This window comes from Oncorhynchus gorbuscha, linkage group LG24 (genome assembly GCF_021184085.1).
Source record: "Oncorhynchus gorbuscha isolate QuinsamMale2020 ecotype Even-year linkage group LG24, OgorEven_v1.0, whole genome shotgun sequence".
NCBI classification, from domain to species: domain Eukaryota; kingdom Metazoa; phylum Chordata; class Actinopteri; order Salmoniformes; family Salmonidae; genus Oncorhynchus; species Oncorhynchus gorbuscha.
In genome coordinates, this window is record NC_060196.1 from 39,369,637 (window position 1) to 39,601,389 (window position 231,753).

Genomic DNA, 231,753 nt, shown 5'->3' on the forward strand with positions numbered 1-231,753 from the left:
AGAAATTGGCAGTACATCCAACCGGTCTCTCAGCCGCAGACAGCCCAGGACTTCCACATCCGGCTTTTTCCCCCTAGGGATCGTCTGAGACCAGCCACCCAGGCAGCTGATGAAACTATTGGTTTGCACAACCTTAGAATTTCTTCACAAACTGTCAGAAACCGTCTCAGGGAAGCTTATCTGCGTACTCGTCATAACTGACTTCAGAGGGCAAACGCTCACCTTCGATGACCACTGGCACGCTGGAAAAGTGTGTTTCACAGGGAATCACAGTTCCAACTGTACCTGGTATATGTCAGATAGCTTGTATGGTGTCGTGTTGGTGAGCGGTTTGCTGATGTCAATGTTGTGAACAGAGTGCCTCATGGTTGCGGTATGGAAAAAAACAATTGCATTTTATCGATGGCAATGTGAATGCACAGAGATTCCGTGACGAGATCCTGAGGCCCATTGTCGTGCCATTCATCCGCCGCCATCACCTCATGTTTCAGCATGATAATGCACAGCCCCATGTCGCAAGGATCTGTACACAATTCCTGGATGCTGAAAATGTTCCAGTTCTTCCATAGCCTGCAAACTCACCAGACATGTCACCCATTGAGCATGTTTGAGATGCTCTGGATCTACGTGTATGACAGACGGTGGGTTCCAGTTCCAGGCAACATCCAGCAACTTTGCACAGCCATTGAAGAGGAGTGGGACAACATTCCAGACTACAATTAACAGCCTGATCATCTCTATGTGAAGGAGATGTCGTGCTTCCATGAACTCTTTCCTTATATGAACTGTAATTGTTGCGTTTATATTTTTGTTCACCGTATATAGGCTTATGTCCACAATAGTCTGTTAGAATCAGCGCACACCTGTCTGTTGACTTTCTCTTTTCCTGAATTTTAGAGCAGTGCCCAGCTAGCTCTCAATTTGACGTTGTCATCGGGTGTACTCAACCGAGAGGGAATCCATTGCCCTGGATAACTGTAGCTACGTCTGCTGCTGTACCCACACTTCCGCTCTGCAAGAGGCACGCGTCCAGGCATTCACCGACACAAAGAAAGGTGGGCATATCTAACAATGAATGCTTTTAAAATATCGTGAAATATGTATCCATATTGTATTGTTTGGCGCGTCTGGGGGGGTCGACATTTGGATCTCGTCGGTGGATAGGATCTATCCGTCGGGGGAAATTGAAGAAAATGGTCTGTCCTAAAGACTGGACTGAGATCAGCTTTTGCTGAATGTCGAGGGATAAAGATGCCAATATTCGGTCGAATTGTAAAACACATTGGCTTCGGTCTACAGATTCAACTAGTTTAGCATAAATATTCGGCAAATTCTCTTATGTGCATCTGATTTCAAAGTGAAAGTTTCAAGTCAAAGAGTACTCACTCAGTGGGAATGAGAAAAGTTCCCCAAACGAATGCAACATTGTCCAATCCATTTTAGGCTACATTGGGCTATTTAATCAATTGAGGGAATAAGGCAATAGGCAACCCCCCCCGTCGGTCTTATTTGGCTGTAAATAATAAGAGCTGTGTGCTCCTTTGTTGTAGCACAACCCAGCTAAAATAACGCTTCAGTGCAAACATTAGCATAAGGTCACTAGGTTAATCTCTTAGAGCCTTATGAAAGACTGGGGATAATTATTTTACTATAAGCAGGATAAGTTCATATTGAATTGAGTATGTAAACCTCTGAACCTATCGTTGCTTGGAGCCAGTTACGTTAAAGGTCGCATTGTTGCTGCTGGTTATTGATGGCATACATCGAATATTGGCAGTGCTGCTGAACTGGGAGGTATAGATCTTAGGTGTTTGTTGTTTTTCTGTAGCCTGAATGTTGCTTTTTATTTTCGTCTGTACAGGTCGTTATGTCGGATGAGGATTCGCGTGCCAGCGTTAGTTCTTCTTCCTCAATTTATCAGCAGTTAAAAATAAACGCGCCTAAGAAACGAGCAGAAAGCAAAGCCATCATGAGCAAGACCTCCAAACTCCTCTCCACCAGCGCCAAAAGGTAAGGACTAGGCTGATTGTTGCTGTCAAATACATACAATGTTTCATTGAGTTGATATGTTGTAATATAGTGGCTCACGCGCAGCCACTCTTGATATAATGTATCGTCTTATAATTTCCTGGCGCGTGTCACTGTGTTTGATTTGTAGTGGACAACTTTCTGAATATGTTACGTATATAAATATTTTGTCGACCGTTTTAAAATGTTCTCAACCATCTTCAGTTCACGGTTGTCAAACTTTTAAAAAAATGGTCATCCCATTGAATCAAAGGCTAACTAATTTGCATATTAACTTGAAGTGTGTTATTAAATTGTGGTAAGAGGAATGCTTAAAAAAATTGCACAATGGAGTTTGTATATGTTTGTCCTCAACCTGTTTTATGATCTGTCTCAATCCTTTGGTAAAATTAGCCTTCTGGGCATTTTGGTTGTCTGCCATGACAATGCATCTGGTTCTCATAGCCCCCACCCAAAATACTTCATGTGGCTATGCTTGTTCCATATTATTTATCTGCTGTAAGAATCAAGACCATGTGAGTAATGATATCATTTGAATTTGTGCTTTATTTCAGAATTCAGAAGGAGTTGGCTGACATTACTTTGGATCCACCACCGAACTGCAGGTAGGCTTGATTGTGTGTGTGTGTGTGCGACATCATTTAAGTCATTTAGCAGACGCTCTTATCCAGAGCGACTTACAAATTGGTGCATTCACCTTATGACATCCAGTGGAACAGTCACTTTACAATAGTGCATCTAAATCTTAAAGGGGGGTGAGAGGGAATACTTATCCTATCCTAGGTATTCCTTAAAGAGGTGGGGTTTCAGGTGTCTCCGGAAGGTGGTGATTGACTCCGCTGTCCTGGCGTCGTGAGGGAGTTTGTTCCACCATTGGGGGGCCAGAGCAGCGAACAGTTTTGACTGGGCTGAGCGGGAGCTGTACTTCCTCAGTGGTAGGGAGGCGAGCAGGCCAGAGGTGGATGAACGCAGTGCCCTTGTTTGGGTGTAGGGCCTGATCAGAGCCTGGAGGTACTGAGGTGCCGTTCCCCTCACAGCTCCGTAGGCAAGCACCATGGTCTTGTAGCGGATGCGAGCTTCAACTGGAAGCCAGTGGAGAGAACGGAGGAGCGGGGTGACGTGAGAACTTGGGAAGGTTGAAAACCAGACGGGCTGCGGCGTCCTGGATGAGTTGAAGGGGTTTAATGGCACAGGCAGGGAGCCCAGCCAACAGCGAGTTGCAGTAATCCAGACGGGAGATGACAAGTGCCTGGATTAGGACCTGCGCCGCTTCCTGTGTGAGGCAGGGCGTACTCTGCGGATGTTGTAGAGCATGAACCTACAGGAACGGGCCACCGCCTTGATGTTGGTTGAGAACGACAGGGTGTTGTCCAGGATCACACCAAGGTTCTTAGCGCTCTGGGAGGAGGACACAATGGAGTTGTCAACCGTGATGGAGAGATCATGGAACGGGCAGTCCTTCCCCGGGAGGAAGAGCAGCTCCGTCTTGCCGAGGTTCAGCTTGAGGTGGTGATCCGTCATCCACACTGATATGTCTGCCAGACATGCAGAGATGCGATTCGCCACCTGGTAGGAGCGACCTGACATGATACACACAATTCTGACATGTGTCCTGGAAGGCCAGTTAAGTGTTAAAGAAGAGATGTGCTTAGTTGGGCCTGTAGCAATACAACACACACACACACACACACACACACACACACACACACACACACTCTAAGGAGACAGGAGATATTAAAGCAGCTCCTTGTCATGTGTTAATGAACCTTGAAGGTCACAGAGGGAGTTAATATCTGTATGTACAGTACCTTAAAGTATTCATACCCCTTGACCTATTCCACATTGTTGTTAGTGTGAATTCAAAATTCATTCAATAAATGTTTCACCCATTTACACACAATACCCCTTAATGACAGTGAAAACATGTTTTTAGAATTTTTATGTAATTTACGTACAGTACCAGTCAAAAGTTGCTACACCTACTCATTCAAGGGTCTTTCTTTGTTTTTACTATTTTCTACATTGTAGAATAATAGTGAAGACATCACAACTATGAAATAACACAAATGGAATCATGTAATAATCAAGTGTTAAAATCAAAATAGATTTGAGGTTCTTCAAGTACCCACCCTTTGCCTTGATAGCTTTGCACACTCTTGGCATTCTCTTAACTAGTTTCATGAGGAATGGTTTTCCAACAGTCTTGAAGGAGTTCCCACATGCTGAGCACTTGTTGATTGCTCTTCCTTCACTCTGCGGTCCAATTCAGTCCAACTCATCCCAAACTATCTCAATTGGGTTGATGTCAGGTGAATCTATCATTCTCCTTCTTGGTCAAATAGCCCTTACAGAGCCTGGAGGTGTGGTTTGGGTCATTGTCCTGTTGAAAAACAAATGATAGTCACACTAAGCGCAAACCAGATGGGATGCCGTATCACTGCAGAATGTTGTGGTAACCATGCTGGTTAAGTGTGCGTTATATTCTAAATACATCACTGGCAGTGTCACCAGCAAAGTACCCTCACACCATCACACCTCCTCCATGCTTCATGGTGGGAATCACACATGTGGAGATCATCCGTTCACCTACTCTGTGTCTCAAAGACAGGGTGGTTGGAACCAAAAATCTCAAATTATGACTCTTTACACCAAAGGACATATTTCCACCGGTCTAATGTCCATTGCTCGTGTTTCTTGGCCCAAGCAAGTCTCTTCTTATTATTGGTGTCCTTTAGTAGTGGTTTATTTGCAGCAATTAAACCACGAAGGCCTGATTCACAGTCTCCTCTGAACAGTTGATGTTGAGATGTGTCTGTTACTTGAACTCTGTGAAGCATTTATTTGGGCTGCAATATCTGAGGCTGATAACTCTAATGAATGTATCCTCTGCAGCAGAGGTAACTCTAGGTCTTCCTTACCTGTGGCGGTCATCATGAGAGCCTGTTTCATCATAGCGCTTGATGGTTTTTGCAACTGCATTTGAAGAAACGTTCAAAGTTCTTGACATTTTCTGGATTGACTGACCTTCATGTTCTTAAAGTAATGATTGCCTGCTGTTTCTCTGCTTATTTGAGCTGTTCTTGCCATAATATGGACTTGGTCTTTTACCAAATAGGGCTATCTTCTGTATACTACCTTGTCACAACACAACTGATTGGCTCAAACACATTAAGAAGGAAAGAAATTCCACAAATTAACTTTTAACAAGGCACACCTGTTAATTGAAATGCATTCTAGGTGACTACCTCATGAAGCTGGTTGAGAGAATGCCATGAGTGTGCAAAGCTGTCATCAAGTCAAAGGATGGCTTCTTTGAAGAATCTCAAAAATATAATATATTTTCGATTTGTTTAACACTTTTTTTTTGGTTACGACATGATTCCATATGTGTTATTTCGTAGTTTTGATGGCTTCACTATTCTACAATGTAGAACATAGTAAAAATAAAGAACCCCTGGAATGAGTAAGTGTGTCAACTTTTGACTGGTACTGAAAGTATTTATACCCCCAAGTCAATACCTTTGGCTGCAATTACAGCTGTGTCTTTTTGGCTAAGTCTCTAAGAGCTTTGCATACCTGGACAATATTGCATGTTATTCTTCAAGCTCAGTCAAATTGGTTGTTGATCAAGACTTCGCATAGATTTTCAAGACAATTTTAAGTCAAAACTGTAACTAGGCCACTCGGGAACATTCAATGCTGTCTTGGTAAGCAATTCCAGTGTATATTTGGCCATGTGTTTTAGGTTATTGTTCTGCTGAAAGGTGAATTTGTCTCCCAGTGTCTGTTGGAAAGCAGACTGAACCAGGTTTTCCTCTAGGATGTTGCCTGTGCTTATAGCTATATTCCAAAAAAATGTATACTAAAAAGAAACTCTCTAGTCCTTTCCAATGACAAGCATACCCATAACATCATGCAGCCACCACCATGCTTGACAAGTGGTACTTTGATGTGTTGAATTTGCCCCAAACATAATGCTTTGTATTCAGGACAGAAAGTGTGTTTTCCACACTTTTTGCAGTATTACTTTAGTGCCTTAATGCACACAGAATGCATGTTTTAGAGTACTTTTACTCTATACAGGCTTCCTCCTTTTCACCTCTGTCATTTAGGTTAGTATTGTGGAGTAAGTTAACTGAATGGATCAAAAACTTTTTTTTTCTCATCACAGCCATTAAACTCTTTAACCATTTTAAAATCACCATTGGCCTCATGGTGAAATCCCTGACCAGTTTCCTTCCTCCTCAGCAACTGAGGTAAGGACATATTAGTATATTAGTGGTGTATATTAGTGGTGACTGGGTGGTGACTGGGTGCATTGATACACCATCCAAAGTGTAATTTAATAACTTCACCATGCTCAAAGAGATATTCAATGTCTGCTTTTTAAATTTTTTACACCTACCAATAGCTGCCCTTTGCGAGGCATTTAAAAACCTCCCTGGTCTTTGGTTAAATCTGTGCTTGAAATTCACTACTCAATTGAGGGACCCTACAGATAATTGTTTGTGTGGGGTACAGAGATGGGGTAGTTATTTAAAATCATGTTAACCACTATTATAACTGAACACGTAATGAGTCCATGCCTATTATTATATGACTTGTTAAGCACATTTTTACTCCTGAACTTATTCTTGCCATAAACCAAGGAGTTGAATAATTATTGACTCAAGACATTTCTGCTTTAAATTTTTTATTAACCTTTTGCTCCTACCTGACACGCAGGCGTCCCATCTAGACATCTGGAAATGCAAATGCGCTACGCTAAATGCTAATAGCACTCGTTAAAACTCAAACGTTCATTAAAATACACATGCAGGGTATTGAATTAAAGCTACACTCGTTGTGAATCCAGGCAACAAGTCAGATGTTTAAAATGCTTTTCGGCGAAAGCATGAGAAGCTATTATCTGATAGCATGTAACACCCCAAAAGACCCGCAGGGGACGTAAACAAAATAATTAGCATAGTCAGCGCTACACAAAACGCACAAATAAAATATAAAACATTCATTACCTTTGACCATCTTCTTTGTTGGCACTCCTAGATGTCCCATAAACACTATTTGGGTCTTTTTTTCGATTAAATCGGTCCATATATAGCCTAGATATCGATCTATGAAGACTGTGTGATCAACGAAAAAAATTGCGTTTTATAACGTAACGTCATTTTTTTAATTAAAAAAGTCGACGATAAACTTTCACAAAACACTTCGAAATACTTTTGTAATGCAACTTTAGGTATTAGTAAACGTTAATAAGCGATCAAATTGATCACGAGGCAATGTATATTCTATAGCTGTACGTCTGGAAATAATGTCCGGGTAAATCTCAACCAAAATATCCGGTCGGAGACCTGAAGAAATGGGCTGTCTCTTGTTCGTTTGACCAAGAAACAAAGCCTAGGCAAATGACAAGACTGTTGACATCGTGTGGAAGCTGTAGGTATTGCAACCTCGGCCCCATTTAATGTGGTTCACCTTTATCAATCGGTTGAAGTGGCGCATGGATATATTTTTCCATTTTCAGTGATCAGATTTTCCTGCACTTTTCGATGAAACGCACGTTCTGTTATAGTCACAGCCGTGATTTAACCAGTTTTAGAAATGTCTGAGTGTTTTCTATCCACACATACTAATCAAATGCATATACTATATTCCTGGCATGAGTAGCAGGGCGCTGAAATGTTGCGTGATTTTTAACAGAATGTTCGAAAAAGTAGAGGGTCGACTTAAAGAGGTTAATAAAAAAAAACATTCTATAAACACTTCCGTTTTTGTGTTATGTGTAGATTAGTTACAATCTCAATTGAATACATTTAAAATTCCGGCAGTAACATCAAAGTGGAAAAAGTCTAGGGGTGTGAGTACTTTCAGAAGGTAGTGTATATCTTGTTCAATGAGGTCAGAATTTACTCTCTGCTGCTGACAACAAGCTTATGGAATTGTGGCTCATGACGATCCTGTCTAGACCTTGAGAAGTGACCTGATTGCATGTTGGAGCAGCTCTCCAGACCACAACTGACAGACTCACACCAGTTCCAAAACAGACCATTAGCTAGCCGATGACCCTGGCATATGACTGCTATGGATTTGGCAGAGGCTGGCTCAATCGACGTATTTTATTTTAGCTTTACACTCTGCAGCTGAAGAGGACCATGAACAAAGAAATCCTATTTAGTCATTCAATCCATAGGTGTTTTTTTGTGGCCTGCTATGGTGCTGCTGTGGTATTGGGGAAGAGGAAGGAGTCCTGGTTAATCCAGAGGGTTTATGGGGGTTTAGAACCACATCACCACGTGTGGCCCAGGTGCTTGGGAAGGTGGGGGGGTACGTGCTTTGGGGGGGGGGGCTGACTCTATGCGCTATGTTCCAACCAGAGACAGTCTGCTGTGACCAGACTGGTGGACTGAGCAGACCTGGTGGTTGTGTCAAAGAACGGAAGTAATTCAGTGAACCAAGCTTGTGTGACAAATCGTCTTGCCAGAGACCTGAAGTCTTGCATTAACTCCCCCGAACTAATGCCTAGGCTTTAGCTCAGCAGACTAGCACAGTCGTATGGCTTGGTGTAGGAGACCTGGGTTCAAACCCAGTTGTCAGATCTGTTAATGATGAGTCTTTGTCCCCTGCCACTGAGGGAGCCAGCAGTGTTGCACTTCTATATAATCCTTTCACTGTGTATGTAAACACACACTAGTTGTGCTCCCTTTGCTAAGTAGCTGAAAAGGCGAATTCATTTTTGTACATCTCTATTTAGTATGCTTCATTGAACAGTCTGTTCATTTGGGTATGAATAATTAGGAGGCTAGGCCGATGCCTTGCAGATGTGTGCTGGATTACTCATTGATGAATCTGTCTGTGGGGTGTTTCTGATGGATGGACACTTCCCTTTTTCGCACAATTGAGACTGGCCAAGCCGTACTGCACTGGCCTGGTTATGTATCACCATAGTTGCTGGAGCCATGAAGCAAATGATAATGTAAAAAGATCAGTCGACCCAGTAAACCTACAATGCAGATGGGTCCAAGGCCACAAATGCCCTTTTCACACTATCTTTAAATGCAATGTACGCTCTTTGCATGAGGTAATTAGGGGTTTTAATGAACCTGTCAGTAAGTCCATTTCCCTGAACTGGATGTTTTCTGCCATAGCAAGCATGTCATGTTTTCTTATGGACACTACGTTCCTCAGATGCCATTCATCAAAATCTAATTATACTTGACATGGCATGCCACACACACCCCAGCCTCGTTTTATTTTTAAACGGTCTTGTCGTCATAGTGCAAACATCACATACTCTCTCACTTCCCCATCTCTCTCGCTCACTTCCATTCGTTTTCCTTTGATTGCTCTTTGGCTATTGCTCAATTGCACTTTTTTTTCTAGCACTCATTTTCCTTACTTTGACAAACACTCATACTCCCTCCCTTCAGGATGTAGCCCCTGGGTGTCTGGCCTTGCGGTAGCGTCTCGCTGGATTCCTGACATTCTCAGCGTTAAGGCTCATGACAGTAATTGAATGTTGAAGGCCTGTAGTGTGTGTGTACAGTGCATTCAAAGTATTCAGACCCCTTTCATTTTCCACATTCATTTACGTCACAGCAATCTACACACAATACCCCATAATGACAAAGCGAAAACAGGTTTTTAGAAATGTATAAAAAATAATAAAAGGATTTACGTAAGTATTCAGATCCTTTTTGTGTGCCTGTTTGTTCCTCTAAAGATATGCCAGTAGTTATTGTAATCCATCTGAGGTGCAGGTGATTCTTTGTTTACTCCCTCTAGTCTACTCTGAGTTTATTTTTTTAGATTGAGAGCCAGGGATTTTTTTTCTCCTTCTCTTAACCCATAACATTCTAAGTCAGGGGAGGGGACTCTACGAAGCTTTATGGAATTGTTTTAAGAAGGTCATATCAAGGGCCATTTGAACTATTTGATTTAGAATGTTAAGACCCCTTACTGCTATTAACCTATACAAATGCTTTGTATAACATATTCACTATGTGGATAGTGCCAAAACAAAATCGAAATGAAGTTTGTTCTGAGGTGAATGCACCAATTTGTAAGTCGCTCTGGATAAGAGTGTCTGCTAAATGACTTGAATGTAAATGTAATGTAAATGTTCTGGAGTGCCTGTCTTTATATCTGAGAGACATGGGACATTTTTAAAATATTTAACTAGACAAGTCAATTCTTATTTACAATGACAGCCGACCTCGGCCAAACCCAGACGACGCTGTGCCAATTGTGCGCCGCCCTATGGGACTCCCAATCAAGGCCGGATGTGATACAGCCTGGATTCAAACCAGGGACTGTAGTGATGCCTCTTGAACTGAGATGCAATGCCTTAGAACTCTGCGCCACTCTGTAGCCCAAGAAAGAAAGATCAGGAAACAGTATTTTATTTATATTTTTTTTACAAGTATTTAACCCTTTATTTTTGGTACTGTCTCCATATGAACCGTCTTCATATGAACCGTCTCCATATATACTTCTATACATTTTTTTGTAAGGTCAAACTGATCGGACGCTGCAGACAATTTTGTGAGAAGACCGATTTTCGGGACGTCTCATGGTCTGACAAACACCGCTCTAGCTCTCACTTTTCACCGCAGAAGTGCAACATCGGTGGATTGAAATGCATCCAATGCAAAAACGGATCTCTAGCTTAGTGACAGATTTGTATGGGGATTTTTTGGGGGATATGCTAATTAGATTTCTGCGAGTGGGCGGGGACTTCAACTCTTTTACACATTACAATGTTACTGTTAGTGTTGAAGCTGTTGTGTGACTGATGGGGTGTGTGTGACTGCTGCCAAAGTCTCGAAAGCTTTTCATATCTATAAAAAGGCCTTTCCCTGGGGTGGAAGTGTCTAGCCCACGCTGCGTTGTTAGCTAGCTCTTATAAACCCAAAGTAGTGCTGCTACCTATTGTATCTCTGAGCTGTTATATCTGAAAGGAGCTGTGTTTGTTCGGAGGTCATGATCATTGGAGTTGGACCCATTATTGGAATAATGGAGGCTGTTTTCCTTGCTGTGTTCATGGTTCGTTGGGAAACTGTTGCCTCTTGTATTATCAGTGATTTGTTTATTTTGACAGGGAGTCAATACTGAGACCAAGGTTTGTTTTTCCAGGTGAGCCCTGTTTAGCACAACAATACACATCAAAATACAATATACACAAACTGCACTACCATATACACGTTATCATACAAAACCAATACATGAAAAGCAAAACAATCATAAACAGACCCATGATAGAGTAAAAAGGTCCCCTAATAGCAGTCTGAAATGCCATAGAACAGGGGTCTTCAACGGTTTCTTTCACAGGGACCCTTTCCCAGGCAAACGGCTAACCAGGAACCCCCGGCCAAGCAAACCGGCTACCCAGGAACCCCCGGCCAAGCAAACCGGCTACCCAGGAACCCCCGGCCAAGCAAACCGGCTACCCAGGAACCCCCGGCCAAGCAAACCGGCGACCCAGGAACCCCCGGCCAAGCAAAGGACCCAGGAACCCCGGCCAAGCAAACCGGCTACCCAGGGAACCGGCTACCCAGGAACCCCCGGCCAAGCAAACCGGCGACCCAGGAACCCCGGCCAAGCAAACCGGCGACCCAGGAACCCCGGCCCAAACCGGCAACCCAGGAACCCCCGGCCTAGCAAACCCGGCGACCCAGGAACCCCCGGCCTAGCAAACCCGGCGACCCAGGAACCCCCGGCCAAGCAAACCGGCGACCCAGGAACCCCGGCCAAGCAAACCGGCGACCCAGGAACCCCCGGCCAAGCAAACCGGCGACCCAGGAACCCCCATCATGTTAGCAAAGAAATGTGTATATATATTTATAATGTCTTATCAGCTGAATGGCAAGGAGGAAGTATCAACATTCTAAAATGAATATATTTGGTAGATTGTTATTTTTGTTGAGGAAGTGTAAACTCATCCTATTAGGTAAAGATAAGCTGCTATTAACAAAAATGTGTTTGGAGTTGTTTAAACCAAGGTTACTTTTTGCCAACACATAGCTAAGGGCTCTATTCAGGCTGTATTGCTGAAGCGTTTAAAGATTGCACGATAGAAATGTGAAGGTAATTTTCCGATTGAGCCGACATATGCATGAATGCAGTCTCCACTTATGCCTGAACATTGCCCCCACAGTAATGCTGAACTTCCACAATACGTATTGAATAGAGCCAAGAAAGAAAGATTACCAGCCGACTGGTAAGCGGATGCTTTTTCAAAGCCTATGTCAGACAATATTAGGAGTTGAGAAATAAAGTTGACATAATTAAAAATAAACTCCTCTTTTCCACTGCAGGTATGTCATTCAAAATGTGTTTATTCTGCTGCTAGCTATATTTATATGAACGTTGAAATAAAGAATTCCATTTTTTGTGTGTATAGTAGAAGTCATTAACTTGTTTTTTCAACCACTCCACAAATTTCTTGTTAACAAACTATGGTTTTGGCAAGTCTGTTAGGACATCTACTTTGTGCATGACACAAGTCATTTTTCCAAGAATTGTTGACAGACTATTTCACTTACAATTCACTGTATCACAATTCCAGTGGGTCAGAAGTTTACATACACTAAGTTTGCTGTGCCTTTAAACAGCTTGAAAAATTCCAGAAAATGATGTCATGGCTTTAGAAGCTTCTGATAGGCTAATTTGACATTTGAGTCAATTGGCGGTGTACCTGTGAATGTATTTCAAGGCATACCTTCAAACCCAGTGCCTCTTTGCTTGACATCATGGGAAAATCAAAACAGACCTCAAAAAAATTGCATACCTCCACAAGTCTGGTTCATCCTTGGGAGCAATTTCCAAACACCTGAAGGTACCAGGTTCATCTATACAAACCTATAGTACGCAAGTATAAACACCATGCGACCACACAGCTGTCATACCGCTCAGGAAGAAGACGCGTTCTGTCTCCTAGAGATGAATGTACTTTGGTGTGAAAAGTTCAAATCAAACCCAGAACAACAGCAAAGGACCTTGTGAAGATGCTGGAGGAAACGGGTACAAAATTATCTACAGTGCCTTGCGAAAGTATTCGGCCCCCTTAAACTTTGCGGCCTTTTGCCATATTTCAGGCTTCAAACATAAAGATATAAAACTATTTTTTTGTGAAGAATCAACAACAAGTGGGACACAATCATGAAGTGGAACGACATTTATTGGATATTTCAAACTTTTTTTCTCAAATCAAAAACTGAAATTGGGCGTGCAAAATTATTCAGCCTCCTTAAGTAAATACTTTGTAGCGCCACCTTTTGCTGCGATTACAGCTGTAAGTCGCTTGGGGCATGTCTATCAGTTTTGCACATCGAGAGACTGAAATGTTTTCCCATTCCTCCTTGCAAAACAGCTCGAGCTCAGTGAGGTTGGATGGAGAGCATTTGTGAACAGCAGTTTTCAGTTCTTTCCACAGATTCTCGATTGGATTCAGGTCTGGACTTAGACTTGGCCATTCTAGCACCTGGATATGTTTATTTTTGAACCATTCCATTGTAGATTTTGCTTTATGTTTTGGATCATTGTCTTGTTGGAAGACAAATCTCCATCCCAGTCTCAGGTCTTTTGCAGACTCCATCAGGTTTTCTTCCAGAATGGTCCTGTATTTGGCTCCATCCATCTTCCCATCAATTTGAACCATCTTCCCTGTCCCTGCTGAAGAAAAGCAGGCCCAAACCATGATGCTGCCACCACCATGTTTGACAGTGGGGATGGTGTGTTCAGGGTGATGCGCTGTGTTGCTTTTACGCCAAACATAACGTTTTGCATTGTTGCCAAAAAGTTCAATTTTGGTTTCATCTGACCAGAGAACCTTCTTCCACATGTTTGGTGTGTCTCCCAGGTGGCTTGTGGCAAACTTTAAACGACACTTTTTATGGATATCTTTAAGAAATGGCTTTCTTCTTGCCACTCTTCCATAAAGGCCAGATTTGTGCAATATACGACTGATTGTTGTCCTATGGACAGAGTCTCCCACCTCAGCTGTAGATCTCTGCAGTTCATCCAGAGTGATCATGGGCCTCTTGGCTGCATCTCTGATCAGTCTTCTCCTTGTATGAGCTGAAAGTTTAGAGGGACGGCCAGGTCTTGGTAGATTTGCAGTGGTCTGATACTCCTTCCATTTCAATATTATCGCTTGCACAGTGCTCCTTGGGATGTTTAAAGCTTGGGAAATCTTTTGTATCCAAATCCGGCTTTAAACTTCTTCACAACAGTATATCGGACCTGCCTGGTGTGTTCCTTGTTCTTCATGATGCTCTCTGCGCTTTTAACGGACCTCTGAGACTATCACAGTGCAGGTGCATTTATACGGAGACTTGATTACACACAGGTGGATTGTATTTATCATCATTAGTCATTTAGGTCAACATTGGATCATTCAGAGATCCTTACTGAACTTCTGGAGAGTTTGCTGCACTGAAAGTAAAGGGGCTGAATAATTTTGCACGCCCAATTTTTCAGTTTTTGATTCGTTAAAGTTTGAAATATCCAATAAATGTTGTTACACTTCATGATTGTGTCCCACTTGTTGTTGATTCTTCACAAAAAAATACAGTTTTATATCTTTATGTTTGAAGCCTGAAATGTGGCAAAAGGTCGCAAAGTTCAAGGGGGCCGAATACTTTCGCAAGGCACTGTATATCCACAGTAAAACGAGTCCAATATCAACATTAGCAAGGAAGAAGCCACTGCTCAAAAACCACCATAAAAAAGCCAGACTATGGTTTGCAACTGCAAATGGGGACAGAGATTGTACTTTTTTGAGAAATGTCCTCTGGTCTGATGAAACAAATATAGAACTGTTTGGCCATAATGACCATGACCAAACATAACGTTTGGAGGAAAATGGGAACGCTTGCAAGCCGAAGAACACCATCCCAACCGTGAAGCACAGGGCGGTAGCATCATGTTGTGGGGGTGCTTTGCTGCAGGAGGGACTGGTGCACTTCACAAAATAGATGGCATCATGAGGGAGGAAAATTATGTGGATGTATTGAAGCAGCATCTCAAGACATCAGTCAGGAAGTTCAAGCTTGGTCTCAAATGCGTCTTCCAAATGGACAATGACCCCAAGCATACTTCCAAAGTTGTGGCAAAATGGCTTAAGGACAACAAGGTCAAGGTATTGGAGTGGCCATCACAAAGTCCAGACCTCAATCCTATAGAAAATGTGTAGGCAGATCTGAAAAAGAGTGTGCGAGCTAGGAGGCCTACAAACCTGACTCAGTTACACCAGCTCTGTCAGGAGGAATGGGACAAAATTCACCCAACTTATTGTGGGAAGCTTGTGGAAGGCTACCCAAAACATTTGACCCAAGTTAAACAATTTAAAGGCAATGCTACCAAATACTAATTGAGTGTATGTAAACTTCTGACCCAATGGGAATGTGATGAAAGAAATAAAAGCTGAAATAAATCATTCTCTCTACTATTATTTGGATATTTCACATTCTTATATTCCTATATACCAGGTGCGTCAGAGGAAGGCCCAACCTTTGCTACCGCACGTACTGGAGTCTAGGTCCAAAAGGCTCCTTAACAGCTTCTATCGCCAAGTCTTAACACTGCTGAACAACACCCAGACTATTTACATTGATCCCCCCCCCCACCTCTTGTTTTTACACTGCTGCTACTCGTGATTTATCTATGCATAGTCACTTTGCCCCTACCTGCATGTACAAATGACCTCGACTAACCTGTACTTTGGCACATTGACTCAGTACTTGTACCCCCTGTATAAAGCCTCGTTATTTTGTAACCGTTTATTTTGTAAATATGTTCTTAACCAACAATGCCGTTAAATAAATAGTTAAGGGCTTTTAAGTAAGTAAGCATTTCACGGTAAGGTTGTATTCGGCGCATGTGACATAACATTTGATTTGACTCCCTGCAGTACTTCCGCGGACCCTCGGTTGAATACTCCTGCCCTAAAGGCACCAATTCCTCCAAGTGCTTTGGAGATCTTTCCGCACAAGGTGCAAAAAAACTGAAAGTATATGTGCCCAACTCCGTTGAGATGGAAGGGATCCACAGAGATGGCCATCCCTGAGACCGGGTCTGGGAAGTCATACTATAAGTTAATAATGAAGTAAGGTACGGCAGAAGTTTATGCAGGAGGGCTTTATAAACAAAGAGTCCAACTCATCTACAACACTTAAAGGACCAGCCTTTCTAATACAGAATGCAGTGACGTGTACTGAACCTATCGCCCCTAATAAAGTGGAATGTGCTATGATAAACTGCATCCAATGGCTTCAAAACAGTGGCAGCTGCATTCATAGTCATATAGACAATATCCCCATAGTCTATAACCAGAATGAATGTCAACTGAATTATTAGTTTTCTCCTATTTAATTAAAGGCATGACCTATTTTTATAAAATCCCATTTTCATCCGTAATTTCTTAACTCATCAACATGCTTTTTGAAAGAGAGCTTTTTCGTCAATCCGGGATGCCCAGATATTTATAAGCGTGGACACGATCAATGAAGGCACCATCCATGCATAAATCATCAGAGATATTTGTACGGGATTTGGAGAATAACATTTTACTTGGTTTAAACTGCATTAAGTACCAATTTCAGTTCAACAAAGGGAGGGACACACTGTAGAAAAACTTATGAAAGTGAAATGTTTTTTCTTATCCAGGTAATAAATACCTTCCTGTTTCATTCAGTTTCCAAACAGTTTCTGGCAGATGGGTTCCCCCTCTTTAACACCTCTTCAGTTTATGATTCATTCTGATTCATATCCCCGGGTGGTTTTGCTCTATAAGTCTCCTGAAGGCTTTGTGGGAACAGAACAGACATTCGAGATGTGGTTTATATCCAGCCAGGGAGGGAACACCTCTGGGAAACGAGCAAAGGGAGGAAGTAAACCCACTGTAAACGATCAAATGAATGCCATGTTGTCTTCCCTACATTAAACATACCATCCATAGTGTTTCATGAATGAAGAAAACCTTGATGCGTTCTCATTACTCCTGGGATGCTAGGTACTTGAAATGGAAAGACCACCTCGGATAGATCACTCCTAATATTCATTCTATATTCATGCAATATTCCCTTTACATTACTGAAAGGAATGTTCACTCACGGGCTGATTGCCCACATAAATAGAATAGATAGTATTATACGTAGTGTACTGTATCTCTGTGCGATTGCCATTATCAGAAATGGGTAGTGTTTCTTCAGTCTTTCAGCCGCTCTGTTGAAGTGGTGTCATTATGCTATATTTTCTGTAATAACAGCCTAGTGTGCATTACACTGTGTTTAGCAGCTGCTAATGGGTTAGAGATGTGATGACAGTCAGTACACATAAAGAAGACAGCTGAGGAGAACCATCCTCAGTGAATTGTAATAAAAATAATCACGTTAAAACGTTATCCTTTTTAGATAAACCTGTACTAAATATAATCATGACACCAAATAATTGATTTAAAACACTATTATGCAATGAAGTTCTACAGTAGCCTCAACAGCACTCTGTAGGGTAGCACCATGGTGTTGCTGGAAGACAGCTGGCTTCCGTCCTCCTCTGGGTACATTGACTTCAATACAAAACCTAGGAAGCTCATGGCTCTCACCCCCTTCCATAGACTTAAACAGTAATTATGACAACTTCCGTAGGATGTCCTCCAACCTATCAGAGCTCTTGCCGTGCAGCATGAGCTGACATGTTGTCCACCCAATCAAAGGATCAGAGAGAAATGTAGTACTAAAAGCATAAGCTACAGCTAGATAGCACTGCAGTGCATAAAATGTGGTGAGGAGAGACAATAGTTGAGCAGATTTGAACAAATGTTATTTTCTTCCAAAATGAAGGAGAAGCAAGGGAGAGAGATTTTGTCTTTTAGTTTCACTTAGCAAGTGCAGCCAGCTAGTTTGGCTTACTCAAATACCTTGCTCAAACGGAGGTTATCTAGCTGGCTATGATTATCCAACACAACACTGGAAATCTTCCAAGTCAAGGTAAGCTTTTGGTTTTACACATTTTCTTTGCTAACAGGGCCCGCTGGTGTAAGTGCTAAACTGCTTACTGACTGTACACTGTAACATTACAGCATGATTGTAGTGGGTTTACTAATGCGTTAGTTAGCTATGTTGACTATGACGTTACTTTAACTAATTCAGGCTGCATCACACCCGGCCGTGATTGTGCGCCGCTCTATGGGACTCCCAAATGGCCCAGCATTGTCCGGGTTTGGCCGTCATAGTAAACAAGAATTTGTTCTTAACTGACTAACTTAGTTCAATAAATAAACAAAATAGGGTGACAATGATGTAGGCTGTGTGTAGCGGTTATGATATAGTTTGGCTTGGAAAGGTTTGTTCTCCTCGTCACACACAGCTGCTGTTGTGCATTGAGGTCCACAAGCGAAGGTGAGAGGAGAGCACACAATTTCAGAAGGAATACATTGTGGCTGCTATGAAAGTGAACTGTGTTTTAAGGGTGATAAGGGGTCTATTCATTCCGCCGATTCTGTTAATATTTCTTAAATGGAACAAAACGGGGATAAACATACCTGAATTTGTCCAATAGAAACTATTGTTTGCAACTGTTGGACTAATGATTACACCCTATATCAGCTAGATGCAAGCAAGAGTGTGCAAGGCACTATTGAATGTGTCACCGTCTGTCACCTCAAATCTTTCTCTCGACCTGTGTGCACCTACGTTATAAACGTTCATTCATAAGCTAGGTTGAAGCAACCTCATGATGGGTACAGGGAAAATTAGTGTCATGTAGTAGCCTAAACCTATCACTGTTACATTGAACTGGGTGAATGGAATATGAATGACAGTCATCAATATGCTGTAATAAGGCCATACTCATGAAAAAAGGCACCGACCACCACTGCATGAAACAGTGTAATGTACCTCTGTTTGCAGTGCGGGTCCAAAAGGAGACAACATCTATGAGTGGAGATCCACCATCCTGGGGCCACCAGGCTCTGTGTACGAGGGAGGGGTCTTCTTCCTAGATATCGCCTTTACACCAGACTACCCCTTCAAACCACCCAAGGTAAGGTAAACACTCTAGTCAAAACAAGCGGACACAAACAATTATTAGAACATTCCTCAATATTACACAGCTATGTAGGATACCACTTTCTCACTAGAGAAGGGAACTTGTTATTGCCATATTGACCACTGGAGGGAGCTATGGCACTTGGATTTTATTGAAATTCAGGGTCTCTAGTTCTCTGCAAATTTCAAACAGTTAATGGTCAATTTAACCAAGCCAGACTCAAAAAGGCTTAAATTGAAATTTGGCTTCCATGATTAGACTGAATATCGGTTTGCATTGTTGAGTAGATTCTTTCTGTGTTGCTTTCAGGATCTACCACTGGAACATAAACAAGTCGGGGTGTATTGATATAGATCTACTTTGTTTCCTAGGTGACGTTCCGTACCAGGATCTACCACTGTAACATCAACAGTCAGGGTGTGATCTGTCTGGACATCCTGAAGGACAACTGGAGCCCCGCCCTCACCATCTCCAAGGTGCTGCTGTCCATCTGCTCCCTGCTCACTGACTGCAACCCTGGTAAGACCTAAGACACCATATTCTACTAGAATGCGGGTTCCATTGAAATTCATTGATTAGTGGCTGCTTTGAAGTGCAAACATTGTCATATGTGGAATTCCGTGTGTGCATATGTACTGGCAGATCAAAACTATCGTTGAAACCCTATCTATAACTCTGCGTGTTCTCCACCCCTTACAGCTGACCCTCTGGTAGGAAGCATCGCCACCCAATACACAACCAACAGACCAGAGCACGACAGGATAGCCAAACAGTGGACCAAGAGATACGCCACATAGATACACAGAACTGGGTCGTATTCATTAGGCACTACATGGACTTGTCCAATAACAAAAGTTAATTTGTTTCCCATAGCCAAACGTTTTCTGTTGCATGCCCTAACAACTACGACCCTGGGCAACATGAGAGGGGGAGGTTAGGGGGTGTCAGAGCTCCTTCTGGGATGGAGTGGGGGGGAACAGGAAGGGTAGAGAATAGGGGAGGATATTTATCTTGGAATTTAATTCTTCATCTCCTGATATTTTGTTTATGGTATTTAAGTTCTCCGACCCGTATATTAGCATCTATTTTGGCAATAATGCTTTTCAATGTGTTTCCTTGAAGTTCTTTAAAATTATTTAATTTTTAGCTAAGGAAATGAATTCTACATGTTTGGTATGTTTATATAAACCTGTCACACACAGCATGGTTACCTGGTAGAATTCCAAATCTCATTTCAGTGTGAATTTTTCAGATATTAGTTACCATTGGTGTAAGCCCTCTTGCATGTCTATCTGAATCTATAACATATATGCTGAAACATTCATATTGTAGCCTATACAGCACAATGTCTAGGTGGGAAAGTTGTGCTTCATGTCTTGCTGATTTCTTTAAATAACAGTCCCTCCATTTTATTGTTAAATTGAAATACATGCATATGTCAGAAAACAATGGACAACAATAAAAAATAAGTAGCAGCACAAGAATGTTATTTGGCTAGGTCTCATACACAAGACATGTACATTTTGGGAGGAAAGAGAATTGGAACATAGGTTCACTTCAATTCCCTGAATTGAAAGGAAATGAGTGGTATAAGAAACATAGTGGAAACTCCTGCCCCATGCCTCCCATCCAATGCTTTTAGATTTGTAGTAGTGAACGAGTGTACACTTCAGGAGAAAGGATATATTTGGATGCACTACAGAAGTCACATTCTCTTCACAACAATTCAGACATTTCATACAATTGTGTCCTACATGTTATCCCATTCCTACCCACTAGGAATTTAAGTTTAGTAAAGTGACAAATAAATTAAGTTAATAAAAAATTTCTCAAACATGTACAAAGAATAAAGTATTTAACAAATACACAACCAACTATTTAGGGTGCAACTGATTAAACAGACATTTGATCATCAGACCTGATCAAGGTAGTACCTTTGTTTTTTTGCCACTGGGCCATACACTAGGTAGTAAACTGGTGGGCCATACACACTAGGTAGTAAACTGGTGGGCCATACACACTAGGTAGTAAACTGGTGGGCCATACACTAGGTAGTAAACTGGTGGGCCATACACACTAGGTAGTAAACTGGTGGGCCATACACACTAGGTAGTAAACTGGTGGGCCATACACACTAGGTAGTAAACTGGTGGGCCATACACTAGGTAGTAAACTGGTGGGCCATACACTAGGTAGTAAACTGGTGGGCCATACACTAGGTAGTAAACTGGTGGGCCATACACTAGGTAGTAAACTGGTGGGCCATACACACTAGGTAGTAAACTGGTGGGCCATACACTAGGTAGTAAACTGGTGGGCCATACACACTAGGTAGTAAACTGGTGGGCCATACACACTAGGTAGTAAACTGGTGGGCCATACACACTAGGTAGTAAACTGGTGGGCCATACACTAGGTAGTAAACTGGTGGGCCATACACACTAGGTAGTAAACTGGTGGGCCATACACACTAGGTAGTAAACTGGTGGGCCATACACACTAGGTAGTAAACTGGTGGGCCATACACACTAGGTAGTAAACTGGTGGGCCATACACTAGGTAGTAAACTGGTGGGCCATACACACTAGGTAGTAAACTGGTGGGCCATACACTAGGTAGTAAACTGGTGGGCCATACACACTAGGTAGTAAACTGGTGGGCCATACACACTAGGTAGTAAACTGGTGGGCCATACACACTAGGTAGTAAACTGGTGGGCCATACACTAGGTAGTAAACTGGTGGGCCATACACTAGGTAGTAAACTGGTGGGCCATACACACTAGGTAGTAAACTGGTGGGTCATACACACTAGGTAGTAAACTGGTGGGCCATACACACTAGGTAGTAAACTGGTGGGCCATACACACTAGGTAGTAAACTGGTGGGCCATACACACTAGGTAGTAAACTGGTGGGCCATACACACTAGGTAGTAAACTGGTGGGCCATACACACTAGGTAGTAAACTGGTGGGCCATACACACTAGGTAGTAAACTGGTGGGCCATACACACTAGGTAGTAAACTGGTGGGCCATACACACTAGGTAGTAAACTGGTGGGCCATACACACTAGGTAGTAAGCTGGTGGGCCATACACACTAGGTAGTAAACTGGTAGGCCATACACACTACGTAGTAATATGCCTCACTCCCAAGGCACATTATATGGGCCTAGACCTTGCTGTAAAGCAGCTACTATAACCCTCCCATGGGATGGAGCACACAGAAACCATAGGGGTGTATATCACAAAGCAGGTTCACTAATTTAGCCAGCTTACTTTGAAAAACATTAAGATACATCTCTTGATTTGCAAGTATACCATTGACGTCAGAAGTTTACATACACTTAGGTTGGAGTCAGTAACTTGTTTTTTAACCACTCAACAAATATCATGTTAACAAACTATAGTTTTGGCAAGTCGGTTAGGACATCTACTTTGTCCATGACAATTAATATTTCCAACAATTGTTTACAGACAGATTATTTCACTGTATCACAATTCCAGTGGGTCAGAAGTTTACATACACTAAGTTGGCTGTGCCTTTAAACAGCTTGAAAAATTCCAGAAAATGTAATTGCATTAGAAGCATCTGATAGGCTAATTGACAAAATGTGAGTCAATTGAAGGTGTACCTGTGGATGTATTTCAAGGCCTACCTTCAAACTCAGTGCCTCTTTGCTTGACATCATGGGAAAATCAAATAGAAATCAGCCAAGACCTCAGCATTTTTTTGTAGACCTCCACATGTCTGGTTAATCCTTGGGAGCAATTTCCAAACACCTGAAGGTACCGCGTTCATCTGTACAAAACAATCGTACACAAGTATAAACGCCATGGGACGACACAGCCGTCATACTGCTCAGGAAGGAGACGCGTTCTGTCTCCTAGAGATGAACATACTTTGGTGCGAAAAGTGCAAATCAATCCCAGAACAACAGTAAAGGACCTTGGGAAGATGCTGGAGGAAACAGGTACAAAAGTATCTATATCCACAGTAAAACGAGTCAGACATAAGCTGAAAGGTCGCTCAGTAAGGAAAACCGCCATAAAAAAGCAGACTACGGTTTGCAATTGCACATGGGGACAAAGATCGTACTTTTTGTCAAAAAATACCGTTTGGCCATAATGACCATCGTTATGTTTGGAGGAAAAAGGGGAAGGCTTGCAAGCCGAAGAACACCATCCCAACCATGAATCACGGGGGTGGCAGCATCATGTTGTGGGGGTGCTTTGCTGCAGGAGGGACTGGTGCACTTCACAAAAGAGATGGCATCATGAGGTAGGAAAATTATGTGGATGTATTGTAGCAACATCAAGTTCAAGCTTGGTCGCAAATGGGTCTTCCAAATGGACAATGACCCCAAGCATACTTTCAAAGTTGTGGCAAAATGGCATTGGAGTGGCCATCACAAAGCCCTGACCTCAATCCCATAGAACATTTGTGGGCAGAACTGAAAAAGAGTGCGAGCTAGGAGGCCTACAAATCTGACTCAGTTACACCAGCTCTGTCAGGAGGAATGGGCCAAAATTGACCCAACTTATTGTGGGAAGCTTGTGGAAGGCTACCCAAAACGTTTGACCCAAGTTAAACAATTTAAAGGCAATGCTACCAAATACTAATTGATTGTATGTAAACTTCTGACCCACTGGGAATGTGATGAAATAAATCACTCTACTATTATTCTGACATTTCACATTCTTGAAATAAAGTGGTGATCCTAACTGACATAAAAACAGGGAATTTTTACTAGGATTAAATGTCAGGAATTCTGAAAAACTGAGTTTAAATGTATTTGGCTAAGGTGTATGTAAACTTCTGACTTCAATTGTATTTAAAAAATAGAAAAGCTTTATTTTAACGGAATTTAATAGGTTGTTGGTTGTCGAGTCACTTACTATGTCTTTGCCCATATTTCATGGCAATCTATCTTGACATGAAGTCAGAATATTAGTGTATGTTGGCTGGCTAACTCATCGATCCTACTCTGACATCTCCCCCTCCCCCGAAGTACTTGGATCTTAGGTACGCTCAAGGTTGAGTACAGTTCAGATGTCGTTGGACGTCGTGCCCTTGCTCTTGCGTCCTGGAAGAGGGAAGGCAGACTTGCTCTGAGGCTGTGTGAGGCGGCTGGTGAGCATAGTGAAGGGTTCAATGAGAGAGTTCCTCTCTGTGACGCTGACCTCCCAGAGCTTGACCTTCTCCCCCCGCGCCCACTGCTGCGCTGCCTCGTGCTCCACCTGGCGAAGCTCACGCAGGTCCGTCTTGTTCCCTAGCACGATCACCATCACCTGCAGGAAGAGGGGACACTCCAACTAAACAACAATAGCATAAGGTTCTGATTTGTGTCTTGGTTGATTGTTTTTTATTGTTATGGCCACTGTGCTTCTGCTTGCTCTTTGGGGTCTAGGCCAGGTTAGAATAAAAGTACTGTGACAACTGCTGATGTAAATAGGGCATTATAAATACATTTGATTGATTAGCTGTCTATGGCCAAAACAATCAACGAAACCTGACTCACTTTAACAAAACCACACACACTTAGCAAAGCTTAAGGAGAGTTTCAATCACTCACAATCCCAGTACCTCTTTCTTGTCTCTGGATTTGTCTATCTCCTTCTTGAGGACATCCACCTTCTTGAAGGACTCCAGGCTGTCCACGCTGTAGACCAGCACAAAGCCGTCTGCCACCGAGTAGTAGTGCTTGGGAAGGTCCAGGCCGTCGTGGAGCCCCCTGGTGTCATAGAGACGTAACTGTTCCTTCACACCGCGGTCTGTCTCCACCGACGCCACATACACATCCTCCTGGGTCTCAGTGGACTCTGAACCTTCAACAGACAGGAGACAATGGAATTCAATGGTTGTGTTCAACAGTCTGGCAGGTAGGCAGTACTCACTCAACTCTCGGTGAAATACAGTATCTATATTCTATAGCATTAATTTGTTTCCTTTGGCTCCCTGTGGAGCGTGAGGCCACACCAGGTCGGACGGTCAGTTCTCTGGTTTACCCCAGACCATAGTCTTCAATTCACGCCACACACAAACTTAGTTACAGATTTCAACTGCAAAAGTTGTATAGTGAAAGAAGTGCAGAACACTGTTTTGCTCCCAATAACTGGACATTCGAGGCTACATTACAAATTCCCTTTTAACACTACAAGCACATTTATACCGTGTTAATCTCTCAAATACAACCAATCCAGTCATCAACTTACCAACTGCGTGATTACCATATAACAGCTGTTCAAGGATGGCTGTTTTTCCTACAGATGCCAAACCACACACCACAACTTTGCAGCCTTTCCCCATTTCGAATACGCGAAAACCTGCAATAGCACAAAAATAAATGTAAAATAAGAATAAGAAAAATGAACTACTGTAGCTGAAGCATCTTCGTCAACATCGCATCCAAAGTTTACGTAGCTGGCTTGATACGATAAAACAAGTACCTTGGTGTAAGAGTTGGCCAAACGGAAAGATTACAATTATTATTGGAGTAAACTTGGTCGCTAACCAACTTTGAAGTTATTTAGCTAGCTAAAATCACAACATCCATTCTCTTTTGACAAGGAAGTTCCAATGATTTTCTGCGCATGTGCAGAGGCGAGGGGAGCGGTGAATTTTAAGAGAATGCACTGTATAAATAAGACATACATTTATTAATATGCATGAATAAATGTCAAATATAAATGTATATTACCAGCTACCAATAAGAATGGTAAAATCGACAAGTGTAGTGGACCAAATCTCAATATACAAAAGTAAGTACTACATTATTTTATTTCAATGTGGTTGTGTTCTAAAATGCCAAGACCATCAAAATCCAGGTTATTAAATTAAGTTAGGTGAAAGGCAAATGAAAAATATTAACATGATTGGATAAACTACAATACCCAGGCGTATCTGACCGGAACTGTGCCACTGACGTTTTGATAAAGCATACTGGGTACGTTTTTTCTTTCTTTCCGGCAGGTACGCCATCATGTAAGAGTGCATTTTATATTTTTTCAGTATGTACAATCCATCAGAAATCTGTATTAAAACATGGCCATCAGGTTGTATAGTTCTGGGGTTAGTTAACGGAATGCTTAGGTATTCACACACTACCTCCATTTCTGCTTTTTAATTTCTGAAAATATGAATATTGCATTGTGTATCCGAGGTAATGCACGGGTCTTCTATTGGTCTCCTATACATTGCCTAAGAGCGAGGTTAGAAAGTTGAGAGTTTTATAAACACTGAACTTCAATGTCTATGTGCATTTGTTGCGTTACGGGTTTTTACTAGTAAATATTTTAGCTTTAGTGGTTATCTACTATGGAGTGCTAGCCGGTTAAGTAACTACCTATCCAGTGTGTAGGACTCAGGGCCTACCGCGACCCTCCTTCTGCCCGAAGACTGATTTCCAGGGGGTCTAGAATGAAACAGAAATTAGCCCCAAAAGCACGTGCATGTAGACTCCAATTTAATACATACTAAATTAAATGTATCCCGAAGATGTCATTCGTGACTTGGTTATTTAAAGGTTACATTACGTTGTCAACAAAGCAAACGTGTTGGCTAGCTAGCCAATTTGGTATATCATGGCTTTGAATGAAGATTAGCAAATTGTCGGTGCCTAACTTTTCCTCCAACTAGAGTAACGGTTAAATCCCAGTATTTAATGGTGATCATTACGTATTTCTATTTGCCTTTTTCACAGTTAATCCAACATGGGAGCGTACAAATATATGCAAGAGCTATGGCGCAAGAAGCAGTCCGACGTGATGCGCTTTCTCCTGCGCGTCCGATGCTGGCAGTACCGTCAGCTCTCCGGTCTCCACCGTGCGCCTAGACCCACCAGACCAGACAAGGCCCGCAGACTGGGGTACAAGTGCAAACAAGGTGGGTGACCGGGACAATTTACGTTGACCTCCCCTTAACAGTGCTGCTACTCGAGGTTTATTATCTATGCATAGTCACTTTACCCCTAACTACATGCTCCCGAGTGGCGCAGTGTTCTAAGGCACGGCATCTCATTGCTAGAGGCATCACGACAAACCCACTACAGACTAGGCAAGTTCAGAACAAATTCTTATTTATAGTGACGGCCAAACCCCAATGACTCTGGGCCAATTGTGTGCCGCCATATGGGACAACCAATCATGGGCCGGTTGTGAGAGAGCCAGTAATTGTTGTATTAGACAGTATTTGTATTCCCATTGCCTGTTCGTGGTTTCGCAAATACATTCAAGTCACTTATGTTTGGAAGTGTTTCTTCACATGAAAGGTAGACCAAGTGGTTGTGTCATTTGTCTTTTATTCCTTGACATGTCGCTGTCTTATGACAGGCTACGTCATCTACCGTGTCCGCGTTCGCCGTGGAGGCCGCAAGCGCCCCGTGCCCAAGGGTGCCACCTACGGCAAGCCCGTCCACCATGGTGTTAACCAGATCAAGTTTGCCCGCAGCCTCCAGTCCACTGCTGAGGTAAGTTTCTGAACAAGTGCATCTGATTATTTTCCTTTCTCCCCAAATGTTGCATTTGCTCACTTTGTTTAAGACTTGAAAGCATGGTATTGATGTAAGCTTGGGCTAGTGTTTGTTTTTTTAATACAAAGAAAATCTTGCATCAGTCAGTATTTTAAGTCCATGAGGGATAGTGAATGAGTACGCTTCAGGGAGAAGTTACATAGAACTGCACAGCGATGTCTCAGATCTGACCTGACTTGGCAAATCTACGCTCAATTCCAAATCTACCCTTGCCTCTGCTTCTAGGCCCTTGTGCCGATATGAATGCGTTGGATAGGTACAAGTAATTTCATATTGGCCCCACTTCCCTCTGAAACAAGGCTCACATTCTAAATCGAACCCTTTTCATCAATAATGCGTTCTCTCAATGTGGTTAATGATGCTCAACTTTTTTCCCCATCTTATCGACTATGGTGAAACCAGTCTGAAATAAGCCAATTTGTCTGAAACCACATTACAGAAAATAACGCGTCCTTTCCAAAAGTATCTTGGTTGTATTTAAAACTCTATTGTATTCTACTAAGTGAATGGTATTCTCTTCATTGGACTTGATGATTACTTCAATGTTGAGACAAATCCATATGTTGTACAGCTCCATGTGTATGTGTCAGGCAGTGGGATTTTATCATTTTATATCTTCCCATAACTTTTTTAGTGTGTGTATGTATATATATATGTGTGTGTGTATGTATTTGCGACCTTTTGACACATTTCAGGCTTCAAACATAAAGATATAAAACTGTATTTTTTTGTGAAGAATCAACAAGTGGGACACAATCATGAAGTGGAACGACATTTATTGGATATTTCAAACTTAACCAATCAAAAACTGAAAAATTGGGCGTGCAAAATTATTCAGCCCCTTTACTTTCAGTGCGGCAAACTCTCTCCAGAAGTTCAGTGAGGATCTCTGAATGATCCAATGTTGACCTAAATGACTAATGATGATAAATACAATCCACCTGTGTGTAATCAAGTCTCCGTATAAATGCACCTGCACTGTGATAGTCTCAGAGGTCCGTTAAAAGCGCAGAGAGCATCATGAAGAACAAGGAACACACCAGGCAGGTCCGATATACTGTTGTGAAGAAGTTTAAAGCCGGATTTGGATACAAAAGATTTCCCAAGCTTTAAACATCCCAAGGAGCACTGTGCAAGCGATAATATTGAAATGGAAGGAGTATCAGACCACTGCAAATCTACCAAGACCTGGCCGTCCCTCTAAACTTTCAGCTCATTCAAGGAGAAGACTGATCAGAGATGCAGCCAAGAGGCCCATGATCACTCTGGATGAACTGCAGAGATCTACAGCTGAGGTGGGAGACTCTGTCCATAGGACAACAATCAGTCGTATATTGCACAAATCTGGCCTTTATGGAAGAGTGGCAAGAAGAAAGCCATTTCTTAACCTCTTGGTCCTACCTGGCACGCAGGCATCCCATCTAAACATCTGGAAATGCAAATGCGCTACGCTAAATGCTAATAGCACTCGTTAAAACTCAAACGTTCATTAAAATACACATGCAGGGTATTGAATTAAAGCTACACTCGTTGTGAATCCAGGCAACAAGTCCGATTTTTTAAATGCTTTTCGGCGAAAGCATGAGAAGCTATTATCTGATAGCATGTAACACTCCAAAAGACCCGCAGGGGACGTAAACAAAATAATCAGCATAGTCGTCGCTACACAAACCGCACAAATAAAATCTAAAACATTCATTACCTTTGACCATCTTCTTTGTTGGCACTCCTAGATGTCCCATAATCACTATTGGGTCTTTTTTTCTCTCGATTAAATCGGTCCATATATAGCCTAGATATCGATCTATGAAGACTGTGTGATAAACGGGAAAAATAGCGTTTCATAACGTAACGTCATTTTTTAAAATTCAAAAAGTCGACGATAAACTTTCACAAAACACTTCAAAATACTTTTGTAATGCAACTTTAGGTATTAGTACACGTTAATAAGCGATAAAATTCATCAGGAGGCGATGTAAATTCTATAGCTGTCCGTCTCGAAAAGATGTCTGGAGAGAGCTCGACCAAAACATCCGGTGGGAGACCGGAGGGAATCGGTTCCCTTGATTCGGTTTGACCAAGAATCAAAGCTGAATCAAATGACAAGACTCTAGACATCGTGTGGAAGCTGTAGGCACTGAAACCTCGGTCTCATGTAATTCGGTTCACTTTGAACAATTCCTGGAAGTGGCGCATGGATATTTATTTCCATTTTCAGTGATCAGATTTTCTTGCACTTTTCGATGAAACGCACGTTCTGTTATAGTCACAGCCGTGATTTAACCAGTTTTATAAACGTCTGAGTGTTTTCTATCCACACATACTAATCATATGCATATACTATATTCCTGGCCTGAGTAGCAGGGCGCTGAAATGTTGCGCAATTTTTAACAGAATGTTCGAAAAAGTAGAGTCTACTGAAGAGGTTAAAAAAGTTTGAAATATCCAATAAATGTTGTTCCACTTCATGATTGTGTCCCACTTGTTGTTGATTCTTCACAAAAAAAATACAGTTTTATATCTTTGTTTGAAGTCTGAAATGTGGCAAAAGGTCGCAAAGTTCAAGGGGGCCGAATACTTTCCCAAGGCACTGTATATATATATATTAGTGCTAGAATTGCTCAATAGATGTGTTGTAGAGTAAAAGAGGAACTTGAATGTGGAGTAACTGGGTAATACCCCTGCTGCAGGGGGCCATGCATAGTATAGGGTTGGCAGTGCTGTCACTAGAACAGACCCCAGAACATTGCAAATCAGTCATTTACATTCATACAAGTTTCTAGATGTGACTTGTCTGACCTACTTGGTATTCGTTCTCCCCAACAGGAGCGTGCTGGCCGTCACTGTGGAGGCCTGAGGGTGCTGGCCTCCTACTGGGTAGGAGAGGACTCCACCTACAAGTTCTTCGAGGTGATCCTGATTGACACCTTCCACAAGGCTATCAGACGCAACCCCGACACCCAATGGATCACCAGGCCCGTGCACAAGCACAGGGAGATGCGTGGCCTGACGTCTGCAGGCAAGAAGAGCCGTGGCCTGGGCAAGGGCCACAAGTTCCACCTGACCATGGGTGGTTCCCGCCGGGCAGCCTGGAAGAGACGCAATACCCTGCAGCTTCACCGCTACCGCTAGAGGATGTCTGTACATTTAAAGAAATAAACACATGCCTTTTTATGGTGACAAAATATTTCTGTGGTGTGTAAGAGTTAATAATTTTGGGTGTAGAAGATCCCATTTGACGTCTTTGGCGATAAAGGAATATAGTTAGTGGTTAGTAAAAGGGATACGCGAAGCTGACGGACTAGCATTTTCAGACTTGTGAAATGTAGTTTATAGAAATTCACCCTGTCATAACTATTGATCAATATGGCAGTGAGTAACTGATCTGAACCAGTGTCTACAGTACACACTGGTTTACACTGAAGGGGTTATTTGTCATATCTAGGTCATTCAACTTCTACCCTGCGGGTCCGGAGCCTGCTGGCTGGGTTTCCAATCTACTTGTTAAATTGTACCCACCTGGTGTCCCAGTTCTAAGTCAGTCCCTGGTTAGGGGGGTGGAGAAATGCAGTGGAACTGGCTTTAAGTTTGAGGGCTCTAGGAATGGTTTAACAATGTGTTTTTGTGGATAATAGTTTAAGTAACCTGGGGGGTTTACTGTTGGCACTAAGGACCACTAGTCAAACAGTGAAACTGCTCTTGGTGTTGAGTGTCTACAGTCCAGGATCACCAGGAAAGGTCACATAACTTTATCTATTTAGGTCTGATATGGCAGGCGCTGAGTTTCTCAAATTGTCCTGGGTCCTCCCCTAGGTGTGCGTTTTGGTGCTAAAACAGCTGATTTAAAATAATCAACGCTAGATTTCATTTGAATGTAATTTTAGGGCAAAAACCAAAACGTGCAGTGGGGGGCAGGACTGAGTTTAGGAAATACTGTCAGAACAGGGCTCAACCCCTGTTCCTGGAGAGCTGTTGTCCTGTAAGTTTTCTCCAACTCTGGTCTAGCACATCTAATAATTTTCAGGTTGCTTACAACTGGTTGGAGTGAGCCTACAGGACGATAGCTCTCCAGGAACGGGGTTGGAGTAATCCTACAGGACTATAGCTCTCCAGGAACGGGGTTGGAGTGAACCTACAGGACAATAGCTCTCCAGGAACGGGGTTGGAGTGAGCCTACAGGACGATAGCTCTCCAGGAACAGGGTTGGAGTGAGCCTACAGGACGATAGCTCTCCAGGAACGGGGTTGGAGTGAACCTACAGGACGATAGCTCTCCAGGAACGGGGTTGGAGTGAGCCTACAGGACGATAGCTCCAGGAACGGGGTTGGAGTGAGCCTACAGGACGATAGCTCCAGGAACGGGGTTGGAATGAGCCTACAGGACGATAGCTCTCCAGGAACGGGGTTGGAGTGAGCCTACAGGACGATAGCTCTCCAGGAACGTGGTTGGAGTGAGCCTACAGGACGATAGCTCTCCAGGAACGGGGTTGGAATGAGCCTACAGGACGATAGCTCTCCAGGAACGGGGTTGGAGTGAGCCTACAGGACGATAGCTCTCCAGGAACGTGGTTGGAGTGAGCCTACAGGACGATAGCTCTCCAGGAACGGGGTTGGAGAGCCCCAACTGAGACGTTGAAGAAGTGGAACAGCATCTGGAGCAGGAGTGTCAAACTTATTCCACTGGGGGCTGAGTGTACAGGTTTTTATTGCACTTAAGACCTAAACAACCAGGTTAGGGGTTCCTTACTAATTAGTGACCTTAATTCATCAATCAAGTTCAAGGGTTGATCGAAAACCTGCACAAACTTGGCCCTCTGGAATGAGTTTGACGTGAACTGGAGGATGGCTGGTTTGAGTCCCAGGTCAGAAGGGAAAATCTGAAGAAAGCATAGTTTTCTCATTTGATAAAATATATTTTTCACTCAACTGACAATGTATTATGTAGTATACTGATGGGCTAAGTGCCAGATGAATTATAACATCTCATCTGGAAAAAATTAAGTTAGACTAACAACACATTAGTTTGCTCAACGTAAAGCAGAAGTTTACAGCTAAATAGTAAAGTAACACAATGATATGAAGTACTGCCTGTCCCCCTTAATCTTCTGTTGCGCCATTACTCCGTTCTAAGTAAAGACAATACTTCAAAAACTATACACTGTCTGAAAAGACTCAAACGCTAGAGCAGCAAAGGGGTTGAGTTAGAGAACAATGGTCATTTATAGAACTTTCTCACATTTCTGCCAGGCCCATTGTTATTAGACACATTTAGATGGGGAAAGAAGATGGCAGTGTTTAGGTCACCCATGACCTGTGACCTGGTGACCAAAATTCCACCGAAACTGGAGAATGGGTGAGGAAGGCATGGGCTTGTCTGTTCTCTATTTTTTTCAGTGTGGTAGCAGAAGAAACCAGGGGAATGGGAGCTGGTCAGGCCAGGTCTGCCTTGGGATATGGCTGCACCAAACCCATGAAGGCTGCTTGGTATGGTGGGGTGGTGATTACCATGTCTGTCAGACAACTAAGTGATGCAGAAAATCTGCAAACGAACTTCATATTCTCTTATTCAAATCAATGTGTTACTGTTATATTTGAAGTGAACGTCCATTGTCCTCTGAGAGTTGTTGAATGTCTTCATTCTACTTAAATGTATCTCATTCTTGCACTGACCTTGGTTGAAAAGCTAGGTAGACACATTATTTTCTTGTCGACAACTATGACAAGGAAGTGTGTGGGAGATATGGTGAATCAGCTCATGTCAGAGTCAGTTTGACCTGTTCTGAGACAGGCGGTACTGCTGGATAAATGTGGTTCATCTCCGTTCAACCAAAGTGCATGGATTCAGGAACAGAGGATAAGGTAACGTAACTACTCTATTTCATTGATGTCACACAGGACAACTGCTTCATTATTTTTATCCTTGGTTAGCTATATGAAAACACTAGTGTACAGATCTCATCTGTGATAGCTGTGATTTGCTTGATGGATGTCTACTTAGATGCATGTGTTTCAAACACATGCAGACCTACACACAATTATCTACATTTTGCCCTCGTTCCTGAATTTAAAAAACAAGCTGTTATGTGTGTGTGTCATTCTGAATGTTTCTGCCCTCACGTTGCCTCCCCTCTCTGTGGCCTCTGCCTCAATTTAGGCCACAGTGAGAGTGTAGACTAGTTGAATAAGACCTTAAATGTGATAGGAAAGCATCCAACAGGAAAGTGTGATTATTGCCAGGAAACAGGCGTGGAGCATGTACAAGGTGGGCAGAGAGAGGCTGAGATCTAGTATGAGGGAGAAGGGGGTACAGGAAATTAGAGTAAAGACTGTATTGCGTATTATAGTCTCAAATATAAAAAAATCTTTAAAAATTAAGAGCAACAGTGCTGGCAGGTAGGATTTAGTGCCAGAGATTGTAACATTCTCTGTTTCAAGGATACATGGCTCACTCAGGATATGTTGTCAGAGTCAGTACAGCCACCTGGTTTCTTCATGCATCGCGCCGAAACAGAAACAAACATCTCTGGTAAGAAGAAAGGTGGGGGTGTATGCCTTGTGATTGACAACTCATGGTGTAATTACAACAACATACAGGAACTCAAGTCCTTTTGTTCACCTGACCTAGAATTCCTTACAATCAAATGCCGACCGCATTATCTTCCAAGAGAATTCTCATCGATTATAATCACAGCCGTAATTCACTGGACTCTGGAAACTGGAAACCATACATCCTGGGGCTGCATTTATTGTATCTGGGGATTTTAACAAAGCTAATCTGAGAACAAGGCTTCCTAAATTCTATCAGCATATCGAATGCGCGACACGAGCTGGTAGCATTCTGGATCATTGCTACTCTAACTTCCGCAATGCATACAAAGCCCTCCTCTGCCCTGCCTTCGGCAAATTTGACCATGACTCCATTTTGTTGCTCCCGACCTATAGACAGAATCTAAAACAGGAAACGCCCATGCTCAGGTCTATCCAACGCTGGCCTGACCAATCGGATTCCACGCTTCAAGATTGCTTTGGTCACGTGGACTGGGATATGTTCCAGATAGCCTCAGACAACATTGATGTGTACGCTGACTCGGTGTGCAAGTTTATTAGCAAGTGCATCAGAGATGTCGTACCCACTGTGACTAAAACTTTTCAGCAGCATTCGCGCAAAACTGAAAGCATGAACCACTGCTTTTAATCATGGCAAGGCGATTGGAAATATGACCAATTACAAACAGTGTAGCTGTTCCCTCTGCAAGCCAATCAAACAAGCAAAGTGTCAGTATAGAGACAAAGTAGAGTCGCAATTCAACGGCTCAAACACGAGACGTATGTGGCAGGGTTTACAGTCAATCACTGATTAGAAAAAGAAAACCAGCCCCTGGCTGGCTTTGAGGACAATACAGTGCCACTGACACGGCCCGCTACCAAAGCCTGTGGGCTCTCCTTCTCCCTGGCCAAAGTGAGTAAAACATTTAAACATGTTAACCATTGCAAGGCTGCCGGCCCAGAAGGCATCCCTAGCCATGTCCTCAGGGCATGCGCAGACCAGCTGGCTGGTGTGTTTACGGACATATTCAATCAATCCCTATCCCAGTCGGTTGTCCCCACATGCTTCAAGATGGCCACCATTGTTCCTGTTCGCAAGAAACTAAGGTAACTGAACTAAATGACTATTGTCCCGTTGCACTCACTTCTGTCATCATGAAGTGCTTTGAGAGACTAGTCAAGGATCATATCACCTCCACCCTACCTGACACCCTAGACCCACTCCAATTTGCCTACCGCCCAAATAGGTCCACAGACGATGCAATCTCAACCACACTGCACACTGCCCTAACCCATCTGGACAAGAGGAATACCTATGTGAGAATGCTGTTCATTGACTTCAGCTCAGCATTTAACACCATAGTACCCTCCAAACTCGTCATTAAGTTTGAGACCCTGGGTCTGCACCCCGCCCTATGCAACTGGATCCTGGACTTTCTGACGGGCCGCCCCCCCAAGTGGTGAAGGTAGGAAACAACATCTCCACCCCGCTGATCCTCAACACTGGGGCCCAACAAGGGTGCGTTCTCAGCCCTCTCCTGTACTCCCTGTTCACCCATGACTGCGTGGCCATGCACGCCTCTAACTCAATCATCAAGTTTGCAGATGACACTACAGTGGTAGGCTTGACTACCAACAACGATGAGATGGCCTACAGGGAGGAGGTGAGAGCCCTCAAGGTGTTGTGTCAGGAAAATAACCTCACACTCAACGTCAACAAAGCAAAGGAGATGATCGTGGACTTCAGGAAACAGCAGTGGGAGCACCCCCCATCGACAGGACAGTAGTGGAGAAGGTGGAAAGATTTAAGTTCCTCGGCGTACACATCACAGACAAACTGAAATGGTCCACCCAGACAGACAGCGTGGTGAAGAAGGCCCAACAGCGTGTCTTCAACCTCAGGAGGGTGAAGAAATTTGGCTTGTCACCTAAAACACTCACAAACATTTACAGATGCACAATTGAGAGCATCCTGTCGGGCTGTATCGCTGCCTGGTACGGCAACTGCACCGCCCTCAAGCACAAGGCTCTCCAGAGGGTAGTACGGTCTGCACAACGCATCACAGGGGGCAAACTACCTGCCCTCCAGGACACTTACAGTACCCGATGTCACAGGAAGGCCAAAAAGATAATCAAGGACAACAATCTTGATATGTACATATTCTCATTCACCCCTTTACATTTGTGTGTATAAGGTAGTTTTGTGAATTTGTTATATTACTTGTTAGATATTACTGCATCGTCGGAACTAGAAGCCCAAGCATTTCGCTACACTCGCATTAACATCTGCTAACCATGTGTATGTGACCAATACAATTTGATTTGAGTTTCTCCCTGTCGCTGGCCCACACTCTCGTACAGTAGATGGCGGTAATGCACCAAAACATTTGATGCCAACCGCCGATAAACCCAACCAAAGAAGAAGAATAGCAGCTCGAGTCGAGAGCTCAACTCGGAACCGTCTTTCAGCGAATAATAACGTTCTACTCTTTGCTATCAGAGCTATCGTTTTCTTCGAGAAAATACACATTTGTATGCTATAGCTATTAATATGCTTAGGCATATCTTTAGGCTTCAGAAAAGAGACTTCAGACGGACAGCTTTTTTGAGCGCTCTACGAAAAAGAAAAATATACCGGATTCCGAACGTTCGATTCATTCTGTAGCGAAACAATTGGCTACAATCTATTGTTTGATTCGGGGCGTGTTTTCAACCAAACGGATACAGTTTAGTTCACGTCAATTGTTTGGAACGTTGGTGATCGTCAACTATCACGACGGGAAATCAATCTGATTAGCAACAGTTGCTGTTGAGCGATTGCTGTCATCTCTGAAACTAGTAGGCCTCCGTGCATTTCCCGACTATTTTCTGAAGGCTTCAATTCATTGATCAAAAACATCAACCAGTGACGTAAAAAGTTGGTGAAAACAAGATAAGAAACACGTCATCAGACTAAAGGTCCAAATAGGGGATTTCAGAAGTCAGAGCACATGGAATCTACAAAAGCAGGTAAAACGATCATATTCAGCTCAATACGTTTAGAAAGATGTATGTGTAGGCCTCTAGCCTTTTTTAGTGTCTACAGTTTAACCGTTTGATTTGTGATAGTGTATTTCATTAGACCGGACCTAGATGAATTATACAACTTTAACAGGCTACTTGTCAGAATCCTGTTTTTAAAGAGTTTTGTGTTGTTTTGAATTAAAACATAAGACAAATAAATGTATTACAGTGAACTGCTCGTGTTATATTTTTCTTACTCTAATGAGCCTTAATGAAAACTGTGTTAAAGTGGGTTAGGAGCGCCATTGAAGGTGTTATTTTAGTATCGGTATGCTGGAACAGTGTTACAGGTCCCTTTTCTCACATGCACGGGTCGTTAGCCATGTGCGACTCTGTATACGATCTCTCTGATTGGCTGAGGAGCGCTGTGACGTATATACTTCCTTCTTTAAATGCTCCCTTGCGTCCTCTGGTTGGTGGAGAGATGCTGTGACGTAAATATTGCATAATTCTGCCAAAGATAATGCACTGCGAGTTGGTGTGGATACACGTGAAACTGCATGCAGTTATAGGGTTGCAGCAATGTAAACTGACCCAGTTTTCTACCACTGGGTTTCTCGGGAAAAAATGTCCGTTCCAGGTAGGGGCGGGTTCCAAAAATGAACTTCGTCAGTCCAGTAAAATTATAATTGATTGGCCAAGAGTTTCACAACCTATTCATTATGTAAAGTCACCCTTATTTGGAATGTGTTTGCTATGGGATTTCTTTTGCTTTATGAATGTTGAAAAGAGGGAAACTGTGGCTATTGAGATTAATTTAGAATTTGCTGAAACTTCTGTAATCAACAAGGGATTTACAGATGACCAACTCATGAACACATCAATTACATTGACTCTGTACCGGTACCCCCTGTATATAGCCCCTCTATTGTTGTTTACTGCTGCTCTTTAATGAGTTGTTATTCTTATCGCTTACATTTTGAGGTATTTTCTTAAAACTGCATTGTTGGTTAAGGGTTTGTAAGTAAGCATTTCACTGTAAGGTCTACTACACCTGTTGTATTCGGCGCATGTGAAAAATTACATTTAATTTAGTACCATAAGGGCCACACAACATTTGGCTGGCATTAATCGCTTGCTTCATGAAGCAATCTGGCAATGTTGGCCCTGACCGTGCTTCTTGATTGAATGACGATGAGCTTCCCTCTTGAGCCGTATGTATGTGAGTTGAAGTGTAGCCAGGCTATTCTCCACACACCCTGCTGAAACTGGCATTATGTAACAGGGGTGTTATCTAACCAGAATGTAGGAAGAGGAACGAGGTCAGCCTGATCTGAAAAAAGGGGCGGGTGGTCGGCCTCTCTTCCTGGCTGAGAGCCACTCTGCACAGGGTTGCCAGGTCTAGCTGAAATTTCTTGCCCAAAGACAACTCAAAACCTACCCACGAGGCCTAAAAACTAGCTCAAAAATGTTTTTCTCAGCAAGGGAGCTGCCACATTTAGCCAATAAACCCTTTTTCCATAACTTTATCGAGCAAATTAAGAAGGAATCTCAAATTAACATCTAACAACCTAAGAAGGCCAGCAGCATACTACCCTGCATCCCACTGCTGGCTTACTTCTGAAGCTAAGCAGGGTTGGTCCTGGATGGGAGACCAGATGCTGCTGGAAGTGGTGTTGGAGGGCCAGTAGGAGGCATCCTTTCCTAGTCTAAAACAAATATCCCATAGCCCCAGGGCAGTCATTGGGGACATTGCCTTGTGTAGGGTGCCATCTTTCGGGTTGGGACGTTAAACAGGTGTCCTGACTCTCTGTGGTCACTAAAGATCCCATGGCACTTATTGTAAGAGTAGGGGTGTTAACCCAGGTGACCCGGCTAAATTGCCAATCTGGCCTTCATACCATCATAGCCACCTAATCATCCCCGTCTTGGCTCATTCATGGCTCATTAATTCCCCCCAGGTGATTGTGGAGGCCAGGTCATCTGATGCAGCACTCCATCACTCTCCTTCTTGGTCAAATAGCCCTTTTACACCCTGGAAATGTGTTTTGGGTCATTGTCCTGTTGAAAAACAAATGATTGTCCCACTAAGCGTAATTCAGATGGGATGGTGTTTCGCTGCAGAATGCTCTGGTAGCCATGCTGGTTAAGTGTGCCTTCAATTCTAAATAAATCCCAGACAGTGTCACTTGTAAAGCACCCCCACACCATCACACCTCCTCCTCCATGCTTCACAGTTGGAATCACACCTGCGGAGATCATCCGTTCAGCTACTCTCACCAAAAATCTCAAATTTGGACTAATCAGACTAAAGGACAGAATTCCATCGGTCTAAAGTCCATTGTTCGTGTTTCTTGACCCAAGCTAGTCTCTTATCTTATTGGTGTCCTTTAGTAGTGGTTTCTTTGCAGCAATTCAATCATGAAGGCCTGATATACACAGTCTCCTCTGAACAGTTGATGTGGAGATGTCTGTTACTTGAACTCTGTGAAGCATTTATTTGGGATGCAATTTCTGAGGCTGGTAACTTTAATGAACTTATCCGCTGCAGCTGAAGTAACTCTGTCTTTATTTCCTGTGGCGGTCCTCATGAGAGCCAGTTTCATCATAGTGCTTGATGTTTTTTGGCAACTTTTAAATTGGGCTATCTGCTGTACACCACCCCTACCTTGTCACTACACAACTGTTTGGCTCAAATGCATTAAGAAGGAAATAAATTCCACAAATGAACTTTTAACAAGGCACACCTGTTAATTGAAATGCATTCCACCTCATGAAGCTGGTTGAGAGAATGCCAGGAGTGTGCAACGCTGTCATCAAGGCAAAGGGTGGCTACTTTGAAAAATGTAAAATATATCTGGATTTGTTTAACATTTTTTTTGGTTGCTATATAATTCCAAGTGTTATTTCATGGTTTTGTAGTACAAATAGAGAAAAACCCTTGAATGAGTAGGTGTCCAAACTTTTGACTGGTGCTGTAAACTGAATAGCAGTGCAAACTATTAGGCCTGAATAGGCCTATGCTTAGCAGACAGTGTTTAATAACACATGGCTACAACAACAATAATAAACAGAAGTTATAGGCTATTTATTCAATCAGTTTGCCACCTCCAGGTAAACCACACAAGTGAAACAAATGTATTTGCATTGGCTACAGTGATTGTCATTTCAACAAATTTGTTTAAAGTGGTAGGCTACAGTAGCCATCATGGGCATAGAAATGAATAGGCTGATTGATGGACAACAGATGCAACTGTATCATTGTCCACATTTTAATGTCAGTTTCATTGTGGATTTTTCCCTATAACAGAAGCTCGCAAGGGAGTTCACTTAATTTCCACTCGTCCAGCGCTGGAGACTCAAGAACTGAGCATACGTAAAACCTTTAGCTTGATATGGTTTTCCATAAGCAAAGTCTACATTAGAATGGAGTTTAAACCAATATCCGAGGAAATTTTTCTAATGGGCTCTAAGTGCCTAAAGTCATTTTCCTGTGCTTTGTCACCGTTATTTTGTGATGAGCATCAGTTGTAACATGTTAATGTTTTCTGGAAAAAGGGTTGGGAATGGGTGTCTCCATAATGACAATCTAAATAGCCTACCTGCAACTGGTAAGAGGTAGTCACAACGCATGCTGCTCTGTCTGATCTCACTCCCGAGACGCGGCTGTCTGCTGCAGTGCTCAGTCTCAACACACCCCACCCAAAATATGAATATTTTTTGGACTATACGATTTCCAGATCCTTCCCTTCGGTCTGCAAAATGTTCCGAAACAACATTAATTCAAATTCCTTTCAAACACTCTCTATTTATAAGGTCATGTAAAATCATTGTTCTTTGTTCAACTTGAACCTCTGCTACCCCAGCAGCCAGCCCTATCCATAGGGATAACAGTATAATATGTGTTCTATTTAATTATATTCAATTATCAGCCTAATCATCATGTCTGTCTCTCCACTAGGGGGTGTAATAGCCTACATCAGCTCCTCCAGCCCTGAGTCATGTCATAGTGACTCAAACGACTGCTACAACTCCTCTCACCTGCCACACAACTCCTCCCACATCTGTCGCCAGGGCAATGTGGTGGACACGCCCCTAACCACGGCAGGTCTCCCACTGGCCCATACTACAGCAAAGACCAGTGCAAAATGCAGCATTACTAGTGAGTGGTTTCTCTGCTCCTCAATAACTTGAATGTCTATTCAGTTACTGTTGCAATAATTGACCCTTGGCTTTGGGTATGATACAATAAGTTGAATTTAATTTAAAGAGGCATTGCGTCAATGAGTGCTGATGAGATGTTTTGCATCTGGGTTTTGGCAGAAATCAACGGCCTGGTGCTGCTGTGTAAGGTGTGTGGAGATATTGCATCTGGATTCCACTATGGGGTCCATGCCTGTGAGGGCTGCAAGGTGAGAACACAGACCGACACACACACACACACACACACACACACACACACACACACACACACACACACACACACACACACACACACACACACACACACACACACACACCTAATCAATGTTGTGCCTCAATGCCATAGTTAAGGTGAGAGAGCAAGGGAAATTACATAATGGGACGGTAGCCTAACAGGGTCAAATCATCGAACTCAGAACGCTTCTGCCTTATTTTTAACCACAGCCTCTCTCTCTCTCTCCTCTCTTAATGACCTAGTTCTGCTGTCAAAGCACTGTGAACTAGCAAGTCTCCCAACAAACTCTGACTCACTAGTGTGTCCATCTGTCTGTGTGCGTGTAGGGTTTCTTCCGTCGGAGCATCCAGCAGAACATCCAGTATAAGAAGTGCCTGAAGAACGAGAGCTGTGCCATCATGAGGATCAACAGGAACCGCTGCCAGCAGTGTCGCTTCAAGAAGTGTCTGCTGGTCGGCATGTCCAAGGACTGTAAGTTCCTATTACCTTCTATAACTACATCCCCTCCTGTCACAATAATACATGGTTTATTACTGTTGTCGTGGGTTACATAAATATGTAGTTGAGAAAAAAGTAGATGAAGGAAAGTATCGGTTTGTTCTATTTTAAACAAGGATTGACAGTATTTGGTCATTATCTGTAGACTAGCAGACCTATCAGCAAAGACCATTTTAATAGGAGGTGTTGGGGGAAATTAAAGCCTGGTGTACACTACACGATTTAGCTGCCCGAGACAAGTTTTTGAGACCGGAGCCAAAATCCCCATATTGTTGCGTCACCGACGCTCGTTTAATGTGAGCGGGTCAAAGACGCAATCTGAAGGCTACCTGTAGTGGCTTCCTTTCGTCTTTACCACAGCCACTGCCCAAGCCTGAAGCGGGGTTGTTTGGTACGCATACAGTCCACACTCAAGGTTTCCAAACGGCCAAACATTCAATGACATCCAGGTATGTGGTGCAACAAAAATGTTTATTCTTCTTATATCTAACAAATAAATGATTCTCCAATCAACTTAAAGCATAGATGACTTTATATGGAAAATACATATTATGACCTGTCTGTATGGTCAAAAAACTATACCGCTCCCGCATCTAGCAAGGACTCTCTCCCAAAGGCCCAACTTCCTGCCTTTATCCTAACACACTTACCACAATACAATGAACAGGCAAGAGGGGGGGGCCAAATGGCTGAGTTACACTAACAACAAATGAATATATCTCAATCAGGTAAATATAAATCATAAAGGTACGTACCTAATATTTCATCATTTACATTCATATTTAATGTATTTACACAAATATACATGGAGCTCCATATGTTCGGTCTTTTTTACAAATATGTCCAAATCGGCTCTAACACTACCGATCTCGTCTTGGAGCAGTCCCAGACATCCCATTATTTTCAAACATGTTTGATTTTATCGCCACAAAATCTGCAATGCTCTTGTAGTGTGAGATGTGAAATGACACGTTTTGAGAACGGTGATTAGTAATTGCCAATGAGAGTTCGCCAGAGAAGAAGCCAGTGAGAAACATTGTTTCGCGTCACCCAGAATGTGTGTAGACTCTGTAGCAGGAGCGATAACTAATATTAGTATGTGTTTGTACTTGCCTTTAACCAAAGCCAAAGTGTCAAATTGTTACAGCTCTGAAGTTCACAATCAATGATATTCAATTCAAAATGTTTCCTAGATATTTCAACTCTATATGGCAAGTGTGAATGACTGAACATTTGAGGCTGCTTTGAGCCACAGCTCATAGCTACATTAAATCTAATCACATCATTGTTTTGGCGAGACAGCGTGGTATTGAGAATCCTCACGACAAAGTGGAGAGTCTTGTATTGTGTGACCACCGTCTGTGCCACATTAAGTGTTAGGATTTTGAAAGTGGTGTAGTGTCCACCCGGGTTAAACCTTGTCTCCTACCTCTTTCCTCTAATAGCTGTGCGTTTCGGCCGCATCCCAAAGCGTGAGAAGCAGCGAATGCTGCTAGAGATGCAGAGTGCCGTGAACAACATGATGAACAACAGCCAGCTACACAGCCAGCTCCACGGCAACACACCCCTCCCCCTGGCCAATCAGCTTCAGGTGCCGGCCTGCCCTGGGGGGCCCCGCCCCCAAGATGTTGACTCTGGTTTAGGCTCATCCTCTTCCTCCACCTCTCCCGCCGCTTCCCCCGGGTCCAACCAATCAGAGGAGCCCAAACATCACCCAGAGTCTGCAGTCGCCATGGATACAAACCGAAGCACTATATCGGCGTCTCCAAGTGGTTCAGACCGCGGGACAGAGGATGGGATTGGCTCGGTGACCCGGGCCCACCAGGAGTCCTTTATGTACAATCAGAAGCAAGGTAGCCCCTCCACCCAGTCCCAGGCTGATGCCCAGCCGACCTCCCCGGGGGAGGAGCAACGTGTCAGTGACACTGGAAAGAGGATAGAGGAGAGGAACTGGAACCAGCAGGAGGCCTGGAACCAGAAGAACCAGAACCAGCAGAATGACCTGGCCTCATTCACAGCCACTCAGGCCCACGACCAGGCTCAGGAGAGGCCCACTAACACTGGGCCTCAGGGCCCTGACAGGCACCATTGCCAGGGGGATGACACCACCACCCCTAGCCATTGCCCCTACAGCAGAGGTACTCCCACCACCCCCACCCAGAATCACTGTCTCTACAGTAGAGACAGACTGCCCAACAGCTCCCCTAGTGGCTATTTCCCAGCCTACACCCACCATGGAGGCAACAACAGCACTAGCCAGGCCACCTCCAACTCCCATGGAGGATTCACAGGACCACTGTGGAGCGGGGGCAACAGGATGCATCTGGTGAGTCCAAGATGGACAATGACTATATGATATATTATAGTTAATATAATATCTATGCTAATCTATTGTATAATATATTGATTGACTACATTTGTAGAACACTCCCCAAATCATAAACTACAAATAATAGAAGTACAAGATTCGATTCCTGTGTAACACCATACTTGATCTCACACCTTCAGATTGTGTTAACATAACACCATGTATATGGGAAACTCGACTTATCCACCATTAAATAAGTATATGAATGATATGTTTCATGTACCTCCTTCTCCCCTCTCCATCCTCAGCTGTGTCCCATGAACACATCTCCCCATGTGAATCCCCATAAGTCAGGCCATGGGATCTGGGAGGAGTTCAGCCACAGTTTCACCCCGGCCGTCAGGGAGGTGGTGGAGTTTGCCAAGCGGATCCCAGGCTTCAGCGACCTCTCCCAACACGACCAGGTCAGCCTGCTCAAGGCTGGTACCTTTGAGGTGAAGACCAGAACACTCACTTACAGTATATTAAAACCTTTAATTGCAGTGTTTTTCTCAGTCTTCCTTCCCTAGGCTCTTCTTTTCTCCTTCTCTCCTCTACTCCTTATCCCCTTTCTCACATGTATGTGAATGAAAACAGTATTCAAATCAAACTGATATGGCTCATGGAAATGCACTTGATCCAGCCAAACGTACCTAGTGTCTGCTGTCACTTCATCAGGTGCTAGTGGTCCGTTTTGCGTCGCTGTTTGATGTGAAAGACCGCACCGTGACATTCCTGGGTGGTACCAAGTACAGCGTGGAGGCGTTACGAGCCATGGGCGCCGGCGACTTCCTGACCTCCATGATGGACTTCAGCGAAAATCTGATGGGGCTCGGCCTTAGCGAGGAGGAGATGAGCCTGTTCACCACCGTTGTCCTCATCTCTGCCGGTAGGATCATGACGTGACCTTTTCATTCATATTTCCTGCCCCTTTTTAAATATACAGTGAGGCAAAAAAGTATTTAGTCAGCCACCAATTGTGCAAGTTCTCCCACTTAAAAAGATGAGGCCTGTAATTTTCATCATAGGTACACTTCAACTATTACAGACAAAACGAGAAGAAAAAAATCCAGAAAATCACATTGTAGGATTTTTAATGAATTTATTTGCAAATGATGGTGGAAAATAAGTATTTGGTCACCTACAAACAAGCAAGATTTCTGGCTCTCACAGACCTGTAACTTCTTTAAGAGGCTCCTCTGTCCTCCACTCGTTACCTGTATTAGTGGCACCTGTTTGAACTTGTTATCAGTATAAAAGACACCTGTCCACAACCTCAAACACTCCAAACTCCATTATGGCCAAGACCAAAGAGCTGTCAAAGGACACCAGAAACAAAATTGTAGACCTGCACCAGGCTGGGAAGACTGAATCTGCAATAGGTAAGCAGCTTGGTTTGAAGAAGTCAACTGTGGGAGCAATTATTAGGAAATGGAGGGCATACAAGACCACTAATAATCTCCCTCGATCTGGGGCTCCACGCAAGATCTCACCCCGTGGGGTCAAAATGATCACAAGAATGGTGAGCAAAAATCCCAGAACCACACGGGGGGACCTAGTGAATGACCTGCAGAGAGCTGGGACCAAAGTAACAAAGCCTACCATCAGTAACACACTACGCCGCCAGGGACTCAAATCCTGCAGTGCCAGACGTGTCCCCCTGCTTAAGCCAGTACATGTCCAGGCCTGTCTGAAGTTTGCTAGAGAGCATTTGGATGATCCAGAAGAAGATTGGGAGAATGGTCATATGGTCAGATGAAACCAAAATATAACTTTTTGGTAAAAACTCAACTCGTTATGTTTGGAGGACAAAGAATGCTAAGTTGCATCCAAATAACACCATACCTACTGTGAAGCATGGGGGTGGAAACATCATGCTTTGGGGCTGTTTTTCTGCAAAGGGACCAGGACGACTGATCCGTGTAAAGGAAAGAATGAATGGGGCCATGTATCGTGAGATTTTGAGTGTAAACCTTCCATCTGCAAGGGCTTTGAAGATGAAACGTGGCTGGGTCTTTCAGCATGACAATGATCCCAAACACACCGCCCGGGCAACGAAGGAGTGGCTTCGTAAGAAGCGTTTCAATGTCCTGGAGTGGCCTAGCCAGTCTCCAGATCTCAACCCCATAGAAAATCTTTGGAGGGAGTTGAAAGTCCGTGTTGCCCAGCAACAGCCCCAAAACATCACTGCTCTTGAGGAGATCTGCATGGAGGAATGGGCCAAAATACCAGCAACAGTGTGTGAAAACCTTGTGAAGACTTACAGAAAACGTTTGACCTCTGTCATTGCCAACAAAAGGTATATAACAAAGTATTGAGAAACTTTTGTTATTGACCAAATACTTTTTTCCCACCATAATTTGCAAATAAATTCATTAAAAATCCTACAATGTGATTTTCTGGATTTTTTTTCTCATTTTGTCTGTCATAGTTGAAGTGTACCTAATGATGAAAATTATAGGCCTCTCATCCTTTTAAGTGGGAGAACTTGCACAATTGGTGGCTGACTAAATAGTTTTTTGCCCCACTGTACTTTCTTCTAGACTATAAACACTATATCCTATAGAAACAGACTTAATACGGTGAGTTATGGTACTGTATGGCTCCTTACCAAGAGATTAGTGTAACTATCTAAATTATGTTTGTTGTTTGAAAGCATGCATTTTATTATAGTGAATGTTTCCTTCCTCACTAACATCTTCTATCCAGCTTCCTGTCATAGAGCCATACATCTGTGAATGGTAATCAGAGAAAAGTATAGGAACCAAGTCTAATAAAGTTCTACTGGGTTTTTTGTGTTCTAGATCGCTCAGGGATTGAGAATGTGAACTCTGTGGAGGCGCTTCAGGAAACTCTGATCCGGCACCTGAAGGGCCTCGTCACTAAGAACCACACCAACGAGTCGGCCATATTCACCAAGCTGCTCCTCAGACTGCCCGAACTGCGCTCCCTTAATAACATGCACTCTGAGCAGCTGCTGGCCTTCAAGATCCATCACTAGACCAGAACCAAGTTCTGAACCTGGGGAGTATTCATTAGGCACCAAATGGAACATTTACTGAGATGGGGAGGTACCACATGAACTTGCCCAATAATAAATGCTTGTTTTTTTCCCCCGTTGCCAAACCTTTTGCTATGGTGTGCCCTAATGAATATGACCATGGACATTGGGTCTGAGGCCTGTGGTTGTGGACCACAAAGCCCATTTTTCCACCCACCCTGACACACCTCGACCATCTACACTAATGAACTATGAACCCTGACCTCCAAGAGAACCCTCATCACGCCCCTCACTTCACGTGATCATTTCCCTTCACAAACAAGTTGAAGTAGTCAGCAAATGTGTCAAGATCAAAGGGGAGGGAGGGGAAATACTTAAGACTTCAAAGTTATCGTACTGTAAGGCTGAAAGGCTTCTGTTGTAAAAACCATGAATGCACACGTTCAGACACAAGCAGAAGATATTATGTTTCTTTGTCTTGTTTCTGTGTTGTGTAGGAAGTTTGCAACTGTACAACCCTTAGAATAACCTTTTTATATTTTTTATTTTTGCATATTTTTGGTGCAATATGATATGTGATTTGATTATTTACACTTTTCGTTTAGGTCTTACACCATGGCTCTCCAACCCTGTTCCCGGAGAGCTACCACCTTGTAGGTTTTTGCTCCAACCTTGTTCATGGAGAGATACGATCCTGTAGGTTTTTGCTCCAACCCTGTTCCTGGAGGGCTACCACCCTGTAGGTTTTTGCTCCAACCCTGTTCCTGGAGAGCTACCACCCTGTAGGTTTTTGCTCCAACCCTGTTCCTGGAGAGCTACCACCCTGTAGGTTTTTGCTCCAACCCTGTTCCTGGAGAGCTACCACGCGGTAGTTTTTTTTTCTCCAACCCTCTTCCTGGAGAGCTACCACCCTGTAGGTTTTTGCTCCAACCCTGTTCCTGGAGAGCTACCACGCAGTAGTTTTTTTCTTCTCCAACCCTCTTCCTGGAGAGCTACCACCCTTTAGGTTTTTGCTCCAACCCTCTTCATGGAGAGCTACCACGCGGTAGTTTTTTTCTTCTCCAACCCTCTTCCTGGAGAGCTACCACCCTGTAGGTTTTTGCTCCAACCCTCTTCCTGGAGAGCTACCACCCTGTAGGTTTTTGCTCCAACCCTCTTCCTGGAGAGCTACCACCCTGTAGGTTTTTGCTCCAACCCTCTTCCTGGAGAGCTACCACCCTGTAGGTTTTTGCCCCAACCCTCTTCCTTGAGAGCTACCACCCTGTAGGTTTTTGCTCCAACCCTCTTCCTGGAGAGTCACCACCCTGTAGGTTTTTGCTCCAACCCTCTTCCTGGAGAGCTACCATCCTGTAGGTTTTTGCTCTAACCCAACCCTAATCAAGCACACTTGATTCTAACAATTAGCTGGTTGATAAGGTGAATCAGGTTAAGTACAACTGTGGTTGGAGTGAAACCTTCCTGTAGGTTATCTTTCTAAGAACAGGGTTAGAGAGCTTTGTTCTACACCTTGGGTGTATTTGAAATAAACATGTATATATTTATAATTGTAGGCAGACTAATCTAGAAGAATGTTGTGTTTATTGCCTGAAATGACAGGGTGATTCTAAAGGGGGTTAGGGCTCGTTAATTAAACTCCAAACCATCTAGTTGAAAGTAAACTGACAATGAATGAATGACTACAGAGGTTTGTCTCCTCTCTAAACTATAGGTGTTGAATGACATTAAGGGGGATGTTGTAAAAGCATAGATGGACGTATGTAATCAGGGTAACCGCTGCTGCGTTACCTCTGTCTTGGTGTGGCCCGATCTAGTCACCTGAGGAAGGGCTTTGATTGAATGTTTATTTGTGTAGAGGAATCTCTTATTTCAAGCTTACGGTTTCAGCTGATGGTGCTGTGTGTGTTACACGCATATAGCAGGTTTGTTGTAAATGATGTTCTTGTAAATGATAATGTTCTTGTAAGGTTATGGACTAACTGAAGTCCATCATTGACAAACACGGTCCAGTCACTTAATTATTATAGTGTATGGTAATAGACCACATTTGTATGATATGAGTGCAAATGGAGAGGAAATCAAATGCTTTGAGGTTATTCGAACTGACAAAGGTTAACGTTGGTAACCAATAAAACCTATCGACTCAACACATCTCTGCTTGAAGACATTTTAGTTGTTATTTCCATGTCAAAAGGATAAAATTGTTATTGTCATTTTGGGGGGTGCACATTTTTAGGTGACAGTTTCGGTAAAAAAAAGATCCAATTAAACTGCGCAATTTGATTTTACAGAAACTACTTTGAGTGCTAATTATGCATATTTGTTAACTGTATTTAATTTGTTTCATGAAAATGTTTTTTGCACACATTGATATCGTGTCTAAGCCCATTTGGAAATAAATAATCTATACAAAAAATAGCATTATTCATAAATGCATGTAGGCTATGCACAATTGTCGTGCTTCTGTGGGGCCGGTGTTTGTGGGAAGGGAGAGAAATGTACAAATGTTGTTTTGTCATTCCGTTGGACTCCGACACCAGCAACTCTTATACTACTGTCTCAAATGTTTCAACAGAGGACCACTTAACTTGAAAAGACATGTTTTTGTCCTATACCATACTTTTCAAACCTGTACATAGACTACAGATATAGTTATGATGTGCTGTAAATAGGTAGATTCTATTCAAATACAGTATGATTGTAATATTACATAACAGATTGTAATCTCCTTTTAGAAATAACACCAAGAGACTAAGGGCTGTAATCAATTGAGCTGCAGGCATTCCATGTGATAATGTCCGTTATGCCGTTGATTGATGAATGATTTCAAACCCTTCGTTTCTCTCTCCTTCCTGCTCTTCATATTCCATCCTCCTCCGTGCTTCTGTTCTGCCAATCGTGTGCATCGCTGACCTACCTTGTCAGTCTCTGTTTTCTCTCTGAAAGCATTGCAGTATGCAATATATTATTCACATATAGAAATCTATCTGTATACAGTGTTAGTCATTTCTTTTCAGCAGGCTTTTCCACTTTCCAAGCATGATTAGGCCACTGAGAACCAGTAACACAGGCAACAATTACTCAGGTTAAATCGCACTGCTATTTAGAACTCCGCTTGACAAGGTTCCAAACGTCAACCATTTAAGAATGAACCTCCTTTGTTCTTGAGGCCCTTCAATGCTGCAGAGATATTTTGGTACCCTTCCCCAGATCTGTGCCTCGACGCAATCATGTCTCAGAGCTCTACAGACAATTCCTTCGACCTCATGGCTTAGTTATTGCTCTGGCATGCACTGTCAACTGTGGGACCTTAAATAGACAGGTGTGTGCATTTACAAATCATGTCCAATCAATTGAATTTACCACAGGTGGAGTCCAAGTTGTAGAAATGCCTGAAGGATGATCAATGGAAACAGAATGCACCTGAGCTAAATTTCAAGTCTCATATCAAAGGGTCTGAATACTTATGTAAATAAGGTATTTCTGTTTTCTTTTTGCAAAAATGTATAACCTATTTTGCTTTGTCGTTATAGGGTATTGTATTTAGATTGCTGAGGAAAAACATGTATTTAAGGCTGTAACTTATCAAAATGTAGAAAAAGTCAAGGGGTCTGAATACTTTATGGTGCCACAAACCTGTAGGCACATGCAAAACCTCTTGCTTATGAATAACAGTTCTACATGATGCCAATGTTAAGCAAGCATTTCCCCCAAAGTATTCAAGTCCTCAATAATACACTGCTCAAAAAAATAAAGCGAACACTAAAATAACTCATCCTAGATCTGAATGAATGAAATATTCTTATTAAATACTTTTTTCTTTACATAGTTGAATGTGCTGACAACAATGGAAATCAAATGTAGCAACCCATGGAGGTCTGGATTTAGAGTCACACTCAAAATTCAAGTGGAAAACCACACTACAGGCTGATCCAACTTTGTAATGTCCTTAAAACAAGTCAAAATGAGACTCAGTAGTGTGTGTGGCCTCCACGTGCCTGTATGACCGCCCTACAACGCCCGGGCATGGTCCTGATGAGGTGACGGATGGTCTCCTGAGGGATCTCCTCCCAGACCTGGACTAAAGCATTGGCCAACACCTGGACAGTCTGGTGCAAGTTGGTGGATGGAGCGAGAAATGATGTCCCAGATGTGCTCAATTGGATTCAGGTCTGGGGAATGGGCGGGCCAGTCCATAGCATCAATGCCTTCCTCTTGCAGGAACTGCTGACACACTCCAGCCACATGAGGTCTAGAATTGTCTTGCATTAGAAGGAACCCAGGTCCAACCACACCAGCATATGGTCTCACAAGGGGTCTGAGGATCTCATCTCGGTACCTAATGGCAGTCAGGCTACCTCTGTCGAGCACATGGAGGGCTGTGCGGCCCCCCAAAGAAATGCCACCCCACACCATGACTGACCCACCGCCAAACCGGTCATGGAGGATGTTGCAGGCAGCAGAACGTTCTCCACTTCGTCTCCAGACTCTGTCACGTCTGTAACGTGCTCAGTGTGAACCTGCTTTCATCTGTGAAGAGCACAGGGCGCCAGTGGTGCATTTTCCAATTTTGGTGTTCTCTGGCAAATGCCAAAGTCCTGCACGGTGTTGGGCTTTAAGCACAACCCCCACCTGTGGACGTCGGGCCCTCATACCACCCTCATTGAGTCTGTTTGACCGTTTGAGCAGACACATGCACATTTATGGCCTGCTGGAGGTCATTTTACAGGGCTCTGGCAGTGCTCCTCCTGCTCCTCGCACAAAGGCGGAGGTAGCGGCCCTGCTGCTGGGTTGTTGCCCTCCTACGGCCTCCTCCACATCTCCTGATGTACTGGCCTGTCTCCTGGTAGCGCCTCCATGCTCTGGACACGACGCTGACAGACACAGCAAACCTTCTTGCCACAGCTCGCATTGATGTGCCATCCTGAATGAGCTGCACTACCTGAGCCACTTGTGTGGGTTGTAGACTCCGTCTCATGCTACCACTAGAGTGGACCTGTTGTCTATTCCATTTGCACAACAGCATGTGAAATTTATTGTCAATCAGTGTTGCTTCCTAAGTGGACAGTTTGATTTCACAGAAGTGTGATTGACTTGGAGTTACATTGTGTTGTAAGTGTTCCCTTTATTTTTTTTGAGCAGTGTATAACACTTTTCATACCATTAGCTAGGTTTCCATCCAATTTGCAACAGATTTTCATGCTTATATTCTAAAATCTGCATAAAACAATATGCCCATTTTCCCAACAGAGATGTTTCTATCAAATTGACTTGATGCAGATTAAAGGCTGTGCATGATGAGGTAGTGCACATAAAAATCCCTTTTGCAGTTAAATTCCCATGTCCCAGGATAAAACATACAAATCAAATGGGTTTCCATCGCATTTTCATCTCTACTCATCTCTATAAATGTGCCCACTCTGGTATTGGCACGTACACTTTAGCCAACAGCTCGCAGACAGTGCTGGTAAAATCTACATGAGATTATTGAGTATTTTTATTTGTCAAATGGCAGTCAAGCGTTGATCATCATATCACCAGAATAAGATCGATATTTATTGGAAAGAACCATCAAGATCACCTTTCACCTTCACCACCCTTTGAAGTTCATCATTTATTTAATCTGTAGCCTAATAAACTGCTTGCTTTCCCCAAATCGTAGTGGGAAGACGATACATCATCGCGTGATGGTTATTATATCAGTATTCGCACATTAATAGCGTTTCCACAGTCATTTCTCATATAATGAATTTTACTGACACAAAAAGATCACACCGTGTCTAGCATATTATGTTTTGTTGTCATTTGGGAAAGTTTACTGACAGATTTGCTCTTTCCCTCGGGCCTGTCTTCTATTGGACATGTAGGCCACTTTACTCACATAGAAAGGTTGGATGGAAACCTGGTTATTGTTATAAAAAGGAATCACTTTGTATTGCATTTATCTATTGATGGCAATTCTTACACTTAATTTACTTGCAGAGTTAGCTTTTAAACTTAAATTTTTAACAATTCATGTACAAAATCTAATTCCTGAATTTAATGTAATTAATAACTGACTGTAGCTAGGACTCCATCCAACAGATTTTCATATGAATATTCTAGAATCCACATAAATATGCGCATTTCCCCACCAATGGTATGTTTCTACCAAATTAACCTGTTGAAAATAAAAAATACGTGCGTGATGATGTTGTGAACACAAAGTGAACTTTTTCGTGTAAATTGTCATGTACCAAATACAAATCTAAAGGCCAGTGTGTTTCCATAGCATTTTCAACTCTACTGATTGTCACAAAAACTGTTTCGTTAACTAGCAAATGTGCCTACTCTGGTCTTTGTACCTTCGCTCTAGCCAACAGTTTGCGGTTAAAGTGCGGATAGGCTGTGCAGGTGGTCTAATCTACATGATGAGAATGTTATGGATAAGAACAAGAATATTTCTATTTGTCAAACAGCAGTGAAGCATCGATCATCATGTCATTAGAATAGGACCCTCGATATGGAAAGCAGCATCAAACCCATCACCTTGTACTTTCACCACCCTTTGAAGTTCATCATAATTTATTTAATATGTAGCCCGAAATAAACTGCATGGCTTCCCGTGTCCTCGTTTTTATATATTATTATTATTACTTTTTTTCCCCGAGTCGTAGTGGGAGGACCACACACCATATCATCTCGTGACTCTTCGGTATTATATTACTTCGATATTTTCACGTAAAGGCGTTTCCACAGCCATTTTCGAGACACAAAAAGATCCCATCATGAACAAGTACAAATACACCGAACCTTCCTGTTTCCACCATTGTTTTTTTATTATATGGTATGACTTTACTGGATGGAAACGTGCTTACTAATTATGCTAAAAGGACGCCATCATCCCTGGGCCTGGTACAAACTTCAACCAGCAGAGAGAAGTGTTGCTCTTTTAACCAACTGTTGACGTAAGATTTTTTTTATGGACACATCAGATACAAGGTGAATCTTTGATCCTGTAGCTGTCTGTGTCTGTCCCTTTATAGAAGATGAACCACTGATCAAAATGTTGCTTTATTTAATATTACTTCAACATAATGACTTTGTAATTCATGTTGCTCAAGTCATGTCATCTTTAAAAAAATAAAAATATGGTATTTTTGGTGTGAATTTAAAAGGAGGAATGGTATGGTGCTACAGAGCTTTATCCCAATGTTCACCGTGATTCCACTAACTGAACCCTGACATTTGAAAACACAGCAGCAGCTTTCTCTCTCTCCCCCCTTTTCTCTCTCTTTCTCCCTGCCTGTTTCCCTCTCTCTCTGTGTGCCACAGTCACATGTTATTCACTTTTCCACTTTACCTAATTGGGTTATATTGTTTTATTTCAAATAGACAAAAACAGCCTCCATTCTGTTATTCAATAGAAGCGAGTCTATAAAAAAAGGAAATTTAGATTTTTTTAGGGTTAGTCTCTTCTGGTTTGTCTGACGATTACTGCTATGAACATAAATATCCAGGCAGAGTGATTAAATAGAGCCAAAATAAATGCCAGAGAGGGCAAACAAATCATTACACACAAATGCACAGAGTATACATGCACTCACATATGTCATTTACATGTACTAATTGTATTTTTAGGATTACCTACACTTTCCCATGTGAAACATTCAATGACCTCTGACCTTTTTGAAATGGCTGAGATGAAAGTTTTGACCCCTTTCAAATCTGGGCTTGGTCTGAATCAACCTTAGGTTTAATACTGACCAAGGAAAAGCACTGAATTAATGATGGTTTTGAAAAGGGCAAAAAAAAAGGCCTTGGCAATGTGTACAGGTGCAACATCTTAATTTGATCCCCTGTGTTTGCAGGAAATGTCCTGCAGAACAGGAAATGCAAACTTTTAGTGTATTCAACATTTAAAAAAGGCTTCTAAAAGTTTGTTATTTCCACTTTAAAATGTCAGACTTGATTTGCCCAACCAAAAATGTATCAATCCCTACAAAAATGTCCATTAATTATAATTCCTGCTGTGAGAAACGGATCAAATTAAGATCCCACACCTGTAGCACTTCAGTTTAATTTTAGAGAGGCTTTTAGGGGCTATGACCCTTTCATGGATGGTGGGGCGTTTGCACAATTATCACATTGTGTCACGATCGTCGTATTGAGGAGACCAAAGCGCAGCGTGAATGCATGATTTAATGAAAGACGAAAAAACACGAAATACACTAAAACAAACAAGACGACCGTGCCTGCTATAGAAACACTGTGCTAACATATAACATAGACGATAACCCACCAACCACAATACAAAACAGACTACCTAAATATGGTTCCCAATCAGAGACAACGACAAACACCTGCCACTGATTTAGAACCATATCAGGCCAAAACACATAGAAATAGACAAACTAGACATACAACATAGAATGCCCACTCATATCACACCCTGACCAAACAAAACATAAAAACAAACAACGCAAATAATGGTCAGTGTGACACATTGACTCATAAACTGAATTATCATTCAACATTATCTTCACTACAATATCATGATCAGTAAATGATAGATCTGACTTTCGAAAACGTAATACAAGGATTGTGTGTGTGTGTTATGGGTTTCTGTTTCTGTCTATTTCGAGGTTGGTTAGTGTGTTAGCTGAAGTACGCACTGATTGCAGTCACCTCACATGTGTTACACCTGCGCTGGCAAGTTATCCCGTTCGTCAGGATGTGTTTCACCTGTGCTGGTCCAGCAGGTATTTAATATCTGCTGGCCCAGTGCATCAGCTGGAGAGATGTTGGGAAAGCTACACCTCACGTTAGCACTTGTACTTTAGTTAGCCTGGAAGAAACTGGAGTTTTGTGTTATCCCGTGTTTGTTTTGCTCCATATTTGTTTTACTCCATATCCTAAATTGGTGTTTTTCCCCTGTTAGTTTGTCTTCCCTGAGGTAAATTTAGTGGGCACTCATGGTGGGTTTCTTTTTTTAAATCCATTTTTAGTTGCTTACTGTCTTTCAGAACCCCTTTTTGTTTTGGTTGTCTTAGTGATTTTTGTTAGTTTCCTTTCATGAGTGATGACATTTTTAGGTTGTGCTTTGGGAACGTGTGATATTTTACAAACAATAAAAACACTTCGTGACATTTTCTCAAAACCATCTTTATTCTCAACATCCAATTCACATTAAGTGCAAACATCGTCATAATCATGAGAATCCAAATTCATAATTATTATCTCAAATTTTTTTTTTTGCAACTTGTCTTTTCTTCCAGGGCACCCAAGTCAAAGCACTCTGTCCAAAACATGTCATATTCAGACTCATTCTCATTCAATTACACTTACATCACACACTATAATTTCACTCTCTCCAAAGACTTGTTGTCCAATATTCCAGATAGCATTGATAAATGTTTACTACATCATGAACAACAAATTGTTGGTATTTATCTGCTTAGACAATAAGACATGAAAACACAAGTAAATCATTCTGGGTTATTATTTTAACAGTGAGTGGATTTGCTTGGTTGATGTTGGTGATGCTGTCAGAAAAGGAGCTGGTCTTGCATTAATAACGTCTTTATTCAAATTGTCCAGCCCAATTTTGCAGTATGTATTGTTTTTTTCCCCTGACAGTATATATAGAGTTCAGAGGAGGCTTGTGAGGGGAGGACAGTTCATAATAATGAATGATGAATAATGAGTAAATGGAATGGTATCAAAAACATTGAAACCAGATGTTTGATGTGTTTGAGACTATTCCATTGATTTTGTTCCAGCCATTTCTATGAGCCTGTCTTCCCCATTTAACATGCCACCAGCCACCACTGATAGAGTTCCATACATTAACCAACTGATATTTTGTCAAGGTGAAACTAACACTGCAATCTATCTATGAATCTTATAGTTCATGAAGTTCACATAGTTATATCTAAACAAATGTAAAACAGTATGTCGTTGTGGTTTGCAAATGAAATTGAGGGAAAGATTGTTTTTCCCCGTTATTTATGTAAAACAGTAACATTTTCATAATATGCATACAATATCTGTAAAAAATTATGCAGTCTGAAAATATACATCCTTTTATCCTCTATAGTACTGTAAAATAGCTTCTTTTCTATTGGTGCAACATTTGTTGTTATTGGTTTGTAACAGAGTTAAGAGTGACCACTCTTACGAGAGTTAATACCACACGGGCGCTTTAAGAAGTATCTTGTGGAATAAGGTGACATTCCGGCAGAGTGCATGTTTGAGATTGACTACAGATGACTACAAATCACTTTGCATCGCAAATAACTACTCATTCTATGATAAAGATTAGCCATTTTGTGCAGCCATTGCCTTTTTCAAACGGATAGCATCAAATATGCTGATTGTCACGACTCATTCTAGGGCCACTGACTTAGCCTGTGTCCCAGTTCAACTTGTGAACCAGCAAGTAATTGGAACCTGCGCCACTTCCTGTTTACAATTTCCCATCTGTTTCTCTCTGATTGTCTGTGCATTGTTAACTGTGCAGTTTGTGTGAGTTGTGAGGTCCTAGTCATTCAAACACTGCAAAGTCTATTGCTTTATGAAAGGCATCACATTTACAGAGAAAACACAAGCTGCTTTGAGGAGTAGTTTGAAGCTTGGATAGTAATGCATGTATTTTTACACAAAGCTGCATTTGTTTGCAGTTGCAAACAAACCACAATATCATATTTTTTCCCCCCAAGAAAAATACAACCAAAATAAAGAGGAAAAATGAGCAATAGCTGAAGAGTTTTTCAATCTGTCAGCTCTTTCTCTGTACCTTTTTCTCTGTATCTTTGTTTTATTGTTTTTGTTTTCATTAAAATCACGTGGCAGCTAGGGGTGTAATGGTTTACCAAACCCATGGTTCAGTTGGTATTGTGGTTTTGGGATCACGATTCGGTTCGGTTTTTGGTACAGCGGGAAAATGAAATGCCAACAGTTTTTGTAGTAAATATTTGTTTATTTCATAAAATACAAAGTGTTGATATTCCTGAATCCATATATGATCATGAGTCATATAACGCCTGATGAGAGCACCATCAGGAATAACAAACACTTTGTATTTTCTTAAATGAAAACGCGATTAACTCATCAACAAAAACACTAAAATAAAGTGCAATATGCACATGAAATCAATATGCAAACATGGCTCAGACATTGTATTTAGTGTTTTCTTACAAAGAGAAAAAGATGCACACTTGTGTGACTCTCATAAAGGGAGCGTGTCTGCAACAGGGAACTTCTCATGTTGAACTCTGGGGTAAAGTTATAGCCTGTAGCACTGGAGGTCCATCCATCTGTAGTAAGCGCAGTACAGGATGCACTTGCCAATTCATTGACAACGTCGACTTTAGCTTGCTTATATAAAGTGGATACTACCTGTTTGAGAGTTAAGATTTACATGTTGATTACAGGGTGCACATAGGCTCTAGTTGTTTTATTGGAAAAACCTGAAATGTTTTTTTTGCAGCTCAAATTTACTGGAGGCATTCAATGCAGTTCATGGCCTTGCCTATCGGCCTAGTGTTTCATTGTTTTAATATATGCGGACCGAACCGTGCCCCCTGTACCGATTCGATACGTGTACCGTTACACCCCGAGTGGCAGCAATTCTCTCCTCTGTGGTCAACATAGGAAGGGTTTGACCCCCAGACTCCACCCACATGTCATTCATACAGGCATGAATCAGCCAATAAGCAAGTATCATAGAACCCACCAGTCCTTATAGGAGGGAGCATCATCACCATCATCACATACAGTAACTCTCATGTTGAGAATATAATATAACGCATGAACATCAATGAGTCTTTAGTTCCCGTGGGGTCTTGTGAGACATCAGGAGGAGGTTCTGCCTGCATCACAGCTCACAGTGTCTGTCTGGTCTGTCCATCTGGTCTGTCCGTCTGCAGCTCAGGAGCTACACTATTTCAATAACGTTCTGTTTCATGATGCGAGTCTACACTCTACAGCTTGAATGAGAGCCGGAAGCATGTTCTAGAAGAATGCTCTAAAAGAAGTCACTGATAGACAATCAGGTCAGGTTAGAACATGTATCCTGGTTCATGGGAAACGATCCAATACAGTTGAATGAATTAGCTATTTTTTTGGCACTACATGAGTAGCACCATTCAAAAAATAGATAGTTATAGAACGGCTTCAGTCTTTTTGCTGACTTCATGTCAAATTGTGCTTTTATATCTGTCCTGATCGTTTAGGTTTAAGACAGAAGAGGAGAAACAAGACGTCTTTTAGATAGCTGTTTCTCTGTGGACGAGTTGTATAGTGTTGTGCCTTTCCATTGTTAGAAATGTGACCGGGTCTACTCATGTGGGAGCTTGTGGTGGGAATCATAGAAATATAATTAGAATAAGAATAGCTGCAGGTCCACCCATCCCATTACAGAACATCTACTTGAATGGGAATGCCTGTTCTACTATTTATATTTCTATGGCGTGAAGGATGTGAGTACAGTCAGAGGGTATTTTAATGTTGCAGGATGGCAGCACTGAGCAGGTATAGATATACAGTTGAAGTTGTAAATATACATACACCTTAGCCAAATACATTTAAACTCGGTTTTTCACAATTCCTGACATTTAATCCTAGTAACAATTCCCTGTTTTAAGTCAGTTAGGATCACCACTTTATTTTAAGAATCTGAAATGTCAGAATAATAGTAGAGAGAATTATTTATTTCAGCTTTTATTTCTTTCATCACATTCCCAGTGGGTCAGAAGTTTACATACACTCAATTAGTATTTGGTAGCATTGCCTTGACATTTTTTAACTTGGGTCAAACATTTTGGGTAGCCTTCCACACGCTTCCCACAATAAGTTGGGTGAATTTTGTCCCATTCCTCCTGACAGAGCTGTGTAACTGAGTCAGGTTTGTAGGCCTCCTTGCTCGCACATGCCTTTTCAGTTCTGCCTACAAATTTTCTAAAGGATTGAGGTCAGGACTTTGTGATGGCCACTCCAATACCTTGACTTTGTTGTCCTTAAGCCATTTTGCCAAAACTTTGGATGTATGCTTGGGGTCATTGTCCATTTGGAAGACCCATTTGCGACCAAGCTTGAACCTCCTGACTGATGTCTTGAGATGTTGCTTCAATATATCCACGTAATTTTCCTCCCTCATGATGCCATTTTGTGAAGTGCACCAGTCCCTCCTGCAGCAAAGCACCCCCACAACATGATACTGCCACCCCCGTGCTTCAAGGTTGGGATGGTGTTCTTCAGCTTGCAAGCCTCTGCCTTTTTCCTCCAAACATAACAATGATAATTACGGCCAAACAGTTCAATTTTTGATTCATCAGACCAGAGGACATTTCTCCAAAAAGTATGATGTTTGTCCCCATGTGCAGCTGCAAACCACAATTTTTTATGCCGGTTTCAGCTTCCTTGCTGAGCGGCCTTTCAGGTTATGTCGATATAGGACTCGTTTACTGTGGATATAGATACTTTTGTACCTGTTTCCTCCAGCATCTTCACAAGGTCCTTTGCTGTTGTTCTGGGATTGATTTGCACTTTTCGCACCAAAGTACGTTCATCTCTAGGAGACAGAACGCGTCTCCTTCCTGAGCAGTATGACGGCTGCGTGGTCCCATGGTGTTTATACTTGCCTACTATTGTTTGTACAGATGAACCTGGTACTTTCAGGGTTTTGGAAATTGCTCCCAAGGATGAACCAGACTTGTGGAGGTCCACCATTTTTTCCTGAGGTCTTGGCTGATATCTTTGGATTTTCCAATGATGTCAAGCAAAGAGGCATTGAGTTTATACATCCACAGGTACACCTCCAATTGAAATGATGTCAATTAGCCTATCAGAAGCTTATAAAGCCATGACATAATTTTCTAGAATTTTCCAAGCTGTTTAAAGTCACAGTCAATATAGTGTATGTAAACTTCTGACCCACTGGAATTGTGATACAGTGAATTATAAGTGAAATAATCTGTCTGTAAACAATTGCTGGAAAAATGACTTGTGTCATGCACAAAGTAGATGTCCTAACCGACTTGCCAGAACTATAGTTTTTTAACAAGAACTTTGTGGAGTGGTTGAAAAATGAGTTTTAATGACTCCAACCTAAGTGTATGTAAACTTCCGACTTCAACTGTAGCTCTCACAGAACACCAGCATCAGAAGGACACCTGTATGAAAGCTACTCCACATCCGTTGACTGGAGAAGTATCGTAGGAATAGAATGCGAAATGGAAGGGAATAATGCTGGTTAGCTGGCTTCTGCTGTCTGTCACTGACCTTCTCAGTGTTGGTGGAGTCAGCATTCGGTATTAAAATGGACTAAAATGAAACACTACACGTTGCATGGTTTGTATGACTGACTGAACGAGCACCGTCGACGACAGAAATTAGACTGTACAATTAACACAACAAAAACTTCTAGAGAAGTAACTGAGAAGTGAAACATTTACAAAAGAAAAACCAAAAGAAAATGCTATTCACATGTACCCGCATCATAAGGGATGGTTCCATCCATAAGAACTAGGCTGAGAAGCTAGGCTACACCTAAGGTATGGAATGAAGTGACTCAGTAGTGCTAATGAGAGTTCCAACAACGTGTCCCAAGACGCCTAGAGCCACTCTGAGGCCCACTGTCGTAGCCCCGGCCAGGCGCCCACGCACACACACACTCTGACACACACCTCGGCAGGGTGTGTGGGCCCGTCTGTCCGTCAATCCTCAAAAACCTCCAGGAAGAGTGGGGGGAAGAGTTCGTTGGGGCACTCCACCTTCATATGCAGGAAGCGGGAGGCGTGGCACGCCCCGATCATCCGCAGGTCCGTCACCTTCATCAGCAGCTTGGGCCAGAATTGCGCCACCTTGTGTTTGCGGTAGTTGATGTAATGTTCAAAGGCCAGAAGGAACTCCTCCTGGCAGCGCTCAATACGCTCCACGCTGGTCAGCCCCGGACGGTCTGGGGAGGGAGAGATAGACAGAAAGGAGAAAAGGATGAATATGGATGAGTTTCATACTGTACTGTATATTACTACTGTCACATAGATAGAACAATTCTATACTAATTCAACCCAAATCTACAAACACAATCTCACTGGAGATAGAGACTATAACTCAACACTTGTATTAATTGGATATCCTGTAATCGGTCACTGGCTTGTTTCATTAGCACTACTAAGTCACTCCAGGGGTTGCATGTGTGATAGATTTACAGAACAACCGATTAATACAAGTATTGAGTTTTGAGTAAGTATGCTACAGAATTATTCAAACAAATACCAGATTGGCTCACGTTTGCCATTGATTTCACAACTCTAAAAGTCAAAGCAGACGATCTGTGCATGTGGATATAATAGGAGATCGATGGCTTCACAGAACAGAGTGGCATCATCTTAGAGATGGAGGGAGGGAGATGTGTGGACCCTGCACAAAGTTATTGATTTTGAACGTCAAACCCCCCGGACGGCCATTGTAGTCTCATCATTAGATGGTTTCCTTTCCTAGGGTGGGCTCTGTAATCCCTTATAATCACTACGTGAAAGATTGGCCTAATGGCTTTAAACAGACCTCTGGTGGAAGTTAACAGCAGTATTGACGTGTGACTGACTGTGGTTAATCACACATGAAAACAGGCCGGCACACACTGACTTACTGGCTTTACCGACTGTTTCATTGCTTACTGACTGTTTTGCTGCAGGTCTCACAGGGGGGGGGGGGGGTAAAGCCACAGGAACTACAGAGTTGCTCCCCTTTTTTTCCCCCAGAACAGCCTCAATTCGTCGGGCATTGACTCTACTGGACAAGTTGAGACAAGCGATCCAAAAGATGCTGGCCAATGTTGACTCCAACACTTCCCACAGTTGTGTCAAGTTGGTTGGATGTCCTTTGGGTGGTGGACCATTCTTGATACACAGGGGAAACTGTTGAGCTTAAAAAACCCACCAGCGTTGCAGTTCTTGACAAACTCTGCAGAGATAGTTGTCCTTCTGGAAGGTTCTCCCATCTCCACAGAGGAACTCTGGAGCTCTGTCAGATTGACCATCGGGTTCTTGGTCACCTCCCTGACCAAGGCCCTTCTCCCCCGATTGCTCAGTTTGGCTGGGCGGCCAGCTCTAGGTATTGTCTTGGTGGTTCCACTGTATTCTTGGGGACCTTCAATTCTGCTGATTTTTTTTGGTACCCTTCCTCATATCTGTGCCTTGACACAATCCTGTCTCCAAGCTCTACGGACAATTCCTTTGACCTCATGGCTTGGTTTTTGCTCTAACATGCACTGTCAACTGTGTGACCTTATATAGACAGGTGTGTGCCTTTCCAAATCATGTCCATTCAATTGAATTTACCACAGGTGGACTCCAATCAAGTTGTAGAAACATCTCAAGGATGATCAATGGAAACAGGATTCACCTGAGCTCAATTTCGAGTCTCATAGCAAAGGGTGTGAATACTTATGTAAAATAAGGTATTTCTGTTTTATTTTTTAAAATATACATTTACAAAGAAAATCAAAAAAACAGTTTTCACATTGACATTATGGGGAATTGTGTGTAGATTGATGAAAAAACAACAACATTTTTTCATACATTTTAGAATAAGGCTGTAACGTAACAAAATGTGCAAAAAGTCAAGAGTCTGAATACTTTCCGAATGCACTGTAAATATTTTGTCTTGCCCATTCATCCTCTGAATGGCACACATGCACAATGCATGTTTCAATCATCTCAAGGCTTAAAAATCCTTCTTTAACCTACAACTGGGTTCACCTTTTCAGTCTACAGTATCTCATGGAAAGTGCAGGTGTTCCTAATGTTTTGTACACTAATTGTATATATTATACATATACATTTATTGTGTACACTTGAAGTGTATATCATAAAGAATACACATCTATAAGCACATCCATGTGTGTTCATAGATGTGTAATGTAAGTTTCATGATATACCGTTGTCATGACACTAGCCCTTTCAGTGAATTGGCTAGCAGAGATGTGAACAACCCCCCCTCTCTTGTTAAGGGGAGGGGCACTTTTACTGCTTTACAACCAGTCGTAGTTTCCTTTTAGAGACTTGTCTCCCTGACTATGCTGTATGGGAGAGAGAGGGTCACAGTAGAGCAAAGGAACCTCTCCCGCCAAATTCTACTACATCTCAGAATTTGAGAATTTTCCTATTTTGGAGAATGTGTAAGCAGTCGGTGGAGAAGCCAGATATGACCTGGTCCATTTTGTTTCATGTTTGTGATATTACATGTTTGTGATGTAATATGATGTTAACCTTTAAAATGAGAGAATTGGCCTTCATTGTAAAGTTTAACTAAGTCAGTAGCCACGCCAAAATTAATAGACATTGGTTGGAAATGATGAACCAACCCCTTTTCCACTTTTGAATAAAAGCCTCTGTGACGAAAAGTCAACTCAGTTCCAAATTCCTTGAGGACTTGTCCTCACGTTTAAAAGGGCTAATTCTAATTTCAAATCTACAGACCAGGAAATGTGGGAGCTTGCTCCATACGTGAAATGGTATGAAATCTGAACTATTGATCACCTAACAAAGAAGTGCATACTAAACTAGCATATATCAGACTGCAGCTGAACATATGTGCAAATCTAGTACGAAAATACTGACTGACGAGGAAGCATCTCCAGATTGAGATGAACCTCTCAGACCACGTGAACCTCTTACCCGACGACCCGGGAAGAATCTACAAAGGTCAATGGCGACCTCAACTGGGCAAACCAGCCTCACATCATCAGCTCAACTATCGAAGCAAGCTTCACGTAAATACAATGCATTGCTTTTCCGAATGAGCGATCGTTGGCATATGTGGCATATGTATTTATGTGAGAATAGCTTCCCAGGTCCGATAGATACCCATGTTCCTTAGTCTTCCCTCCAAAACCCCTTCTCTTTTCTTTGAATCTATTGTGATATAACCAAACTGTTTTTGTTTAGTCCACTAGGGGCGGTATTTCCTGTATAATGTTATTATGTATTGTATATTTTTTAATTGTTTAAATAGTTAGTAAATAAATAATTGAGGCAATTGGTGTATGGGTGATTCATAGTAAAGGCTAGGTTCGTGCAGATAGCCAATAATTTTACGACATTTGGAATGAGAACTGATGAGGTAATAATTCATTAATTAAAGACCGATCAGATATTAAAATATCTGAAGAGTTATATTCGGAAAATTATAACTTTGTAATCTGAACATTTTCGGTGGTGCCCCGACTTCCTCGTTAAATAAAGTTTACATGATTAGTTTAATCACGTAACAATAATTACATATAGAGAATCGATTTGATAAAATAACAGTCTTCACATTTAATGACAAGTCTGAGACAGGACACCGTTAATGTAAAAATGTCTAGAATTACATACACACGGGACAGGGGTTAATATGGCGTGTTGTTCGACCAATCCTCTATCTGTTTGAACTCAGGGGCCTGCCGCTCTCTTTCTGTCTCACCTACAATGTATTCTACTTCCTACCTAATCTACTTTTAATGTACTTGTCATCATGCCAACTTGTTCAACATTGAAATGGCAGGTCATACCAAATTAAAATGAACAACAACACGATATAGAATATTAAAGAACACTCCTTTGAAGGTTTTGGAAGACTAATAGTTACGTTCAAATTCACCCAGTTTTTATAAAAGGGGCACCTTTTAAAGGATATCTTTGAAATAACTATCCGTAAAAAAAGAGATATCTTCTATATTGTCAGCTTACAAGTGGGTAAAACTGCTGCTGGACTGTGGCCCCTCAGTTTCAATGGCCATGACCCCCTTGCCCTTTAAAACGCTTTTGGAAGGTGACAAAACCCATAAGCCTGTGTCTAGCAAAAACAAGGGGCCGGATGTCTGGTAGTGTGGTAACGCAACAGGTGTGTGTGTGGTAACGCAACAGGTGTGTGTGTGGTAACGCAACAGGTGTGTGTGTGTGGTAACGCAACAGGTGTGTGTGTGGTAACGCAACAGGTGTGTGTGTGGGTCGGCAAGCATGTATCTTTCTCTCACCGGAGGACAGGAGGATGACGGCCTGTAGCAGAGCGACCTCAGAGTCGTCCAGGTGGAACGACGACAGCGACACGCCCAAATCAAAGATGGCATCCGACACTACACCCAGGCCTCCGTTCTTCAGCTGGCCGCGGGTCACGGCCATCTCCCCGTTAAGTGTCAGCGTCTCGCTCTCGGGGTCATAGCGAACGGCCGCCCGTAAAGACATGATCTCCATGCAGCAGCCTTTCAATAGGATAATCTGGTCTTCACAAGGCAGCTGGGAGGAGAGAGAAACACAGAAAGCAAACATTGTTATTGATTTTTTATTGATTTATTTGCACACGAACGATGAACGACTGATGTGATTGTAAGAATTAAAAGGAGCATGTGCAGGAGAGGTCAAAAGTCCAGAAATGATATTAGAACATTTATGTTGACATATATTAGTAGTGTTAACATTTATAACAAACTCAACTCTGTACATCCCATACTAAATGCTTTTTTCCTTTGCTATTTTTGAAATTAATTTGAATTTCAGTTTAGTTTAAAATATGATTAATAATGTTGATTTAGTTTAGTTTACATGTTGAGACCATTTCTATTTCAGTTTTAGTATTAGTGAGTTTTTAAGGTATTTCATCATTTTTTAATATGAAAGACAAGTAGAAATAGAGCACTAAGCCAAAACATAATTGACACAATTTCTATTTAACTATAAACTAAATAGTGAATTAATTTGACATTTAAAATGTTCTCTCATTTTAGTTTCTATTTGAGTAAAATTGCTCATGTTGAGTTATAAACTTGAGTTTGTTTCCGTTTAAGTTATAGTGTTTTAGAACCAATATATTTATTGACATTCTCTATGATAAGCAGGCAATCAATCATAAGAAAAGAGAACACAAATATAAAACACACATCCCCAATAAACATTGATAATATTGACATTTTACATTTGAGTTTCAATAAAGGAAAAAGCTTTGCTTACATACCTCACAGAACATAGGCAGCTTTTTGGCAAAATCCACCACTCGGGTAATGGCGGGGGTGATAATTTTTGTAAACTGACTGAAGGCTTCAATGTCCACTTTGCTCCCTTCAGGTGCATTTATGACCGGTGCTTGACCAATGTCCTCAGGCTGAAACGACAAGAGGTGGAGGGAGGACACGGCTCAGTGCATGTAAGTATGTCCAACAGGGACAGACTACTAAAAGACTTTAAGACACAGGGTGCAACTGAAATAGGGTGCACCCTATATAGTGCAGTACTTTCGAGCATAGGGCACTGGTTAAAAGTAGTGTGCTATCTAGGGAGGAGGGTTCAATTCAGATGCAGCTAGAAAGATCAGAAAACACAACACGGTCTCCTCTTTCTCCTCTCATGACAGGTCAACGAGGAAAACAGCACGGCATGAATACAAAGTGGACAGCGTTTCCACTGTGACCGTTGTTCAGGAGGGAAAAGGAGGAAAGTTTGAGGGAAACTTAAACAGGAGGGGATTCTCAGGAAAGTTTGAGGGAAACTTAAACAGGAGGGGATTCTCAGGAAAGTTTGAGGGAAACTTAAACAGGAGGGGATTCTCAGGAAAGTTTGAGGGAAACTTAAACAGGAGGGGATTCGCAGGAAAGTTTGAGGGAAACTTAAACAGGAGGGGATTCTCAGGAAAGTTTGAGGGAAACTTAAACAGGAGGGGATTCTCAGGAAAGTTTGAGGGAAACTTAAACAGGAGGGGATTCTCAGGAAAGTTTGAGGGAAACTTAAACAGGAGGGGATTCTCAGGAAAGTTTGAGGGAAACTTAAACAGGAGGGGATTCGCAGGAAAGTTTGAGGGAAACTTAAACAGGAGGGGATTCTCAGGAAAGCTTGAGGGAAACTTAAACAGGAGGGGATTCTCAGGAAAGTTTGAGGGAAACTTAAACAGGAGGGGATTCTCAGGAAAGTTTGAGGGAAACTTAAACAGGAGGGGATTTTCAAGCAAGTGCAAAGTGCAAGCCATTCATTTTCTCATCCTCAGTTGGCAGTGTCATTGACTAGGGTTATCCACTGATACGGTATTATTATTTTTATAACATATTGAACTACTTTCCTTCTGACCAGAAGTGACGTAAGAGTGATAGAGTAGAGGGAGCGCATAAGCAAAGAGCCCAGATTGAGTTGAGTTGAGTAGCAGAGGACAAAGCACTGTGTACAGCACCCCCCAGCTTCTGTTGGTTTGGTTGCAAATCAATATAAATATTGATGAAATAATAAAACACTCATCATTAATAATAATATCCCTTTAAGAGTCCTTCTCCCCTGTATGCCTTTCAACTGTCACAGCTAGCAGAGAACTATCTACATACTTTATGCACTTAAAGCTAGACTACACGGCAAAAGGTATGTGGACACCTGCTCGTTGAACATCCCATTCCAAAACCAAGGGCATTAATATGGATGGAGTTGGTCCCCCTCCTTTGCTGTTATAACAGCCTCCACTCTTCTGGGAAGGCTTTTCATTAGATGTTGGAACATTGCTGCGGGGACATGCTTCCATTCAGCCACAAGAGCATTAGTGAGGTCTGGCACTGATGTTGGGCGATTAGTCCTGTCTCCCAAAGAACAGTTCTTGTGCTGACGTTGCTTCCAGAAGCAGTTTGGAACTCGTAGTGAGTGACCTCGTCAGCACTCGGCGGTCCTGTTCTGTGAGCTTGTGTGGCCTACCACTTCGTGGCTGAGCCATTGTTGCTCCTTGACGTTTCTACTTCACAATAACAGCACTTACAGTTGACCGGGGCAGCTCTAGCAGGGTAGAAGTTTGACGAACTGACTTGTTGGAAAGGTGGCATCCTATGACGATGCCACGTTGAAAGTCACTGAGCTCTTCAGTATGGCCATTCAAGTGCCAATGTTTGTCTATGGAGATTGCATTGCGGTGTGCTCTATGTTATACACCTGTCAGCAACGGGTCTAGCTGAAATAGCCAAATCCACTAATTTGAAGGGTGTCCACATACTTCTAGCAATGTAGTGTATATGGATCATTCAACAGAAGTGGTTCAAATAGCTGACCCCAGTCAAAAAAACTATTTTAAAAAACAGATAAGTCTCCAAACTTAGGACACTTATTAACATCATGATCTATTCTAATTCATGCCAAGGCAATAACACACATATTGTTAAATTAATATAGTTCAACATCTTTGTTGATATACTCATTTCTAGTGGGGGGTGGCTGTCCCCACCCTGGCTCCTAAAATGTATGTTTGAAAACAAAGTGCTTCATTATTTTTGAAATATTTTTCACACTATTATTTCAATAGAACATATTGATTTGTTTTATTATTCAATTGAAAGATACTGCTACTTTATTGTAAAAAATCTTTCTCTAAAAAATGATTTCCCCACTTTGTATGTCACTACCGAAACACACATTAAAAGACTGTAGAATGAATGTGACTTAAGCCACATCCTTACAACTATAATCAGGAAATGGGATTGCAACCCTCTCCATCATAGCCACATGATGTGTCAATACCAAACATATAATATACAACAAATTGTATGTATTTGGGACAAAAATATATGTCCAAAATATACAGTAGCTATAATAACTAAAAACTGAAACGTCCACAACCGAAACAATTTGGTTCATTTTGGTATTGACATAATTGTTTTGGTAACTGACTCTTTATTGGTAATCCACTGTATGTATTTACATTTATTGGTAATCCACTGTATGTATTTACATTTATTGGTAATCCACTGTATGTATTTACATTTATTGGTAATCCACTGTATGTATTTACATTTATTGGTAATCCACTGTATGTATTTACATTTATTGAAAAAAACATCTGATAAGATAATCTACATTAAAGACATAGATAATTGTTCTTCCTGGAAGTCAAATTAATTGGAGGAAACCAATTCTTCTCGCTTTAAATCAAGGACATACTATTGTAGTGAATTCGGGGGGTAGGCCCAACTGGGACTCGAACCAAGGTCCAACAACTGTCAAGCCAATACCTTAACTGTTACGCCAAGAGGTTAAAGTGTTGAGTTAAGGTTGCTACAATATGGTATACAGTGGACAAGGTCCTCAGCCTAATCCCCCTGCCACAAAGGTTATACAGTTACATGTCCAAATGAGCCAAAGTGTGTACGGCACAGGCAGCTCAAATGTTAATTGATCTGATTGGTCAAAAGACCAATTAGTGAAATAAATTGCAGAATTTGGCTGCCTGTGTAAACGCAGCCACATGTGCGAGAAGCTTGGTCTGTGAATACAGGGAAACTTGTCCATGGGTCAGAGCCGGACATTGATGGTGAAATATGTCTCTAGATTACATTTAAAGGTTTTGAAAATCAGTTTAAAAATCTTGTTTTCACTATTTTGCACATTTTGTATTACATTTCTCAAATTAATATGTAACAGAAGGCTAATAAAAATGATCAATATGGTGCATGGTTCTCCCTTATTAATTACTTAATTGCAACTTTTTCACTGTTTTGGTAGTGAATAATTTAGTTCCTAGTAAGGAATTCACAAAATGACTTAAAATATGCAATACAAAAAACAGTGTGTGAATAGTAGATATGTCTAATAATAGGATACAAATGTCATCTTTTTTTCTAACCCCAATTTGAATGAACCACTGTATTTTAACACTCACCTATAATATAATAGCTAGCTATAGCAGGTGCGATTTGAGAAGTGTTTTGATAGTATTTAAACTCAGTATTATATTTTGTCTACTAATTCTTACCTTGGTTTCCTTCACCCCCACTGCACTCTGGTCAGAAGTATAGAATAAATTACATGTTATTTCATTAAGTAGCATTGCTTCCTCGACCTGTTGGACAATCAACAGAGATTGTGAAGAACGTTTCAATGAGGAACCCGTGTCAAGCCAACTAAAACAAATAACATGTTTAAACTGAGGACAGGTAGACGAGAGAAAAGTCAGTGCAGAGAGAGACAACAGGTGAGTAGCACACAAAATGCAAAGTGGAGTTTCCATGACAAGATTTAGGCTCAGGCTGAAGCATTTATGTTATACTTATAAACATATATTTAATTATAGGTATTCAGGTAAAACATTTTTGTAAACTTTTTTTTGGGGGGGGGTTGTATGTCAAGACTCACAAATTAGTTAATCAAAGCTGATATACAGTACCCTTCAAAAGTTTGGAAACACCTACTCATTCAAGGGTTTTTCATTATTTTTACTATTTTCTACATTGGAGAATAGTAGCGAAAACATCAAAACTATGAAATAACACGTATGGAATCATGTAGCAACCAAAAAAGTGTTAAACAAACCAAAATATATTTTATATTTGAGATTCTTCAAAGTAGCCATCCCTTGCCTTGATTTCAGCTTTGCACACTGTTGGCATTCTCTCAACCAGCTTCATGAGGTAGTTACTTGGAATGCATTTCAATTAACAGGTGTGCCTTGTTAAAAGTTAATTTGTGGAATTGCTTTCCTTTTTAATGTGTTTGAGCCAATAGGTTGTGTTGTGACAAGGTAGGGGTGGTATATAGAAGATAGCCCTATTTGGTAAAAGACCAAGTCCATATTATGGCAAGAACAGCTCAAATAAGCAAAGAGTAACGTCAGTCCATCATTACTTTAAGACATGAAGGTCAGTCAATCTGGAAAATTTCAAGAACTTTGAAAGTTTCTTCAAGTGCTGTCGTAAAAACCATCAAGCTATGATGAAACTGGCTCTCATGAGGACCGCCACAGGGAAGGAAGACCCAGAGTTACCTCTGCTGCAGAGGATAAGTTAGAATAACTGCACCTCAGACTGCAGCCCAAATAAATACTTCACAGAGTTCAAGTAACAGACACATCTCAACTCAGAGGAGACTGTGAATCAGGCCTTCATGGTTGAATTGCTGCAGAGAAACCACTACTAAAGGACATGAATAATAAGAGGAGACTTGGTTGGGCCAAGAAACACGAACAATGGACATTAGACCGGTGGAAATCTGTCCTTTGGTCTGATGAGTTAAAATTGGAGATTTTGGATTCTAACCGCCGTGTCTTTGTGAGACGCAGAGTAGGTGAACGGATGATCTCCGCATGTGTGGTTCCCACTGTGAAGCATGGAGGAGGAGGTGTGATGGTGCTTTACTGGTGACACGGTCTGTGATTTATTTAGAATTCAAGGCACACTTAACCAGCATGGCTACCACATCATTCTGCAGTGATACATCATCCCATCTGTTTGCGCTTAGTGGGACTATCATTTGTTTTTCAACAGGTCAATGACCCAAAACACACCTCCAGGCTGTGTAAGGGCTATTTGGCCAGGTAGAGTGTTGGAGGGGATCAAGTTATTCATTCTCCACAATCACCCGACCTCAACCCAATTGAGATGGTTTGGGATGAGTTGGACGACAGAGTGAAGGAAAAACAGCCAACAAGTGCTCACCATATGTGGGAACTCATTCAGGACTGTTGGAAAAACATTCCAGGTGAAGCTGGTTGAGAGAATGCCAAGAGTGTGCAAAGTTGTCATCAAGGCAAAGGGTGGCTACTTTGAAGATTCTAAAATCCCAAATATATTTTGATTTGTTTAACCCTTTTTTGTTACTACATGATTCCATATGTGTTATTTCATAGTTTTGATGTAGAAAATAGCAAAAATAAAGAAAAATCCTTGAATGAGTAGGTGTGTCCAAACTTTTGATTGGTACTGTACATTACGATAATATAGTATAATGTAATACTATAATACTAATATAATACCACATATTAATAAAGTCTGCACAGGGACTACAGATGAAAATGTGTTGTTTAGCTAAATCTTGAACTATTACTGATCCAAAATAAATACCTAAAATAAATTACAATTCTATACTGTATATGTGGCCTACTCAACAGTCTATAGTCCAGGCCTTGTCATCTCTACATGGAAACTCCAGGATAGAGTCAAAGAAACTGAGACAGACTTCAATCTGCAGAGGACCATTAGACTTTATGGAAAATAAAATAATTTGGTTAAAATGTGAGGAGTGAAATTATAAAGGTAGTACTGCTCAACACACAGCGAGAGAGAGGAAGAGAGAGAAAGAGAGAGGAAGCAAGAGAGATAGAAATAAACAGTTATTCATTTTTAGTATTTGTTTAGATTATTAAAGAACACTGCTTTAAAGGGGAGAGAAAGAAGAAAACAAGAGGAATGGATTGTTCCGTTTTAAGTTAATGTCTGCTGCGTTGAGGAAGACACTTTCTCCAGCGTCCAGCTAATTCTCCCCATTCTACAAGGAGATACAAAAAACATGGACATATTAACGTTGGGAACAGTGGTGGGTTGGGGATGGGATGGGAGGTAGGGAAGGGGACAAGAGAGGGATTGTGGGAACTGGGAATGTTTCACAGAACAGAGATGGTTGGTTAGACGCTGTCAGCCACGGAGGAGACGTCTCACCAAGAACTTGCGTTTCTGTTTCCAGTGGTTGCCCTGGGCGTTAGTTGACATGTGGGCCTCGGTGACCATGCGGATCAGGTCCCACTCCTCCTGGGACGGCTCAGGCCGGTCCCACACCGTCTTCTGGAGCTCATCCTTCCGCCGCCGCTCACGGTTCTCCTCGATCAACTTCCGCTTGGCGAGCCGCTTGCTGTCGTCCAGCACCACTGGGAGGGAGTGGTGGAGGTGTAGAGGATGGGAGGGAGAGGTGGAGGTGTAGAGGATGGGAGGGAGCGGTGGAGGTGTAGAGGATGGGAGGGAGCGGTGGAGGTGTAGAGGATGGGAGGGAGAGGTGGAGGTGTAGAGGATGGGAGGGAGCGGTGGAGGTGTAGAGGATGGGAGGGAGCGGTGGAGGTGTAGAGGATGGGAGGGAGAGGTGGAGGTGGAGGGAGAGGATGGGAGGGAGAGGTGGAGGTGTAGAGGATGGGAGGGAGAGGTGGAGGTGTAGAGGATGGGAGGGAGAGGTGGAGGTGTAGAGGATGGGAGGGAGAGGTGGAGGTGTAGAGGATGGGAGGGAGAGGTGGAGGTGTGGAGGTGTAGAGGATGGGAGGGAGAGGTGGAGGTGTAGAGGATGGGAGGGAGCGGTGGAGGTGTAGAGGATGGGAGGGAGCGGTGGAGGTGTAGAGGATGGGAGGGAGAGGTGGAGGTGTAGAGGATGGGAGGGAGCGGTGGAGGTGTAGAGGATGGGAGGGAGTGGTGGAGGTGTAGAGGATGGGAGGGAGCGGTGGAGGTGTAGAGGATGGGAGGGAGAGGTGGAGGTGTAGAGGATGGGAGGGAGCGGTGGAGGTGTAGAGGATGGGAGGGAGAGGTGGAGATGTAGAGGATGGGAGGGAGCGGTGGAGGTGTAGAGGATGGGAGGGAGAGGTGGAGGTGTAGAGGATGGGAGGGAGCGGTGGAGGTGTAGAGGATGGGAGGGAGAGGTGGAGGTGTAGAGGATGGGAGGGAGTGGTAGAGGTGTAGAGGATGGGAGGGAGAGGTGGAGGTGTAGAGGATGGGAGGGAGCGGTGGAGGTGTAGAGGATGGGAGGGAGCGGTGGAGGTGTAGAGGATGGGAGGGAGAGGTGGGAGAGGTGGAGGTGTAGAGGATGGGAGGGAGAGGTGGAGGTGTAGAGGATGGGAGGGAGTGGTAGAGGTGTAGAGGATGGGAGGGAGTGGTGGAGGTGTAGAGGATGGGAGCGGTGGGGAGAGGTGGGAGGGGAGGTGTAGAGGATGGGAGGGAGTGGTAGAGGTGTAGAGGATGGGAGGGAGTGGTGGAGGTGTAGAGGATGGGAGGGAGTGGTGGAGGTGTAGAGGATGGGAGGGAGAGGTGGAGGTGTAGAGGATGGGAGGGAGAGGTGGAGGTGTAGAGGATGGGAGGGAGAGGTGGAGGTGTAGAGGATGGGAGGGAGTGGTGGAGGTGTAGAGGATGGGAGGGGGTGGAGGAGGAGGAGGTGTTAGGGATTAGGGGGAAGGGTGAAGTGGTAGGGCGAGAGAGGGTCAAAGAAGGAAGCAAGGAGTCACGAACGGCGAGGGGATTGAGAGGGAGGGGATCAAGCGCACAAAGAAGCAAGTCTAAGTCTAAGTATTTTAAGAACTGCCACTGCTATTTTAAGAAATTAAATGTTCTATTGTTCTGAAGTATGGCTCCATACAATTTACAATACAAACAATATACAATTCAAAACATATGCACTCTGCATCTGATATTTACACTGATATTTACACTGATAAAATCCATCATTAAAAACATGATCTGTCAATAGATAAATAATAATCCAAATCTGATAACAGAAGTAAAAACAGAGAAAGCATGATAGAAATTGCACAATAAAACAAGAATGAAGAAGAGTATTTGTAAAGAGTAATGAATGAGGCAGTCTATTCCTGTTATGAGGAGTCATGACATTCGTTCTCCTCATCTCTGTACTCTGAAATAGGTAGGTTAAGCAGCTCTCCGTGATGAGCCACCTCGCAGGCCAAGCGTGATTATCAAGTTCAGTTAACAGATCTCTCAGGTAGATTGGAGCATATTTATTGAGACACATTTTTAGAGCAATCAGAACTAGTACTAGTTAGTTCATTTGTTAAATCCGTTTTTCCCCAGCTGCCATAGTGGTGGTAGTGAATCTCCTCTCAATTAAATATGAACGCTACATTATTATAATTGTATTTTACATCTCACTCTAGAAGAAGGAACATTCTCTCTAAAGGTATTCTGGGGAACTAAACTAAGCAGAATACTACTTACAGTCTGTTGCCATGCCGACAGCGATGCACTTCTTGAAGCGGCATTCCTGGCACTGGTTCCTGGTCACCTTATCGATGACGCACTTTGCCTCGTACTTACAAGCGTACGTCGGGTTCAGGTTCTTCTGGATCGTTCGCCGGAAGAAACCCTTTGGGAAAAAAGATCAATTAAATGTTTGAAAGGGAATTTCCGGGACACAATGATCTAAAAAATTATATTTCATTGAATTTTTCCTTTTTGATGGATACTGCTGAAACCATGTCAGAGAGTTAAGTGTTGCTATTATTACATCTGTTACTAATACATATGTCCAGTGTTGGTATTACCTTACATCCTTCACAGGTGATACAGCGATAGTGATATCCTGTAGCTTTATCCCCACATACTACACATAACTCGTCCTTGTCCAGGTAACTGGGGATGTACCCTAACAAGACAGAAATAAATCAAACGTAAACACATCATATAGGGAAAGTTGTACAACTGAAATGTGTCTTCCACATTTAACCCAACCCCTCTGAATCAGAGGAGTGCCAAAATCGATATTCACGTCTTCACGGCGCAGGGAACAGTGGGTTAACTGCCTCGCTCAGGTGTAGAACAACATATTTTTACCTTGTCAGCCCCAGGGATTCGATCCAGCAACCTTTCGGTCACTGGCCCAATGCTCTAACCACTAGGTTACCTGCCGCCCCATATAGGCCAGTGACGATCCGTTAACAGGCACACAACTATACTTATGTTGGATACAAACAGCATTCAGAAACAACCAATTATGTATGCTAGGAATGCCTGTATCGTTACCAGACCGATTTCCCTGTGGGACAATAAAGTACTCATTTACTCCTGTCTGACCACAAGCAGACCACTGAACATGATCTTTGTAGACACAGCAACTTAGAAACAAAGAGGTGATTTCCACCAGATGTGTTTAACATCATTAATTTCAACACAAAGTTCTCCAAAAGGGCCTAAAGTGTGTAGCACTAAGAAGGTAAGAAGCAGAGGTAACAAGAGTTTAAAAGGTAGGGTCAGTGAGGGCAAGGCTGGGGGCTTAGCCCACTGAGAGAGGTGATCCAGCCCGGACACACAAGCAGGGTGGCATGCACTGGGGGCCGTCAGACTGCGGGAGGGGAGGGGGGTAGGAGGAGAGGAGGAGGGTGGGGCCAGAGGTCAATAAATGATCAATACGAGTCGAGGGGAGTCAGGGCCAAGCTATCAACCAGCAAGCTCCAACCTTCTGTTACCCTGTCTGTAGTCTTGCTCCCTGTACCAGCAATCAATACACACACACACACACACACACACACACACACACACACACACACACACACACACACACACACACACACACACACACACACACACACACACACACACACACACACACACACACACACACACACACACACACAACACACACAAAGCACAAAATGCAACAGGTTCTCTGGCTCCGGGTCAGTTCTTGCACGGTATGACACCTTAGGTCAACTTGGATTTACTCTAGTCCAAACTAAAGCCTGATCAAAGGAGCTCAGGTTGTCAACACAATTAATACCCACCCGTGAATATAATTGCAAACCATTATGATAGACGCTAAGAACACTGTTCGGGACAATCAAATGCAGAGACATATTGACCATACAGAAGTTTGCCAACAAGTCTTTTCAAAGTCCATGGTCTTGTAATATGTTGGCGGTCTGAATTTTCCTTTAAACTTCAAGAGGTCTTAGTTTGAAAGTGAATACATAGTTCAATGTACTTAACTACAAACGGTCCCTAATGGGTTGACTTATCAACCCAGAAACTCACAGTACTCAGTGTTTAGGTGTTAATAAACATGTAGTATCAGAATCACTATGATTATAGTGTATCAAAAGTCACTACGATATTTTATAAACACATACGAGCAAGGTTCAACACTGAAACGGTTTGCAATGAGATAAATCACTGTTCAAGACAAACTATATTAGCATACATCAAATACCAACAATATCAGGTCAGATTTTGTCCTTCATCAACAGGACATATTGGTGCACCTGTCGCACGTCTCTACACATGCATTCCAACACAAGCTGTCAGGTTGGCACCCCATTACGCCACCTTGTTAGTCCCTACCTTTCAGTTTGTCATGCCATCACAATAATCCCTAGTACTTCCCGGTTCTAGAGCCAGAAGTACTGCTCCCAAGTCCCTACCTTTCTTGTTGACCTCTTGCATCCACTGCATGTGGGAGAAGTCAGGCTTCCCCTCAGAATAGTAGTCGGGCTGGTGGTTGTAGTGGCTGAGAGGCACTTCCATGGTGCAGTATTCACTTTTGAACACGGGGTTGGGTCCTGGGTAGGAGCAGGCGTAGGGCTGGCTGGGGGGCCAAGCCTGCTCCATGCAGGGAGGGTGGATCTGGTGCATGGGCTGGGGCTCACAGTGCCCGTACCCCCCGGGACCATCACCTCCATACATGCAGTACTCCCCACCGCCCTGCGTCGGGTAGCCACCGCCCACGCCATGAGGCATCTCATACATGTCAGGCATGCAGTAGTTCATGATGGCCAGCGACTCTGCACCGAAGGCAGGTAGGCTCATACAAAAGGCTGACGAAGGCCAAAAAAAGAAAAGAAAAGAAGCCTGGAGACAAAGTTACGTATCAACTCAGAGCTCAGCCTAATTAATTCAGCGTTATGTTAAATTACTCCAGATAAATAATGAAACGATTGACACGGATATGATAAGAAACTGGTGTACGGAGCAGGTAGGGGCTATGTTGGTAGAATGAGTCTTATATACCGAGACCTTGGGCCCACCCCTACAGTACAACCCCTAGCACGTACTCGCCCGGCTCCACCCCACCGCACAGCGCCCTACCAGCCGACTGTGGCAGGAGCTTTATGACGACGTGAGATTTCTAATCTGACTCTGTAAATCCCAGGAGTGTAACAGACAGACAGCAACAAGATGGTGATGTTCTCGCAGATTAAAGCCTTGATTGATGTGCCTCACCAACCACCATCACCTCGTCATAGACATATGGTGCCGTGCCGCTGGCAGAAATGAAACAACAAACAAAGACAGTACAAAATACCCAAAGAAAAGTCATCCCAAATATTTCTCTGGCATAAGAGTATGAATAAGTAGTAGCGGACAGTCTCGGAGAAGTTTAGTTTGGTTTGGTTCGTCAACACCCGGTGAGTCAATTCAATTTAACACTTAGATCTGGATGATGAACAATATCGTGCACATTAGAGTTCAAATCTCAGAATAATCGGGTTTAGCTTGCTTAGGCCTATTTCAGTGATTTATGTCGCACACAAACTCAGAACACCTGTCTTCAATTCACATCAATCAACATGAATCCCACGTATTCCCAACATTTTCACTGGCAATAAAGTAAAACTTAGACTTCACTTCAGACTAGGATAGAATAGTATAGCTCATTTACAAGGGTTAAGTTTTACCAACATTGTCATAAAATGAAGACCACCACACTGTAATCCATGATGGACAACACAACCCAGCTAAAAACAACTTGCTTACTAGTAGGTCAGTGAAACATCAGAAACTTCTAGAACTCATTAGAAACCCCTGTATACCCCTGAATGACTGATTATAACCCTTTCACAAGTGTATTACAATGATAATATTAGAGGAGCTAAGTGCAATGGTTCAAGATCATATACAATTATCAAATGTTGAAATAAATGGAATACTGAAGTTATATTCTTCTGGTGTTGATTGGATATTACTTTCTTATTTGAGTCAGAATATAAGAAAGAAACCAAATGTTTTATTCTCTGATACTCTGGTATAGTTTGATCAACAGGTTGAATTTCAATGGGAGGCGCCATGTGCCAAACCACCTTATCGTATGTTAATCTTCAGACATTCAGCCATATTGATTATGGTATTGATTATGGTTCACAGGATAAGCCTTATGGCAGAGGGGAAGGCGGTACCGATATTTTCTAATTGGACAATCAAAGTAGATGGACTAACTAAGTACAAACATATGCTTGATCACACTTAAGGTTATTGTCTTGCTAAGATATGATTGGCTAAACTTTATGAGATCTTAAAACACACTACATGTTACTTAATTAAGTTCCAAAAAGAATAATAAAGTAATAATAACAATGTCCAAATAAATATATCAGAGTTTCAAGTAGTGATGGATCATTTGATATTATTTAGTTTAACAATTGAAAAAGTTTTTAGTTAATATCAGGTCTAGTGGACACAATTGTTCGAGGTCTACAAGTGAATAATAAGATATATATTTTATGGATTTCAAATTGAAAGAAGAAATACATTTAATATCAATTCTGTCCAAACAAGTCAGCCATGAAAAAACCAACACCAAACAGCTATAGTATTGTTCCACATTACTAACCATTAGTTGATCAATGACCACCAAGCATCCTGGCCTACGTAATACCAATAGCATATACAGTGGGTCTACAGAGAGATGTTATGTATTCTGCTGTTCACCTTTTTAGAAATCAATGGAGTTTTAAATCTTAAAGATTAAGCCATACAGTAGTTTCCCCAAAAGCTTCATTGTTTATATGAATAAATAATGTACCATTATATTAATCAACTATTGTCTCATACTTTCAGAATTCACAAAGATGGCCGCTACACATTTCATTTATTTTGTTCCTGATGTTTTGTGTGTAAATGTTTATATCCAGCGAGGATTGTGTACTTGTCTTTATCGCACCCAATTAACCAACCAATCAGTTAACCGATGTTTGATATAGGAATACTTACCTGCAGTGGCATCACACACCAACGCACATGTAACTGACAAAACAACGGAAACAGCGAAGTAAATGAGGGATACAAAGGGAGGTGGTTCCACAGTTGTGGTTCCTGAGTTAATTAAGCATTTATTTCAATATTGAATTAGATGTACATTTTGCAGATATTCTAATAATTGATCAATCAATGGCCATGCTCTTATTGATAGCTCTTACAGTTTTTTTTTTCAATTGTTAACAAGCGTCGCTCAATACCGAAGCCACTTTTTTCAAACTCTTCACACAGTCTGCATTACCAACATGCATCTTGGCCAAACAGTTCATCTCACCTCCAAAACTCACCCAAACAACCAAAACACTTTATACATGTCTCAAAATAAGCTTGTTCGACCAGAACACTGGCAACAATTCTCACTCAGAAAGCATACATTGTCACTCATAACACACTGACCTAAAAAAAAACACTAACATGGAGCATTACTTAAATGATTAACTTTTTCTCTTTGAAGTTTGAATGATTTTCAAATCATTATAGAATAAGAATAACACCTTTTCACTTTATTGACTGTACTGAAGTACATGTAACAAGAATGAATCAGAAATGCAGCATTCTGCTTCAATAGCCTTTATTTTTTCTATATTACATTACATATATCTTTGCATATAGTAATTTACTTGTGAAAAATAAAAAGTTGAAACAAAAAACGAATTCCTGAAATTCCAGGGCTGCAATAAAAACATTTTAAAAACATCATCAACATGTATAATATAATCACTGATACTGTACAGTACTGTGAGGGTTCTAGTTCTCATCAACATGTATAGTATAACACTCATACTGTACAGTACTGTGAGGGTTCTAGTTCTCATCAACATGTATAGTATAATCACTCATACTGTACAGTACTGTGAGGGTTCTAGTTCTCATCAACATGTATAGTATAATCATTCATACTGTACAGTACTGTGAGGGTTATACTTCTCATCAACATGTATAGTATAATCATTCATACTGTACAGTACTGTGAGGGTTCTACTTCTCATCAACATGTATAGTATAATCACTCATACTGTACAGTACTGTGAGGATTCTAGTTCTCATCAACATGTATAGTATAATCATTCATACTGTACAGTACTGTGAGGGTTCTACTTCTCATCAACATGTATAGTATAATCATTCATACTGTACAGTACTGTGAGGGTTCTAGTTCTCCCTCTACTGCATTTGGCCACAAGTTCTCATCAACATCACATCTTATGTTTTCTCTGGCGATGTATCTTGGAAAGTATCTTCAGGAATGTCTAATCTAACCCTGGCAGTCTTCAGGAGAAGTGTCTCCACACCCTGGCAGTCTTCGGGAGAAGTGTCTCCACACCCTGGCATTCTTCAGAAGTGTCTCCACACCCTGGCAGTCTTCAGGAGAAGTGTCTCCACACCCTGGCAGTCTTCAGGAGAAGTGTCTCCACACCCTGCCAGTCTTCAGGAGAAGTGTCTCCACACCCTGGCAGTCTTCGGGAGAAGTGTCTCCACACCCTAGCAGTCTTCAGGAGAAGTGTCTCTACACCCTGGCAGTCTTCAGGAGAAGTGTCTCCACACCCTGCCAGTCTTCAGGAGAAGTGTCTCCACACCCTGCCAGTCTTCAGGAGAAGTGTCTCCACACCCTGGCAGTCTTCAGGAGAAGTGTCTCCACACCCTGCCAGTCTTCAGGAGAAGTGTCTCCACACCCTGGCAGTCTTCAGGAGAAGTGTCTCCACACCCTGCCAGTCTTCAGGAGAAGTGTCTCCACACCCTGCATTCGTGGCATCCAGTAAGGACATCTGATCATGTGGATGGTGGTCATAAACCTTCCTCCTCCACACAGAGAAAAACTCCTCTATGGGGTTTAGGAAGGGGGAGTATGGAGGCAGGAACAGTACTGACATCCTGGGATGGGCAGCAAACCAGTCTGTGACTGCAGCAGAGTGGTGGAAAGCCACATTATCCCACACAACAACGACGGTAGGGGAGTTTCTGGACCCTCTCTCCTCCACTAGCACAAGTCGATTATTCAGGTCATCCAGAAAATAACTGAGCCTCTCTGTATTGTAGGGGCCAATGAGTGGTTTGTGTAACAGCAAACCATCATTGGACAGTGCTGCACACATTGTGATGTTAGCTCCTCTCTGGCCTGGGACATCCACAGTTGCTCTCTATCCAATCACATTTCTTCCCCTGCAGACTGCTTTTTCCAGGTTGAATCCAGCTTCATCAACAAATATGAATGTATGTGTAGTTTACCTGGCTTCCCATCTCCATTACTCTCTAAAATAGAGTAAATCCACAGTTTCACTGTACTTTACATTGTGCATAGCTGTGTATGTACCCTGTTTGGTTATTGAACAGACATCTTACCTGGAGATATTGATACCGGAGTTCTTTCACACGTACACCGTTTCTCTCAAAGGGTACAGTGTACCTCATCCTTATTTTATGTTTTTATATGACAATTGTAATTGCAATTGTTGTTGTGCTGACCATATTCACAATCCCAAAAGTGATATTGTCTACCAGCACTTTGTCCTGAATTTCCAGCAGTTTTATTGCATTGTTGCCAATTTCCATGTCAACAATGGCAATTTCCTGTGCATCTGATAATATTCTGCCTCCCCCTCCCGTGGGAGGCAACCTTTGGATCCTACTGAAAAACACAAAACAATCAATATATTTCAAAATGTCAGTACATGTAAAAATGTGACCATACTGTATTGTACTGTAATATGAAGTTAAATTATCATTGAAGGATGCACATCTCACCTGTTGTTTTGCCAGAAAATGTGTACTATTGATTACTATTGTTGAATGCTGCAGATTTGGTTGCACCCTTAAACCGGCCTCTCTCAAAGAGAGACCATGGTTTACAACATGGTCAATAATTGGGGCCCTTATCTCATCAGAGACCCCAGCTCTTGCTTTTCCTCTCCTTTGTCCTCTATGCATTCTCCCTCTCCCTGCCACTCTTCTTTCCCTACCAAACAAGCTTTGATCCATGTTTCTAAACTAAATCATTCCAAAGCTGTCCTCTTTTGTATGTTTGGTAATGAGACTAAAAACAGGAAACGTGGGTAGGCTTTCAGCTGGAATTGCAATCAGCTGTGTTTGGAATGATTCAATATTCTGCTGAGATGTTCTATGTGTTTTAATCTGGTTACTGCAGAAATGGACAACATTTGCCATCATTTTGTTTTGAATGTGTTTTTAACAGTTTTGGAAACAGTGTGTCAGCATTTGAAAACGTGCTGGAAATATATAGTTTTGCAAGTGGTGGAGTATGAATGAGAAAAGAGCTAATCAATTTCGGAGAATGTAGTCATTGAATGCATTTTGTGTGAAAGCAATGAAAAATTATTCACAGTTTGGTCAACATACACTTCTGTTTCGCTGACTGTGTGAAGAGTTTTGACAATGTGACTTCAGTTTTGACCAATGCATGTTAGCAATTCAAAAAAACTGTAACTAAACATTAATTATAGACTAAACAGAGCAGGGTAAAATGCAAGGTAACAAGTCAAATATTTTACCTGGCTATGTGCCAATGATACATACTTACTAAGAGTATACAATTATTGCATATAATTAATTCAAATCTAATAACCCCAAATAATTGTAAAAGTATAATTGAATTATTTTACCCATTTTTCGGGTCAGTTTCAACTTATTAATACAGAAATATACGTGTTCTTAAAACAAACGTGCTGAAGCTTAAATACAGTGCTGAAGCTTAAATACGGTGCTGAAGCTTAAATACGGTGCTGAAGCTTAAATACGGTGCTGAAGCTTAAATACGGTGCTGAAGCTTAAATACGGTGCTGAAGCTTAAATACGGTGCTGAAGCTTAAATACGGTGCTGAAGCTTAAATACGGTGCACTCGGAAAGTATTCAGAGCCCCTTTTCCACATTATTTTTACGCTACAACCTTATTCTAAAATGCATTAAATAGTTTTTCCCGTCATCAATCACACACACAATATCCCATAATGCAAAAACATTTTATTTTTAACATTTTTGCTAATTTATAAAAATTTAAAACTGAAATATCACATTTACATAAGTATTCAGACCCTTCACTCAGTCTTTTGGGTATGACGCTACAAGCTTGGCACACCATTCCTCTCTGCAGATCCTCTCAAGCTCTGTCAGGTTGGATGGGGAGCGTCGCTGCACAGCTATTTTCAGATCTCTCCAGAGATGTTTGATCGGGTCAAGTCCGGGCTCTGGCTGGGCCACTTAAGGACATTCAGAGACTTGTCCCGAAGCCACTCATGCGTTGTCTTGGCTGTGTGCTTATGGTCGTTGTCCTGTTGGAATGTGAACCTTCGCCCCAGTTCTGAGATCCTGAGCACTCTGGAGCAGGTTTTCATCAAGGATCTTTTGTACTTTGCTCCGTTCATCTTGCCCTCGATCCTGACTAATCTCCCAGGCCCTGCCACTGAAAAACATCCCCACAGCATAATGCGGCCACCACCGTGCTTCACCATTGGGATGGTGCAAGGTTTTCTCCAGATGTGACGTTTGGCATTCAGGCCAAATACTTCAATGTTGGTTTCATCAGACCAGAGCATCTTGTTTCTCATGGTCTGAGAGTCCTTTAAGTGCCTTTTAGCAAACTCCAAGCGGGCTGTCATGTGCCTTGTCATGTGCCTTTTACTGAGGAGTGGCTTCCGTCTGGCCACTCTACCATTAAGGCCTGATTGGTGGAGTGCTGAAGAGATGGTTGTCCTTCTGGAAGGTTCTCCCATCTACACAGAGGAAATCTGGAGCTCTGTCAGAGTAACCATTGGGTTCTTGGTCACCTCCCTGACAAAGGCCCTTCTCCCCCGATTGCTTAGTTTGGCTGGGCTGCCTGCTGTTGGACGAGTGCTGCAGACATTTTTGGGCAGCTTTCACCAGATCTGTGCCTCGACACAATCCTGTCTCGGAGCTCTACGGACAATTCCTTCGACCTCTTGACTCAGTTTTTGCTCTGACATCCACTGTCAACTGTGGGACCTTATATAGACAGGTGTGTGCCTTTCCAAATCATCTAAAAACCTGTTTTCACATTGTCATTATTATTACCAAGATGGCATAGCAGTCAGACGTCCTTTGTCCTCGTCTTGTCGTGTCAGTGTATATATATTTACATCTTTCTTTTCCAAAAACCCAACTTCAAAACACTCTCCTGCAACCCACCTCACCAATTTAAAAAAAGTATTATTTACCTCAAATCTGAAATCCACAACAGAAGCTAGCCAGAAGCTAACCAGAAGCTAGCCAGAAGCTAGCCAGAAGCTAGCCAGTTTACTGGCTAACATTAGTATTCAGCTAACCACGGTTTGTGGTCATCAGCTATCCTTTAGCTCGAAAAGCTATCGCCAGTTTTGTACAAAGCGACTCAGACCAGAACATACCGGTCCTATTTTTCTCTCCATATCGCCGGATTTCTACAGCAAGCTCTGGACATTTACACCTGGATCTCGCAGCTAGCTAGCTGCTATCTGTGTGACTTTTGGCTTACATGGATCCCGGAGCAAACATCAATTATTCCGGAGCTAGCCAGCTGAAGAGTTCCATCAGCCACTCCTGAGCTACAATCACCAATCTGGCCCCACCGGGCCTTTATGACTGGACTACCGACGTTATCTGCCGGAGGGAGTTATCCAACTGGCCCCTCCGTCACGACGTTACCTGAACGCCCATCTGCGGCCCGCTAATCGTTAGCTGTCTTATCGGCTGCTATCTGAATAGGTCTATTGGACCATTTTTTATTGGGGCACTATAACTATATCTGTTTTTCCGATTGGATTGATCCCCTCTACCACACGGTACCCCACTAATCTACCGACGGAAACGCACGAGGTGGCTAAAAACAGACCTCCATCCTCTGCCAGCTTGCTACCCATGGTCTGGCTAGCTGTCTGAATCGCCGTTATCCCAACCAACCTCACTACTCACTGGACCCTTATGATCACTCGACTAAGCATGGCTCTCCTTAATTTCAAAATGCCTTGTCCATTGCTGTTCTGGTTTTTATTTGGCTAATTTCACTGTAGAGCCTCTAGCCCTGCTCATTATACCTTATCCAACCTTTCAGTTCCACCACCCACACATGCGATGACATCACCTGGTTTCGATGATGTTTCTAGAGACAATATCTCTCTCATCATCACTCATACCTAGGTTTACCTCGACTGTATTCACATCCAACCATACCTTGGTCTGTACATTATACCTCGAAGCTATTTTATACCTCGAAGCTATTTTCTGGGACACTGTAAAGTCCATGGAGAATAAGAACAACTCCTCCCAGCTGCCCACTGCACTGAGGACAGGAAACACTGTCACCACCAATAAATCCACTATAATTGAGAATTTCAATAAGCATTTTTCTACGGCTGGCCACGCTTTCCACCTGGCTACGCCTACCCCGGTCAACAGCACTGCACCCCCCACAGCAACTCGCTCAAGCCTTCCCCATTTCTCCTTCTCCCAAATCCAGTCAGCTGATGTTCTGAAAGAGCTGCAAAATGTGGACCCCTACAAATCAGCCGGGCTCGACAATCTGGACCCTTTCTTTAAAGGGTCCACTTCTGCCGAAATGGTTGCAACCCCTATTACTAGCCTGTTCAACCTCTCTTTCTTGTCGTCTGAGATTCCCAATGATTGGAAAGCAGCTGCGGTCATCCCCCTCTTCAAATGGGGGGACACTCTTGACCCAAACTGCTACAGACCTATATCTATCCTACCCTGCCTTTCTAAGGTCTTCGAAAGCCAAGTCAACAAACAGATTACCGACCATTTCGAATCCCACCATACCTTCTCCGCTTTGCAATCTGGTTTCAGAGCTGGTCATTGGTGCACCTCAGCCACACTCAAGGTCCTAAACAATATCTTAACCGCCATCGATAAGAAACAATACTGTGCAGCCGTATTCATTGACCTGGCCAAGGCCTGTCAATCACCACATCCTCACCGGCAGACTCGATAGCCTTGGTTTCTCAAATGATTGTCTCGCCTGGTTCACCAACTACTTACAGTATCTGATAGAGTTCAGTGTGTCAAATCGGAGGGCCTGTTGTCCGGGCCTCTGGCAGTCTCTATGGGGGTGCCACAGGGTTCAATTCTTGGACCGAATCCTCTGTATACATCAATGATGTCGCTCTTGCTGCTGGTGAGTCTCTGATCCACCTCTACGCAGACGACACCATTCTGTATACTTCTGGCCCTTTTTTGGACACTGTGTTAGCAATCCTCCAGACGAGATTTAATGCCATACAACTCTCCCTCCGTGGCCTCCAATTGCTCTTAAATACAAGTAAAACTAAATGCATGCTCTTCAACCGATCGCTGCCTGCACCTGCCCGCCTGTCCAACATCACTACTCTGGACGGTTCTGACTTGTGGATATCTGGACAACTACAAATACCTAGGTGTCTGGTTAGACTGTAAACTCTCCTCCAGACTCACATCAAACATCTCCAATCCAAAGTTAAATCTAGAATTTGCTTCTTATTTCGCAACAAAGCATCCTTCACTCATGCTGCCAAACATACCCTTGTAAAACTGACCATCCTACCGATCCTCGACTTCGGCGATGTCATTTACAAAATAGCCTCCAATACCCTACTCAATAAATTGGATGCAGTCTATCACAGTGCCATCCGTTTTGTCACCAAAGCCCTATATACTACCCACCACTGTGACCTGTACGCTCTCGTTGGCTGGCCCTCACTTCATACTCGTCGCCAAACCCACTGGCTCCAGGTCATCTACAAGACCCTGCTAGGTAAAGTCCCCCCTTATCTCCGCTCGCTGGTCACCATTGCAGCACCCACCTGTAGCACGCGCTCCAACAGATATGTCTCTCTGGTCACCCCCAAAGCCAATTCTTCCTTTGGCCACCTCTCCTTCCAGTTCTCTGCTGCCAATGACTGGAACGAACTACAAAAATCTCTGAAACAGGAAACACTTATCTCCCTCACTAGCTTTAAGCACCAGCTGTCAGAGCAGCTCACAGACTACTGCACCTGTACATAGCCCATCTATAAAATTAGCCCAAACAACTACCTCTCCCCCTACTGTATTTATTTCTTTATTTTGCTCCTTTGCACCCCATTATTTCTATCTCTACTTTGCACATTCTTCCACTGCAAATCGTCCACTGAAAATTCCAGTGTTTTACTTGCTATTTGGTATTTACTTCGCCACCATGGCCTTTTTTTGCCTTTTACCTCCTTTATCTCACCTCATTTGCTCACATTGTATATAGACTTATTTTTCTACTGTATTATTGACTGAATGTTTGTTTTACTCCATGTGTAACTTTGTGTTGTTGTATGTGTCGAACTGCTTTGCTTTATCTTGGCCATGTCGCAATTGTAAATGAGAAATTGTTCTCAACTTGCCTACCTGGTTAAATAAAGGTGAAAAATATAATATAAATAAATAAAATAATGAGTTATTGTTTGTAGATTGATGAGGAAAATATGTCATTTAATCGATCTTAGAATAAGGCTGTAACGTAACAAAATTTGGAAAAGGGGAAAGGTCTGAAAACATTCCGAGGGCACTGTAAATGTAGATTAATCATGCCATAAATGCACACATACAGTGGGGCAAAAAAAGTATTTAGTCAGCCACCAATTGTGCAAGTTCTCCCACTTAAAAAGATGAGAGAGGCCTGTCATTTTCATCATAGGTAGAACTTATGGGAGAACTTGCACAATTGGTGGTTGACTAAATACTTTTTTGCCCCACTGTATATATTTTTTTCCTTCTCTATTTTCAGTACTAGACTAATGGATCCAGAGTTAAATGTGCATATAAAGTGATTCTGAACAATCAATTAATTAATCAATGAAGATGCTGAACAGACGTGTGTTTACAAGACAAAGACGCACTATAATCACCTAACCACCGTGTATGTGTCCCAAATGGCACCCTATTCCCTTTTTAGTGCACTACTTTTGACCAGAGTGCATAGAATCTTTGGGTAAACAGTGAACTGTAAAGGGAATAGGGTGCCATTTGGGATGCATCCAGTGGATCCTTAAAAAGAACCCTCTAAAATGATGTATCCACATGACCAGCCATCCTTTTGTGACCAGTGACACACCAACGGAGTTGGGCTCAGACGACTGTGGCTAAGACTGTAACACGATCAACACATAACAGCTGCTAAAAGTAAGGCCCTTTGAGGCAAATCTGCTCCTAAAGAGGCCCTTGATACCAGTTTAACTTTTTGATGAGGTGAAGTCCTCCGTGGTCGAGACAGAAAATGTCAAGTGTCTATCAGACACTATAGATCCTGTCAATACTCTGCAATCTGTTCTAGATGTGTATTATTCTTAGTTTGGGGTGTTTTGTTTCCCTCTTTTTCCATCTGTCTTTTTGTATTGTTATTTGTATATAGTGTTACTATTTTTTAATCCGAGGAGTCGATCGGTGTAGAGCTAGAACTTGTTTTTAACCTGACCTACAACCCAAATATTATCAGAATCACCTTTAATCACTAAGTACATTTACACTGAATTTTACACGGGGATATGGTGCTGCTAGCAGTAGACAACATATGGAGACAGAAACAGACAGAGGAATTTACACAAAGTTTACATACATTATATACAAAAGAAGTTAAGTGAACAGAATATAGAAGTGAATTATAGTTTTACACTGAATTGAAACAGACCATAAACACACTTCACACTGATCAACTTGTTTCTTTTGGGATTGCATACTTTCTGGACCAACATTGCCATGTATATAACATAATCATTAATGATATAACTCTTACAGAAATAGAAAAAGAGTCAGGTCTATATTCTGTTGTGTTTGCCTGAGATGTCATCAAACATGAATTCAAATTAAACCAACACTTTTAAACCCAATTATTGATTTGTGGTTGAAATCAGGGGGGAAAATAGACCAAAGCTGTGTACATTAATCACTTTTCACAAATTCAACCAACTATTAACATTAATGCAACGGTTATTATGTTGATAAAAAATCATTTTTTAATGTGGAAACTATGTTGACTCCATACATTGTCTCCCCATTATGTTTCAATAGTAATGACTCTAGACAGATCCTTCAGGATTGGCTGATCAAATAAAAGGTACATTCATTAGTTCCTTTGGTCTACTGGGATGCACCACCATGAAATTCACATCTTAAACTGGCCCTAAGTAACTGTTACTGAGTATTAACGTTTCAGGGAGCAGAGTCTTTTTGTATCCACTCTTCTGATGACATGATTTACTCTACAAACCCTTCAAAGAGGTGCTTACTACTAAAACTCCAAATACCCAACCAGCCACGGTCATTCAACAATCAAATAGGGTATTGTAAAAAGGCATCATTTCAACCTTAGATGCCATGCACACACCATAGATATGCTATTTCTTCATAAGCAGCATAAAAATCGCTTTTTCAATAAATTGAAATCTCTCCTGAATTGAAAATAATAAATAAAACAATATATATATCTCACTCGAAACATAAACGCTGATATCTACTCAAAACTCACCCAAAGAATGGGAGCATTTGAGGAGCAAGACTGGTTGCTCCTCCAGACACAGGCATTGCCAGGCTTGAACCGTTAACTGGTCCACGGAGGTGAGGTGACCGTTTTTCCAAAATAAGCATTTCGGCTCATATGCTATTTCCGAGGTCTCACAGAAAGGTCAGTGGATCTATAGGTATGAGTATATACAGTATATCCTCTTGGTGGTAATGCCCCACGGCCCAACCTTGCTTGTCCAGTCCAGTCCATCCAGGTTCTCAGCAACAACATTCCCGGGAGAGTCTTCAACCTCGTTCCTCAGCACCTGTCGATACTGGAAGCCGAAGCAGGCTTGTCCCTAATATATTCCCTCCCTGATCGATCACTTGAGGTCTCAGAGGGTTCAAAGCTGGTCAAGAACAATTTTCAGATGGCAGGCTTCAGTCTTGCAAGGATAGGGCCTGGTTTGACATGTTATCCTGAGCCAGATGTCCCCGTCCAACACCGTGTTACCTGAGAAGGACACCAGGCTAACACCAGGCCCCTGGACAACCTCCCCTCACAAGACTGGGGTGAACCCAGGCAAACTATTGGAGAGGCCCAACGATTCTCAATTAACACACCAGTGTTCACCCCAAAGTGAGTGAGTCAAAAGTATATTAGGTTTATCACTATACTAGCTCACAGGTGTCAAGGGGGTTAACATCCAAAAACAATATTATTTTCCTGGGGGTTTCTGCTTGCTGTTTTGTACCACTAATGATACTTTTATATTTTCTGGTACTAAACTAAACATATATTTATACACTTCCATCAATAGTGCTAGCTAATGTGTTCATTTTAAGTTCCATCGTTTTTCAAAAGTTATCTATAAAGTAATTTGTGCCACAACAATGCACAGTGCTGCCTGATCATACCTCCTACTACTAGATCTACTACTACTACAGCTACTACTACTAAATCTACTACTACTACATCTACTACTACTACTAAATCTACTACTACAACATCTACTTCTACATCTACTACTACTACTAAATCTACTACTACTACTACTACAACATCTACTTCTACATCTACTACTACTAGATCTACTTCTACATCTACTACTACTAAATCTACTACTACATCTACTACTACTAAATCTACTACTACATCTACTACTACTACATCTACATCTACTACTACTAAATCTACTACTACTACTACTAGATCTACTACATCTACTTCTACATCTACTACTACTAAATCTACTACTACTACTACTACATCTACTACTACTACATCTACTTCTACATCTACTACTACTAGATCTACTACATCTACTACTACTAAATCTACTTCTACATCTACTACTACTACATCTACTACTACTAAATATACTACTACTAAATCTACTACATCTAATACTACTACTACTACCGCATCTACTACTACTACAACTAAATCTACTACTAAATCTACTACATCTACTACTACTACTACATCTACTACTAATACACCTACTACTACTAAATCTACTACTACTACTACATATATTACTGCTACATCTACTACTACTAAATCATCTACTACTACTACTATGACTAAATCTACTACTACTACATCTACTACTACATCTACTACTAATACACCTACCACTACTACACCTACTACTACTAAATCTACTACTACTACTACATCTAATACTACTACATCTACTTCTACTACTACTAAATCTACTACTAAATCTACTACTACTACATCTACTACTACTAGATCTACTACTACTACATCTACTACTACTAAATCTACTACTAAATCTACTACTACTACATCTACATCTACTACTACTAGATCTACTACTACTACATCTACTACTACTAAATCTACTACTAAATCTACATCTACTACTACTAGATCTACTACTACTACATCTACTACTACTAAATATACTACTACTACATCTACTACATCTAATACTACTACTACATCTACTACTACTAAATATACTACTACTACATCTACTACATCTAATACTACTACTACCTCATCTACTACTACTACTACTAAATCTACATCTACTACTACTACGACATCTACATCTACTACTACTACATCTCCTACTTCTACATCTACTACATCTACTACATCTCCTACTTCTACATCTACTACCGTAACTACATCTCCTACTTCTACATCTACTACTACTACTACTACTGCATCTCCTACTTCTACATCTACTACTACTAGATCTACTACTACTGCATCTACTACTACTACTACTACTACTACTGCATCTCCTACATCTACTACTACTAGATCTACTACTACTGCATCTACTACTTCTACATCTACTACTACTAGATCTCCTACTACTACATATACTACTACTACATCTACTACTACTGCATCTCCTACTTCTACATCTACTACTACTACTGCATCTCCTACTTCTACATCTACTACTACTATATCTACTACTACTGCATCTCCTACTTCTACATCTACTACTACTGCATCTACTACTTCTATATCTACAACTACTAGATCTCCTACTACTACATATACTACTACTACATCTACTACTACTGCATCTACTACTACTAGATCTACTACTACTACTACTAGATTCATTTTCAGTTGTAAATGTCCGCACATGATCAACGTGCTCACAGGAGAAGCCTTCTCAGAACAGGACTTAGGTTGATTGGGTGAATCTTAGGCCATGCGGTCATGAGTGTCATAGTTAATGACAAGCAGATGCTCGTAGTCAATACTGCTAACTAGTCATCCCCAAATCACCCAACATGTCGGAAACCGATTGAATAGCTCAATAAAGTCACTAAGAAAGGTTAAATATGCTATTATCTGGTTCATTGTCTTGTATAGATGTTTGGACTAAAATGCCAAAGTTAGAGGTTGGTGACAGTGGCCAGGTAACCAAAACCAAAGCATGGATTGAAGTCTTTTCTCATCCACAGACTGCTTACAGGGTAAGGAAACACATTTTTCTCATTTGGGTGAACCGTCCCTTACACTGTCCGTGAATGTGTGTTAATACGTGCTAATGATAATCTGACATCTGAACACCAAATGGACAACAAAACAACAGCAGAATGAGCTGACGCAGTTGAATGAGACAACATGAGTCATCACGACCAGCTGGGAAAACTTTAATTTTGGAGATAAATGAATCTCAATCCAGTCTCTTCCTCACCCCCCCCCATTCCCTCTTCTCCTGTTCGTTACTGTTAATCACCTATCAAGATGTACTGTATGAAGCAATGTCTCAATGACGCAATTAGTGCCTCTAATGACACCCAATGCCCTCATTTGACCAGATCTCCATTGGGCTCTGGTCCTTCACGGTCATTTGGGACGCAGTAAATGACTAAGTGAGGCCTTGACAGAATTATCTGTGGGAAAGATCAGGCATATAAGGACAAAGACGTCAGGGGAAAAGTCCAAATGATAAAAGCCCTTGAACAACCATGAAGGGTTGATACTATAACTATACATATATTGTAAGTAACATATCATTCTGTGACCACACGTGTCAGAGGAGAACAGTAAGGTCACTGTTAACGAGAGGACAAAAGTGGAAGAATATGCCAACGCTTTGGTGTCATGCGTATCAAACCTTCCTCCAAATGAACCGTTCCTCAGAGGGCTACTAACTAACCCTCCGGTGACCGGACTCATCAAATCATACGCATCACAATCACTCTGATGCCTGAATGGACACACACACACACAAATGTCCCTTAAACAGCTCACCAGATCAATATAAAAAGATTCACGTTGTTGACTACTTTGAGCACCTAAACTACCAGAAGTCAATCAGTTATTTTCAAAGGAAGAAGGAGACATGAAGAGACATTGTGCAATCTGTTGGAGAGTTAAGAATGGTAAAAAAACATCTTTATGGAAATGATCAGTGACGTTGCCTTTGTGATAACCAATCAGAGGAAGCTCTAGCTAGTCAACTTTGACACAGTGCTGGATAGGCTTCCACCCAAAGTGCTGTTTTGCATGCTGTTGGGAAGATCATCTGACCAAAACCTCAGAATCTCCAACACCTATACACCCTTCATACAGATGATGAAAATGAAATGGCTACAGGCTGGTGTGGAGTAGCTGTCTGCTCAGAACCAGCCTGGCACAGTGAGAAGGGCATGACACACAAACATACTACTGTCCTGTCCTTAGATGCACTGGTGGCCTGAATGAGGCTGATACTACTGCCGGGCATGACATTTGAATATAAACAAGCAGGCCTAGTGTGTGTGTGTGTGTGTGTGTGTGTGTGTGTGTGTGTGTGTGTGTGTGTGTGTGTGTGTGTGTGTGTGTGTGTGTGTGTGTGTGTGTGTGTGTGTGTGTGTGTGTGTGTGTGTGTGTGTGTGTGTGTGTGTGTGTGAGCGTGTGTGTGAGCGTGTGTGTGAGCGTGTGTGTGAGCGTGTGTGTGTGTGAGAGAGTGTGTGTGTGAGCGTGTGTGTGTGTGAGAGAGAGAGAGAGAGAAGGCTTCAGTTAGAGCTACAGAACAGAGAGACAGACAGACAGAGCCACAGTTGGCATGTTGTGTCCCGCATCCATCTGGATGTGAGACAGAGAACTGAATTATTCAAAACAGAACCTAAAAATGGAGCACTAAAGGAGGGGAGTGTGTGTATGTGTGTCTATGAACGGTTCCACCAGCCAATACATTACATACACTATATGTTGACTCCTGTAGTTGAACAGCTCCCTTTGCTGCTATAACAGCCTCCACTCTTCTGGGAAAGCTTTCCACTAGATGTTGGAACATTGCTGCTATAACAGCCTCCACTCTTCTGGGAAGGCTTTCCACTAGATGTTGGAATATTGCTGCTATAACAGCCTCCACTCTTCTGGGAAGGCTTTCCACTAGATGTTGCAACATTAAAAACGGGGACACTTCCTTTCAGCCACAAGAGCATTAGTGATATCTGGCACTGATGTTGGGCGATTAGGCCTGGCTCGCAGCCGGCGTTCCAATTCATCCCAAAGTTGTTCAATAGGGTTAAGGTCATGGTTCTGTGCAGGCCAGTCAAGTTCTTCCACACCCATCTCGACAAACCATTTCTGTATGGACCTCACTTTGTGCACGGGGGCATTGTCATGCTGAAACAGAAAAAGGCTATCCCCAAACTGCCACAAAGTTAGAAGCACAGAATCATATAGAATGTCATTGTATGCCGTAGCATTAAGATTTCCCTTCACTGGAACTAAGGGGCCTAGTCCGAACCATGAAAAACAGCCCCATGCCTTTATTCCTCCTCCACCAAACTTTACAGTTGTCACTTTACATTCGGGCAGGTAGCATTCTCCTGGCATCCGCAGAAATGTGAAGAACTGACTTGTTGGAAAGGCGACATCCTATGACGGTGCCAAGCTGAAAGTCACTGAGCTCTTCAGTACGGAACATTCTTTGTTTGCATGGCTGTGTGCTCGATTGCATGGCTGTGTGCTCAATTTTATACACCCGTCAGCAACGGGTGTGGCTGAAATAGCCAAATCCACTCATTTTTAGGTCTAATTATAACCTAACACAGTGGTAATATGAATCTACTGATTTACAGGCCACATCAGGCCTGCAAGTCACATTATGCTGGCTTGCAAAGTGATGTGTAATTCCTATTAGAATCCGGCCAGAGTTAGGATATCCAAAAAGTGGAATTGTTAATCACCTGCAACATGCATTCAGAATGAATGCTAGGGTAGGGAAGATGAGAAACTGAGACTACCTCAATCATCTAAACTTACAGTAAATGCAATTACTAACAGAACGGATTAATTTAAAAACTGTATGTATCTTAATATGAATCAACCAAGCAATGTACATGCAAAAACACAGATATTACAGTAAAACAAACAATTCTAAAAAGCTTCCTGCAATAAAGCATGATGGGAAATATTATATATGGTTCTATGTAGAACCCCTTTTGCCTTAGAATGGCGCTGGAGAGGACGGCTGACGTTTACGTGCTCCTAACCAACAGTGCTATTTTGTTAGTTTTTTTGTGTTGTTTGTAACTTATTTTTTAAAACTTATTTTGTACATAATGTTGCTGCTACCGTCTCTTATGAGAGAAAATAAGTTTTGGATATCAGAACAGCGATTACTCACCACGAACTGGTAGAAGCTTTTTCCTTTAACGAGTCGGACGTGAAAGTTCAGTTTTTGATTTGTTAAAAAAGTTTGAAATATCCAATAAATGTCGTTCCACTTCATGATTGTGTCCCACTTGTTGTTGATTCTTCACAAAAAATACAGTTTATATCTTTATGTTTGAAGCCAGAAATGTGGCAAAAGGTTGCAAAGTTCAAGGGGGTTGAATACTTTTGCAAGGCACTGTATATTCCTGGCAACAGGCCCAAATCCCCGTCATTTGCCTTCTGAGAATTCATGGGTGAGCGAGCAAAACCCCACTGCCATCCGTTCTATAAGCAATCATTGGAATACAAAATCGATGACATTAAATCGGGACATTTAAAACTGTAATATCTGTTCCTACCGAGTCAGGGCTGAATGACAACATGAACATCATACAGCTGGTGGGTTTTACACTGTATCGGCAGGATAGAACAGCAGCCTCTGGTAAGACAAGGGGTGAGGGTCTATGTATATTTGTAAACAACAGCTGGTGCACGATATCTAAGGAAGTCTCAAGGTTTTGCTCGCCTGAGGTAGAGAATCTCATGATAAGCTGTAGACCACACTATCTACTTAGAGAGTTTTTATCTGTATTTTTCGTAGCTGTCTACATACCACCATAAACTGATGCTGGCACTAAGACCGCATTCAATGAGTTTTATACAGCCATAAGAAAACAGGAAAACACTCATCCAGAGGCGGCGCTCCTAGTGGCCGGGGACTTTAATGCAGGGAAACTTAAATCCGTTTTACCAAATTTCCACCGGTATGTTAAATGTGCAACCTGAGGGAGAATAACTCTAGACCTCCTTTACTCCACACACAGAGACGCATACAAAGCTCTCCCTCACCCTCCATTTGGAAAAATCTGACCATAACTCTATCCTCCTGATTCCTGCTTACAAGCTAAAATGAAAGCAGGAAGCATCAGACTACAAAGGGGAGCACAGCCGAGAACTGCCCAGTGACACGAGCCTACAAGAGGAGTTAAATTACTTCAATGCTCGCTTCGAGGCAAGTAACACTGAAAAATGCATGAGAGCAACAGCTATTCCAGACGACTGTGTGACCACGCTCTCCGCAGCCGATGTGAGTAAGACCTTTAAACAGGACAACAGTTACAAGGCCGCAGGGCCAGAAGGATTAGTAGGACTTGTACTGCAAGCATGCGTTGACCAATTGGCAAGTGTCTTCACTAACATTTTCAACCTTTCCCTGGCTGTCTGTAATACCAAAATGTTTTAAGCAGACCACCATAGTACCTATGCCGAAGTACACTAAGGTAACCTGCCTAAATGACTATCAACCTGTAGCATTCACGTCTTTAGCCATGAAGTGCTTTGAAAGGCTGGTCATGGCTCACATCAACACCATTATCCCAGAAACCCTAGACCCACTCCAATTTGCATACTGTCCCAACAGATCCACAGATGGTGCAATCTCTATTGCGCTCCACACTGCCCTTTCCCACCTGAACAAAAGGAACACCTATGTGAGAGTGCTATTCATTGACTACAGCTCAGCATTCAACACCATAATGCCCTCAAAGCTCATCACTAAGGTAAGGACCCTGGGACTAAACACCTCCCTCTGCAACTGGATTCTGGACTTTGTGACGGGCCACCCCCAGGTGGTAAGGGTTGGTAGCAACACATCCGCCATGTTGATCCTCAACACGGGGGCCCCTCAGGGGTGCGTGCTCAGTCCCTCCTGTACTCCCTGTTCACCCACAACTGCATGGCCAGGCACAACTCCAACACCATCAAGTTTGCAGACAACAAAATAGCGGTAGGTCTGATTACCGACAACGAAGAGACAGACTATAAGGAGGAGTCCTGGCCGTATGGTGCCAGTAAAAACAACCTCTCCCTCAACGTGATCAAGACAAAGGAGATGATTGTGGACTACAGGAAACGGAGAACCGAGCACTCCCTCATTCTCATCGACGGGGCTGTAGTGGAGCAGGTTGAGAGCATCAAGTTTTTTGTGTCCAAATCACCAACAAACGAACATGGTCCAAGCACACCAAGACAGTTGTGAAGAGAGCATGACAAAACCTATACTGAAAAGATTTGCCTGGGTCATCAAATCCTCAAAAGGTTCTACAGCTGCACCATCAAGAGCATCTTGACTGGTTGCATCACTGCCTGGTATGACAACTGCTCGGCCTCCGACCGCAAGGCACTACAGAGGGTAGTGTGTACGGCCCAGTACATCACTGGGGCCAAGATTCCTGCCATCCAGGACCTCTATACCAGGCGGTGTCAGAGGAAGGCTCAAAAAATTGTCAAAGACACCAGCCACCCTAGTCACAGACTCTTCTCTCTGCTACCGCATAGCAAGCGGTACCGGAGCACCATGTCTAGGTCAAAGAGGCTTCTAAATAGCTTCTACCCCAAGCCATAAGACTCCTGAACATCTAATCAAATGGCTACCCAGACTATTTGCATTGCCCCCCCCCTCTTTTACACTGCTGCTACTCTCTGTTATTATCTATGCATAGACACTTTAATAACTCTATCTACATGTACATACATATTACCTCAATTACCTCGACTAACTGGTGGCCCCGCACATTGACTCTGTACTGGTACCCCCTGTATATAGCCTCCACATTGACTCTGTACTGGTACCCCCTGTATATAGACTCCACATTGACTCTGTACTGGTACCCCCTGTATATAGCCTCCACATTGACTCTGTACTGGTACCCCCTGTATATAGCCTCCACATTGACTCTGTACTGGTACCCCCTGTATATTTTCTTATTTATTTTTTTATTTTTATTTTTACATGTATTTATTTATTTGTGAAGTTTTTAAATGTATTTTCATTTTTTAAAACTGCATTGTTGGTTAGAACTTGTGAGTAAGCATTTCACTGTAAGGTTGTATTCGGCGCATGTGACAAATACCCTTTCTTCCATAAACAGTTCTTAGGATGTTAAAGGTTCTAGGTATCTAGTTAGAACCCTTTGTCTCACAAAGAACCTGTCTTCCAAAAAGGGTCGTTCTGATCAAAACAGTTCTTGGTAGAACCCTATCACCCCGCAAATAACCCATTTGGAACCCTTTTTTCTAAGAGTGTAAAATACATTGTGTAGAAGACAGAACCACAGAATTAGACTACTTTACTTCCAAAGTACCCTATACAGTGCCTTGCAAAAGTATTCATCCCCCTTGGCATTTTTCCTATTTTGTAGTATTACAACCTATCATTTAAATATATCTTTTATTTGGATTTCATGTAATGGACAAACACAAAATAGTCCAAATTGGTGAAGTGAAATGAAAAAATTACTTGTTTAAAAAAATTATACAAAATAAAAAAACGTAAAAGTGGTGTGCATATGTATTCACCCCCTTTGGTATGAAGACCCTAAATAAGATCTGGTGCAACCAATTACCTTCAGAAATTGCTCCAAAAGGTGGGTTAGAGCGTTGGGCTCGTATCCAAAAGGTGGGTTAGAGAGTTGGGCTCGTATCCAAAAGGTGGGTTAGAGCGTTGGGCTCGTATCCAAAAGGTGGGTTAGAGCGTTGGGCTCGTATCCAAAAGGTGGGTTAGAGCGTTGGGCTCGTATCCAAAAGGTGGGTTAGAGCGTTGGGCTCGTATCCAAAAGGTGGGTTAGAGAGTTGGGCTCGTATCCAAAAGGTGGGTTAGAGAGTTGGGCTCGTATCCAAAAGGTGGGTTTGAGAGTTGGGCTCGTATCCAAAAGGTGGGTTAGAGCGTTGGGCTCGTATCCAAAAGGTGGGTTAGAGCGTTGGGCTCATATCCAAAAGGTGGGTTAGAGAGTTGGGCTCGTATCCAAAAGGTGGGTTAGAGAGTTGGGCTCGTATCCAAAAGGTGGGTTAGAGAGTTGGGCTCGTATCCAAAAGGTGGGTTAGAGAGTTGGGCTCGTATCCAAAAGGTGGGTTAGAGAGTTGGGCTCGTATCCAAAAGGTGGGTTAGAGAGTTGGGCTCGTATCCAAAAGGTGGGTTAGAGCGTTGGGCTCGTATCCAAAAGGTGGGTTAGAGAGTTGGGCTCGTATCCAAAAGGTGGGTTAGAGAGTTGGGCTCGTATCCAAAAGGTGGGTTAGAGCGTTGGGCTCGTATCCAAAAGGTGGGTTAGAGAGTTGGGCTCGTATCCAAAAGGTGGGTTAGAGCGTTGGGCTCGTATCCAAAAGGTGGGTTAGAGAGTTGGGCTCGTATCCAAAAGGTGGGTTAGAGAGTTGGGCTCGTATCCAAAAGGTGGGTTAGAGCGTTGGGCTCGTATCCAAAAGGTGGGTTAGAGAGTTGGGCTCGTATCCAAAAGGTGGGTTAAAGCGTTGGGCTCGTATCCAAAAGGTGGGTTAGAGAGTTGGGCTCGTATCCAAAAGGTGGGTTAGAGAGTTGGGCTCGTATCCAAAAGGTGGGTTAGAGAGTTGGGCTCGTATCCAAAAGGTGGGTTAGAGCGTTGGCCTCGTATCCAAAAGGTGGGTTAGAGCATTGGGCTCGTATCCAAAAGGTGGGTTAGAGCGTTGGGCTCGTATCCAAAAGGTGGGTTAGAGCGTTGGGCTCGTATCCAAAAGGTGGGTTAGAGAGTTGGGCTCGTATCCAAAAGGTGGGTTAGAGCGTTGGGCTCGTATCCAAAAGGTGGGTTAGAGCGTTGGGCTCGTATCCAAAAGGTTGCGCGTTCGAATCCCCGAGCGGACAAGGTACAAATCTGTCATTCTGCCCCTGAACAAGGCAGATAACCCACTGTTCCTAGGCCGTCATTGAAAATAAGAATTTGTTCTTAACTGACATGCCTAGTTAAATAAAGTTTTTTTTTAAATTAACATTTAAACAAATAATGACTTTGGGGATGTGAATATCTATGTACGCTCAAGTTATCTGTTTCTGTTTGTTTGTTTGTTTGACAAATGTTGCATGTTGTGTAAATCGAATGATACAAACCCCACAAAATCTATTTTAATTCCAGGTTGTAAGGCAACAAAATAGGAAAAATGCCAAGGGGGATGAATACTTTCGCAAGCCACTGTTTGTTACCAGTAGCAAAATTTCTGACACGTGAATGTCTTTGACCTCATCAAGCACACTGATCCTCTGCCAGGTAACACTAACACACATGTAACCTGTATGGCACATACAGGCTCTGACTAAGGCCTTGAGGCTACAACATTGGCAGAAAAAGATACTTTGCAAGCGCAGGGTGCGGAGGAGCTTCTCCTCTTTAAACAGCGACAGAGAGGACCCAACCAAACCCTGTCGGTTTCCATATTCAGCCTGGACATCGACATGTGAATAAAACACAGACACAAAGGGTAGCCAGCTGGTATGACATGACGCTATCTCCCTCAGACATGACTATTTACTTCAGATCTCTGTCAGTAAGGCCAGTAGACACACACAGCTTTCCGAGAATGAAAGGGAAGATCAGGGTGTATCTGACACGGGGAAATAATTTCATAATTGGATCTCTAATTCATATGCGATTTGCTACAAAAGAGGTTTAGAATATCCCTGAAGTTCTGCCTGTTCCTTCTACCTTAATTGTATGAAATATACATTTGTTGGCCCATTAGATAATATGGAGTTCAATAGGGTCAGATACCTGTCAATGGTACATGTAATTCTCCAACGACAGACGATATTCTGAGTGCAGTGTTTGTTCACTCTGTTGCTCGACTACCCCCAATGTAAGACTTTGTCCCCTTAAGGCGTCTGCATGCTTCCCATCCCAAGCAGTTTGGAACAGTTTGTGCATATATTATGAGGACATTTTGTGGAGGTTTTTATTTATTTTGGACTTCAGTAAGGGTTTTGTTGGCAGTTCGGGCACACAACTTTTTTTCCAGAGACCAGCCAAAGTCTACGCCCCTTCGTCCGTAACTGGTCAACTGTAGGGATTCTTCAATAAAGTCTTTGTTGTCATTTAATGAGAGATGACTCATTTTCATGAAAACTGCACCAAACATCTTAGTTAGATATAAAATTGCACAACTAAGTTCTCCTTAGCAAAAACGTGAACATTTATGACAGATTTCTCAAGCTATTTCAGATGAATTATAAGAAACATAATCTCAAAATGGACAAACGGTACTAGAGCTGCTTTTTCTTGTTTTTCCAGCGAAGGTATTTTAAGGGAGTATGTGAGCACACTCGTTTGGTTCACCTAGCCAACTTCGGCTCACCGCCAGCCGAACTGAAGCAGGCTGACAACTTTAGCCCCATCACAAACAAATGCATAATGTGGAGGATACCAGATGACTGAGACAAGAAACACTACTTTAGTGTAACCCCACAAACCAGACAGACAGCTTACAATAAAGAAGAATGAAGATGAGGAATAGAACTGTACCATGTAGATACTGTAGATAGACATATATAATAGTATAGAACTGTACCATGTAGATACTTTAGATAGACATATATAATAGTATAGAACTGTACCATGTAGATACTGTAGATAGACATATAATATTATAGAACTACCATGTAGATACTGTAGATAGACATATATAATAGTATAGAACTGTACCATGTAGATAGAATTATATAATAGTATAGAACCGTACCATGTAGATACTGTAGATAGACAGATATAATAGTTGAGTGGGAGGAATAGAACTGTACCATGTAGATACTGTAGATAGACATATATAATAGTATAGAACTGTACCATGTAGATACTGTAGATATACATATATAATAGTTGAGTGGGAGGAATAGAACTGTACCATGTAGATACTGTAGATATATATATAATATAGTATAGACCTGTACCATGTAGATACTGTAGATAGACATATATAATAGTTGAGAGAGAGGAATAGAACTGTACCATGTAGATACTGTAGATAGACAGATATAATAGTATAGAACTGTACCATGTAGATACTGTACATAGACATATATAATAGTATAGAACTGCACCATGTAGATACTGTAGATAGACAAATATAATAGTTGAGTGGGAGGAATAGAACTGTACCATGTAGATACTGTAGACAGACAGATATAATAGGTGAGTGGGAGGAATAGAACTGTACCATGTAGATACTGTAGATAGACATATATAATAGTATAGAACTGTACCATGTAGATACTGTAAAAAGACATATAATAGTTGAGTGGGAGGAATAGAACTGTACCATGTAGATACTGTAGATAGACATATATAATAGTAGAGAACTGTACCATGTAGATACTGTAAAAAGACATATAATAGTTGAGTGGGAGGAATATAACTGTACCATGTAGATACTGTATATAGACATATATAATAGTATAAAACTGTACCATGTAGATACTGTAGCTAGACAGATTTAATAGTATAGAACTGTACCATGTAGATACTGTAGACAGACAGATATAATAGTTGAGTGGGAGGAATAGAACTGTACCATGTAGATACTGTAGATAGACATATATAATAGTATAGAACTGTACCATGTAGATACTGTAAAAAGACATATAATAGTTGAGTGGGAGGAATAGAACTGTACCATGTAGATACTGTAGATAGACATATATAATAGTAGAGAACTGTACCAAGTAGATACTGTAGATAGACAGATATAATAGTTGAGTGGGAGGAATAGAACTGTACCATGTAGATACTGTAGATATACATATATAATAGTATAGAACTGTACCATGTAGATACTGTAGATAGACATATATAATAGTTGAGTGGGAGGAATAGAACTGCACCATGTAGATAGACATATATAATAGTAGAGAACTGTACCAAGTAGATACTGTAGATAGACAGATATAATAGTTGAGTGGGAGGAATAGAACTGTACCATGTAGATACTGTAGATATACATATATAATAGTATAGAACTGTACCATGTAGATACTGTAGATAGACATATATAATAGTTGAGTGGGAGGAATAGAACTGCACCATGTAGATAGACATATATAATAGTAGAGAACTGTACCAAGTAGATACTGTAGATAGACAGATATAATAGTTGAGTGGGAGGAATAGAACTGTACCATGTAGATACTGTAGATATACATATATAATAGTATAGAACTGTACCATGTAGATACTGTAAAAAGACATATAATAGTTGAGTGGGAGGAATAGAACTGTACCATGTAGATACTGTAGATAGACATATATAATAGTAGAGAACTGTACCAAGTAGATACTGTAGATAGACAGATATAATAGTTGAGTGGGAGGAATAGAACTGTACCATGTAGATACTGTAGATATACATATATAATAGTATAGAACTGTACCATGTAGATACTGTAGATAGACATATATAATAGTTGAGTGGGAGGAATAGAACTGCACCATGTAGATAGACATATATAATAGTAGAGAACTGTACCAAGTAGATACTGTAGATAGACAGATATAATAGTTGAGTGGGAGGAATAGAACTGTACCATGTAGATACTGTAGATATACATATATAATAGTATAGAACTGTACCATGTAGATACTGTAGATAGACATATATAATAGTTGAGTGGGAGGAATAGAACTGCACCATGTAGATAGACATATATAATAGTATAGAACTGTACCATGTAGATACTGTAGATAGACAGATATAATAGTTGAGTGGGAGGAATAGAACTGTACCATGTAGATACTGTAGATAGACATATATAATAGTATAGAACTGTACCATGTATATACTGTAGATAGACAGATATAATAGTTGAGTGGGAGGAATAGAACTGTACCATGTAGATACTGTAGATAGACATATATAATAGTATAGAACTGTACCATGTATATACTGTAGATAGACAGATATAATAGTTGAGTGGGAGGAATAGAACTGTACCATGTAGATAATGTATATAGACATATATAATAGTATAAAACTGTACCATGTAGATACTGTAGCTAGACAGATTTAATAGTATAGAACTGTACCATGTAGATACTGTAGCTAGACAGATTTAATAGTATAGAACCGTACCATGTAGATACTGTAGATAGACAGATATAATAGTTGAGTGGGAGGAATAGAACTGTACCATGTAGATACTGTAGATAGACATATATAATAGTATAGAACTGTACCATGTAGATACTGTAAAAAGACATATAATAGTTGAGTGGGAGGAATAGAACTGTACCATGTAGATACTGTAGACAGACAGATATAATAGTTGAGTGGGAGGAATAGAACTGTACCATGTAGATACTGTAGATAGACATATATAATAGTAGAGAACTGTACCAAGTAGATACTGTAGATAGACATATATAATAGTATAGAACTGTACCATGTAGATACTGTAGATATACATATATAATAGTATAGAACTGTACCATGTAGATTCTGTAGATAGACATATATAATAGTATAGAACTGTACCATGTAGATACTGTAGATAGATATAATAGTTGAGTGGGAGGAATAGAACTGTACCATGTAGATACTGTAGATAGACATATATAATAGTAGAGAACTGTACCAAGTAGATACTGTAGATAGACATATATAATAGTATAGAACTGTACCATGTAGATACTGTAGATAGATAGATATAATAGTTGAGTGGGAGGAATAGAACTGTACCATTTTGCATGGCTTCATGTTTCCAGCGGGGGGTGGTGCATTTGTCTCCTTGCTCTAGAAACAATAAGCAGAATGTATTTAGAAACAGATACAGATGCAGTCTCTTTTTGTGAGGTCACAGCACATCCCAGATGGCCACACTCGTCTGGGTCAAAAGCCCTGATGAGGATTTAAAAAAAAATCTTCTTCAATTGAATGAGGTAAATAAAAGAATGCCCCAGGGATTTTGACCCAGGCAAATGCTGCATTCTGTTCTGTGCTGTGACATGCGCCCCCCAAAAAGACTGTTCCTGTAGAGATGAAATAGGCATTTCAATACTTCAATGTATTTTAAAGGTGTTACCTGACATGCTGCTGGGCTTCAGGGCCTAGACACCATTCTCATACCCTCCCCTGCCTTCTGATACTGGGCTGGAGGGAGATAGAGCTGGAGGTTACTACTGGGCTGGAGGGAGATAGAGCTGGAGGTTACTACTGGAGGATAATGGGCTGGAGGGAGATGGAGGTTACTGGGCTGGAGGGGATAGAGCTGGAGGTTACTGGGCGATAGAGGAGGTTGCTGGGCTGGGGATAGAGCTGGAGGATACTGGGCTGGAGGGGGGGCTGGAGGTTACTGGGCAGGAGGGGATAGAGCTGGAGGATACTGGGCTGGAGGGGGTAGAACTGGAGGTTACTGGGCTGGAGGGGAATAGAGCTGGAGGATAATGGGCTGGAGGGTGATAGAGATGGAGATTACTGGGCTGGAGGGCGATAGAGCTGGAGGATAATGGGCTGGAGGGCGATAGAGCTGGAGGATAATGGGCTGGAGGGGGGATAGAGCTGGAGGATACTGGGCTGGAGGGGGATAGAGCTGGAGGATACTGGGCTGGAGCTTACTGGGCTTGAGGGGATAGAGCTGGAGATTACAGGGCTGGAGGGCAATAGAGCTGGAGGTTACTGGGCTGGAGAGGGATAGAGCTGGAGGTTACTGGGCTAGAGGAATATATACTGGGCTGGAGGTTACTGGGCTGGAGGGGGATAGAGCTGGATGTTACTGGGCCAGAGGGCAATGGAGCTGGAGGTTACTGGGCTGGGGGGATAGAGCTGGAGGTTACTGGGCTGGAGGGGGATAGAGCTGGAGGTCACTGGGCCAGAGGGCAATGGAGCTGGAGGTTACTGGGCTGGGGGGATAGAGCTGGAGGATACTGGGCTGGAGCTTACTGGGCTTGAGGGGATAGAGCTGGAGATTACAGGGCTGGAGGGGGATAGAGCTGGAGGTTACTGGGCTAGAGGGGGATAGAGCTGGAGGTTACTGGGCTAGAGGGAGATATACTGGGCTGGAGGTTACTGGGCTGGAGGGGGATAGAGCTGGAGGTTACTGAGCTAGAGGGAGATATACTGGGCTGGAGGGTGACATATGAGGGAGAGAGAGTTGGTGGTTACTACTGGGCTGGATGGGGAAAGAGCTGGTGGTTACTGGGCTGGAGGGAGATAGAGCTGGAGGTTACTGGGCTAGAGGGGGATAGAGCTGGAGGTTACTGGGCTGGAGGGAGATAGAGCTGGAGGTTACTGGGCTAGAGGGGGATAGAGCTGGAGGTTACTGGGCTGGAGGGGGATAGAGCTGGAGGTTACTGGGCTGGAGGGAGATAGAGCTGGAGGTTACTGGGCTAGAGGGGGATAGAGCTGGAGGTTACTGGGCTAGAGGGAGATATACTGGGCTGGAGGTTACTGGGCTGGAGGGGGATAGAGCTGGAGGTTACTGAGCTAGAGGGAGATATACTGGGCTGGAGGGTGACATATGAGGGAGAGAGAGTTGGTGGTTACTACTGGGCTGGATGGGGAAAGAGCTGGAGGTTACTGGGCTGAAGGGGGATAGAGCTGGAGGTTACTGGGCTGGAGGGAGATAGAGCTGGAGGTTACTGGGCTGGAGGGAGATAGAGCTGGAGGTTACTGGGCTGGAGGGAGATAGAGCTGGAGGTTACTGGGCTGGAGGGGATAGAGCTGGAGGTTACTGGGCTGGAGGGAGATAGAGCTGGTGGTTACTGGGCTGGAGGGAGATAGAGCTGGAGCTTACTGGGCTGGAGGGAGATAGAGCTTGATAGAGCTTTTTTATTTACAATGACGGCCTATGAACAGTGTAGAACAGTGGGTTAACTGCCTTGCTCAGGGGCAGAACGACAGATTTTTACCTTGTCAGCTCGGGGATTTGATATAGAAACGTTCCAGTTACTGGCCCACTGCTCTAACCACTAGGCTACCTGCTACATGGAAAACTCATAGATAACTCATACCTCTATAGCTCTCTGTATTCCCATTCAGTTTCTATGAGCTCAATATGACACTGTTGACAATACAGAAGGTACTCAGAACCATATATAGATGTTGGCAGCTATTCTCACCTGTGTGCAGAGTGTCAGAATCCCCCACGGTGATGCGTCAGCTTACACCATTGGAGCCTGGAAGACACATACAAAGGATTTTGTTAGATTGTTAGATTTGCTGAATCTGTCTCCTATGCCAAATGTCCCCTAGACATGACTCGGCTGCCCACAGCAACACCTAGTGGACATGGATGGAAGTGCAACCCTCTGGAACCACACACACACACACACACACACACACACACACACACACACACACACACACACACACACACACACACACACACACACACACACACACACACACACACACACACACACACACACACACACACACACACACACACACACACACGGATTTAACAGGGAGATCAACATAAAACAGAGAAAGAAAGAGAGACTGTGACATACTGTATGTGAAGATGTAGCCTATGATCCCATACTGTGTACATACAGTGCATGATAGAAGACTTCGCTTGAGCACATAACGATAAGGTCATGGCCAGTTCTATAGTATGTAGACTAGTATGGAAGTAGACTAGTGTGTGTGTGTGTGTGTGTGTGTGTGTGTGTGTGTGTGTGTGTGTGTGTGTGTGTGTGTGTGTGTGTGTGTGTGTGTGTGTGTGTGTGTGTGTGTGTGTGTGTGTGTGTGTGTGTGTGTGTGTGTTGGGGGAGAGTTAGAGCAGCACAGTCAAGAAGTGGAGTGTCCACATTCCAGGAAGAGTTGTCATTTTATAATATGAAGCCACATCTCGGAATCAGAGAGCTGCAATGACAACACAGAAACACAGACACACACACACATTCTTACACACCACAGAAGGTGGTTCAGGTTAACCATATAACATACTGGTGCTCTATTGATTCACTATATTTCAAACATCTGTCTAGCCCAGCCTCCCTGTCTCTGTCTCTCTCTCGCCTTAGTACTGGGATTGAACACGCAACCCTCAGAGCAGGAGCTCACAGCTTACGTCTCTCCACCATCCCTGTCCACAACGCCCCAGCAAACCGCAAGCTTACTGGCGAAGGATCTTCCAACGTCCTAAGTCCTGTCAAATTTCAGTGTCTCTAGAGCGACCTGGCTGGTGTGTGTGTCAATATGTATGTGTCAGTGCATTCGGAAAGTATTCAGACCCCTTTCCTTCTGACACATTTTGTTACGTTACAGTCGTATTCTAAAATGGATTACAAGATTTTTCCCCCCTCATCAATCTGCACACAATACCCCATAATGACAGAAATACCTTATTTACATACGTTTTCAGACCTGATTTGATATGTTTGGAAAGGCACACACCTGTCTATATAAGGTCCCACAGTTGACTGTGGATGTCAGAGCAAAAACCAAGCAATGAGGTCGAAGGAATTGTCCGCAGAGCTCCGAGACAGGATTGTGTCAAGGCACACATCTGGGGAAGAGTACCAAAAAATGTCTGCAGCATTGAAGGTCCCCAAGAACACACTGGCCTCCATCATTATTAAATGGAAGACGTTTGGAACCACCAAGCTGTCAGTCTGGCCAAACTGAGCAATCGGGGAGAAGGACCTTTGTCAGGGAGGTTAACAAGAACCTGATGATCACTCTCATAGAGCTCCAGAGTTCCTCTGTGGAGATGGGAGAACCTTCCAGAAGGACAACCATCTCTGCAGCACTCCATCGATCAGGCCTTTATGGTAGAGTGGCCAGACGGAAGCCACTTCTCAGTAAAAGGCACATGTCAGCTTGCTTGGAGTTTGCCAAAAAGCACCAAAAGGACTCCCAGACCATGAGAAACAAAATTCTCTGGGGATGTTTTTCAGCGGCAGGGACTGGGAGACTAGTCAGGATCGAGGGAAAGATGAACAGAGCAAAGTAAAGAAATATCCTTGATGAAAACCTGCTCCAGAGCACTCAGGACCTCGGACTGGGGTGAAGGTTCACCTTCCAACAGAACAACGACCCTAAGTACACAGCCAAGACAATGGAGGAGTGGCTTCGGGACAAGTCTCTGAATGTCCTTGAATGGCCCAGCCAGAGCCCAGACTTGAATCTCTGGAGAGACCTGAAAATAACTGTGCAGCGACGCTCCCCATCCAATCCACGGAGTTTGAGAGGATCTTCAGAGAAGAATGGGAGAAACTCCCCAAATACAGGTGTGCCAAACTTGTAGCGTCATACCCAAGGAGACTCGAGGCTGTAATCGCTGCTAAAGGTGCTTCAACAAAGTTCCTCAGTAAATGGTCTGAATACTTATGTAAATGTAACTTTTTCAACAATTATTTTAAAAATACATTAGCAAAAACGTTTTTTGCTTTGTCATTATGGGATATTGTGTGTAGATTATCCAGTTTAGAATAAGGCTGTAACGTAACAAAATGCGGAAAAGGTCAAGGGATCTGAATACTTTCCGAATGCACTGTATGTCCATGTCAATGTGTGTGTGTGTATATGTTTATATGTATGTATGTGTGTGTGTGTGTGTGTGTGTGTGTGTGTGTGTGTGTGTGTATGTGTGTATGTTTGTATGTGTGTGTGTGTGTGTGTGTGTATGTATGTGTGTATGTGTGTATGTGTGTATGTATGTGTGTGTATGTGTGTATGTGTGTATGTGTGTATGTATGTATGTATGTATGTATGTATGTGTGTATGTGTGTATGTGTGTATGTGTGTGTGTGTGTGTGTGTGTGTGTGTGTGTGTGTGTGTGTGTGTGTGTGTGTGTGTGTGTGTGTGTGTGTGTGTGTGTGTGTGTGTGTGTGTGTGTGTGTGTGTGTGTGTGTGTGTGTGTGTGTGTGTGTGTGTGTGTGTGTGTGTGTGTGTATGTGTGTGTGTATGTGTGTGTGTGTGTGTGTGTGTGTGTGTGTGTGTGTGTGTGTGTGTGTGTGTGTGTGTGTGTGTGTGTGTGTGTGTGTGTGTGTGTGTGTGTGTGTGTGTGTGTGTGTGTGTGTATGTTTATGTGTGTGTATGTATGTGTGTGTGTATATGTATGTACAGTGCCTTGCGAAAGTATTCGGCCCCCTTGAACTTTGCGACCTTTTGCCACATTTCAGGCTTCAAACATAAAGATATAAAACTGTATTGTTTTGTGAAGAATCAACAACAAGTGGGACACAATCATGAAGTGGAACGACATTTATTGGATATTTCAAACTTTTTTAACAAATCAAAAACTGAAAAATTGAGCGTGCAAAATTATTCAGCCCCTTTATTTTCAGTGCAGCAAACTCTCTCCAGAAGTTCAGTGAGGATCTCTGAATGATCCAATGTTGACCTAAATGACTAATGATGATAAATACAATCCACCTGTGTGTAATCAAGTCTCCGTATAAATGCATCTGCACTGTGATAGTCTCAGAGGTCCGTTAAAAGCGCAGAAAGCATCATGAGGAACACACCAGGCAGGTCCGAGATACTGTTGTGAAGAAGTTTAAAGCCGGATTTGGATACAAAAAGGAGCACTGTGTAAGCGATAATATTGAAATGGAAGGAGTATCAGACCGCTGCAAATCTACCAAGACCTGGCCGTCCCTCTAAACTTTCAGCTCATACAAGGAGAAGACTGATCAGAGATGCAGCCAAGAGGCCCATGATCACTCTGGATGAACTGCAGAGATCTACAGCTGAGGTGGGAGACTCTGTCCATAGGACAACAATCAGTCGTATATTGCACAAATCTGGCCTTTATGGAAGAGTGGCAAAAAGAAAGCCATTTCTTAAAGATATCCATAAAAAGTGTCGTTTAAAGTTTGCCACAAGCCACCTGGGAAACACCAAACATGTGGAAGAAGGTGCTCTGGTCAGATGAAACCAAAATTGAACTTTTTGGCAACAATGCAAAACGTTATGTTTGGCGTAAAAGCAACACAGCTCATCACCCTGAACACAGCATCCCCACTGTCAAACATGGTGGTGGCAGCATCATGGTTTGGGCCTGCTTTTCTTCAACAGGGACAGGGAAGATGGTTAAAATTGATGGGAAGATGGATGGAGCCAAATACAGGACCATCCTAGAAGACAATGATCCAAAACATAAAGCAAAATCTACAATGGAATGGTTCAAAAATAAACATATCCAGGTGTTAGAATGGCCAAGTCAAAGTCCAGACCTGAATCCAATCGAGAATCTGTGGAAAGAACTGAAAACTGCTGTTCACAAATGCTCTCCATCCAACCTCACTGAGCTCAAGCTGTTTTGCAAGGAGGAATGGGAAACAATTCTCTCGATGTGCAAAACTGATAGAGACATACCCCAAGCGACTTACGGTTGTAATCGCAGCAAAAGGTGGCACTACAAAGTATTAACTTAAGGGGGCTGAATAATTTTGCACGCCCAATTCTTCAGTTTTTGATTTGTTAAAAAAGTTTGAAATATCCAATAAATGTCGTTCCACTTCATGATTGTGTCCCACTTGTTGTTGATTCTTCACAAAAAAAATACAGTTTTATATCTTTATGTTTGAAGCCTGAAATGTGGCAAAAGGTCGCAAAGTTCAAGGGGGCCGAATACTTTCGCAAGGCAGTCTGTGTGTGTGTGTGTGTGTGTGTGTGTGTGTGTGTGTGTGTGTGTGTGTGTGTGTGTGTGTGTGTGTGTGTGTGCGCGAGCGAGCGAGCGAGCATGCGTGCGTGTGTGTGCATGCGAGCGTGTGTGTCTGTATAGAGTTGTTGATGTGTGTGTGTGTGTGTCTGTCTGGCATGCAAGAGACTATAATTCAGATATCAGGAAGTGAAACTTGAGATATCAGGAAGTGAACTGTCCAAGATTACAGCCTCCAAACTTTTTTGCATGGTTTTACCATAGTGTGTGTTTGTGTGTGTGTGTGTGTGTGTGTGTGTGTGTGTGTGTGTGTGTGTGTGTGTGTGTGTGTGTGTGTGTGTGTGTGTGTGTGTGTGTGTGTGTGTGTGTGTGTGTGTGTGTGTGTGTGTGTGTGTGTGTGTGTGTGTGTGTGTGTGTGTGTGTGTGTGTGTGTGGCGTGCTAAACATCAGATCCATTAAGGCCATGTATTTTGCCTAATGCATCTTTTATTGGCATATGGCCTGATGTATTCATGTCATGAAGAGGTGAGTTGACAGCCTTAACCCAACATAAATAATGCTCTCATTCCACACAGTGAATGAGGTGCCATAAAGTGCCATAGGCAACTGGTAAACATCCATCTACTGCAATAATCTATTTTGTGTGTGTATGTAAATTGTAGAGGTGCCATCTTTGTGTGTATGTCCACTACACACAATCCCATACCCCCTTCCTATGGAGAACAGCTGGCTGGAGGTGAAGTGCATGATATATCCACTTCTACTCAGTGTACTGACACATCGTTTTAACGACAACGCTATCTATCTACATGCAACTTGGCATCAGGTCAATAATTGTAGCCTCATCAAAGGTAGCTGGTGAGTGCCTGTTGGCTGTAGTGGGGCTTATGGAAAGTTGTCTGTTGTGGTGAGTGTACGAGTACATGTGTGCGTGTGTTAGTGGCTGACACAGCAGTCTGATGAACATTCAAAGTAGCAGCGATAAATTACAGATCTGGGTTAGATAGATAGATATATAGTAGGGCTCTGAGAGGGAGCTGTAGGTGGACGTGTGTGTGTGTGTGTGTGTGTGTGTGTGTGTGTGTGTGTGTGTGTGTGTGTGTGTGTGTGTGTGTGTGTGTGTGTGTGTGTGTGTGTGTGTGTGTGTGTGTGTGTGTGTGAGTGAGTGAGAGAGAGAGAAACAGAGAGAGAGAGAAACAGAGAGAGAGAGAAACAGAGAGAGAGAGAGAAACAGAGAAAAAGAGAGAGAGAGAGAGAAAAACAGAGAGAGAGAGAGAGAGAGAGAAAGAGAGAGAGAGAGAGAGAGAGAGAGAGAGAGAGAGAGAGAGAGAGAGAGAGAGAGAGAGAGAGAGAGAGAGAGAGAGAGAAAGAAAGATAGAGAGAGAGAAAAGAGAGAGAGAGAGAGAGAGAGATAGAGAAAGAGAGAGAAACAGAGAGAAAGAGAGAGAGAGAAACAGAGAGAGAGAGAGAGAGAAAGAGAGAGAGAAAGAGAGAGAGAAACAGAGAGAAAGAGAGAGAGAAAGAGAGAGAGAAACAGAGAGAAAGAGGGAGAGAGAGAGAGACAGAGAGAGAGAGAGAGAGAGAGAGAGAGAGAGAGAGAGAGAGAGAGAGAGAGAGAGAGAGAAACAGAGAAACAGAGAGAGAGAGAGAAACAGAGAAACAGAGAGAGAAACAGAGAAACAGAGAGAGAAACAGAGAGAGAAACAGAGAGAGAAACAGAGAGTTGGTCCACAGATGGCCTTTTTTAAAGGAAAACACTTGGTTGAGTGCTTTGGTGAATGTCTAAGTATCATTTGGGCACATAGAGTCCTGAATTACCACAGTGAAACTAATGGCTCTGAACACACACCCCAGGCCTGAATTAGCTGGGGCGAGAGAGAGAAAGAGATAAAGAGCACATTCTCTACCCTGTTACCCCCCACTCTCCTCTCTCTCTCCTCTGTCACCTATCTGTCCAAGCCACGTGGTTTTGTATCATCTCTTGCTCACTCCATTTCAATAAATGTCTCTCAAACGAGCTGCCTATTTGTCTGGTTTGAAAGAAGCTGACTGTTAAATCAATGACTGAGTCAAGTCTTTTAATCATCTGTGATGTGATGGTTAAAAGACATGATAAGTGCCTTTCATGTCTCAGTCAATGGATGCTTTCATACAAGTACAAAAGAAAACCCATCAGTGTGATGTCTATTTGGCAATAGACTTTTTCAATGGGCCTTTCTTTCTTTCAATGATAGAAGGTTCCTCTGGTTGAGACACAACCAATGCAGCTCAAGCTGCAAGATCAACCAGTAATATTTCAGATTTCAGTTTCTGCATCCCAAATAACAGCCTATTTATTTTCTTTAGAGTGCACTACTTTTGACCAGGGCCTACTATAGTATATACGGAATATGGTACCATTTGTGACATACCCATTGGCTGGGATGACTGGGCCACCTAATATGGTGGACTACAATATACAGTTTAGTAATAGTCATTGCATACATAACACAGCAGTGCTGTAGTATGTTCATGCAGTTACCAGAACTAAAATATTCTTATCACATTAGCCTGGGAAGGATATAGGGATATGGGAAGGATATAGAGATATGGTCTAGGATCAGTTTTGCCTTCATGATTATAATGAATAAGATTACATGTGACAGAGGGGCACTGATCGTAGATCATCAGCAGTCCTACTATGAGATGCTTTATGAATACGGAGCTATCTGATAAATGTAAGTGGCAAATGCACTTGGTCCTGACTTAACATCGCAGCAGGGAGAAAGGAAAGAAATCAGGACAAAGATGTAATCTACACACTGTGATGTTGTCCAACTCCATCTAAAACACTGACCCACCACAGAGAGGAGCAGAGAAGAGACGCAGAGATTACCAATCTGGCATTTGGTTACATAATCCTCAAACAAAGAGAAAGAAAGAGAGAGAGATTTGAATTGAATTGAGAGAGAGCAGTGGAGAGAGCAGTGGAGAGAGGAGTGGAGAGAGCAGTGGAGAGAGCAGTGGAGAGAGGAGTGGAGAGAGCAGTGGAGAGAGCATTGGAGAGAGGAGTGGAGAGAGGAGTGGAGAGAGCAGTGGAGAGAGCAGTGGAGAGAGCAGTGGAGAGAGGAGTGGAGAGGAGTGGAGAGGAGTGGAGAGAGCAGTGGAGAGAGGAGTGGAGAGAGCAGTGGAGAGAGCAGTGGAGAGAGGAATGGAGAGAGGAATGGAGAGAGCAGTGGAGAGAGGAGTGGAGAGAGGAATGGAGAGAGCAGTGGAGAGAGGAGTGGAGAGAGCAGTGGAGAGAGCAGTGGAGAGAGGAATGGAGAGAGCAGTGGAGAGAGCAGTGGAGAGAGGAATGGAGAGAGGAATGGAGAGAGCAGTGGAGAGAGGAATGGAGAGAGGAGTGGAGAGAGGAGTGGAGAGAGCAGTGGAGAGAGGAATGGAGAGAGGAATGGAGAGAGCAGTGGAGAGAGGAGTGGAGAGAGGAATGGAGAGAGCAGTGGAGAGAGGGGTGGAGAGAGGAATGGAGAGCAGTGGAGAGAGCAGTAGAGAGAGGAGTGGAGAGAGCAGTGGAGAGAGGAATGGAGAGAGGAATGGAGAGAGGAGTGGAGAGAGGAATGGAGAGAGCAGTGGAGAGAGGAGTGGAGAGAGGAATGGAGAGCAGTGGAGAGAGCAGTAGAGAGAGGAGTGGAGAGAGCAGTGGAGAGAGGAATGGAGAGAGCAGTGGAGAGAGGAGTGGAGAGAGGAGTGGAGAGCAGTGGAGAGAGGAGTGGAGAGCAGTGGAGAGAGCAGTGGAGAGAGGAGTGGAGAGAGCAGTGGAGAGAGCAGTGGAGAGAGCAGTGGAGAGAGGAATGGAGAGAGGAGTGGAGAGAGGAGTGGAGAGAGCAGTGGAGAGAGCAGTGGAGAGAGGAGTGGAGAGAGCAGTGGAGAGAGGAGTGGAGAGAGGAGTGGAGAGCAGTGGAGAGAGGAGTGGAGAGCAGTGGAGAGAGCAGTGGAGAGAGGAGTGGAGAGAGCAGTGGAGAGAGCAGTGGAGAGAGCAGTGGAGAGAGGAGTGGAGAGAGCAGTGGAGAGAGGAGTGGAGAGGAGTGGAGAGAGCAGTGGAGAGAGCAGTGGAGAGAGGAGTGGAGAGAGCAGTGGAGAGAGGAGTGGAGAGAGGAGTGGAGAGCAGTGGAGAGCAGTGGAGAGAGGAGTGGAGAGCAGTGGAGAGAGCAGTGGAGAGAGGAGTGGAGAGAGGAGTGGAGAGAGGAGTGGAGAGAGGAGTGGAGAGCAGTGGAGAGAGGAGTGGAGAGCAGTGGAGAGAGGAGTGGAGAGAGCAGTGGAGAGAGGAGTGGAGAGAGCAGTGGAGAGAGGAATGGAGAGAGGAATGGAGAGAGCAGTGGAGAGAGGAATGGAGAGAGGAGTGGAGAGAGGAGTGGAGAGAGCAGTGGAGAGAGGAGTGGAGAGAGGAGTGGAGAGCAGTGGAGAGAGCAGTGGAGAGAGAAGTGGAGAGAGCAGTGGAGAGAGGAATGGAGAACAAAGGAAAGGATGAATTAATCAAATACAAATGGGCCTCCTGTGTTAGCACTGCAGAGAGCAGACTCACAGACCCGTGCATGCACCAGCACACACACACATGCACATGCACACACACACATGCATACACACACACACACACTTGTTTGTGTCATGGTTTTGGGCTGTGTGTGGAGTGCTCATACCACATGTAATCACGTCTTTAGCTTGCAGATACACAGAATCATTTGAATGCCAGATTGTCTTGAAAAACCCAAAGGGTCAAACAAAGGAAGAAAACAAAGAAGGAGTGGAGCCTTGATGATGTGGAAGACAGAGTGTTGGCTGGCAGCCGTGTGAGTGTCTGTTCACATGCCCTGACACCTTGCATGCCTGCCTGTTTTATGCAAATTAGGACAGAGAGTGTGTCTCAATAGTCTACTGTGGCTTCATCTCCTCATCTCCTTCCCTTCATCTACACTGGTCTGAAAACATAGGATAGGTGAAATCACTACGGTAGATGTCTACCCAGTATTTGCTTTCTTTATTCCAGCTCTTTCACATCAGTACAGCTGACGGAAAGGAGGTGAGGAGACTAGGAGAGGTCATGTTAGTCTTCTTTTTTGGGGGGGGGGGGGTTAATGTTTCTATAGATAACAGACAGAACAGGTAGAGGTCAGAACACACAGAGATCCCCTACCGAATCAAACCCCCCCCAACCCCCCCCCCCCAAACCAAATTGTTCACTTTGTGTATTAATGACATAGGAAACACGGTTAATAGTTGTAACATTCATCTCTGTGCAGATGCCACAGTTTTGTATTCCTGTGCCACCTCAGTGCAGCAGACCATTTGTGAACTTCAGCATGACTTTGATTCAATTCAGAAATCACTTAGAGATCTTAGTGTTAAATACAAGTGAAACCAGGCTCATGCTGTTGTCTAGGTCACAAAATGTTGACCCCGAGGACCTGCATATTTGGCTATAAATGAAGTCCAAATTGAGCCTGTTTCTCAATATAAGTACCTGGGTGTCTGGATTGATGACAAGATGTCATTCGTAACGCATATAGAAAATCTGACTAAGCAGCTAAGATCCAAGATTTTTTTATATTAAAATAGGAGAAAGATTGTTCAAGCAACGCTTCTCCCTGTACTGGATTTTGGTGATATTGTTTACATGCATATGGCAACCTCCGTTATAAAACCCTTGGACACAGTCTAACATTCAGCAATACGTTTTATCACAGGGGACACTTTTAGGACTCATCATTATAGTCTGTGTAGAATGTGGGATGGACCTCTCTGTCTGGAAGTGTCACGGATCCCCCCCGGTAGTACTGCTCATTCCGTTCACCAGCTCCAGAGGTCTATGTCACCGGCCTTCTGGGCGTCACTGAACTGGATCAGTACCACCAACCCCAGACTGTCTTGTCTCATTACGCACACCTGGTTCCCATTCCCCCTGATTAGTATGTGTACATATGTGCCCTCTGTTCCACATTGTCCTTGTCGATCACTGAGGAACTGTGCTCTGTTTTATTTGGTTTTTGTGCACTTGTTATTATGGGTCTCGTAAACCCGAAAAGCCAACCCAACTTTTCATGTCTCTCTTCAGGCCAGTGGTGCCTGGTCCCCTCGCTGAGGCTGGACCCAGTGACGCCCCGCCACCTCCTCTGGACATCGAGGGAGGTCCGGGGTACTCGGTCCGTGAAGTCCTGGATTCGAGGCGTCGGGCGGGTCATCTCCAGTACCTCATCGACTGGGAGGGGTACGGCCCAACGGATCGGTGCTGGGTTCTTGCGGGGGACATTCGGGACGCTTCGCTGACCAGGGATTTTCACCATCGGGCCCTGACCGACCCGCACCGCGTCCCTGTGGTCGTTCCCCAAGGCCGGTGTCGCCCCTCTGCTGATGCAGTGCGTTGTAATGTTCGTCGTAGGTGGAAGAAGATGAGGACCAATGCGCAGCGTGGTAAGTGTCCATATTCTATAATAAAGTAATTGAACACTGAAACAAAACAATAAAACGACAAACGAACAGTCCTGTACGGTGCTGAAAAAAACACTGAACAGAAAATATCACCCACAACACACAGGTGGGAAAAGGCTATGATTATGATTCTCAATCAGAGACAACTAACGACACCTGCCTCTGATTGAGAACCATACCATACCAGGCCAAACACAAAACACAACATAGAAAAACGAACATAGACAACCCACCCCAACTCACGCCCTGACCAACCTAAAACAAAGACATAACAAAAGAACTAAGGTCAGAACGTGACACGCGTCTGGAGAGGGGGGATTTCGGGGACTGTCACAGACTCCCCTGGCCATTTTGAGCCTGTAATCGAATCCACAAATACTGATGCTCCAGATACTCAACTAGTCTAAATATGGCCAGTTGTATTTCTTCTTTAATCAACAGTTTTCAGCTGTGCTAACATAATTGCAAAAGGTTTTCTAATGATCAATTAGCCTTTTAAAATGAAAAACTTGGATTAGCTAACACAATGTACCATTGGAACACAGGAGTGATGGTTGCTGATAATGGGCCTCTGCACGCCTATGTAGATATTCCATTTTTTTTTAATCAGCCGTTTCCAGCTACAATAGTCATTTACAACATTAACAATTTCTACACTGTATTTCTGATCAATTTGATGTTATTTTAATGGACAAATAAATGGCTTTTCTTTCAAAACAAGGACAATTCTATGTGACCCCAAACATGAACATATATATATATTTGGGGGATTGGAAGTAATGCAGACAATTAACCAGATGGACCCTACAATCTACCTGCAACAAAGCTGATCTACCACCAAAACATTTTTTTTAAAGAGTAAGAAATAATGATACAAATTCTCATTTGGGTTGGTTTATGGAGTTGTGAAATCCATGTCTTCTACAAAGGATAGGAAAGGTTGCCAGATATGATCAAATGTAATTGCAGATCCCCTAACGGAGTAGCGTATTTTGAGATGCTTGAGATGTTGCATAACTTTCTTTATCCAATGGTTAAAAGTATGAGGAAACCAATCCTTCCACTTAAATAGTAGAAGCCCTCTAGCTAGAAGAGTAGTACATGCCAGCCTGTTGCCCATAGAACTGTTTAGAGGGCCCTCCTGTGATGCCACTCCATAGAACTGTTTAGAGGAGCCTCCTGTGGTGCCACTCCATAGAACTGTTTAGAGGAGCCTCCTGTGATGCTACTCTATAGAACTGTTTAGAGGAGCCTCCTGTGGTGCCACTCCATAGAACTGTTTAGAGGAGCCTCCTGTGATGCCACTCCATAGAACTGTTTAGAGGAGCCTCCTGTGGTGCCACTCCATAGAACTGTTTAGAGGAGCCTCCTGTGATGCTACTCTATAGAACTGTTTAGAGGAGCCTCCTGTGATGCTACTCCATAGAACTGTTTAGAGGAGCCTCCTGTGATGCCACTCCATAGAACTGTTTAGAGGAGCCTCCTGTGATGCCACTCCATAGAACTGTTTAGAGGAGCCTCCTGTGATGCCACTCCATAGAACTGTTTAGAGGAGCCTCCTGTGGTGCCACTCCATAGAACTGTTTAGAGGAGCCTCCTGTGGTGCCACTCCATAGAACTGTTTAGAGGGCCCTCCTGTGATGCCACTCCATAGAACTGTTTAGAGGGCCCTCCTGTGATGCCACTCCATAGAACTGTTTAGAGGACCCTCCTGTGATGCCACTCCATAGAACTGTTTAGAGGAGCCTCCTGTGGTGCCACTCCATAGAACTGTTTAGAGGAGCCTCCTGTGATGCCACTCCATAGAACTGTTTAGAGGAGCCTCCTGTGATGCTACTCTATAGAACTGTTTAGAGGAGCCTCCTGTGATGCTACTCCATAGAACTGTTTAGAGGAGCCTCCTGTGATGCCACTCCATAGAACTGTTTAGAGGAGCCTCCTGTGATGCTACTCCATAGAACTGTTTAGAGGAGCCTCCTGTGATGCCACTCCATAGAACTGTTTAGAGGAGCCTCCTGTGATGCTACTCCATAGAACTGTTTAGAGGAGCCTTCTGTGATACTACTCCATAGAACTGTTTAGAGGGCCCTCCTGTGATGCCACTCCATAGAACTGTTTAGAGGGCCCTCCTGTGATGCCACTCTATAGAACTGTTTAGAGGAGCCTCCTGTGGTGCCACTCCATAGAACTGTTTAGAGGGCCCTCCTGTGATGCCACTCCATAGAACTGTTTAGAGGAGCCTCCTGTGATGCCACTCCATAGAACTGTTTAGAGGAGCCTCCTGTGATGCCACTCCATAGAACTGTTTAGAGGGCCCTCCTGTGATGCCACTCCATAGAACTGTTTAGAGGAGCCTCCTGTGATGCCACTCCATAGAACTGTTTAGAGGGCCCTCCTGTGATGCCACTCCATAGAACTGTTTAGAGGAGCCTCCTGTGATGCTACTCCATAGAACTGTTTAGAGGGCCCTCCTGTGATGCCACTCCATAGAACTGTTTAGAGGGCCCTCCTGTGATGCCACTCCATAGAACTGTTTAGAGGAGCCTCCTGTGATGCTACTCCATAGAACTGTTTAGAGGGCCCTCCTGTGATGCCACTCCATAGAACTGTTTAGAGGGCCCTCCTGTGATGCCACTCCATAGAACTGTTTAGAGGGCCCTCCTGTGATGCCACTCCATAGAACTGTTTAGAGGGCCCTCCTGTGATGCCACTCCATAAACTGTTTAGAGGAGCCTCCTGTGATGCCACTCCATAGAACTGTTTAGAGGCCCCTCCTGTGATGCCACTCCATAGAACTGTTTAGAGGGCCCTCCTGTGATGCCACTCCATAGAACTGTTTAGAGGAGCCTCCTGTGATGCCACTCCATAGAACTGTTTAGAGGGCCCTCCTGTGATGCCACTCCATAGAACTGTTTAGAGGAGCCTCCTGTGGTGCCACTCTATAGAACTGTTTAGAGGGGCCTCCTGTGGTGCCACTCTATAGAACTGTTTAGAGGGGCCTCCAGTGGTGCCACTCCCAGTAATGCAATGAAGGCGGGAGGTTTTATAGGTCTCTCCAGTAACTTAGAAAAATACACAAAAAATTATATCCAGAAATCTGTCAATTTTGGTCATGTCCAAAACCTGTGTAATATTGCAGCAGGAGAATGCTTACATCTTAATAATCAATGGGAAGAGGATTCCCCCCTTTTTCCTCTCTCCACCCTACTGATGTTACATCTGCAAATCCCTTGGTTAACATAGAGATTCTGGGAACATCAGAAGGTGGGGAGAAATGAACTATATTCTGGTAATCTGACCAATTGAACATATGCGGTGGTACTTAATGAATATGATGCCAGTTCGGTTGTCATCTGAGACATTCTCATCAATGATAAGATGACATAAACTCTACAGTGGAAAATCTACACATCAGAGTTATCGGATTCACATGGAATTGTTGTTAAATTTAAATGTTTGAATATGAAATTATTCGTGATGGGATGAAATTTGATTTTAGCTTCTAAAATGTGAGATTTGGGTTTTCATAAGGTTAGGGCTCTGCTCAATCAGTGGCCCGCCCCTGTGAAGGGACATGGGCTATAAAACTTTTCAAACACACCCTCCTCTCCCATCCTATATAAAGCCTTGACAACAATACAACCTACTGTTCCGAGGATGTGAGGACGACGGTCCGATGTCAGAATGGTTCAGATAATAACTACAGAACGAAGCCAACATCAGCATGAACTTTGGTTGCGAATGGCATGAACTTTGAACTCTTATTCACTACAGACGTGATACCTCCTAGCCGTTGAGTTAGCAACAGCAGCTGCAAACGAGGGTTAGGAAAGAACAGAAAGAGTATCCCGTCTATCACACAACAACGTTACTACAACATATCCAATTGACCACCAGAGACATTCTTCAAAGGACAAAGGACTCGGTTTGGCAACACGGCCTTCCATCTACTACCAACCTACTGAACCGCAGCTCAGAGTAAATATTTATTGCATTTTCCTTTTCCAAACGGGCGGTAATTTAGAATTCATAAGATACTGTATTTACGATAGCACAGCTTCTTCCTTTGTTACTCAGTCTTCCCGCTCTTTCACTCAAACCCAGGCCCTTTTCTTTTGTGTAACAAGCTGTCAAATCTGTTCCGCCCGCCAGGGACGTTTTCCTTTATGACGTAATTTGTAATCAAGTTATGATTAATTATGTGTATATGGAATTCTGTGTGATTAGTTAGGTATTTAGTAAATAAAATAATTAAACCCAAATTTGCATTGCTGATTCAACTTGTTAGCCAGGGTTGGTGCAGATAACCAAGAATTTACAACTTTCAGATGAGACTGAATTAAGGTGACGATTAATATTGACTGCTATTGATGTAAAATATTACTAGGTCTTTAAGAGTATATTTCAGGGCAAGTCATTCGCATTGAGTGAGACTTTATGCTCTAAGCCCCGTCTTCGAATACCTTTGATAGTGGTGTTATTACATATTGCTATGGCTAAAGGCTCAATTGCAATAGCAAACAGCTGAGGGGATAGAGGACAACCCTTCTTGTCCCACGTTGAAGTTGGAAATAGGATGAAAGGTTATTATTTGTGTGCAATGCAGCCATAGGGGAGGAGTAAAGGACTTTGATCCAGGACATACAATTGGGACCGACTCCAATTTGTTTGAGAGTATAAAATAGGTAATCCCACTCCATCCGATCAAAAGCCTTCTCAGCATCAAGTGATAACAATATCTCTGGAGTGTCAGATGAAGAGGGATTGTAAAGTGTATTACAAAGACGTCTGATGTTGAACAAAGAATGACAATTTTTTTCAATGAAACCAGTGTGAACCGTAGAGATAATGGAGGGAAGGACTCAAAAAGGCAAGCTATCACAATTCAGTAAAGAAATTGGCATATATGAACCACATTCAAGATTTTTTTCACCCAATTTTCAGAATAATTTAAATACATTGTCTCATTGTTGAGGGTAAAGACTGAGGAGAATGATTCTTCAAATACGCAAAGGAAGAGAGGAGAGAGTTGATCTGATAATTGTTTTAAGAACTTGCTCGGAAATCTGTCTGTTCCAAGGGATTTACCACACTGTATAGATTTAATTGCCAACACAATCTCTTCTACAAAGAAGTGTTATTCTAATTCAGACGCTATCCCAGGTTCAACTGTAGGAATATCTAAGTTCTCAAAGATGGTGTCAAGTAAGTTAGCATTACCAGCAGATTCTGAAGTGTATAATTGTGAGTTGTCAGGTATGCGTAAAAGGCTGTAAGAGAGTCAGGTGCAGGAGAGCAGATATTAGGTAGCCAACGGAGCCTTTTATTTAGGCGAATCAAAAGCACACTGCAAAATAAACCCGAAATAACAATTTGGGTTAACATAACCCAGAGCAACAGACTAACGTGCGCATAATAATAAACAGAATAAACAATACCACACAAAGACATGGGGGAAACAGATGGTTAAATACACAACACATAATGAGGGAAATGAAAACCAGGTGTGTGGGAAAACAAGACAAGACAAATGGAAAATGAAAAATGGATCGGAGATGGCCAGAAGACCGGCGAAGTCGACTGCCGAGCACCCCCGAGGCATCGACTTCGTCAGAAGTCGTGACATGAGTAAATGTTATGAAAGCATGAATTGACCTCTAAATCATTACATTTGTTACCCAGCTCGTCAGTTATCTCATTGCATTTCCTTAATCTTGCGCTGTACGAAACGATTTGGCCCCTTAGATAAGCCTTCAAGGATTCCCATACTGCTGTAGGAGGCATTTCAGGGGTTTGATTAAGCTGGAGAAATAGCTCAATTTGAGATGATATAAAAGCAACAAAGGTTTCTTCTGATAGCAGTAGTGAGTTAAGCCGCCAAGGGAGATAATTAGGCGGTGTATTGGCAGTGGTGGAAAAAGTACTCAATCGTCATACTTGAGTAAAACTAAAGATACATTAATAGAAAATGACTCAAGTAAAAGTCACCCAGTAAAAATGACTTCAAATCAAATCAAATTTTACTTGTCACATGCACCGAATACAACAGTTGTAGACCTTACAGTGAAATGCTTACTTACAAGTCCTTAACCAACAACGCAGTTTTAAAAAAATACCTTAAAAAAGTAAGATATAAGAATAAAAATCATTAAAGTGCAGCAGTAAATAACAATGTCTGGGCAACAGTTGAAGCCGGAAGTTTACATACACCTTAGACAAATACATTTAAACTCAGTTTTAACAATTCCTGACATTCAATCCTAGTAAGAAATACCCTGTTTTAGGTCATTTAGGATCACCACTTCATTTTAAGTATGTGAAATGTCAGAATAATAGAGAGAATTATTTATTTCAGCTTTTATTTATTTCATCACATTCCCAGTGGGTCAGAAGTTTACACTCAATTGGTATTTGGTAGCATTGCCTTTAAATAGTTTAACTTGGGTCAAACGTTTCGGGTGGCCTTCCACAAGCTTCTCACAATAAATTGGGTGAATTTTGGCCCATTCCTCCTGACACAGCTGGTTTAACTGAGTCAGGTTTGTAGGCCTCCTTGCTTGCACATGCTTTTTCAGTTCTACCCACACATTTTCTATGGGATTGAGGTCAGGTCTTTGTGATGGCCACTCCAATACCTAGACTTTGTTGTCCTTAAGCCATTTTGCCACAACTTTGGAAGTATGCTTGGGGTCATTGTCCATTTGGAAGACCCATTTGCGACCAAGCTTGAACTTCCTGACTGATGTCTTGAAATGTTGCTTCAATATATCCACATAATTGTCCTCCCTCATAATGCCATCTATTTTGTGAAGTCTCTCCTGCAGCAATACACCCCCACAACACAGCTTGCAAGCCTCCCCTTTTCCCTCCAAACATAACAATGGTCATTATGGCCAAACAGTTCAATTTTTTGATTCATCAAACCAGAGGACATTTCTCCAAAAAGTACGATCTTTGTCCCCATGTGCAGTTGCAAACCGTAGTCTGACTTTTTTATGGCGGTTTTGGAGCAGTGGATTCTTCCTTGCTGAGGGACTTTCAGGTTATGTTGATATAGGACTCGTTTACTATGGATATAGATACTTTTGTACCTGTTTCCTCCAGCATCTTCACAATGTCCTTTGCTGTTGTTCTGGGATGGATTTGCACTTTTCGCACCAAAGTATGTTCATCTCTAGGAGACAGAACGCGTCTCCTTCCTGAGCGGTGTGACGGCTGCGTGGTCCCATGGTGTTTATACTTGCGTACTATTGTTTTTAACAGATGGACATGGTACCTTCAGGGTTTTGGAAATTGCTCCCAAGGATGAACCAGACTTGTGGAGGTCCACCATTTTTTTCTGAGGTCTTGGCTGATTTCTTTTGATTTTCCCATGATGTCAAGCAAAGAGGCAACGAGTTTGAAGGTAGGCCTTGAAATACATCTACAAGTACGCCTCCAATTGACTCAAATGTTGTCAATTAGCCTATCAGAAGCTTCTAAAGCCATGACATCATTTTCTGGAATTTTCCAAGCTGTTTAAAGGCACAGTCAATATAGTGTATGTAAACTTCTGACCCACTGGACTTGTGATACAGTAAATTATAAGTGAAATAATCTGTCTGTAAACAATTGTTGGAAAGATTACTTGTGTCATGCACAAAGTAGATGTCCTAACCGACTTGCCAAAACTATAGTTTGTTAACAATACATTTGTGGAGTGGTTGAAAAACAAGTTTTAATGACTCCAAACTAAGTGTATGTAAACTCCCGACTTCAACTGTATATACAGGGGGTACCGGTACAGAGTCAATGTGCGGGGGCACCAGTGTCGAGGTAATATGTACATGTAGATAGTTATTAAAGTGACCATGCATTCGGGTTGCACATTTTGGGGAATATTCAGAGGTAGAAACGTCCTGTGGGAATTAACAGGAATATATGGGATTTAACGGAAATACAGTGGGGAGAACAAGTATTTGATACACTGCCGATTTTGCAGCTTTTCCTACTTACAAAGCATGTAGAGGTCTGTAATCATAGATACACTTCAACTGTGAGAGACGGAATCAAAAACAAAAATCCAGAAAATCACATTGTATGATTTGAATGTAATTTATTTGCATTTTATTGCATGACATAAGTATTTGATCACCTACCAACCAGTAAGAATTCCGGCTCTCACAGACCTGTTAGTTTTTCTTTAAAAAACCCTCTTGTTCTCCACTCATTACCTGTATTAACTGCACCTGTTTGAACTCGTTACCTGTATAAAAGACACCTGTCCACACACTCAATCAAACAGACTCAAACCTCTCCACAATGGCCAAGACCAGGGAGCTGTGTAAGGACATCAGGGATACAATTGTAGACCTACACAAGGCTGGGATGGGCTTGTGCACGAGTTGTCGAAAGTGCGGAGATGTGTCTCCTGAAGAAAGGTGATTTACATGAGAAAGATCCCTTTTACATTTCACTGGGTATGAGGCCGAGCCATATAAAGTCAAGTGGGAAAAGGATCGATGCCAGATAACAATAACAACTGATTGTTGACGAAACAAGCAATACTCTGAAGTCTGGTATGAAAAAGAAAACCAAACTTGGTCATAGAACAAGCTAACCGCTATCCCCATGTCACGGATCCCTCCGGAACTTTCATTACGCACACCTGGCCCTTATTCCCACTGATTAGTACTTGTATAAGTGTGCCCTTTGGTTTCCATTGGGCTGTCCATTATTGTTACAATGTCCATTAGTGCGTGTGAGTACCTGTGCTGTGTGTTTTGGCTTTCGTGCTGTTGTGGATTGTGCAGATGATTACGGGTCTCGTCCCGTGTGTTAATCACTGTACGCGTGCAATTTATTCGAGGTCCTCCTTGCACTTTTGTTTTGGGTTTCTACTCTGTGTTTTGTTACGTGATTGTTTGGTCTTTGTCCCCCTGCCTTTACACGGCACGCCGTAATTTTGTCTTAATAAAAAACCCTATTATGCATTCCTGTGCCTGTCTCCTGAGACATTCATGCCAACGTGACGCCCCACGCAAAGATATCCACAGATATTAAGACGGCAAAACGAAGTTGGGATCCTTATTGTTAAGAAACATTTCTAACTGTGCTGGCCTGCCCCCCCTCCTCTCTCTCCCTCATGCTGGCCTGCCACCCCTCCTCTCTCTCCCTCATGCTGGCCTGCCACCCCTCCTCTCTCTCCCTCATGCTGGCCTGCCACCCCTCCTCTCTCTCCCTCATGCTGGCCTGCCACCCCTCCTCTCTCTCCCTCATGCTGGCCTGCCACCCCTCCTCTCTCTCCCTCATGCTGGCCTGCCACCCCTCCTCCCTCCCTCATGCTGGCCTGCCACCCCTCTCCCTCATGCTGGCCTGCCACCCCTCCTCTCTCTCCCTCATGCTGGCCTCACCCCTCCTCTGCTCCCTCATGCTGGCCTGCCACCCCTCCTCTCTCTCCCTCATGCTGGCCTGCCACCCTCCTCTCTCTCCCTCATGCTGGCCTGCCACCCTCCTCTCTCTCCCTCATGCTGGCCTGCCACCCCTCCTCTCTCCCTCATGCTGGCCTGCCACCCCTCCTCCTCTCTCCCTCATGCTGGCCTGCCACCCCTCCTCTCTCTCCCTCATGCTGGCCTGCCACCCCTCCTCTCTCTCCCTCTCGCCGGCCTCTCCCTCACTCTGGCCTGCCTGCTCTGTCTGTTAGCTAATGATGCAAATGTGTGTTCATTCTTTGCTCTGTTGCATGTAGAATATCCTAGCCTATTCATGGCAGCGGTGTTGCAGGGATAGAGGTACAGTATCTTCGTGACAGTCTTGCGATCATGGGATAGCCTACTCTTCATTTTTGCCTCATAATATGAAATTACTGTAGGCTACCGGTAGCCTTTAACCCTTTTCAGACATAACGGAAGGTGGCTCCTTGAAAGTGCCTCAGCTACGGCATGTTTATTTGTCTGTCTGTTAGGATAGGCTACATTACGGATTATTAAATGCCAACAGGAAACCTCAGGAGATATGAACAGGCATTTTATCTGTCTGTAAAGGAATAAGGCTTCTGAAGCTGGACTTAACGTCCATCACTAAGCGACCAGAACTTTCAATAAAATCATCTTGAGCTCTGAAGTTTATTAAATACTGTGAACTAACAAGACATTTAGTAAAAATAAAACACATCTAGTCATCATACCATAAAAAACTGCTGATCAGTGCTGTTTTCCATTTATTGGACTTATTTATTTATTTAGAAATGTGTGCAGCAGGATAAAATCTCTGGAGATTGTCTGAAGGTTTTGAAATGTTCTGGATAGGCTACCAATATATCTATCGAAAAATAAACATTGCCCGTATCTCAGCAACCAAAGCACAGTGCTGAGAGAGCGAGAGAGAGTCCCCTAAGCATGCTGGTCCTGGGGCTCTGTTCACAAACACAAACATACCCCACAGAGCCTCAGTACAGGAACACAATTAGACCCAACCAAATCATGAGAAAACAAAAAGATTTGACACATTGGATAGAATTAACAAAAAAACAGAGGAAACTAGAATGATATTTGGCCCTAACCCAAGAGTACACGGTGGCAGAATACCTGACCACTGTGACTGACCCAAACTTAAGGAAAGCTTTGATTATGTACAGACTCAGTGAGCATAGCCCTGCTATTGCGAAAAGCAGCCGAAGGCAGACCTGGCTCTCAAGAGAGGACAGGCTATCTGCTCACTGTCCACAAAATGAGGTGGAAACTGAGCTGCACTTTGTTAACATCCTGCCCAATGTATGACCATATTAGAGACACATATTTCCCTCAGTTACACAGATCCACAAAGAATTTGAAAACAAACCCGATTTTGATTAACTTCCATATCCACTGGGTGAAATATCACAGTGTGACATCACAGCAGCAAGATTTGTGACTTGTTGCCACGAGAAACGGTCAACCAGTGAAGAACAAACATCATTGTAAATACAGCCCATATTTATGCTTATTTATTTTCCCTTTTGTACTTTAACCATTTGTACTTTAACCATTTGTACAAGGTGAAATAAAATGTTAAAAACATTGTTAAAACACTGTATATATACATAATATGACATTTGTAATGCCTTTATTCTTTTGGAACGTCTGTGAGTGCAATTGTTACGGATACAGGTATTCTGTGTGTGTATCCTGTGTGTATTTCTTCTCTCTCCTTCTCCCCTCACAGGTGGAAATCATCATTCCCCAATCAGTCATCAATCATTCGCTAATCAGAAGACACACCTCCTGTTTCCATTACCCAATCACATTCCCTTTCCCGTGGTTTAAAAACCCTGTCAGTGGTTTCCTCAGGAGCTCAATCTCTCTGTCATTGCCATCTGTCTGCAGAGCTCTTGTTTGGTTTTTGAAACTACATGTCACTTTGTCCCCACATGTGAGTATTGGTTTTGTTATTGTTTTTGTTTGACGGTGGGAGAAGGGGGAACCAAGACAAGTTGCCCATGGGCGTACACTACCCGTAGGACTACTTTGTCTAAGAACACTAGATAGAACTGGGCGGACCACCCACTGCATTTTTGGTTAGTTGGTGAAGTAGGCTAGTCTAGCTTAGGGGGATATTTGTTTCTCTCCTTGGGTCCAGCTCAGCCCCTTTTCCTGCCCCCCTTTACAGTTTGTTTAAAAATAAACCCTGAGTGTTTGACGGTAGATATTAGTTGTCTGTGGTTATTTCATTCTCACCGTTACTTTGTCACTATTACACTTTGCATGAGTTGTTACGGGTCTTGATACCATTCACCCTAGACTGCCAGGCCAAAGGGATTCGTAACGGCAATGTCTACTGTTCATTTTTGTTTACTTCACTTTTGTATATCTACTTCACTCACTTTAGCAATGATAAAAAAAGCCCTTAAATTGAATTGGGCGTGAGACACGGTCCATTTAAAATGCATTACATTGTTGTGATTCGGCTGCAGTGGACACTCTTAGCCAGAACAACTTACAATATAAGGGCTGAATAACTGTCCACAAATGGATTAAAAAATGTCATCTTCGGCAAACAAAGTAATCTGTACAAATGAATACTTTGTGCATTTTTATGTATGTAAAAGCTTTTGCCGATATGAAATGGGTCCAGGACTAAGGTGGGAACATTTGGCTGAATCAGAAGAAACTGTGCCCTAGGTGGATGCTAGCTGCAGTAAATTTAGTGAGTCAAGACATAATCTATTTCAAAGCACCAGCGAGAGAGGAGTTGACTACAAAAAATGGCACCAAAGGGCCTCCCGGGTGGCGCAGTGGTTAAGGGCGCAGTGGTTAAGGGCGCAGTGGTTAAGGGCGCAGTGGTTAAGGGCGCAGTGGTTAAGGGCGCAGTGGTTAAGGGCGCAGTGGTTAAGGGCGCAGTGGTTAAGGGCGCTGTGGTTAAGGGCGCTGTGCCACCAGAGACTCTGGGTTCGCGCCCAGGCTCTGTCGTGACCGGGAGGTCCGTGGGGCGACGCACAATCGGCATAGCGTCATCCGGGTTAGGGAGGGCTTGGCCGGTAGGGATATCCTTGTCTCATCGTGCACCAGCGACTCCTGTGGCGGGCCAGGCACAGTGCGAGCTAACCAAGGTTGCCAGGTGCACGGTGTTTCCTCCGACACATTGGTGCGGCTGTTTTCCGGGTTGGATGCGTGCTGTGTTAAGAAGCAGTGCGGCTTGGATATGTTGTGTATCGGAGGACGCATGACCATCAACCTTCGTCTCTCCCAAGCCAACCGGGAGTTGTAGCGATGAGACAAGATAGTAGCTACTAACAATTGGATACCATGAAAAAGGGGGTAAAATAAATGTAAAAAATGGCACCAAAGTAGCTAGGCCTATAGTTACCTTAGGTTCGTTGTGTCTGCCTTCGGAGTCATTATTTAGTCATTAGTGCAAAATGTCATTATGCACCATGAAATGGTGAATAATGAATCAGAATAATGAATCATAATGAATCAGTGCCTTCATAACAGCCTGTTGTACCCCTAAGATGGCCTTTTGATAGCAAACTTGGAGCTTAGTCACACAAAACATTTCACAACGAGCAGAAGTCCTGTTTTGTTCTGATAGTTCATTTTCCAAGCTCGGGTTTAATTGTGTTATTTAATATGGCCTCGATCATCATGACAACGTAGACATACCATAATAAAGGCACACAAACACACACACACACACATGCACACACACACAAAGGCCACCAGATGTTGTTTTCATTCAAAATAATTTGGCTGATAAAAGAATCTGAGCCACTTTTTGTTTGGGAGCCTTATCATATTACATTAAGATGAAGCTAAACCAATAGGCACGCACACTCTGTGTTTTCCCCTGTCACCAAAACCCTACAGTCGCCTCATGCAGTGTACAGAGAAAGCCTGCAGTGTTGCGAAAGAGCACAACTTGAAAGTTGTGGTTAACAGAATTACAGCAGACTGCCGATCACAGAGATTTCCCTAGAGATGGATACTAAGTGAATTAAATAGTAATAAAGTGGTAATTCTTCATCATTCATGTTTAATGTGACCAACTCTTCTCAGGTATACCTAAATAACTCTGAAAATAATCAGGTTCTTGAAGTTGTAAACGCCCTTTCCAGACTCCCTAGACTAGACCTGTGTCTGTAACGGCCCTGTAGGTCCTGGTAAAAAGTAGTGCACTACAGGTAACGGGTGCTATTTGGTGAGTAGCCCAGATCTAATGTTCTCTAGGTAGTTGTCCAGGTCTGAATGAGGAAGTTGGCTGTGCAGGTCTCATCTTTCAGAGACTAAGAACTGCCTGACCCAGCCAGCCAGTGTGTGTGTGTGTTAATCCAGCACACCAGGGGGTATATTGTATTCAGTGAGATGAATAGTTCAAACTTCAAAACGTACATTGCAGATAGAGATGTAATGACTAGAGCTGGCATGGTACCTGTTACCTATTCTACATTCATGTTTGTTGCAAACATTTCTATCGGATCGTTCTGTAATGTTTCCCCATTCCTGAACAGGCCCCATATGGTTCTTAGAAAGCATAGACCAGATACTAATTTAGGCACACACACCAGAGGAGGCTGGTGGGAGGAGCTCAGGAGAGGAGCCAGGGTAGTGGGTTCTATCCCGGGGAGAATGTATGCACACATGACTCAGCGTCTGCTAAATGGCATATATTATATTATATTATTACTATAGGAGGACAGGCTCATTGTAATGGCTGGAGTGGAATACATGGAACGGTATCAAACACAGGGAAACCACATTTGACTCTGTTCCATTTATTCTGTAATTGGGGGATCTGAATCTCGATTGGCTTACTCCTTTGTCTGATCGTCTTAAATCAGCATGTATTGATCTGAGCTTCGTCCAACTGATTCCTGAGCCCACTCGTTACAATGTACTCTCAACTCTGATTCATCTCATACTTAGAAATAACCCTCATAAATACTCAACTCGTGGACCTCAGTGATCACTGTCCTATAGTCTGTCAGAAACACGAAGTTGCCTAAAACTAAACCACACCTTTATCACTAAGAGAAACTTAACACTTGACCTTCACCATTCTAACTTGCTCTTGAACCTTTCTAACTTGCTCTTGAAAGAGCCAACCCATGGTTCACACCTGAACATGCTGAGTTCATTCAGCAAAAGAACAGACCTTGATCTGAAGCCAGACGCACTGTTAGCTCTACTAACTGGCTCACCTTCAGACAACTTAGAATCAAATGTACTGCTTCCATAAAAAGGGCAAAGTCATTAATTCCATTTCTGACCATGTGTGTGTGCTGTTTAGCTGAGGCCGAGGAAAGGGGCTGAAGTGAAGCTGACGGCTGTGGTCTCCTCTTTCCTCTCTGTATTGGCAGAGCTGAGGAGACCCTGGCATGCTGGATGTGCGTGTGTGTGTGTTTGAGGTGTTGGACGCTGGCTAGCTGTCTGAGCATTGTGCAACAAAAGGCCATTCTTACCAGAGGGAGAGAGGGAGTGAGGTAGCCGAGGAGTCTCCAGGCCGGGTTGAGGAGCTGCCGAGCCCCACCAGACCGAGCCCTGGAAGAACAAGAGAACCAGAGGAGAAATATCAGATTCTATTATACACACTAGTGCCTGGGCTCATCAAGACCATATGTCTCTTAATCATAAGTGTTTACATTCAAATACGTACAAAGAGGTAGACGTTTGTGGTGCTATAATCCAAAACCATGTCCATGGATAGGCCTAATCCTCAGCAAGGGATTAAAGCACAAGCATAAACAAATACATGTACTACCAAACAAATAGTTTTAGAACATTTTTTTCAAAAACAATACATTAGGGACAGCGAGGATGTAAAATGCTTTGGAAAGCTCTCCATTTAAGGGAGGAAAGCGTTAGTGTAGAGTTCAATGAAAACGGCTATCTCACACACACAAATACACACAGTCTAATGAATTGGGCCGCTGCAAGTACGGACTCTTTAAACGTTCTACTGTTTGAGTACTGGCACCTTTTCTCATTCCACTTCAAGCACTGGCTAACAGTAACACGTAAGAAGGCACTGCAACTACGAGGCTTTCAAAAGAGTATATGAAGACATATGTGCAGTGACACGCTGGATGTGTGGAGTTGGAGGGAGGAGCCAGGTGCAGAAGCAGAGGATTGAAGCACTCAGACATGCTTTACGACATCATTAACCTCTGACGTTGAACATAAATACTTCTGCAGAAAGTAAAGGAGGAGGGGAGCAGACTAAAGGTTGGCACAACCCAAGGGGGGGCGCCAACCGAGGCGGAGATCTTTGTGGCCTATACTCGGCCTTGTCTCAGAATGGTAAGTTGGTGGTTGAAGATATTCCTCTAGTGGTGTGGGGGCTGTGGTTTGGCAAAGTGGGTGGGGTTATATCCTTCCTGTTTGGCCCTGTTCGGGGGTATCATTGAATGGGGCCACAGTGTCTCCTGACCCCTCCTGTCTCAGCCTCTAATATTTATGCTGCAGTAGTTTGTGTCGGGGGGCTAGGGTCAGTTTGTTATATCTGGAGTACTTCTCCTGTCTTATCCGGTGTCCTGTGTGAATTTAAGTATGCTCCCTCTAATTCTCTCTTTCTCTCGGAGGACCTGAGCCCTAGGACCATGCCTCAGGACTACCCGGCATGATGACTCCTTGCTGTCCCCAGTCCACCTGGCCGTGTTGCTGCTCCAGTTTCAACTGTTCTGCCTGCAGCTATGGAATCCTGACCTGTTCACCGGACGTACTACCTGTCCCAGACCTGCTGTTTTCAACTCTCTAGAGACCGCAGGAGTGGTAGAGATACTCTTAATGGTTGGCTATGAAAAGCCAACTGACATTTACTCCTGAGGTGCTGACTTGCTGCACCCTCGACAACTACTGTGATTATTATTATTTGACCATGCTGGTCATTTATGAACATTTGAACATATTGGCCATGTTCTGTTATAATCTCCACCCGGCACAGCCAGAAGAGGACTGGCCACCCCTCAGCCTGGTTCCTCTCTAGGTTTCTTCCTAGGTTTTGGCCTTTCTAGGGAGTTCTTCCTAGCCACCATGCTTCTACACCTGCATTGCTTGCTGTTTGGGGTTTTAGGCTTGGTTTCTGTACAGCACTTTGAGATATCAGCTGATGTACGAAGGGCTATATAAATAAATGTGATTTGATTTGAACCACCTGTACCTGAATACCCTGAAACCCGATTTCAAACCCAAGCGTGTTCTAAATAATGTCACGGTAAGGCTCGGATCTGATATATTGTCACAGGACCTCCGGTATGTGTAATTTTAACTGACTTGTCTGGGAGGACCCGTACAGATCTTAATGTGACTGCTGCAGTAGCGAGAGAGAGAAATTGTATAATTTATGCTGCTACTCTTGCATTTCACGAGAGTGGAGCGTTTAGATTATTGATGGCCAATCATAAGTCATCAAAGCGGCAATAAGCTACAGTCATAGAGCCTCTGTGTGGCAAAAGTTAGGAGTTAAATAATCAATGGAAGATGGAATTAAAATGATGGAATAAAAGTTAAAGGAGGATAGGCTACAACGACCAACAGCTGTACTTAATATTCTGAATGGAGCTGTTTGTAACTGTGTAGGACGCGAAAGCGCATGCAGCCTCAATTAGCCTAGCTAGCTAGCTTCTCCCCGTTTGATGCAGTCAAGACAGGTACACGTACTTTGTAATCATATTAGATGATAAATAACCTAGCTATGTCAGCTATTAGTCTACAATAGTGCGAGTCAGCATGGTTGGTTTCTGTCTCATCTCTCCCTCCCTGTTCTCCATGTCACTCACAGTAGCCTAAACACACAGCACAACCCCTGCTAGAGTGTCCGGTTAATAAAGTAGCTTAAAAATGTAGTTTTCTGTTGCTTCCCTCACTCGGATTGCACCGTGTCTTGATCCGACCATGCCTATACAGGAATGGGTCTAGTTGTTTTCTGGTCTGTTTAGAACGGGTCTCTATATTTGAAAGTTATTATTTATGCATATTGGTTCTGGATGGTCCATTTCGGAACGGGTCCAACATTTTGGACTTGTGGGATCTGATCTAGAGGACTTCACAACAACCTCTTCCCTTCTTCTTTCTCTTTCACTAGGGCCTCTCTGCCTCTCCCTCTCTCACTCTTTCTCCTGCTATCCCTCCTTCCCTCACCTTCCCCTCTCTTTCTCTCTCTCGCTTATGACTCAGTATTTCTCTGCGAGTCATGTCTGATCTAGGGCTGGACGATATGGCCTAAAAATCGTATCTCCCATTTTTTCAAACTTCTGGAAGATTCACTATATATATATACATATATATATATATATTCATAATGTTTTTATTTGTTGTACAATTTAAAGGTCAAATACTCTCCATTTCAAACAATGGCTATCAGTAATCATCAAATCAGTCAGTAATCGTCAAATCAAACAATGTTATTAGTCATATGCACCGAATACAACAGGTGTAGACCTTACAGTGAAATAATTACTTACGAACACCTAACCAACAACGCAGTTTAAAAAAAATATGGATAAGAATAAGAAATAAAAGTAACAATTGATTAAAGAGCAGCAGTACGGTACCGATTGCCGTGCAGTAGCAGAGAGAACAGTCTGACTAGGGTGGCTGGAGTGTGACAATTTTTAGGGCCTTCCTCTGACACTGCCTGGTATATAGGTCCTGGATGGCAGGAAGCTTGGCCCCAGTAATGTACTGGGCCGTTCGGACTACCCTCTGTAGTGCCTACTGGTCGGAGGCCGAGCAGTTGCCATACCAGGCAGTGACGCAACCAGTCAGGATGCTCTCAATGGTGCAGCTGTAGAACATTTTGAGGATCTGAGGACCCATACCAAATCTTTTCAGTCTCCTGAAGGGGAATAGGTTTTGTCGTGCCCTCTTCACGACTGTCTTGGTGTGCTTGGACCATGTTAGTTTGTTGGTGATGTGGAAACCAAGGAACTTGAAGCTCTCAACCTGCTCCACTGCAGCCCCGTCGTTGAGAATGGGGGTGTGCTTGGTCCTCTTTTTCCTGCAGGCCGCAATCATCTCCTTTGTCTTGATCACATTGAGGGAGAGATTGTTGTCCTGGTACCACACAGCTAGGAATCTGATCTCCCTATAGGTCTGATCAGCTACAACGACACAGCCTATCACTGCTGTGTCATCGACAAATTTAATGATGGTGTTGGAGTCATGCCTGGCCGTGCAGTCATGAGTGAACAGGGAGTATAGGAGGTGACTAAGCACGCACCCCTGAGGGGCCCCTGTGTTAAGGATCAGCGTGGCGGATGTGCTGTTACCTACCCTTACCACCTGAAGCGGCCCGTCACTAAGTCCAGGATCCAGTTGCAGAGGTAGGTGTTTAGTCCCAGGGTCCTTAGCTTAGTGATGAACTTTGAGGGCACTATGGTGTTGAACACTGAGCTGTAGTCAATGAATAGTATTCTCACATAGGTGCTACTTTTGTTCAGGTGGGAAAGGGCAGTGTGGAATGCAATAGAGACTGCATTATCTGTGGATCTGTTGGGGCGGTATGCACATTGCAGTGGGTCTATGGTTTCTGGGGTAATGGTGTTGATGTGAGTCATGAACAGCTTTTCAAAGCACTTCAGGGCTACAGACTTGAGTGCTACGGGATGGTAGTCATTTAGGCAGGTTACCATAGTGTTCTTGGGCAGGCACTATGGTGGTCTGCTTAAAACATCTTGGTATTACAGATTTGGACAGGGACAGGTTGAAAATGTCAGTGAAGACACTTGCCAGTTGGTGAGCGCATGCTTGCAGTACACGTCCTGGTAATCCGCCTGGCCCTGCGGCCTGGTAAATGTTGACCTGTTTAAAGGTCTTACTCACATTGGCTGTCGAGATCGTGATCACACAGTCGTCTGGGAACAGCTGGTGCTCTCATGCATGTTTCAGTGTTATTTGCCTCGAAGCAAGCATAGAAGTAGTTCAGCTCGTCTGGTAGGCTTGTGTCACTGGGCAGCTCTCAGCTGTGCTTCCCTTTGTATTCTGTAATGGTTTGCAAGCCCTGCCACATCCGGCGATTCGATCTTAGTCCTGTATTGACGCTTTGCCTGTTTGATGGTTCGTCGGAGGGCATAGCGGGATTTCTTATAGGCTTCCGGGTTAGAGTCCCACTCCTTGAAAGTGGCAGCCCTAACTTTTAGCTCAGTGTGGATGTTGACTGTAATCCATGGCTTCTGGTTGGGGTATGTACGTACGGTCACTGTGGGGACGACGTCATCAATGCACTATTGATGAAGCCAATGACTGATGTGGTGTACTCTTCAATGACATCAGAGGAATCCTGGAACATATTCCAGTCTGTGCTAGTAAAACAGTCCTGAAGCTTAGCATCTGCTTCATCTGACCACTTTTTTTATTGAACTAGTCACTGGTGATTCCTGCTTTAATTTTTGCTTGTAAGCAGGAGGTTAGAATTATGGTCAGATTTTCCAAATAGAGGGCAAGGGAGAGCTTTGTATGCATCTGTGTGTGGCGTAAAGGTGGTCCAGACCCCCCCCCCCTTTGGTTGAACAATTTAACAACAAAAAAAGGCTGTCTAAGTATGATTCCCAATCAGAGACATTTACATTTTCAGAGACAACATTGGACAGCTGTCCCTGATTGAGAACCATACCCGGCCAAAACATAGAAACAAAGAACATAGAGTTTCCCACCCGAGGCACACCCTGACCAACCAAACAGAGCATAAAATACCTCTAAGGTCAATATCTCTGAAGGCAGCTCGCCCTCTTGCCCCTTTTTCTCCACCTCCTCTTCACGCAAATCACGGGGATCTATATCATTCACGTCGGGCTCGTCAGACTCGTTAAAGGGAAAAAGGATTCTGCCAGTCAGTTGCGAGTAATCGGAGTCCTGATGTCCAGAAGTTAGCGGCAACATTATGCACAAAATACGTTTTCACTATTATTCTACAATGTAGAAAATTGTAAAAATAAAGAAACCCTGGAATGAGTAGGTGTGTCCAAACTTTTGACTGACGAGTAATCGGAGTCCTGATGTCCAGAAGTTAGCGGCAACATTATGCACAAAATAAAAAAAAATAAAAATAAAAAAACACCAGCCTTCTTCTCCGGTGCCATTGCTATCTAATGAATTCAGGGCTTGTAATATTATACCTAGGCTAGATATAAGCCTTCCACAACCATAAGATGTACAAATAACTTAATTATTTGATAAAAATAGTTTAACCTGATTCTTTTTTTTTTGCAATAATCACTGATCTGGCTTTCAAGTCTGTCTATGAAAATGCCCTTTTTGCAAAATATTTTTTTTACCAGATACATGGATAATGCACATTCACTAATAACGACTAACTTTTTGGAGCAGACATTATAGAAAATTAACACAGGTCTCATAAACAATCTCTCAAGCAAAAGCCCACAGCAAGCTAATCTTTATAGGAATCTTTATATTTCAAGTTTATCAAACTTGGATCTATTTGCTAGCTAACAAGGCAGAACAGTTGAATTGTAATGAACACACCGTTCTGTTTGTCTCCGACTGTTTGAGCAGCATGTTAGCCTGTCCACTTTGTTCAGATGTTCAAATCAGGTGTTAAACAAATCCAAATACATTTTCGATTTTTCAAAGTAGCTTGATGACAGCTTTGCACACACTTGGCATTCTCTCAACCAGCTTCACCTGAATGCTTTTCCAACAGTCTTGGAGTTCCCAGATATGCTGAGCACTTGTTGGCTGTTTTTCCTTATGACTTATCAGACCAAAGGACAGATTTCCACCGGTCTAATATCCATTGCTCGTGTTTCTTGGCTCAAGCAAGTCTCTTCTTCTTATTGGTGTCCTTTAGTAGTGGTCTTTTTGCAGCAATTCGACCGTGAAGGCCTGATTCACAGAGTATCCTCTAAACAGTTGATGTAGAGATGTGTCTGTTACTTGAGCTTTGTGAAGCATTTTATTTGGGCTTTCTGAGGCTGGTAACACTAATTAACGTATCCTCTTATCCTCTGCAGCAGAGGTAACTCTGGGTCTTCCTTTCCTTTGGCGGTCCTCATGAGAGCCAGTTTCATCATAGCACTTGATGGTTTTTGCGACTGCACTTGAAGAAACGTTCAAAGTTCTTGAAATGTTCTGGATTGACTGACCTTCATGTCTTAAAGTAATGATGGACTAATGTTTCTCTTTGCGTATTTGATCTGTTGGCCGTGTTTTTCTACCAAATAGGGCTATCTTCTGTATACCACCCCTACCTTCTCACAACACAACTAATTGAATAAAACACATTAAAAAGAAAAGAAATTCCACTAATTAACAAGATACACCTGTTAATTGAAATGCATTCATGACTACCTCACGAAGCAGGTTGAGAAAATGCCAAGAGTGTGCAAAGCTGTCATCAAGGCAAAGGGTGGCTACTTTGAAGAATATAAAATATAAAATATATTGATTTGTTTAACACTTTTTTTGGTTGCTACATGATTCTATATGTGTTATTTCATAGTTTTGATGTCTTCACTATTATTCTACAATGTAGAAAATAGTAAAAATAAAGAAACCCTGGAATGAGTAGGTGTGTACAAACTTTTGACTGGTACAATATATCGCCCAGCCCTAGTCTGATCCAATCTGGCTCTTAAAGTGGGCGAGGCTGTTACTGAGAAATTAAATATTCGTAGAAAGCGTTTAAATGAAACGCTCAATGCCGTTATAAAACGGACATGCTCAGTGTCGGTCGGCCGGTAAAGAGCCAGGTTGTGTTTGAAGCTGTGCCAAAGGAAAACACAATACAATAAGGCTTCCTAGTTAATTTGTCAGCTCAAAGGAACCAGACAAACAACAACACAGTTGGGTACTGTAGGAAGCGGGCCAATGAAGTGCACAGGAACGAACACGGGGAAAGGAAACTAGACTATTTGTTGATTTGTTTTCTTAACTCCATTAGTTCAGTGCCAGAAGGACTGGGTTAGCCATTCCTCTTCTATTGACAGTGATCACTTGTATAACATCTCTCTCGCTCTCTAATAGTACAAGTAAATGCACAACGCCTTTCAATAAAGATTTTCATTGAACTGCCATTCCCTGTTGGGGAAGCTCATAATAGTAAATAGGCTAATGCTAATATTTAATGAAGATTGCTTACATACATATTATAGTTTTACAGTCAGAGAGAGAGCTCTGCCCAATGCACTCTGATCAACTCTATCATTTCCCTGTGTTTCCATGGTGATTGAGTTATATTTGAAAGGGTTACTCAATGATTCAGAGGAGAGCTTGGCATTCATCTCTTATTTTCCTACATCTGATGCACAGCACTTAAAAACACTCCAGGCTTTAAAGTTCTCCATCAAGCAACAAATGGAACGTATTAGAATATTAATATTATATCCATTTGATTCTGTAATGCTTCAAATAATCTTGACATGAGAGATTGAAATGATTCATTTTAGCTATTAAATGTCATGTCACATCCAAGTTATTCCATATGAACTGAATATACAAATGTAGTTTAAGGCTATGAATACTGCACAACAAATATTGAATGTTTCCTTCAAAGACCGACATTTACATACACTTAGGTTGGAGTCATTATAACTCATTTTTCAACCACTCCACACATTTCTTGTTAACAAATTATAGTTTTGGCAAGTTGGTTAGAAAATCTACTTTGTGCATGACACAAGTAATTTTTCCAACAATTGTTTACGGATATATTATTTCACTGTATCACAATTCCAGTGGGTCAGAAGTTTACATACACTAACTTGACTGTGCCTTTAAACAGCTTGGAAAATTCCAGAAAATGATGTCATGGCTTTAGAAGCTTCTGATGGGCTAATTGACATAATTTGAGTCAACTGGAGGTGTACCTGTGGATGTATTTCAAGGCCTATCTTCAAACTCAGTGCATCTTTCCTTGACATCATGGGAAAATCAAAAGAAATCAGCCAAGACCTCAGAAAAAAATGGTGGACCTCCACAAGTCTGGTTCATCCTTGGTAGCAATTTCCAAAGGCCTGAGGGTACCATGTCCATCTGTTAAAAACAATAGTACGCAAGTATAAACACCATGGGACCACGCACCCGTCACACCGCTCAGGAAGGAGACGCGTTCTGTCTCCTAGAGATGAACGTACTTTGGTGCGAAAAGTGCAAATCAATCCCAGAACAGCAGCAAAGGACATTCTGAAGATGCTGGAGGAAACGGGTACAAAATTATCAATATCCACAGTAATACAAGTCCTGTTTCGACATAACCTGAAAGTCCCTCAGCAAGGAAGAAGCCACTGTTCCAAACCGCCATAAAAAAAAGCCAGACTACTGTTTGCAACTACACATGGGGACAAAGATCATACTTTTTGGAGAAATGTCCTCTATTCTGAAGAAACACAAATAGAACTGTTTGGCCATAATGACCATCGTTATGTTTGGAGGAAAAAGGGGGAGGCTTGCAAGCTGAAGAACACCATCCCAACTGTGAAACACGGGGGTGGCAGCATCATTTTGTGAGGGTGCTTTGCTGCAGGAGGGACTGGTGCACGTCACAAAATAGATGGTATCATGAGGGAGGGGAAATTATGTGGATATATTGAAGCAACATCTCAAGACATCAGTCAGGATGACATCTGCTAATCTGTGTACACAACCAATAACATTTGATTTGATGTATTTTCAGTTAGGATTCAACCCCATATTACTCCAAATCTAAAAGAGTTTTCTACTTTACATTTCTCTGTATATAATCTCTGGTTAGGCCATCTAATAAAGGTGTTATTTCCTCTGAAGATTGAAGCCCAGCTTGTCATGCAGCCTACTATACAATGAATGACTGAAAGCAGAACTAAGATTACAAAGTATCCTAAAAATATGCTGCAGTGCTGTAACTGACCTAAAACACCCCCCTAACTGGTGAAATGAGTTAATACCTTACATGACAATTCAATCATCATGACCATGTGGAGGCTGCTACAACAGGCAGACAGGTCATCATGACCATGTGGAGGCTGCTACAACAGGCAGACCGGTCATCATGACCATGTGGAGGCTGCTACAACAGGGAGACAGGTCATCATGACCATGTGGAGGCTGCTACAACAGGCAGACAGGTCATCATGACCATGTGGAGGCTGCTACAACAGGCAGACAGGTCATCATGACCATGTGGAGGCTGCTACAACAGGCAGACAGGTCATCATGACCATGTGGAGGCTGCTACAACAGGCAGACAGGTCATCATGACCATGTGCAGGCTGCTACAACAGGCAGACAGGTCATCATGACCATGTGGAGGCTGCTACAACAGGCAGACAGACAGGTCATCATGGCAATGTGGAGGCTGCTAAAACAGACAGACAGGTCATCATGGCACCATGTGGAGGCTGCTACAAACAGACAGACAGGTCATCATGACCATGTGGAGTCTGCTACAACAGACAGACAGACAGACAAGTCTTCATCAGGACTGCAGACAGACAGACAGACAGACAAGTCTTCATGTGGAGGCTGCTACGACAGACAGACAGACAACGACAGACAGACACAGAAGACAACAGACAGACAGACAGACAGACAGACAGACAGACAGACAGACAGACAGACAGACAGACAGACAGACAGACAGACAGACAGACAGACAGACAGACAGGCAGGCAGGCAGTCGGACAGACAGACAGACAAGTCTTCATGACCATGTGGAGGCTGCTACAACAGGCAGACAGGTCATCATGACCATGTGGAGGCTGCTACAACAGGCAGACAGACAGGTCATCATGACCATGTGGAGGCTGCTACAACAGACAGACAGACACAGACAGACAGACAGACAGACAAGTCTTCATGACCGTGTGGAGGCTGCTACGACAGACAGACAGACAAGTCTTCATGACCGTGTGGAGGCTGCTACGACAGACAGACAGACAAGTCATCATGACCATGTGGAGGCTGCTACAACAGACAGACAGACAGACAAGTCTTCATGACCGTGTGGAGGCTGCTACAACAGGCAGACAGGTCATCATGACCATGTGCAGGCTGCTTCAACAGGCAGACAGGTCATCATGACCATGTGCAGGCTGCTACAACAGGCAGACAGGTCATCATGACCATGTGGAGGCTGCTACAACAGGCAGACAGACAAGTCATCATGACCATGTGGAGGCTGCTACAACAGGCAGACAGACAGGTCATCATGACCATGTGGAGGCTGCTACGACAGACAGACAGGTTATCATGACCATGTGGAGGCTGCTACAACAGGCAGGCAGACAGACAGACAGGCAGACAGGTCATCATGACAATGTGTAGGCTGCTAAAACAGACAGACAGACAGGCAGGTCATCATGACCATGTGGAGGCTGCTACGACAGACAGACAGGTCATCATGACCATGTGGAGGCTGCTACGACAGACAGACAGACAGGTTATCATGACCATGTGGAGGCTGCTACAACAGGCAGGTAGACAGACAGACAGGCAGACAGGTCATCATGACAATGTGGAGGCTGCTATAGAGGGCAGACAGACAGGTCAAGTGGAGGCTGCTACAGTGGGCAGACAGACAGGCCACGTGGAGGCTGACAGACAGGTCAAGTGGAGGCTGGAGGCAGACAGACAGGTTATGTGGAGGCTGCTACAGAGGGCAGACAGGTCACGTGGAGGCTGCTTACAGAGGGCAGACAGACAGGTCAAGTGGAGGCTGCTACAGAGGCAGACAGACAGGTTATGTGGAGGCTGCTACAGGGGGCAGACAGGTCACGTGGAGGCTGCTACAGAGGGCAGACAGACAGGTCACCTGGAGGCTGCTACAGAATGCAGGCAGACACAGGTCACGTGGAGGCTGCTACAGAAGGCAGACAGACAGGTTATGTGGAGGCTGCTACAGAGGGCAGACAGACAGGTCACGTGGAGGCTGCTACAGAGGGCAGACAGACAGGTTTCCTAGAAGGACAGAGTGTGTTTCTGGGAACCAGATGAATTCCAGTACACACAGCAATCTTGATTTAGGAAGTCCCCAGTTCAAACCCCAGATGTGATTTGTTTTTGTTATTTACAAACTATCCTCCGGCCCCCCTCGCCCAGGCTCCTGCCTCATTACTCCTGTGTCCCATTACTGTAGTGATTATGTGGCTAATTCTGTTTGATGTGCCCCAAAATGGCTGCCAGTAATGTAGCAGGAAGGCTATGTCAAGGAAGGGATAGTCAGTCACTAGCAGAGAAACTTCTTCTTCACCAGAAGTATAGATCTACAGTATAGATCTTCTGCCCTCTGTAGCAGCCTCCAGAGACTGTCTGTCTGCCCTCTGTGCTACAAATTGGTACAGGATTTGAAATCATCATAGTGTGTAGCACTAAGCTCCTGATCTGACCTCCAGAGTGAGAGAGGAATAGAGGGAGAACCAGTCATGTGGAGAACGCACAACATTGTGACATTAGACAAAATAAACAGCGCAGAATCGTTTAAAATGCATGAACCCCTTTGGCTCCCCAAGCCCCGCCCTCTCATTCTCTCTCTCTCACTATTTCTCCATCTCACTCCCTGTCCCTCTCTCCCTCATCCCCCCCTTTCGCTACTGTGCCAGTCTGAGTGCAGGTCAGATGAGGACTGTGTGCAGCGCGCTAACACTCTGTTTTCATCCACATGCACACAATTACAGGGACAGAATGATAGAGTAAATATGTAGTTTGGGTGAACAGGGGAGGGAGGGAGGGAGGGAGGAGAAGGGAGAGGAGATGAGGAGAAGGGAGAGGAGAGGGTGGAGGAGGGGAGAGAAGAGGGGGAGGTGAGATGAGAGGAGGGAGAAGAGGGGAGATGAGAGGAGATGAGGGAGAGAGCAGGGGAGAGAGAAGGGAGGAGGAGGGGAGAGGAGGAGGGATGAGTAGGGGAGAGAAGAGAGGGAGGAGAGGTGAGATGAGGGAGAGAGCAGGGGAGAGGAGGGATGAGAGAAGGGAGAGGAGGGAGGGAGGGGAGAGGAGGGAGGGAGGGAGGGAGGGGAGATGAGGGAGGAGGGAGGGAGGGGAGAGGAGGGAGGGAGGGGGAGATGAGGGAGAGAGGAGGGAGAGAGGGGAGGAGGGAGAGGGATGAAAGAAGGGAGGGGGGGAGTGGAGTGGAGGGAGAGGGGAGATGAGGGAGGAGGAGGGGAGAGGAGGGAGGAGAAGGGAGGGGGAGGAGGGAGGGGAGGGGGAGAGGAGGGAGGGAGAGAGGGAGATGAGGGATGAGGAGGGGGAGAGGAGGGAAGGGAAATTAGGGTGGAGAGGAGGGAGGGGAAATTAGGGTGGAGGAGGGAAGAGAGGAGGGAGGAGGGGAGGCAGGAGGAGAGGGGAGCGGAGAGGAGGGAGGAGGAGGGAGAGAGAGGAGTGAGGGAGAGGAGGGAGGGGAGATGGAAGAGGAGGGAGGAGAGGAGGGAGGAGGGAGAGAGGAGGGATGAGAGAAGGGAGGGGAGATGGGAGAGGAGGGAGGTGGGTGAGGGGGGAGATGAGGGAGAGGAGGGAGGGAGGGGAGATGAGGGAGGGAGGAGAGGAGGAGGGGGAAGGGAGAGGAGGGAAGGGAGGGGGAGATGGGAGGAAGAGAGAGAGTGGAGGGATGAGAGAGGGAGGGGAGATGGGAGGGAGGAGAGATGAGGGGAGAGGGGAGATGAGGGAGGAGAAGGGAGAGGAGAGGAGGGAGGAGGGGAGAGAAGAGGGGGAGGTGAGATGAGAGGAGGGAGAAGAGGGGAGATGAGTGGAGGAGGGGAGAGGAGAGGAGAGATGATGTAGAAGGAGGGGGAGGAGAGAATGGGGGAGGAGAGGAGGGCGGTGGGAGTGGGGTAGTTTGGTGTGAGAGAAGCACATATACAGACAGCATCACAATGTCTGCCTTCCACTGTCCTCCCTCTATCCCTCCTCCCTCCTTCCCCTGATCTCATCAAAACCGTGAGCCCGCTCTGACAGAGCACCCAAATCACCAAAGTGCATGCTGGGTAAAGGCGAGGACAACTCAGGACAATCGCAGGGACTTTAAGGATACTGCGGTAGGCTGTTTGGCAAAAAAAAGAAAAAGATATGAATGAAGGGAGGGGAGGATGAGTGGGGGGGTGTACAGTAGAATAGAGAAATGAAAAATGCCTGTGTCAGCCAGTCTTGTATGCCATCCCGTTCATATGTCTGACGTTTGTGACAATGCGTATTGTTCCAATTTTAGCCATCGCATCAAGTTTTATCTTATCATCTTTCTTGGTAAGTCTCTGAGAGCTGTGAGTCTTTCTGGGTAAGTCTCTGAGAGCTGTGAGTCTTTCTGGGTAAGTCTCTAAGAGCTGTGAGTCTTTCTGGGTAAGTCTCTGAGAACTGTGAGTCTTTCTAAGGTAAGCACAGACTACTCAGTAAATATACCACTTTATGGTTAAAGGAATTCCTGCCTCAGTCTCATACATTCCTCTGTCACCTGACACGTGACCACCTGTTCACCTTCACTGTCAGTCATCCTACCTGTCCAGCAGCCCACACAGATTCCACTAATCTTTCAGTGAGTCTTTCTGGGTAAGTCTCTAAGAGCTGTGAGTCTTTCTGGGTAAGTCTCTGAGAGCTGTGAGTCTTTCTGGGTAAGTCTCTAAGAGCTGTGAGTCTTTCTGGGTATGTTTATAAGTCTTTCTAAGAGAACTGTGAGTCTTTCTGGGTAAGTCTCTGAGAAGAGTCTTTCTGTGAGTCTGTTCTTTCTGGGTAAGTCTCTGAGAGCTGTGAGTCTTTCTGGGTAAGTCTCTGAGAACTGTGAGTCTTTCTGGGTAAGCTCTGAGAACTGTGAGTCTTTCTAAGGTAAGTCTCTGAGAACTGTGAGTCTTTCTAAGTAAGTCTCTGGGAACTGTGAGTCTTCCTGGGTAAGTCTCTAAGAGCTGTGAGTCTTTCTGGGTATGTTTATGAGAACTGTGAGTCTTTCTGGGTAAGTCTCTGAGAACTGTGAGTCTTTCTGGGTAAGTCTCTGAGAACTGTGAGTCTTTCTGTGTAAGTCTCTGAGAACTGTGAGTCTTTCTGGGTAAGTCTCTGAGAACTGTGAGTCTTTCTGTGTAAGTCTCTGAGAACTGTGAGTCTTTCTGGGTAAGTCTCTGAGAACTGTGAGTCTTTCTGTGTAAGTCTCTGAGAACTGTGAGTCTTTCTGGGTAAGTCTCTAAGAACTTTCCACACCTGGATTGTGCAACATTTGCACATTATTATTATTTGTATTCTTCAAGCTCTTGGCTGTTGATCTTTGCTAGAGAGCCATTTGCAAGTCTTGCCATAGATTTTTACGCCGATTTAAGTAAAAACTGTAACTCGGCCACTCAGGAACATTCACTGTCTTCTTGGTAAGCAAATCCAGTATTGATTTCCCTTGTGTTTTAGGTTATTGTCCTGCTGAAAGATGCATTCATCTCCCAGTGTCTGGTGGTAAGCAGACTGAACCAGGTTTTCCACTAGGAATTTGCCTGTGCTTAGCTCAATTTCGTTTTTCTTTGTTTATCCTGAGAAACTCCCCAGTCTTTAACGATTACAAGCATCCAGTAGTGGTACTGGATCATGTATTTATATAAGCTCCTAATCTCAGTGTTCTCATTTCTACCTTAATCAAACACCCACTGACTCACCACACTCTTAGAGAAAAGGGTTCCAAAAGGGTTCTGAGGCTGTACCCATAGGAAAACCCTTTTGGGTTCTAGATAGAACCTTTTTTTTTTTACAAGATTGTACAAATGATTAGGCTGTGTTGTGTAAGTTATGTGTTAATGGGAAATACCACATTCCTCAGGACTCAGTGGCATTTCAGTTAGACTTAATGACTGGTTCCAATGTATACTGAACAAAAATGCAACATGTGCAACACCCCCACTTTACAAGTGCAACATTTAAAGTGTTGGCCCCATGTTTCATGAGCTGAAATAACAGATCCCAGAAATGTTCCATATGCACAAAAATGTTGTTCACAAATGTATTTATATCTCTGTTGGTGAGCATTTTATCATTTGCCAAGATAATCCATCCATCCATTGACAGTACATCCTAACTTTATATGTCCGAACTTAGAATCAAATAGGCCATCATGTTTATTTTGATTGGCGATTTTGTGCATTTATCAAAATCCCATCAGGTAGCCTGATTTCAGATGTCACATAGGCTAAACAATATTTTTAGGGATATTTTTCTTCTTGTAAAGGTTTAAAATGATGAGGGGCTGAATGAAAGAGGGTGGGCTGAATGAATCAGAGGGTGGGCTGAATGAATCAGAGGGTGGGCTGAATGAATCAGAGGGAGGGCTGAATGAATCAGAGGGAGGGCTGAATGAATCAGAGGGAGGGCTGAATGAATCAGAGGGAGGGCTGAATGCATCAGAGGGAGGGCTGAATGCATCAGAGGGAGGGCTGAATGCATCAGAGGGTGGGCTGAATGCATCAGAGGGTGGGCTGAATGAATCAGAGGGTGGGCTGAATGAATCAGAGGGTGGGCTGAATGAATCAGAGGGAGGGCTGAATGAATCAGAGGGAGGGCTGAATGAATCAGAGGGAGGGCTGAATGAATCAGAGGGAGGGCTGAATGAATCAGAGGGAGGGCTGAATGAATCAGAGGGTGGGCTGAATGAATCAGAGGGTGGGCTGAATGAATCAGAGGGTGGGCTGAATGAATCAGAGGGAGGGCTGAATGAATCAGAGGGAGGGCTGAATGAATCAGAGGGAGGGCTGAATGAATCAGAGGGAGGGCTGAATGAATCAGAGGGAGGGCTGAATGAATCAGAGGGAGGGCTGAATGAATCAGAGGGAGGGCTGAATGAATCAGAGGGAGGGCTGAATGAATCAGAGGGAGGGCTGAATGAATCAGAGGGAGGGCTGAATGCATCAGAGGAGGGCTGAATGCATCAGAGGGAGGGCTGAATGAATTATATATAATGTCTGCTTCCAACTCACACTCTCAAACACATAGATCCCCTGAACGCAGCTCACTCTCCAGATCCCAGTCACCTGAATTCTGATCACCTATTCACACACCTGTATGTCATTATCACACACTATTTAGTTCAGTTCTTTGCACCCAATCATTGTGAGGTATTGTTTGTTTTGTGACACACTTCTATTCGAAGCGCTGGGTTTCACCGTAATTAATCGTCCTGTGTATGATAGTTTTGGCTGCCTCACTTACGACGCCTTTTGCCTATTCTCTGCCTGTACTTTAGCCTCGGATTTCCTGTTATCAACCTATTGCCTGATCTCCCGGACAACGTTACTAGCTGTTTCCCTGCCTGTACTGTTGCCTTTTGGACCCCCTGTGTATGACCGTCTGCCTGCCCCTGGACCCAGCTACCTGACTCCTCCTGTGGTCCTTTACAAATAAACAGCTGCTGCGCCCTGCGCTTGAATCCAGCTCTCTGTCTCCCATCGTGTTCATTACATTATAAAGGTTGTGAGTGTGTCCCAAATGGCACCCTTTTCACTATAGTGCAGATGGCTCTAGTCGTAAGTCATGCACTATATAGGTAAGTGTTGGCCATTTGGGACACAGTCAAATCCAATTTTATTTGTCACATACACATGGTTAGCAGATGTTAATGCGAGTGTAGCGAAATGCTTGTGCTTCTAGTTCCGACATTGCAGTAATAACCAACGAGTAATCTAGCTAACAATTCCAAAACTACTACCTTACACTTGTGTGTATAAAGGGATAAAGAATATGTACATAAAGATATATGAATGAGTGATGGTACAGAGCGGTATAGGCAAGATGCAGATGGTATCGAGTACACTATATACATATGAGATGAGTATGTAAACAAAGTGGCATAGTTTAAAGTGGCTAGTGATACATGTATTACATAAAGATGCAGTAGATGATATAGAGTACAGTATATACGTATACATATGAGATAAATAATGTAGGGTATGTAAACATTATATTAAGTAGCATTGTTTAAAATGGCTAGTGATATATTTTACATCAATTCCCATTATTAAAGTGGCTGGAGTTGAGTCCGTGTGTTGGCAGCAGTCACTCAATGTTAGTGATGGCTGTTTAACAGTCTGATGGCCTTGAGATAGAAGCTGTTTTTCAGTCTCTCGGTCCCAGCTTTGATGCACCTGTACTGACCTCGCCTTCTGGATGATAGCGGGGTGAACAGGCAGTGGCTCGGGTGGTTGTTGTCCTTTGATGATCTTTATGGCCTTCCTGTGACATCGGGTGGTGTAGGTGTCCTGGAGGGCAGGTAGTTTGCCCCCGGTGATGCGTTGTGCAGACCTCACTACCCTCTGGAGAGCCTTACGGTTGTGGGCGGAGCAGTTGCCGTAACAGGTGGTGATACAGCCCGACAGGATGCTCTCGATTGTGCATCTGTAGAAGTTTGTGAGTGCTTTTGGTGACAAGCCAAATTTCTTCAGCCTCCTGAGATTGAAGAGGTGCTGCTGCGCCTTCTTCACGATGCTGTCTGTGTGGGTGGACCAATTCAGTTTGTCTGTGATGTGTACGCCGAGGAACTTAAAACTTACTACCCTCTCCACTACTGTTCCATCGATGTGGATAGGGGGTGTTCCGTTCCCCCTGCTGTTTCCAGGAAATAGACAATCATCTCCTTAGTTTTGTTGACGTTGAGTGTGAGGTTATTTTCCTGACACCACACTCCGAGGGCCCTCACCTCCTCCCTGTAGGCCATCTCGTCGTTGTTGGTAATCAAGCCTACCACTGTTGTGTCGTCCGCAAACTTGATGATTGAGTTGGAGGCGTGCATGGCCACGCAGTCGTGGGTGAACAGGCAGTACAGGAGAGGGCTCAGAACGCACCCTTGTGGGGCCCCAGTGTTGAGGATCAGCGCGGTGGAGATGTTGTTACCTACCGTCACCACCTGGGGGTGGCCCGTCAGGAAGTCCAGTACCCAGTTGCACAGGGAGGGGTCGAGACCCAGGGTCTCGAGCTTGATGACGAGTTTGGAGGGTACTATGGTGTTAAATGCTGAGCTGTAGTCGATGAACAGCATTCTCACATGGGTATTCCTCTTGTCCAGATGGGTTAGGGCAGTGTGCAGTGTGGTTGAAATTGCATCGTCTGTGGACCTATTTGGGCGGTAAGCAAATTGGAGTGGGTCTAGGCCTGGGTGTCAGGTAGTGTGGAGGTGATATGGTCCTTGACTAGTCTCTCAAAGCACTTCATGATGACGGAAGTGAGTGCTACGGGGCGGTAGTCGTTTAGCTCAGTTACCTTAGCTTTCTTGGGAACAGGAACAATGGTGGCCCTCTTGAAGCATGTGGGAACAGCAGACTGGGATAGAGATTGATTGAATATGTCCGTGTACACACCAGCCAGCTGGTCTGCGCATGCTCTGAGGGCGCGGCTGGGGATGCCGTCTGGGCCTGCAGTCTTGCGAGGGTTAACACGTTTAAATGTTTTACTCACTTCGGCTGCAGTGAAGGAGAGTCCGCATGTTTTGGTTGCAGGCCGTGTCAGTGGCACTGTATTGTCCTCAAAGCGGGCAAAAAAGTGATTTAGTCTGCCTGGGAGCAAGGCATCCTGGTCCGTGACTGGGCTGGTTTTCTTTTTGTAATCCGTGATTGACTGTAGACCCTGCCACATACCTCTTGTGTCTGAGCCGTTGAATTGCGATTCTACTTTGTCTCTATACTGACGCTTAGCTTGTTTGATTGCCTTGCGGAGGGAATAGTTACACTGTTTGTATTCGGTCATGTTTCCGGTCACCTTGCCCTGATTAAAAGCAGTGGTTCGCGCTTTCAGTTTCACGCATATGCTGCCATCAATCCACGGTTTCTGGTTTGGGAATGTTTTAATCGTTGCTATGGGAACGACATCTTCAACGCACGTTCTAATGAACTCGCTCACAGAATCAGCGTATTCGTCAATGTTGTTGTTTGACGCAATACGAAACATATCCCAGTCCACGTGATGGAAGCAGTCTTGGAGCATGGAATCAGATTGGTCGGATCAGCGTTGAACAGACCTCAGCGTGGGAGCTACTTGTTTTAGCTTCTTATATGCATCGCGGAAGATAGAATAGCAATGATCCAAGGTTTTACCAGCCCTGGTTGCGCAATCGATATGCTGATACAATTTAGGGAGTCTTGTTTTCAGATTGGCCTTGTTAAAATCCCCAGCTACAATGAATGCAGCCTCAGGATGTGTGGATTCCAGTTTGCAAAGAGTCAAATAAAGTTTGTTCAGAGCCATCGATGTGTCTGCTTGGGGGGGAATATATACGGCTGTGATTATAATCGAAGAGAATTCCCTTGGTAGATAATGTGGTCGACATTTGATTGTGAGGAATTCTAAATCAGGTGAACAGAAGGACTTGAGTTCCTGTATGTTGTTGTGACCACACCACGTCACGTTAACCATAAAGCATTCGCCCCCGCCCCTCTTCTTACCAGAAAGATATTTGTTTCTGTCGGCGCGATGCGTGGAGAAACCAGCTGGCTGCACCGACTCCGATAGGGTCTCTCGAGTGAGCCATGTTTCCGTGAAGCAAAGAACATTACAGTCCCCGATGTCCCTCTGGAATGCTACCCTTGCTCGTATTTCATCAACCTTGTTGTCAAAAGACTGGAAATTGGCGAGTAGTATGCTAGGGAGTGGCGCGCGATGTGCCCATCTCCGGAGCCTGACCAGAAGACCGCTTCGTTTGCCTCTTTTACGACGTCGTTGTTTTGGGTCGCAGGCTGGGATCCATTCCGTTGTCCTGGGTGGAAGGCAGAACACAGGATCCGCTTCGGGAAAGTCATATTCTTGGTCGTACTGATGGTGAGTTGGTGCTGCTCTTATATTCAGTAGTTCTTCTCGACTGTATGTAATGAAACCTAAGATGACCTGGGGTACCAATGTAAGAAATAACATGTTAAAAAAAACTGCATAGTTTCCTAGGAACGCGAAGCGAGGCGGCCATCTCTATCGGCGCCGGAAATAGTAAGCTGAGTCAGTGATGAATGTGTTATAAAAGAGATCACATGATTGTTTTCACTGAGCTAAACAGGTTCCTAACCGGCTTGTTGTCCTTACGGCTCCATATTAACTTCAACATGCAAATAAAATAAATGGTGCAGTCCCTAGAAGAAATACATTCTCATGACTCTAATATTGACAGAAAGCTCTTCTTCAGTTATAAAGGCTTCTGATCAAGGGTTGTAATCAAACCCCAATCTACAGAACATTCCTGGGGATCCCATAACAAACGGAGGGACTGAGTTGGTTTGGGGAAACAACCGCTAGATCACTGTCTATTGTGGACAAACAGATGGGAGAAGGATGGAATGGCGTAGGACTCTAGAGGCCACAGCATAACCAAAGAGAGAGAGAGATGTTGAGTGGAGAGATATAGGGGGAGTGCAGAGTGAAAGAGAGAGAGAAAGGGGTGGAGAGATCTAGGGGGAGTGCAGTGTGAAAGAGAGAGAGAAAGGGGTGGAGAGATATAGGGGGAGTGCAGAGTGAAAGAGAGAGAGAAAGGGGTGGAGAGATATAGGGGGAGTGCAGAGTGAAAGAGAGAGAGAAAGGGGTGGAGAGATATAGGGGGAGAGCAGAGTGAAAGAGAGAGAGAAAGGGGTGGAGAGATATAGGGGAGCGCAGAGTGAAAAGAGAGAGAAAGGGGTGGAGAGATATAGGGGAGCGCAGAGTGAAAGAGAGAGAAAGGGGTGGAGAGATATAGGGGAGCGCAGAGTGAAAGAGAGAGAGAAAGGGGTGGAGAGATATAGGGGAGCGCAGAGTGAAAGAGAGAGAGAAAGGGGTGGAGAGATATAGGGGGAGCGCAGAGTGAAAGAGAGAGAGAAAGGGGTGGAGAGATATAGGGGGAGCGCAGAGTGAAAGAGAGAGAGAAAGGGGTGGAGAGATATAGGGGAGTGCAGAGTGAAAGAGAGAGAGAAAGGGGTGGAGAGATATAGGGGAGTGCAGAGTGAAAGAGAGAGAGAAAGGGGTGGAGAGATATAGGGGGAGCGCAGAGTGAAAGAGAGAGAGAAAGGGGTGGAGAGATATAGGGGAGCGCAGAGTGAAAGAGAGAGAGAAAGGGGTGGAGAGATATAGGGGAGTGCAGAGTGAAAGAGAGAGAGAAAGGGGTGGAGAGATATAGGGGAGTGCAGAGTGAAAGAGAGAGAGAAAGGGGTGGAGAGATATAGGGGAGTGCAGAGTGAAAGAGAGAGAGAAAGGGGTGGAGAGATATAGGGGGAGTGCAGAGTGAAAGAGAGAGAGAAAGGGGTGGAGAGATATAGAGGGAGTGCAGAGTGAAAGAGAGAGAGAAAGGGGTGGAGAGATATAGGGGGAGTGCAGAGTGAAAGAGAGAGAGAAAGGGGTGGAGAGATATAGGGGAGTGCAGAGTGAAAAGAGAGAGAGAAAGGGGTGGAGAGATATAGGGGGAGTGCAGAGTGAAAGAGAGAGAGAAAGGGGTGGAGAGATATAGGGGGAGTGCAGAGTGAAAAGAGAGAGAGAAAGGGGTGGAGAGATATAGGGGGAGTGCAGAGTGAAAAGAGAGAGAAAGGGGTGGAGAGATATAGGGGGAGTGCAGAGTGAAAGAGAGAGAGAAAGGGGTGGAGAGATATAGGGGGAGTGCAGAGTGAAAGAGAGAGAGAAAGGGGTGGAGAGATATAGGGGGAGTGCAGAGTGAAAGAGAGAGAGAAAGGGGTGGAGAGAGCTGAATAGCCAGTTACAAACAGATAAAAGTGTGCTTCATCAGTAAACAAACACAGAGAGAGACTGTGGAGTCAGAAGACCCAGAGGCCTACAACAAAAGAAAACAGACAGAGAGGAACAAAGTAAAGGGCCTATAGAACTTGACCTTGTTCTCAGGCAGACAGTGCTTCTCAAACGGCACCCTATTCTGATTTAGTGCACTACTTTTGACCAGGACCTACTGCACTCAGCAACGTACAAGAGATCGAGATGCACTCTGTTACTAACGAAAGAGGGACCATATGGTTGGGGAGGCTCAATCAAGAGCAGATTACGGATTTGCAAGAAAATAAATACTATTTGAACCCAGGGTTTCTGTACGGTGTAGTACACTCCAGGGTTTGACAACAAACGCTCGTACTACATCACGTGTGATCTAAAATATGTACGGCCATTTCAAAGGTCAGGGATTGGACCACATCTGCCAACCGCAGCATGCTGTATGAGTGAGCACATGACCTGAGGCAATACAGAGACAACAGACATAAGAGCTGTAGATGGGAAGCATGTTTAACAAATGGGTCTGACCCTTTGAACCTATAGTCTTTACATAAAAACAATCAGGGCTTATACTAAATCTTCGTCACACAGGCCTATTCTGTTCTATATAAATAATAAACGTTCACAAAGGATAGACCCTGGCCTGAGGCAACATACAGAATATGCACTGGGACAGAGCAAGCCCCCATTCTCATCGATGGGGCTGTAGTGGAGCAGGTTGAGAGCTCCAAGTTCTTTAGCGCCCACATCACCAACAAACTAACATGGTCCAAGTACACCAAGACAGTTGTGAAGAGGGCATGACAAAACATATTCCCCCTCAAGCAGACTGAAAAGATTTGGCATCGGTCCTAAGATCCTCAAAAGGTTCTACAGCTGCACCATCGAGAGCATCCTGACAGGTGGCATCACTACCTGGTATTGCAACTGCCTGGCCTCCGACAGCAAGGCACTACAGAGGGTAGTCAGTACGGCCTAGTACATTACTGGGGCCAAGCTTCCTGCCTTCCAGGACCTCTATTCCAGGCAGTGTCAGAGGAAGGACTCAAAGACTCCAGGCAACCTATATAGCCTCCACATTGACTCTGTATACAGCCTCCACATTGACTCTGTATATAGCCTCCACATTGACTCTGTATATAGCCTCCACATTGACTCTGTATATAGCCTCCACATTGACTCTGTATATAGACTCCACATTGACTCTGTATATAGCCTCCACATTGACTCTGTATATAGCCTCCACATTGACTCTGTAAATAGCCTCCACATTGACTCTGTATACAACCTCCACATTGACTCTGTATATAGCCTCCACATTGACTCTGTATACAGCCTCCACATTGACTATGTATACAACCTCCACATTGACTCTGTATATAGCCTCCACATTGACTCTGTGTATAGCCTCCACATTGACTCTGTATACAGCCTCCACATTGACTCTATATATAGCCCCACATTGACTCTGCCTGATAGCCTCCACATTGACTCTGTATATAGCTTCCACATTGACTCTGTATATAGCCTCCACATTGACTCTGTATATAGCCTCCACATTGACTCTGTATACAGCCTCCACATTGACTATGTATACAACCTCCACATTGACTCTGTATATAGCCTCCACATTGACTCTCTATACAGCCTCCACATTGACTATGTATACAACCTCCACATTGACTCTGGTATAGCCTCCACTTGACTCTGACAGCAAGGCCACAGACTCTGTATATAGCCTCCACATTGACTCTGTATATAGCCTCCACATTGACTCTGTATATAGCCTCCACATTGACTCTGTATATAGCCTCCACATTGACTCTGTATATAGCCTCCACATTGACTCTGTATACAGCCTCCACATTGACTATGTATATAACCTCCACATTGACTCTGTATATAGCCTCCACATTGACTCTGTATACAGCCTCCACATTGACTCTGTATACAGCCTCCACATTGACTCTGTATATAGCCTCCACATTGACTCTGTATATAGCCTCCACATTGACTCTGTGTATAGCCTCCACATTGACTCTGTGTATAGCCTCCACATTGACTCTGTATATAGCCTCCACATTGACTCTGTATATAGCCTCCACATTGACTCTGTATATAGCCTCCACATTGACTCTGTATATAGCCTCCACATTGACTCTGTATATAGCCTCCACATTGACTCTGTATATAGCCTCCACATTGACTCTGTATATAGCCTCCACATTGACTCTGTATATAGCCTCCACATTGACTCTGTATATAGCCTCCACATTGACTCTGTGTATAGCCTCCACATTGACTATGTGTATAACATCCACATTGACTCTTTATATAGCCTCCACATTGACTCTGTATATAGCCTCCACATTGACTCTGTATACAGCCTCCACATTGACTCTGTATACAGCCTCCACATTGACTCTGTATACAGCCTCCACATTGACTCTGTATATAACCTCCACATTGACTCTGTATACAGCCTCCACATTGACTCTGTGTATAGCCCCCACATTGACTCTGTATACAGCCTCCTCATTAACTCTGTATACAGCCTCCACATTGACTCTGTATACAGCCTCCACATTGACTCTGTATACAGCCTCCACATTGACTCTGTATACAGCCTCCATATTGACTCTGTATATAGCCTCCACATTGACTCTGTATACAGCCTCCACATTAACTCTGTATACAGCCTCCACATTGACTCTGTATACAGTCTCCACATTGACTCTGTATATAGCCTCCACATTGACTCTGTGTATAGCCTCCACATTGACTGTATACAGCCTCCACATTGACTCTGTATATAGCCTCCACATTGACTCTGTATATAGCCTCCACATTAACTCTGTATACAGCCTCCACATTGACTCTGTATACAGTCTCCACATTGACTCTGTGTATAGCCTCCACATTGACTCTGTATATAGCCTCCACATTGACTCGGTGTATAGCCTCCACATTGACTCTGTATATAGCCTCCACATTGACACTGTATATAACCTCCACATTGACTCTGTATATAGCCTCCACATTGACTCTGTATATAGCCTCCACATTGACTCTGTATATAGCCTCCACATTGACTCTGTATATAGCCTCCACATTGACTCTGTATATAGCCTCCACATTGACTCTGTATATAGCCTCCACATTGACTCTGTATATAGCCTCCACATTGACTCTGTATACAGCCTCCACATTGACTCTGTATACAGCCTCCACATTGACTCTGTATATAGCCTCCACATTGACTCTGTATATAGCCTCCACATTGACTCTGTATACAGCCTCCACATTGACTCTGTATATAGCCTCCACATTGACTCTGTATATAGCCTCCACATTGACTCTGTATACAGCCTCCACATTGACTCTGTGTATAGCCCCCACATTGACTCTGTATACAGCCTACAGCCTCCACATTGACTCTGTATACAGCCTCCACATTGACTCTGTATACAGCCTCCACATTGACTCTGTATACAGCCTCCATATTGACTCTGTATACAGCCTCCATATTGACTCTGTATACAGCCTCCACATTGACTCTGTATACAGCCTCCACATTGACTCTGTGTATAGCCTCCACATTGACTCTGTATACAGTCTCCACATTGACTCTGTATATAGCCTCCACATTGACTCTGTATATAGCCTCCACATTGACTCTGTATACAGCCTCCACATTGACTCTGTATATAGCCTCCACATTGACTCTGTATATAGCCTCCACATTGACTCTGTATATAACCTCCACATTGACTCTGTATATAACCTCCGCATTGACTCTGTATATAACCTCCGCATTGACTCTGTATATAACCTCCGCATTGACTCTGTATACAGCCTCCACATTGACTCTGTATATAGCCTCCACATTGACTATGTATATAGCCTCCACATTGACTATGTATATAACCTCCACATTGACTCTGTATATAGCCTCCACATTGACTCTGTATATAGCCTCCACATTGACTCTGTGTATAGCCTCCACATTGACTCTGTATATAGCCTCCACATTGACTATGTGTATAGCCTCCACATTGACTCTGTATATAGCCTCCACATTGACTCTGTATATAGCCTCCACATTGACTCTGTATACAGCCTCCACATTGACTCTGTATACAGCCTCCACATTGACTCTGTATACAGCCTCCACATTGACTCTGTATACAGCCTCCACATTGACTCTGTATACAACCTCCACATTGACTCTGTATACAGCCTCCACATTGACTCTGTGTATAGCCCCCACATTGACTCTGTATATAGCCTCCACATTGACTCTGTATATAGCCTCCACATTGACTCTGTATACAGCCTCCACATTGACTCTGTATACAGCCTCCACATTGACTCTGTATACAGCCTCCACATTGACTCTGTATACAAGCCTCCACATTGACTCTGTATACAGCCTCCACATTGACTCTGTGTATAGCCTCCACATTGACTCTGTATACAGCCTCCACATTAACTCTGTATACAGCCTCCACATTGACTCTGTGTATAGCCTCCACATTGACTCTGTATACAGCCTCCACATTGACTCTGTATATAGCCTCCACATTGACTCTGTATATAGCCTCCTCATTGACTCTGTATACAGCCTCCACATTGACTCTGTATATAGCCTCCACATTGACTCTGTATACAGCCTCCACATTGACTCTGTATACAGCCTCCACATTGACTCTGTATACAGCCTCCACATTGACTCTGTATACAGCCTCCACATTGACTGTGTATAGCCCCCACATTGACTCTGTATACAGCCTCCTCATTAACTCTGTATACAGCCTCCACATTGACTCTGTATACAGCCTCCACATTGACTCTGTATACAGCCTCCACATTGACTCTGTATACAGCCTCCATATTGACTCTGTATATAGCCTCCACATTGACTCTGTATACAGCCTCCACATTAACTCTGTATACAGCCTCCACATTGACTCTGTATACAGCCTCCACATTGACTCTGTATATAGCCTCCACATTGACTCTGTGTATAGCCTCCACATTGACTGTATACAGCCTCCACATTGACTCTGTATATAGCCTCCACATTGACTCTGTATATAGCCTCCACATTGACTCTGTATATAGCCTCCACATTGACTCTGTATACAGTCTCCACATTGACTCTGTGTATAGCCTCCACATTGACTCTGTATATAGCCTCCACATTGACTCTGTATATAGCCTCCACATTGACTCTGTATATAGCCTCCACATTGACACTGTATATAACCTCCACATTGACTCTGTATATAGCCTCCACATTGACTCTGTATATAGCCTCCACATTGACTCTGTATATAGCCTCCACATTGACTCTGTATATAGCCTCCACATTGACTCTGTATATAACCTCCACATTGACACTGTATATAGCCTCCACATTGACTCTGTATATAGCCTCCACATTGACTCTGTATATAGCCTCCACATTGACTCTGTATATAGCCTCCACATTGACTCTGTATATAGCCTCCACATTGACTCTGTATATAGCCTCCACATTGACTCTGTATATAGCCTCCACATTGACTCTGTATATAACCTCCACATTGACTCTGTATACAGCCTCCACATTGACTCTGTGTATAGCCCCCACATTGACTCTGTATACAGCCTCCTCATTAACTCTGTATACAGCCTCCACATTGACTCTGTATACAGCCTCCACATTGACTCTGTATACAGCCTCCACATTGACTCTGTATACAGCCTCCACATTGACTCTGTATACAGCCTCCATATTGACTCTGTGTATAGCCTCCACATTGACTCTGTATACAGCCTCCACATTGACTCTGTATATAGCCTCCACATTGACTCTGTATATAGCCTCCACATTGACTCTGTATATAGCCTCCACATTGACTCTGTATATAGCCTCCACATTGACTCTGTATACAGCCTCCACATTGACTCTGTATATAGCCTCCACATTGACTCTGTATATAGCCTCCACATTGACTCTGTATACAGCCTCCACATTGACTCTGTATACAGCCTCCACATTGACTCTGTATACAGCCTCCACATTGACTCTGTATACAGCCTCCACATTGACTCTGTATACAGCCTCCACATTGACTCTGTATACAGCCTCCACATTGACTCTGTGTATAGCCCCCACATTGACTCTGTATACAGCCTCCTCATTGACTCTGTATACAGCCTCCACATTGACTCTGTATACAGCCTCCACATTGACTCTGTATACAGCCTCCACATTGACTCTGTATACAGCCTCCATATTGACTCTGTATATAGCCTCCACATTGACTCTGTATACAGCCTCCACATTAACTCTGTATACAGCCTCCACATTGACTCTGTATACAGTCTCCACATTGACTCTGTATATAGCCTCCACATTGACTCTGTGTATAGCCTCCACATTGACTCTGTATACAGCCTCCACATTGACTCTGTATATAGCCTCCACATTGACTCTGTATATAGCCTCCACATTGACTCTGTATATAACCTCCACATTGACTCTGTATATAGCCTCCACATTGACTCTGTATATAGCCTCCACATTGACTCTGTATATAACCTCCGCATTGACTCTGTATACAGCCTCCACATTGACTCTGTATATAGCCTCCACATTGACTATGTATATAGCCTCCACATTGACTATGTATATAACCTCCACATTGACTCTGTATATAGCCTCCACATTGACTCTGTATATAGCCTCCACATTGACTCTGTATATAGCCTCCACATTGACTCTGTGTATAGCCTCCACATTGACTCTGTATATAGCCTCCACATTGACTCGGTGTATAGCCTCCACATTGACTATGTATATAGCCTCCACATTGACTCTGTATATAGCCTCCACATTGACTCTGTGTATAGCCTCCACATTGACTCGGTGTATAGCCTCCACATTGACTCTGTATATAGCCTCCACATTGACACTGTATATAACCTCCACATTGACTCTGTATATAGCCTCCACATTGACTCTGTATATAGCCTCCACATTGACTCTGTGTATAGCCTCCACATTGACTCTGTATATAGCCTCCACATTGACACTGTATATAACCTCCACATTGACACTGTATATAACCTCCACATTGACTCTGTATATAACCTCCACATTGACTCTGTATATAACCTCCACATTGACTATGTATATAGCCTCCACATTGACTCTGTGTATAGCCTCCACATTGACTCTGTATATAGCCTCCACATTGACTCTGTATATAGCCTCCACATTGACTCTGTATATAGCCTCCACATTGACTCTGTATATAACCTCCACATTGACTCTGTATACAGCCTCCACATTGACTCTGTGTATAGCCCCCACATTGACTCTGTATACAGCCTCCTCATTAACTCTGTATACAGCCTCCACATTGACTCTGTATACAGCCTCCACATTGACTCTGTATACAGCCTCCACATTGACTCTGTATACAGCCTCCACATTGACTCTGTATACAGCCTCCACATTGACTCTGTATACAGCCTCCATATTGACTCTGTATATAGCCTCCACATTGACTCTGTATACAGCCTCCACATTAACTCTGTATACAGCCTCCACATTGACTCTGTATACAGTCTCCACATTGACTCTGTATATAGCCTCCACATTGACTCTGTATACAGCCTCCACATTGACTCTGTATACAGCCTCCACATTGACTCTGTATATAGCCTCCACATTGACTCTGTATATAGCCTCCACATTGACTCTGTATATAACCTCCACATTGACTCTGTATATAGCCTCCACATTGACTCTGTATATAGCCTCCACATTGACTCTGTATATAACCTCCGCATTGACTCTGTATACAGCCTCCACATTGACTCTGTATATAGCCTCCACATTGACTATGTATATAACCTCCACATTGACTCTGTATATAGCCTCCACATTGACTCTGTATATAGCCTCCACATTGACTCTGTGTATAGCCTCCACATTGACTCTGTATATAGCCTCCACATTGACTCGGTGTATAGCCTCCACATTGACTATGTATATAGCCTCCACATTGACTCTGTATATAGCCTCCACATTGACTCTGTGTATAGCCTCCACATTGACTCTGTATATAGCCTCCACATTGACTCGGTGTATAGCCTCCACATTGACTCTGTATATAGCCTCCACATTGACACTGTATATAACCTCCACATTGACTCTGTATATAGCCTCCACATTGACTCTGTATATAGCCTCCACATTGACTCTGTGTATAGCCTCCACATTGACTCTGTATATAGCCTCCACATTGACACTGTATATAACCTCCACATTGACACTGTATATAACCTCCACATTGACACTGTATATAACCTCCACATTGACTCTGTATATAACCTCCACATTGACTATGTATATAGCCTCCACATTGACTCTGTGTATAGCCTCCACATTGACTCTGTATATAGCCTCCACATTGACTCTGTATATAGCCTCCACATTGACTCTGTATATAGCCTCCACATTGACTCTGTATATAACCTCCACATTGACTCTGTATACAGCCTCCACATTGACTCTGTGTATAGCCCCCACATTGACTCTGTATACAGCCTCCTCATTAACTCTGTATACAGCCTCCACATTGACTCTGTATACAGCCTCCACATTGACTCTGTATACAGCCTCCACATTGACTCTGTATACAGCCTCCATATTGACTCTGTGTATAGCCCCCACATTGACTCTGTATACAGCCTCCACATTGACTCTGTATACAGCCTCCACATTGACTCTGTATACAGTCTCCACATTGACTCTGTATATAGCCTCCACATTGACTCTGTATATAGCCTCCACATTGACTCTGTATACAGCCTCCACATTGACTCTGTATATAGCCTCCACATTGACTCTGTATATAGCCTCCACATTGACTCTGTATATAACCTCCACATTGACTCTGTATATAGCCTCCACATTGACTCTGTATATAACCTCCACATTGACTCTGTATACAGCCTCCACATTGACTCTGTATATAGCCTCCACATTGACTCTGTATATAGCCTCCACATTGACTCTGTATATAGCCTCCACATTGACTCTGTATATAGCCTCCACATTGACTCTGTATATAGCCTCCACATTGACTCTGTGTATAGCCTCCACATTGACTCTGTATATAGCCTCCACATTGACTCTGTATATAGCCTCCACATTGACTCTGTATATAGCCTCCACATTGACTCTGTGTATAGCCTCCACATTGACTCTGTATATAGCCTCCACATTGACACTGTATATAACCTCCACATTGACACTGTATATAACCTCCACATTGACACTGTATATAACCTCCACATTGACTCTGTATATAACCTCCACATTGACTATGTATATAGCCTCCACATTGACTCTGTGTATAGCCTCCACATTGACTCTGTATATAGCCTCCACATTGACTCTGTATATAGCCTCCACATTGACTCTGTATATAGCCTCCACATTGACTCTGTATATAACCTCCACATTGACTCTGTATATAGCCTCCACATTGACTCTGTGTATAGCCCCCACATTGACTCTGTATATAGCCTCCACATTGACTCTGTGTATAGCCTCCACATTGACTCTGTATACAGCCTCCACATTGACTCTGTATACAGCCTCCACATTGACTCTGTATACAGCCTCCACATTGACTCTGTGTATAGCCTCCACATTGACTCTGTATACAGCCTCCACATTGACTCTGTATATAGCCTCCACATTGACTCTGTATATAGCCTCCACATTGACTCTGTATATAGCCTCCACATTGACTCTGTATATAGCCTCCACATTGACTCTGTATATAGCCTCCACATTGACTCTGTATATAGCCTCCACATTGACTCTGTATATAGCCTCCACATTGACTCTGTATATAACCTCCACATTGACTCTGTATATAGCCTCCACATTGACTCTGTATATAACCTCCGCATTGACTCTATACAGCCTCCACATTGACTCTGTATATAGCCTCCACATTGACTATGTATATAGCCTCCACATTGACTATGTATATAACCTCCACATTGACTCTGTATATAGCCTGCACATTGACTCTGTATATAGCCTCCACATTGACTCTGTGTATAGCCTCCACATTGACTCTGTATATAGCCTCCACATTGACTCTGTATATAGCCTCCACATTGACTCTGTATATAGCCTCCACATTGACTCTGTATATAGCCTCCACATTGACTCTGTATATAGCCTCCACATTGACTCTGTATATAGCCTCCACAAAAAGGAGTAAAACTTTTATTTGTTTAATAGAATTGCAGGAAATTTGCTGTAAAACTACTCATTCTTTTCTCTATATCTTGGCAACATTTGTAGAATTGCAAGAAATTGTCATAAAATTGCAAAATCTTCTCTCTGCCCCATGGCATGGGGCGGGGGGGCAACACAATTTCACTTTGGGCCCCCGAAAGGCTAGGACCAGCTCTGGCTGCATGTGTGGGTATGGATGTGGGTATGCAGATCTGCGAGCCACTGTGGCCCTTATGATGATTTTAGAATTTTAGTAATATATAATATAATAATATAATAATATAATAATAATTAGTGGCCCCCACACCTATCAAATATGTAGAATTTCAGGAAATTAGCTTTAAAAACGCACATTTTCTCTCAGCCCCATGGCAAGATGTGAAGAACTGCAGGACATTTCATTTGAAACTGCACATTTGTATCTCAGCCTGATGGCAAAATGTGAAGAATTGCAGGAAATTAGCTTTAAACTGAGGCCAACAGGAGGGCCTCTAAAATGTTTGGTTCGTGACTACACCAATGGCCACAACCACCACCTAAGCCCCTACTTGATCCGGAAAAAACCCTGCAATGGAAAGGCTAACCGTACAGCTGAGGTCAGCTATTAGACCACATCTGTTAACAACAGCATGCCACTGTATGAACATGGACATGACCCTGATGCTTAGCTCTGGGTCTGACACTATATGGCTTTTACAAGACCTTTCTAGTGGGCTTATAATAAGCCCTAGTCATACAGACAACCTCTTCTGGATACTATAAAATATACAGTATAAAAAATATATACAGTATATAGCGTCTATGAACCTATAGCATTTATGAACATATGGCATTTAAAAGACCTAGCTTATGCGAAACCTTAGTCAGACCTATTCTGAATTCTATAAATCTTCACAATTGTTGTACGTGGGTAAATAGAGGGATATAAAAGTATACAATCCTTATGACCCAGCTCACTAACTACAGGTTTAACTGGTGCAAGACTAAACCCACAACACATATCTCCCAATAGAGATATAGGTGTTGTTATTTGTAACCATCTCCCAATAGAGATATAGGTGTTGTTATTTGTAACCATCTCCCAATAGAGAGATAGGTGTTGTTATTTGTAACCATCTCCCAATAGAGATATAGGTGTTGTTATTTGTAACCATCTACAAATAGAGATATAGGTGTTGTTATTTGTAACCATCTACCAATAGAGATATAGGTGTTGTTATTTCTACCAATAGAGATATAGGTGTTGTTATTTGTAACCATCTCCCAATAGAGATATAGGTGTTGTTATTTGTAACCATCTCCCAATAGAGATATAGGTGTTGTTATTTGTAACCATCTCCCAATAGATATATAGGTGTTGTTATTTGTAACCATCTCCCAATAGAGATATAGGTGTTGTTATTTGTAACCCTCTCCCAATAGAGATATAGGTGTTGTTATTTGTAACCGTCTACCAATAGCGATATAGGTGTTGTTATTTGTAACCATCTCCCAATAGAGATATAGGTGTTATTTGTAACCATCTACCAATAGAGATATAGGTGTTGTTATTTGTAACCATCTCCCAATATAGATATAGGTGTTGTTATTTGTAACCATCTCCCAATAGAGATATAGGTGTTGTTATTTGTAACCGTCTACCAATAGAGATATAGGTGTTGTTATTTGTAACCATCTCCCAATAGAGATATAGGTGTTGTTATTTGTAACCATCTCCCAATAGAGAGATAGGTGTTGTTATTTGTAACCATCTCCCAATAGAGATATAGGTGTTGTTATTTGTAACCATCTACAAATAGAGATATAGGTGTTGTTATTTGTAACCATCTACCAATAGAGATATAGGTGTTGTTATTTGTAACCATCTCCCAATAGAGATATAGGTGTTGTTATTTGTAACCCTCTCCCAATAGAGATATAGGTGTTGTTATTTGTAACCGTCTACCAATAGCGATATAGGTGTTGTTATTTGTAACCATCTCCCAATAGAGATATAGGTGTTGTTATTTGTAACCATCTACCAATAGAGATATAGGTGTTGTTATTTGTAACCATCTCCCAATATAGATATAGGTGTTGTTATTTGTAACCATCTCCCAATAGAGATATAGGTGTTGTTATTTGTAACCATCTGCCAATAGGTACCCTTCTTTGCGAAGCAAATCTCCCATATCGACCAAACGTGAAGGTTTGACAAGTCAATCCAACACCCATCACGTCATGGTTCTTTTTCTCCCACAAAACCTCATGCTCTAGCTATTTGACAGTTGGAGTTTGGTTGAGTTGTTGTGTCAATTGTGTTTTGTTTGTTGGACTGAGTACTTTGAGTTCAGTTCTTTGAAAACACACACAACGATACACAACACACACACACACACACACGTTGAGGTCTCGAACGACACAACAGTTCTCTCTCTCTTTTAGCTTGAGATGTTGTCGGTTTCAAATGAAAAACAGCATCCAGCACAATTTTTACAGGCATTATTTTGGACAAACGGACTGAAATAAAAAAGGGATAATAAGAGGGAGAAAATGAGGCCCACAAAATACTATGACTATTTCCCAAATGGTATCCTTTTCCCTTTATAGTGCACTACTTTTGACTAGGGCACGTAGAGAATAGGGAGCCATTTGGGACACACCCCCTGAAAACCAAAATAGAAAAATATTCATGATAAAAGCAGCATTGCGCTGGGCTGAGCTCTAACTTGTTTTTGGAAAGCTTCCTCTCTCTCTTTCTTCTCTCTTGGTCTCTCTACCCTTCTCCTGCTCTCCCTCAGTCTCTCCCCATGATTTAACTTAAAGAGAAAGACAGCCCAGGCAGGCAGGCAGGCAGGCAGGCAGGCAGGCAGGCAGGCAGGCAGGCAGGCAGGCAGGCAGGCAGGCAGGCAGGCAGGCAGGCAGGCAGGCACACACCAATCTATCTCCCTCTTTCATTCGCTCCCCCTCCCTCCCTCCCTCCCTCCCTCCCTCCCTCCCTCCCTCCTCCCTCCCTCCCTCCCTCCCTCCCTCCCTCCCTCCCTCCTTCTCTATTCTTCCCTGTATCTCCTCCTCTCCCTTTTTCTCTCTTTCTGTGCTTGAAGGCAGCACAACTGCCAAGCAGCACATCACATGTTTTTTGGGTGGCGCCAATATGTTTTTTTCCATGTACCGTATCCAAATGATATCCCTTTTTCCTCCCACTGCTTTTGTTTTTGAGACAACCCTTGGCATCGGCAGACAACAGAGAGACAGAAGAGACGATGTTGCAAGCTCTGTGAGCGAAACAAGTCTAAATCAGCGTGTGTTCCTGACAACTTTGTTTAACAACACCAAAACCAACCATAGACTAACAGTGTGAAGCTAACACTGTAGACGACCCACCTCGGAGTGTGAACCTCTGACAAACTAAATGTCACAACTCCTACCGAAGGTGGCTCCCCCTCCTGTTCGGGTGGCGCTCGGCGGTCGTCGTCACCGGCCTACTAGCTGCCACTGATCCCTTTCCCCCCTTTTCTGTTTATTAGTTGCACCTGTGTTTAGTTTAGGATAATTGGTTGGGCTTTATTTACCAGCTGGCCCGCCTGCTGGTTGTGCGGGATTGTTTTCAGTGTACATGTTGTACACGGCTGTAGGTCACGGTTGTCTGTGTATTTTGTATTTCGCTGGACTGTTTAAGTTCCCTGTGTTTGGGGCATTTGTTTGAGATGGCGTCGTTTCACCGTTGTGGTGTAAATAAAGTAAATAAAGTAGCGTTACCCTGAACTCTCTACCCTGAACTCCACTACACCCTGAACTCTCTGCTTCCTGTGCCTGACTTCTTCCACCACTACACCCTGAACTCTGCTTCCTGCGCCTGACTTCTTCCTCCACTACACCCTGAACTCTCTGCTTCCTGTGTCTGACTTCTTCCTCCACTACTCCCTGAACTCTCTGCATCCTGCTTCCTGCGCCTGACTTCTTCCTCCACTACACCCTGAACTCTCTGCTTCCTGCGCCTGACTTCTTCCTCCACTACACCCTGAACTCTCTGCTTCCTGCGCCTGACTTCTTCCTCCACCACACCCTGAACTCTCTGCTTCCTGCTCCTGACTTCTTCCTCCACTACACCCTGAACTCTCTGCTTCCTGCTCCTGACTTCTTCCTCCACTACACCCTGAACTCTCTGCTTCCTGCGCCTGACTTCTTCCTCCACTACACCCTGAACTCTCTGCTTCCTGCGCCTGACTTCTTCCTCCACTACACCCTGAACTCTCTGCTTCCTGTGTCTGACTTCTTCCTCCACTACTCCCTGAACTCTCTGCATCCTGCGCCTGACTTCTTCCTCCACTACACCCTGAACTCTCTGCATCCTGCGCCTGACTTCTTCCTCCACTACACCCTGAACTCTCTGCATCCTGCGCCTGACTTCTTCCTCCACTACACCCTGAACTCTCTGCTTCCTGCGCCTGACTTCTTCCTCCACTACTCCCTGAACTCTCTGCTTCCTGCGCCTGACTTCTTCCTCCACTACACCCTGAACTCTCTGCTTCCTGCTCCTGACTTCTTCCACCACTACACCCTGAACTCTGCTTCCTGCGCCTGACTTCTTCCTCCACCACACCCTGAACTCTCTGCTTCCTGCGTCTGACTTCTTCCTCCACTACACCCTGAACTCTCTGCTTCCTGCGCCTGACTTCTTCCTCCACTACACCCTGAACTCTCTGCTTCCTGTGCCTGACTTCTTCCTCCACCACACCCTGAACTCTCTGCTTCCTGCGCCTGACTTCTTCCTCCACTACACCCTGAACTCTCTGCTTCCTGCGCACCACTGACCCTGAACTCTGCTTCCTGCGCCTGACTTCTTCCTCCACCACACCCTCTGCTTCCTCCTGAACTCTCTGCTTCCTGCCTGACTTCCTCCACCCTGAACTCTCTGCTTCCTGCGCCTGACTTCTTCCTCCACTACACCCTGAACTCTCTGCTTCCTGCGCCTGACTTCTTCCTCCACCACACCCTGAACTCTCTGCTTCCTGCGCCTGACTTCTTCCTCCACCACACCCTGAACTCTCTGCTTCCTGCGCCTGACTTCTTCCTCCACTACACCCTGAACTCTCTGCTTCCTGTGCCTGACTTCTTCCTCCACCACACCCTGAACTCTCTGCTTCCTGCGCCTGACTTCTTCCTCCACTACACCCTGAACTCTCTGCTTCCTGCGCCTGACTTCTTCCTCCACTACACCTTGAACTCTCTGCTTCCTGCGTCTGACTTCTTCCTCCACTACACCCTGAACTCTCTGCTTCCTGCGCCTGACTTCTTCCTCCACTACACCCTGAACTCTCTGCTTCCTGCGCCTGACTTCTTCCTCCACTACACCCTGAACTCTGCTTCCTGCGCCTGACTTCTTCCTCCACTACACCCTGAACTCTCTGCTTCCTGCGCCTGACTTCTTCCTCCACTACACCTTGAACTCTCTGCTTCCTGCGCCTGACTTCTTCCTCCACTACACCCTGAACTCTCTGCTTCCTGCGCCTGACTTCTTCCTCCACTACACCCTGAACTCTCTGCTTCCTGCGCCTGACTTCTGCCTCCACCACACCCTGAACTCTCTGCTTCCTGCGCCTGACTTCTGCCTCCACCACACCCTGAAATCTCTGCTTCCTGCGCCTGACTTCTGCCTCCACCACACCCTGAAATCTCTGCTTCCTGCGCGTGACTTCTTCCTCCACCACACCCCGGGCGTTACACTAAACCTAATAATACCTCTGAAAGGGAAACAGTCTGTGAAGTTATCACTACTCTGTGGTGAGGCAGACCTGGGTCTCAAATAGAATATGTACTTTCAAAATATTTTATCTAGCACAGCATTGAGCTTGCCTGGCACCAATGGAACCAATGGGACAGTCCTAAATGTGCACACCCCGTCCATCTGGCATGCACTCTAAATAAGCTTAATCAAACACTTCAAAGTATACAGCTGAAATATTAAGGAGAAACATCTGGGCTGTGATCAAGAGAGAAGTTGACATTGTTGTTTATATACCTCAATCTTATCTGCAAATGACAAACAATGCTTCTAATCTCTGATATCCTGTAAGTGGTTCAAATCATTGCTGATACCCACTATCCACAGCAGCCTCAAAGCAACATCATCTCTCACAGTATGCCTAGATCTAGGAGTTATTCTGACCAGGAACAACTCTGGGCCCAGCTCGCTTATAAGTAAGGCCTAATTGTAGGCTATTATTATGGCATAGAGCCCTAGACCCTAACGTTTATCCTGTTTAGCTCATGTGGTTAGAACAACTCCTGGCCCCATCCATAAGGCATTAGTATAACACCTGCAATATCAATACAACGTCTGGGGTAGGCCGACGTCTTACATAAGTTCTGAGGTGTCCTCTCTGCCAGGGAACAGACAGTAGTCAGTGCAGGCCTGTAGGCCAACAAGATTCTTCCCTCCCTTCCTCTTCCTCCCCTCTTCTTCCCCCTCCTCTCAATCAGCTGTCTTCTCCTGGTAAAGTTCCTGCTGCTTTGTGAATAGTATTTTGCAGATGATGACAGGGAGGGCTATCATAACTACAATGTCAGAGCGTGTACTGACATGAACTGCATCTCATGGTAGGGCGGGGTAGACAGTAAGTCAAGACCACAGCCAGCTAATCCTCTTCAATTAGACATTTATTACTGTGCACATCTTTCTGTCATTACTAGTTATTCGCCTTCTATCAAGTTGGTGTGTGTGTGTGTGTGTGTGTGTGTGTGTGTGTGTGTGTGTGTGTGTGTGTGTGTGTGTGTGTGTGTGTGTGTGTGTGTGTGTGTGTGTGTGTGTGTGTGTGTGTGTGTGTGTGTGGGAGGGGAGGATTGGTATGGGGTTATGGGAAACGTTTCTAATCATGGCTCATGGTTGTCATAGCTCCTATGGCATGTCCTCTCTCTCCCTCTTCTCTCTTTCTCTGCCAGGTCATGTGCCTTCACCTTCAAGGAATGTGGTGGTGGCAGCCCCGCCCTTAGCAGGCAGGCAGTACAGTGCAGAGCAACACAAAGTGTGGCAGCAGCCCCTCCCCCAGCAGGCACTAAGGTGGTGGGGCCTGTTGGTTCAGTTATGTAACCGCTGGCTGTCCGTCTCTCCCAGCCTGCCACATGGGCCCTGTGTGTGTGTGTGTGTGTCCTCCTCTTCCCTGTCTGTCCTGCTGCCAACACACACAGAAGGTTTCATCACTCCTTTTACAGAGGGCCCTCTGGACATCATTTTCTTTTAAGTAACCTTTATTTAACTAGGCAAATCCGTACAGAACAAATTCTTATTTACAATGAGAGCCTACCCCAGACGACACTGGACGACACTGTGCCAATTGTGCACCACCCAATGGGACTCCAAATCACAACCAGATGTGATACAGCCTGGATTCAAACCAGGGACTGTAGTGACACCTCCTGCACTGAGATGCAGTGCCTTAGACCGCTGCACCACTCAGGGACATGAATGTGTGTCAATGCTGCAACTATGCCTTTCTCACTCTCACTCTCTTTCTCCTTTCTCTCTCTCTTTCTCTACAACAGTGTCTCTCTTTAACCCACCAATCTGCCTCTCTCTATAGCCCTGCCTCTTTCCATCATTGCCTCTCGTTTTCCAACATTGCACTACTATTCGTTTCTCTTTCTGTCTCTCTCACTCTCTCTTTCTGTCGCTCTTACTTTCTCTTTCTGTCTCTCTCACTCTCTCATTCTCTCTTTCAGTCTCTCTCATTCTCTCTTTCTGTCTTTCTCACTCTCTCTTTCTGTCTCTCTCACTCTCTCTTTCTGTCTCTCTCATTCTCCCTTTCTGCCTCACTCACTCTCTCTTTCTGTCTCTCTCGCTCTCTCACTTTCTCTCTCTGTCTCTCTCACTTTCTCTTTCTGTGTTTCTCCCTCTCTCATTCTCCTCTGTCTAGCTGCTGGAAAATGTCATCAGAAAATGTAATCAGAAAATGTACCATTGTAATTTTGATGTTATTAGTCAAATAGTCAAAACATATCAAACCAATTTGCAAGACATCCTCTCTCTCTCTGTTCTGGAAATGGAGGAATGCATTGCTATTTGTATTTGTATTAGGGGTGGCAGGTATCCAAGTGGTTAGAGTGTTGGGCCAGTAACCGCAAAGGTTGCTAGATCAAATCCCTGAGCTGCCCAGAACGACAGTCACCGACAGAGCTGTGTTCCTAGGCTGTCATTGTAAATAAGAATTTGTTCTTAACTGACTTTCCTAGTTAAATAACAATGTCTGTATTACTTATGTGTGAGATGTTCTTTGGAGGATAACCTACTTAGATTGTGTGTAAAAGTATTTGGTACTGTCTCTATCTACATGTCTATTTGTGGGAGAATTTCTTGGCTGTATGACTTATTTCCAACTGTAAATCAAATTCTGGCCTGCTTCCCTGAGTAGTAAGTCAGATGAGTTGAAGCAGAAAGATGTGGGGCATGGAGATGTAACAGGAGAGCATAACATTAAGGCCTAGAGAGCTTCTTTGGTACTAACATTTTGTATAGCCTGTTTTGTTTATGTGTGGGTAAGAAATGGACTGAATTTTGGCCCCTTCGGGGCTTAAGCTCATTATTCTATTAAGTAACAACAAAGTCTGTGCTAATGTTTTAAGGCATCAGCTACTTCAATCCAATCCGGAAAAATAACAAAAAAACATTCAGGCTCATGTTGTTTTCACACGGGCGTTTTCAGACTTTTGATTGGCTTGAACCGGTAGTTTCTTAGGCTGTTAATTGGCTCGCAGGCCATTCAGTCAGACCAGTCAAGACACCGGGGTATTTGCTTCTGGGCTCACTCTGCTAGTTCACTCCTTGAGATCACCAGTTCACAGTTCAGACTGTAGCGAGGAAATTTGGCAGGGACATTTCACAATGGCTGTGTGTATATCCAAGGCTGTTAGCCTGTTAGCGAGGCTGTTATCCTGGTAGCGAAGCTGTTATCCTGGTAGCGTAGCTGTTAGCCTGTTAGCGAAGCTGTTATCCTGGTAGCGTAGCTGTTAGCCTGTTAGCGAAACTGTTAGCCTGTTAGTGAGGCTGTTCTCCTGGTAGGGAAGCTGTTATCCTGTTAGCGAAGCTGTTAGCGAGGCTGTTATCCTGGTAGCGAAGCTGTTTGCCTGTTAGCGAGGCTGTTATCCTGGTAGGGAAGCTGTTATCCTGTTAGCGAGGCTGTTATCCTGGTAGTGAAGCTGTTTGCCTGTTAGCGAGGGCCGTGGAGGCTTGGACTGCGTCCCAAATGGTACGCCAAATAGTGCACTATTTTTACCAGAGCTTTATGGGTCCTGGTTAAGAGAGAACTGCATACAGTTGAAGTCGGAAGTTTACAAACACCTTAGCCAAATACATTTAAACTCAGTTTGTCACAATTCCGGATATTAGTCATAGTAAAAATTCCCTGTCTTAGGTCAGTTAGGATCACCACTTTATTTTAAGAATGTGAAATGTCAGAATAATAGTAGAGAATGATTTCTTTCTTTCATCACATTCCCAGAGGGTCAGACGTTTACATACACTCAATTAGTATTTGGTAGCACTGCCTTCAAATTGTTTAACTTGGGTCAAACATTTCGGGTAGCCTTCCACAAGCTTCCCACAATTAGTTGGGTGAATTTAGGCCCATTCCTCCTGACACAGCTGGTGTAGCCAGCAGCATACCACCCTGCATACCACTGCTGGCTTGCCTCTGAAGCTAAGCAACGTTGGTACTGGTCAGTTCCTGGATGGGAGACCAGATGCTGCTGGAAGTGTTGTTGGAGGGCCGGTAGGAGGCACTCTTTCCTCTGGTCTAAAAAAATATCCCGATCCCCAGGGCACTGCCCTGTGTAGGGTGCTGTCTTTCGGATGGGATGTTAAACGTGTCACGCCTTGGTCATTGTATCTTGTGTTTTTGTTATATGTTTGGGTAGGCCAGGGTGTGACATGGGTTTATATGTTGTATTTCGTATTGGGGTTTGTATTAATTGGGAGTGTGTATTATTAGGGGTGTGTCTAGTTAGGCTTGGCTGCCTGAGGCGATTCCTAATTGGAGTCAGCTGATTCTAGTTGTCTCGGATTGGGAACCGTATTTAGGTAGCTTGAGTGCGTGTTGTATTTCGTGGGTGATTGTACCTGTCTTAGTGTTAGTCACCAGATAGGCTGTATTAGTTTCACTCATTTGTTGTTTTTGTATTTTCAGTTATTTCATGTACCACATTTTCTTCATTAAATGTCATGAGTAACCTACACGCTGCATTTCGGTCTGACTCTCTTCAAACAACAGATGAACTACATTACAGAATCACCCACACGATTCACAGACCGAGCAGCGTGTGAACTGGCAGGAGCCCGCCTGGGATTCCCTACAGCAATGCGAAGAGGGCTATACACGGATGGAATCGAAAAGGAGAGCTCGGCTATACAGAGCGAAAACCGTAGGTAACGTGGGAAAGCGCAGAGAGAGAGTGGCAGAGTCAGGAGTCAGACCTGAGCCTACTCTCCCTGTTAATTGTGAGGAGCAGCAATATGAGGACTTCTGGTCTTGGGAGATGATATTAGACGGAAAAGGACCCTGGGCGCAGGCGGGAGAATATCGCCGTCCCAAGGAGGAAATAGAAGTAGCTAAAGCGGGAGGCGTGAGTATGAGGAGGCAGCACTGCGACGCGGTTGGTCCCGGAACCAGTCACCCCAAAAAATTTATTGGGGGGCTAAAAGGGAGAATAGTTATGCCAGGTAGGAAACCTGCGCATACTCCCTGTGCTCACCGTTGGGCTAAACCGGGCAGGCACCGTGTTATGCTATGGAGCGCACGGTGTTTCCAGTGCGGGTGCAGAGCCAGCTGCGACTCATACCAGCCCTTCCTATTGGCCGGGCTAGTCCCTCCTGCAGCAAAAAGTGGGCATCGAGCCAGGTAAGCTTGGGCAGGCTCGGTGCTTAAGGCTCCAGTGCGCCTGCACGGTCCGGTCTATCCAGAGCCACCTATACACACCAGTCCTCCGGTAGCAGCTCCCCGCACCAGGCTTCCTGTGCGTGTCCTCGCGCCAGTACCACCAGTTCCAGCACCACGCACCAGGCCTCCAGTGCGCCTCGCCTGTTCAGCACAGCCAGTGCTTTTCTCCCCTCCTGTGCTATCGGAGTCTCCAGCCTGTTTAGTGCAGCCAGAGCCTTTCTCCTCTCCTGTGCTGCCGGAGTCTCCTGTCTGTCCAGCGCCACCAGTGCTACCAGTCGGCCCAGCGCGTCCAGTGCGCCTCGCCTGTTCAGCGCAGCCAGAGCCTTTCTCCTCTCCTGCGCTGCCGGAGTCTCCTGTCTGCCCAGCGCCGCCAGTCGGCCCAGCGTCACCAGTCTGCCAGGATCCGCCAGAAGTGCCAGTCTGCCAGGATCCGCCAGAAGTGCCAGTCTGCCAAGATCTTCTAGATCGGCCAGACAACCTGAATCATCCAGGTCCACCAGCCAGCCAGGATTTACCGGAGCCTACTACCTGCCTGAGCTTCCTCTCAGTACTGAGCTTCCTTTCAGTACTAGGCTTCCTCTCTGTACTGGGCTCCCTCTCTGTACTGGGCTCCCTCTCAGTACCGGGCTTCCCCTCAGTACTGGGCTGCTTCGGTCCCGGGCTGCCCCTCTGTGTGGGCTGCCCCTCTGTCCCGAGCTGCCCCTCTGTCCCAGCTGCCCCGCTGTCCCGAGCTGCCCCGCTGTCCCGAGCTGCCCCTCTGTCCCGAGCTGCCCCTCTGTCCCAAGCTGCCCCTCGGTCCCAGCTCCCCTCGGTAGCTGCCCCTCGGTCCCGAGCTGCCCTCGGTCCCGAGCTGCCCCTCAGTTATGTGGGGATCAGGGTGAGGACTATTAGGCCATGGTCGGCGGAGAAGGTGGATTATCCTAGGACGCGAAGGGGAGGAACTAGGACATTTATGGAGTGGGGTCCACGTCCCGAGCCAGAACCGCCACCATGGACAGACGCCCACCCGGACCCTCCCTATGCTCTTGAGGTGCGTCCGGAGTCCGCACCCAAGGGGGTTCTGTCACGCCTTGGTCATTGTATCTTGTGTTTTTGTTATATGTTTGGGTAGGCCAGGGTGTGACATGGGTTTATATGTTGCATTTCGTATTGGGGTTTGTATTAATTGGGAGTGTGTATTATTAGGGGTGTGTCTAGTTAGGCTTGGCTGCCTGAGGCGATTAAAGTGGAGTCAGCTGATTCTAGTTGTCTCGGATTGGGAACCGTATTTAGGTAGCTTGAGTGCGCGTTGTATTTCGTGGGTGATTGTACCTGTCTTAGTGTTAGTCACCAGATAGGCTGTATTAGTTTCACTCGTTTGTTGTTTTTGTATTTTCAGTTATTTCATGTACCGCATTTTCTTCATTAAATGTCATGAGTAACCTACACGCTGCATTTCGGTCTGACTCTCTTCAAACAACAGACGAACTACATTACAAAACGGGTGTCCTGACTCTCTGAGGTCATTAAAGATCCCATTAAAGATCCCATGGCAGAGTAGGGGTGTTAATCCCGGTGTCCTGGTTAAAATTGCCAATCTGGCCCTCAAACCATCACGGTCCCCTAATAATCCCCAGTTTACAATTGTCTCATTCATCTCCCTCCTCTCCCCTGTAACTATTTTCTAGGTTGTTGCTGCAAGTGAAAATGTGTTCTCAGTCATCTTACCTGGTAAAATAATGAATAAATAAAAACTGAATCAGGTTTGTAGGCCTCCTTCCTCACACATGCTTTTTCAGTTCTGCCCACAAATGTTCTATGGGATTGAGGTCAGGGCTTTGTGATGGCCACTCCAATACCTTGACTTTGTTGTCCTTAAACCATTTTGCCACAACTTTGGAAGTATGCTTGGGGTCATTGTCCATTTGGAAGACCCATTTGCGACCAAGTTTAAACTTCCTGATTGATATCTTGAGATGGTGCTTCAATATATCCACATAATTGTCCTCCCTCATGAAGCCATCTATTTTGTGAAGTGCACCAGTCCCTCCTGCAGCAAAGTACCCCCACAAAATTATGCTGCAATCCCCGTGCTTCACGGTTGGGATGGTGCTCTTCGGCTTGCAAGCCTCCCCTTTTCCTCCAAACATAACAATGGTCATTATGGCCAAACAGTTCTGTTTCTGTTTCATCAGACCAGAGGACATTTCTCCATAAAGTACGATCTTTGTCCCCATGTGCAGTTGCAAACTGTAGTCTGGCTTTTTTATGGTGGTTTTGGAGCAGTGGCTTCTTCCTTGCTGAGCGGCCTTTCATGTTATGTCGATATAGGACTGGTATTTACTGTGGATATAGATAATTTTGTACCTGTTTCCTCCAGCATCTTCACAAGGTCCTTAGCTGTTCTTCTGGGATTGATTTGCACTTTTCGCACCAAAGTACATTCATCTCTAGGAGACAGAACGCATCTCCTTCCTGAGTGGTATGACAGCTGCGTGGTCCCATGGTGTTTATACTTGCGTACTATTGTTGGTACAGATGAACGTGGTACCTTCAGGAGGAGGAGGAAGACCGTGACACTAGGAGACAGAACATGTCTCCTTCCTCAGCAGTATGACGGCTGGTGCTTATACTTGTGTACTATTGTTTGTACAGATGAACGTAGTAGTTTCAAGTGCTTGGAAATTGCTCCCAAGGATGAACCAGACTTGTGGAGGTCTACCATTTTCTTCTGAGGTCTTGGCAGATTTCTTTTGATTTTCCCATGATGTCAAGCAAAGATACACTGAGTGTGAAGGTAGGCTTTGAAATACATTCACAGGTACACCTCCAATTGACTCAAATGATGTCAATTAGCCTATCAAAACTTTAACGCCATAACATCATTTTCTGGAATTTTCCAAGCTGTTTAAAGTCACAGTCAATATAGTGTATGTAAACTTCTGACCCACTGGAATTGTGATACAGTGAATTATAAGTGAAATAATCTGTCTGTAAACAATTGTTGGAAAAATTACTTGTGTCATGCACAAAGTAGATGTCCTAACCAATTTGCCAAAACTATAGTTTGTTAACAAGAAATTTGTGGAGTGGTTGAAAAACAAGTTTTAATGACTCCAACCTAAGTGTATGTAAACTTCCGACTTCAACTGTGTGTGCAGAACAGCCAAGGAATGACTATAAACACAGTCAGTAATAGAGTTAACAATGATAAAGACTCACTTAAGTCTCCCTTTGAATGCTCTCTGGATAGCTTCAACCAGTGGAGGCTGCTGAGAGGAGAATGGAAAGTGTTTGATGTATTTGATATCATTCCACTCCAGCCATTATCACCCCAATTAAAGTGCCACACATCCTCCTATGCATTCAACTGTATCTGATTGGGCCTATTATCAATAGCATAAGCAATTTCTGCTAATGGTGTAGCATAAGTAGCAGTAGCCATGCTAACTCTGCCTCTAGAAGTACCAGTGGTTTTCCTTGAGCAGGTATACTACTAGTCCTGATGTTTGTTTGGTTTCCTGTTGTTGTCAATGATGGAGAAACTAACTTCTCTCTGAGTCTGTACTGTACTGTATGTACACACCCACACCCACACACGCACAATAAATTCTCTCTAGTTCTCCAGCTGTCCAGGAGGCTTCAGCTGGCCTCGCTGCTCCGCGTGGGCTGCCCTGCTTTGGCTGAATATGACCACAGTACACACACACACACACACACCACAGGGAACCGAGGAGAGAGAGTGGGTTTGACAGGACTTCCATGGGCATAACAGCACTGTGTGTCCTGGACTGACTGTCTGTCTGTCTGTGTACTCAACTGGGCCAGATTAAAACATAACCCCTGTCTGTCTGTCTGGGAACTCAACTGTGCCAGATTAAAACATAACGTCTGTCTGTCTGCCTGCCTGCCTGTCTGCCTGCCTGCCTGTCTGTCTGTCTGTCTGCCTGCCTGCCTGTCTGTCTGTCTGTCTGTCTGTCTGTCTGTCTGTCTGTCTGTCTGTCTGTCTGCCTGTCTGCCTGCCTGCCTGCCTGCCTGCCTGCCTGCCTGCCTGCCTGCCTGCCTGTCTGTCTGTCTGTCTGTCTGTCTGTCTGTCTGTCTGAGAACTCAACTGGGCCAGATTAAAACATAACCCCTGTCTGTCTGTGAACTCAACTGGGCCAGATTAAAACATAACCCCTGTCTGTCTGTCTGGGAACTCAACTGGGCCAGATTAAAACATAACCCCTGTCTGTCTGTCTGTCTGTCTGCCTGCCTGCCTGCCTGCCTGCCAGATTAAAACCTGCCTGCCTGCCTGCCTGCCTGCCTGCCTGCCTGCCTGCCTGCCAGATTGTCTGCCTGTCCCTGTCTGTCTGTCTGTCTGAGAACTCAACTGGGCCAGATTAAAACATAACCCCCCTGTCTGCCTGTCTGTCTGTCTGTCTGTCTGTCTGCCTGCCTGTCTGTCTGTCTGTCTGCCTGCCTGCCTGTCTGTCTGTCTGTCTGTCTGTCTGTCTGTCTGTCTGTCTGTCTGTCTGGGCCAGATTAAAACATAACCCCTGTCTGCCTGCCTGTCTCGGTCAGTCTGTCTGTCTGGGAACTCAACTGGGCCAGATTAAAACATAACCCCTGTCTTTCTGTCTGTCTGTCTGGGAACAATTGGGCCAGATTAAAACATAACCCCTGTCTTTCTGTCTGTTTGTCTGAGAACTCAACTGGGCCAGATTAAAACATAACCCCTGTCTGTCTGTCTGGGAACTCAACTGGGCCAGATTAAAACATAACCCCTGTCTGTCTGTCTGTCTGTCTGTCTGTCTGTCTGTCTGTCTGTCTGTCTGTCTGTCTGTCTGTCTGTCTGTCTGTCTGTCTGTCTGTCTGTCTGTCTGTCTGTCTGTCTGTCTGTCTGTCTGTCTGTCTGTCTGTCTGTCTGTCTGTCTGTCTGTCTGTCTGGGAACTCAACTGGGCCAGATTAAAACATAACCCCTGTCTGCCTGCCTGTCTCGGTCAGTCTGTCTGTCTGGGAACTCAACTGGGCCAGATTAAAACATAACCCCTGTCTGCCTGCCTGTCTCGGTCAGTCTGTCTGTCTGGGAACTCAACTGGGCCAGATTAAAACATGTCTGTCTGTCTGTCTGTCTGTCTGTCTGAGAACAACTGGGCCAGATTAAAACATAACCTCTGTCTTTCTGTCTGTTTGTCTGGGAACTCAACTGGGCCAGATTAAAACATAACCCCTGTCTGTCTGTCTGGGAACTCAACTGGGCCAGATTAAAACATAACCCCTGTCTGTCTGTCTGGGAACTCAACTGGGCCAGATTAAAACATAACGCCTGCCTGCCTGCCTGCCTGCCTGCCTGCCTGCCTGCCTGCCTGCCTGCCTGCCTGCCTGCCTGCCTGCCTGCCTGCCTGCCTGCCTGCCTGCCTGCCTGCCTGCCTGCCTGCCTGCCTGCCTGCCTGCCTGCCTGCCTGCCTGCCTGCCTGCCTGCCTGCCTGCCTGCCTGCCTGCCTGCCTGCCTGCCTGCCTGCCTGCCTGCCTGCCTGCCTGCCTGCCTGCCTGCCTGCCTGCCTGCCTGCCCTGCCTGCCTGCCTGCCTGCCTGCCTGCCTGCCTGCCTGCCTGCCTGCCTGCCTGCCTGCCTGCCTGCCTGCCTGCCTGCCTGCCTGCCTGCCTGCCCTGCCTGCCTGCCTGCCTGCCTGCCTGCCTGCCTGCCTGCCTGCCTGCCTGCCTGCCTGCCTGCCTGCCTGCCTGCCTGCCTGCCTGCCTGCCTGCCTGCCTGCCTGCCTGCCTGCCTGCCTGCCTGCCTGCCTGCCTGCCTGCCTGCCTGCCTGCCTGCCTGCCTGCCTGCCTGCCTGCCTGCCTGCCTGCCTGCCTGCCTGCCTGCCTGCCTGCCTGCCTGCCTGCCTGCCTGCCTGCCTGCCTGTCTGTCTGTCTGTCTGTCTGTCTGTCTGTCTGGGAACTCAACTGGGACAGATTAAAACATAACTCTTGTCTGTCTGTTCAGGACTGTTGGGTTCACTTTGCATCTGTCTCTGCTCTGTGGTGTGGCCTAAAATCACCAAATTGGATGGATCCATTTTTGCATGCCCTTTCTGTAGATAGTTCCTATCTAGTGTAGATGCATCTTTTTCTGTGATCCTGGATGTATTGTTTTTGTACCTTTCTAAGAGTGCATTTGTAGGAAGATAGCAGATGGTGCATCCATTTCACAACTAATTGTAAAAGCGAGAGAGTGCCCCCTGCGTTTTTCATTGCGACATATCAGTGAGAGAAAATGGTGGTCAGACTTATGATGATTTTCTCCTAATGTAATCTTACATTATTTTGCTGGATGACGGCACAGAACACCATGGCCCAAACCAAATCTGAGGAAATACATCTAAACCCTGTATCAACAACACTCAGTCTGAAAAGAAACACTAAGAATGTATGCCTGGTTCGGCAAGGCAGGGCAAATACTTCCAGGGACTGCCGGGGACCATGGGGCCCGAACTCTGTTTAAAGAGACTTATTTATTGATACGTGTTTATTTTCCTAAGGAGTTTAGCCGGGAACTAATCCTCTCCCCAACGAACACGGTCAACAAGTGCAAAGTGGTATTTGATTACATTATTACTGGTGTGCGGTTGGAGCGGGCGACTGAGATTTGAGAGAGATGTGGTGGGACGCGTCAAGGGGATGAAACCTAAACCCCTCGATTAAATAAACTGTGGATGGAGCTAGCTGGGCCTGGGAGCTAGGCCTGCAATGTACTGTACACCCTGGTCCCGAGCAGAGGAGAGAAAGGGAAGAGGAGAAGGGTAGTCACTATGAGGGGAGAGGAGTAGTGATTGGGAGAGGAGAGGGGTAGTCACTGAGAGGGGAGAGGAGAATATAATGGAGGGGGAGAGAGGAAAGGAAGGAGAGAACAGAGGAACGTCCCATACTTGTTATGTTAGAGCGCTGTAGTCACCATGGCCAGGGCACTCTGTGTGTGTGTGTGTGTGTGTGTGTGTGTGTGTGTGTGTGTGTGTGTGTGTGTGTGTGTGTGTGTGTGTGTGTGTGTGTGTGTGTGTGTGTGTGTGTGTGTGTGTGTGTGTGTGTGTGTGTGTGTGTGTGTGTGTGCCCCCATCACAGGAATCCCACTTCTCTTTGCCGGATCACTCCTAGGTTTCCCCCAGTCTACTGTAAGAATAAGTCGTAAGCAGGAAGAAAATGCATATTCCCACATGTGCATGCTCAATATGTAGTCGCTAATCCACCTTTAAATGTATGGCCCTAGTACACTAGCATGCGTTAAATTTCCGCGCGCCGCTATGGCCGCTCAGAGTGGCTCACTTGTGGGCGTGCTGGTAGCATATTGCAGCAGTTCAGTTGTGCATCAATAATTCAGCATAGCAAGTTTGTATGAAGGTCTGGTTATTAAATGGGTAAATAGTTTCATCCATTCTCCGTTTCATGAAGTTATTCACAGGTAAATAGTTGTACGCTCCAAATCACTCTGGTGACACAAACGTTGTTGCCCTGTCTCCAATCGTCCACATTCAGAGTGTTTTCTAACCAAATATACTAACAATATGCATATATTAGCAACTGGGACTGAGTAGCAGGCAGTTTACTCTGGGCACCTCTGGGCACCTTATTCATCCAAGCTAATCAATGCTGCCCCCAGCCATAAGAAGTTAACACACACACATGGACGCAGCGGTCTGCATCTCATTGCAAGAGGTGTAACAACAGTCCCTGGTTCGAATCCAGGCTGTATCACATCCGGCCGTGATTGGGAGTCCCAAAGGGCAGCGCACAATTGGCCCAGCGTCGTCCGGGCCGTCACTGTAAATAAGAACTTGTTCTTAACTGACTTGCCTAGTTAAATAAAGGTTACACACACACACAGACTGACCAAAAAGTTATTTTGTTGGCATTTATCTATGTCCCCATTACGAGTAAAATATAATCAAAACCTATTTCTTTCATTTAGTTGCTGTGCTGTTTTGTTGTTCATATGTTCAATCATTTCATTCTCAACCAGGATTTCTATGGAACGCCGTTTGGGTCTTTGCGTGTCAAAAACTATATACTATTTGATGTGTCAAATAACACTATTTGACATGTCAAATAAACTTGTTGACCAATCAGGACCTGAATATGACTGCACGTCACATAATAATTTAACACGTTCATACATTTTTAATGTAGTTATTACACATTGATTACACTATCACTCGTATTTCAAATGTCACAACGATGCATTGATACATATGCTATGATGCTGGTAAAGTTGTCTCGCACACCTACAGTGGTGGCCATAAAAAAAGCTAGCTAGCTCAATGATGCAAACAATGTTCTTCCCCAAAAACATAGCAGAACGAAAATAATTTTTGCATAGCTTTGACAGTGCTACTGTATCTTCCTGCAAAGACCCAAACAGCGTTCCATAGTATGTATGTCGTGAAGCTGTGAACTCCGGTCAGGCAAAATCTGAAAAATACACTTGGTAGTGTGTACCGGTGCTCAACCAGTCGGCGAAAGCCAACATCACCCACGACAGAGAACGGTTGATTGTCAAGGGCAATGAATTCCATTATCTTGGCTTTAATGGATTTTGCCTTTGAGTTGTCTTGCTGAAATGTTCTTACTCTTTCAAATGACTGCTGGACTTGTTGACTGCTCAAGCCACACAGCAGACATTGTGGGCTAGGTTAGGAATGCTGTGTTGCACGTGTAGGGCAACATTTTACGTGGCGTCATGACGTCATGTACCTATGTTATATAGGTATGCACGTCATGTACCTACGTTATATAGGTATGCACATCATGTACCTACGTTATATAGGTATGGTACGTCATGTACCTACGTTATATAGGTATGGCACATTACATTTACATTTAAGTCATTTAGCAGACGCCTTATCCAGAGCGACTTACGTTATGACATCCAGTGGTAGTGCATCTAAGTATTTTAAGGGGGGTGAGAAGGACTACTTTATCCTATCCTAGGTTAAAGAGGTGGGGTTTATAGGTGGTGATTATGCTGTCCACGTCGTGAGGGAGTTTGTTCCACCATTGGGGAGCCAGAGCAGCGAACGTTTTACTGAGCTGAGCGGGGTATAGGGAGGCGAGCAGGCAGAGGTGGATGAACAGTCTTATGTACCTGACAGAGCCTTATATAGGCAAGCACCATGGGTATGGCTGGAAGCCGTCATGTGAACCTAGACGTTCTGGATGAGTTGTAGGTTTAATGGCACAGGCAGGGAGCCCAGCCAACAGCGTGCATCCAGACGGAGATGACAAGTGCCTAGGACCTGCGCCGCTTCCGTTATATGCGGAGGTATGCAGGAACGGGTCATGTACCTACGTTATATAGGTATGGCACGTCATGTACCTACGTTATATAGGTATGGCACGTCATGTACCTACGTTATATAGGTATATGCGTTATATAGGTATGGCACGTCATGTACCTACGTTATATAGGTATGGCACGTCATGTACCTACGTTATATAGGTATGGCACGTCATGTACCTACGTTATATAGGTATGCACGTCATGTACCTACGTTATATAGGTATGGCACGTCATGTACCTACGTTATATAGGTATGCACGTCATGTACCTACGTTATATAGGTATGCACGTCATGTACCTACGTTATATAGGTATGGCACGTCATGTACCTACGTTAGGTATAGGTATACCACGTTCATGTACCTACCTACGTTATATAGGTATGCACGTCATGTACCTACGTTATATAGGTATGGCACGTCATGTACCTGCACGTTATACCTACGTTAGGTATGGCACGTCATGTACCTACGTTATATAGGTATGGCACGTCATGTACCTACGTTATATAGGTATGCACGTCATGTACCTACGTTATATAGGTATGGCACGTCATGTACCTACGTTATATAGGTATGGCACGTCATGTACCTACGTTATATAGGTATGCACGTCATGTACCTACGTTATATAGGTATGCACGTCATGTACCTACGTTATATAGGTATGGCTTGACATCGGTTTTTAACATCAGAGTTAAACTAGACATCAGGCCGATACTGATGTTAACATTTTTAGCTAATATCGGCCGATTCCGATATGTTCACCGATATATTGTGCATCCCTACTAGAGAAACTATGTAATAGCACTGTAATTCATGAATCATATGCTTACTGCACAACAGTGTGCTGTTTTTTAAATTCTGGTCCTGTATATATTAATCTGGCACTCAAGGCAAGCTCAATGAAGAAAACAAACACTATTTGAGCCCAGGTGTGCAGCAGAGCAGCCGACTGCATCCCAGGCTGGTCACTTCAGACTCTGCTCACTGCAGAGGTTGCATCAGTCCACTCCGTATTACACAAGTAGTAAGTGTTTATTTTTATTTTTTTCCTTTATTTCGACTGGGAGTCATGCTGAGACCAAGCCCACTGGACACACATGTCAATTCAGCATCTATTCAACATTGGTTCAACATAATTTATTTGAAATTACCTTGATTCAACAAGTGTGTGCCCAGTGGGATAAGTCTCTTTCACCGATGAGCCCTGTATTCACATCAATACACACATGTAAGGTCTGGACTAGAGGTCGACCGATTAATCGGCATGGCCGATTTCAAGTTTTCATAACAATCGGTAATCGGCATTTTTGGATGCCAATTATGGCCGATTACATTGCATTCCACGAGGAGACTGCGTGGCAGGCTGACCACCTGTTACGAGAGTGCAGCAAGGAGCCAAGGTTGCTAGCTAGCATTAAACTTAACTTATAAAAAACAATTAATCTTAACATAATCACTAGTTAATTACACATGGTTGATGATATTACTAGTTTAACTAGCTTGTCCTGCGTTGCATATAATAAATTCTGTGCCAGTTAATTTATCATCAAATCACAGCCTACTTGGACAAATGGGTGATGATTTAACAAGCGCATTCGCGAAAAAAGTACTGTCGTTGCACCAATGTACCAAACCATAAACATCAACGCCTTTCTTAAAGTCAATACATAAGTATATTTTTTTAACCCTGCATATTTAGGTAAAATAATTTCATGTTAGCAGGCAGTATTTACTAGGAAAATTGTGTCACTTCTCTTGCGTTCTGTGCGAGCAGAGTCAGGGTACATGCAGCAGTTTGGGCCGCCTGGCTCGTTGCGAACTGCGTGAAGACCATTTCTTCCTAACAAAGACCGTAATTAATTTGCCAGAATTTGACATTATTATGACATAACATTGAAGGTTGTGTAATGTAACAGCAATATTTATACTTAGAGATGCCACCCGTTCGATAAAATACGGAACGTTTCCGTATTTTACTAAAATAATAAATGTTTAGTTTTCAAAATTATAGTTTCCGGATTTTACCATATTTATTGACCGAAGGCTCGTATTTCTGTGTGTTATTATATTATAATTAAGCTTATGATTTGATATTTGATAGAGCAGGCTCGTAAGCATTCATTCAAACAGCACTTTCCTGCATTTGCCAGCAGCTCTTCGCAATGCTTGAAGCACAGTGCTGTTTATGACTTCAAGCCCATAAACTCCCGAGATTAGGCTGGCAATACTATAGTGCCTGTAAGAACATCCAATAGTCAAAGGTTTATGAAATAAAAATGGTATAGAGAGAAATAGTCCTATAACTCCTATAATAACTCCAACCTAGAACTTTTTAACTGGGAATATTGAAGACTCATTTTGAAAGGAACTACCAGCTTTCATATGTTCTCATGTTCTGAGCAAGGAATTGAAATGTTAGCTTTTTTACATGGCACATATTGCACTTTTACTTTCTTCTCCAACACTGTGTTTTTGCATTATTTAAACCAAATTGAACATGTTTCATTATTTATTTGAGACTGATTTTATTTATGTATTATATTAAAGTAACTTATATTAAAGTAAAAATAAAAGTGTTCAATCAGTATTGTTGTAATTGTCATTATTTCAAATATATATATATATAAATCGTCCGATTAAGCGGTATAGGCTTTTTTTTGGTCATCCAATAATCTGTATCGCCGTTGAATAATCATAATCGGTCGACCACTAGTCTGGACACACACACACAAAGCGCATAAACTGATGCATATACACACGCATGCAAACACACACTTCAGCTAAGAAAGTAGACACAGACCCAGTCATATCCACACACTCAGATGGCTCACTCTATGGGAAAGGACTTACCTGTTAGTAGAGGGAGAGGAGAGGAAAGGAGAGGAAAGGAGGGGTCCATTCACATAAAAAGAGAAAAATAATATTAGTAACAATGCAACTATAAGGCCAATCTGCTATCTACTACTGTACATGTTATATAGCTGTTTTAATAAGTAGCTAACAGTATGGCGCTAATTCAGAATGGGGCCAGGGGGACAGAGTTCTGTCATAACTTGCAGCGTCAAGCTCAATTATTTATTTCTAAGGACTTTGAACTCTGATAGAATAGCTAGGTACACAAAGACAAAGGTTGAATCCCAAATGGCAAAATATTGCCTACAGTACATACTGCATTACTTTGACCAGGGACCAAATAGCAACATATTGCCTACAGTACATACTACATTACTTTGACCAGGGACCAAATGGCAACATATTGCCTACAGTACATACTGCATTACTTTGACCAGGGACCAAATGGCAACATATCGCCTACAGTACATACTACATTACTTTGACCAGGGACCAAATGGCAACATATTGCCTACAGTACATACTACATTACTTTGATCATGGACCAAATGACAACATATTGCCTACAGTACATACTACATTACTTTGACCAGGGACCAAATGGCAACATATTGCCTACAGTACATACTACATTACTTTGACCATGGACCAAATGGCAACATATTTCGTACAGTACATACTGCATTACTTTGACCAGGGACCAAATGGCAACATATTGCCTACAGTACATACTGCATTACTTTGACCAGGGACCAAATGGGAACATATTGCCTACAGTACATACTGCATTACTTTGACCAGGGACCAAATGGCAACATATTGCCTACAGTACATACTGCATTACTTTGACCAGGGACCAAATGGCAACATATTGCCTACAGTACATACTACATTACTTTGACCAGGGACCAAATGGCAACATATTGCCTACAGTACATACTGCATTACTTTGACCAGGGACCAAATGGCAACATATTGCCTACAGTACATACTGCATTACTTTGACCAGGGACCAAATGGCAACATATTGCCTACAGTACATACTACATTACTTTGACCAGGGACCAAATGGCAACATATTGCCTACAGTATATACTACATTACTTTGACCAGGGACCAAATGGCAACATATTGCCTACAGTACATACTGCATTACTTTGACCAGGGACCAAATGGCAACATATTGCCTACAGTACATACTGCATTACTTTGACCAGGGACCAAATGGCAACATATTGCCTACAGTATTGCATTAAATTTGATTTAACTAGGCAAGTCAGTTATTTATTATTTACAATGACAGCAGACGACACTGGGCCAATTGTGCACCACTCCCAATCACAGCCGGATGTGATGCAGACTGGCTTCGAACCAGAGACTGCAGTGACTCCTTTTGACCTGAGATGCAGTGCCTTAGACCGCTGCGCCACTTCGGAGTGTTACTTTGACAAGGGGCCAAAGGGCGTTGCAAAATGAATGTACACTACATGTTATTCAATCATTTCATCCAAACTGTTTGCTCGCATCAACGAGCGTCTGCGTAGCCAGGCGCTAAAATAGAACTTGGTTCTATTTTAGACGCGCTGCAAGTCCCGCGAGTCCCGTGCTGCAAGTCCCGCGCTGCAAGACCTGTCCCCAAAAGAATACAGTTTGTTCACAGTTCTGGTATTTTAATCTGCGTGTCATGAACGTGTCTGGTGGGGATAGACAAAATCAACACATGCACATGGAGCACGCAGAGGCACGCGCAAAGCCGGTTTGGTCAGCATGTTAGTCTACACATGTTCTAAGTTAATTGGTGAGTGTACAAAACAATAATAACGCCTTAGTATTGAGTTGTAACCCCCCCCCACCCCCTTTGCCATTAGAGCAGCCTCCATTTGTCAGGGCATGGACTCTACAAGATGATGTCGAAAAGCGTTCCACAGGGATGCTGGCACATGTTGACTCAAATGATTCCCACAGTCGTGTGAAGTTGGCTGGATGTCCTTTGGGTGGTGGACCATTCTTGATTCCCAGTGTGAAAACCCCAGCAGCATTGCAGTTCTTGACACACTCAAACCGATACGCCTGGCACCTACTACCATACCCATCATGCCCATTCACCCTCTGAATGGCACACATACACAATCCATGTCTCAATTGTCTCAAGGCTTAGAAATCCTTATTTAACCCGTCTCCTCCACTTCATCTACACTCATTGAAGTGGATTTAACATTAACAAGGGATCATAGCTTTCATCTGTATTCACCTGTTCAGTCTATCATGGAAAGAGGAGGTGTTCATAATGTTTTGTACACTCAGTGTACTTTAAAACACTTTTGTGTAAAGAGCCACTTAGAACGTTTGGTAAAAGCTAACCATACCGGTCAGCTATTAATGTACTATAGTGGTGTTTGAAAGACAGAGAGAGCCATGGTCAGAATATGAAGTGAAAGAGACCAAAGGGACACAGTGTCATGACCACACACTCATTCTGTGAAAAAAAGAGAGGTCCCTTCTGATAATCAAAAACAGACCCAACGAGAGGGAGAAAGAAAGATTGCGAGAGAGGGGGAGAAAGAGAGATGGAAAGAGAGAGAGCGAGAGAGAGAGAGAGAGAGAGAGAGAGAGAGAGAGAGAGAGAGAGAGAGAGAGAGACAGGGGTGGGGGGGGGCAAAGCTCTGTGAGGTTGGTTGGATGGAATGAGTGTCAGTTGATATATGGACATGTCTTTGTTGGACGAAGTATGAGAATGGGCCTCTATTCTTTCAACATGGCCGCAACCCAGCTATCTTCCCTTCTCCTTCTCCTCTCTCTATCCCTCATTATTTCTCTCTCTTTTTCAAATCTTTGCCTGAAACAAAAGAACACTTTTAATCTCAATTCATTTTGCCGCCCTTAAATCATAAAAAGACCATGAGTCTGTCAACAGAGGAGGAAAGAGCCAGAGGACACATAACAGACACTGTTTCTAACTAGAAAGTGAAAGAACAGAACAGACTACAAGAGAATGGGAACTCCCAATCTGAGTTAAAACTGTGCAGGGAGAACAACAGTAAACATAAATGGCATGGCAACAGCAATCAAAATATGACAAACCATTTTGTGCAATCTGCAGACCCAGCCTTTTTAAATATCCACAGGGGTTTCATTATTTTTTTAACTTACTTCAAACAAGCAGACATCTGCCTCAGCACCAGCTATTTTCCTCTGGAATAACTGTGCATGTATGCCAAACTAATCCGTCAGCCTCTACGAAATGTTGACAGGCCATCAGATGCCAAACTAATCCGTCAGCCTCTACGAAATGTTGACAGGCCATCAGATGCCAAACTAATCTGTCAGCCTCTACGCAATGTTGACAGGACATCAGATGCCAAACCAGTCCGTCATCCTCTAAGAAATGTTGACAGGCCATCAGATGCCAAACTAATCCGTCAGCCTCTACAAAATGTTGACAGGCCATCAGATGCCAAACCAATCCGTCATCGTAATGTTGACAGGCCATCAGATGCCAAACCAATCCGTCAGCCTCTACGAAATGTTGACAGGCCATCAGATGCCAAACCAATCCGTCAGCCTCTACAAAATGTTGACAGGCCATCAGATGCCAAACCAATCAGTCAGCCTCTACAAAATGTTGACAGGCCATCAGATGCCAAACCAATCCGTCAGCCTCTACGAAATGTTGACAGGCCATCAGATGCCAAACCAATCCGTCATCCTCTACGAAATGTTGACAGGCCATCAGATGCCAAACCAATCCGTCAGCCTCTACGAAATGTTGACAGGACATCAGATGCCAAACCAATCCGTCAGCCTCTACGAAATGTTGACAGTACAACAGATGCCAAACCAATCCGTCATCCTCTACGAAATGTTGACAGGGCATCATATGCCAAACCAATCCGTCAGCCTCTACGAAATGTTGACAGGGCATCAGATGCCAAACCAATCCGTCAGGCTCTACGAAATGTTGACAGGACATCAGATGCCAAACCAATCCGTCAGCCTCTACGGAATGTTGACAGGACATCAGATGCCAATCCAATCCATCAGCGACTATGAAATGTTGACAGGACACTGGAGGACACAACGGACTATCACATGCATATAATGAAGGCCAATAAGGGGAGGTCCGGATTTAAGGAATGGGGGAGATTTAAGAAATAGCACCCTATTCCCTACATTGTGCACCTAGGGCCCTGGTTAAAAGGGAATATAGGGAATATGGTGCAATTTGAGACGCAGCTGGGAATCCAGAGAGTTCACATCAGGATAACAGATAGCAGACTGGAGGACATCAACAGTTACCCTCCAGTGATTCAGACCCTCAGCCTCAACAACATGTTTTCTTCTCCTCCGTCACTTATTCTCTTTCTTCAGATCAGGGCACATCATTTGATTGGTTAAATGCCCCCTTCAAATCTAATTACCTTGTTGTGGCCTAATCTTTCTGTCTTTCATTCTACCTGTCTGACAACTTCTCTCAGAGGACATAGATAAACAGAGCCTTTCTTTCTGGGAGACCCAGGTAATCAGTTAGGCATACAGGGGTTTGCGTAGCCTGGTTCCAGATCTCTTTGTGCTGTCTTGTCAACTAGAGATGTGCAGATCGCTTAGAACAAGTATTTTTACTGACTCGAGAGTCATTGTTCATTCGAGCCGAGATTAATTAAAATTTGAGTTGTTTATTTGACCTGCTGGCCGCAATAAATACAGCAGGATTAATACATGCTCCTCCGGCTAAGGAGGCTCCAGAGATGTGCTCCCACTACCAACTGTCTATCACGTGCACGCAGGAAAATAGATCAACTATAAACACATAGCCTACAGCCAGCATCTGCTCAACAAGCTCGAACTCTAGAACTAATCGTTTTGTGAGGACTGCTGCAGTTCGCAAACGATATTGTGCTAATCTCCCTTGCTGCAGTCAAGCAACTGCATTCCACCAAGAGTTGTTCACAATCTAGTCCAGTTGTTGCCACAAATAGACCTTGTTTCAAAGGTATCAAGAAGTCATCTTATTTGTCTGACTAGCAATCCCAAATGTACATTGTTTGAAGCACACTTGAAGCACAAGTCTCAGTCACAAATGACACCTCCAATAAGCCCCCTGTGGTGAACGAGAGGCTTGCAGAAACATGATTCTTTAGAGTTTTTAGTTCATCGTTTGCCGGTAGGGGGTCCTGCGTGCTCTGAATCAAATGAACGAAATGAGTCAAAATATTTTTTCTTTTGACTGAATAAGTTGAACAGAGTCAGTTAAAACAGTCAAACTCTTGCCAACTGGTCCTCCCGGGTGGCGCAGTGGTTAAGGGTGCTGTATTGCAGCGCCCATGCAATGCACAATTGGCCCAGCGTCGTCCGGGTTAGGGAGGGTTTGGCCGGCAGGGATATCCTTGACTCATCGCGCACCAGTGACTCCTGTGGCAGGCTGGGCGCAGTGCACGCTAACCAAGGTTGCCAGGTCCCGGAGCTTCCTGAACCTGGATCTATGTGTACTGTATAGTCAGAGATATAACTTGGTGGTCAAAAGTATTGTGCTATATACAACGCCTTCGGAAAGATTTCAGACACCTTGACTTTTTCCACATTTGGTAACGTTACTCTGTTATTCCAAAATGTATTAAATAAATAAAAATCCTCATCAATCCACACAACACCCTATAATGACAAAGCGAAAACAGGTTTTTAGGCTTTTTTTTTTTGCTAATTATTATTTTTTTAAACAGAAATACCTTATTTTTTATGTAAGTATTCACACCCTTCGCTATACGACTCAAAATTGAGCTCAGGTGCATCCTGTTTCCATTGATCATCCGTGAGATGTTTCTACAACTTGACTGGAGTCCACCTGTGGTAAATTATATTGATTGGACATGATTTGGAAAGGCACACACCTGTCTATATCAGGTCCCATCAGTTGACAGTGCATGTCAGAGCAAAAACCAAGCCATGAGGTCGAAGGAATTGTCAGTAGAGCTCAGTGACAGGATTTTGTTGAGGCACAGATCTGGGGAAGGGTACCAAAAAATGTCTGAAGCATTGAAGGTCTTCCATCATTCTTAAATGGAAGAAATTTGGTACCAACAAGACTCTTCCTAGAGCTGGCCGCCCGGCCAAACTAAGCAATCGGGGGAGAAGGGCCTTGGTGAGAGAAGTGACCAAGAACCCGATGGTCACTCTGACAGAGCTCCAGAGTTTCTCTGTGGAGATGGGAGAACCTTCCAGAAGGACAACTATCTCTGCAGCCCTCAAACAATCAGGCCTTTATGGTAGAGTGGCCAGATGGAAGCCACTCCTCAGTAAAAACCACATGACAGCCTGCTTGGAGTTTGCCAAAAGGCACCCAAAGGACTTTCAGACCATGAGAAACAAGATTCTCTCTTCTGATGAAACCAAGATGGAACTCTTTGGCCTGAATGCCAAGTGTCATGTCTGGAGGAAACCTGACACCATCCCTACGGTGAAGCATGGTGGTGGCAGCATCATGCTGTGGGGATGTTTTTCAGCAGCAGGGACTAGGAGACTAGTCAGGATCGGGGGAAAGATGAAAGGAACAAAGTACAGAGAAATCCTTGATGAAAACCTGCGTTCAGGACCTCAGACTGGGGTGAAGGTTCACCTTCTAACACGATAACGACCCTAAGCACAGCCAAGAAAACGCAGGAGTGGCTTCGGGACAAGTCTCTGAATGTCCTTGAGTGGCCCAGCCAGAGCCCAGACTTGAACACGATCGACCATCTCTGGAGAGATTTGAAAATAGTTGTAAAGCGATGCTCCCCATCCAACCTGACAGAGCTTGAGAGGATCTGCAGAGAAGAATGGGAGAAACTCCCAAAATACAGGTGTGCCAAGCTTGTAGCGTCATACCCAAGAAGACTCAAGGCTGTAACCTCTTCCAAAGGTACTTCAACAAAGTACTGAGTAAAGAGACTGAATACTTATGTAAATGTGACATTTCAGTTGAGGTTTTTGCTTTGTCATTCTGGGGTATGGTGTGTAGATTGATGAGAGAAAAAAACAATTTAATAAATTATAGAATAATGCTGCAATAATGCTGCAAAATGTGCCCAATAACCATCAATAGTAAAGGTACTAGTGTATTAGTGAATAGGAACACTGATACCAAGACATAATGGTATAACAGGCTTGACAATCTTTCTGCCAGCGTACAGGCTTCGTAGTTTTTCCATAGAACATTGCATGCTAACACTTTGCCAACTGCTCTGAAAGGTCCAACTGAGGTCAATTAGTTTGTTCCAAAACAAATTAATCTCGTCCAAATCTATCTCCGCTTGACTGTTTTCTTTCATTTGTCATCTGCTGAGAAATGTTAACTATGAAATGTGAAATATGTAAATAAGGAGTATCAATCCCACATGATTTATCCTAGATTATGATATCCTTGTACCAGAGGCTTCATGCACCCTATAATCTTTTGAGGGCACACTGATAGCCAAATGTCATATATTTGAGGGAATTATGAATAAAGGAAACAACATCTTCAATCAGATTATATTTCCAGTGGATAAATCTTGAATTGGCTGATGCATGATGCCCAAGCCTGATACCATGTTCAGTCCCAAATGGCACCCTTTTCTCTACATAGTGCACAGGAATCAGCTTCCAGTTGGGATGCAAACAAAGTGTATCAGTTCTAGACTAGTGGCCCGTTCATATGAAGCATCATAAGTGTCTGTATTCTAAGTGTTGTCCTAGCTGTGACGTCCGCTGTAGTCATTGTGGTGAAGAAGTGGCTAGGTACTTTGGCATAACGGCTTCTGGCTGTGGGGGGGTTGAGCAGCGGCCAATTACAAGTAGCTCTCTCACGATGAAGTGCTTTTTTTGCTTCTCTCTCTTCTCTCTATCCATTTATCTCCCTCTCTCTATTACTCTCTCTCTCGCACTCTTTCTTTGATGCTCACTCTTTCTCAATCACACTATCAGTATCCACAATGTGTTGGTTGTTGCCACTCCGATGAAGTGTTTATGTCCTGAGCAGATAGAAAGGAGGGAGGGAAGAGAGAGATACAGAGACAAAAGAACGGTGCCCTTTTCCTCTCCACAAGGAAGCTGGCCCAGTGTACAGGACGGGAGTTTGTGTGGAAGTAGTATCACTGCTGATTATAATGGCAGCAATCAGTGAATGTCAAACAACCAGCTAGCGCTGAACACACACTATCACTCACTCTCTCTTTCTTTTTCTTTCTGTCACTCTCTCTCAACACAGGACTCTAAAACATCTTCTTGTACGTCTAAGACTACCCATGCAGTACATACACACATTGAAGGGTATTTTTTAATTACGTTACTTACATTGACGCCCAGATTTTTCACCTAGTCATCTCTGGGATTCAAACTAGCGACCTTCCTGTTCCTGGCCCAATGTTCTTAACCACTAGGCTACCTTACTGCCACCTCCCTTAAAACATACAGTAGCAAAGTTTGGACACACCTGCTCATTGAAGGGTTTTTCTTTGTTTTCTACATAGGAAGAATTATGAAACTGGCTCTCATGAGGACCGCCACAGGAAAGGAAGACCCAGAGTTACCTCTGCTGCAGAGGATACGTTCATTAGAGTTATCAGCCTCAGAAATTGCAGCCCAAATAAATGCTTTGAGAGTAAAAGACACATCTCAACATCAACTGTTCAGAGGAGACTGCGTGAATCAGACCTTCATGGTCAAATTGCTGCAAAGAAACCACTACAAAAGGACACCAATAAGAAGAAGACTTGCTTGGGCCAAGAAACACGAGCAATGGACATTAGACATTAGACTGGTGGAAATCTGTCTTTTGGTCTGATGAGTCCAAATTTTAGATTTTTGGTTCCAACCGCTGTGACTTTGCTTTGCTGGTGACACTGAATCTGATTTATTTAGAATTCAAGGCACACTTAACCAGCATGGCTACCACAGCATTCTGCAGCGATACGCCATCCCATCTGGTTTGATCTTAGTGGGACTATAATTTGCTGCATCAGATGAACTAACCTCCACAATCACCCAGCCTCAACCCAATTGAGATGTTTGGGGATGAGTTGAAGCAAAAGCACCCAACAAGTGCTCGGCATATGTGGGAACTACTTCAAAACTGTTGGGAAAGCATTTCTCATGAAACTGGTTCAGAGAATGCCAAGAGTGTGCAAAGCTGTCATCAAGGCAAAATAAAAAATACATTTAACACTTTTTTGGTTACTACATGATTCCATATGTGTTATTTCATAGTTTTAATGTCTTCACTATTATTATACAATGTAGAAAAGAGTAAAAATAAAGAAAACCCCTCAAATGAGTAGGTGTGTTCTATCTTTTGACTGGTACTGGATATCACACTCCCAGTTTTACAACAAGCTGCGGTTGATGTTTTGGCTATAGATTTCTCACTTTCTCTAATGGGGAGGAAAGGGAAGCCAAAGTTGTGAGTGGGAGGATTCAGACAGTGGGCGGGGTTGACATTTGGTTCTCACTCCAGAACTCCTCTTGAAATATATGTCCCTCAGACATTTGATTCATTTTTAGTATGACATTGCATCTCAGAGTACAGTATGTGTCAGGACAGTATACAGTATGGCCCTCAGGATATTTGAATACATTAATTCATTCACATTTTCAGAGTACAGTATGTGTCCCTCAGGACATTTTAATGCATTAATGTCAGAATACAGTATGTGTCCCTCAGGACATTTTAATGCATTCATCTCAGAGTACAGTATGTGTCCCTCAGGACATTTGAATACATTAATCTCAGAGTACAGTATGTGTCCCTCAGGACATTTGAATCAGGACATTTAATCTCAGAGTACAGTATGTGTCCCTCAGGATATTTGAATACATTAATCTCAGAGTACAGTATGTGTCCCTCAGGATATTTGAATACATTAATCTCAGAGTACAGTATGTGTCCCTCAGGACATTTGAATACATTCATCTCAGAGTACAGTATGTGTCCCTCAGGACATTTGAATACATTAATCTCAGAGTACAGTATGTGTCCCTCAGGACATTTGAATACATTAATCTCAGAGTACAGTATGTGTCCCTCAGGACATTTGAATACATTCATCTCAGAGTACAGTATGTGTCCCTCAGGATATTTGAATACATTCATCTCAGAATACAGTATGTGTCCCTCAGGACATTTTAATGCATTAATTCAGAATACAGTATGTGTCAGAATTTTAACAGTATGTGTCCTCAGGACATTTTAATGGATTCATGTCAGGACATGTTCAGGACAATGGATTCATGTCAGAGTACAGTATGTGTCCCTCAGGACATTTTAAGGAATACATTTTCAGGAATTTGCATTAATCTCAGAGTACAGTATGTGTCCCTCAGGACATTTGAATACATTAATCTCAGAGTACAGTATGTGTCCCTCAGGACATTTGAATACATTAATCTCAGAGTACAGTATGTGTCCCTCAGGACATTTGAATACATTAATCTCAGAGTACAGTATGTGTCCCTCAGGACATTTGAATACATTAATCTCAGAGACATTTGAATTTGAATACATTAATCTCAGAGTACAGTATGTGTCCCTCAGGACATTTGAATACATTAATCTCAGACATTTGAATACATTACAGAGTATGTGTCCCTCAGGACATTTGAATACATTAATCTCAGAGTACAGTATGTGTCCCTCAGGACATTTGAATACATTAATCTCAGAGTACAGTATGTGTCCCTCAGGACATTTGAATACATTCATCTCAGAGTACAGTATGTGTCCCTCAGGACATTTGAATACATTAATCTCAGAGTACAGTATGTGTCCCTCAGGATATTTTAATGCATTCATCTCAGAATACAGTATGTGTCCCTCAGGACATTTTAATGCATTAATGTCAGAATACAGTATGTGTCCCTCAGGACATTTTAATGGATTCATGTCAGAGTACAGTATGTGTCCCTCAGGACATTTTAATGCATTCATCTCAGAGTACAGTATGTGTCCCTCAGGACATTTGAATACATTAATCTCAGTATGTGTCCCTCAGGACATTTGAATACATTCATCTCAGAGTACAGTATGTGTCCCTCAGGACATTTGAATACATTAATCTCAGAGTACAGTATGTGTCCCTCAGGACATTTGAATACATTAATCTCAGAGTACAGTATGTGTCCCTCAGGACATTTGAATACATTCATCTCAGAGTACAGTATGTGTCCCTCAGGACATTTGAATACATTAATCTCAGAGAATACATTAATCTCAGAGTACAGTATGTGTCCCTCAGGACATTTGAATACATTCATCTCAGAGTACAGTATGTGTCCCTCAGGATATTTTAATGCATTCATCTCAGAATACAGTATGTGTCCCTCAGGACATTTTAATGCATTAATGTCAGAATACAGTATGTGTCCCTCAGGACATTTTAATGCATTCATGTCAGTACAGTATGTGTCCCTCAGGATATTTTAATGCATTCATCTCAGAATACAGTATGTGTCCCTCAGGACATTTTAATGCATTAATGTCAGAATACAGTATGTGTCCCTCAGGACATTTTAATGCATTCATGTCAGAGTACAATATGTGCAATGTGCATAGCAGACCTGGGATCCATCCTTATTTGAGATATTCCAAATACACTGAGCGTTGTGTGTTTTTGGGGTTGCAAGATGGGCAGTGCTTATCATTTTTGGACTATTCTACTGGGGAAAAAGGGAAAGGAGGGAAACCTAGTCTGCACCTAGTTTGCACAACTGAATGCATTCAACTGAAATGTGTCTTTTGCATTTAACCCAACCCCTCTGAATCAGAGAGATGTAGGGGACTGCCTTAATCAACATCATTCTCCCTGGGAGCAGTTGTTGTTGGGGTTAACTTCCTTGCTCAAGGGCAATACAATTGATTTTTCCACCTTGCCAGCTCAGGGATTCGAACCAGTGACCTTTCGGTTACTGGCCCTATGCTCTTAACCACCAGGATACCTGTCACCCTTAATTGTGCTACTTGTGTTACTTTGTACCAGGAAAACTCCATCAAGTACAGCTTAAGACTTTTAAATGAGTTAAAATAGTAATTAAACCCAGGTCTGCAATTTGTAGAATAGGTAGCCAAGCACTGCAGAAAGAGAACTCTTCCAGACAGCATTGACCACTGTTGTTGCAAGGAGCTACACTCTCTGGTTGCAAAACAGTTGCTTCTGACAGCTGCGAGTAGAACCCGGTCAGCCAATCAGTTTACTGCACCCTGCAGTTCATCCAGCCAATGTGGAGATGGAATTTAGCTCAGAGTTCCATTTTGTATTGTAGTGTGGAGTCCATAGCTGCATCCCAAATGGTACCCTATTCCCTATGGACCAAAGTAGTACACTATATACGGAATAGGATGCTATTTGGGATGCAGAAAAGTGTTTTGGACACCCACAGAAACTGCTGAACAGCAAAAAATCTAGTGCTGTATAATAGCAAACAGGTGCACAGTAAATCAAGAATAGTTGAAATCACCAAAAAAATTGGGTTAAATTGACTTTACTGGGAGTTATCTTAACCCTCAATAGAGTGATACACTCCCTGGAGTTCAATGTTGTATTGGTAAGCAACTCCAGTGTATATTTGGCCTTGTGTTTTAGGTTAATGTCCTGCTGGAAGGTGAATTTGTCTCCCAGTGTCCGTTGGAAAGGAGAATTAACCTGGATATGCCCCAAACATAATGCTTTGTTGCAGTTTTACATTAGTGCCTTATTGCAAACAGGATGTATGATTTGGAATATTTTTATTATGTACATGCTTCCTTTTTTTCACTCTGTCTTTTAGGTTAGTATTGTGGAGTAACTACATCCTCAGTTTTCTCCCATCACAGCCATTAAACTCTGTAACTGTTTTAAAGTCACCATCGGCCTCACGGTGAAATCCCTGAGCGGTTTCCTTCCTCTCCAGCTAATTACTTAGGAAGGACACCTGTATCTTTGTAGTGACTGGGTGTATTGAGGCACCATCCAAAGTGTAATTAATAACTTCACTATGCTATAAGGGATATTTAATGTCTGCTTTTTATTTTACCCATCTACCAGTAGGTGCCCTTCTTGGCAAAGCATTGGAAAACCTCCCTGGTCTTTGTGGTTGAATCTGTGTTTGAAATTCACTGCTCGACTGAAGGCCGTTCCAGATAATTAAATGTGATTGGTACAGAGATGAGGTAGTCATTCACAAAAAATATTTTAAACACTTATTGCACACAAGGTGAGTCCATGCAACTTACAGTTGTAGTCAGAAGTTTACATACACAATTTAATCCTAGTAACAATTCCCTGTCTTAGGTCAGTTAGGATCACCACTTTATTTTAAGAATGTGAAATGTCAGAATAGTAGGAGAGAATGATGTATTTAAGCTTTTATTTATTTCATCACATTCCCAGTGGGTCAGAAGTTTACATACTCTCAATCAGTATTTGGTAGCATTGCCTTTATATTGTTTAACTTGGGTCAAACATGTCGGGTAGCCTTCCACAAGCTTCCCACAATAAGTTGGGTGAATATTGGCCCATTCCTCCTGACAGAACTGGTGTAACTGAGTCAGTTTAGTAGGCCTCTTGCTCGCACACGCTTTTTCAGGTCTGCCCACAGATTTTCTATAGGATTGAGGTCAGGGCTTTGTGATGACCACTCCAATACCTTGACTTTGTTGTCCTTAAACCATTTTGCCACAACTTTGGAAGTATAATTGGGGTCATTGTCCATTTGGGAGACACATTTGCAACCAAGATTGAACTTGGACTGACTGATGTCTTGATATGTTGCTTCAATATTTCCACATAATTTACCTACATCATTAGGCCATCTATTTTGTGAAGTGCATCAGTCCCTCCTGCAGCAAAGCACCCCCACAGCATGATGCTGCCACCCCCATGCTTCACGGTTGGGATGGTGTTCTTCGGCTTACAAGCCTACCCCCTTTTCCTCCCAACATAACGAAATAGTTCTATTTTTGTTTCATCAGACCAGAGGACATTTCTCCAAAAAGTACAATCTTTGTCCCCATGTGCAGTTGCAAACCATAGTCTGGCTTTTTAATGACGGTTTTGGAGCAGTGGCTTCTTCCTTACTGAGTGGCCTTTCAGATTATGTCAATATAGGACTGGTTTTACTGTGGATATAGATACTTTTGTCCCTGTTTCCTCCAGCATCTTCACAAGGTCCTTAGCGGTTGTTCTGGGATTTGCACTTTTTTCGCACCAAAGTACATTCATCTCTAGGAGACAGAACATGTCTCCTTCCTGAGCACGACGGGTGCATGGTCCAATGGTGTTTAGATTTTCGAACTATTGTTTTTTACAGATGAATGTGGTACCTTCAGGTGTTTGGAAATTGCTCCCAAGGATGAACCAGACTTGGAGGTCTACAATTGTTTTTCTGAGGTCTTGGCTGATATCTTTTGATTTTCCCATGATGTCAAGCAGAGGCCCTGGGTTTGAAGGTAGGCCTTGAAATACATCCACATGTACACCTCCAATTGACTCAAATGATGTCAATTAGCCTATCAGAAGCTTCTAAAGCCATGACATTATTTTCTGGAATTTTCCAAGCTGTTTTCCAAGCTGTTTAAAGGCACTTATGTAAACTTCTGATCCACTGGAATTGTGATACAGTGAATTCTAAATGAAATAATCTGTCTGTAAACAATTGTTGGAAAAATGACTTGTGTCATGCACAAAGTAGATGTCCTAACCAACTTGCCAAAACTATAGTTTGTTAACAAGAAATTTGTGCAGTGGTGGAAATACGAGTTTTAATGACTCCAACCTACGTGTATATAAACTTCAACTGTATATATGACTTGTTAAACAAATGTTTACCCCTTAACTTATTTAGGCTTGCCATAACAAAGGGGTTGAATACCTATTGACAAGACATTTCAGCTTTTCATTTTTAATGAATTTGTAAAAATGTGTAAAAACACAATACCACTTTGACATTATGGGGTATTGTGTGTACAGTATAGGCCATTGACACAAAATCTTAATTGAATTAATTTAATTAAATTCAGGCTACAACTCAACAAAATGTGGAAAAAGTCCACGGGGTGAGAATACTTTCTGAAGCGTGAAACAGGTCTTACCAGTTCATTTAACAAGCCCTCTGTAACGGTTTTCTAGGTGTGGTGAAGGAGAGTCGGACCAAAACGCAGCGTGTAGATTACGATTCATGTTTAATGAAAAAAAAACACACTAAACACAACATAACAAAAACCGAAACAGCCTAAACTGGTGCAAACTAACACTAGACAGTTACAAGGACACTAAGGACAATCACCCACAACCAACTCAAAGAATATGGCTGCCTAAATATGGTTCCCAATCAGAGACAACGATAAACACCTGCCTCTGATTGAGAACCACTCCAGACAGCCATAGACTTTGCTAGATCACCCCACTAGCTACAATCCCAATATATACACACCAAAACCCCAAGACAAAACACCACAATACAAAAACCCCATGCCACACCCTGGCCTGACCCAATACATAAAGATAAACACAAAATACTTCGACCAGGGCGTGACACCCTCGCCTCAATACAGATGTAGGATCTTAATTTGAGCCAGTTTGCTACAGCATTAAACTTTTTTTTTCAGCAACAGGAAATGTGAATCAATATGCGGATTATAATTCATTAACATTTTTGTTGGGGCCGATACATTTTTCGTAAGGGAAATTTTAAGTCGGAAATTTGAAAGTGGAAATTACAAACATCAGAAGGTTTTTGAAACCTCACACTACAAGTTTTTCATTTCATGCAACAGGGTCATCAAATTAAGATCCTACCTCTCCCACCCCATGTACCAGATTTGCAGAAAGAAGATGGAAATAAAATGCTTGATTTGTGTCAATGTTTGGGCAAAATCTCTCTCTTTAGCATTTTTCTGTGATCTTGATAAATCGTAAGAATCATTAAGATGTTCCTGAACACATGCTGAGCTGACTATCTGAGCTTGTGCTAATGCATTGCAGATGCTCGGGTTCTGTCCCAAATACTACTTTTGACGTTGCCCTATGGGCCCATTTGGGAATAGGGTGCCATTTGGGACGTAGACTTGGTGCTGATGTTGGTAGTCAAGAGGCCAGAGACACGTTGCTGCCAAGCTGACCATTTTGTCCTGGATCGAGAAGAAACGGCTTGTACACCCCCCTCCCCCACCCCACCACACACACACACACCACAGGAACACAAGACAATTTCATATAATTTCACAAGTCGTCATTCTCATACAGTCTCATACAGTCCTCTCCTCATACAGCTGTGTTCTGCTCTGTGTGTGTGTTCTGTTCTATACAGCACCAGGCATGGGTTTGCTGTTTGCTGCGTCATCAGTCACCGGTTGGCAGCTCTGTCCGTGCAGAAAATGACAGCCATTAAACTATGCCGTTCAGTCAAAACAGACAAACATTAATTCTTTAAAACATCTTGTCTCTGCCAAAGTGTGGCTTGCCTTCCCTGCTGTATGCTATCCAAACCTTCGCAGGGCCTCTAGCACATGGGTTCAAATATTATTCTAAATCATTTTAAATATTTTATCTAGGCTTGATTGAGCTTGCCTGGTGCAATGGATCTGATAGAATAGAGTGCAGACCTGCCACTACAGCCAGACTAGTGCAAACGTTGAAAGCATATAAAATATTTCAAATAGTATTTGAACTCAGGTACAACTCCTTCTGGAGCATTCTGGGGGCTCATCCTTCCTAACATACTAACCTGATGCTACCTGTAGTGGCCTGCCTTCCTGCCTGTCTGTTTGCCATCTGCACAATGTCTATTTTCTGCAACATTCATAAACAACCAGCCTCTGGTTGTTTAGGCAAAAACAACCAGCCTCTGTTGTGGAGATGTGCTGAATCAGCAGGATTAAACAACCTGTATCTACCTGACCTGTCCAATTCCCTTCCTTCACCTCACAGGAACACATACAAAGGATTTGCAGCAAGGAGTGATGTGTATTCAGTGGCTACGTCCCAAATGACACCCTATTCCCTATATAGTGCACTACTTTTAAACAGGACCCATAGCCCAACAAGTATCTCTGCTCTCCTTGCAGGATCATCATACGGTAGGTTAAAGTTTAGGCCAGGATTCAAACCAACACAGATTTAACGACCTGCACACAGTGATGGACTTTTCAAGGCAATTTCCTGTTTCCTGAAAACAATCCCAATGTCAGCTGGAGCAGAAATCACCTTTAAAAGTCAAACTCCCGAGCGGTGCAGCAGTCTTGAGGAATCACTACAGCCCCGGGTTCGATCCCAGGCTGTGTCATAACAGGTCGTAACCGGGAGACCCATGAGGTGGTGCACAATTGGCCCAGGGGAGGGTTTGGCCGGCTGGGATTTCCTTGTCCCATCGCGCTCTAGGGACTCCTTGTGGCAGGCCGGGCGCCTGCAAGCTGACTTCGGTCACCAGCTGGACGGTGTTTCCCCCGTCACATTGGTGCACTCTGTCAAGAAGCAGTGCGACTTGACAGGGTTGTGTTTTGGAAGACGCATGGCTCTCGACCCTCGCCTCTCCTGAGTTCGTAGGGGAGTTGCAGCGATGGACGAAATTGGAGAGAAAAAAGGGGTTAAAAAGTCAAACGCAGAACACAGGTAACTTATCTCTGTTTGTTTGAATCCAGCCTCTATGTTCAATTTCGCTAAAGTGCAATACCATTCCAAGTTGGCATTAGCGTGCTGGCCTGAACACAGTCAAAACAGTTAGAACACGGCACAGCTTGCAGCCAGCCGGTCAGTGATGGAAGGAGAGAGAGAGAGAGAGATGTAGAAGGTGGTTAGTTCGTTTTAGCTCTCATTGGTACTATTATTCGAGTCACAAGCAAGTCTCAAGGTCAAAGTCTCATGTCGATTCCCAAGTAGAACGGGTTGAGTCTTGAGTCAAGTCCATGTCGTGCATTCTAACAGCAAGTTGAGTCGAGTCAAATCTTTTTTCATGTCAGGTAAAAAATCAAATCTAGACAGGTAATGACTTGTTGAACTACAAATATGTGTCTATTTATTGAGGCTACCAGACAGCCCTTTTTATTATTTTGTCTACCACAAATTTTGATTATGTAATCAACATTAAACATGAACATTAAATTCCAAATGCAAGCTTCACAAGTAAATTATCAATTTCAAGCCATTTTTACATACCAAGAGACCAGTAGGCCTATGCTAGTAATTGCTTGTTAATGCCTTATTGCTGGTGAGCTTACAAAGTAAAAGTTCATATTCTTGATCAACAAACCATTTTTGGAGTTACATATTTATTTATGGCAATCCTCTCTCCCAGTGGTGTATAGTATTTAAGTAAAAATACTTTACAGCACTACTTAAGCAGTTTTTTGGGGTATCTGTACTTTACTATATATATTTTTGCCAACTTTTACTTTTACTTCACTACATTCCTAAAGAAAATAATGTACTTTTAACTCCATACATTTTCCCTGACACCCAAAAGTACTCGTTACATTTTGACAAGAAAATTGTCCAATTCACACACTTATCAAGAGAACATCCCAGGTCAACCCTACTGCCTCTGATCTAGCAGACTATTTAAACACAAATGCTTAGTTTGGAAATGATGTCTTGAGTGTTGGAGTGTACCCCTGACTATCCATCAATAAAAATCAAATAAAACATTGTGCCACCTGGCTTGTTTAATATAAGGATTTTTTAAATGATTTATACTTTCACTTTGGATACTTAAGTATCTAAAAACCAAATACTTTTAGACTTTATATAAGTAGTATTTTACTGGGTGACTTTCACTTTTACTTGAGTCATTTTCTATTAATGTATCTTTACTTTTACTCAAGTATGACGATTGAGTATTTTTTTCACCACTGCTCTCTCCCTACAATTTGACATTTGCGCTTCACCCGATCCTATTGGTGTACAGCAATCTGTTCGCTAGCTCAGTGGTTTTCAACCTTTTTGACCCACGACTTTTAAAAAGGAGTGGTTCAAAGCTTGCGACCCCGGCGCACACACATGCACGTGCACACAACCGCTGCGCAAATGTCGCCTGTCATTACAGCATTTTCAAAACGCAAGGTACAGAAATAAACTGCATTTTACACCTGCATTTTGAGCTGAAAGTCATTCATGTTAGCAGTCAATATCAAATAGGGATATCATGTCACATTGTCACTTCTTTGGAGGCCAGACCAAGCAGGATCATAAGGCCTACCTTCCCAAACTAGGCCAATCTGAAATATGAAAATGATCAATGAAATCACCAGGTAGCCTATTGTCGAGACAAAGACCCATCTGTAACACATTGCTGAACGTTACTTTATATGGATAATATTAATGTAGGTAGGTTGTCACACCCTGATCCGTTTCACCTGTCTATGTGCTTGTCTCCACCCCGCTCAGCTCCAGGTGTCGCCCATCTTCCCCCATTAACCCCAGTGTATTTATACCTGTTCTCTGTTTGACTGTTACCAGTTTGTTTTCTCCGTCAAGCCTTCCAATGTTTTTCCCCTTTCTCAAGTCTTTTTCTATAGTGCCTGTTTTCTAGTTTTCCCGGTTTTGACCATTCTGCCTGCCCTGACCCTGAGCCTGCCCTGACCCAGGGCCTTCCCTGACCCTGAGCCTGCCCTGACCCTGAGCCTGCCCTGACCCTGCCCTGACCCTGCCCTGACCCTGCCCTGCCCTGACCCTGCCCTGACCCTGCCCTGACCCTGAGCCTGCCCTGACCCTGCCCTGACCCTGCCCTGACCCTGACCTGACCCTGCCCTGACCCTGAGCCTGCCCTGACCGCCGTTTTGTACCCTTTGACTCTGATCAGGATTACTGACCTCTCCCTGCCCTTGACCTGTCATTTTGCCTGTCCCTGTTCTAATAATAAACGTTTGTTACTTCGACACTGTCTGCATCTTGGTCTTCCCTAAAACATGATATAGGCATATTCCATAGGCTTGGCCAGGCAAAACCGGACAAAATAAGACAAGCGCTTTCTGGTCACTAATCTGGATATGTGCAATGCTGAAGAGCAATTTTTGGTTCTGAAAGACAGATTGACACAAGAATTTGGTACAATGCCATAGGCGTATGGTGGTTATCAGATCGAATAAGCAAAGGTATAAATATAAAATACAAATGGTAGGCTATATGTAGCCTATTAACATATGTATGCAACAAAAATATATTTCCCATTCAGTTTCACATTTGCAATCCCCCAAAAACTTCTCACTGCGCTAGCTCACCCGACCTGTGTTGATTGACAGTTCCCTGGTCCATTTAGAGGGCCGAGTGTGCGTTTCACTAGCCAATCTGTTTTTTTGCAAATATAATACTGAGATATCCACAGAGCCTCTGTCACAAAAGGAGTGACAAAAAGTTACAAAACCTGGCCAGAAAATGTCAAGTCCTAGCTCGCACATTTAAGACCATTTCATTGGTTTCTTTTCCATCAAGTCGAGTCACCAAATTTGTGACTGGAGTCCACACCTCTGGAGAACTCTGCCCGTACACCAAGGACGCTGAGCTAGCGAGCTAAAATGAACGCAACCTGGCAGTCAATCAGCTTAAGGATCACCTCTCTGTCTACTTTGATCCCTCTCTTTATTTGCCTCAAAGCCACAGACGAAGACCAAAACAAAGAGAGTGAGTCAGATATGCTACTGTAACGGTCTTTTATTACTTTACATTTTGTAACCAGGGCCCATGGGGGGTTTGCGTGGGTTTGCACTTTTCGACTATTCCATAGGTTCTATAGCACCAGGCAAGGTCGTTAAGTATTTGAATGAAAACAAATAGTATTTGAACCCAGGTCTGAGCAGATCTATAGGGAAGACATTGAGCCCTTATAACAACTCTGAGGTGGCATGGAGCAGGGTGTATTTGGGAACGCTGTGTTCCCTAGGCATGATATCCATCCACTGATTATTGACATGGAGAAAGCAAAATTCAGGCCCCGGGCCTCGGGACTCAGAGTGGAACATTTGAGTCTTGTCTGACGTGTAATAGCCCATGAAATGTTTGTGTGTGAAGGGTGAGACTACAAGTCAGAGAAGGAAACTGGTGACTAAGACTTTCATGAAGAGTGACTGGTCTAACATGGAATAGATCAGGATGGAGAATGCATGGACAGACAGACACACAGCAATCATTATCAATCATTGGTTGAGGACATACTGTACGGAGATACTATATATTGCACTACATAGGTAATAGGCTGCCATTTGGGACACAGACACAGTATGCTTTAATGGGATGGGAATATGAGGGTGGCAATAGCTTAGTTATTCAACTGTGCAGGAGTTGTATGTTTGAACTTGGCTGTGCCATTAAAATGAATCATAGCTTTTAAAATATGTGCTTTTTAAAATCATCTGGAAGATATAAGAAAACTGATATTTTGTCTGGTAAACCTTCTCCCTTTCGGCGTACCATGTGTGTGACTTAAGGTACCACAGTGTCCCATAGGACTGGTCAAAAGTAGTGCACTATATATAGAGAATAGGGTGCCATTTGGGACTCAGATTGAGCTATTTAGCACAGTGAAAGATCAACACTGACAACTTTCCTATACACAGTGCTGTATCTACATGCTGACAGTGTCTACTCAACCTTTCAAATCAAGCAATCACCACTACACATACTCAATCAAATCAAGCAATTTCTGCAACATTAATGCATTAAAATACTAATTTTGTTTTATTTTTTATACATATTTTTTTATATATATTTATTTTTTGTACTTTTCCCCCCAATTTCGTGATATCCACTTGATAGTTACAGTCTTGTCCCATCTCTGCAACTCCCCTACGGACACGAGAGAGGCAAAGGTCGAGAGCCATGCGTCCTCCGAAACATGACCCTGCCAAGCCGCACTGCTTCTTGACATACTGCTCGCTTAACCCGGAAGCCAGCCACACCAATGTGTCAGAGGAAACACTGTACAACTGGCGACCTAAGTCAGCGTGCAGGCGCAGCCAAAACGAGTTGCTAGAGTCCGATGGGACAAGGACATCCTGGCCAGCCAAACCTTCCCATAACCCGGACGACGCTGGACCAATTGTGCACCATCTCATGGGTCTCCCGGTCACGGCCGGCTGCAACACAGTCTGGGATCAAACCCAAGTCTGTAGTGACACCTCAAGCACTGCAATGCCTTAGACCGCTGCGCCACTCGGTAGCCTCTAATATTGTTATTTTAAGCGCTTGCATTGAACAGTAAGAAATTACCGGACTCCTGAGTGAATAAGCAGAAAATCCGGAATATTCCTAACAGGGTTTCTGGAAAGCTTGAGAATTTGGACAAAGTTACCAGAATTTTGTAGTCAAGGAGGGAATAACAACCAACCATGTAGCACCCAATTTGTTCCATCTCGGTTTTCCTATCAATAAAACAGGATTAGACAAAGCGGTGTGTTACACTCAAATTGCTCCTGACACAACGCATGCAGGGTTCGATAGGGCAGACATTTAAAACACCACCTCTCGTTAACATACCCTGCAAGTCTCCGTAGAAATACAATAACGGTTACGAAGTTAGTTGTCACATTAAGTCAAAGGAAAAGAGTGTGGCAAAGTCTGCATCTCAAATGGGGCCTTATTCCCTATATAGTTAACTACTTTTGAGTCCTGGTCAATAGTAGTGCACGATTTAGGGATTAGGGTGCCATTTGGGATACAACCTGTGTTGCTGTGTGACCTGACCACATGGCCTAAAAGGACGTGAACAGAGATCATTGAACCAGGTTCTGTCCTTAGGTCAGCCGTCGAAGCAGAGGAACATTGAGAAACACTCAATTAGTGGTGACATTAGTAGTCCTCTTCCTACTTTCTATGGAAGTCTATGTCTGCCTCCCAAAAGGCACCTGCGTGTGCCAGTGGGCCATTGCCAGAGGAGAGAGAGAGACATTTGTGCAACAGATAAAATCATGATATTACAACAGACTAACTGGAGACCCAATTCAAAACATGTTGTGTAGTTTGGCTGGTTATCTCGCTAGTTAACTATTTCTGCTATTAGCATGTATTAATGTCATTGTCATGTCCTAACTTTCCACCAGCACTCATGTATAACCACAAATGGATGACACGCAGCTGATATGAGTGCACTGTTGATGAAATTAACCAATGCTGCACCAATGCTCCGGTTGTAAAACTGTCTCACAAGCACTCAAAATTGTCTAGGCTTCATCTCTATTCAAGACTGTCCATGTAATTCTGTTACAAAAATATTTCTAGAATAGCCTAATTGACAATAAACTCCCACTGTATGCTGTCAACATCTCCCCTGGACACTGAATATTTTGACCTTACAAATAAATAAACATCTTAGTTATCAACCTCGCACACCTTAGCCATTTGATTCCTGGTTCATTGAATGAGGGAATTATTTGATAAAGACATAACAAGTATTTGGTTGTAATTGTAATGTTACGGTGTGGCCAACCATCCTCCAGGAGATTCCAGGAGAGCTACTGGGTGTGCAGGCTTTTTCTCCAGCCCTACTGGAACACACCACGTTGTAAACAATCAGAACACCCAGTAGCTCTCGAGATGGAGGGTTGACGCACCACAGTACAGCATTTGACTTTGTTCAAGTTTAGGCTCAAGCTTAGGTCAAAACCTGTACTGCTAGAGAAGTACAAAAGACATTCCCTACCACGATGAATAAAGGGTCTGAAACAGAAGACCAACTACTCCAGGAGACCCATCGTCACATAATGAGATTCTAACTCTGGAATTTTCCCGCCATCTGAACCATATAGACATTATGAATGAAACCACTGTATCAGAGCCGATTCAGGAAGCATTTTCAAAGGAATTTGAAATTTAAGAGGCACAGAACACAGAATTTCTGTTAATTGGATCTTCCTTCTCCATAATCTTAGAGGGAGAGAACGATGCACATCTTAAAACTAGAGTACCAGTGAGGCACAGTACCAGTTTAGGTCAAACTGTAGTTGAAGGGGGTATAAGGCTGCATAAGGCCTTCATAATGCCAGTCATCATTCACAAGAGCATAGGGGTTAGGGAGGGTCATGGAGAAAAGGTCCAAATTATAGATATCAGAAGACCCAAGAATGTTACTCTACCTAATGGTAGTGAGGAAAGAACCCTGCACACTCCTCATAATAGTATTTTTAGAACGTTAGTTGGTGTGTCAACCCTGAAGACAAAATAAAATAAAATAAAATAAATGCACATCTCATTTAGAAAAAAGCACTAAAACACAGGACCGGACCATGACGCACAAGACCATGATACAAGGTAACAGACAATGTGCTTTGTTCCAAGAAATGTTAAATTTGCTATTATTCTCCATTTTTGTTTGATTCCGCCCTTGCACACAATGAGGAAAACACTGGCTCATTCATTCCACAAACATGGAAAATAAATCGGCAACTGTTAAAGAACATGACATATCAAAGCTCAGTCGGCTTTAAAACCAGCATCTGAAGAGATATTAACTGGGTCTCCTGGGGGCATTTGGGAACCGTTGGGAAAACTGTGGTAAATATTGGCTACATAGCATTGCACTACATGTTCACAACAAAATGCTAATGGAGAGATTGTGTTATTATCCCCATAAAGCATGTTTGATGTGTTGGTTTGTTGCTTAAAGGTTTAAGAGCATGCTATAAATGCATAGTTCTGTGGTGGCATTCGGACTCTATTCTTGACCTGATACGTACCCTGCATGGCATGATGCTGGTTTTGTTTGCATGATGTTGAAAGGTATATGAGTTGTGTTATGACTCACTCTATGTCAAATCCAGTAGCTCCATGTACGCCGGGAAAGAGCCCAGTCAAAACTAGTAGTTCACAATAGGGAATATGCCATTTGCTGAGCAAACAAAACATCACTTGACATTTCGGCTACAGTAGCCTACACTGATATATACAGTACCAGTCAAAAGTTTGGACACACCTACTCATTCAAGGGTTTTTCTTTATGTTTACTATTTTCTCCATTGTAGACTAATAGTGAAGACATCAAAACTATGAAATAACACATAAGGAAACGAATCAAAATATATTTTAGATTCTTCAAAGTAGCCGTCCTTTGCCTTGATGACAGCTTTGCACACTCTTGGAATTCTCTCAACCAGCTTCATAAGTGAGTCACCTGGAATGCATTTAAATTAACAGGTGTGCCTTGTTGAAAGTTAATTTGTGGAATTTCTTTCCTTCTTAATGCGTTTGAGCCAATTAGTTGTGTTGTGACAATGTAGGGGTGGTACACAGAAAATAGCCCAATTTGGTAAAAGACCAAGTCCATATAATGGCAAGAACAGCTCAAAAACGCAAACAGAAATGACAGTCCATTATTACTTTGAGACATTAAGGTCAGTCAATCCGGAAAATGTCAAGATCTTTGAAAGTTTCTTCAAGTGCAGTCGCAAAATCATCAAGCACTATGATGAAACTGGCTCTCATGAGGACCGCCACAGGAATGGAAGACCCAGAGTAACCTCTGCTGCAGAGGATAAGTTCATTAGAGTTACCAGCCTCAGAAAATGCAGCTCAAATAAATACTTTACAGAGTTCAAGGCAGATCTCAACATCAACTCTTCAGAGGAGACTGTGTGAATCAGGCCTTCATTGAATTGCTGCAAATAAACCACTACTAAAGGACACCAATAAGAAGAGGAGACTCCAGTGCTCCAGTTTCAACTGTTCTGCCTTATTATTATTTGACCATGCTGGTCATTTATGAACATTTGAACATCTTGGCCATGTTCTGATATAATCTCCACCCGGCACAGCCAGAAGAAGACTGGCCAGCCCACATGTGCTCTCTAATTCTCTCTTTCTTTCTCTCTCTCACAGGACCTGAGCCCTAGGACCATGCCCCAGGACTACCTGACATGATGACTCCTTGCTGTCCCCAGTCCACCTGGCCGTGCTGCTGCTCCAGTTTCAACTGTTCTGCCTTATTATTATTCATTTATGAACATTTGAACATTTTGGCCATGTTCTGTTATAATCTCCTGCCTGGTTCCTCTCTAGGTTTAGATTTGTTTGACACTTTATTGGTTACTACATGATTCCATATGTGTTATTTCAGAGTTTTTACGTCTTCACTATTATCCTACAATGTAGAACATAGTAAAAATAAAGAACAACCCTTGAATGAGTAGGGTTTGTCCAAACTTTTGACTGGTACTGTATAGTTGGTTAATCGACAGGTAATTATGTAACAAACAATAGGGTTCTGGCCAAAAGTAGTGCAACATATATGGAATAGGGTGCCATAAATAGAGAATACTCTGTTCAGAAGTAGTGCACTAAATAGAGGACACTGGTCTAAGTAGTGCACTAAATAGGGCATAGAGTGCCATTTGGAACTATCATTAATAGGATTGAAAGAATAATAATGCTTAAATATTATCAGAAGTTATCCTGCAAGCCCACTGATAGTACAGGCCAACTGAGGACAATCGAAAGGCTGCTATAACGCCGTGTCAAACTAACAAACTCGATGTTTCAATAGCCTAAACACAGAACCGTGGCAGATCAGAAACTATTGGACATTAAATTTACGTAATCCAGTGGCTATCAGGCATCCACTGCCGGCGTGCTTTGGTGCTTTCAATAGGGCTACATTAGGCTAGAGCCAGGTTAATTTACATTAGGTCGAACTCATGTCACAAAGTATCCTAATGCATTTCTATTCGATGTAGGTGTTGCAAGTCTACTCATACCGTCAGGTCAGCTGCTGATTTCTTGACCAGTTCGCAAATTGACTTCAATTTTCACACCCCGACGTTTCAAAAGCTGTCGTTTGACCTGAAATACCCCCAGCCAGAACGGGAGAATACATGATAGCGGAGAATTCAGATGCATTGCATGTCTCGATATTATATCTACGGCGACCCTGGAGGGACAATTTAATTCAGCGGCACTATGATAAGTGCTTGCGGTACATGTTTATCAGATCGACGTGTCGTTACACTGTAACCATTCGATCGAAATGTTGTTACATTGTAACTACCCACCCTGTTAATAGAGGTGTATTCATAATTCGCTTTCCACAATGAAATAAAAACGCATTACAGCACTGTATAGCCTATTTAGGTTTATAGAATTATAGTCCAAAATAATCTTAAAGTTACATTGGCTACTTCAAAATATGACTGATATGCTTTCAATCGGCTAGGCCACCTGCACAGCGCACGATACATTTATTTTGCCTACTTAGACAATAGTCTGCGTGACAAAATTGTATTCGAATTTGGGGAAGACTGTCCAGATGTTCCGGGCAGCGCTTGTGAATTAAACAAAAGCCTAGACTGTGTGTGTGAAGACAGACGAGCAACAAACACTACTCCATATATAAATACTCGTTGACTGGCTAATGACATGCAGCAGTTGTAGCCTAATTCTGATGCAAACTGTAGCCTACACAGCGGATGTTCGAAAAGCACACATTCATCTTCCGATTCTGCCCCAAAATTATTTCACATCCGGCCACATTATCAAGCCTTTATATCGGACCGCCATTAGTCTGAACAACAAACACCAACTCAAGAGAGCTTATAAAAAAACAATCTGACTAAGTCAACAGTAGTCAGGCAAAGTGAGTTTCTTATTGAGAGACGAATGAACAGTCTAGCGACTTATTGAATGTCTGTCTACAAACGGACGTTTTTACGACAGCATTTTCCCCCCTGCACCGGAATATCGATGTTTCAAAGAGGGACATAAAAACGAGGCAACATACCTCATACGCAGGTCGGCAAACAGAAATGTTATTTTCCAACACTCCACTGGTGCATTCCTCTCCAACTGAGTTCGCGCGGGTGTAGTCGGTTTTCTTCTACCTGCGAGCGGGGTCAAACGGATGCAACGCGTGCCCTGGAATGACCTGACGAAGCGAGTATGCGAGAAAGTCTGGGTTAACAAACTTCAACATGGACCCGGGAAAACGTACTGTAGCTACTGACAACTGCAGTGCTCGGATTAATCGCTATGGGGAATCAGAGAGCTGTTGTTTGAATCCCTGTCAGCCAGGAACCAAACCAAGCCTCGCCCCTACTAGCCTACATCTCTGTGTCTGCTGCAAAAATTAACATAAAACCTTTTCTTCTGATCATGTAGTGTAGTCTAAATTGAATATATGCACTTTCATACAGTTATAACTTTAACAATATTGACTTCACTTACTCCCAAAATAATATTATTGTGGCTGTGTCTATGTGTGTGTGTGTGCGTGTGTGTGTTATTTCATAGCATCAGAATGCTCCTGTCCTCAACTACGTACATGGCTCCACCACTGAATAAACAGTAGTAGGTTTACTTGTAATGCCATTGATCCAATTTCTCTCTCTCTTGGACCTTGACCTGGTTGGAAGAATCCCCCCAACTGTGAGGGGAATTAGAGGCAGAATCTTTCATGGGCTACGTCCCAAACCGCAACCTGTTTTGACCAGAACCCTGGTCAAAAGTAGTGCAATACATTGGGAATATGATGCCATTTGGGATGGGCCATGGTGCTATAAAGAAACAATTGCAGAAAATCATGGCTACTGTACCAACATAAACAACTTGCACTCAGCTGCCATCGCCAAGTTAAATCCATTTTCCCTTTTTGGCTTCTTATAACATGTTACAACAGCACTAAACACCCCCTATCTATTCATAGTAGGGGTGTATTTCAAACACAAGACTGGGCTTAGGCTATGATGAAGTTATATCTACTTTATTACCACAAGTGTAGGCTTAGGCTATGATAAAAGCTATATTATCAAACAATCACATGAGAAGGCATGAGTAGACTTAGGCTGTGATAAAAGCTATATTATCAACCAATCACATGAGAAGGCATGAGTAGACTTAGGCTGTGATAAAAGCTATATTATCAAACAATCACATGAGAAGGCATGAGTAGACTTAGGCCATGATAAAAGCTATATTATCAACCAATCACATGAGAAGGCATAAGTAGACTTAGGCTGTGATAAAGGTGGTACCTACTGTAATCTACCTGGTTTAGTGCTTGGTAGTGGTTGTCTTTCTTTAATGTCCGATATGTCCCAACCGTGCCATGATGTTTTACTTGGGGCCACTCCAAGTGTGTTGTAGTGCATCCAGCTATACTGATCAGTCCCGGTCAAGTATCTGTGGCATAGCACTGTCTGTCTGTCAGGCAGGCAATATTTCAGACACCAGTCAGTGGGGTTATCAGCTCAAACAGGTGCCCCTCCATTCATAATGATATCATCGGTGTCAACATGTCTCATTGATGACAGGTTATTGGTCGTTTTCGGTGCCGTTGTAACTGCCATCGTTAAGAGGATGTTTTGGACACTTGTGTAAAATGTGTGTGTGCCTGTGATTTTTTTCTTTCTTCTCAGAGGACAATAATTATATTATTTAATTCTATTATTTTCTAACGTATGCCTCATTGGTGCGGCAGGTAGCCTAGAGGTTAGAGCGTTGGACTAGTAACCAAAAGGTTGCGAGATCGAATCCCCAAGCCGACAAGGTAAAGATCTGTCGTACTACCCCTGAACAAGGCACTGTAATCCGCTGTTCCTAGGCCCTCATTGGAAATAAGAATTTGTTCTTAACTGACTTCCCTAGTTAAATAAAGGTTACTAAATTTAAATACAAGTGGTTTTGACACTGCTTAGCATTTGGCCAACAATCTTTCTGCTCTCAGTGTCATATATGTTTTGAAATGCTCTCACTCACTCATTTATAAAACAGCTACCCCGGCTACCTTCTCTAAACATGCAGTCCTTGCCTTGCTGTGCCTGTGCAGGACCTGAGCCAAGCACTAGGGAATACAGTAGTCTGCTCTCTAGCTCTATCTGCTGTTTTATACATCAGTGGCTTTGAGCATCAAAGATGCATGTCTTTGAACAGAATCTACATTCCTATATGTTTCTGAAAGGAAGGACTCACCATTAATGTGCCTAAACTGAATGAACTTCATAATCCATTCCTCTCAGGAATTTCAACAGAGAGATGGTCACAAGGAGGGAGAGTAAATTAAGTGGTGTTTTATGGTGCGGGAAACTGGGAACATTGGAGAGAGCAACCAAACAATCCCAAAGTTATTTTGCTTTGGCCTGAGGAAAAGCATGCAGGCTCTCTTGAACTTCCAATTATGACATCCTTCAGTATTGGATAAATTCTTAGTCGATAGAAATAGTAACATTTAATTATATTTATTTATTTCAACTTAATTAAACCAGAAAAGACCGTTGAGGTTGGGAACCTACTTTCTCATATCCTACTTCTTTGTTAATTGCTAAAATAAATGGTCCTATAGAATTACAAAGCACCCCATATTTTTAGCAGTATACTGTTGGTTCTTGACCTCCGTAAAAACATAAACAAATAGTGGTTTGCCTGCTGTGTATATTGTGGTGTTGAAGGGCTACAGTAGCAGTTGTGCCCAGATTGCAGTGTGGACTCGGCAGACCTAGGTTCAAATATGATTTGAAATCAGACATTTGGGAGGATACAGCAGCAGAGAGAGTGAGGGAGGATCAGACTAAAGGCGGGACACAGGGAGAGAGCAGCGGGCCAAACCACACAACCTCTCACATGCACACAGAGAAAAAGGCCATTGGACAGCAATTGCATTCTGTCTGTCTGTCTGTCTGTCTGTCTGTCTGTCTGTCTGTCTGTCTGTCTGTCTGTCTGTCTGTCTGTCTGTCTGTCTGTCTGTCTGTCTGTCTGTCTGTCTGTCTGTCTGTCTGTCTGTCTGTCTGTCTGTCTGTCTGTCTGTCTGTCTGTCTGTCTGTCTGTCTGTCTGATGTTGGATACTGCAGTCAGTAGCCTATACCAATAAATTTAATGACCTAATGACAGCTGTTGATATATTTTACTAGGGTAATAATGTCTTTATATGTCTCTATATGGTTTACTACCATGGTGACTTGAATGTTTTGGTGGGTTTTTTTGGAACCAAACTTGAGTGGTAGAGAGGTTTCCCCCTTTTTTTTATTTTAAACAGAAAAAAATCGGAATAATATTGGAAATGTGATCCAAATCCTGTACTGTATGGGCAATGGTCAAAAGTAATGCTCTATATAGGGAATAGGGTGCCATTTGGGATTGGCTTTAGTGGATAAACCAAGAAGACCTACGATTGCAATCCAACTTGGACTTAGGTAACCTCACTCATCCATAGAATGCTAGACGCTGCCCAGAACCATGCAGTTTATCAGGTGTTGTGCTGTTTTCAGGTGAGTGCTGTTTTGTGAACTGATACACTTCCCTAATTTATTCAGGTCACCACACAAAGAAATGCTGGTTTAAAAATTACACTGTGCTGGGTAAATAGTGGACAGAACACACTTAAGGTTATTTTTAGTTGGGTTATTGAGCTATGATCCACCAGCTCAGATCAGAAGACTGGAGGGGTGGCTTAGCTTTCAGATATGATTTAAATTTTATTTTTGAATTTGACCCTTTTTTCTCCCTAATTTCGTGGTATCCAATTGTTTAGTAGCTACTATCTTGTCTCATCGCTACAACTCCCGTACGGGCTCGGGAGAGACGAAGGTTGAAAGTCATGCGTCCTCCGATACACAACCCAACCAAGCCACACTGCTTCTTAACACAGCGCGCATCCAACCCGGAAGCCAGCCACACCGTGCCCCTGGCAACCTTGGTTAGCACACACTGCGCCCGGCCCGCCACAGGAGTCGCTGGTGCGCGATGAAACAAGGATATCCCTACCGGCCAAACCCTCCCTAACCCTGACGACGCTAGGCCAATTGTGCGTTGCCCCACGGACCTCCCGGTCGTGGCCGGTTACGATAGAGCCTGGGTGCGAACCCAGAGTCTCTGGTGGCACAACTGGCGTGAGCCACTGCGCCACCCGGGAGGCCCCTCAGATACTATTTTTGGCCACCCGTGAGAGTAAATATCATTCAGGTAAATATGTTGTGTTTTATTGTCAACACATCTTAAATGCGCACGGACACGTTGGTAGCTAAATTTTAATTTCTGGTGTAGAAACACAACATGATGAACAGGATTGACATCTACTCTCACGGGTGACCAAAAATACCTATCCGAAAGCCACGCCCCAATAGGCCTTGCCTCCTGAAAATAACCTACAGTGCCTTGCGAAAGTATTCGGCCTCCTTGAACTTTGCGACCTTTTGCCACATTTCAGGCTTCAAACATAAAGATATAAAGCTGTATTTTTTTGTGAAGAATCAACAACAAGTGGGACACAATTATGAAGTGGAAGACATTTATTGGATATTTCAAACTTTTTTAACAAATCAAAAACTGAAAAATTGGGCGTGCAAAGTTATTCAGCCCCTTTACTTTCAGTGCAGCAAACTCTCTCCGGAAGTTCAGTGAGGATCTCTGAATGATCCAATGTTGACCTAAATGACTAATGATGATAAATACAATCCACCTGTGTGTAATCAAGTCTCCGTGTAAATGCACCTGAACTGTGATAGTCTCAGAGGTCCGTTAAAAGCGCAGAGAGCATCATGAAGAACAAGGAACACACCAGGCAAGTCCGAGATACTGTTGTGAAGAAGTTTAAAGCCGGATTTGGATACAAAAAGATTTCCCAAGCTTTAAACATCCCAAGGAGCACTGTGCAAGCGATAATATTGAAATGGAAGGAGTATCAGACCACTGCAAATCTACCAGGACCTGGCCGTCCCTCTAAACTTTCAGCTCATACAAGGAGAAAACTGATCAGAGATGCAGCCAAGAGGCCCATGATCACTCTGTATGAACTGCAGAGATCTACAGCTGAGGTGGGAGACTCTGTCCATAGGACAACAATCAGTCGGATATTGCACAAATCTGGCCTTTATGGAAGAGTGGCAAGAAGAAAGCAATTTCTTAAAGATATCCATAAAAAGTGTCGTTTAAAGTTTGCCACAAGCCACCTGGGAGACACACCAAACATGTGGAAAAAGGTGCTCTGGTCAGATGAAACCAAAATTGAACTTTTTGGCAACAATGCAAAACGTTATGTTTGGCGTAAAAGCAACACAGCTCATCACCCTGAACACACCATCCCCACTGTCAAACATGGTGGTGGCAGCATCATGGTTTGGGCCTGCTTTTCTTCAGCAGGGACAGGGAAGATGGTTAAAATTGATGGGAAGATGGATGGAGCCAAATACAGGACCATTCTGGAAGAAAACCTGATAGAGTCTGCAAAAGACCTGAGACTGGGACGGAGATATGTCTTCCAACAAGACAATGATCCAAAACATAAAGCAAAATCTACAATGGAATGGTTCAAAAATAAACATATCCAGGTGTTAGAAGGGCCAAGTCAAAGTCCAGACCTGAATCCAATCGAGAATCTGTGGAAAGAACTGAAAACTGCTGTTCACAAATGCTCTCCATCCAATCTCACTGAGCTCAAGCTGTTTTGCAAGGAGGAATGGGAAAAAATTTCAGTCTCTCGATGTGCAAAACTGATAGAGACATACCCCAAGCGACTTACAGCTGTAATCGCAGCAAAAGGTGGCGCTACAAAGTATTAACTTAAGGGGGCTGAATAATTTTGCACACCCAATTTTTCAGTTTTTGATTTGTTAAAAAAGTTTGAAATATACAATAAATGTCGTTCCACTTCATGAGTGTGTCCCACTTGTTGTTGATTCTTCACAAAAATATACAGTTTTATATCTTTATGTTTGAAGCCTGAAATGTGGCAAAAGGTCGCAAAGTTCAAGGGGGCCGAATACTTTCGCAAGGCACTGTATGTACTGTATTAAATTAAAAAAGACCCATCTGCTGTGTTAACAGCATGAAAGTAAATAAAAACCTAACGGATCGTTAAATTAACCCATGTTTGGGTCATCTAAAGGCATGGCCTATTGAAGGCATGGCTTTCAGATAGTTATTTTTGGCCACCCATGAGAGTAAGTCTTCATTATGCTAGCTGATACCCATAGACTTTCAGTCATTAAGCTAACGCTAGTTAGCATTGGCTCGTGAAACTACGTCTAACGTCCTTTATAATGGACACAGAGACATAAAAACAAGTTCATCTGACTCTGGGGAAGTAGATAAAGGGTCCTTTAAGTTAGTACACTGCAAATGTAAAATTTCCTTCAATATTTGTGGACATTACATATTTTAATATGATACCCTATATATACAAAAGTATGTAGCCGAGTGCTAGCACCTGCAAAACACCAGTCTCAACGTCAACAGTGAAGAGGTGACTCCGGTGTTTTGCGGGTACTATTTAATGAAGCTGCGAGTTGAGGACTCGTGAGGTGTCTGTTTCTCAAACAAGATACTCTAATTTACTTGTCCTCTTGCGCAGTTGTGCACAAGGGCTTCCCACTCCTCTTTCTATTCTGGTTAGGGCCAGATTGCGCTCTTCTGTGAAGGGAGTAGTACACAAGTTATTTGTTTCTAGTTGCCAGTTGGAACAGAGCCAGAATGCCATTCTATTACTTCTATTTCTATGGTGTTGTTGTCTGCCTGAGGAGGAAGAGGCATGGAGGGATACAGGTATCAGTCCAGCATCTTAGAGCTTGTTAATTAAACTTGTACCCCAGATGTCTCACTTCTGTTAGTCCCTCATTGTTCTTTTGTTTCCCCTCTGTCCGATTTAGATATGTACCAGGATCTCTGGGACACATGGTATCCAACTCTTGTGAGCTGATCCAAGTGCAATGTATGAGTTCCGGCCTTTTACTTGCCAAACCGAGGTGCAAACCTTCGACAACAACAACACTTTGTACTCCCGAATACCTTGCCAAAACCATGGTCTTGGTTGGCCAATGGTGACACTTTGTCAGATCTGCTACACTAGCACAATTCCTGAGTCATTCACTCCATTTTGCCTTTGCACTTGTTGTCAATACGGCTGATTCCAGTACTAACTTTACTTCATAGCCTTCTTGGATGTCCTGGTCTCACATCTTCATATTAATGTTTTATTACCCATCAAGACAAGTACTAAATGGGAAATTCACAAGTAGCAGTAGTTGAGTCTTTGAGGCCCCGGGGGCCTTCATTACACACAGAGTGTCTATGAATATAGACTCCCCACCCTTTCACCTCTTCACCAACGTCTGTCTGCCTAACACAATGTGACAAGTATGAGTTTGAAAGAGAAAGTAGAAGAAACATAAATTCTGCCTGCTGACAAAAACACCATCTCTCTACCCTGGAGTCCCCTGACTCTGGTCTAGAAGAGCTTTCCCCTTAGTCTGTGTGTGTGCGTGTGTGCGTGTGTGCGTGTGTGCGTGTGTGTGTGCGTGTGTGCGTGTGTGTGTGTGTGTGTGTGTGTGTGTGTGTGTGTGTGTGTGTGTGTGTGTGTGTGTGTGTGTGTGTGTGTGTGTGTGTGTGTGTGTGTGTGTGTGTGTGTGTGTGTGTGTGTGTGTGTGTGTGTGTGTGTGTGTGTGTGTGTGTGTGCGTGCGTGTGTGTGTGTGTGTGCAGATTTCAGTCAAAGTGCCATGCAGTAATGTGAAATACAAATAGGCGAATGTGCTAGGTTAGGTGACCTTGTGAACCCTGCCTCTGCCTGATCCACAGTCCCCCTATGAATTAAGGATGGGTGCTGCAGAAGCAGAGTACACACACACACACACACACACACACACACACACACACACACACACACACACACACACACACACACACACACACACACACACACACACACACACACACACACACACACACACACACACACACACACTGAGTGCCCTCTCCCTCTGGCGACCACAACGTTGTCCTGGGAGATGTTGCCCACCGTTAAAATCAACATGGAGGCTTCTAGACCAATTCACACAGACACGTGACACACACACACAATCAATAATGTACGGACGCATTTTACAGTTCACTGTAAAGGGGAACGTAGGTTAACTTGGGTGACCCTTCAGGTAAATGGCATCATTACTATATATAATATAATGTTTGCACTTAAAAATGCTATTGCTCACAGTACCATGTCACATTATAAGTACTGTATCATGTCTACTACACTGTAATTACATTGCATGTGCGTATGTAACTACCATATAAATACATCGTTTTATAATATTGGAGGACTGTAGTTTTGATATGATTTAAGACTAGAACAGGGTTCCGGGCAGCCGAGCGGAAATGGAGGAAAACTCGCCTCCCTGCGGACCTGGCATCCTTTCACTCCCTCCTCTCTACATTTTCCTCCTCTGTCTCTGCTGCTAAAGCCACTTTCCACCACTCTAAATTCCAAGCATCTGCCTCTAACCCTAGGAAGCTCTTTGCCACCTTCTCCTCCCTCCTGAATCCCCCCCCCCCCTCTCTGCAGATGACTTCGTCAACCATTTTGAAAAGAAGGTCGACGACATCCGATCCTCGTTTGCTAAGTCAAACGACACCGCTGGTTCTGCTCACACTGCCCTACCCTGTGCTCTGACCTCTTTCTCCCCTCTCTCTCCAGATGAAATCTCGCGTCTTGTGACCGCCGGCCGCCCAACAACCTGCCCGCTTGACCCTATCCCCTCCTCTCTTCTCCAGACCATTTCCGGAGACCTTCTCCCTTACCTCACCTCGCTCATCAACTCATCCCTGACCGCTGGCTACGTCCCTTCCATCTTCAAGAGAGCGAGAGTTGCACCCCTTCTGAAAAAACCTACACTCGATCCCTCCGATGTCAACAACTACAGACCAGTATCCCTTCTTTCTTTTCTCTCCAAAACTCTTGAACGTGCCGTCCTTGGCCAGCTCTCCCGCTATCTCTCTCAGAATGACCTTCTTGATCCAAATCAGTCAGGTTTCAAGACTAGTCATTCAACTGAGACTGCTCTTCTCTGTATCACGGAGGCACTCCGCACTGCTAAAGCTAACTCTCTCTCCTCTGCTCTCATCCTTCTAGACCTATCGGCTGCCTTCGATACTGTGAACCATCAGATCCTCCTCTCCACCCTCTCCGAGTTGGGCATCTCCGGCGCGGCCGACGCTTGGATTGCGTCCTACCTGACAGGTCGCTCCTACCAGGTGGCGTGGCGAGAATCTGTCTCCTCACCACGCGCTCTCACCACTGGTGTCCCCCAGGGCTCTGGCTAGACCCTCTCCTATTCTCGCTATACACCAAGTCACTTGGCTCTGTCATAACCTCACATGGTCTCTCCTATCATTGCTATGCAGACGACACACAATTAATCTTCTCCTTTCCCCCTTCTGATGACCAGGTGGCGAATCGCATCTCTGCATGTCTGGCAGACATATCAGTGTGGATGACGGATCACCACCTCAAGCTGAACATCGGCAAGACGGAGCTGCTCTTCCTCCCGGGGAAGGACTGCCCATTCCATGATCTCGCCATCACGGTTGACAACTCCATTGTGTCCTCCTCCCAGAGCGCTAAGAACCTTGGCGTGATCCTGGACAACACCCTGTCCTTCTCAACTAACATCAAGGCGGTGGCCCGTTCCTGTAGGTTCATGCTCTACAACATCCGCAGAGTACGACCCTGCCTCACACAGGAAGCGGCGCAGGTCCTAATCCAGGCACTTACATTTACATTACATTTAAGTCATTTAGCAGACGCTCTTATCCAGAGCGACTTACAAATTGGTGCATTCACCTTATGACATCCAGTGGGACAGTCACTTAACAATAGTGCATCTAAAACTTAGGGGGGTGGGGTGAGAGGGATTACTTAACCTATCCTAGGTATTCCTTAAAGAGGTGGGGTTTCAGGTGTCTCCGGAAGGTGGTGATTGACTCCGCTGTCCTGGCGTCGTGAGGGAGTTTGTTCCACCATTGGGGGGCCAGGGCAGCGAACAGTTTTGACTGGGCTGAGCGGGAGCTGTACTTCCTCAGTGGTAGGGAGGCGAGCAGGCCAGAGGTGGATGAACGCAGTGCCCTTGTTTGGGTGTAGGGCCTGATCAGAGCCTGGAGGTACTGAGGTGCCGTTCCCCTCACAGCTCCGTAGGCAAGCACCATGGTCTTGTAGCGGATGCGAGCTTCAACTGGAAGCCAGTGGAGAGAACGGAGGAGCGGGGTGACGTGAGAGAACTTGGGAAGGTTGAACACCAGACGGGCTGCGGCGTTCTGGATGAGTTGAAGGGGTTTAATGGCACAGGCAGGGAGCCCAGCCAACAGCGAGTTGCAGTAATCCAGACGGGAGATGACAAGTGCCTGGATTAGGACCTGCGCCGCTTCCTGTGTGAGGCAGGGTCGTACTCTGCGGATGTTGTAGAGCATGAACCTACAGGAACGGGCCACCGCCTTGATGTTAGTTGAGAACGACAGGGTGTTGTCCAGGATCACGCCAAGGTTCTTGGCGCTCTGGGAGGAGGACACAATGGAGTTGTCGACCGTGATGGCGAGATCATGGAACGGGCAGTCCTTCCCCGGGAGGAAGAGCAGCTCCGTCTTGCCGAGGTTCAGCTTGAGGTGGTGATCCGTCATCCACACTGATATGTCTGCCAGACATGCAGAGATGCGATTCGCCACCTGGTCATCAGAAGGGGGAAAGGAGAAGATTAATTGTGTGTCGTCTGCATAGCAATGATAAGAGAGACCATGTGAGGTTATGACAGAGCCAAGTGACTTGGTGTATAGCGAGAATAGGAGAGGGCCAAGAACAGAGCCCTGGGGGACACCAGTGGTGAGAGCGCGTGGTGAGGAGACAGATTCTCGCCACGCCACCTGGTAGGAGCGACCTGTCAGGTAGGACGCAATCAAGCGTGAGCCGCGCCGGAGATGCCCAACTCGGAGAGGGTGGAGAGGAGGATCTGATGGTTCACAGTATCGAAGGCAGCCGATAGATCTAGAAGGATGAGAGCAGAGGAGAGAGAGTTAGCTTTAGCAGTGCGGAGCGCCTCCGTGATACAGAGGAGAGCAGTCTCAGTTGAATGACTAGTCTTGAAACCTGACTGATTTGGATCAAGAAGGTCATTCAGAGAGAGATAGCGGGAGAGCTGGCCAAGGACGGCACGTTCAAGAGTTTTGGAGAGAAAAGAAAGAAGGGATACTGGTCTGTAATTGTTGACATCGGAGGGATCGAGTGTAGGTTTTTTCAGAAGGGGTGCAACTCTCGCTCTCTTGAAGACGGAAGGGACGTAGCCAACGGTCAGGGATGAGTTGATGAGCGAGGTGAGGTAGGGAGAAGGTCTCCGGAAATGGTCTGGAGAAGAGAGGAGGGGATAGGGTCAAGCGGGCAGGTTGTTGGGCGGCCGGCCGTCACAAGACGCGAGATTTCATCTGGAGAGAGAGGGGAGAAAGAGGTCAGAGCACAGGGTAGGGCAGTGTGAGCAGAACCAGCGGTGTCGTTTGACTTAGCAAACGAGGATCGGATGTCGTCGACCTTCTTTTCAAAATGGTCGACGAAGTCATCTGCAGAGAGGGAGGAGGGGGGAGGGGGCGGAGGATTCAGGAGGGAGGAGAAGGTGGCAAAGAGCTTCCTAGGGTTAGAGGCAGATGCTTGGAATTTAGCGTGGTAGAAAGTGGCTTTAGCAGCAGAGACAGAGGAGGAAAATGTAGAGAGGAGGGAGTGAAAGGATGCCAGGTCCGCAGGGAGGCGAGTTTTCCTCCATTTCCGCTCGGCTGCCCGGAGCCCTGTTCTGTGAGCTCGCAATGAGTCATCGAGCCACGGAGCGGGAGGGGAGGACCGAGCCGGCCTGGAGGATAGGGGACATAGAGAGTCAAGGGATGCAGAGAGGGAGGAGAGGAGGGTTGAGGAGGCAGAATCAGGAGATAGGTGGGAGAAGGTTTGAGCGGAGGGAAGAGATGATAGGATGGAAGAGGAGAGAGTAGCGGGGGAGAGAGAGCGAAGGTTGGGACGGCGCGATACCATCCGAGTAGGGGCAGTGTGGGAGGTGTTGGATGAGAGCGAGAGGGAAAAGGATACAAGGCAGTGGTCGGAGACTTGGAGGGGAGTTGCAGTGAGGTTAGTGGAAGAACAGCATCTAGTAAAGATGAGGTCGAGCGTATTGCCTGCCTTGTGAGTAGGGGGAAGGTGAGAGGGTGAGGTCAAAAGAGGAGAGGAGTGGAAAGAAGGAGGCAGAGAGGAAAGAGTCAAAGGTAGACGTGGGGAGGTTAAAGTCGCCCAGAACTGTGAGAGGTGAGCCGTCCTCAGGAAAGGAGCTTATCAAGGCATCAAGCTCATTGATGAACTCTCCGAGGGAACCTGGAGGGCGATAAATGATAAGGATGTTAAGCTTGAAAGGGCTAGTAACTGTGACAGCATGGAATTCAAAGGAGGCGATAGACAGATGGGTAAGGGGAGAAAGAGAGAATGACCACTTGGGAGAGATGAGGATCCCGGTGCCACCACCCCGCTGACCAGATGCTCTCGGGGTGTGCGAGAACACGTGGGCGGACGAAGAGAGAGCAGTAGGAGTAGCAGTGTTGTCTGTGGTGATCCATGTTTCCGTCAGTGCCAAGAAGTCGAGGGACTGGAGGGAGGCATAGGCTGAGATGAACTCTGCCTTGTTGACCGCAGATTGGCAGTTCCAGAGGCTACCGGAGACCTGGAACTCCACGTGGGTCGTGCGCGCTGGGACCACCAGAGTAGGGTGGCCGCGGCCACGCGGTGAGGAGCGTTTGTATGGTCTGTGCAGAGAGGAGAGAACAGGGATAAACAGACACATAGTTGACAGGCTACAGAAGAGGCTACGCTAATGCAAAGGAGATTGGAATGACAAGTGGACTACACGTCTCGAATGTTCAGAAAGTTAAGCTACGTAGCAAGAATCTTATTGACTAAAATGATTAAAATGATACAGTACTGCTGAAGTAGGCCAGCTGGCAGTGGGTGCGTTGTTGACACTACACTAATCAAGTCATTCCGTTGAGTGTAATAGTTTCTGCAGTGTTGCTATTCGGGGGCTAGCAGGCTAGCTAGCAGTGTTGTTTACGTTACGTTGCGTTAAAAGAACGACAATAGATGGCTAGCGAACCTAGAAAATCGCTCTAGACTACACAATTATCTTTGATACAAAGACGGCTATGTAGCTAGCTAAGTAGCTAGCTACGATCAAACAAATCAAACCGTTGTACTGTAATGAAATGAAGTGAAAATGTGATACAACCTGTGA

The 231,753-nt window shown here is 43.6% G+C and overlaps 5 protein-coding genes and 1 non-coding gene across 13 annotated transcripts; 4 read left to right on the forward strand and 2 right to left on the reverse strand.

Annotated features, from left to right (window-relative positions):
- Positions 1 to 902: 902 nt before the first annotated feature.
- Positions 903 to 20,928, forward strand: LOC124012798 (ubiquitin-conjugating enzyme E2 E1-like). The gene is made up of 6 exons (XM_046326765.1): positions 903 to 1,055; positions 1,862 to 2,010; positions 2,583 to 2,633; positions 18,939 to 19,071; positions 19,449 to 19,596; positions 19,777 to 20,928. Exons 2-6 carry the CDS (start codon positions 1,868 to 1,870, stop codon positions 19,872 to 19,874), a joined length of 573 nt encoding a protein of 190 aa, XP_046182721.1. The 5' UTR covers positions 903 to 1,055; positions 1,862 to 1,867; the 3' UTR covers positions 19,875 to 20,928.
- A 2,867-nt stretch (positions 20,929 to 23,795) lies between these two features.
- On the reverse strand, positions 23,796 to 25,670 carry LOC124012819 (NF-kappa-B inhibitor-interacting Ras-like protein 1). 2 transcript variants are annotated; one of them, XM_046326796.1, is made up of 4 exons: positions 25,528 to 25,670; positions 25,294 to 25,404; positions 24,665 to 24,906; positions 23,796 to 24,369 (listed from the first exon to the last, which is right to left on the reverse strand). In XM_046326796.1, the coding sequence occupies exons 2-4, from the start codon at positions 25,385 to 25,387 to the stop codon at positions 24,127 to 24,129; spliced, it is 579 nt and encodes a 192-aa protein (XP_046182752.1). In that variant the 5' UTR covers positions 25,388 to 25,404; positions 25,528 to 25,670; the 3' UTR covers positions 23,796 to 24,126. The 2 variants fall into 2 exon arrangements, with proteins under 2 accessions (XP_046182752.1, XP_046182753.1); XM_046326797.1 differs by having other exon boundaries at positions 24,227 to 24,369; positions 24,654 to 24,906.
- A 329-nt stretch (positions 25,671 to 25,999) lies between these two features.
- On the forward strand, positions 26,000 to 30,795 carry LOC124012818 (60S ribosomal protein L15). 2 transcript variants are annotated; one of them, XM_046326795.1, is made up of 4 exons: positions 26,000 to 26,062; positions 26,781 to 26,962; positions 27,409 to 27,545; positions 30,435 to 30,795. In XM_046326795.1, exons 2-4 carry the CDS (start codon positions 26,791 to 26,793, stop codon positions 30,738 to 30,740), a joined length of 615 nt encoding a protein of 204 aa, XP_046182751.1. In that variant the 5' UTR covers positions 26,000 to 26,062; positions 26,781 to 26,790; the 3' UTR covers positions 30,741 to 30,795. The 2 variants fall into 2 exon arrangements, with proteins under 2 accessions (XP_046182751.1, XP_046182749.1); XM_046326793.1 differs by lacking the exon at positions 26,000 to 26,062 and adding an exon at positions 26,075 to 26,170.
- LOC124013457 lies at positions 27,954 to 28,043 on the forward strand. The gene has a single exon (XR_006834882.1). It is a non-coding gene; the product is annotated as a small nucleolar SNORD12/SNORD106 (small nucleolar RNA).
- Positions 30,796 to 36,567: 5,772 nt separating the features above from the next.
- Positions 36,568 to 48,260, forward strand: nr1d2b (nuclear receptor subfamily 1, group D, member 2b). The gene is made up of 8 exons (XM_046325775.1): positions 36,568 to 37,162; positions 41,118 to 41,318; positions 41,480 to 41,568; positions 41,921 to 42,065; positions 43,538 to 44,418; positions 44,709 to 44,894; positions 45,118 to 45,328; positions 47,244 to 48,260. The coding sequence occupies exons 1-8, from the start codon at positions 37,144 to 37,146 to the stop codon at positions 47,438 to 47,440; spliced, it is 1,929 nt and encodes a 642-aa protein (XP_046181731.1). The 5' UTR covers positions 36,568 to 37,143; the 3' UTR covers positions 47,441 to 48,260.
- Positions 48,261 to 61,436: 13,176 nt separating this feature from the next.
- On the reverse strand, positions 61,437 to 218,704 carry LOC124012304 (thyroid hormone receptor beta). Of its 6 annotated transcripts, none has more exons than XM_046325780.1 (12): positions 218,474 to 218,704; positions 135,311 to 135,389; positions 109,438 to 109,494; positions 107,403 to 107,470; positions 107,060 to 107,113; positions 76,433 to 76,533; positions 76,107 to 76,254; positions 73,842 to 74,047; positions 71,165 to 71,191; positions 67,412 to 67,558; positions 66,438 to 66,696; positions 61,437 to 62,375 (listed from the first exon to the last, which is right to left on the reverse strand). In XM_046325780.1, exons 4-12 carry the CDS (start codon positions 107,407 to 107,409, stop codon positions 62,134 to 62,136), a joined length of 1,191 nt encoding a protein of 396 aa, XP_046181736.1. In that variant the 5' UTR covers positions 107,410 to 107,470; positions 109,438 to 109,494; positions 135,311 to 135,389; positions 218,474 to 218,704; the 3' UTR covers positions 61,437 to 62,133. The 6 variants fall into 6 exon arrangements, with proteins under 6 accessions (XP_046181736.1, XP_046181732.1, XP_046181735.1 ...); XM_046325776.1 differs by having other exon boundaries at positions 71,165 to 71,251; XM_046325779.1 differs by having other exon boundaries at positions 71,165 to 71,251; positions 107,403 to 107,504.
- Positions 218,705 to 231,753: the final 13,049 nt, after the last annotated feature.

What these genes read in the sequence shown, in the direction of transcription:
- LOC124012304 (XM_046325776.1), bottom strand. An exon ending in AACAGAAACGCAAGTTCTTG is followed by an intron (nt 71,252 to 73,841) that starts GTGAGACGTCTC and finishes ATTGTCCAACAG; the next exon opens with GTCGAGGAAGCAATGCTACT. An exon ending in TGGGGGTGAAGGAAACCAAG is followed by an intron (nt 67,559 to 71,164) that starts GTAAGAATTAGT and finishes TTGTCGTTTCAG; the next exon opens with CCTGAGGACATTGGTCAAGC.
- LOC124012798 (XM_046326765.1), top strand. Translation starts at nt 1,868, where the DNA reads ATGTCGGATGAGGATTCGCGTGCCAGCGTTAGTTCTTCTTCCTCAATT. An exon ending in CTCTCCACCAGCGCCAAAAG is followed by an intron (nt 2,011 to 2,582) that starts GTAAGGACTAGG and finishes GCTTTATTTCAG; the next exon opens with AATTCAGAAGGAGTTGGCTG. An exon ending in GATCCACCACCGAACTGCAG is followed by an intron (nt 2,634 to 18,938) that starts GTAGGCTTGATT and finishes CTCTGTTTGCAG; the next exon opens with TGCGGGTCCAAAAGGAGACA.
- LOC124012819 (XM_046326796.1), bottom strand. Translation starts at nt 25,387, where the DNA reads ATGGGGAAAGGCTGCAAAGTTGTGGTGTGTGGTTTGGCATCTGTAGGA. An exon ending in ATATGGTAATCACGCAGTTG is followed by an intron (nt 24,907 to 25,293) that starts GTAAGTTGATGA and finishes TGTCTGTTGAAG; the next exon opens with GTTCAGAGTCCACTGAGACC. An exon ending in AATCCAGAGACAAGAAAGAG is followed by an intron (nt 24,370 to 24,664) that starts GTACTGGGATTG and finishes CTCTTCCTGCAG; the next exon opens with GTGATGGTGATCGTGCTAGG.
- nr1d2b (XM_046325775.1), top strand. An exon ending in TGCAAAATGCAGCATTACTA is followed by an intron (nt 41,319 to 41,479) that starts GTGAGTGGTTTC and finishes GGGTTTTGGCAG; the next exon opens with AAATCAACGGCCTGGTGCTG. An exon ending in GGGGCAACAGGATGCATCTG is followed by an intron (nt 44,419 to 44,708) that starts GTGAGTCCAAGA and finishes CTCCATCCTCAG; the next exon opens with CTGTGTCCCATGAACACATC.
- LOC124012818 (XM_046326795.1), top strand. Translation starts at nt 26,791, where the DNA reads ATGGGAGCGTACAAATATATGCAAGAGCTATGGCGCAAGAAGCAGTCC. An exon ending in GGGGTACAAGTGCAAACAAG is followed by an intron (nt 26,963 to 27,408) that starts GTGGGTGACCGG and finishes GTCTTATGACAG; the next exon opens with GCTACGTCATCTACCGTGTC. An exon ending in GCCTCCAGTCCACTGCTGAG is followed by an intron (nt 27,546 to 30,434) that starts GTAAGTTTCTGA and finishes TCTCCCCAACAG; the next exon opens with GAGCGTGCTGGCCGTCACTG.